Here is a 272,271-nt window from a genome sequence, read left to right on the forward strand (position 1 = left end):
TTGTAGCCCTGGACATTTTCATTTTGTTCCATTATGGTTGTAAAATGTCCAAGTGTTAGGAATACCCTAATTCTTCCCACAAAACACCCTCTTGTGTTTTGGATGCACTGCAGACAAATAGCATAGATAAACATCTGTAAAATAGGTTTTGAAAATACAGATTTGGACGTTTTGAAAAGAAATTTGTCCAAATGCTGCTTTATGACACTTTTTGGACATTTTTCTCTTTCGAAAATGAGCCCCTGTATGTAGCTACAGGCAAAGAGTCCAGTAATTTAAATCATTGGCTCACTGACCTCAACGTAACATAAACACATCGGAAGTATGCACCGTTATACTGGGACAGAACAAAGGACCGTCAATCTCAGTATCCTGTTTCAACAGTGGCCAAGCACAATCTAAACACCTGGCAAAATCCCTAAAAAGAATGAGAAGATTTTATTCTTTTCATCCTAGCAATAAGCAGTGTATTCTTTCCATAAGTTCATCATAATAATGGCCTACACACCTTTTTTTAAACCTTGTTAAGCTAACTCCTTTTACCATCTCTCTCCACTTTGTATGTGAGGCCTGCATGTGCTTAGTTGAATTAAATCCAAATTTAAAGCAGTGCGAGTAAGGTTGTGCACATTGCTTGGATGAATATATATCTTAATGTATTCACAAGGAAACTATGCAAACCCAGGCAACACACTTTACAAGTAAGGAATTTGAAGATTGAGCTAAATGAATGACGAAGATGCGATAGAATTGAACATTTTAGTAAGTAAAATCCCAGTTGGAAAGAGACAGAAGGGAAAAAAATTTGCCTTCAAAAACATTCCGCTGGTCCGATGTGTAGCCAGACTCTTATCAGATTAACTGCTTTGGGCTGAAGAAGCAGTGTATGATTCAACATTTTTATTGATGATACATGTTATCACATCAACAGCCGGGGGCACACACAGTGTTGCCCCAGGACATCCAATCCAACAATACCATTACAACATCCATCATCAAACTTTTTATTAATTCCTCCCATTCTCCCTCCCACCCATCCTACAGCTCTTCCACCCGGACCTTATGTTCTTATGGTCCCGGTGGAATCTCTCCCTTCTTCCCCTTCAATGGTTACTGCTACTTATAAACCCCCCCGCTTGCCCATCCCTTCACCCATCCCGACCCCTTTTCTTTGTTAACACAGGGTGTGACACCTTTACTTGCTCATCCAAATTATAATAAAGAGAAACGAACTTAAACAACAGGATCTAAGGCCCTTATGGTCCTTAAACCAGTGTATATGCATCCGCCTGTGCCCCCTCCACACTATAATATGAGGGGAAGATCTGCTTATCACTTGCCTTCTTGAACCTCTTATTCATGGTCAGCCCCTTCCTCCCCCAAACCACATGTTCAATGTGCAATGTAATGTAATGTCAATATTAATAGTTTAATAAATAACTCCTTCCTCTAGGTGTCAAGGTCTCCCACATTGGTTCCCATTGTGCTCTGAACCTCTGTCCCGGTGTACTATCTATCTCTCGGATACCGCACCGGTCAATTCGCATTTGCTTAAGCATTTGACCCCTCCATATCTGCAGGGGGGGTTCTTCCGCATCTCTCCAGAACTGCAAAATCGAGTTAATGCCATAATATATTCCAATGCACAAGAACGCTTTGAGTCCCACCGGAGGAGTTGTTGTATATCTAAAGTTATTGAATAATATTAGTGGATCTCTAATAAAAGTGCAGTTCCACATCCTATCTATCTCCTGCCCCACCCTTGACCAAAATCTTTTAACGTGCTTACAGCTCCAGAACATATGCCCCAGTGAGGCCATCTCAAAGTTACATTTCGGACAATTTCCGTGTTCCGCAAATCCAGCCCTAAATGCCCTGTTCGGGGATATATGGGTTCTTAGGAGCCATCTGTACAGTCTCTCCCGTTGTGGTATTGACAATCTTTGTCTGTACAATGATTTCAAGTACGTTTTACAGACCTCGGGAGAAATCATATGTTCTAAGTCACTTGACCATTTTTCTGCTAACCCCTTATAATCTAGTTCAGCCGTTGAATCTTTAAGCTGTTGATGGTGGAACTTCAAAGGAACAGCAAGCTGAGCTCCTAATGTGAAATCCTCTGAAAGGACTTCTACTACATCCTCCGTTAAATCTTTCCAATCTAGAGAGGCTAAATAGTGTTTTAGTTGATAGTATGCAAAGTGGTTATTTCCCGAGATCTTATACTTTTGTTGAAGCTCTGGGTAAGAGTATATCTTCCCTTCATCTGTCACTATATGCGCTAAGTACATTATTCCCTGTTTTTCCCATTTACGGAATATTCCACCCCCCTGGCCCGGTATAAAGGCCGGATTATTGCAAATCGACAACCAAGGTGTTACCCGGGCCGAGAAATGGCGTCTCCTACATGTCCACCTCCAGGTCTCCCTGAGAGCTCGCAACAGTGGATGTATTTTGAATGCACCCGGAGGTAAAGCAACTCCGGTATGTAGTAATGCGCTAAAATGTATCCCGGGGAACCTGGAGACCTCCACAGAAGTCACAGAGAAGTCCGAAGTCCCCCGGTACCAGTCGTTTATGTGTCTCATTGAACAGGCAACCATCAGGAACTTAATATTTAAAAGACCCATTCCTCCCATGTCCCGTGGTGTTGTAAGTTGCTCATATGTCAATCTGGGTTTCCTCCCTTGCCAAAGGTACCCCTGTATTATTTTAATGAGTAATCTATCGTCCCTAGATTTTAAAAAGAGGGGTAGCTGTTGAAATACATAAAGCCATTTGGGAGCAATCATCATATTGAAAAGCGCAATTCGTCCCCAAATTGTTAATGGTAAGTCTCGCCACATAGTCAGTTTACATTTAGTCATATCTATGAGGGGACCTACATTATCCTTATATAGTGAGGCATAATTATTAGAAATCATTACCCCTAGGTATTTCAGTTTAGAGCCTACCCACGTGATGGGAAACTTCCCTTGCCATTGCGCTTTGATAGTCTCGTCAAGGGCCATCGCTCCCGATTTATCATAGTTCAGGGAAAACCCCGACAGATTACCATATTCCCGAATCACCTCCAATGCAGTTTTTAATGAGCGTTGGGGGTCAGTGAGTAACATAAGAATGTCATCCGCGTAGGCTAAAACTTTCACCTCTTGATCTCCCAGTCTCACTCCGCTTATCCCAGTGTCCGAATTTAGCGTCCTAAGCAGTGGTTCCAGTGTCAAGTCAAATAGCAGAGGTGAAAGGGGACAACCCTGATGAGTTCCCCTTTCCACAGAAAATCTTGTCGTTATCCCGCCATTAACCACTACCTGTGCATTCATATCATTGTAAAGGGCCTGTATTGCTCGTATAATCCCAGTGGGCAATTTTATCCACTCTAATAACTCAAATAGGAAGTCCCAGCTGACCCTATCGAATGCCTTAGCGGCATCTAAACTAACCACCATCCCGGGGATTTGCTGGTGCCTACACTGGGCCATAGACATCAATGTTCTCCGAACGTGCAATACCGACTGTCTCCCTGGTATAAACCCTACTTGTGCTGGCCCAATGATTTTAGGGAGGTATATTTTAAGGCGCTCAGTCAGAATCTTTGCCAATAGCTTAATGTCTACATTGATTAGTGAGATAGGTCTGTATGACTCTGGTTCTTCTGCAGTTTTCCCGGATTTTAGTAATAAGGATATACATGCGGTGTTCTCATGCAGTGGGAACTTCCCCTCCGAGATAACCGCCTGATGGTATGCGTATAGAGGGCCCAGGAGGGAGAGCTCCAAAATTTTATAGAACTCACCGGAGTAACCATCCACCCCAGGTGCTGAATGGGATTTTAGTCCCTTAATCGCACTTTGCAACTCCTTCAGCTGTATCGGAGAGTCTAACAAAGCCATCTCTTCCTCTCCCAATTGTGGCATATCAGCTTTCCTTAAGAACTCTCTTATTTCGGGTCTCCCTTTTAAGTGGTCCTTCTTATATAAATGCATAAAGTGCTCTTGTAAAGTGCTCTGTATATCTTCTAGCTTATTGGTAATACCCCCCCTTTTATCTCGAATTACTGGGATCGTCCGGTTTCCGCCCCTCTTCTTAACCATCCTTGCTAAAAGTCCGCCAGCCCTATTACCAAACCTATTAAATTTATATTTTTGGAAGGTCTGATTTCTCATTTGATTCTCATGTAACATGGAATTGATGGAGGCTTGTATAGCTAAGTATCTGTCTTTATTAGTTCCCGTTGGCTGCGCCAAATATCGGCGCCTTGCCCCCGTTAGCCGCCTGTTCAAACTAATTAGACTACGTGTGGACCTTTTCCTCCTAGCCGCAACATATGCAATCAGGTCTCCCCGTAGGACGGCCTTCCCCGTGCACCAGAATAATTGAGGGTTAAATTGGTGGGCTTTATTGAAATGTGTGTACTCATCCCATCGGGCCTTTAAAAATTTTTGAAATGATTTGTCATTAGCTAAATAACTCGGGAATCTCCAACGTCTAGACGTTACCGAGTTGTATGCACCATCTAATTCTATCCATACGGGGCTATGATCAGAGATCAGTATCTCTTCCATTTTGGAATTGATAACCTGAGGAAACAGTGTCTCTGATACGAAAATATAATCTATCCTTCCCCATGTTCCATGGGCCCTCGATCTGTGGGAATACTCCCTAGCCTCTGGGTGCAAGTTCCTCCAGGCATCTATCACAGAGAGAGAATGTCCAAATTCTTTTAGCACTCTCCCTTCTTTGTGTCCTACATGCGCAAGCCCTCTGACCCCTGTACAATCTAATCCGGGGTCCAACAAGCAATTCATATCTCCCACCACAATCAAATCTTTATCCTGATATGGTGTCATCTGCCTCAGCAAATTAGGGAAGAATGACCTCTCTGGTGGCGTGGGGGCATACACATTCAATATATATAATTCCCTCCCTTGTAACCACAATTTAACCAAAAGATACCACCCCGCAGAATCTTGCAACTCCTTTTTAACTGAGTAGGCCAAACGTTTATGAAAACATATCGCTACCCCACCCTTTCTTCCCTCCGCTGAGGCATAGAGCACCTGCCCAACCCAACTTTGTTGGAGCTTGTCATGTTCTAAATCTGATAGCTTTGTTTCCTGCATACATACAATATCAGCATTTAAATATTTTAAATGTTTTAAAATCTTTTTTCTCTTACATGGGGATGTTATACCCCCAACATTCCATGATATTAATTTACAATGTGGTACAGACGGTTTTGTGATATCCACTCTAGGTTTATTTTATATCGTTTGGCAGCTGGGTCCCAGCCCCTCCCCAGTCGCCTCATTAAGTGTACTATCACTCCATCATCTGTGTCGGCCTCCCTGGAGTACATGATAAGTAAGTTCCAATTTACGTCTCTCCTGTCCAATGTTATCCTCTCTATTAAACTTTCTCTTTTTTCCTCTGAGTGCTTTATCTGGTGTCCCTGTGCGTTACTTCCCTTCCGTTGTCTCTGTGTATCCTCCCCCCCTCCCTTTGCCCCTCCCATCGTGATTGAACCTGTGTGAACTTCTATCACCTACATGAAGCCCCTAACGTAACCTTTCCCCCCTTTGTTTTATATCAATTCCTCCCCCCCACTATGTTCCTTCTATTGTGCGTGTTAGAATCTGGTTTCTGGATCACACTTAAATCTCATATTGCAATAACTCAATCCAACAGTTCAACCCAGAATATATCAAACAGTGTAACTTTCAACCGGAATAATAACATTAAGAGGCACATCCACGAAGCACTCCAAAGAGGCCATACACCAGAGGTTCCCCTGGAACAATATGAGGTAAAGTGCCCCGCGGATGAGCCCGTAAATCTTAGGTAGTGACATCACATCTACATTTACCAGTCCTCAAATCTCTTCTCCAAGTGGTTTATTGCCATGATACAGGCTCCCCTGGACCACAGTTACTCTTATGGATCTGGCTCTTTTAATTTTACATCCACGAACTGCTGGGCTTCTTGAACCTTCTGAAATGAATGCCATTGGTTCCCATGCTGTATCTTCAAAGTGGCTGGATATATCAACATAAATCTCTTGTTTTTATTGGCTAATGCTGCACATATTGGATGAAATCGCCTCCGTTGCTCCTGGACTCCAGCTGAGTAATCTTGAAAAATTTTTATCGGAGTCCCCTCATATGTAAGGGAATCTCGTCTTGTTCTGAAGCCACGGAGAATCTCCTCTTTATGCAGACAATTGTGCACTTTAATAATAACAATCCTGGGCCGCTGCATATCCTGTTGCCAGCGTCCCAGTCTATGTGCTCTCTCTATGCATAGTTCTCCGTGACTATCAGATAAAGCCAGCTCTTTTTTCAGCCACTGTTCTAAAAGGGGCCCCAGAGACCTCTCTGGAACCTTCTCTGGCAGTCCAACAAGTTTCAAGTTGCACCTACGTGATCGGTTTTCCATGTCCTCTATCTTGTCCTGGTGCAACTTTAACTGCTCCTGTAGACGTGCTATTTCTTGTAGGTGCTGTGATCTTAAATCCTCTACTGCCGAAATCCGTTCCTCAGCATCATCCACTCTCTTCTCTGTGTCTGCCATTGAAGATTCCATATTTTTCATCTGGCCCGCCAGTAAATCAAACCTTGGGCTAAGAGCCGCGCTCACCGCAGCGGTAATCTGGGCTAGTTGCTTTTCAGTAAATTCTCCCACACCAGCTTGTTTCTGCTCAGCCATTTTCTGACTAGCTTTAGGTGGAGATATCTTCTCCTTGTCAAACTTTGTTCCCCTGCGTGTGGTTCCAGAGGGCATATGCTTCAAATATTGCTCCATGCAAAAGTCGGAGAAGCCCTCCGCCACCTCCTGCCCAGGCTGCGAGTGTAATTATAAGCAGCAATCCGAGAATCCAAAAGTCTGGGCCCGCGTAGGCCGCTGGCGCACTTCGTAAATTATGCGGGCTTCCCCTGAAATCCGTTTGTGCACTACGGGGCCAAAGCTGTAACAGTCCGTAAGTGCCAGCAAAGCTCTCCGCAGTCTTCTGGATGCCTGCAATCTGTCTCTTTCTCTCCTGTATTGATATTCAGGTAAGTCACTCTCTTTAAGTTACCAGCCACCAGTGCGTATTTAACTCAGCAGTTCAGGGCCCCGACCTCCCAAGGCCACGTCCGCCCAGCAATCATTTGCCACCATTCCGGTCGTCAATGCTTTACCATCCCCGGACGGGTCACACTGTCTTTTGGTTTACTCTTCTCTTATCCCTTCATATGTCCGGAGCACGATTCTCCCTCGACTCGCTACGTCCTCCTCTAAATATTACCTTCTCCAATTTGCTCACTTGCCGCCATGCAGCGTGCGATTCCCGCCTCCGGCCGCCATTTTGCTTTGTGGGGTGCGCCTTCCTTTTATATTTTAAGTTTCTCGCTGCTGCCATCAATTTCAAGACGCTGCCCCATGTGCGGTAAGTATCCCCCTGTCTTCCGCTGGCCTGCAAGGAGTCGCTGGAACGGGTCTGGTCCGTCAACTCGGAGCTTCATAATGTGGTGCGACGGAGCTCACGGCAGCGCTGCCATTTTGCTGCCCGGCTCCACTGGAAGTCCTCTGAAGAAGCAGTGTAAAGATCACACCATTCCAGCACTGAGATATTTGGGACATTTCATCACTTGGTGATATTTCATTACTGGGACATTTTATCACTTGGTGATATTTCATCCATGATACATTTCATCACTGGGACATTTCATCATTAAGACATTACATCACTGGGACATTTTATCACTCAATGACATACCATCACTTGGGACATTTCCTCACTGGGACACTTAGAGGGGCATAATCGAAAGGGACGCCCAAGTTTTGTTGAGGACGTCCTTTAAAAACGTCCCGATGGAGGGGCGGAGAAACCTGTATTATCGAAAAAGATGGACGTCCATCTTTCATTTTGATAATACGGTTGGGGACGTCCAAATCTTGAAATTTTGGTCGTCCATAGAGATGGTCGTCCCTAGACTTGGTCGTTTCTGATTTTCGGCGATAATGGAAACCAAGGACGCCCATCTCAGAAACAACCAAATGCAAGGTCATGGGAGGAGCCAGCATTTCTAGTGCACTGGTCCCCCTGACATGCCAGGACACCAAGCAGGCACCCTAGGGGGCACTGCAGTGGACTTCATAAATTGCTCCCAGGAACATAGCTCCCTTACCTTGTGTGCTGAGCCCCCCAAAACCCACTCCCCACAACTGTACACCACTACCATAGCCCTTACGGGTGAAGGGGGGCACCTAGATGTGGGTACAGAGGGTTTGTGGTGAGGTTTGGAGGGCTCGCTCTTTCCTCCACAAACATAACAGGTAGGGGGGTGGGCCTGGGTCCACCTGCCTGAAGTTCACTGCACCCACTAGAACTGCTCCAGGGACCTGCATACTGCTATCATGGACCTGAGTATGACATCTGAGGCTGGCAAAAAATATATTGAAAGATATTTTTTGAGGGTGGGAAGGGGTTATGACCACTGGGGGAGTAAGGGGAAGTCATCCCCAATTCTCTCCAGTGGTCATCTGGTCAGTTCAGGCACCTTTTTGTGGCTTGGTCATAAGAAAAACAGGACCAGGTAAAGTCATCCAAGTGCTCATCCGGGACGCCCTTTTTTTTTCCATTATGGGTCTAGGACGTCCATGTGTTAGGCATGCCCAAGTCCCGCCTTCGCTACGCCTCCGATACGCCCCCTTGAACTTTGGCTGTCTCTGTGCCGGAAAGCAATTGTGGACGCCCAAAATCAGCTTTCGATTATACCGATTTGGACGACTCTGTGAGAAGGACGCCCATCTTCCAATTTGTGCCAAAAGATGGGTGTCCTTCTCTTTCGAAAATGAGCCTGAAAGCAGAGTATTTCTTCTATGCACTATTCTGTCTACTTCAGGTTTGGCTTTTCCCAATCATTGATCTGGTTTGGCAATTTGGCCAAGGGTTACTTGAGTGATGTGACAGTCTTTTAACAATCAGTCATAAGCGCATAAGGATAGCCATACTGGGCCAGAGCAATGGTCAATCCAGGTCATATGTATCTGTCAGAAACCCAAATAGCAATATTCCATGCTACCAATCCCAGGCCAAGCAGTGGCTTCTCTCATGTCTATCTCAACAGCAGAATATGGACTTTTCCTTCAGGAATTTGTCCAAACCATTTTAAAACCCAGATATGCTAATTGCTGTTACCACATCCTCCGGCAATGAGTTCCAGAGCATAACTATCATTAGCTTGAAAAAATGTTTCCCCTATTTGTTTTAAAAGTATTTCTGTGCAATTTCATTGAGTGTCCCCTGGTCTTTGTACTTTTTGAAAGCATGAAAAATCGATTCACCTCCACTCGCTCCACACCACTCAGGATTTTATAGACCTCAATTATATCCCCCCTCATCCGTCTGTTTTCCAAGCTGAAGAGCCCTAACCTCTTTAGCCTTTCCTCATATGGGAGGAGTTCCATCCCCTCTATCATTTTGTTTGCTCTTCTTTGAACCTTTTCTAATTCCGCTATATCTTTTTTGAGATACTGCGACCAGAACTGAAGGTGAGGTTGCATCATGAAGCGATAATCAACTCATTCACTTCCAGCCCCAGCCAAGGGAGACCAACTCTGTCTCTGGGAAGGAACCAGAAGGGCATGAAGAGGGCAGTTCCACAAAGGGGTGGTTAAGTGGAATCTATAAAAGGAAATAAGCACCTACGTTCATTTATAGAAAACTAGCATAACAGGCATATAAATCTGTATACCCTTGGGTATGAACACTTGCAGCAGCCATAGTTCTGGTGTAAAAGCCCATACCTAAATATGGGAGATATGCACATAACTTCTGGTATAGTAAAAATTACATACTTATGGGTGAGTCCCACCCAGATTGCGCCCACCTGTATAATATACAGTATTGAATATATGCACATATTTACAGAATAGCACATAATTAAATGTTTGGCATTTACATGTGTATTTTCTGGGTAAATGTTAGCACCTTCTTTATAGAAATACCCCAGGATTCACATCTACGTAAAGATTAGAGTATTTAATAAATTACATGCATGCCTGGGAACTCGAGGCATGCTCTGTCCATGTACCTGCCTACTGGCAATGTATACACCATCATGCCATGGCACAGTCTTTTATGCTAGACAGTATTACGTAAAACCCATTTATGCATGAAAATCAGTGTTTTATGTGCAAACATAGTTTATAAATTTACCCTCCATATAGGGCTGGATTTATGCATTTTGTGGACCCTAAGTAATATCATTTAGGAGGTTCCCTCCCCCCCCCCTTCAATTAAGTAGGAAGTAGATTTTAGGTTTAATGGTTTCCTGTGCTTGTGAAAGAGCATGCATAAAATGCTGCATTCCATAGAAAATTTTTTATTGATTATTATTAAAATAATACACAATAATAATGTGGCCCCTTCTAATTTGAGGCCCTAAGCTTGTCTAACTTATACTTAAATCTGGCCTTGTCTGTGTTAGGAGTAGGTAAACATTTTCCCTCAACAACTACATAAATCCCCTTGCTCGTTGATGTATTTATACAGTGATATTTATACTCAGATCCATCAACAGAATGGCTTACAACACAACAACTCTGGCTGCTGCTCCTACATCTAGCAGGGGCAGATCAGTTCCTGTGCTGCATACATTTAGAAAGGGGCTGTGTGTGTATTTTTACCACATTGTGCTGACAAGGGAACAGCTTGCTGTCAGAGTATGGCTGTTTTAAGCAAACTAGGCCCACACCTCTTCTATATAAGAGCGCAGGCATTTCTATTAATAAACTAATTTTCAGCAGTGCTTGCACATTAAAGTAATGTTCTGGATTCATTCCTGCTGTCAGCAGTCCAGGGATACAGCCAGCCAATCAGGTTTTCGAGATATTCATAATGAATATGTATGAGAGAGATTTGCATACAATGGAGGTAGTGCATGCAAATTTAACACATGCATATTCGTTGTGGGTGTCCTGAAAACCTGACTGGCTGGGTGTATTTCCTGAGGACTGAGTTGAGAACCACTGGGTTATAGAAACACAAGCATAAGTTTGGCCTAAGAATTGATTTCATCTATAATTTTGTCTGCATTTTTTATAGAAATTTGCATAAAAATATATAAGAAACAGGAGCATCTAAAAAAGACCACAAATAATAAATATATTTAAAAAAATAAACCCCATCAAACCCAACAAAGGGCAACATTATTAATCTTCAAGTCTACTTTATGTGATGGGGGTTAGGGAATCCTCCTTATCTTTTCACTGGCTTTCTTAGGGTTTAATTCTATGACTAGGATTTCCTCCTTTACCTTTTCCATGGCTTTCTTCCTAGAGTTCAAGTCTATGGTTGGGGTTCTCCCTTACCTTTTCCTTGGCTTTCCTCTGAAGCCATGGTGTCAATATATACTCCATCAAACCCTCTTAAATGTACATAGATTTTAGCCTTCATCATGTTTCCACATACACAGTAGGCAAAAAAAAAAAAAAGAGCACTCTTCATATGTGCCCTAAAGTGACTGCCTGGTTTAGAACGTAGTTGAGTGAAAGGCAACAAAGGATGGTGAAAAACTGAGTTCACTGAGAGGAACATGGTATTACCAGTGGTGTGCTGTTGAAATTGGTCCACAGTCTGTTTTTTGGAGGGGGTTTATCAACATTTTCATAAGTGATATTGCGGAAGAATTTTGGGGGGAAGACTTGCTTTTTTGCAGACAATATAATCTGCAGTAGGTTAGACATACTAGACAGTGTTGAGAAAATAAGAAGAGATCTAGCAAAGCTTGAGAAATGATCTAGACCAGGCCTGTCCAAGTTCAGTCCTGGGCTGCCTGCAATAGGCCAGGTTTTCAGGATATCCCTAATGAATATGCATGAGAAAGATTTGCATGCCCACTATATTCATTGTATACAAATCTCTCTCATGCATATTGATTACCAATACCTCTTATGGGCTATTTAATCAAACAATGATCAAGAGTTATGAATACTAATAAAAATGAATCATTCAATGTCATCTAATACAAATTACTCATTAATCTTTATTCATCTATCAAATACATATTCACTAGGGTTATCCTGAAAACCTGGTCTACATACAGCCTTGAGGCCTGAACATGGATAAGAGCAGAGGTGGACAACCTCGGTCCTCGAGGGCTGAAATTCGGTCAGGTTTTCAGGATTTCCCCACTGTATATGCATGTGATCCATTTGCATGCACAGCCTACATTGTATGTAAATAGATCTCATGCATATTCATTGTGTAAATCCTGAAAATACAACTGAGTTGCTGCCCTTAAGGACTGAGGTTGCCCAGATTATAGAGTTAGACCTGCCATTTTAGATCTATGAGCCTAATTTATAAGCCTACTGTTAAACATTAGTGCTAAGTTCCTAACTCGTTAAACTGGAATTGCCGCCGGGCTATAGCAGCAGCCCAGTGGTAGTTCCCACCCCCAGCACATTTATTTTATGTAGCACTGGTGTTTACCCAACAGTAATCGGGCAGTGTTACGTACTGCGCGGTTACCGCCGGGTTAGAACGGGAGCCCTTACTGCCACCTCTTTGGGTGGTGGTAAGTGCTCACCCCCAAGATGGCTGTGCGGCAAGTGCTTCACTTGCCACACAGCCAGTTCTTTAAAAAAAAACCCAGTCTTTTACCTACTGCGGTAAAAGGGGGTCTCAGCGTGCATCAAAAACACGCCTTGATGCCAGCGCAGGCCCCTTTTTGCTGAAGCTTAGTAAAAGGACCCCCAAGCTAGGAGTGTAAATTTCTTTAAAAATCAGGCCCATACAATATAACAGGAAATATTTTGGTAAAGCCCATCTAATCTGTCCATTCCTCATACCATGTCATAGATCTCAATGACCTCTGGCTTTCCTATGTTTTTTTAGAAGTTTTGTGTTAGTGAAATTGCAGCCACTGTCTTCCTGGGCAATAGCACTGATGGTTTGTATGGTCTGCCACAAATCTTTTTGTTTTCTTCTCACTTTTTCTCTTTCATATCATTTGATGATTTGTAATTTTGGTTCTATTATACAATATATATATACTAGTATAAAAGGCCCATTTCGGTAGGCAATGAAACGGGCGCTAGCAAGGAAACCCCCCCCTGCAGCGTCCTTCCTGTCTCCCCTGCCCCCCCTGCAGCCACCCATCTGGTCTCAGGACCCCCTCCCCACCAATCCTCCTCTGCCCCTGCAGCCACGCATGTGCGACTCTCCTCTCCCCCTGCCCCCCCTGCAGCCACCCATGTCCAACGACCCTCCTCTCCTTTCCCCTTGCCCCCCCTGTAGCCACTCATGTCCAGCGACCCTCCTCTCCCCCTGCCCCCCCTGCAGCGTCCCTTCTGTCTCCCCTGCCCTCCCCTGCAGCCACCCATCTGGTCTCAGGACCCCCTCCCCATCTCTCTCCCCTGCCCCCCCTGCAGCCACCCATGTCCAGTGACCCTCCTCTCCCCCTGCCCCCCCTGCAGCATCCCTTCTTTCTCCCCTGCCCTCCCCTGCAGCCACCCATCTGGTCTCAAGACCCCCTCCCCCCCTCCCTCTTCCCTGCCCCCCCTGCAGCCATCCATGTCCAGCAACCCTCCTCTCCCCCTGTAGCCACCCATGTCCAGCGACCCTCCCCTCCCCCTGCCCCCTCCAGCCACCCATGTCCAGTGACCCTCCCCTCCCCCCTTGGCGCATCACCCAAACCCCTACCCCCCCCCCCCTCGGGCACATCAACCTCCTTGCCACCCGCAGCCGCCAATACTAACGCTGTCCGGCCACTGCTGCGTCTCCTGTTGAGCAGCAGCGGCCGATACAAAAAGAAAAAAGCCAAAAAAAGATTTTAAACCTGAAACACGGCTCCGTAGACAACCATCTGGCATTGGCTGTCATCTCTGCAGCCGCTCCTCCTCTCCCCTCTAACGTCGCTGCGCTCCTCCGGGGTCTTCCTGCAGTGACAGTGACGTGGAGGGGAGAGGAGGAGCGGCTGCAGTGACGACAGCCAATGCCAGATGGCTGTCTACGGAGCCGCATTTCAGGTTAAAAATCTTTTTTTTGGCTTTTTTCTTTTTGTACCGGCCGCTGCTGCTCCACAGGAGAAGCAGCAGCGGCCGGACAGCGTTAGTATTGGTGGCTGCGGGTGGCGAGGGAGTTGATGTGCCCGAGAGGGGGGGGGGAGTAGGGGCTTTGGTGATGCGCCGGGGGAGGGGCTTGGGTGATGCGTCGAGGGGGGGCACTGAGAGCTGATTGGTAGGCCTGGCTTGCGGTTTTGCAGGGCAGGGGCTTGGGTGTTGCGCCAAGGGGGGGGGGGGGCAGCAGACCACCTCCGAGGGAGCCACGGTCCCAGGCACATTAGAACGTTGGAGGTGAGAATTATTATATAGGATTTTTTGTAATTTTAATTGTTTATTGTATTGCAAACCACCTACCCACATCTACCAAGAAGAATCACCAACAAATAATTGTGTGCTTGTTGGGTAGTGGGCAGCTAGATGGGAATGGCAGAGTTTTAGGTTACTGTGGGTTTACCTTGCCATAATGCTCCTATAACTCCTCTCTTTTCTTATTTAGCTGCATCTTGGTGGAATTCCTTATCTTTAGAAGTCCGTTTACTCAGGAATTGCCAACTATTTCTTAAAGCCCTCAAAACGATTTTATTTTTTTAAATATTTGAAATAACACAATTTTTTGTTTGTATTACGATATGATTCCTGAGGTTTTGTCTCAGCTTCTCTTTATAATTTGTGATCCGCAACGATCTAATTATAGGTATTTGCGGAAAATAAGTCCTGTGTAACATAACAATATTACAGAGTTGACAATATTTTGTATTGTAATTTGTGGAGCAATAAACATGATTTTTTTTTAAACCATAATTGTGTGCTTGATGGAGTGGCGGTATGGAGGAACAACAGTCCACAGTTTTCCAACCCTTGAAGCAGTTTGCAGTAACGAAAATTGGTGCAAGTCAGGCTACATGGTGGCAGATGGATCACTATTAATTAAAAGAAAAGTGACTTGGATGGAGGGGCAAGGTGAGGGGAAGGGTGGGGGGGGGGGGGGAGGGAGAAAAAGTAAAATTTTTGGTGACAAGCTGTACTGTTTTATAGTCTGAGGAAATATATTGTGACTATGTTACTGTATGTTAAAATTTGTCATTCAATAAAAAAAGATGAAAAAGAAAAGAAAGTGACTCTTTTTGCATTGACTTTTAGAGTGCACCATTTATGAACCATATATATTTCTTTGTAAGTGAAACATTGTTTTGAAAATGAGTGACATTCTTTCTTAATATTTCTTGTAATACAGCCCTGAGAATATACAAGAGGGAATGTTAGCTGGTGATTGAGAGAACAGCTGGCTGAGCCTTGTGGGGAGTTGAAATTATACAACATACTCCCATATTTGCTCTGCTTTGAGAAACTTGGATGTTTCTAGCAGCTGATATACTCTAAAAACCTTCCTGTTCCACAATTATTTGTTGATGATTGTTCTTGGTGGATTTGGGATATTGGTTAAACAGCTTTTGGGGGTTAGCATATTGGGTGTTTCCAGACATGTCTAAGGCAACTGAAAGGAGATGTAACCAACTCTTGCTACTTGTTACTTAGACTTCGGGTCCTTCAATTAGGGGCCTATTTTCTAATAAACTTTCCCTGTAAATGTACTTCAATTGATTGCTCTTTTCAGTAATAAAGCTTTATCTTCTGCTGAGCTCAGTAGGGGACCCCAGTATCTAAATCCACTTATTAACTCTGTTTCAATGATACTCTGGAGCTACCACTTCTCTGCAGCCTTTATTTTCTTCTTACATTGATATATTTTCCTTTATTATATCTCCCACAATAGTGCTTATTCACACCAAATATAGACAATAAATTTGAATGTTACAGAGTTGAACCCAGGCAGGATTTGTTATTATTCTATGAGAATTGTTATTTCTATGTATTTGTTGATGTAATGTTTTATTTTATTGCGTATAATTTGTCATAACCCTCCCAGATTGTGCAGGATATAAGTATTTTTAAATAAATAAATAATATTGTGGTCTTTAGGTTGAGCTGTACATTAAGATTTATATACTTGCAAAACTGTTTCCTTGTACAAAAAGTATTATTATTTTTGTTTTGTAGCCTGTACTTTGTTGTTCAAGTGTTGCTCACTTGTTTAATGTATTATAAATCTCCAAAAAAAAAAAAAGTAAAATTAACAAAGTAAAAATTCTGCTCAACATTCTGCTTAGGAGGAACAAGGACATTTTAATGGGCTTATTTTGTACTAAAAAGTGCTGTTTTGTTATTGTTCTAAAAACGACACTGCTTTCAGGGATTTCCGATTATTGTCATAGGGTATGTGATGTTTCTGAACAAAAAAAAAAAAAGAAGTAACTAAAAGTTCAAGTTCTGGTAAAACATAGCCACAATAGCTTTACGGTTACCTGAATAGAGAGAAGGGGAAATAACCTGACTCTGGTACTCAGAAAACCAAATGATTACATGGAACCAATTACTGTGAAAACATGTCCCTCCACATGGCCATTCGCCTCCATCAGTGGCGTCAGTTACCGTCTGTGTCTGGTCACACATCATTCTGTCATTCCTGGTGTCCTGCTGTCATCTCTGACCTTTCGGCAGCATGCTAGCGGCGGTGTGGAGTCGAGAGAGGGTGCAAATTGACACTATTTAATAGTCTAAAAGTACTTTTATTTCTTCAGGCTCTTCTTCTAGCTTGTGGTGATCCAAATTAGTTACTGGGCCTAAGGCATTTGAAGTAAGTGTGATACCTGGCCCAGACAATACCATAAGCAGATACAGCCTGTTTCCTGAGGATCCCCTAATCCAGTTTTTCTGCATTGGTACAATGCTTCTCTACAAAACATTAAAGAAATTAAAACAGATCTGCACAGTGGGGGGGGGGGGGGGGGGGGGGGGGGGTTGTTGTTTTTCCTGGACCCAATTTAGCATTTTAGGGGAGAGGGAGATTTCAACCATCTGTATTAGGTTTTAGCCCTGACAGTTGGATTACTAACCTTGCTCCTGCAAATAAGTAAATAGGTCTTGGTTTTGACAAGGCAAGATAAAGATGAAGAAAGGGAGCATAACAGAGACAGAGGAGAGAGATTTGATAGAGAAGTCAAACAGAACTGGAAAAAGGAAGGAGATGAGGAAGAAAGAAAGACAACAGTATAGAAAAAAAAAAGAGAGAGACTGAGACTGGCAGAAAGAGATCAAGAGGCTAAGAGAGAGGGCTAGAAATAGTGTTTTTCTGGGTTGCCTCTTGGTGAAACCTGCCATCTTGGAATTATTTTATGTTCCACCTTGAGGGTGGACCAAGGCTATCTTATCTTTAATGTAATTGAACTGCCCTGCTTCCCCCATCTCTGTTCCAGACCCCAGATAATTGGCTTCCTTCATAGGAAGCATTTGGGAGCAGTGGACCCTTTAAACATGCAACCTGTCCTGCTCCCAACCCCTCCATGAAGAGTTTTCTTCTGCCTGTAATCAAATGATGCTCACCAGGGAAAGAACTGACCATGTTGTGGCAGGGGTGATAACTCTATCATTCAGTTCTCAACTGTCTCAGAAAGTTACAGACCTCCAAAATGAAGACCTCCAGGGGGTAGAGTTAGGAAGTCTCAAAAACCTCATGAAGGGAGGAAAGAAAGAAAGGGAAGAGAGGAGTGGGTTTTTGGGAATATGGAACTGTGCCCTTCTCTCTGTGAGGGGGAGCAGGTAGAGGAGGAGAGGTCTGTACGTCACAGCCTGACAAGATGAAAAGAGAACCATTAAATAAAAGAGATTGTTTTTCTCTTCAGCTCTGCAGGAGCCCACATTTGTCAGAAGCTGTTGGTTGAGAGTGGTTACCCGTGCTGGCATTCATTATGGAGTTGGTGTGGATGGGTCCCCTATGCGGAGCCACAAGCCAGCCTGGAGCTGGTGGAGCTTCCAGCAGGATGACAGATCAGTCGTGTAATAGCGTTGACGGGGGCACAGTGGCTGCGCTAGCCTCCATCTGTTGAGGGGACATTTTCTTGGGACACAAAAAAAGACTTTTTGTCACTTCAGGGTCTGACATGGATCCTGCCTGCTAAGGTAGCATTAATATGAAGATTCCCACCAAAATTTTAAAAAATTGGTTTTAGTTTTGTGATTGTACTTGAGGGCTGTAAAACAGAGAGCTGATACCGCTGCACAGAGAAAATAACCAATCACCCATCCACTGCTATAAAAGAACTCTTCATGGAAGGTGCCATGGGGTTAGTAATACTCCTTCACCCCAAATTGTTATAGCAAACATCTTCCTTCAGCCCCAAATGGAACCAAGGACATATGAGAAGGATTGAAGATTGCCTCAGCATATTACTGCTACCCTCAAAGCAGCAGCAGCTGGAGAAAGGGCATTGCTCAGACATGGAAAGAAGAACTTTCTTCAGCAGTAATGTTAGAGCAACCTGAGAAAAGATCAGAAAGAAAAGCTAGACTCTCCCACCCCACTGTTGTCTCTCTTTCTCTGAGCTGTGCTGTCTGCTTAACCAACAGAATATACATAGCAACTGCTCAGAACTGAGCATTACCCAATATCCAAAAGAGAGAATCTCATCCAGCTGAACTCTGCAGACACGTGCTGTGGGACCAAAGGTGGAAGGTACTGGACCAAGTGAGGTATCTTATGGAGACACAGGACAGGTACAGTGGGGGCAGGAGTGAGAGGGTGGTGGGCAGCTGCACCAGTGACCCCAGTCAACAAGAGGCACAAGAGCAGCATCCAGCTTATAGCTTGTATTTCCTAACAGCCCAGGTTCCAGTTGGTGTTGCAAAGGGGGCTGCTTAACCACCAGACAGCTAAACTGAGACCATTTGAATCAGGTCTACAGAGTGTGGGTTGGTGCCGAGCTTAAAGTTTCCACCAAGGTTCTAGGCTTGGAATTCCAGCCAGCTCGGCCCCTCAATAGACTACTCTCTGTACCTTTTACAAACTGTGTTTTATCACTAGCATCTGGGGTTTGAGGGTATGAATATGCACAATCGGTCTTTTATTCCCTTATATGGCAATAACAAAGGCTTTGCTGCTTGAATTACAGGTAGAATAAGTAGTTTGCATGCTAATTCTCTCTTCCTTTTGGTTACTTGGAAATCACGCACATGCTTTCTGTTTTAGTTGCAAACAAAGCTTCCATCTGGCCGCCATACATCCTGACCTAGGAGACAGGTACAACTTAGCACCAAAATACCGCTGTCACTATATGACATATGCTATGGAATTTCACTGTTAATGTAGAGCCCCCTATCCCCATCTCCACAGAGCACCCCTGTTTATTCATCACATTGGGTACAATTCTTGTCTTGGACACCAAAAAGTCTTTAAAGATGCTTAATTTATCCCAGCAATTATTTATAATTCACTATTTTAATATTCTGATGTTACAATAATTCAAACTCTTCATTTAACAGCTTCAAAACTTCACCCCAGCCAATGATCTATTTTTCAACCATATTTATAAGCAAAAGCTATAAATTGCACTGTGGGTCTGGCAGTGTACAGCTAAGTGCAATTTATAGCATTTGCTTATAAATATGGTTCAAAAACTGCTAAAAAGCTTGATATAAAAAAATTAAAAAAAAAAGAAAGAAAGAAAAAATTACTTTGGACCAATGATGATTGTGGGCAATCATTGCACAACAAAAAGATTATGTGCCTGAACTGTGCCGTTCTTTCTGAAGGTTCTATTTTGTATAACGGTGTGATAGATCACTGACTGAGGGGAAGTTTTGAAGCTGTTAAATGAAAAGTTTGAATTATTGTAGCATCGGAATATTGAAATAGTGAACTATAAATAATTATAGCTAAGTGTTGATATGCAGGGATTGTACTTGTGATTTTGTGAATTATCCCTGCACATAAACTGGTCCAATTAAAATAAATAGATCTAGTTTTAGACATGTGGAAAATAATATCTTTGCATATCTGGCACAGGCCAGGCAGAATGTCTAACCTCACCAGTGAGACGCAACAAAATGGCCACAGTTGAACTGGGTGGGCACGTGCCAGGGGTAGAACAGCAGCTGCTGCCAAGGCTGATGACATCATAAAGCAGATAGCCAAGGGGAAGAGGTGGGTCAAAAACCATGATGACATCACAAAGAAGCTAGGTGGGGGGGGGGGGGGGGATCACAAAGTGGTAGTCACAAAAGCTAAGAACCTCTGCCTGCAATTCACAGCAGAACCACTATATAAGGCACCTAAAAAATCCATGCAGTAAACATTTCCGCCTAAGCGTATTCTATAAGTGGTACCTAGATTTAGGCACGGTATATAGAATATGCTTAGTTGATATCCCAGCACCTAAAACTACGTGGCTCCATTTCCAACAGTGAAAACGTGGCGAAAATCCCTGCATGTAGATTTGTGAGCAGTGGGCTAAATTCTATAACTACACGCGTAAACTTTGGAACACCCATGGAATGCCCATTTCCCCGCCCATAGCCACACTTCTTTTGAACTGCGCACATTAGAATTTAGGTGCCGCTCATTACAGAATATGCTTAGTGAGTTGTACGTGTAAATTTTAATTATTTCCAATTAGTGCTGATTATTACTTGTTAAGTGCTGTTATCAATGCTGATTAGCTTCTTAAACCAATTGAGTTATGCGCATTGTTATAGAATACACCTGGATTTCGTCACGGATCTCTAGGCGTGCTATATAAAATCTGGAAGATAATGTCCATTTGGGAGCAGTTTTCAAAGTGCCTGCACAGCTGCAAAGTCCAGTGGAACTCTTTAACTTTGTACCTTGTACTAATTTTCAGAGTATGCAGCACTTTTACTTTGAAAATTATACCTGCCTCTTTTAGAGGCTACTTTCTTCAACAAAGAAAGCATGACTACATTTTCATCCCCATCTTGGGAATGGCCTCTTCCCAAATGTGGGTGAAAGTACTCAGGGCCCCTTCTACCAAGCTGCGGCAAAAGGGGGCCTGCGCTAGCATTGGCGCATGTTTTTCACGCACACCGAGGCCCCCTTTTACCACCGCGGGTAAAAGGGAGGTCTCTTTTTCCTGCAGGAAATGGCTGTGTGGCAAGTAAAGCACTTGCTGCGCAGCCATTTGGGTGGGGGGAGCCCTTACCGCCACCCATTGAGGTGGTGGTAAGGGCTCCCACACTAACCCGGCAGTAACCAGGCAGTGTGTGGCACTGCTGATTACCGCTGGGTACACTCTGGTGCTACAGAAATAAATATATTTTTCTAGCACCACATATGACAATGCGCTAGGGGTGGGAAGTACCGCCGGGGTAATACTTCCTGTTTAGCGAGCGGTAAGGCTGTGTTGGACTTACCGCTGCTTAGTAACAGAGGCCCTCATATTGTTGGTCTGTTCATATACTTTTACTGGCATTCAGGCTCATATTTATTTATTTATCTGTTACATTTGTATCCCACATTTTCCCACCTATTTGCAGGCTCAATGTGGCTTACATAGTACCGTAAAGGCGTTCACCAATTCCGGTATGAACAAATACAGTAATGTTGTGGTACAATAAGGTTCGTGTGTACAGACACATTAGGGAATCGTAGAAAGGAAGAGAATCATAGAGAGAAAGAGTTATTATATGTCCATTATATGACCTTCATAAGGAGAGTATTGCGGCTCCCTATAGATGAAATACTTCAAGACCTGTACATATCCATTTGGTCAACTCCTAATTCAGTTAGACCAACTACACGAAATTCAGATAATAAATAATGAGTGTAGGAAGTTTTAGGACATGGCAAGCAACAATTGGATGTGCAGGCTAGCAAATTTAATTTTGTGTAGTTTCCTGTGTCATTTATACAAATTACTGTTCTGTTTTTTTATTGTTTCAGAGTGTGTTAAATAGTGCACTCTTTTTTTGAAGAGTACATACTATTTCTCGATAGTGCACACACTAATGAAATAATGCGTACTCTTTGCAAATAGTGTGCTCTTTGACTGCAACTGCACGTTCAGTATTGTGTGCAATTCTGGTAGTGGAATTAGAAAAGGTACAGAAAAGGGCAACTAAAATGGTTAAAGGAATGGAACTTCTCTCATATAAGGAAAGGCTAAAGAGGTTAGGGCTCTCCAGCTTGGAGAAGAGACGGCTGAGGTCAGATATGGTAAGGTCTATAAAATACTGAGTGGAGTGGAACGGGTAGACGTGAATCGCTTGTTTACTCCTTCCAAAAAGGACTAGGGGGCACACTTTGAGGTTACTAGAATACATCGAAGAAAATAATTTGTTTTTCACTCAACATAATTAAACTCTGGAATTCGCTGCAGGAGTAAGTGGTAAAAGCAGTTAATGTAGCTGTATGAAAAGGTTTGAACAAATACCTGGAGGTAAAATCCATAAATTGTTATTAAGATAGAACTGGTGAAAGCCACTGCTTATCCTTGGGGGTTAGTAACATGGAATCTTGTTACGTTTTGGGACTCTGCCAGGTACTTGTGACCTGGACTGGTGTGTCTGTCCTGAGAAAGACATCACTAAGCACTACTGGAGAGAGTTTAGAACTTGGGGGAATCTTCTCTCTTGGTCATTCTGCTTGCCCTTCTACTGCAACCCTTTCAGGGACGCACACCCAGGTAAATTCTTCTCGCTTTATATATTAGTATTTTCAGGGGCAATAAGATATGAAAAACGGGGAGACCAGGAGGGTGTCTCATACATCACACTGGGCACTGATGGAAACAGGATACTGGACTAGATGGACCTTTGGTCTGATGCTGTATCTTATATTTACTCTTTCCAAAAATACTAGGACTAGGGGGCATGCAAGGAAGCTAGAAAGTGGTAAATTTAAAACGAATTGCAGAAAATTTCTTCACTTAACGTGCAATTAAACTCTGGAATTTGTTGCCAGAGAATGTGGTAAAGGCGGTTAGCTTAGCGGGGTTTTAAAAAGGTTTGGCCGGCTTCCTAAAGGAAAAGACCATAGACCATTATTAAAATGGACTTGGGGAAAATCCACTGCTTATTTCTAGGATAAGCAGCATAAAATGTATTTTACTATTTTGGGATCTTGTAACCTGGATTGGCCACTCTTGGAAACAGTATGCTGGGCTTGATAGGCCTTCAGTCTGTCTCAGTATGGCAGTACTTATGTACTTAAGATGGAACTCTTTGCAAATTGGGTGCATTCTGTGGACACTATGCAATATTTATGATGCTAAAAAATAACCTAAATTATGTTGTTCTTCCTGCCATTTTGAGCTAACAATAACACCAAACAACACGGAAGTGATTGCTGGCATTTGCCATGTTGTTTTCACCCCTACAAGTTCTGCAATTTTCAGACACTGATTTACACAGTGAAACGCTTTGTACCCATGGAAATCACTTTGCAAATGATGTCATGAAGCCTTCCTTTGATAATTTCAGTCAGGCTTTGGGATTTGCAGGTCAGGTAGAGTGGAAATGCCCCATGATCTGTTCATACAAGTATTTTATTTTGGTCCTGGGGAACTGAGGGCCCGATCCTCATAGGAATAGAGATTGGCATGAGGCGGAGATAGTATAGGCTCCCTTTCTCTGACAACCTATTGTTCCTTGTGCATCCAGACGCCACAGTATGCTTTCCTGTACAGTTGGAGGGGGAACTTTTGGGGTACATGCCCCAGAGGAGTGCCAGTCAAAGATAATGAAAGGGTGCTCTATTCTGGAGGAGTAGCCCAATAGAACTGAAGCTTTAGCTTTTGGAGGGAAATCTAAATCCAAAGTTTAGGGAGGAACCAGGTTTTCTCCCCCAGAGGGGATGCAGCAAGAAGTTTTTCTTCCTTCCAGATAGGGTTGCCAACTGGATCCAGATTCGCCTGGCAGGGTTGATCCAGTTTTGGGTTTACCCCAGTGCATGCAGGGACTTGTAACCTTGCTTTTCTTAGGGAATCCAATGGGGAAATCAGAACCAGAAGTACCTGCATTTAATGGGGTAAGCCCAGAACTGGATCAACCCTGTTGGGCGAATCTGGATCTAGTTGGCAACCCTACTTCCAGAGGAGACAGCATAGGGGTTACCAGACTGGTCCACAGTTGTCTCCTGAGGCTTACTGAGCAAGGGAGTGGCCTATTCCCATAGGAGAATGAGGGATGTAATTATCAATGTGGGCTACAGTTAAGACTGGTTATTTTACTATTAACTCGGGTTATTAGTAACTAGGTCTCTTTGCTTAAAATGAGATCTGTGCTAAAATAGCACAAGTTGTTTTAGCTATTTATTTATTTAAAAAATTGTTATTCCCAGTGGTATACCAAGGGCAGGGCGGTGGGGGCTGTCCACCCTGGATGCATGCTGCAAGTAGGTGCAGGGAGCAGCTGTGAGACTGTTAGCTCCACTGGTTCCCTGCTCCCTCTGATATTACTTTCTGTTCCGGGGCAGGGAACCGGCGGAGCCGACAGCCGTGCGACTGCTCCCTGCGCCCCCAGGAGGTGATGCGCCGACATAGGAACGCCACTGGTTATTCCACACAATCCTAAATTCTAGGCAGATCACAAACCAATACATAAACTTTATTATTTAAAAAAATACCCATCTTAATGGTAATCCAGTTGATAACTTCTCCCCCTTAATAAATCAGCGGCTGCCAGCTTGGTTCACAGCTGTTCACTGAGTGCTCTATAGAGGAAGAGGGTTAGAGCAGCAGGGAAACTGGATCTTGAGACAGAAGTGAAACAATGAAGCTGCCAGTAGCCTTCAGTCCTGACAGGGAAAGGACTGGACGCTGCAGAGTGATCATTCTGGTGAGGGCCGGAAAGCTGAATAAGATAGGAGGTAGGACCCAATTTCTGGGTGACTCCTGGCCTACCTAATCCAGAAAGGAAACATTAGGAACTGAAGACCATTGATCAAAGAGACTGGAAAGAGGTCTCTTTGGAGCTCAACCTAACAGGAGCAAAAATCAGACCTAGCTGAAGGAGATTAGGTAGGAGGACCTGGCAGCTAGCCATCCTGAGAGAGAAAGAAGGAACTTGTCCAGCAGAGGAGTAGAAGAGATGCCTGAGAACATAGGAGAGAGTACATCTCAGAGGAGACGAAGAAGTTAATACATTGAACATCTTTGATACCTTCTGCAACTAATTTACTTTGTTTTTGTGACCTATGTGCCTCATCATTTTCATATCCTTGATAGTGTGTATATTTTAGTACTTGGTGGGATTAAATAGATTGGAGTATTCTTTATACTCCACATCAGCTTTCTTGTGTTTTCTTGTAAAGTGTAATTTCGGTACCTGCCAGAGATTTTGTTCTAAATGAATAATTGGGGCGTAGCTACGGGTGGGCCTGGGTGGGCCCAGGCCCACCCACTTTGCCATGTTCCTCCAATTATTGCCGGTCTTCTAGGTGCCGGTTAGGTTGCAGTGGGAATGCACAGCCTTTCAGTTTTGCCGCAGCAGCCTCAGCCACGTGCAGTTAGGTAGCCATCAGGAAAATCGGCAGCTCTCCAAACAGTCTCGTCCTCTTACCAGCGGTAGTGCAGTAACCTGCTTCATTGTTTTTAGTCTGGGTCCGGAAGTTGGGTGCCCTAGCACTGCGCTGCTGCTGCAACAGTGCTGTGTTTTGCTGCTCTCACTGCCGAGTTCGTCAATCTCGCTATTTCAGGTCTCCTGCCTTGCCTTACTCCCCTCCCCCCATGCTGCTGTGGCGCGCACAGAAAAATCTGCCTCCAGTGCTGTGGCTCGGCTGCCAGGTTTCCTTCACTGTGCACTGCAAGCAGGGCTGGAGAAGATGTTACTGGGCCTTTGCTGGATCAGCTTTCAGTTAAGCCCCCCCCCCCCAACCAGCCAGGCCTCAGCAGTATCCCATGGCCCACAGCCCCATCAAGGCAAGCACAGGAGCCAGCACATGGAGCACAGGCTGCAGTGCTCTCTGAGTCTGCATTTGCCACCCCCTGCAAACAAATTAGAGAAACTCAAGCCCAGCTACCCAGGTAAAATAAATCTTTTACAACAACACAAAACAGCGAAGATGACCCAAAAAAAGGAAGGGAAAACATAAACAATACAAAAATCCAAGTATAAAATAAAAAATAAAAAAATGATAAAAATAAAAAATCAAAATCAAAAAGAGTCAAAAAAAGTAAAAAAAAGACTCAAGACGACACACAAAAAGATAAAACTCAAAATTTTATTGAAAGGTGATATGACTCGACACAGCTGTGTTTCGGCCCAACCGGCCTGCGTCAGGAGTCTTTACACCATGTATCTGTTCTCTTGTCGTTTGAAAATCTATATGGAATGTTCTGTCGAACGGAACCTTATTAAACAAGCTGAACCTTTATGTTCATACTGTATGAACAGTCTTTCAAACAGTCTTCAAATTGACGTATACAGATGTACCTCCAGAATTCTCATGGAGTAAAAGGCATAAATGTGCTTGTCAACAGACACTGTTCTGGATTTAAAGGTACCAGTGGGGGTTGGGGGAGTGGAGTTAAGTGACACCCCACCATTCTCCTGGAGGGAGAGATGCTAGGAGTCTTCAGCTGGCGAGGCTTGGGAATTCCTGCCAGCCACTTCGCTGCTGTGTCACTGCTGGCTGGGGCTGAGTCCAAAGTGGGTAGGCCTGGACCCACCCAGGCCCACCCCTGGCTATGTCATTACCTTTTACTAAAGGACAATAACATTATTACATTATTAAAATTCTTATATTCCGCAAACACCTATTAGAGTTCTATGCGGATCACAATATTAAGGATGGCAAAGCAAACCCTGGGAGCTGACAAAAAATTATCTGACACAACATCAACATCTATTTAGGCATGAAAAAATTTCCTAAAGAGAAAAGTTTTTAGTAACATCCTAAAGATCAAATAATCTTTTGCTTCTCTAATATAAATAGGAAGTGAATTCCAAATTGTTGAAGCCCAATATGTAAAACTTGCAGTTTCCTAGGGTTTGGAAAATGAAGCAACATGCAATCTCGAAAACTTCTTTCTTTTGTTAGAATATTAATACGTAGTTAACATTCCAAAAAAGGCTTAATGCAAAACAGATTACAGGTGATTTGTCTGCTGCTCCTTGTGATCTTGGGCAAGTCACTTAACCCTCCATTGCCTCAGGTACAAACTTAGATTGTGAGCCCTCCTGGAACAGAGAAATATCCAGAGTACCTGAATGTAGCTCACCTTGAGCTACTACTGGAAAAGGTGTGAGCAAAATCTATCAAAATAAGTAAATAAAAATGTTCTGATGAGCATACACTAACTGGATAACACAGACATAATGCAGGAGCACTTAGCACTTCCTAAATAGGAGGCAGTAAGTGATCCCATGTTAATTTTTTGGAAATCCCACAAGCACAGGACCTGCAAGAACAATATATTTAAAAAAATTTAAAATATTGGCACCTTAAACCTGGACTTAGCGCATGGGAAAGTCCAGCTTTAAAACACACTAAGGGCTAGATTCTGTATATGGCACTGAAAAAAATCGGTACCAAAAAAAATGTGCTTAGTGTTATTCTATAAACCTCGCCTAACGTTAGGCACAGTGTATAGAATACACGTAGTGGCCATTCCCATTACTAAAATTTAGGTGCAGCCATTTACACCAATGAAAACCTGGGTGGGCGCAGTTCGGGCGTATTCTGTAAAAGTGCAAGCAATTTTTAGAAGCATCCATGACCTGCCCATGCCCCTCCCATGGCCACACCCCCTTTTATGATCCGCACATTAGAATTTATGTGCACCACTTTACAGAATATGCTTACAAAGTTGTGTGCGTAAATTCTAGTTGGTACCAATAATTGTTCATTAGCGGCCAAATATCAGTGCTGATTAGCTTGTTAAACAATTAAGTTGCATGTACAGATTGGCTAGGCACGAAGATTTGCGCAAGGAACTTTAGTCACTGTTTATAGAATCTGGGGGGTACGCCCATATTTTAACACATTTTTGGCCACTGCGCCCCCTCCCCCCACAGGATCGCCACTGCTGCTGCCCCCCACCCACCCACCCACCCAGCAGAGCTGCAAATACCTTGGCTGGTGGGGATCCCAAGGCCTCGCCAGCAGAAGAGGTCTTCCTCCAGCGCTGCTCTTTCCTCTGCCGCATTGCCTGCCTTCCTGAACTCTTCTGCAGCAGCTTCCTAGCTCCTCACTGCTGTCCTCCTCTTTTCCTCTCTGCCATATTGCTGCACATTCACAATCAAAGCAGTGCCGTGGTCTCACCGCCGCCCCCTTCTGGACATACTTCCTAAGGAAGAGGAAGGCGTGAATTTGGATGTAGCCCCTGGATGCAGGCACTTGGCAATTACCACTCAGCTGTATTAGTAGTGTTGGAGGCCCCCGGGGAGAGGGAATGCGTGAGCAGCAGTGTGTGAGAGAAGGGATGTGCAGGGGCACTAGCACACCAGCCACTGTTCCTACAAAGATAAACAGGCATGGTCATATCACTGGACAAAAACTCCCTTCTCCCCCAGGGCAGCCACAACATCAAGGTACCATTCAGATGGACAACAGTCCTGGCTTGATAGAAGCAACATCTGGAATGGTGTCAGCGTTGAGAGGGAGGGCAACCAGACTTTTAAGTTACACAGGGCAGTCGGAAACCTTACAACAGCCCTGAGTATGCCATTCAAAATCACCTCCTTTAGGAAAGCAACTTACCCCCCTCACATAAGTACATAAGCATTGCCATACTGGGACAGACTGAAGGTCCATCAAGCCCGCATCCTGTTTCCAACAGTGGCCAATCTAGGTCACAAGTACCTGGCAAGATCCCAAATCCGTACATTTATGCTGCTTATTCTAGAAATAAGCAGTGGATTTTCCCCCAAGTCCATTTTAATAATGGTCTATGGACTTTTCCTTTAGGAAGCCATCCAGACCCTGCTAAGCTAACTGCTTTTACTACATTCTCTGGCAACGAATTCCAGAGTTTAATTACACATTGAGTGAAGAAATATTTTCTCCGATCCATTTTAAATTTACTACTTTCTAGTTTCATTGTGTGCCCCCTAGTCCTAGTATTCCCCCAAGTCTTTCCCCAAAATACACAGCATGCAAACTTGCATCCTTCTATTACCTGTTAAATAAGAATACTTTTAGTCAGTTTGCTGTTTATTATTATCTTCTTTGAGTTGAAATGCCTTTTGTTGTAGAAGTTAAAATCCTTTAAATTAATCATTGGTATTAAACTCAAAGGAGTTTAACCATATCCTATTGAATATTTCAGGGTTATCATTCACCCTAGCAATTTGTTTCTTGTAGAAGGTGATGTGAGATAGGCTCTTTATAATAGCCTAGTGGTTAGTGCAGTGGACTTTGATCCTGGGGAACTGGGTTTAATTCCTACTGCAGCTCCTTGTGACTGTGGGCAAGTCACCTAATCCTCCATTGCCCCCCAGGTACAAAATAAGTACCTGCTTATATGTAAACCACTTTAAAGGTAGTTGCAAAATACTACAGAAAGGCAGTATATCAAGTCACATTTCCCTTTATTGGGAAAGTACTAGGCTTTACTTTCTCTTTAAATTAGTATTACTGCTTTTTTTTAGCAGGAGATTGAATTGTTCTGCCACAATGGGGTCAGGAGGCAAGGTGTGACCTTCCTGTACTGTACAGACTCTCAATCTGAAGGAAAGAGCCCCGCCGAGGCGGGGTTAATGACATCGAGGGCAGGGTTAGTGACGTCGGAGGGTACGTCGGGGGCGGGGTTAGTGATGTCAGAGGCTATATCAGGGGCGGGGTTAATGACATTGGAGGGTATGTTGGGGGCGGGGTAACATCAGAGGCGGGGTTAAATATGTCAGAGGCGGGGTTAAAGATGTTGGGGCGGGGTTTATGACGTCGGGGGTGGGGTTTAACTTTGTGCGGGTGTTGGCTGGTTTTGGGCGGGGAAAATTTTTTCAATCTGGCAACCTTGGCCTTCAACTGTTTAACTCATGGCAAGCAATTCCTGCAAAAAGTTACTGTCTTAAGGCAGTGGTTCTCAACCAGTGTGTGGGGACACATCTGTGTGTTCCCAAGAGGTGGGAGGTATGTCACAAAAAAATTTGGTGTACACAGCAAGCCTGTGTTTCCTTTATAACCATCAGTGCTTCCAAGCTCGGAAGACCAGCAATTTTGAGAGTCAGGTTCTTGAAATCCCCCATAACTTTCCTATTTCTTCTTCCCTACTACCCCCAATAATAACTGCTGCCTCCAGCCCCAACTGAAAATGTTGCAGATAATGCTGTCCATAGATTCTGTTTGCTTATGTGAATTTCTAAGTAGCATATTTGCAGGTTTTTGTGTTGCTTCACAGTATCTGACAGTGGAGGGATTTTGTTTTGCTGTTACTGAGATGACATCAGAATTTGAATCAGTGGCGAAGCCACAGGGGGGGGCCTGGGCCCCCCACTTTTGACTCAGGCCCCTTCCACAACTGGAGTACCCTTTGACTGACTGGCAGGGATGCTCTGCCGGCCAATGAGATTCATGGCCAGAACTGCCCCAGCACTGTCTCTGCAGGGAAGATGTTGACAGCCTCCCTTCCTACCACCAACATTGGCAAGTCAGTGTGCACATAAACTGAGCATGCGCATTGAATGCCAATGTCAGCAGCAGGAAGGGAGGCTGCCGACTTATTCCCCGCAGAGGCAGCGCTGGGACAGTTCCGGCCATGGATCTCATTTGCTGGTGGGAATTGGTCATACCCACCAGCAAAGGTAAGAAATACAGCGGTTGTGGTGGTGGCCAAAGGGGGAAAGGAAATGCATTGCCCCCCCAGACCACCCTTAGCCCCCCCCCCCCCCCCCAGAAATCCAATGTTGATTATGCCCCTGATTTGAATATATATTTGTTTTCTTGTTTGACAAATGAGAAATCTGGGACTGATGTGTTGCATACAGCTTTTTGATATGGGATAGGCAAATTTATGCTAAACTTACAGTTAAACAATAAAATATTTAGGTGTACTTTATTCAGCTGTGAATTGTAGTGTTCAGTGTGTCATGTATATGTTACCTGTGTCACAACAGGTTGAGAACCACTGTTTTAAAGGTGGGGGGGGGGGGGGCAGTGAGCAGGTGGGGATGGAGAAAGTAGCATTAAAGAGAAATCAAACTTTCTGTTCCAGGGCCGTCCCTACCATAGAGTAATTGTGTTTTTCACACAGGGCCTCCTTTTTGACCTACATTTCAGACCCCCCCCTAACTTATGCAAATGCAGCCCTGTATCCCTCCCTATCTCCATCCTCGTGTAGACCCCTAACTAGTTTTGTAAAAATGTCATGTTTTCTGTAATGCTAATGAAGCTGCAGCTTTTCATTTTCTAAATGTATTAACGTGCTATCTCATCTACCCAAGGACTTTGCTAATTTTTCTTAAGGAAACGCAAACGCTGACTTTTCGCATGGCTTCCAGGTATTGGAATAGATAATACCAGGTCTTTTTTGACGGGGTACTTGGGGGTACTGAGTACCGGCACCTTTTCTATTGTCTGCTAAAATTGGCCCATGGTCCCCAAGTTATAATGAAAGATCTCAGACTCTCCACACCAATTCTGCCTTGTCATAGATTCTGTGACTGGTTGCTGGGGTCCTGGCTATTGTGGGGTGGGTCCCTCAGTGATCACCCCACCCCTGAAGGGTGGGCTGGCATTTGAGTACCGGCACCTTTTTTGCTAGAAAAAAATGCACTGGATAATACACATTATTTCATCTCGCTCTGTACTGAGAACAGAAATAATGGTCCCACGGTGAGCTCCATCTGTGCTATTTGTCTTTCAGAAAGGGTTTAACCTTTTCTCTACTCGCGGGCTTACTCGTGCTTGAGAAGTTGGGGAACTTTTTTGTTTTCTTAAGCAGGTAGAATTGGTAGCCTGCCTTTTCTGAGCATGGTCTTTGTGTGTCAGCTCCAAATCTGCTTTTTGCTGGGCAGGCTGCTCAGGTTTGTCCGCATGGCTCTGCTGCAGTTTCGCTGTGGTTGTTTCCTGAAGCACGTTTGATGGTGAGAGGACTCGGGGTGGGTGGCGGTGGCCCACCACCTCATCGGCTCACACAGCTGCTTCTCGCACTTTGTAGTTATCATTTTTCCCCTCTTTGGGTTTGTGGTTTCTTAGACATTCTGTTTTGCCACTGTTTGACCAATATTTTCACCTCCCTCCACGGTAGACTTTTTTTTTTTTAATCTTGAAAAATAACCCGCTTCCCCATCCAAAGCAAAAGAGGAAACTGAAATTTTGTTATTTTCATGTGTAAAAGGGCAGAATTTGAAATTTCCGTTTAAGTCAGAGCAAAACCCACAAGAGAAACTTACTGCTGATAAGCAAACAGATTTATTAAAGGTTGAGGTTTTTTTTTTTCCTGCATAAAATGGTGTTGTTTTTCAATTTTTTTTTCACTACTTGCCTTGCAGTGCCCTGATGTTGGTGATGCAGGCCAGGGGAGGTGAGTTCTCACTGCCAGAAACACCTGGCGTGAAGTTTGGTTGGGTGAGTCAAATCTGTTTATTTCAGTTTTTAGGGCCTTTTGCTAAGAAGAACAATTAAAAGTGTGAGATCAATATTTTCAATCTACTTATGCAGCTAGGACAGGTTTCATTCAAGTGACTATGGGGCTCATTTTCAAAAAAAACTTAGGTTACTATGGAACATTGTAAGTCAAAGTGTTTTGAAAATATCCCTCCACATGCCCTACTTTCCTTCTACTCCACACTGTTTTGTTTTTTGTTGTTGTTGTTGTTTTTTCCATGGGAGAAGCATGAGGAATTTCATTGTCTTTTGCGTTTAGGTTTTGGGCTAGTTCTTTCTTTGAAGTTGGTCCAGGTGGTGCTTTTACTGGCAGGGGTTTCAGACAGAGGTTGCACTGTCCCTTGTGATAGGTTTTATATCATTTCAGAGGCACCTTCCAGATGTTTCTCCTTCATCAACTGGGGGTTTTTTTGTTTTAGTTTTAAACCTTCTTTTATTCTTTAAATTCACACATTTGGAGTCCCATGTTTTCAGCAAATGAACAGTGACATGGATGATGGTCAGCAGATGCCTTGTGCAACCTGTCCCTGAGGTATTTGAATATACACTGTGTTGTTTAAAATCAGTTTAAGCCTCACTGTGGATTGTAGTAATTTTAGCATCATTCATTCAAACGAGATTTTGAAGGGCTTTACTGACAGACTGCTTCAAAAGCATGCATGCAGCTACTGTACCTCTGAGGTAGGAATTTTAATGATCAAATATGGGTGCTGTGATCCCCTCCACATGTAGGCAAACTCCAGGAATTAAAAGCAGAGTACATCAAAGCCTGTTCTGTCTGATCATTTTGATATGCTTTATGCTGTAATCATGAATAAAGCTATCATATGTTGGGAGGGGGGGGGGGCTGCAGGGACACAAAATGAGCAGTGATAACTGTCATGCTTCATCAGATCTGCAGACATGCCAAGGGTGAACCATCCCAAAGAGTGAGATTTACCACGCCAAGCAGTGAGAAAAGAGTGAGATTTTTCAGACGGTACATCCAGGGTATAAATCTAGAATGATTGAAGTGTAGAATTGCTTTCCATGAATCAAGGCAGGATTAAATTATATTGGCTTTTCGCCTTGGGAAGAATATAGACAAAGTGAGGAGCAATTTTGGTAAAAAAAAATTTTAGCTGAAAATTGTCTTCCACCCAGTAGTTAAAAGTATTTACTAAGGTTTCAGAGCACATGTAAATGGGAAAACTACTACTATTCATTTCTATAGCACTACTAGATGTACACAGTGCTGTACACATTATATGCAGGTACTTTCTTGGTCCCTAGAGGGCTCACAATCTAAATTTTATACCTGAGGCAATGGTGGGTTAAGTGACTTGCCCAAGGTCACAAGGTGCTGCATTGGAAATTGAACCTAGGTTGCCACTTGCCAGGATCAAAGCCCACTGCACTAAGCATTAGGCTACTCCTCCTTATAAAGGATAGGACAAGGGGAAGCAGTAGGCAGGAAGGTGTGCTCAGATTTCTTTCTACTGGTTGGACCACTTGGTTTACTTCTTCTCTCTCTTGAAAGCAGTGATCAAGATCAAGCTCTGATGAGTGAGAAATAGGGCTCAAAGAGTGCAAGAGTGAGAAAGCTTTCAAATGAGTGTGACTTGGATCTCTGGATCAGTAGTCCTTTCTTTGCCAGTGACCAGTACCTGACAGATCCCAGTGAGCAGCTGGTTTCCCTATTGCTCACCCCCTACAGTAGGAAGAGGCAAGCCCCATGGCTACCTGGCTAATAACTGTTAATGGGTCTGCCATGCAAAAACATGCCCAAACCTTTTTTAAACTCCAAAGTACTTGACCACATCCTCTGGAAACAAATTCCACTGCTTAAATTTTGAATTGACAGAGTGGACTAACACGGCTACCACACCTCTCTGCATTGACAGAAATAATCCTTTTTTGAAAATCTATTATGGGTTAGTGTCGTGGAGTGTCCCCTAGTTCTAATGCTATTTAAAAAGTTAACTAACATGAAATCCCGTCTCAGTCCTCTCTTCTCCATTCTGAAAAGCCCTAACCCGTTATCCTTTGTTCATAAGGGAACCATTCTACCCCATTTATCATTTTGGTTACCTTTTTAAAAATGTCTTTATATCTGTAGATCAGAGGTATAGTTAATCCTTTTCTCACTTTCACCTCTAGAGATGCAACTGGATATGTCACATGACTGTATCAGAACATTTGCTGTGGAGCTGCAGTGGTTGCTCCAGTATAGGAGGGGAAGATCAGTTAATTGTTATTAACAGGGGCTGAAAGTCCTTCACTTATGGATATATAGGAGAAGGGCCCTTGGACAATTGTCCTTACATCTTTCATGGGAAGTACCGTTTTTTCAGATAAGTGCCAAATAATTTTAATTTAAGAGGGTTAGGTTGGATATTCTCAGAGAAAGGCAATATATATGGGGATGTATAATTTTGTAATGGGGGTGCCTTGCTCTAACTAATTTTCTGCTTTTCAAATGGTAAAGGCCTCTCTGAACTACAAATCTAGGTGGGATGAGAGATAGTAGTAAAAGAGCCACACCTTTTAGAAGTAAAAGTTAACGTCTCTGCAGAAGGTGTCTGGGGGTCCTTTGCCCTGCCCACTTTTTTCTCTACATTGTTTTTTGATTCACCACATTAAAGTGGTCCTTGTCTTCCATTTAATTTATAAATTAACCTGTCTTGCTGTACAAGTAGTAAATATTCTGTGCTCTTTCATAATCCCTCCCATCACCATAGTGGCCTGCAAAATGGTTCACTAGTTCTGAAAGGACAGCCAGGTAAAGACAGGATGCCAGGGTTGGCTTCACCAGTAGGCAGACTAGGTGGCCACCTAAGATACTAGCTTGGGGGGGGGGGGGCAGCAAGAAGCGGCTGCAGTTGAAGGAGTAGCTTAATGGCTAGTCGCAGCAGGCTGAGAACCAGGGAAACTGGGTGCAACTCCCACTGTAGCTCTTGGTGATCTTCGGCAAGTTATTTAACCCTCCATTGCCTCAGGTACAAACCCTCCAGGGATAGAAAAATATCTACTGTATCTGAATGTACACAGCTTTGGGGCTTGCAGGCAGTATGAAAAAAATAACATAGATGCTGACAGCCACATAAAGTAAAAAAAACATCAGTGTATACTTTTTCACTTTTAAGGATTTTTACAGAATCATTTTAGGAGTTTTGAGGTGATCAATATTGTTGAGTTTAATTATCAAAGGTCCATGGGATTGGATCCTACAGATCTAAAAGTTAATTTTGAGAGGGTGTAAAACTGAAGGTTCACCTAAGGTAGAGGCCAACCATATTTCAGAATCCTTTTCCTGCCTTGCTTTGGTTTCAGCCAAAAGGTTATTTTAAAATCCCTGATGATCTAGGGGTGCAGTCAGGGCAGGAGTGATCCCCCAATTACTCCTGCCCATTCCAGCTCTGCTCTCAAAATGGCTGCCATGACTGGGGCATTGCTTCTGCTCTGACTACACTATTAGACCTGTCAAACCAACAAAAAGAAGGTCCAAGTCTCCCGCAAAGCACACGTAAAACAACAAAAAGAGCGAAAGTAAAAACAAAACAGAACAGATAAAAACCATATAGAGTAAGAGCACCAAAGAAGTTTATTAGGACCCTACACGGTCCGTGTTTTGGCCAACCGGCCTTCTTCAGGGGTCTAAAATCAAACAAAATATTACAGATCAAAATATATACAATCTTAAGCATATATAAATGCACATATAGAAATAAAATCATACAACTCAATTATAAAACAAGGTTAAAAACAAAGACATCTAAAAACACATCACACTCATATTTAGAAGGCAATACCAACATTTAAAAAAGGAAAATATGACATTTGAAATATTGGAAATATTCTAGAAAATATCGAAAATATTAGAAATAGTGCTATATCAAACATTTGTATATGTCCCCATTTTCATACTGGTCTTTACGAGTATCTGGATGTTTGATATAGCACTAATTATTTTCAATTTTATTCCTCATTGCCATGCTGTTAGAATATTTCTAATATTTTTGATATTTTCTAGAATATTTCCAATATTTCAAATGTCATATTTTCCTTTTTTAAATGTTGGTATTGCCTTCTAAATATGAGTGTGATGTGTTTTTAGATGTCTTTGTTTTTAACCTTGTTTTATAATTGAGTTGTATGATTTTATTTCTATATGTGCATTTATATATGCTTAAGATTATATATATTTTGATCTGTAATATTTTGTTTGATTTTAGACCCCTGAAGAAGGCCGGTTGGCCGAAACACGGACCGTGTAGGGTCCTAATAAACTTCTTTGGTGCTCTTACTCTCTATGGTTTTTATCTGATCTGTTTTGGTTTTTCTTCTGCTCTTTTTGTTGTTTTACACTATTAGGTCACCAGGGAATGTAAAGTAGTCCTGGGAGGTTACTGTTTGCATTTTTTTTTTTGCACTGTGATTGCAAGTATGATAGGATTACCATATTTGCAGAGAAAAAAAAAGGACACAATAAAATAAAATGCCATCCTGCCACGCCATGCTGCACAGTCACCGTGACCCCCAAGAAAGCCAGATTCTATAAGCAGTGAAAATACTGGTAAAAGTAACAAATGCATTTTCTTCCGTACACTGCTAAATACAAAATTAGAAAAGATGTACATTTCCAAAAAAGTAAACATCCCTGAGCAGCATGTCCCCCTATCCTTTCCCTCCCATCCATGAGCAGCATATTCCACTCTCCTCTCTCCACCCCTTCTATCCATGTGCTGAACTTCCCCCTTTTCCCTTCCCCCCCCCCCCCCCCCCCCCATGTAGTCCCCCTTACCAATCTTTTTTTCACCCTTGCTCCATCTACCTTTTTAACAGCCCCATGACTCTATCCAGTGCATCTTTCTAGCAAAAAAGGTGCCGGTACTCAAATAATAGGCCACCCTTCAGGGGTGGGGTGATCACTGAGGGACCCACCCCACAATAGCCAGGCCCCCTGCAACCAGTCACAGAACCTATGACAAGGCAGAATTGATGTGTAGAGCCTGAGCTCTTTCATTAAAACTTGGAGTCCTTGGGTCAATTTTAGCACACAATGGAAAAGGTGCCGGTACTCAGTACCCCCAAGTACCCCCACAAAAAAAGCCCTGACTCTATCTATCCATCCCCTTCCCCTCCCGCCCTGAGTCAGGGTGCCCTTCCTGTACGTACCTTAATGTGCCCTGGTGGTCTAGTGGCCTCTTTAGGGCAGGAAAGAACCCCTCTTTCCTGCCTTCTTACACTGATCTGCTGGCTGCAGCCACTCCAAAATGGCTGCTGAGACTTCAAGCGACGGCCTTGCAATACTTCCATAGAAGTCTTGAGAGGTCATCGCTTGAAGTCTCAACAGCCTTTTTGAAGTGGCTGCAGCAGCAAGCAAGTCAGTGGCAGCAGGCAGGAAAGAGTGTGGGGGGGGGGGGGTCTTTCCTGCCCCGAAGAGGCCACCACTAGACCACTAGGGCATGTTAAGGTAAGTTCTGGGAGGGCACTCTGAGTCCCACCAGCAGCCTGCCTACCTAAAACCCAGACAAATGGGCAGGCTGGAAAAACCGCCCGGACCCCTGACAGTCCCCTGAAAAGGAGAACATGTCCGGGGAAAGTTATGATCGTCTGCAATAGTTTATAAGGTAAACAGAATGATTCAAACAAACGCTTTTGATATAAAATTTTAGCAGGAATTTTAAGTCTATAAATTTAGGATGATAAAGCTCCTTAGGAATTAGCCTTTCTCTGGAGTTGTGACATTAGCTCTCACTCTGAGTGTGGTGCAAAGTCAGTCACTGTAAAAGCTCCTTCCTTGTCATCTATACCAGACCAGTCCAGACTAATGGGTTGTGTCCATCTACCAGCGAAAGGAGACAGAGAAAATAGTTCCAAGTAAACCGCCCCTTAAGGGTATCGTGCAGCCTGGAATGTTCAGTATTTTCTCTCAGGGGCGTAGCTACGGGTGGGCCTGGATGGGCCCAGGCCCGCCCACCCAAGCACGGTAGAAAAGCGCACACTGACTGCAACACGCGTTTCTATCGCATACTGCCCGGCGCCCGCTCAGCTGATCTACTACTTCCATCCCACCACCTACTTGCTTTCGGGCTTGAGGCACAGCGCAGACTGACTCAGCGGCACGCAGTCGCAGTTGGCACTGTGACTGAATTACAGTGCAGCAGGTCGCAGCGCTCTTGACCTGTGACCACCTCTTCTGCACTGGGAGGCCGCTGCATGCTGCTGCTGACGATGATGTTCCATCCTATGCGGTATGCTGCGGCTGTGTGCCGCAGCGAGCTCAGCCTCAGCCTCGTTCTCGCTCCGCTCATCGCACACGCACGCTTACTGCCAGACCACAGGGGTTGAGCTGCATTGAGCTACTGCGATGAGGAAAGGTTCTTCAGTTCTTCTTTGAAACAAACATGCTTTACTGCAAGCAGCTGCCAGCTGAGCCCCCAGCACTGCAGGTAATAAAATTTTAAATACTTATTTTTTTTAACATAATTTTAACATCGTGTAATTTTTTAAAATTAAGCTAGCTGGGCACTATTAAAATTTATTGTTGGGGGATTTCTGGGTGGGGTAAAAACTTCACTGCCTAGGGCAAAAATGTATATATTTAATGATTAAAATATACCTTTTTTTTGTCCTAGGCAGTGAAGAGCCCACCCCCACCCAGAAGCCCACCCCCATGACCAGCCAGCATTTTGATTACTCTTGTAGTCAAAATGATGGCTCTGGTCTGGTGGTGGGCTTCTGGATGGGGGGTAGACGTTTCACTGCCTAGGGCAATGAGGAGCCCATCCCCACCCAGAAATTCCCCAACAATAAATATTAATAGTGTCCAGCTAGCTTAATTAAAAAAAAAAGTTGTCTCTTTTTGGTGGGTTTTTGGGTGGGGATGGTCTCTGCAGTAGCTAGGTAAAAAATTATTAAAAAAAAAAAAGTGTAGGCACCCCGCGGTTTTCTCTGGGTGGACCGGTGCGTGCAGAGGTGGGCATGAAAAAGTCTTTTTTATTTAATTCCATAGGAGGTGGGTAGGGAGTAGGACAGGGCTGATGCTAGGCTACAGGGAGGAGTGGGGTGGTAGGATACAGCTGATGCTGAGCTATGGGATGGATGGTGGGGAAGGGAAGGGAAGGATTGATACTGGGATACAGGGATGGATGGGGGGTAAGGTACAGAAGGGAAGGGCTGATGCTGAGCTAGGGGATGGATGGGGTAGGGTAGGGAAGGTCTTTATGTTTTTGTAATATATAGTGCCCACCCATATTAGCTCTGGGCCCAGCCTAAATGTCAGGTCTGGCTACGCCACTGTTATGCACTAATTGATGCTAACAACCAGTAATCGGCAATAAAAGGAGTTAATAGGCGCTAATGTGCAGTTACACACATAAACACGTAACTGCACGTAGTCGGTATCTATAAACCTAGGGGCCATTTTACTAAGCTGTGACAAAAAGTGGCCTTTGTACACCCTAGCGTGGGTTTTTCCCATGCTAAGGCCATTTTTACAGCATATATTTTGCATTAATAGCCATAAAACTATCGCATCAGCGCTTGCTGCCACCCATTTTGTAGCTGGTAAGGGTTCAAGTGGTAATCCTGCACTAACCACTTAGCATACAGTAATGTAGCTGCGCTAACTAAATAGCGCAGGACCGCGCACTCTAATGCGACTTAGTAAAAGGGCCCCTTAGTGCTCAAAATCTATAGAACATTAACTGCAAGGCAGGCATGCACATGGGAGGGGCATGGGTGGGCTAGTGGCATGCCAAACATACGCTAAGCTTCTAATTAGATTGTAAGCTCTGTCGAGCAGGGACTGTCTCTTCATGTTCAAATGTACAGCACTGCGTACGTCTAGTAGCGCTATAGAAATGATAAGCAGTAGTAGTAGTAGAACAGGGTTGTCCAACCTCAGTTCTTGAGGGCCGCAATCCAGTCAGATTTTCAGGATTTCCCCAGTGAATATATATGAGATCTATTTGCATGCACTGTCTCTATTGTATGCAAATGGATCTCATGCATATTCATTGGGGATATCCTGAAAACCCGACCTGGCAAGGGCTGAGGTTGGACACCCCTCTTCTAGAATCTTGTCAGCTATGTGCACAACTGTAACATTTAGTCGCAAGCATTTACATCAGCCGTTGACATGGTATAAGCAGCCATGCCTAAATTTTGGTGCATGACCGCAGACTTAATCTAAGAACATAAGAGCATAAGAATAGCCATATTGGGTTAGAACAGTGGTCCATCTAGCCCAGTATCCTGCTTCAAACAGTGGTCGGTCCAGGTCACAAATATTTGGCAGAAACCCAATGAGTAGCAACATTCCAAACTACCAATCCTGGGGCAATCAGTGACCAGTGGTGTACCAAGGGGGGGGGGGGCGGTCCGCCCCGGGTGCACGCCGCTGGGGAGGTGCCGTGCGCCTGTTGGCCGAGTCCGCTCGTTCCCTCCCTGCTGCTTCCTCTGCGTGGAACAGGTTACTTCCTGTTCCGGGAGCAGCAGGGAACGAGCGGACTAGGAGCCGACAGGCGCGCGGCACCCCCCCAGCAGGTAAAAATGCACCCGGGGTAGGGGGGGTGTAATTTCGCTGGGGGGGGGCGTGCTGCACCCGGGGGGGCATCGGCGATCCGCCCCGGGTGTCAGCCAGCCTAGGAACGCCACTGGCAGTGACTTCCCCCATATCCATCTCAATAATAGACAATGGACTTTTCCAAATCCTTTTTAAAACCAGATACATTAACCACTATGACCACATCTTCCTGCAGCGAGTTTCAGAGCGTAACTATTCTTTGAGTGAAAAAATATTTCATCCTATTTGTTTTAAAAGTATTTTAATGTAACTTCATTGAGTATCCCCTAGTTTTTGTACTTTTTGAAAGAGTAAAAAGTTGATTCACTTCTTGTTCTATACCACTCAGGATTCTGTAGACTAGTAGTCTGTAATGACAACTGAGCACATAATTGCTGATATTGAATTCATGCTTAGCATGCAGCATTATAGCATCTAACTTTAGGCAAACTATAGAAAATGTATCCCATAGCAGTTTGGAATTTTGTGTGAAATAATTTTTGGACCTCACAGGAGCTGATCCAAGATTTCTACTACCCTCATGTAAATAGAAATCGCACCCCCCCCCCCCCCCATGAGCTGCCAATGCTGCCACTTCTGTCTTCCACCCCCCTTCCCCCCCTCAAGCTGCATCTGGTGTGGCGACTGCCATCCTTCCTACCTTTACTGCCACATGATGCAGGAAGGAACTCCAATGCAAGCCTCAAAGTTTTGTGCCAGACTTCCTTCCTGTACCATGTAAGGATGTAGAGCTGGAGTCTGAAGTCAGAGACAGAGTTGAAAGCACTTTTGGGTGGAGTCGGTAAAAATGTACCGTCACTGACTCAAGCTTCAAAATAAAAACACAACAGTATAATATATGGTAAGTTTATCATTTTATACTTTTCTATAAGTATAAAGAGGCTGATTAACAAATTGCAGGAGTTAGACCAGCTAATTCCCACAGTCAGCACTGAGCCCGGATAGTCAATGCCGAGCTGTTTCTGGTGACCAGCATTGAATATCCGGTTTATTATCTTTTTTGAACTACTTCATAATATACATGGCAGTTGGCATCAAAGGAAAATTCTGTTGCTGTTACTGAGATGACACAAATATTAAAATATTAATTTAAAGTTTAATATTTAAGAGTGTGATGTCCAATTATATGTTGTTATAGGATCATTCTTGGTGAGGGGGGAGGGGCCATGATTTTTGCTTTAGTAATCAAAATCTTGAGTGTGGGCTGTAAGGGCCTGAGCCCTGATTCTTTTAAGTACCTAATAATGCCTCTGCCTAATGCTCATATGTTCAGTCCATCAGGTCTTTTCTCACCCACATCTCTAGTTTCCTCCTCTCATTCTGCTCCCAGATCCCTGTTGAGGAGTCAGTGGTATGGCAGGCCATATCCTTCTCTATCCCCTTCTTCCTTCTTCACTGGTGTCTTTCATGGACTGATGCTCAGAACACTGCTCTGTAGGGAACAGCACCGGGAAATAAATTATTTTATTTATTTATTTATTTATTTATTTTTATTGCATTTGTATCCCACATTTTCCCACCTATTTGCAGGCTCAATGTGGCTTACAATAATACATCATGGGTACTGGAAATGTAATAGAAAATAGACATTTAGTGTTACAGAAAATTTTTGGCAACATGATAATGATAAGACATGATAGTAGTATAACAAGCAGATATTATAAGGCATTTCTAACTATGTGTGGAGGAGTTATGTATATACACATTGGTTGATCTTTGTGGTAAGCCTTGTTAAAGAGATGGGTCTTCAATAGTTTGCGGAAGTTCGTTAGTTCGTAGATCATTTTTAAGTTGCGCGGCAGTGCGTTCCATAACTGTAGGTGAGGTTTGACGCGTGCATTAATTTGTAGGTGAAGTTTGACGCGTGCATTAATTTGTATTTTAGGCCTTTGCAGTTAGGGAAGTGCAGATCAAGGAATGTGTGGGATGATCTTTTGGCATTCCTGGGTGGTAAGTCTATCAGGTCTGACATGTAGGCTGGTGCATCTCCATGAATGATTTTGTGAACTAGGGAGCAAATTTTGAACGTGATGCGTTCTTTGAGTGGGAACCAGTGTAGTTTTTCTCATAGGGGCTTCCCAATGCTCAACACTAATAGCATACAAATTATATGGACGCTGCTACCATTGAGCATTAGGAAGTTAAGGAGGAAGAACGTGCCTGGCACGTGCACACAAGAGCTGTGCAGTAAGAACAGCTCTTGCACACATGCCCAGTCAAACTGGGTAGCATGGAGCCCATGTACAGAAAACAGAAATCTGCAATGGCTTATGAGAGCAAAAGGATTCTTTAATAGAATTTCATGGACACATTTTTCAACCTGACTCTCAAGGAAGTAAATTTTCTGACGTACAGCCACAACAACCAGTTTATCTTCAGAGGGGATGATGACATTTTTGTACACAGAATGTTTTAGATTTTATGGACTTCAGAAAAGACGATCCTTCTTTGAGAAATCCTCTCTTCAAATAATCCAACGCCTGCTCTGAGCTGGCTTTAAGTTTCCAGCATTAGGGCACTGGTGTTATGTGCTGTTTCTCTGAGCATGGGAGGGAATAGCTGATGACCTCATTTGCATCTGTCTGACTGCAATTTAATACTATTTGCATCTATCTTTGGCGCACACGTTGTCTCTAGCGTTGGTGCCCTCTGAACATCCTACGCACCCTAACGCTGGTGCTAGTCCAGCATAAGGTATTTTTTTAATTGAGAATTTTCAAATTTCCATGCCAAACAAGAAAATGGACATAAACTACAAAAAAAATCAACTTCCAAGAAACATTTCAAAATCAGATTGCTTTCAAGCCCACATCAAGGAGAGAGAATACCAAATACCTATACCCAAAGAAAAAGAAAACAGTACAAGGGGTGTATACTATAATAAATGTCATCATTACATATGACTCCTAACTAAACCCATAATTTTTCATGATTTTTAATGAAACTTTCCAACTTTATAGGCTCCCAAAACACATACTCCTTCCCCTGAAAAGTGATGATAGATTTACATGGAAATGTAAGACAGAAAACTGCTCCCAGGGCCATCACTCTAGGTTTGAGGCCTGAAAAAAAGCCTTACACCGGAGTTGGGTAGCCCTGGAGACATCAGGAAAAATATTGACCTTGGCCCCAAAGAAACTTACTTCTTTCTTAGGAAAAAAAAACATTAACACAAGAAACTTGTCTCTTTCATTATGTCACATCTGTGGCCGTGCCCCCTCTCAGACTCACCTTATTTCCTGTGGTCAGCTTCTGAGCTGGCTTCTGTCTGTTCTTTGTGAGTTAGTTCTGTCTCTGTCTCTGTGTGCTGGCTGCATTAGATTGTCTGTGTGATGTCACCCATTCCGGATTTCAGCCCAGTCCGGTCCGGATCTTCCAGACTGCCGGACCTGCTTGTTTTGTTTGTGCCTGCACAGCACCCTTAGTTGCCTGGTGATTGCAGCAGCTGAGCCTCAGCTGCTGCTGGGCTTATTAGCCATTTTGAAACTCTCTGCTTTGCCTTTGCATTGCATCTAAGGCCCTGGTATGTTGGTGCTTTTGCACTTCAGTCTGAGTTTGCTTCCTTGCTCTAGTTCTTGCCTGAAGTCTTGCCTGTTCTAGTTAGTCTATGTTTAGTTTAGGGTATTGCTTGTTTACTGTATTGCTTGTTTCCCAGTCTTGTGTCTTGTTTGTATGTCTTTGTCTAGTTCTGGGTTTATTTGTGTTTGTTCCCTGCTTCAGTGGCTGCTTGCAGCTTTTAGTTCAGTCTCCTGTCTAGCTGTGTTTGTTCCCTGTTTCAGTGGCTGCTCGCAGCTTTCAGTCCTGTCCTTTAGCCTATCCTTTCCCTGCCTTGCTGTCCCTGTGCTGCCTAGCTGTTATCCAGTCCTGCCCTGTCCAGTAAGTCCTGCCGGCCACCTGAAGCCTGGAGCTGAACTCTTGGTGAAAAGTGGCCAGGTGCAGGTGAAGCCTAACTGTTTGTCAGAGATCTGCCCTGTCTCTAGTGTGGGGGTGGTTTTGCCTGCCACTGCCGCTCTTCGGCAGTGGCCCAAGGGCTCACAAACCCAGTTCCAGCTTTGTAAACGAGACACATTAAGAAAATCAGCAAGGTAGATCTAGAAATAATTATATCCCTTGAATCTTCCAGAAATGCTGTTAGAGCCACATCAGAAGTCACTTATTGGTCTACCTCTTGCTGGTTATCTGGGAGCTTCTTTTTAGATGGTAAATAGCAATTACTCAATTGAATAATTTCAGAATTAGTTAACCTGAGAACCTCCCTAAGAAACTTCCTAAGGAGGATCTCAGGTGAAAGTAAGTAAATTGAAGGAAAATTCAAAAAGTGAAGATTGCACATCCTACGAGCATTCTCCATCATCTCTACTTTCATATGAATCATATGAGAGTCTTTAATAAAGAAAACAGAGGTTGCTTGGAGAGTGGCAACCTGTATTTGTACCCTGGCCTGAAACCTGTTTATCTAAAGTCTTCAAATTTAAGTCCACATTAGTCAATTTGTCCACCACTTGTTCTGAGAAGTTTGCTGTCTGAGATATAACTGATTTAAGCAACTCTTCCATTCTCAAATTCAATGACCAAATGTCTTTTAAGATAATCTCCTTAGTAGGCTCCTTAAGTGAAGCATCCATCTGAGAAGCTGTTATCCTTATCACTTCTGGAATCTTTGTAAATGTAAGAGATTGACCAGAAAGAGTTTTCTCATGAGTCTCCACTGGAGACTGGGGAACCTCCTGGGAATCCTCAACTAACAGAGATAAAGCAGGAAGGGGAGGAGTTCTGTCAGGGGGGCTGAGTGATACCTCCACCAGGGAAAGTAACTGAGGTCCAGCACTGTCTTTTCTCACCACTGGAACCTGATGTTTGTCCAGCAGGCCACTTGTCACGGGAGTGGAGAACTTTGGCTTATCAGTTCCTTTTCACTTCCCCATATTAAGAAATACTGTATCACCTCCTGGGGCTCCTTGTTGCTCCTCAGTGCTCCAAGGGGCTCCTAAGGGGCAAGGCTTGCCCCTTTGGGCATTCCCTGCAGCCACACACCACAAACACACCAGCCACTTGTATGGCTAGGGAAGGCCCTGGTGACATCAAGGGGCTTCTACCTCAGTACCTGATGGAAAGTAGGCACTGGGACTGTAGCGAGGCTCTCCTCTCACCTCCTGCACACCATCAAGTAGGAGGATTGCTCTACTGATCTCACAGACACCAGCAAGGTACCTCTCTCCAGCTTTAGGTTTTGAGCATTAGCCCATCAGTGTGCAGTAGAAGTCTGCAGAGTGCCAGACAAGCCAAATAGCTGATGTGAGCTGTGCACCACATGGGCAGGAGAGGCCCCAGAGAGTGAGTGGCTAGAGTGTGTGGTAGGAGAGTGTGTAGTGGGTGAGAGAGTGATTGCTGTTTGGTTTGCTGTGTATGACTGCATAGTTTGTCGGTGGTGGGAGAGTGTCAGCTTGTGTTTGTTGGTGGTGGGTTTCACCAGGTTGGTAGGGAGAGGTGAGCACTGGTGTCATTGTGTTGCACCTGTAGTGTGGGAAAATGGAGGCACTGAATGCATAGGTGGCTCACATGTTGGTGGAAGAGGAGAAGCGCAGCAGGAGATACACCCCAGAGTTTTCAGGCCCCGTACCAGTTTCCTAGACCTTACTGATCCGCAGTATCTCAATAGGTACCGCTTTGACAGGGCTGCCATTCAGCACCTTTGTGAGCAGCTCCAACCCCTCCTGCAGGCCAGGACCTGTAGGAACAATCCCATCCCTGTGCACCTCAAGATCACCGCTTCTCTCTCTTTTTTGGCCACTGGGAGCTTCCAGTCTGTGCTAGCTGTCAGAACGGGCCTCACCCAGCCTGCCATTTCTAACTGCCTCATCCAGTTCCTTGATGCCTTTCTTACCCATACCTCAGAGTACATCACCTTCCCCACCACCCCCAGGCCTTGCAGAACAACATGGCTCACTTCTACTCCATAGCTCGCTTCCCCTCGGTCATAGGCATCATTGACTGCACACATGTCGCACTCAGACCCCCCCCCCCCCCCCCCCCCCGGGCACGAGAGGCCACCTATAGGAACAGGAAAGCATTCCACTCTATGAATAGTCAAGTTGTGTGTGACGCCCACAGGGAGATTGTAGACGTATGTGCCCGATAGCCAGGATCAACCCATGATGCCTACATATTACAGCACTCGGGAATCTTCCGCAGGTTTGACCGAGGGGAGATCACCAGCGGATGGCTCCTAGGTAAGTGCAACATGGATCAGCCAAAACTATACCTCCTCCACCGGGCAACTGTCAGCACTGTCTTCCTCCAGGTCACTCCACACCCCACTATTCCCACCCCACCTCCACAAGGTACCCACTCCAAACAATACACACTCATGTTTCTCATCCTGCTTCTCCCCAAAGGTGACAGAGGCTACCCACAGCGGAGTTGGCTCATGACCCCCATAGTGCACCCACAAACAGGGCCAGAGGAGAACTATAACAGCAGACGTCGGACCACATGTAGCATCATAGAGTGCATCTTTGGACAACTGAAAAACAGGTTCAGATGTCTAGATCATTCTGGAAGGGAGCTCCTGTACAGCCCCCAAAAGGTGGCTAAGATCTTTATGGCCTGCTGCATGCTACATAATTTGACCCTGCGCAGAGGAAAGGCCCTCCCAGAGGAGCCACAGTAACCACAGCAACAGGCCCCAGATCAAGATGATGAGGAAACCTTTCCACCTCGGCCACAGAGCAGAGCAGAGTGCCCACCAGCTGGGGAGTCAAGCCAGGCAAAGACTCGAGTTTTGCACTGCGATTTTGGAATGTCTAAGAACGTCTATACTATCTTTCCATTATACCTACCCAATTTTGGACGTTTTTGTTAGGACGTCCAATTCAGACTTAGATGACCTATCGAAAATGCCCCTCTGAGAGATTTATTATATTTCTCCTATTTTTTCGAACTGTACTTCAAAGCATAATAATACTATGCTTTGATTACTGTAATGACTTGTTAATAGGCTTGCCAAAAAAATTCCCTTAGGGCTCTTCAGGTAAATCAAAATGCTGTAGCGAGAGTGCTCACAGGCTGTTCACATTACTATCATATTTCTCCTGTATTAAAGCAACTCTTCTGGTTACCTGTTGATAAAAAAATTAAATTTAAGATCATGTTGTTGATTTTCAATGGAACTGTTGCTCAATTAATCATAACTACCTTACAAATCTATCAACTCTCGCAAACTCTGAGATCTGCAAATAAGGCTCAATTAGAAATTTCATCCGCTCAATGTATTAGGCTAGTACAGAAAATTGAGTTTTAAGGTAATTGGTCCAGTTTTATGGAATGTTTTACCCAGTGTGCTTTTTCTAGTGAAAAAGGTGCCGGTACTCAAATGCCAGGCCACCAATCAGGGGTGTCTGTGTTTTTGTATGTATGTGTTTTTTGTGTGTGTGTGTATGTGTGCTGCAAAAGCTGGAAATGCTTTTCTATTAGAAATGCATTGGGCCATTTTGTGAGAGACTTTATTTCTCTGGAACATCAGGTCTGATATGGCTGTTTTTTAACACTTGATGTATCATTTCATCATTTTCCCCTCATGCCAAATTAGTCCTATTTCATTACATTTTTAGAAGGTTATTTTGCCCTCAGATAGACAGAAGGATCAAACATTCTCAACCCCTTCTGTGTAATTTGTTTCCAACATCTGTGGGGTTGGAAAGAATGCAAAGGAAAGAAGTCTTTTCACTGTAGTATTTGTGCTATTGCTTTACAGATGAAGGAATTTGAAAATCCATCTGTCAAAAACATTTATCCCAAATGTAATTCCGCATGGTGGTGAAACACATACAAAATACACACACAATACACTCATACACACGGGTGCTACCTCTGCGGTTGCTGTGGCTGCTTGAGCACCGACAGTATTAAGTAAATGCCTTCACATTGTCCAAGGAGGGGTAATTTGTGATAGGTTTAGCACCCCCAATCATTCTGAAGAGTTTACTCCTATGCACACACAAGCAAACAGTGACACACAGAAACCCAAATGAAACACAGGTATATGTGGAGGGGCATTTTCGAAAGGGGTGTCCATGTTTTGATATGGACGTCCGCGCAAAATGTCCCGATCTAGGGGCGGGGAAACCCGTATTTTTGAAACAAGATGGACGTCCATCTTTCGTTTTGAAAATACCATCAGGGACGTCCAAATCCTTAAATTTGGTCATCCCTAGACTTGGTCGTTTCTGATCTTCGGCGATAATGGAAACCAAGGACATCCATTTCAGAAACGACCAAATGCAAGCCATTTGGTCGTAGGAGGAGCCAGTATTTCTAGTGCACTGGTCCTCCTGACATGCCAGGACACCAACCGGGCACTGCAGTGGACTTCATAAATTGCTCCCAGGTACATAGCTCCCTTACCTTGTGTGCTGAGCCCCCCAAAACCCACTCCCTACAACTGTACACCACTACCATAGCCCTTACGGGTGAAGGGGGCACCTAGATGTGGCTGTTCTTCTCAGCTCAGTCTATATTTGGTTGGTTGGTTCGTTCATTTTTTAAAGTATAACATGGTTTGGTATGTTATAGATCTTGGAAATTAGCCCTCTAGTCAATACATTTAAGTATTTATTTAAAACACAAAGGCCCTGATATTCAAAGCCATATAATTGTACGTCTTAGTGCTCTCCAGATAGTGTATGAGCAGAGCGAGGACAGAATGGCATTATTCAGATCTCTATGTGGCAACACTTGCTGCTCTGTCTGGACATATAAGAGGAGATTCTATATATGGCGCCTAAAAAATCGGCGCTGAAATCAGTGCTGACTAAGCGTATTCTATAATTGGCACCGATTTATAGAATATGCTTAGTTGATATTTCAGCGCCAATATCTGTGCGCATCCATTTACACCAACGAAAACCTGGTATAAATCTTAGCATGTAGATTTAGGCACATTGGGCCACATTCTATAAATAGGCACCTAAATTTTGGAACGCTCATGAAAAGCCCATTTCCTCGCCCATAACCACACCTCTTTTTGCCTCAAGTTCGGCGCACATCTTTACAGAATATGCTTAGCAAGTTGTGCGCCTAAATTCTAATCAGTGCCAATTAGTGTTCATTATTGCTTGCTAAGTGCTGTTATCAGCAAGCCAATTAAGTTACATGCGGTGTTATAGAATCCGCACCAATTTTGGTGCCCAAATCTAAGCGCACTATATAGAATCTGGGGCATAGCGTTTCTCACGATCTGAACAAAGACACTGAACATGTGGGTTACCTTTAAATGCTGTGGCTGGTGTTTATATTTCAACATTTTTATTGATGACAAAAGAAAAAGAAAAAAACAGCCACAATATTCATACACAGAGGTTCAAATATGAAAAGATATACAATAAGGACCAAATGATACATTTCGTCATCAAACTTTTAACAATTTAACCCCACCCTGCCCCTCTGTATATTATGTTCAGCATTTTTTTTTTTATGTTTCAACAATTCTTTATGGATGATATAATAAAAATGACCGTCAACCATTTCAATATATATCAATTGAGAAACAAGACAAACAGAATACCAACAGGGCGAAAATCGCATCATCAAAATATTTAACATTCCCCCCCCCCCTTCCTCTCCAACTCTGCCCCCCACCCCACCCCCCCAGATTATATGCCACACCATTGATGTACTTTTAAGCGTATTGCAAACAACTAAAACTCATCCTCCCCCTCTATTGCTGAACCATCCTCATTCAAAAAAAGCGTAGAGAGCCTGGACTCTTATAGCTCCCCATCCTTTTATGGTTCAACAATTTATCTTAATAATTCAACATTTACATTGCAGTCTGCCAATTCCATTTGAACCTCTTTAGGTAACATGTCATAACCACACAATAGTAATGTTCACCGTTATCCTCCATAGTTCGTAATAAGTCCCCCCCTCCCCCCAACAACACTGCTATACCCATCAGACTATTACTTGTCTACTCCCCCCCTCGCCCTCCATCCCCCTTCCCCCTAATTATAGGAAAAACCCATATCGATAAATCAGACCAATAAGGAAAATCCCCCCCTCCCCCCCTCTAAGGAGATACCCAAACTTTTGATCTATATCTGAAATGGATGACTCCCTATCAACTTAGAACTTAAAGCGAATTGATCACCAAACTCCTCCCTTTAGGAGATAAGCTTTGGATATATGGCCCCCAAATGTCCAGAAACTGCCTCCTCCACTTAGGGGAACGGCCCACCCCCCTCCTTTCAAATAGCATGAATTCATGCAATCTGTTCCGCCAGTGCCAGAAATCCGGGGGGGACTCCTCCATCCATTGACTCATTATAATCCGCTTACCAATCAGACAGGCCTTGCGAATCAATTGTCGGGCCGCACCACCCTGTAACAAGAAAAGCTCATGCTTATCTAGCAAGATCCCCATCAGGGAACACATGACTCTCGATCCCAAAAGAGTGCCCAAATACCGAACAATGGAGTCCCAAAAATGCCTCACCTTATAACACCCCCACAAATAATGAAAAAACGACCCCGGAGCCCTCCCACACTTCCCACAGAGAGGAGTGGACACCCCTCCCATCCTGAACACTTGAGTCTTTGTTAGGTAGGCCCTGTGTAGAATACGATACTGGCATTCTCTAAGTCCTGCATTACCCGTCAAACCTGGAATCCTAGCTGTCAAAGCATTGAAATCCAAAGCCAAATGCGGCCTAGCCAAATCGTCCGCCCAGCGCTGTTGAATTTGCCCTCGGATCTTGGGCACCATATATCTTCCCAACGCCCTATGCAGCCCAGAAATTGAAAGACGTTCCCCCTGCATTGAATGAAAAAACTGCCGCAGAAAATGACAATGCCAAGAACCTAAAGCCCCCCTGTCCAATGAATCAACATAATGCTTCAGTTGGGCGTGAGCAAAGATACCTCCCATATCATACCCGAGCCCCAATGCCCCCAAATTCAACATTACCCCCTGCCTATCTAACACATGTTCTAACCTAGTGATACCTTGTCGCGCCCATTTCTGAAAAATCACATTCTCCAAACCTGGTCGGAACAACAAGTTGCCCTGAATAGGAAGAATATCCGAAATCCATCTACTCAAGCCAAACAGCTTCATCATATCTTTCCAAAGACTTCGCAGAGGGGTCAATAATATACTATTCCGTAACTCCACCGGAATCATCCTGCTGGGAGCTTGTAGTAAAAAATGAAAATTACACGGTGTATAATACTGGCTTTCCAATCGTCTCCATATGTAATCATCTCGCGCCAAAAACCAGTCCTCAATGTAACGCATGAGACAAGCCCAATTAAAACGCCGCAAATCCGGCAGGCCCAAACCTCCCTCACCCCAGGACCCCTGCAGTAAACTCAACGGCAGCTTTGCCTTCCTCCCCCCCCAGCAAAAACGTCTGATCACCTTACCCAGCTGGTTGAGGTCTCTGGCTCGTAGATAAATGGGCAACATATGCAGCAGATATAGCCATCTGGGGAACTCCACCATTCTGAACAACTGGATCCGCCCAGAAAGCGACAAAGGCAAAGACATCCAAGCTTGCAACCTCTCCGATGTGGCCTTCAACAAACCGGAGACATTCAGATGGTACAACTCGGAAACCCTCATCAACAAACGTAGACCCAAATATTTAAAGGATCCCTGCGCCCAACGAAGAGGAAACTCCCCACCCCACCCCCGCCGTATCTCCTCCGCTGAAGACAACGCCAATGATTTGGAATAATTAAGACGAAACCCAGCGAAGTCTACAAATTCTCGAAAAAGTTCTAAAAGGGCAGGTAAAGAAGTGCTCGGCTCCGTAAGATGCACCAGCAGGTCATCCGCAAAGGCAGAAAGAAGAAATTCCGTTCACCCAACTGGTACTCCCTGTATCTCTGGATGCTGTAGGATTTCCCGAATGAGAGGATCCAAAGAAAGAACAAACAAAAGAGGAGACAAGGGACAACTCTGTCTAGTCCCTCTATAAATCCTAAAAGACTCTGAGCGTTCCCCATTTACCCACACATACGCCCGCGGTTCCAAATACAAGACCTCAACAGCATCCAGAAAAAAAAACCCAAAGCCGTAATGTCTCAACACAGCAAACATGTAGGACCAGTTCACCCGGTCGAACGCCTTCTCCGCATCAAAGCTAACTAAGAGCGATGGAAGGCGTCCCCGGGCCACAACTTCTAAAGATGTCAAGATAGATCGAACATTCTTCTGTGGCTGGTGTTTAAAAAAAATGTTAATCACAATGTTTAAATATTTACCTCCATATATTCCACTCATCTACCTTTCTAATCACTTTACAACCAATGTTTGAAATAATCTCACAAATAAAAAAACACAACAGAAACAATAAAATCTCAATACTTTATCATTTTCCTTTAGTGGTCCTCTGCTCTGCAAAACATTTTAGTAGCTGGAAAGGGAAAGAATCCTACATTTTACCAGAGTTTGGCAAAAGCACACACTTTTCCCTTTGCCATGAACTAGCAAAATAGGTTGAAGCCCAATGAATACTGTCTCCTAAAAGATTTTTTTTCTGTTTCTTCCTCTTTTTTTTTTTTCTGGTACACCCAGGGGTGCCTTACAGCAACACAGTTATACAGAAATGACAGTAATTCAGACTCTCCCTCTCTCTTCATATGCTGCCCATAGATCAGTGATGAGGTGTGAAGCAGATTTCAAAGATTTGCAGTAATCAGGCAGGGGCTGTGATGTGAATGCTTCTGCTATGGTCCCCGAAACTGAGGCCACCACCATCCCATTTCACAAAAAAAAACATCTGTTTTTGTTCTAGTAGCTCCTTCCTGTTCCTTCAGGCTTCCATTTAAAGTCGGAACCGGTCTATATTGACTACTGTGCCTTCATCTGCTCAAGCAGTTTTTCTCAATATTTATTTCTCAGCTCATCCATCATCCCTGGCTGGTGGCCACAAATCAGGGTTTCCTCTATAATCCTGTTTTTATGAACCCAAACTCTGGCCACAAGACACCACTGTTGAGGATAGCCTCCCCATCCCTAGCCTCAGCCAGCCTTGAGAATCAAATTTATGTCCTCCCTGTAAAAGCATCACTGACACCATACCACCATTGAAAGTCTTCACTGATCTGAGCCATATTTGGACTATTTATTTATTTATTTATTTATTTATTTATTTATACCCCGCTCTTTCCCACTCGGTAGCAGGCTCAGTGCGGCTTACAGGATATGGTACAGAGTATCATAGAGATAGCACAGAGTAAGGTACAGGTACACAGAGTATGGTACGATGTGTAACAGAGATGATCCAGTTGTAAGGAGTAGTACAATTGGGAGAGAAGTGGGGGAGAGGATTGGAGTATGGGTAGTGTGGTTAAGCATCCTAGGGGTCAGTGAGAAGGATGAATAAAGCTGAAATAACCCCAAAAAATAAAAAGCACTGTACTATAATTCACATTAATTGGATTTGTCCTCTGCCTGGAACTTAAAGGTTAAGTGGCCTATAAATGCCAAAATTAAATTAAATTACGGTAAAGGTTCCCAACCTGTTTTGTCATTACAGCTGATTCTACCGTCTCGATACCCGGCCGCAAGAAGAGAGCAGCCCTCTCCCCCAAGTCCCTGACTCCAGAGCCTCAGTTCATCTGTTTGGTAGAAGGGAAAAAGCAGAAAGGCCAACATGATAAACTGCAGAGTCGAGCTACTGTGGTTACCTCCAGCAGCACTGCAGCGTCTCGGCCACAGCAGGTACAAACAGGATATTGGCTTAGGATAGGGGGAGAGCAGGTCACCTTCCTAGTGAATTCAGGATAAGTTGTGCAGGAAACCCTAGGTCTGCAAGGTAAAGACTTGAGGATATGTTTTGTGCAGATCCATAATGCATCTTCATTTTCCTTCAACTGCCTGCCCTGTGCCTCTGCATCTCTGGTGGGATCTGCTAGTCAGTCACCGAGTTGAATTCAGACTAGCTGTTCTATGTGTTTTCTAGAAATGGGATGTTAAATACTGGCTGGTAACTTTTGAGCTTGTCCTGGTAAAGGTTTGTCTTTAGCAAAGACGCACCACTGCCCTTTTTAATGCTGTTGGTAGCTGCCCATTAGAAAGAGAGCAGTTCTGGATTTTTGTGGCTCTTTCTATGAGGCCTCTGCATGCCTGTTGCATATCTTTGATTGGCAGGAGTCAAGGGAGCAGGCAGTTGGTTGAAGGCCTCTCAGGATTTTATCAAGGCCCTCCTCTGTTATTGGGATAAGAGTCCCATATGTCTGTGTAGAGAGTGGGCAAGTTTATGTGATCCTGGTTAACTTACAGTAGATTGGGTGAGACTGACTAAGGGGAGGAAGTAGAAGCCAGACAGAGGAGCTTATTCTCTTCTCAGCCACTGCCACATTCCTATGTGGTCCAGTACTTTAACTCACATGAAGGAAGAATAAATCCTGGTCCAATGGGAGGTCAAATCTTTATCCGAAGAAGAAATAAGGTGTTTTCAGAATTTCCACAATGAATATACATGAGATCAATTTGCATACAACGGAGGCAGTGCATGCATATAGGTCTCATGCATATTCATTGGGGAAATCTGAAAACCTGACTGGACTGTGGCCCTCAAGGACCAAGATTGGATACCCGTGGTGTAGAGGTTCTGTACTTTGGAGTGACCAGAGATGCTCTTTCTTGTAGCTCTCACACCCTCTTGTGACAGTCGCAGCTGCAGAATTCCTCAGCACCTCTCCTCACCTCCAGGCTCTGCTTCAAGAGAACCAACAGTGGAAGCAGGAGACTGCACTCCGACAGCAGGTATGTACTAATGCTGTCCGATTCAGTCAAAAAGTTTTCGATTCAAATTACTCATATGAATTGATTCTTTGATTTCAGTTCTTTAAGGCTACTATGGAAATGAGCAGATTAGGTGTGTTATAGTTATGTGAAGTCAATAGTTTTCTTAACAAATTTCACCTTATAGTTTCTCAGCAGCAATTGAATAGAGCGACTGCACCTTTAAGCAAACTATAGTTTGCCACTTCAGGTCCTAGAAAGCAGAAGGAAGGTGGGTGGGAAGGAAGATAATGGACTGGTGAGGTGGAAGGGAGATGTTGCACTGAAAGGGGGAGGGGCAGAGAAGAAAGATGCTAGTTCAGAGTTGGGGAAAAAAGGCTAGAGACACAAAAAAGGTGATGCTGGGGGCAGGAATAGGATAACAAGGGCAATGTCAAACATAGGTAGAATCATACGGAGACAGAAGGAGATGCTGGACATGGTGGCCCCTTGAGAAAAAAAAGGGAGATGCTAGACATGGCTTAGGGATACAGATGAGAGATGCTGGATGGGGGGGGGGGGGCATAGAGAAACAGAAGGGCAATGTTCATTGGAGGAATAAACAATGTTCAGCTAGATGAAAGAGAAGAAGGAGAGAGTGAGAAGATGCTGGATGGAAGGGGGAGAGAGGGAAAAGTTACTAAAAAACTGGAGAATATGAGGAAGGGGAGTAGGAGAGCAGGATGAGGGAAAGAGATGGAAAGTTTTTTTTAGATGCAGAAAAAAGAGGAGGGAGTTCTACTTGTGGGTCTCTAATTTCTTTTGATAAGACCTTGGTTACTGCATTGTTTTGTATTTCATCCTGAGCGACCAGTAAGAGCAAACAAGGACCATTAGTGAACCTGAACAATGATATTACATGGATTTCTTTGGTTCCTGCTGGAGTGGTGGCTTTTTCTGGGTTATCTGAGGACACATTGTCCAGTGCACATGACAATAGCTAAATCCAGAATTGCAGCCCATCCTTGCCAGCTTATATGTGCTGGATCAAGGAAGAGAGATTGGGGAAAATAAAAAACGGGTGAGAGTGGAGCAGAAGAGGAATAGAACTCGGTGACTGGGAGAGACAAAGTGGTAGATAGATAGGACTTGAGGGGGGTGGGAGGGAGGAACAACAGAAGATGAATGGGACTCAGGACTCGGTGACTGAGAGGGAGAGGGAAATAGAGTAGCAGGCAAAGTTTTATGTGGTGGCTGTGGAGGAAGAGGCATGGATTAAGGGCTTGAAAGTTAAGTGAGATGATGTGAGGCTGCGGGGAAATATTTGGTACCTTTTAAAACTGTTGATCTTCTCCGGCAGTGAACAGGAGCAACCAATGAGTACACTGCTATTGCGGGCCCCACACCCTTCCACCCTTCCCTCTGTTATATTCCTGCCTCTGTAGAAACAGGAAGTCGCATCACTGGGAAGGCTGTGTGGCCGGTGCAAGCACTGTCGCTGGCTGCTTGTGCTCGCTGTTGATGAAGAACAATAGTTTAAAGGGTACGTCATTGCTGGGGGGGGGGATTGAACTATCCAGATTTTAAAAAAAACAAATCGATTCAAATTGATTCATCAAAAATGAATTGGCGAATTGATTCGAATCGCAAATTGGATAGCACTAGTATGTACTTCACTAGTATTTACTCTGCCTGTTCTGTGAGGGGACCTGTTTTGCACATCTCCACTGTTTCTCTGCTCATGCTATTACTTTTCAGACTTTATGACTGTGTTGTTGCCAGGTTTCATCAGACACTGGCTCTCGGCCATCAGTTCTGCATATGACATCACTCCCTCACCCAACACCAGTCACCCCGAAGCCACCTCGAATCTTCCCAGTCAAGGTGGAGCCTCCACAGCTGCATGTGCTACCTCAAGGTAATTATAACCATTATAAGGAAAAGGTTTGGAGAGTCGTACAAACAACTGCAGGGCTGCTCCCTCCTAACACTGGTGATGTGACTGGATCCTGGGTAACAGCATCCTCCCACTGATCACTCTGCCATCTGTTGCCACCAGTGGGGAGCTTTCTGCCTTCAGTATCTTATAGATTTTATTTTCCTCATAGCGACACTGTGCCCTTTCAGCTTGTTACAATATCGGCATTAGCCCTCACTTTCCCCTGAACTATTGTCACTAAGGGATCCTTTTAGTAAGCCGTGGTAAAAAGTGACCTGCGGTAGTGTGGGCATGTGTTTTGGCCGTGTTCTGGGCCATTTTTTACCGCGGCTAGTAAAAAGGGCTTTTTTTTTAATGGGCATGTGCTGAAATTAAAACTGGTGTGTGCCTGTTTACAGCCTGAGCCCTTACCGCCATCCATTGACCTAGCGGTAAGGGCTCATGTGCTACTCACGCGGTAACCTGCAGCACAGGGCAACTGCTGATTACTGCCAGGAACGCTCCCGCAGTAGAAAACAGAAAATGATTTTCTACCACGGAATTTGGCGCGCACCAAACTCAGAAGTACCACCGGGTGCATGCACTGGCCTGGCGTTAGTACCTGCACATTAGCCCTCCTGTACCTTAGTAAAAGGGCCCCTAAGAAAAGAGTGTACATGCCAAAATGACCACAGATTAGTGGCAAGGTCTGATGACAATTTTGTCAGGAAATATGCCAGACAGTAAGAAGCTGTTAAGCAAGATATTTTATTGTCTCAAGATACAAGGACCTTTTGTTATAAATGTCCAATACTAACCCCTGATGAAGCCTGTTGGTGAAACATGTCAGGTTTCTGTGTGATCACTTGATATCATTTATTTATTTTATTTTATTTAAAGTTTATAACCCGTAAAATCCAAAGTGTTCTAGGTGGCTTACAATTAAAACATTCACATTAAATCAACAATCAAGAACAAACAGAAATACATATCTTATCAAACATCATCATATAAACATCAATAAAGCTGTCTTCATCTTTAAAAATACATTCGTCACTGGTTGTTCCGATACAAGCAATTCAATTACCATCAACAATGACTTAGTCAACATCGGGCCGATATTCAAAGTGATTTAAGCGGGCAGGATCCTTTCCTGCCCGCTTATATTGCTTCCTGCCACCTAAGTGGGTATTTTCAGCGGCACTTAACCAGAGAGTGCCACTGAATATCCCCACAGACTGCCCAAACAAAAAGTGAGCAGGTTAGGGACGGTGCTGGGGGCAGCACTGGGGAGGAGCCTGGGTTATGCGGGTGTCAAAATATTCAGTGCTGGCACCCGCATAACTTTAAAAATAAAAAACCCCAGAGCCCCCTCCTTCACTCCCCCAGCCCTTACCAATAAGAAGCCCCCATGTAACACCTCTCCGGGCCTACCTTTATCCCCTGGTGGTCCAGTGGTGGTCATTGGGGGCAGGAGCGCAGCTTCCTCGATCCTACCTCTTTTGGCGCTGTTCCAAAATGGCTGCCGCAACCTGTCATGGCAGTTCACGGTATTACATGAAGTACCACAAGCTACCAGCTATTTTGGATCAGAGCCACAGGGGGCAAGAGTGAGGAGGCTGTGCTCCTGTCCCCAGCAACCACTGCAGGACCACCAGGGATATAGGTAGGCCTGGGAAGGACTACCTGGATGGTTGGGGGGGGGGGCTGGGGGTTCCAGGGGGGACATTATTTTTGTGGGCTTGGGGAGGGAATGAGGGGGCATTGTCGGGGGGGCCTTAGGGAGCTTTGTGAAACTTAAAAAAAAATTGTTTAATTATGTGTGTCCTGGCCTGATATTCAGCTGGGTTGCATAACTCTTATGCGGGCCCCAGCTGAATATCAGCCGGGCCCGCATAAGTTCTGGTACACGGCCCACCCAAAATTATCCCCTGATATTCAGTGCTGGTGCCCAGACAAAAAACGTCCAAATTCAAAACGTACAAAATACACAAGAAAATCCACAATAGAGTGAAACCATTCACATGTTCTAAGTGTGGTAAATGCTTTGGTTGTAATGTAAATCTCAAAGTGCATCACAGAGTCCACACAGGAGAGAAACCATTTGCATGTATAGAGTGTGGTAAAAGCTTTGGTCAGAAAGTAAACCTCACAAAGCACCAGAGGATACACACCAGAGTAAAACCATTTACATGTTCTGAGTGTGGTAAAAGCTTTGGTTAGAAAGAAAGCCTTACAGGGATGAAACCATTTATGAAGATGGCTGCCTGAACTGGTCGCGAGCCTCCACGCTCTAATCTAGTGCCTGATATGCCTAAACGACGAGGAAAATCGGCAGCCGCGGCTCCCTTAGACCGACGTACCTCGTCGTTAGCAGGTTCGATAGATCCTTTTTTGCGGAGACTCGGAGATGTGCCTGGAGGGTCGGCGAGTGGCGGATTGGCGGCGTCGACGGCGGGTGGAGGGCCGGAAACGCTGCCCCTGCTTGAAGTGACTCTCAGCCCCGACCAACGAGCTCCTCCCCCGCAGCCCCAGAGTGTTATCTCTCCTGTAATGGCGTCGTCCCCGAAACAGCTAGAAAATAGTGCTGTTAGTGGGGCGACGGGAGCTGAGGAAAATCTGTCAGAGAGAAGAGGAGTTGAGGGCGGTATTAACCCTCAAATTAACCTGGAGAATGTTACCCAAACTGCAGGAGGGCTGATGACGGCGACTGAAAGTTCAAAAATGGAGGTTACACAGACCGCAGGACTACAAAAACAAGGTACTGTTTCTTTATACCTTTTGGAAGAAAAACCAACAGAAATTACCCTGGAAAGTCTTTGGGCTTTAGTAGCTAACTTGGGGAAAGTTTTGTGCCCCCAAATCCAAGAACTAGAGTCTCGGGTTAAAAAACTGGAGCAAAGTGTCGATGCAGTGGAGTCTAATAGGAAAGAGACATTGGTAAAAATAAAATCCTTGACAGTTCAGGAAGAAAAAACACATGAACTACAGATGATAACAATGAAAGATGTTTCTATTATAAAAAGGAAGATTGAAAATCTGGAGAACGTCCAAAGATCAAATAATTTGAGATTTTTGAATTTTCCACGGGTGATTACTGTTACTCCAAGAGAGATGATAATTAGATATATGAAAGAAATTCTAGGATTCACTGACGAAATTTTACCTCCCTTGACTCAAATCTATTATTTACCTAAAATGAAGGCTGATGAACCAAGGGAACAATCCTTGGATGTTTCCACAATCTTAGAAACTCCTACAGAAGACTTAACGACACCGGCAACAGTGCTAATAACTTTAGCTCTATCAATGGATAAAACATTAATCATGAAGAAATTCTTCAAAAATAGAGAAAAAGAATTCCTGGGACTTAAAGGTCGCATATTTCCTGACGTATCTAAAGATACTCAAAAAAAACGAAGACAATTTCTTCTATTAAAACCAGGGGTACTTCAGTTGGGAGCAACATTTTATTTATGATATCCCTGTAAATGTATAATATACTATCAGGCGGTAAAATATGTTTTCTTTGACTCTATACAACTTTCTGAATTTATAACAGCCAGAACCCCTTAGAGGTGAAAGCTCTAAAAAGAAAATAGACACAGACAAATGACCAGTTTAATTTCTTTGAAATTTAATTTAATGTTATAAATCTCCAAATTGTTAATCTTGGATCTAAACTGTGGACTTGAGTGTACTTAATCAAACATTTATGTTTCTTTCTTATTTATTTTCTAAAAAAATTGTATTGATTAATGTACCTTTCCCTTTCAAATATGTTTGTTTTAATATTTGAAATTAATAAATATATTTAAACATTAAAAAAAAAAAAAGAAACCATTTACATGCACTGAGGAGGTAAAAGCTTCAGTTGCATTGGGACAGGTAATTAGGGAATGTACACTCTTGCTATGAAGTATGGAAAAATAGCACTCTGGTATTTAGATATATGTAAAGAGACCTCCGTTTTTTCTATAGATCTGAATTCAAAGCCCAAATCTACTGATAAACAATAGACGCAAGGCTCAGATGTTATAAAAAAATAGAAAGCTTGGCATCAGGTAGAACAGTGGAAAAGTGACATCCCAGGAAAGCAATAGGGCATCCTTGGGGGCACTGCAGTGGATTTTATAAAATGCTCCCAGGTACACATCTCACCATTGCTCCCTTACCTTTTCTGCTGAGCCCCCCAAAACCCACTACCGCCAACTGTACACCACTACCATAGCCCTTACAAGTCAAGGGAGCACCAATATGTGGGTACAGTGGGTTTCTGGTGGGTTTTGGAGGACTCACAGTTTCCTCCACAAGTGTAACAGGTAGGGGGAGGTAGAAGCCTGGGTCCACGTGTCTGCAGTGCACTGCACCACTACTAGACTACTCCAGGGACCTGCATACTATTCTAATTAACCTGAATATAACATCAGAGGCTGGCAAGTAATATTTTTAATCACATTTGTTTGGGGTAGGAGGGGGTTAGTGACCACTGGGGAGTAAGGGCACCTTTTTGTGTGGAGTGAAGGAGTAGCCTAGTGATTAATGCGGTGGCCTTTGATCCTGGGGTAGTGGGTTCAATTCCCAGTGCAGCTATTTGTTATAAAAACAGGTCTAACTCAAAACGTCTGTTTTAGCCCTGGACGTTTTTGTTTTGTTCCATTATGGCTGAAAAATGTCTAAGGAACGCCCAAGTCCTACCCAGAACACGCCCCTGAAACACCCCCTTGAGATCTGAACGTACTTCTGACCGACTTCAGAGAAAAAAGAGGTTTCGAAAATACTGATTTGGACATTTTTGTGAGAAAAACGTCCAAATGCAACATGTCACTTTTTGGACATTTTTCTCTTTTGAAAATGAGCATGATAGTATTTCCTGCCCATCAGGAATGATTCAAACCAATCAATAAAACAGAGCTCTATTTTGTACTTTTTTCTTTGTTTTTGGCTTTTTTTGTGGCACACTTGCCTCCCTCTTTTTTTTTCCTTTCTTTCTTTCAATCAGTTGTTACTGACAGTCTCACCTCACCCTCTGTCGCAGAGAAGCTGTCTCCAATCAGGCCCAGATCTCCATTTTCTGTTTTGTAGGAATTAACCTGACTGACTTGGAGTGGATTCAGAAAGAGGCTTCCAAGACAGCACCCAGGCAAAGTGTCTTAAGCAGGAGCACAACTGCGGCTGCCTCTTCTGCCTGCTTCTCATTGTCGCCCGCCCCTGCAGAATCCTACAGAGTTCCTGCAGAGGTGCGGGGAAAGTCCCCCATGGCTGGCTGTCAAACCATCAGCAGCACACTCAACAAGAAGAGAGAAAGGTCAGTGCTTGTAGACTAGGAATGTACGTTCTTTTGAAACGACATGGGAAATAAGAGTAATGGCATATATACACATAGGTGTGCACCAGGGTTCAGGGCACCAAAAGTCTGCCTCATCTGCAAGGACCAAATCCTGCTCCTCCAGTTAGCAGCAGCTTGTCCCACTCTTCCAGCATATTTCTCGCTGTCCCCGACTCTGACAATGCTCCTTCCCCCTCTCTCAGACCACCCCCCATCTCCATTTAAAGGTAGTTTTCTCCTCCCCAGCACCAGGAGCATTTCATTTAATTCTACCTTCACCAACCCCTGGCGTCTTCCCTCTGCTGCACCCTGCCCTTCTTTGACATAACGTCACACAGGGGAGTGAAGCGCAGCAGAGTGAAAACGCTGGGCTGATGCGCATAGCATTAGATGAAGCGCTGCCGTTGCTGGGGAGGGGAAAGCCACCTTTAAAAGGTAGATTGGGAGGGGGAGGAAGAGTGGCCTGAGAGAGAGAGTGGGGTGCGCTGAGCCAAAAGTTGCCCCAGGGCGCCAAACCAACAGTTGCCTCAAGATGCCACAGTCCCTTGAGTCAGCCCTGGTGTGCACATATTACGATAACTATACAATACAATACAATAACTCCTCTTATATTCCATAAATACCTGATCAGTTCAACGTGGAACACAAAGAAGACACTGGACATTACCAGGAATTACAACAGTTAAATATCAAGTTATATAATTCCATATTGCAGTAAGAAAATAAAGAGAGAATCTAGTAATTCTAGTAGCTACATCATTCTTCCCCATTAAAAATATCTCTGAAATAAAACTGTTTTTAAGAGTCTTCTAAATAACATAGAATTTTAATCTGTTTGATATCAATTAGAAGAGAATTTCAAAATGTAAGCATTTGGTAAGACAGAGATAATTCAAACATCCTTTTATAATGTACTCCCTTTAAATTTGGGAAATGTAATAAAAATTGGGTTATGGAGTTCTTCTCCCTTATACACTGGGGATAAATTCAGAATATGAACAATGCAGGCAGGGGTCTGTCCATATAAAATTGTAAAAATCATTGTATACAGCTTCAAATGGATCAAGCCTCCATTGGTAACCAGTGCAATTTGGAAATTGGAACAAGTGAGGTGATTAAATTTGCAGATGACACAAGACTATTCAAAGTTGTAAAAACACATGCAGACTGTGAAAAATTATAGGACGACCTTAGGAAACTGGAAGACTGGGCATCCAAATGGCAGATGAAATTTAATGTGGACAAATGCAAAGTGATGCTAGGGTCCACCTTGGGGGTCAGCACCCAAGAAAAAGATCTAGGTGTCTTCTTAGATAATACTCTGAAATCTTCTGCCTAGTGTGTAGTGGCGGCCAAAAAATCAAACCGGATGCTAGGAATTATTAGGAAAATGATGGTAAACAAGACCAAGAATATCATAATGCCTCTGTATTGCTCCATGGTGTGACCTCACCTTGAGTACTGAGTTAAATTCTGGTTGCCGTATCTCAAAAAAATATATATAGCAAAATTAGAATAGGCTCAAAGAAGGTCAACCAAAATGTTAAAGGGAGAACTCTTCATAGGCCGGTCCTGCAGCTGCTCCCTGCTGAGGTCCTCCAGTTGCTGTTGTGTTAGGTCAGGCATATCTGGTGTCCAACAGCCACTGCCAGCTACCATCAACATGTTGCTAATCTCCTAACACTACCAAAAAAAAAATGAACAAGAAAGGGGCCCTCTTATTGCGGCATTTGTTCACTGTGCTCTGTGTCTGGAGGTTAAAGATTAAAAAAAAACTCTGAACCACTCAGTAGATGATGACCCTGCTCCCACTGACTGGGTCCTGCTTGCCTCTGGGCTAGTCTCCCACTCTCAGGTTATTCCCCGGTGATTTCTAGGACACTAGGGCCACACTCCAGGGGTCCTAGAAAGCACACACAGACCTAAAAACACAAGCCAGGATTCTTAGTCCAGGACAGCAGAGTCAATAAACTAAGGCCCCCTTTTAGTAAGGCGCGCTCCCGTTTTTTAGGGTGCGCTAAATGTTAGAGATGCAGATACATTCTTATGGGCATCTCTAACGTTTAGCACGCCTACAGTTTTAGCGTGTGCTAAAAATGTGAGCGCGCCTTAGTAAATGGCCAGTATAAGGTTTATTATCACAGAATTTGAACAGTGAACAGAAAAAGGTGAAATTAACAAGCAAATCAGGTAACTAAATATGGATCAATTATAAAACTATCTAAATATTTGTTTTCTACCTGGGTACCACCTGGGGAGGTCAGGAAATATAGCTGCTCACAGGTTATATCATATAACTGATCACAGGGCTTCAGTAAAGAGATCTTTCTCTCTCTTCTCCCTGGCTGAGACTGGGGAAAATCCAGTACCTTCAGGCTAGATTTGAAATCCAGAGCCAATCAGAGCCCAGAGCATCAGTTTTGAAAGTAGCTGCCCAATGGTACTGCAGATTGGCTTTCCATAAGCTGAAACTGGAAGAGAGAAATTCTTTTTTCTGCAACAGCTTTAAAACTCAAAACAAATGCCATCTGCTGGCAAGTTAGGAGAAATACACTTCATGAAATAATACAGTTTTCAGGCTCAGAAACCCACTGTTTCATCACAGTACTATTAAAAACTCTTCTCCTGATAGTGTGCACTATTCACGCATGTGTAATAGTTTGCACATGTGCAGCCATTTGTGGATGCACAATGGTTTAAATGGGCAAACTATAGGGGAAAATGTACACATTCTACATGAGGGTGCCTTCTTTTTAAATGCACACTTGTTTGTAAGAGTGCAGACTATTGTCAGCAAACAAAAAAGCACAAATTGTATTTTTTTCTGCTAATTTTCATTCATCAACAGCATACAACAACATTTCCTATTTTATTGCAAATGACAGCCCATCCCTAATAGATGCAGGGAAAGGGCATATGGCCAGGGAAGGCAGCAAACAAAAAGGTGTGCTCAGATTTATTCCTACTGTTTGGGCTACTTGGCTTTTCTTCTCTTAACCTTTTCTCTCATGAAAGCAATAATGAGGATCAGTGCACTGGTACTGAGGCCCTGATGAGTGAAAGAAGGGGCTCAGAGTGTGAGAGTGAGAGAAACTTGGTATCTCTGCTTTCTCTGTCTTCCTCCCAGCAGTCTCTCTCTCTCTCTCTTCCCTCTCTCCCTCTCTCTCTCTCTCTTTTCCCCCTCCCTCTCTTTCTCTCTCTTCCACTGTGCTCTTTCCCTCCATCCTTCCCCAAGCAAGGCGCTCTCTCTCTCTTTTCATGAGGCATCCTGTGTTGCTCTTACACTCCCACAACTTTTCTTTCTCTCCCTTCCCTTACTATGCACTTACTTTCTCTTCTTTCTCCCTTCCCCCTCCAAAGCACTTGCTTTCCCTCTCTCTCCCATCAGCCCCCACTTTATGCTCCCTAGGCACTGCTTCCACACTTTTGTCCCTTGCCAGTTGGGTGCATATGCATGTGCGGGCCTTGCATCCTGTAAACATCCTTGTGTCCCTCCCCTCAATTAACTTTCAGGCCCATAGACACCCCCCCCCCCCAAACAAAAGAAATGTTAGTAATTAAACTTCATCATCATCCCGATACCACCTCTTCCAGAACAATTCTGTAAAATCACACAGTTGGGCATCTGGTTTTCAAATATTAAATTTGGTTTTATCTATCTATATGGAGAGAGAGAAAGAAAGAAAGAGAGAGAGGGAAAGAGAATGAGAGAAAAAGAGAGTGAGTTAGGGAAAGAGAAAAAGAGGGAGCGAGAAAGAGACAGAAAGAGAAAAGAAAGTAAAAGAAAGAAAGAAAGAAAAAGAAAGAAAGAAAGAAAGAAAGAAAGATTTTTTCCTGTTCTCTTCTTGGATCCTATTACTTTATATTTCTGGTCGAAAGTAGAGTGTAAACATTTTAATTGTAATAGATATTAGAGATATTGTAAATTTTCTCATATTGTAATCTTCTCTTGTGAGTTGTTAAATTTGGATGAAAATTATAAATAAAATATTTAAGAAAAAGAAAGAAAGAGAAGGCAAAGAAGACAGAGGGAGAGAAAAAGAGAACAAGAAAGAGAAAGAAAGACAGAGAGATTAGGTAATTTTTATTTCAATAGTCTATATTGAAGGCACTTAAGCAAACAAGATACACAACAACATTGAAGAAATTGTGCAGAAATAACAGTAAATCATGATGCAGGAGTATCACTTGCCAATTTTTAGACATTAATAAACCACCCACCCCACCCACTTCCATGAACACAAATTAACTGCCGCCACGTCCACACAAAGTCCAAGTAACAAAAACTATGGAGATTAGGTAATTTTACGATAGTTTGCCTAGGCAGGAACAGTACATAACTGCATCTGTTGTCCCTATTTTATAAAGGCCTAAATAGAAAAATAGTTTAATTTAGATTCAATCGGAACATCAGATATCAATTATAGGGCTGAGCAGACTCCACTCATATTTTACATAGGGACCCTTTTACTAAAGGGTTGCCGTGTGGCAACTCAGAACTACATCCAGCCCAACACGGCCAGCGGCAGTAATGTTGGGCCTTGAACACATACCATTTCCAGTGCTATGGAAAATAATTCTGTATTTTCTAGCGCTGTGCTAACCCAGCGCTAATCGGACAGCGCCACGCTGCCCGGTTACTGCTAGGTACCACGGGAATCCTTACTGCCACCTCAATGGGTGTTTCTGTTCCTCTCCCCCCCCCCCCCCCCCCCCCCCCCCGCATGGCTTTACCGCACGGCCATGTCATTTTTAGGGGCCTTTTACTCACTACAGTAAAAAGGGCCCTGGCGCATGGCAAAAACAGCTCCCGCTGCTACCGCAGGACCCTTTTTACCTTAGCTTGGTAAAAGGACCCCATAAAGATCCTCATAGGTCCATTTTTCTCTTTTCAATAATAAAGTTTCAGTTATTCTTAGGCATGAAGTTTAATTATTTGTAGTAGACAAATGTAAGCTGTGGGTAGGCGTCCAGGAACGCGACTAGGCCTGAAGCCGTGCCAGGGCCTCAGTTTTTTCAAGGCCTAGCTGGAAGTTCTGGAAATTCGCAGAACTTCGTGGTTTTTTGATCAGGTGGCTCTGAAATTGCTGGGGGTCCGTTGGGACCTGGTTTGATGGTGGTTGCCAGGTGGAGTCATCTAAGGGATCAAGGTAAGGGGTCTGGTGGCCCAAGGTTTTTTTTTTGTTTTTTAATTGTACTTTTTCGGTCCCATTTGGCTGGGGGTTAAGGGGTTAATTTTTGTTAAAATGTAAAGGTAGTTTTGGGGTCCTGAGATCCTTCTGAGGTGGGGTGGTACTTAAAATTGTTTTGGCAAAATTCATTTTGTAGGGGAAATGGGAAGGTTTGCATTTGAAGAATTTCTGGGGTTTGAATTTGTTTGTTTTTTTGACAGAAGTCATTTGGGGATGTATGTGGAGCTTTATTGAATATTTTTGGAAGAGATGGCTGCATTTTTTTTGGGGGGGGGGGGGGGGGTTAGGGGTACATTTTGAGAAAAATGTGTTAACACCTGTATATGTGAATTAAAATGTATGAGGAAAAACATGGAATATATAACATTTGATGGGATTTTGGGAAACAGGTCCTTTTTAGTGAATTTTGTGGACTTTTTCTTGTTAAATTTGACAAAAATGTCTTTTTCCCATTGATTTCTCTGGGAACAAAATGGACACGTTGGCCTTTTCAGTTCCATAACTTTCAAAGTTTTGTGAAATGAGATTTGATTGGTCAATGAAGGTCAGCTGGTGTTTCCGAGTCCCTGCCACTCCTAGCAACAGCTGATCAGACTGTTGTACAGGGTTGCCAGATGGGCGGTTTTCCCGCCCAATTGGGCGGTTTTCCGCAACCCGCCATGGGAAACTTTTGCCCGCGGCGGGTTGCGGTTTTTTGGGCTCGTTTTCTTTTTTCTGTGCGGGTTTTGGGCGGTTTTTCGGCCGGCGGGGGGTGGGGCTAAAGGCGACAGAGGCGGGGTTTGTGACATTTTAGGCGGGGTTTATTGATGTATTGGGCGGGACGATGGCGGTGGGGGCGGGGTGATGACAGAAGGGGTGGGGCTGATGACGGCGGGGGCGGGGTGATGACAGAAGGGGTGGGGCTGATGAGGGTGGGGGCGGGGGTGATGACGGAAGGGGCGGGGTTGATGACGGCGGGGGTGGGGGTGATGACGGAAGGGGCGGGGTGATGGCGTCGGGGGTGGGGTGTGTGCGGTTTTTGGGCGGGTTTTGAGCGGTTTTGTGTGGGAATTTTTTTTTTATATGGCAACCCTGCTGTTGTCAGAGGGGCTGAAGATCTCTGAGGTGGGATGCATGTATGAGAGCTCTGTGTGTGAAAGAAGGTTTTTGGGTTTAAAGGCTGTCAGATAATTTTAAATTTATTATTCCTAACATTGAGGATTTGTAAGAACACTGCCATTCACCTTAGAATTCTTTTTCTTTAAAAGAAAAATAATTTTATGTTCTGGCACTTTGGGAAATCTTGTGTGCAAGAGAGTGATTGGAAATAAGAGTGAAGTCACAATAGGGAAAATAAATTATTTTCTCTCCAGGACTGTAATTTTGAGGTGGCCCTATAAGGTCTGGGATTCTGGCCTACAAGGCCTTACCAGCCTAATAGTATAGCAGTGACTTGGAATCCCATATGCTTTACAAGGCATGAATGGGAGAGGATGGACTAGGGTTTCATTTAAAAGTAGAAGTGAAATCCTGAGAAAGAAAAATTTATTTTAAAAGTTATTTGCTTCAGTATAATTGTCTGACATTGGTGGTACAAGAACCTAAGGTTCAAAAGCATAGGTATTGACTCAATTGCATGCACAAGTGTGTATGGAATATTGGGTGCTTGAGTTTGAAAGTATCCTGAAAAGTTTTCTGTGCCCTTCCTAGTATAGGGACAACAAAACAACACAAAGAATCAGTTCTAAGAAAAATACATTTTCCTTTGGCATTAAAGTTAACAGAAGAACTAAGATTAATTGAATAATAATACTTATCTGGGTTTTCATCCTGTTGTAAATGGGGATAATTGGTCCTGTAAAAGGAAAAAAAAAGGTTATAAAGTGTTAACTGTTAAAAAAAAGTGAAACAATTCAAAGATACTAACAATTTATTTATTTAAGAGCAAAGATTCCCAGACTGACCAATAATAAACACCAATTAATGCTGTAACATCCGTCTGGTTATTGATTTAAAATCATTTAGAATCAAAGAAACGTGGTTAGTTTAATGTACCCCGATATTCAGTTTTGTCTGGTGATTTGAGATAATTGGCTGCAGGGGCATAGCCAGACTTCGGCGGGAAGGGGGTCCAGAGTCTGAGGTGAGGGGGCACATTTTAGCCCCCGGCAGCGGGGAGGCCAGGGCCAAATCTAGGGGGGCCCATGCCCCCGTGGCCCCACACAGCTACGCCCCTAATTGGCTGTTTGGACTACAATAAATAATAATCTATAAATTCAACAGTACAGGCCTGAAGCAGCAGAGGTTGCATAAAATTCATGTATCTGTTTGGCATGACAGTAGATAATAACGTAATATTTCAATGCAGAACTCTTATTTCACTATGCTGCCTCTGACTGTCTGCTTGAATCTATATGGTGAAGGTGTTTTCTGTTTGCATAGTTGTTTAATGTACTTTAGATATACATTTACTATGATTTGAAGAGGCATAGTGATATTTTATAAAAGGTAACATATGGGCTTCCATTCCCTTTATGAAATCACTCCAGAGGCAGTAGAAGCACTGTTTAGACCTGCTCTGAGGCAGGGGTAATTGTATGCATGGATGTATCAGTAGGCACTTATGCAAGTGCTTTATAAAATATGCGCACAAGTGGCAATCCTGTTCCCTGTTCTTCATTGCCTGAATGCCTGTGCTCATTTCATATATCACGGACAACAGAGAAGTAAATTTCATGAGACCCCCTTGAGCAAATAAAAGCCTGTCATATATGTTTGAGTCCATTATAAAAAGGACCCCCAATGAGTGTGATGTCTAAAAGCCATTTATATGGGTAAATAAGCTATTTGAAAATTAGCTGCTCTCCCTGTGGGTAGCAGTATGTGTGGATATCATGGTCTATTGTTTTGCTCTGACTGCAGCTGATATTTTTACACCCCTTCAAATGGTGCTGCCCTTTGCCACATACTATTCTGCCTAATGGTTAAGCTAGTCCTGGGGGTGTGGCGTGTATAGCAGCTGGAGGGATCCTGCACTGTTGCACATGCACTCACCTTATAGGGAGTGGTGCTTACTGCTGAAAGCTGACATCCAAGAAAAGAGGAAACCAAAAGTGGTAAATAGATAATATTAAAAACTTAAGCATTGCTGTACTGGGTCACACGAAAGGTCTATTAAGCCCAGTTTCCTGTTTTCAGCAGTGGCCAATCCAGGTCACAAGTACCAAACAGGATCCCGAACAGTAAATAGATTTCATGCTACTTACCCTCAGGGATAAATAGTTGCATTCCCAAAGTCCACCTCAATAACAGTTGAAAAGAGCAAACAAGCAATTCATGTCTACCCATTCCACTCCACCCATGATTGTATATATTTTATTTATTTATTTTGATTTTGCTCACACCTTTTTTAGTAGTAGCTCAAGGTGAGTTACATTCAGGTACTCTGGCTATTTCTCTATTACAGCTCCATTCAGCTATCTCTTCTCCATGCTAAAGAGCTCTAACCTCTTTAGCCTTTCCTCATACAGAAGTTGCTTCATCTCCTTTATCATTTTGGTCACCTTTCTCTGTACCTTTTGTAATTCCACTATATCTTTTTGAGAGTCTATGTTACTATGAATTGTGCTCAATATTCAAGATTCAATCACTGTCTAATCAATATGCATTTTACAAATTGTCTCTTTTTTTCAGGCATCTACACAGTGACCACCGACTGGATGATAAAGGCACAGCCCAGTGTCTGATACAGAAGGAAGTTGTTGAAAACTTGGAGCAGCAGGTGAGAAGAATCCAGAGTCAGAGCCTAGAAAAGTCAAGGTGTGAGGCGAGACCTGCCTTCTCCAGTGGAGAGAGAAGCTCTAGGGTGTAGACTAGAGGAGGCTGACCAAATTTTAGGTTCAGCTTCAGCACTGAAACAGGCCTGAAATTCCAATTCAACTATATTTCGGTTTGGCTGAAAATGCTGGTGCATTTTTGGCTTAAACTGGAACTCCACATCCCTGACCAAAACCACCTCCCACTCGTTGCCCCCACCCCGACCAAAACCAACGATGGCCACCCAGCACATCTAGGCTTTCCCCAGGCCTACGATTAGAGACCTGGTGATCTAGTGGCCTAACCGGGACAGGAGCAATCGCCAGTTGCTCCTATCCCTGATGTCTCCCCATCAAAAGGGCTGCTGAGACTTTCAGTGGCAGACTGCTGCTGAAGATCGCAGACCACAGGGGCAGAAATCACTGTGGTTTGCTCCTGCTCCAGTTAGGTCCTAGAACACCAGGATATAAAAGGTAGGCCCGGGGGGAGGGGGGGAGTCTGACAAGTAGGTCTGGAAGGGGGGGGCTCTATCTGCTTGTGGATAAGGGGGCTGTGTTTGGTGGTGGCAGCAGCGGGGTGATGGGGGGGAGCGGGTGTTGTTCAGAGGGTGGGGTCTGTCTGATTTTAGTTTCAGCTTCGGTTTTAGTCAAAATTGAAAAGACTGGTTTTGGTCAGCCTCTAGTGTAGACAAAGGTAATATACCCAATCATTTCTCACCCTCCATTCCCCCTGCTTTTCTGTCCTGAATTTGTTCCCTAATCAGTCCTCACCTTCAAGCAGACAAGGATTCAGTTCTTACACAGATCTGTGATCTTGTAGCCAGAGACAGAGAAACCAACTTTTCAGAATGATTGGGGGTGTTCAACCCATTTTAAAGTACCCCTCCTTGGATAAAGTAAATGGAGTGCTCAAGCACCTACAGAGTGGCACCTATGGCCATAGATTCCACACAGTCTCTGTTGGCGATAACCTTGCAAATCAAGCCCTTTCTTCAGATTAAGTTGAGTTTGATGACATCTGTTCTTAGCTAGTGACATAAGCATCCGGTGCTCCTCTTCTCACTGTTGCTCTATAATTTATTTTTCAGCTGGGATGCCACTTATTGGGCCAGTGTAAGACTAAACCAAAGACCAGCTTCCAAGGCCACATGCCCAATAAAGGGCATCCCAGCCCAAAGACTCCGGTTTTCACCAGGACCATTGTTAAAGAAGAGAGTTGTGTGACGTTCTGGCTGAGGTTTGGCGGGGCGAGAGTGCCCCCATTCTCCACCCCTCATTCCCTGCAGAGCTCTAAGCCAGTGCCTTTCCCTTCTTTTTACAGCTGGCCCTGGAGAAGATTAAGTTGCATTCCATGCAGACTGAGTTGGCAGGAAGATTAAACACAAATAGGCTCTGCTTCACGGTGAGCACCACTCCTCATCTGCTTCATTTCATGCTTGTGACCCCCACCTTTCTTGTGTAACTTTTCCTCCGTGCACACACAGCCATGTCTACCAGTTATTCAGGCCTCTTGCATTGCTCCAAGAATAAAAAAGGTTCAGCCAATGCATTTTTTCTGAGATAGTGACAAGGTCTTGCTGCAAGGAATTTTAACCTTCAGGAGCCTTGCCTGGGCCCTTGTGAAGAGAATCCCTGTGCGTCAGAAGCATAGCCCAAAGTCCATTTTGGGAGGGGCCCAGGGGTGAACTGAAGGAACCACATATTTCCTCTCAGCTCTTCCCCTTCCTCAATGCCTGCCAGTCATTAGACTGGTACCACAATTTTGGAGGGGGCTTCAGGCCAGAGTGGGGGTGCCAAGGCCCCCCATGGCTGTACCCCTGCAAAGTGACTTTGTTTGTTGTAAGGAAACTTAAGGACTCTTGAAAATATGAGCTATTAACAGGTAGCTCAGACAAGAAGAGAAAGCAAGTTCAGATCCTACCTCCTTAGATCTCCAGAGATGGTATCCAAACAATTTCATGACAATCTCTCTTTTCTGGTCAGAAATCTACAGAGCAGAGCGAGAGAAGTATGTTTTTCAATCCAAGATCTACTACAGTGTCGACCTTGCCAGCGGTGCATGCATCACTAACCAATCAAGATGGCATCTTGGAGAGTTTCTGTTCAGTGCGGAGACACCTGTGGGGTTGTCAACATGGGTCCAGTCTACTCCCAGGTTCATTCCCCCTCCCCTTTCTATGACTGTACAGCAACACATTTCATATACACGCATGCAACCAAAATGCAGGACTAAACATGTAGCTGTGATTTACCCAGTGCAATACAGCAATAACTTATACTGAAGTCAGAGCCTGAAAGCTGATCAGTGTCCTAGACAAGTTGTTGGGTGGTCTTCGACTATTTTGCTGACTTGTCTTTTTCTTACTGACAGATATGGCTCATAGTGTTGAATATTACAAAGTGAATAATGTGAGACCACCATTTACCTATGCCTCACTGATCAGCTGGGTAAGTTTATTTATGACATCATATCATTTTTATAACTGGCGCTTAGGGAAATATAGTTCAAATAAATATTACATTACTACAGTTCAAATAAAATCCAAAGTACAGTAAAACAAATACATAACACTCGTTTCATTTGGTAAAACCAAGTATATGCATCTAAACATGAAACTAACATTTCAAACTACAAATAGATAAGTTAATTTTGGATCGTTTTCTTGGTTTTCTATTGGTTTATTTGTATGTTAGTTTAGAGAAGGGATGTTCAACCTCAGCACTCGCTAGGTCAGGTTTTCAGGATTTTCCTAATGAATATGTATGAGATCTATTTGCATATAATGGAGGCTGTGCATACAAATAGATCTCATGCATATTCATTGAGGAAATCCTGAAAACCTGACAGGAGGAAGAAAGCACAGAACAGTGAACGCGGCGTGCCTGCGCGTTCCTTTAAGTGAAACTGAGCATGCTCAGTTTCACTTAAAAGAACATATAGGATGTCAGGACTCAAGACAGCAGCACAGATCAGCAAACGTGGAGCGCCAGAGACTGGCGCTAAAGAAGGCTTCAGCTGGCGGGGGTTGGGGACCCCCGCCAGCAAAGGTACCAGGGGCCTGGACTAAATCTGTGGGGGCCCATGCCCCCGTGGCCCCACCTAGCTACGCCCCTGGGACACATGATGGGTACTGGTAATCTTTTGGAGAAGTCTTACATGAGTGAGCATAGACCTATACAGTTAATTTGAATGTCAAATATTCAAGATCCATTCTGTGCAGACCCTTAAAAGCTAACTGTAAATTACAGCTAGAATTCCCAAAACAAATCACAAAACTTTCCAAATTAAAACATTTTTTTGTGCAGGAAAAAGACCTCAATGTAGCTGTTATATATATGTTCAACCAACCATTATCAACAGCTAACATCACGGTCTCCAAAAACCTCCTGAATCAATATATCTGTTAATTCAAAAGGACACATTCTTCAACTAACTGCTTCATTGAAGGTGTATAATTATAGAAGATGCGGGAGTTCATCACTTGTCTTGGTTACCTTAATGAGTCATGTTCCTGGGTTACTGTCACTAAATTGCATCACATCAAATTGGACTGCCCTGAAGCTGCCTCAGATTGGCAAAATAGTGGCCATTGCTGGCTTCTGAGATACGTGATAATACTACTACTATTCATTTCTATAGCGCTACTAGAAGTACGCAGTGCTGTACATATTATAAGCAGGTACTTTGTCCCTAGAGGGCTCACAATCTTTTGTACTTGGGGCAATGGAGGATTAAGGGGCCCGTTTACTAAGACGCATAGAGGGGCATAATCGAACGGCGCCAGCCAAATACATGGCCGGTGATCTATTTTGGCGGCGGCGCTACAGCTGGCCGAAACCATATTCTCGAAAAAGATGGTCGGCCATCTTTTTTTTCAATAATACGGTTTAGCATGGCCAAATGCCAGAGTTCGCCGGGTTTGAGATGGCCGGTTTTGTTTTAAAGTGATAATGGAAAAAAATGCCAGCGATCTCCAACCCGGCGACATCCAATGCATTTGGTCGTGGGAGGAGTCAGCATTTGTAGTGCACTGGTCCCCCTGACATGCCAGGACACCAACTGGGCACCCTAGGGGTCAGTGCGGTGGACTTCAGAAAAAGCTCCCACATGCATAGCTCCCTTACTTAGCTCCCATGCTTACCCCCCCCCCCAAAAAAAACTCACTACCCACAAATGTACAACACTACCGTAGCTCTTAGGGGTGAAGGGGGCAACTACATGTGGGTACAGTGGGTTTTGGAGGGCTCCCATTTACCAGCACAAGTGTTACAGGTAGGGGGGATGGGCCTGGGTCTGCCTGCCTTAAATGCACTGCGGTACCCACTAAAAGTGCTCCAGGGACCTGCATACACGCAGGCCTCTAGGACTTGTTGCTGCTGTATAACCTTGGCATACCAGTTGACACCTGAAGACTAATCTCTTTGAAAAAGTCCTTTATTTGAATAAGCACGTTTACTCACAGTTAACTGCAGATCAGAGGTTGTGCCCCACTGGCAAAGAGTCTCCCTGGTACTGAGATTAGCAGTAGGTCAGAGCTGGCAGAATGGTGTACAATGCCCTGTTTCAGCCACATTCAAGGTAATAACTAAGTTCTCTAACGTGGGTAACACATGAAAGGGATCTAAAACTGGCTTACAAAAATGGCCACTACCTCATGGACTACCGGAAACAAAACAGGGCACACTGACCCAGTTAGCAGGGGGAAAAGCACCATCGGAGTACAGCTCACTACCCTACACCCACCACAATGCATTGCTGATGTGACAGAAAAGGTGTCACACTCACCCGAGAGCCACATCACAATCAGGGAAAGGCTGTCAGAGGATAGAACACATTCTGCTGTCATGGAGGTGGGTACAGCATTTGAGGCTGGCAAAATATGTTTATAATTGTGTTTTTTAGTGTGGGAGGTGGTTGGTGACCACTGGGGGAGTACGGGGAGGTCATCCCCCATTCCCTCCGATGGTCATCTGGTCAGTTGAGGCACCTTTTTGAGGCTTGGTCGTGAAAATAAAAGGACCAAGTAAACCCGGCGAAATACTGATGAACGCCGCTTTTTTTTTCCATTATCCGCGAAAGCCGGCCATCTGGTACCACGCCCATGCCCGCCCATGTCCCGTCTTCGCTACGCCGCCAACACGCCCCCTTGAACTTTCGCCGATGAGGCGACGGGAAAGCGGCAATGCTGTCAAAAAAGCCGCTTTCGATTATACCGATTTGGCCGCTTTTGAGAGATCGCCGGCCATCTTCCGACATAAATCGGAAGATGGCTGGCGATCACTTTCGAAAATAAGCCCGATAGGCATCTACGCACGTACAATGCGCGTCAAATTAGAACTACCACCCAGTTTGGGCGGTAATTCTAATTTTGATGCATGTCCAAAATACACAGCAGAAAATCATTTCTATTTTCTACCATATGGCGCTAACCAGGCGGTAATTGGCAGTGTATGAATGCTGATGATTACCGCCCAATTAACATGTGAGACCTTACCGCTAAGTCAGTGGGTGGCGGTAAGGTCTCAGGGCCAAAATAGACGTGCACTGATTTTTATTTTGCCACACGTTCCTTTTCAGCAAAAAAGGGCCTCTTTTGCAGGCGCGCTGAAAAATAGACCTGCGCGCATCCAATACACACTTCTACAACAGTGCAGGCCATTTTTCAGCGCACCTTAGTAAAAGGGGGTCTTTTTACTAAGGTGCACTGAAAAATGGCTTGCGGTAGGGTAGGCACGGGTTTTGGGCGCACACCGATCCATTTTTCAGCGCGCCTGTAAAAAAGGCCTTTTTTAATTTTTGCCGAAAATGGACATGTGGCAAAATCAAAATTGCCACGCATCCATTTTGGGTCTGTGAGCTTACCGCCAGCCATTGACCTAGCAGTAAAGTCTCACGCAGTAACTGATCAGTAATGACCTACGTGCATCAAATGCCACTTGGCACGTGGCTGCAAATAAAAATTATTTTTCGGACACGTGCCAAAAATGAAATTACCACAAGAGCCCTGCTGTAGCTGGGCGGTAACTCCATTTTGGCATGCGTTGGGCGCGCATAGACACTTACACAGCTTATTAAAAGGGCCCCTAAGTGACTTGCCCAAGGTCGCAAGGGGCTGCAGTGGGAATTGAACCCAGCTTGCCAGGATCAAAGCCTGCTGCACTAACTATTAGGTCATTCCTCCACATCTCATGTGTTCTTTGATTATACATGTGTTCATTGTGGAGTAGCTAAGATCAGAGAGACATGTTCGCTAATCAAATAAGCTATTCCTAATCCGGAACTCTATATATTCTTGTCTACGTGATCTTTCATGAGACGGAGGAAAAAGCCTCAACAGACTCCTTAACGTAGCTCTACGGCTCTTAATTATCCTGAGTTCTTGCTGTCATCATTGGCAAAAAACCTCCTCTCTACACAGTGTCTATTCTTTACGGATTCTGTCTTAATGTTAAATATTAAACCAGCACTTATCTTGCTGTTATGTTCAATCTGCTGTCACTCAGTCTCTCCTTGCCACGGCCGACAAGGGCCAAGGTTTTGGTGCTTCCTTCAATTCCTGCCTCAGGGTCCGTGGTACTGGCGACTTTCACTGCAGCCCGTTAAATGGTCAGTATTCTCAATGGAGAAGGGTAGTTAATGGGGTTCCCCAGGGGTCTGTGTTGGGACCGCTACTTTTTAACATATTTATAAATGACCTGGAGATGGGAGTAACTAGTGAGGCAATTAAATTTGCTGATGACACAAAGTTATTCAAAGTCGTTAAATCACGGGAGGATTGTGAAAAATTACAAGAGGACCTTACGAGACTGGGAGACTGGGCGTCTAAATGGCAGATGACATTTAATGTGAGCAAGTGCAAAGTGATGCATGTGGGAAAGAGATACCCGAATTATAGCTACATCATGCAAGGTTCCACGTTAGGAGTCACAGACCAAGAAAAGGATCTAGGTGTCGTCGTTGATGATACGTTGAAACCTTCTGCTCAGTGTGCTGCTGCGGCTAAGAAAGGAAATAGAATGTTAGGTATTATTAGGAAAGGAATGGAAAACAAAAATGAGGATGTTATAATGCCTTTGTATCGCTCCACGGTGCAACCGCACCTCGAATATTGTGTTCAATTCTGGTCACCGCATCTCAAAAAAGATATAGTGGAATTAGAAAAGCTGCAGAGAATGGCGATGAAAATGATAAAGGGGATGAGACGACTTCCCTATGAGGAAAGGCTAAAGCGGTTAGGGCTCTTCAGCTTGGAGAGAAGGCAGCTGAGGGGAGATATGATAGAGGTCTATAAAATAATGAGAGGAGTTGAACGGGTAGATGTGAAGCGTCTGTTCGCTTTCCAAAAATACTAGGACTAGGGGGCATGCGATGAAGCTACAATGTAGTACATTTAAAATGAATCGAAGAAATTTTTTCTTCACTCAACGTGTAATTAAACTCTGGAATTTGTTGCCAGAGAATGTGGTAAAGGCAATTAGCGGAGTTTTAAAAAGGTTTGGACGGTTTCCTAAAGGAAAAGTCCATTATTAAATTGTCAGGTTCACTAAACAGGAACTAGGTTTGTGAGCCCTTGGGCCACTGCCGAGGAGCAGCAGTGGCAGGCAAAACCACCCCACACCAGAAGCAAGGCAGTACAGACGTACCGGTAAATCCAGGCTAGGTCTCTGGCAGTCAGCCAGCAAGCAAGCAGAAGACAGGTCCAAGCAAAGGTTCAAAAGGCAGGCGGCAAGCAAAACAAAGTCCAGGTCCAGGCAAAGGTTCAAAAGGCAGGCGGCAAGCAAAACAAAGTCCAGGTCCAGGCAAAGGTTCAAAAGGCAGGCAGCAAGCAAAAGAATAGTCCAGTAACACTCCAGGTCTAGGCAGGTGACAAGCAGAAGAATATTCCAGTGACACTCCGGGTCTAGGCAGGCGACAAGCAGAAGAATAGTTCAGTAACAGGCAGGGTTCAAAAGGCAAGAAACCAGCAAACACAGAATCAGGATCAGACAAAGTCTCTCAGGCAGAAGTGCACCAGCACCCATGTACCAGGGCCTAAGACGCAATGCAAAGGCAAAGGACTGCAGTCTCTAGGTGATTAATAAAGCCCATCCACACCTGAGACACAGCTGCAGCAAATCTAAGTAACTATGGAGGCTGTTCCCACAGGAGATCTCTAAGATCCAAATATGGGCTTCCTTCCTGTCCTTGTTACTCCAAGATGGCTTCCTATGATATGATCTATCCAAGGTGGCTGTACCTCTTGAGCTATCCAAGATGGCTACCACTCTTGAGCCATCCAAGATGGCTGCCGCCCTTGAGCCAACCCAGCTGACGGCTGCCAGAGATAGGAAACCAAAACAGATCTTCCCAAAGACAGAACTACTCCAGAAAGGATAGGCAGAAGCCAGCTCAGAAGCGGACCCCCAGACATCAGGTAGAGGCTGTGAGGGGTCATGACCATAGACGTGACATAAATGGACTTGGGGAAAATCCACTATTTCTGGGATAAGCAGTATAAAACGTTTTGTACTTTTTTGGGACCTTGCCAGGTATTTATGACCTGGATTGGCCACTGTTAGAAACAGGATGCTGGGCTTGATGGACCTTTGGTCTTTCCCAGTATGTCAATACTTATGTACTTATGTAAGCAAGACCCTTAGCACTCAGGTTTCTGAATCGACTGCAAAGATTTGACCATTGGCTAATGAAATTGAGGGAGGGACAACAACTCCATGGTTTCGGAACCACAGTATCTTGGTTTAATGCAAGTTTAATTTCAGTTTATTGGTTGGGGCCCAGGTCCTAACAGCATTCATGCCCACTGTAACTAACTGTTTCGGGTCTTTACTTATGGAGGTCAGTGGTAGGAGAAGCATGATGTCATCAGCATATGATAGAATAAGCTCGTTGAGTCCCAGTTGTATTCAGGCAAGGAATGACCAGAAGAAGTTGAACAGGATAGGAGAGAGGGGGATCCATGAGGGACCCCACAGATCGGAGATCAGTATTTAGAGAGTTTTATTATGCTTCACAACAGAACTTTGGTTTGAAAGGAATTCACTGAACCATTTGAGAGCAGTACCTGTTGTTCCCATCTGAACCAGGCATTTCAAGAGCAACATGTGATCAAATGCATCAAACACTGCTGAGATATCGAATTGTAGAAGTTTTACTTGGTCTCCTTTGCATAGATGTTGTTCGACATAAGTAGTTAGAACAAGCAGTAGGTTTCTGTGCTGTGTGCCGATCTGAAGCTAAATTGTGACCAATGTAGAATAGAAAAATTTTCCAGATATAAAGAGAGCTGTTTGCTGATGTAGGTTTCTAATATTTTGTTATAAAGTAGTATGCTAGCCACTGGATGGTAGGTTGCAGCCGATGTTACTTCTAGACCTGATCCTTTCAGCAGAGGAGTAAGGATAATTTTGCTCATACCTAAAGGAAGAGAGCTAGAATTCAACTGAATTTAGACCATCTCATAGCCAGTGATCCACCTCAATAGGGATGATTGGGAGTAAGGCTTTTGGGCAATGGTTCATGGAGCAGTGGGTTCGTGAACACTTCGACAGAAGTGTTCTAATATCATCAAGTGTTAGTGGTTGAAAAAAATTCCCAAGTCTGGTCAGTCTTGTGGCCCTGTGTTGAAGAATAACTGGTGTTTGAGGCTAAAGCTCGGATGTGCTGAATGTTTACTGCACTGCAGAAGTGTAGCCAGATGACAAATTTAGGGTAGGCCTGAGCCCAAAGACGGTGGGCCCAAAAACTCATCTCTTCCCCACCCTCCTTGACCCCCTCCAGTGCATTCCCTGCTCTCCTCTTCCCCCTCTGGTTCTTTTCTCCCCCCCCCCCCCAATCAAACCAAAAGAAATACCTAAGCCCCGCCAACTGAAGACCTCCTCCCAGCAGAAAGAACACTTACACACTGCACTGCCAGTGGTAGTGTCCCAGATCCACTGACATGTCCCAGATCCACTGACATCCTCTGCGCATGTGCAAGGGGTGGGTCAGCAGTGGCTCAGCAACACTGCTGGCTGCACAGGATGTAAGGGTTCTTTCTGCCAGGAGGAGGTCTTCTGCTGGCAAGGCTTGTGGATCCCCACCAGCCATGCCTACAGAGCACTGATTTCGGGTGGGCCTGACCCCAAAGTGGGTGGGCTGCGGCCCACTCAGGCCCACCTGTGGCTACGCCACAAGGGCACCAATAACACAGGAGCCCTTACTGTCTACAAAGTAGGAGGCAGTAAGTGCTCCTGCAGCAATTTTTAAAAATGGCCGTGTGCTAATGGCAACATTAGAACATGGTCATTAATGCAAAAAATAGAAAACATGCCAATTTATGGCCATGGTAAAAATGGCCTAAGGGGATGCCAAAGGCCACTTTTTACTGCAGCTTTGTAAAAATATCCCTTTGTTTTTCACTCAAAGCATAATTTATTTTCTCTGCTTTGTTTGAAATGTACTACTTAGTAACTTTATGGAGTATCCCCTAGTCTTTGTTCTGTTTGAAAGAGAAAATAACCAATTCACATTTACCCGTTCCACTCCACTGCAGAATAATGGATTTATTGATGAAGAATATCCCCTTTGTAGTCTTTTCCTGTTAAAATGCAGTTTACCATATTAATAATTAAATATAGTCAAACCAGAAAACTACTACAAATGGCTGAAAATAAAAATAAGTTGGTAGGAACCAATGCATCTTTTCCAGATATAATGGCAGGCAGCTTTAGCACAGATTGAGCAGGCAGCCTAGTCAGGATCCTCTTAACAAGATACAGCATTCTCTTAAAGAACTAGATCAGAAAAGAAATTTACTGGAAGATTGGAAAGGCATGGGGAATGCCCTGCCCAGAGTGGCAGTTACAATCCCAAATAAAGGTTCCAGGATTACCCACATGAAGCAGCAGTTACAAGTTCCTAACCACCTTACTGGGCAGATTGATGATGGCTAATTTCACTCTTTATCTGCCAACTTTTACTATGGAAAAAAGACTTAAAATTAAGTACCACTTTAAATTTATGTATATAACAACACTGATATAAATAATGTTCCAAGACAAAGCAGCTTCTTCGGAGATTTGTATTTAAATAGTCTGTTAAGCTATTTTTTTTTACAACTAAATCAACGTGAGCATTTAAGAAACAAACCCTCCAAGATCCAGTGGCTAGATTACCTATTGTTTAATAACACAGCTTCAAATATCTAATTAATGAAAGGAACATCTTCCTTTTCTGTGCCATAACCTGTAAAATATTAATAGCAAAGTCAGGCTTGTGTGTGGACACCATTGTAAAAGACTTGCTGTTGCCACAGAGATATGAGTAAGGTGTCAAGTTTAAAGCATAGAACATGTATATTTGTAAAAAAACAAACAAACTAGTTTTGCTTAAAGAAAAGTCACAAGAATTCTTTGTCCAGGAAGGGTTTAGACAAGTTCCCAAAGGTAACACCCATAAACAATTATTAATCATTATCTCAGGGAATCAGCAACAACAAAAGGGGTCTTTCCTGTCAGATCTGGCAGGTACTTTTTAGCAGGGGCGTAGCCAGACTTCAGCAGGAGGGGGGGTCCAGAGCTCGAGGTGAGGGGGCACATTTTAGCCCCCCCCCCCCCCCGGCACCACTGCCCCTCCCTGCCACACCTCCACCGACCCTCCCCTGCCACCGTCAGGTACCTTTGCTGGTGGGGGTCCCCAACCCCTGCCAGCCGGTCCTCTTCAGCGCCGGTCTGCAGCACGTTCGCTGATCTGTTTCTGTGAGTCCTGACTCCTGATGTCCTGCACATTCCGGCGGCGGTGGGGGGGGGGGTCGAAAGTAGAGCGGGCTAGGGCTAAATCTGTGGGGGCCCATGCCCCCGTGGCCCCACCTAGGTCCGCCCCTGCTTTTTAGTGAACGGGCACACACAGGATGCTGGGCTCAGTGGACCTTTAGTCTCACCCAGCATGGCAGGTCTGATGCTCTTAGTAGAGAGAAAGATCCAGATCAGAGGCTCTGAGGTCCAGGGAAGGGAGTGAAATTGGATCTAGGTTGTCTGAGGTCCTGAGATATGGTTGCCACATGACTTGATGTTACAAGCACCAGGCTGGTCAAGTCCTGGCTCTATGTTGCACAGATCTGTAATTCTGATTTTCTTAAGGAAATTGATAGAACTCCAAGTCTCTGCATGCAGCGAGAAAAAACCAGGAGTGGATTTTTATGACATGGAGTGCAGCAGGATAAAGGGTATTCCATAGGTGTGCAACCAAGGTCCACAACCCAGTTGGGTTTTCAAGAATTTCCACAATGAATATGCATGAAATTGATTTGCATGTATATCTCATACATATTCATTGTGGAAATCTAGAAAGCCTGACTGAGTTGTGGCCCTTGAGGACCGTGGTTGCCCATCCCTGGAGTATTCCAAGATTTGGGAAAGGAGAGAGATCTGAACTAAGTTCTCTGAGGTCTTGGGAGGAAAACAATAGAGTTAGTTCTGTGCCCAGACCACTGACCTGGAAGACAAAGTGTTATGGATCTTTCAGGTCCCCAGATTTCTCTGCACATTTGCTGGTACTGGTAGCTTTCTTTGCTGTTTTGTGGGGTTTTACTTGTGTTTCATTATTTATAAGGGCCAGACCATCCCACTGAACTCAGTGACTTTGAAGAACTGGATCAGTGCTTCTCAAGCCAGTCCTTGGGTACACCCAGCTAGTCAGCTTTTCAGGATATCCACAATGAATATATATATGAGATAGATTTACATACCAATTAGAGACTTGAATGGGGTTCTCAGGAATCCCGCAGAACCCATGGGGATGGAAGCTGTTCTGCGGGGTTCCCATGGGGATGGAAGCTGTTCTGTGGGGTTCCCATGGGGATGGAAGCTGTTCTGCGGGGTTCCCATGGGGATGGAAGCTGTTCTGTGGGGTTCCCATGGGGATAGAAGCCTTTCCTGTGGAAGTGTACACTGCACTTCCTCCAGCCTCTCACTTACAGAGTACCAAGCTCTTTGAGTGCTGTCTCCTCCTTGCTTTAACAGCACAGATGCGGAAAGTCTCCATTAAGAAGGTGGTAGAGACAGAAATGGTGACAGAATTCAAAAAGGCATGGGATGAACACAGAGGATCTCTAATTAGAAAATGGAAGTTATAAAAAATCTAAACTAAAATGGCTGCATGTGTGTGGATGAGTCGAGTGACACTTAGATGGTGACTCCAGCTGTGACGAACTAGGGCCGATACCGGGCAGACTTGTATGGTCTGTGTCTTTATATATGGCAATCTGGTTTAGGACAGGCTGCAAAGGGCTTAGACAGCAACTTTAGTGGCTGGAACATGAGGACAGTGCTGGACAGACTTTTACTGTCCGTTTCCTGCAATTGAGAAAACAAATAGGCTGGAATGGACTTGGATGACAACTCCAGCATTTGGAACATAAGGATAGGGCCGGGCGGTCTTCTATGGTCTATGTCCCAGGAATTCCAAAGAAAGACCATAATCAAGTATATAATATCACATTCATTGTTGATTTAATTATGAATTGATAATGAATGTGACTATTTGGTAGACCAGACCGTTCAGGTTTTTATCTACTGTTACTTACTATGTTACTATTAAATCCTCTCTGCTCCTGGGCTGATGCGCAGACCTCAGCTCTGACACAGGCATAAGCATCAGATATCACTTGACTTACTGGTGCATGCATGTGGCGACCTCTCATCACACAGTGTCACAGACAAGTCTTACATGTGTGCACCAGAATGTTCCAAGTTCCAGCTTCTGTTCCTTCCTTCCTTGCCTGCAGTGCTGTGGCTCGAAACCAGAGAGAGACTGAGAGAGCCGACTGGAATTTTTTTAAATGTACCATTCAATTCTTGCAGGGACGGGTGGGGATTGGTAAGATTCCAGCGGGGATGGGTAAGATTTCTGTCCCTGTGCAACTCTCTAATACCAATGAGGCAGTGCATGCAAATCTATCTCATACATATTTATTATAGATAGCCTGAAAAACTGACTGGCAGGGTGTGCCTGAGAACTGGCTTGAGAAGCACTGGATTGGAGGAATTGTAATTTATCAGTTAATGATGCAGAGATTCGCTCTGGCTGCCATTTAAAATGTCTGGCTGACATTTAAAATGTCTCTGGCTAGAATTCTGCAGGGGTGTTTTTCCCCCCTATATATCACCACTCAAACTATCACTGGAATGTGGTAGTTCTTGGATGGTTTAACTCAAATCGAGAAATTGTTGTAACCAAACTTTACTTTTTCCACTATCTGCAGCTCACCGGTATCTTTTCCCATGAGCAGGCTCCAGCTCCCACATTGTGCTCAAATCCTTGTTTCCTTCACAGGCAATCCTGGAAACCCCCGAGAAGCAGCTGACACTGAGTGAGATTTACCACTGGTTCACCAGGAGGTTTGCATACTTCAGACACAACACAGCCACATGGAAGGTAGGATGCAAAACAAGAAGATGTGGGAACATTGGTGAGACCTAGCTTCCTTGTTTTATCCACAGGCACTAAAGCAAGGACAGAGCCACTTTTAAAATGCCTAGTATAAATCAATTTCTCACTATAAACCACCAGAGTAACTCAATGCAGAAGTATTGTATATTGTTTGCCTCAGCGGTGCAACTCAATGAGCTTGACTAAAATCAATGAGGTTTATAGCACCCACCTCATCGGCAAATCACTATGAGATTTTTATGAACATTTCTAGAAAATAACTTGCAATAAATAATCAAAAAAGCTTATGAGTTTATATTTAGCACTCATTTACTTATCTTATTTTACAAAACCCATCATTTAAACATGGAAAAATCTGCCTGTCGAGATCTCATTATCAGACATGCAAGTTTTGCTATACCAGCTGTCTCCAGGACTGTCCCCCTAAAAGACCAAACATAGAAGAAAACTGTCAAAATTCTGCCCAATCGTAAAACCAAGCTTAACTCTAAAAAAAACAAAATTCATGTATCACATACCTTTTGCATTACGATGCCAATTTTACCGGACTTAAAACTTAAACTCCAGGCAAAAATGGTGACAGCATCTGTTCTGTCTAAATACTACGTGCTGACCTAATATGTAACACGGACTCCTCCCTGATTCAAAATAAAGTATTCCACTCAATTTCTAAATTCAACCCCTAGAAATTGAGTGCATTTGATACAACTAATACATAATTTAGCGGCTCAGCTGCTGTAGAAACCGACATCAGCGAAACAGACAGCTCCATTGAGCCAAGAGAGTCCACTGAAGTCGAGTTACGTACAGCTTGCCTTGCTGTTAAATGATAATTTTATACAATTAAATTGATAAAAATGGAGAAAAATATAAGGGTGATTTTTAGACTAGTGATGGTGGTTAGTATTGTGAGGCTTTGATATGCCTACAATATAAGGCTGCAAAGCCATTGAGGTCTTTTTCCCCATTTTTTGATTATTTGGTATTTATCAATAAATATTTGGGGACCACACAAGTTGTTCTTTAGTTGAGATACTAGTATCTTCCCCACATCTTTCTCAATGATGACTGAAGCAAAGAATTCATTTAATCTCTCCGCTATGGCTTTGTCTTCCCAGAGTGCCCCTTTTACCTCTCAGTCATCTAGTGGTCCTACTGATTCTTATACCGGCTTCTTGCTTCTAGTATACCTAAAAAAAAAAGATTTTACTGAGTGTATTTGCCTCCAACACAATCTTTGCCTTCCTTATCAGTGTTTTGCATTTGACTTGCTATTCCTTACGCTGTTCCCTATTATTTTCAGTCAGATCCTTCTTCCATTTTCTGAAGGATTTAATTTAGCTCTAATAGCTTCCTTCACCTTACTTTTTAACCATGCCAGATGTCGTTTTGCCTTCCTTCCTCCTTTAATATATGGAATATATCTGGTCTGGGCTTCCAGGATGCTATTTTTGAATAGCAACCACACCTGATATAAATTTTTGACTTTATGTATGCACTTGTCATAGTGCTTTTTTCATCCTTGCCCCAACTCTGTGGAATAGTCTTCCAACTCCTTTTCGTACAGAACGTTTTCTAAATTCAAGATACTTTCGAGAACTTATTTAAGAAAGCTTTTGGGGAACCTTATGTGGGTTAGAGATTAGGGGCTGCCATCCTAGAAGTGGTCTGTTGAGCAGTCAGCATGTAGCTTTGTGTGAATGAAATTGTCTTTCCTGTTTGATGTCTGGCATTTCTTTCATGTTCTGTATTATGTTTTTAGATTGTACACCACATAGTCCTGTGTGTCAGAAGAGGCAGTTTAGAAAATCCAGTCATTGATATACTAGATCCCGTCATATAATTTTCATTTATTTGGATATTTTATTCACCCTTTGAGCTACACTCAAGGAAGTTTACTGACTAGAAAGTTCTATAAAGAGGGTAGATTTATGCTTCTCTTTGGTGAGCTTTGAGGGTATCATATTCTCCTTTGCAATGTTTATGGCCCAAATAGCTATTCTCAAATTCTTTTCTGATTTAGTGGCTACAATAGTACCCTACACTAACTATCAAATCATAATGGGGGTGACTTCAATATATTGGCAGAGCCATGAATTGACTGTAAGCCACCCAGGTCTAGAGATAGGGGGCTGGATACTAAGGGTGTTAATTTTTTAACCTCACGGTTAGATGTAGTAGATATATGGAGGGTTTTGCACCCTCATGATGTGGAATATACCTTCTTTTCCCATCCCCATAATGCCTACTCTAGGCTCGACTATCTTCTTTTGGCCCAATCCCTGTTTCCTCGGGCTGCCGAGTCCCGTATAGTTGATACTGCATTCTCTGATCATTCGGCGGTTTTGGTAGCTATTTCCTTTGTTGAAGACCCAGGTGAGAGGGTGTGGAAGTTCTTGCCTTCTCTGTATAATGACGGGTTTTTAGGTATATTTGAGAGAAAAATGGTTTGGAGTACCAAGCTCATAATAGCACACCGGGAGTGAATCCAGGCATTTATTGAGAAGCCTCCAAGGCAGTCATGCGGGGCCATATTATATCTTACACTTCTGCTCCGAAAAAAAGGAGAGAAGCAGAACTCTTATGTCTTTCACAGGAATAGCAACAATTACGTAGGCAGCATGTGCTTCATATGACCATTATTAAGCAACATATGCTACAGATTAGGATACTATTAGATACATTATTGCATCAAAGAGCATAGAGGGCTATATACCTTCAGCTATTTAAATGGGGCAGCAAGGCTGGTAAGCTTCTAGGCAATCTAGTGAGGCCTCCCCGTAGGACACAGGTCATTACCTCTATTAAAGATGAAAAGGGGCAAGAATGCACCACAGAAGCTCAAATTATGGAACAGTTTGTAAAATTTTACAGCTCTCTTTATCAAGCACGGGAATTTAATGTGGAAGCATGTGAGGCTTTTTTTCAACATATGGAGATGCCCATTCTTACGGTAGAGCAGATGTCTGTTTTGAACTCTCCCAGGAAGTTAGCCAGGGCATTAAAGCCTTGAAGTCTACCAAAGCTCCAGGACCTGACATTATGGCCCGGAATATTATCGCATTTTATCAGAGCTGGCAGTAGCACCTTTAAGAGCAATGTTCAGTGAGTTAGGGGAGGAGGGCATGGGCCTATATCAGAACCTGGCACATATAGTGCGTATTCCAAAACCGGGTAAGGATCCAGCGCAAGTGGGATCGACCCATTTCACTCTTAAATCAAGATGTTAAATTACTAGCGGCTATATCAGCCCAACGTCTGAATGCGATGATTTCCACCCTGGTGCATGAAGATCAAGTGGGTTTTGTGCCTGGATGCTATGCTTCCATGAATCTTCTCAGGGCTTTGTTGGCCATTCAGGAATATAGGGGGGGGGGGGGGGAGGGTGGACTGGGGGCCATAGTAGGTTTAGATATGGAGAAAGCTTTTGATAGCATATCATGGCAGTACCTTTTTTGGGTCCTGGAGCATTTTGGTTTTCAGGGAACCTTTGTTGCTTGGATCTTCTCTTTACACTTCCCCCAGGGCGCAGTTGCTGATAAATAGTAAACTCACAGATAGATTCTTTTTGCAGAGGGGTACGTGGCAGGGGTGTCCTCTTTCCCCACTTCTTTTCTTATTAGCTATTGAGCCCTTGGCATTGAAGATCAGGGGGATTGAAGTATACAGGGTATACTGGTGGGAGATAGAGAGATGCATATAAATCTTTTTGCAGATGATATTCTACTGTATCTGGCGCATGCCCCTTGCGGTCTGCCGGAGGCGTTGTCCCTGGTGCGGGTATTTGGAGATCTTTCGGGTCTGTGGGTTAATTGTTCTGAATCAGAACTTCCCCCTCTGTCTGGACGCTCTGAGGAGCCTTGGTTTTCCTCGTCACTTATCCCTCCTGTAAAAGGACCAGTGCATTATCTGGGTATATATTTCAGTACTAACCCAACCTTATAAGTACAATGTCCTAGACCCTATAGATAAAATCATGAGGCTTTGTGCTGCTTGGAGGGACCTACCACTTTCATTGTTGGGTAGAGTGGCCTTAGTGAAAATAATACTTTTGCCCAAGCAGTTATACCCCCTACAGGCTGCTCCTATTTGGATGTTACGGAGAGATGAACGTCTTTTTCAATCTTTGATTCGCTCTTTTATCTGATGACAGAGCAGAGCGCGAATAGGATATCAGAAGTTAATCTTGGACAAAAACCTGGGAGGCTTGGACCTACGCTTATATAACATTGCAGCCCTGATGTGTTTTATCTTTGAGGGGATAAAGAGGATATGCCGTTTCTCTCCTCCAGGATGGGTGGTGGAATGGAGTAGCCCTATGTCATTTATGAATCTTTTGCATACACCCCCTGGGACAACTTCTCGGGTTGCCTCTAAGTTGTTTTCTCCGACCTTTGCGAAGGGCCTGGTGCTAGTGGTAGGGACACCAGGGTTGCTTTCCTGATGCCTCACCTTTCCTGACACTAGTGGGAAATAGTGCCTTCCCGGCGGGTATGGGTTGTTCAGAGTTTCGGAGACGGCATAGAGCAGGTTGTACACAAATTGGTCAGTTGCTGTCGGGGGACAGGGGGGACAGGACTATTTTCTTAATTTCACCTGGGTCAAAGACAAATGGGGGCTTTCAAACCATCATATGTTAACAGTACCTACAGGTATGGCATTATTGGTCTTCACTAAGGGCTAGATATAACACTGCTTGGATGTATGGAGACCTAGACACTGTTCTCCTTCACTTACCTGTATTAATGAATAGATTGTCCACTTGGTACAAGATTTTGAAATTGACTCTACCATTGGGAGGATTAGAGACACTGGCGCAGCAAAGGAACAGGGATCTAGGCACTGAGTATACACGCACACAGTTTAGTGCAATTTTTTCTACACTTTATGAAATGACTAAATCAGCAGAATTGCAAGAAGTGCAGTATAAAATAAGACATAGAGCCCATATGACTATGGCAAAAGGGGCTAACTTGGGTCTCTGGGACAATGACTGCTGTCTGCGAAGTAATTCTGGAAGGGGAATACTTATTCACATCTTTTTGGAATGCCCTGCTCTGTCCTTGTGGAACAGGGCTTTTTCTTTGCTTAATAAGGATGTTCAGAGGGAGGTGGCTTGGGATTATGCTACCCTGCTTCTAGGAGATCAAGGGCTATTTCATACCCAACAATTAACTCAGCCTCAGAGGCGCTTCCTGTATACGTCCCTATTGCTAGTTAGGAAAACTATATTGCAGTTCTGGATCTCACCCGATTCGGTGCCGTATGATGGGTGGACTGCAAAATTACAAAAGATAGAATAAAGCTGAGTTTCATGCCTAAGTCCCTTAAAATGGATAATAGATCATATGCCTTGTTTTGGCTTGTTGCTTGGAACTGCTTGATAATTAAGGAGTCTGGAGGGGAGGGGGGTGGGAGTTGATGTATGGGTGGATGAATGAGGGTTGTATTTGTTACTTATGGTTGATATTGTTTTGTACCCAGTTCAGTTGTGCTGCTGAACAATCTGTATTGACAACCAAAAATATAATAATAATAAAAAAAGAGAAAGCTCTACAGAGAATGGACTTTCTCTCCCATATGCCTTACAGCATTGTGTATGCCTGGTACTGTTTTAGAAATAATACTCATAGCATCATCCACCCTCTTGTGCCCAGCTAACAATTGCTTATGTACTATAAGCCAGATATTTAAACAAAAAAAAAAAAAGCTAAGCTCATACATTTTAAGCCAAATTTAGGAGCCTGTTTTCAGCTGAAAATTCATCTTAAGAGCTTAAAAAATCATGTATGAGCTACCAGGGCTAAGCTCCTCTCTCTCTACCCCCCCCCCCCCCCCACATTTTAAATCGCCCCCTGTTGTCACCCACATTTTATGCTCCTAAATTTAGGATTTTAATTACATTTTGAGTATAATTTTAGTTGCTCAGCTCTAGTACATTTTCAAAGAGGCCAAGTTAGAAGCATAACTTTCAAAGGACTCTTACTAAAGTGCACTAATACCGTAGTTAGCCATTTTATTCCTCTGGGCTTCTTAGCATTTAGTGTACCTTAGTAAAAGGAGCCCAAGGTTAGGAGCATAAATCTTGAATATTGGGCCCTAGTTGTCATTACTTATTTTGTACAATTATATTCAGCTTTGCAGTCCACAGCATCCAAAGCCTTTCTGCATTCTCAGCAGAATCTGCTGGAGTTTCTTCAAGGGCACCAAGCTCTCCTAGCCCATAGCTTTCTGAAAGTTCCAATCAGATCTACTCTATCCTAGCAGTTCCGACTGTGTGAGCATTCAGCTGAACTGGTGGGATCCTTAGAGACAGAGTTGCTAACTGGCTCCTGACTTTCAACACAAGCTGATGCAGTTCTGGTTTTACCCAGCTTCATGTATGGACTTGTAGTTTCATTTTCCCCAAGGAGTACAGTAGACAAAGCCAGTACCGGGAAAGGGAAGAGGAATTCAGAACTGAATTATCTGGTCATGGAAAATATCAATATAATCTAACCCAAGACCTGCAATATTGACTATAACATGAAACCACTTGTTAGGAGGAAAGACCTCAGTGGCCACATACCCTCATAAGGGATATGACAAGCCTCGTAACAACTCCACCATCATAAGTCAGAAAATCTCCTTATTACCACTGCATGTTAAACTAGTGCCTTTCTTTGTGCCGGTATGGTGTATCTGCACCTTTTTGTTTGTTTGTGAACAGTATCAGATTGTTTACTCTTTCCAAAAATACTAGGACTAGGGGGCACGCAATGCAGCTACAAAGTAGTAAATTTAAAACAAATTGGAGAAAATAGTTCTTCACGCAATGTGTAATTAAACTCTGCAATTCAGTGCCAGAGAATGTGGTAAAAGCAGTTAGCTTAGTGGGGTTTAAAAAAGGTTTGGATAGCTTCCTAAAAGTCCATAAACTATTATTAAAATGGACTTAGGAAAAGCCACTGCTTATTTCTGGTATAAGCAGCATAAAATGTATTGTATTGTTTTGGGATCTTGCCAGGTACTTGTGAGCTGGATTGGCCACTGTTGGAAAGAGGATATTGGGCTTGATGGATCTTTGGTCTGTCCCAGTATGGCAACCTTATGTACTTATGTTCTAGAAGGAGCCGTGGTCTGTGACCCCTGCCAAGGGCAGGCACAGTGATGGTAGACTTATTAATCTGAGGGGAACGTATCAAAATAGGAGAAAACCCAAGGGTAATTGTGAGTGAATTTCACCATGCTGTGGCTCAATAGGGGCTAGTTCCAACTGAGCTGGATAGCCAAAGGAGCAGGAGGAAAAACGAAGAGCAGTGGCAATCTGCAACAAGAGAGAAGTAAGGACAGGAGACATGGCAACTCCTTGATGAGAGCTGTATCTTTACTGTTTACTGTAAACCACATTGAATTCAAACATGTTTGGGATAATGTGGGGTATAAATGTCACAAATAAAATAAATAAGTCTTGAGGAACACAAACCTTATGAAGAAATATGTGGAAAAACCAGAAATACAATCAGACTTACCCTACTTCTGTGTGCCTGGCATTGAAACAAAAGCTCAGAGCCAGATGCACTAAACTTAACGAGCCAGCAACATTGTTTTAAACTAGTTCTAGCCAGTTTAGCGTTCAATTAATAAACTGGGATATGCACAAATTCTCCGAGCCATTTTCCTGTCACGGTAGCAGCTAACGAAAATGGAAGGCAAAGCTAGTATAATGAGCTAATTACTATTATAACATGCATGCAATGCACTATCGTTTCTGACCCCATGCACAAAAGCAGGCCCTACCTTTACCGTGGAAATTTTAATTGGAGGTCTGGACCTGCTGGTTCTTCATTATCTCAAGTAGGAGAAGGGGAGAAACAAAGCAGGGAAGATGGAGCACACACAAAAAAAGTACATCAGCTTACACTCATTCTTTTCTCAAATGACATTTTACTGGCAAGAAATGGGGGTGGGGGCAGTAAATGTAAAGCATAAAAGTAATGGTGACCTACCAAAAATGCAAGGAAGGCAAGGGTCAAACAGCTTCTGCTGGGAAACAGTATCCCTCATGCTTAGAAGCACAACAGAGAGGGGCTAAACCAATTGGACAGTGTCAGCTGGGGATGTCCTGCCCACTCACTACTGGAGGGGGACACCAGGAAGTTCAGATCCAATCAGCTCACAGCTCTAGAATTATGTCATCAGGGAAGCCCTGCAGGGAGGAGCTGAGACAGCAGCCAGCCAATAAGAGTCCATCTTCAGGGAGATGAGCATTCCAGGATGTCAGCCGGTCAATAGAAGGAACAGCTGGGGGTGGACCCTACTACTACTACTATTTAGCATTTCTATAGCGCTACAAGGCATACGCAGCACTGCACAAACATAGAAGAAAGACAGTCCCTGCTCAAAGAGCTTACAATCTACCCAAGCAATGATGCGAATTCCTCAGAGCCGAGAGCAGTAGCCACCATATTCTAGTCTTTTTTCCCACTTTTTCCTGGCAGCGGGGAGGCAGGGAGCCCCAACACAGGTCTGTCCATCCAAAAAAACAAACTGCTATTGTGCTTGCAAAAAAAAAAAAAAAAAGGGCTACATCTACTTCTTTGCGTGTATGAGAGCTGCCTGTAGCATGTGCAGAGGAGCCACGCATAGTGACTGACTGTTCTGCGCATGCTCAGCTCACCGACTGGCTTCCCCCATATCACATGCAAATGAGCTGGGTCACAAAAGTAATGAGCAGCTCATTTGCATGCGATTCTCTTTGTGAATCCCTCTGTGCTTCTAAATCGGTAAATTTTTACCGATTTGGAAATGCAGACGGATTCTTAACGGGACCTTTGTGCATCTGGCTTTTAGCTCAATAGTGCAGTGGTGTACTGCACAAGTGATGGGTAAGGCATTGGGTCATCCCACCACTGCTCTAGTTTTGCATTTTCAAAACAGAGCAGAGAGAGCAAGAAAGTTCAGTGAGACACTGCTAGTGAAAGAAAAGCAGGTAAACCAGAAGGGAAGTGAAAGTCTGGGTTACTGCAGATAAACATTAAGGGGTTGAAACAGCATGTCGTTATATGATAAAACAATCTCACAGCCTAAGACACAGGAAGACATGTAGGAAGGGTCTTTCCCTTCTGAGTCAGAATGTGAAGAGGCAGATGGCTCCTAGATATGCCATGGACGATGTCTCTGAAAGGACACGCTGGGTTGTTTAGCAGGGAAACCCAAACCCATACACAAAACACAGTATTAAAAAGACCATCTGAAACATGAAACTTTTTCAGCATTTTATCCTTAAGCAAAGGATCATACTAGTTAGTTCTTTGGTAAGAACTGAAGCATAGAACAGTGATTTACTCCACTTCAATTGCACAGAGCTATACAAGGAGAGATAGAGTGTGTGTGTGTGATTTAGGAGCGTGCACATCGGAGGCAGTTGGTAGTTTTCTATTAAGAATTGTGCCTCCCCCTCCCCTTAGCACCTATGGACCTAGCTCTACCAAGTTGTGTTTAGCGCAGGCCTGCAGACTGTTTTAGCTGTTGTTTCATTTGTACCTTTTTTTTATATATACCTTTTAGTGTTCGTGCACAGTTTTGTAGTATCACATATGTTTTTATCCTGCACTAAAACTGTGCCAAACGTTAAAAGCAGCCTAGAGCCTCGTTTTGGAAAACACCAACAGCGGCACAACAGTGCGTGAGGGTGACGTCGGTGAAAAGCCCAGCAATAGACATAAAAGGCTATGGGTGATAAGGGGCCTTGTTTTTGTTTTCATGGCAGATCATTTTTAAAAAATATAGGGCCCTGTTTACTAAAGTGCACTAGCATTTTTAACGTGTGCACAAAATTAGCGCACGCTGTGTAGGCAGGCGTCCATTGGAATATTGTGGGCACCGCGCACACTAAAAGCACTAACGTGCCTCTAGCACGGCTTAGTAAACGGGGCCTATAATTTGGTTTGGTTAAACAAGCAACTAGCTAGCACATGCATGCCTTATTCCTCCCCTCTGGTCCAGCAGACCCAAACATCTCTCTAAGACGTGATCTCTCTCCCCCCCCCCCCCCCCCCCCCCACTCCTGACCTGCTGTCTCACATCTCAGCTCCAAACCTGTAACTGTACTGCTCAGGGAACCCAACTGGTTAAAAGGGGAAGGGCTTTTGAGAAATAAAAGAAAGTTTGTGATGCTCTGGTGTGGGAGACAAATTCTACTTCAGAAATATATATTAAGACTAGAATCTAGTAGGAATCTTTTTATGTATTCATTTGATCCTTTTTATGGTCAAAATGCCAAGTTCCAAATTCCTTATATGGAGCTGGCCTTTGTCCAGAGTTTAGAACATACCTGGTCTGCCATTAAGACTTGTATGTCCTCATCTATCTATACATTAATAAACAATTTGTTAATTCTGAGCACAGACTAGCATTAGTTTAATTACAGTTCTACACAGGTAGCCATTTTCATTTGAGGTTGAAGAATGGAGAGGAATGCAAGACTATAGTCACCTTAGAAATAAAAATATTTTATAATTTCAATACCTGTCTTGGGCACTTAAAGGGAATGCGGGGAAGATATTTCACATTTTTTTTTCAGTACTAGTAGCTCAAGGACCAGGCCTGCTAGGTATTTTCCTGGCTATGGAGGATTCATAACCTGTTTGTACCTGAGGCAATGAAATGTTAAGCAAGTTACCAAGGAGCAGGATGAGTTGCAGTGGGATTTGAACTTTGACCTACTAAGTAATCTCTCTGCTCTAACCATTAAGCTGCTTGTTGTAGATGGATTTTTTCTCTTTTTTTGGTTTTTCTAAAATACACTATGTAACAAGAATAAGCCTTTCACTCCTGATCACAGCAGCCAGCTCCATGACCCTTTCATATGTCAACAGACACCCCCCGCCCCCCCCATTAAAGCTAAATGACACAGGGATGTGTAAACGTTTCCCCCCTCCAGATTTCACCAAACTGTAATTACATAGAAAGAAACTGAGGAAACACACAAAACAATTTTTAAATAATAGGTATTGGATAACTTTAGAAAAAAATCAAGTAATAATTCAAAAATTATGTTTGAATTGTCAAATTCAGAATATCCCATTTTGTAAATATCAGAAACCATTCAGTGTGACATACAGTGTGCAATAACAGGGGGAACGAAGGGGGGGGGGAGTTTCACAGCACTAGTAATCACTGAAGCAATTGCACTTTTATGAAGTTAATGCATCAACCCCCCCCCCCCCCTCCCAGTTTCATCATTACAAGGTTTACAGTATGTTGATATCAATAGACACAGATCCTCTGGTTGCCCTTGCCTATCAGTGTTGGGGAATTGGCATATCTCCTAGCATTGTCTCCATCTTGGTGTTATAAAGGCATTGGCATAATTTCTTGGGTTACCCTGCCTCAGAAGCAGGTAGAGCTGTCAGTGTCCACCCCTTGCTGCTGGAGTGCACAATGGGGAGTGGTCACAGGACCTGGGTTTTACCAAAGCTTGGTGGTGGAAAATGATGTGGGACAGTTACAGTGCTTCCTGGATTCTCAGTCTCCTGTTCATCTCTCCTACTGCAGAATGCTGTGCGTCACAACCTAAGCCTTCACAAATGCTTTGTGCGAGTAGAGAACATGAAAGGGGCTGTGTGGACTGTGGATGAGGTGGAATACCAAAGAAAGAGAGGGGCAAAACTGAGCAGGTAAAAATGGAACAGAAGAATTGCTCTCACACACACTATATGGGGCCTGTATTCTGGAACTACTGTCCTCACACCTCCATATTCTCCATGGCTTAGAGTGTATTCCTTTGTACACACACACAGTATACATTCCCTAATGTGAACATAAACCTCACACACATGCATTCCACATATCTTAAAGCTAAAAAGATGTGTCTTCTTTTGTCTGTCCAGGGACCAGGAAATGAAGCGGTTTCTGTCTTCGCAGCTGTGTGCCACTAACATCTGGCCCTCTACCAGCCTCTCTCCACGATGAGAAGGTGCAGTGCTTACTCCGCTTAGGCAAACTGAGTACGCTCTAGGCACAATACCATGCAAAAACTGTAAAGCTATCATGTGCACCTACAACTTCATCTCTTACCACGCGAGTCTCCATCTGCTCTGTGAGTACCAAGATACCACATGGTACAAAGGATGGCAGAAGTGCAAGCTACCTCCTAGACAATCAATGTAAGACAGGCAGAGACGAGGTTTAAGAGCTCACAATGTCATGCCTCAGGCAGAGATAGGTTTTATTCTGGGCATATCCCACCAAGAATGGCTAGTGGTAGCAAACATGCAAATCAATAATGAAAATTAATAAATTGCAATTATGTTGACCTTCCTGTGCTCCTTCTGACCAAAAGGCTTGCTTTCCAAGGAGAGAGCGAGAGCATGTGTGCGAGTGAGTGAAAAAGTGCACATACTTATGCAGAGGGGAGGGGAAGGGATGTAGCTAAGCTAAGTACAGAGATGTGTATATGAAAAAGCACACATAGGAGAACAGTGCTAAAAAGATCACTCCTACAAGCACATTAGAATTGGAGGCACCAGTGTCAGTGATGCAGAGAACAAAGCAGAAGACCTATGAGAGCATCAGTTGCCTGCAGCTCTAGGTCTGCTCCTGTCATTGGCACTTGATGACTGGCTTGCTCAGCCCTCCCTTATGCGTGACAGCAGGGTCATGTTCTCTTGTTTAATGCATTTATAATCTTCCAGAATCTTCTCCAAGTTACTCAGGGTCCTCTTCCCAGCTTCAGTCTCAATCTGTAGAGGAGGATGGATGGGGGGGGGGTGGTTAGTGAGACTTGGAAGGTCTAAAGTGGTGTCAGTGCCACCACTCAGGGTAGAACAGGCCTCTGTGGGAAGGTGAAAGAAAACAGTAAGGTGGGGGGAAGACGGAGGTGAGGGATCGAGAGAGGTAGCAGCAGCCTTAGATGGCAAAGGGGGTGGGGAAATAGATGGTGAGGCAGTCAGTCTCAGACAGAAAGGAGGTGGAGAGGCTCTGGGATTCTTCTAGTTACCTGTTCCTCCAGGTCACGGATTCCTCGCATGATAGTCCCAGTGTCTTCAATGGTCTCTATCAACTGGCTGCAATTCTGAAAGAGAAAAAGCACAGTGGATCTATTGCCCATGTGTGACATGCAGACAGAACTGCACATACATAAGCCACACATTTTACCTCATGTAGTGCTGCCAGGTATTTGTATGCTTTCCTCACTGCCTCATCACGCTTAGCATCCTGCAGTTCAGAGAAACAAATAGTCAACTATGCCTGCAAGGAGCGAGCCTCTCAGGAAAGGAGAATAGATGACAAGCTAATACATACACTCCGGAAACCACAAGAAAAGTCAGGACACAGGGAGCTCTGGGGATCTCACCTTATACACCAGCTCATCGGTCACAGCAAAGGTACGGTCCAGCTTCCCAGTCAGATTATTAATCTCCTTCTGAAGTTCCTTTGTGTCTGACAGAATCTAAACCAAAAGCAGAAAGCATAGAAATAAGGAAGGCATGCCACACAGAGATTAGGGATCAGATGCAGAGTTCAGATGCCGGCTTCATGGTGCCCCGTTACCTTAGTGATCTCTTCCTTCTGTTTCTTGATGTTGCCCACGATTTCCAGGATGCGCTGAGTGTAGGCTGCTCGTGAAACATCCTTTGGAAGATTCTCATGGTCTGTGAGCTATGCAGGAGTAGTGACATCATTAAAATACCAACCACTGGCAAGCAGCACAAAATCTGAGCCTGAACTCTGAAACTGCCGCTGCAGCTCCCCCAAACCTGGGACACATCTCCTTCCTTCTAACACACCCACATACCATGCTACCTCCCGCCCAAGCCTCACCTATTCCCCACATTCCTACCCGTACCCAGAATACCACCTCCTTAACATTTTGCTCCAAACCCTCATATCCCCTTGAACCCACAGCACACATCCTGAATCTAGTAAAGCTTACCAGCTGTTTGTACAGCAATTCTTTGCATTTGGCTTCTTCTGCTGCTGCCCGGATTTGTTCATGTATTTCCTTAATATCCGAGAGACGGCGCGAGGATTCTAGCTGCAAAGACAAAAGACACCATGAGACAGGCAAACAAACCGGATGACAGCTTGGCAAGGAACCAGTGCATTCCAGTGGTAGAAGGGAGTGGGAGAAGAGATTGGCTCTGGGGGGGGGGAGGGGGGGTGAATGACAGTTACCTCTCTGCTCTGGTGTAGCTTCTTCAGCTCCCGATACTGCTCAACAAGAGGCACACGATGTTTCTCCCACTGGCTGGCAAGATGGACAATGCGCTTTGTGCTGCTCTCCACAACCAGCTGAGAACAAACCTTTTTTTGATTATTAAAAGGTCCTCGTGGGGAATTCATCTGCACATAGCATATACCTTCCCCAATAGCATCATTATTAGGGAATCCCTTTTCTCCAACTGACACCCCTCACACCCAAGGTAGAACCCCATTTGTAAAATCTTATATTACCATTCATTTGACAAAATCATGCAAGGCAATTAATATGATATATTTAAAAAACAAAACTAAAATCGTAATAATCCAATTTCTATACATATGTATCCACTAACATCAAAATGCTAACACACACACATATAAATAAGCACCCATCCAGCACCTCATCCTAAAGGGAACCCCCTCAATACTGTCATCACCATCCACTCCACCTTCTACACAGCCTGCTCAGTCGTCTCATATCTCCTTCCCAAAGGAAGAGGACAAACAGTTTTTAACCATTTCCTAAAGAGATTATCCACTTCCAGCAACTCTTGCATGAGGGCATTTTATATGCTCAGGAGTCATTACTGATATTGCCTTAGCTCAGCATCTTGCTTTCCTAAATGTTTTACTAACAGTCTTGTTACTAGAAAATCTCACCTTCCCTCACAGTGACTCATCTCAGTGAGTATAGGCTGTACCTGTAATTTGCTGAGGTTGTTTTCTGCATCAGACAGAAGAGCCACAGTTTGTCTCTTCACCTTCATCACATCTTCCTTCTCTGCTAAATGCAACTCTGACTGCTTTCTGCCATCTTCGACCTGCAGGATGAACCAAAAGCACTATCTCAGAGACCAGCTTTTAGACCGCACGCACTTTGGTTGCTTCTTTGAATCTAGCCACTCCTCACACCAACCCCATCCCAGGGAACATTCTTAAGCATTTCCTTGAACCCGTTGCTACCTTCCTGCTGTCTATGGTCACCACTAGTCCCTCTCTAGGAGACTCCCTGGATGCCTGGAAACAGGCAGTAGTATTTCCACACTGTAATGACCCAAAAGGTAATCTTGGCAGTGTCTCTTCCATCCAACTTCTATTTTATGCTTTATTGAAAAATCACAATACAAACAAGTAATAGACTAGCAATGAAGAGAAAAAAAAAATAAGATTAACAGGAAAACATGCTTGTGTTAAAACATAAAAATAATTATGCTGTATGGCAAGTGGTGTGTTTCATTTAATATCCCTTCCCTCCCACCAAAGTTGCAGTTCCACCCCTCCTCTTCTAAATACAGACCGAAGTCAACAAAAACTGCAGGAAAACCCCTCCGCCTGAAAGGGGAAAAAATGTCTCAATGTTCAGAAGAAAACAAAGTTTAGCGAAAAATAATCTTTTTCAGGAAGGAAGAGGGGACACTTACCCTCCCCCCATTTGTATATCAGTGAGACTCACAAAAAAAAAACCTGTACCTGAAAGCATGGGCATGGAACAGATTACTTCACAATCCTCCCAGTCAAAAACAAAATATGTTGGGAATCAATCTACGAACTCTTGGGGATAAAGAGAATATATATGTCTCCCAGATATCCACAAATTTTTTCTTTCTCCAACAAGATCCCACTGAATGTCTTTCCAGCAACATCAAGGTATGAAGACAGTTACACCAACCCCAAACTGAGGGAGGTGCATCACTTATCCAAACACTCAAAATTGGTTTAAAAAAAAAAACAAAAACCAATGCCACCTTTGAAATACAGAGGCGAGCACCTCTTCCTTGAACTATTAAAGATTCATATTTATCCAACAACCATCCAGCCGGAGAAAGAGGGAATCTGTTTTTTTAAGTTTCTCAAAACAGTGTGTTACAGACCACCAAAAATAGTTTACTTTGGGGAAAACCCACAAAAGCATTAAAAAAAAACAAAGAACCTGGCCACCACATTGCAATTTAGAGTGGCTGACTTCCTTGAAAATTGTGCCTGTTGTTGGGTAAAATAAGCCTGGAACAATATCCTAAATTGGTATTCCTGCTATTCTGCACTTACTGAAAGTTTATGGATGCTCTTTATTGATTGATAAAAATCAAGCACTTCTGGCATTAGTCCAAGATCAATGCTCCAGTGATAACTCAAAATCTTTGACAGGAGATATTTGATATAGTCCGGTACATAGCTCAGAGACAGATACTATATATTTGCTCAAAAAAATCCCCTTAGATGAGCACCACAATGAATAAAAAAACTACCTTTATCTAGGGATGCAACATATGTTATAATTGACAATGCACAAAATCATCTCTGGGGTGTGTCTGTACCTGCCTCTGTTACCTCTTCTAAAGTAAACATTGTCCCATCAGGATGCAAAACATGCTCTGGACACACCATATAAATGCTGCCAAGTCTAACCCCAGAGAAAACATTGAATTACCCTGAAATGGGAGGTGGTCTGATATCTGTGGACACCCCCCCCCCCCAACAGCGCACCCATTCCCTCCAGATGTCCATAAGCGAATGCACGAAAATGCTGGGGTTTTTTTGTTTGTTTTTTTTAAGGTGGCAAGTATTTCATTGGTGTATGTAATAAAAGGTTTGTGTGCCAGGGAGCTATGTATTCTTTTTCATGGGTCAATGGAGTGAAATCTTGCCTATCTAAAAAAACACTTCCACTAACCAAGCAAAATCATATTTTCTTAAATCTGGTACCACCCAATTTCTAACCTCTCCTTTATATAAAAAATTATAGAGAACATTGTAGCAGACCACCTTATGGATTACCTTGACAAGAGCAACCACCCTTTTCAAACTGGTTTTCATGCTTTTAATTGTATCAAACATACTCTTCTTGGCCATATGAATAGTATTCTGAATAGGTAGGAATGCTCTGCTGATACCACTCGATCTGTCCTCTGCTTTTGATTTAATCATTCTTTTTTATTTATTTAATGAGAATTCAATTACAAATCAAGTAATCTTACTTGAAAATTGGAAATACAAAGTAATCACTTCAAATAACATATTAGGAAAACAGCTCAAACTTGTTAGTCCACAATATTGAAGCTGGGTCAAACAAGAAATAGAAACAAAGGAAACAGAAAAGAAACTCCTAAAGGACAGATAAGACTACAGATTCTACAGCCAGTTTGTGCTAACTATGAGGAGCAGTCCCCCACCCTTTCCAATTCCCTAGCTCCCCCCCCCCCCCCCCACCCTAAAATTCTTGCAACTGTTTTGGATCAAAGAAGACAATTTTTACCACAAAAAGTTGAACATTTAGCAGGAAATTTCAAAATAAAGGTAGCACCTAGGGACAGGGTTCTTGGCTTAATTAAATGCCAAGAACTCTTTCCTGCGCCTCTGTGTCACCTGAGATATATCAAGAAATATACGAACAGTAGATCAAAAACACTGCTCTTGTAAATGGCAGAAGATGTAATATATAATTCCTATCATGTTCCAAAGCAAAGGCTACTAATAGGGTAGTCTTCCGGTAACAACCTCAAGAAAGCTTTCTAGGAACGCTGACAAATTCAATAAATCAGGAGAAACCCCAGCCTCTCCCACTGGAGTAGATAATCCGCCAGTCCCTCCCAGGACCAGATACTAAACTCTCACAATGGGTGGCATATTCTCAGTTGGCACACACAATATCTCCTGAAAGTACTTAAGGATCATCTCCAGAGGAGCAATTACTGGAGACCTTGGAAAATGTAAAAACCTCAATTCTCCTCATCTGGTTTTCCATATACTCCATTTTATGTTGTAACATTTCTCTTTCTTTAATCAACATACGTTCTAGAGATCTTACTTCTTCCAGCTTCCTATCCTGAGAATCTAAACGCTCTTCATGCTTTTGTACCATCTCCTCTTGAACCTTGGCCTGCACATTCTCAATTTCAGATTTGATCCCAGAAAACAAAGGTTTTCAGGGAATTGTCCAGGGTTTTAACTGCTAACCATATGGCTTCCATATCCACTTTTTCAGGCTTCTGCAACTCCCCGTACGAACAGAACTCTCCTCTAGAAGATAACACACCATGAAACTTAGCAACAACTCCTTTAGAAGCTCCAGCAGGTCCCCAATCAGTGTCCAATCCGGCCGCACCTCAACTCGCAAATGCAACACCCTCCAGATCACACAGTTCTGGGTTTGCCCTCCAATTTCCTGAACTTCCAGGTTGAGGAGGAGCTTGCCACTTGATCTGGGCTCAACAAAACCCAGTCTGCACTAAAGTCAGCCACTGAATCAGGCTTACCTCCCGAAGTAGGAGCTGTAGTCACAGCCGAAGAGGAAAGCAATTCGGGAATAGCAGATTGAGCCAAGTGCCTAGGGGCCTCTGTGGATGGAGGCTTCAGGACATGAGGAGTACCTTTCCACTTCCCCATCAAACTTTGCAGGGTGAGGCAACGCTGAATCAGAACTACAAGCCGGTGTGTTCCTCTCTAGCGTCTGTCCTCAACGCCATCGTGGTCCTGCTTCTCGTCCTCTTCTTTTTTTTCTTTTAACTTTCTTTTTATTAGTATTTTGCAAATTTTATAAGCAAAATATTACACTTAAGCAGAAAATAGGATTTACAGAAATTTATTTTTAAAAAACCCAACAGGAAAAAACTAACCTTACGAAAGTATTACAAAATCCTCTTTTAGTCCCTAATAACGGGATCCTTCAGAATCTAAAGAAAACATATTCAAAGTAAATAACTCAGAAAACTAAAAAAAAAAAAAAAAAAAAAGCCCTAATCTCACTGACATTCATACTTATGCCCAATTTCCAATCTGGAATCTAAACAGAAGATAATTTTCCCATGCAGACTGGAAATGTATTATCCAAAAATTGTTTGATATGAACAGGATCACAGAACATATATATTATATAAACCTTTAACATTCTGTATTTTCACCAAGCATTTTACAGGAAAACGGAGGAAACATTTCCCACCATTTTGAGTAACGCAAAGGTGGAGCTCCAAAAAGGATTTACACCTATCTGAGTTTATTATTTATTTATTTTTCAGCTTTTATATCCCACAATTTTCCCACCACTGGCAGGCTCAATGTGGCTTACAACATTTATTACAAATAGTTGAGTACAATGAACGGAAAGAGATAGGGTGGAGGGTAAGGATAAAGAAACAGGTCAGTCCAGAAGGGCCATGTCCTGAGGGTCAGTGTGGTTGGACAGGTTCGTTGGGGTATGCGTGCTCAAATAAGCAGGTCTTAAGCGACTTCCTGAAAGGCAGATAATCCCGGATCGTTTTCACTGATTTTTTCGTTTTCTTTACTAATATCAGGAAAACACCACATTTTATGACCTTTAAACAAAATTGAGCTACATTTGAAAATCAGACGAAGAATTAATTTGTATCCGATTTAAACACAAAAGATACCAGGAGTGTAGCACAAGTGTCCACTACATCTTGAGACAGTTTGAATATATCTGAACTGTTGGAAATATCAGGAGATACCACGTTCAAGTTGATATTAGGGCCCGAACCAGATGTAGCAACAGGCTTTCTTTGTTTGTAAGACAGATAATAGATCTTATTTATTGCAAGCAAGGTTTCGCTAGATAACTTCAAAACTTTCTGAACATATAGCTTGAAAAGTTCTTTTGAAGAGATCATCTGAACCTTAGGAAAGTTCAAAAAACTAATGTTACAGGCCTACAGCAAATGTTGCGCTAGCTCCAATTTAAACTAAAGGTTCACTAAACTTTTCGTCAACTTTGTTTGACCTGTCTATTTATATATTGGGATTTATCAATCGCTTTTATGAAGAGATTCATTCACCCAAGGCAGTGTACAGCAGGTACAGTTTAACATAAAAAAAGCTTATAATTTTGTTAACAGCACAACAATCGTAAAAGTAACCAAATATAAACATAAATACAATAAATGAGGTAAACTGGAAACAGCAAATTAAAACCTAATAATAGGACAACCATGAAACAGGATCAAAAATATACACTACCCAAATTCCACTACTGTGAACACCTATAGGTAACATATGCACAATGAAACAAGTGCATAATTCACATTAGTCAGTACTTTATAACTGGTCATTAAATCTTTAATCTCATCTGTTATACTATTAAGTTGCCTGTGATGTTCTACAATAGTTGTTTCCAATTTAGATATCAGAGTCAACATACCTTCCACAGATTTATCCACTGTACCAATTCTGTTACAATTATTATTGGATTGGTAATCGCCTCCCATATGGATGCCAGAGTGATTTCTGAAGGTGTCTTCACCATCACATTCCCAACCTTCCGCTATGTAATTCCCGCAGAGGCCAACAGAAGTTCCGCGGTCCTCAGAGGGAAGCAGCTCATTGTCTCCACTCTCACACCAGTGCTTTCCACGTGAAGGGAGGAGGGGCAGTTCCAGCTGCATCCAAGGTAGTTGCGGTACCAACAGATGCTGCTGTACCATGCACTTCAGCTACCCCGACCAGGGTTGGCGAACTGTAGGCCAATGGCCATTACGGTGTCCAGGCAGGCGGGCTGAGCGAAACACTCTCTTCAAGCCAATCTGCTCTCTCATCATAGGCAGGGCAGCAGGGCGTGGGCGTACGTACTGATTCCTCTCCTCTCCTAAAGGGTCACTTTGAATTGCGTCAAAGGTGCTTGAGCCGAACCAGGTTAATCTTTCTTTCTCCATTCTCTTTGGCATTACTATAATGAAACAGGAAAACAAAAATACAGACGAAAAAACTTGGGCATCTAGCACACAGAAGGGTTCGGCCATCTTGGATCCCCCTCTAGTTTATCATTCTGTTCTTCTTCACAGTCTGGCTGGCTTGTGTATCTGTGGAACTGCTCCGTCTGGTTTAAATCATATCTTTCTAACAGATCTTTCTTTGCTCACTGTATCTCTGGATCCTCAGCCCCTAAAACTCTTACCTCTGGTGTTCCCCAAGGATCTAGGGTCCTATTCTATTTAATATTTTCCTTTCTCCAGTCGCTTTGCTTATTCAATCATTTGGGTTTTCAGTCTTTATTTATGCCGATGACATTCAGATTTGACACCTCTGGACATTTCAACTCCATTTCAACAAATTTGGATAAAATTGCAGACTGGCTATCTGCTAATCAACTGAAATTAAATGCTTCCAAATCTGACACCAGTGTTTTCTCACTGTAACCTTCTAATCCACCTATGCAAGCTTTTATTTTTCCAGTTTCTTTCTATACTTCTGAAAGAACAAAAGTTCTAGGGTTTATTGTTGACAGTACTCTCACTTTCCGTAAACAAATTTCTGCCGTAGTTGGTAGAGCTCTCTGACTTTTTTTTTTTTTAAAGAATACAAATGCAGAAACAAAATAATTCCCCCAAATCCCTGTCAAATCCAATATTCCATTCCACACCTACTCCCATGATGCAATAATTATATACAAAACGAAAACTGCATGTCTGTATGATTAGAAATAGTCCTCCTGTGTTTATAACATCCATATTATCACAGATTGTTCTCTCCAAAGCAAATAGATGTCCCAAATCTTGTGAAAAGATTGTACATGTCCGTTTTTCAATGCTGTCAATTTGGACATAAGACAAATAAAATCTTTTCAAAACTCTGGTTTATACTTTTGTTTCCAATATGCTGCAATCAATAATTTGTTCGCCATAAAGAGGAAACAGGCTAGTTTATGTAGTTCCACCATTGCCATCGGGTACTTACGATGAAGTAGATAGTGTATCGTCTGCTGCGGATAAGATACCTTAGCGATGCAAAAAAGAAGATCTAGTAGGGATTGCCAGAAAGTTTGCATCTTAGGACATGTCCACCAAATATGGTAAAAATATCCCTGCATACCACATTCCCGCCAGCATTATGAATTTCCGTCAGTAGTGTGTATTTCCTGTCAGGTATGTTTTACAAGCAAGCAACAAAAAGAGGGGTCCTCACAAGTCTCACAAAAGTCAGACAACACCACCAGGGGTGAGAGTGAGGCAAGTTCCAAATGACGAAGGCAAACAATAAAAACATAAAAAGTTTATTTGCCAAAATGCTGGCTCCAACACTCTAAACGGGCCATGTTTCGGCGCAGAGCTTTCCTCAGGAGTCGTGGGTAGTATGAAACAAGTCAGCTTCACAGAGATGCAAATAGGAAACACATCAAAATAACTTGAAGTGGTGTGTGCTTGATTTTCTGGCTTTCACCAAAAGGAATGACTCAGAGACACTAATAGGACATCATGCAGTTCCTTGGATGGATCATTTTATTTTGAATTTTTTTCTTAGACCATTTAAGAGCTTTCAGTCCAAGTCTCATACATGTCTTGGCCGGGGAAAAATTGATGCAGAACGTTTTTGGCACAAAGTGTGGGGGGGGGGGGGCGGGGGAGAACTAAAATCAGAAATATAACATCCAGAACAACAACTACAGGTTTGGACTAACGCAGTGTCTTTATCCTTAGACAAATTAGCACCTCTGAAAAAAAAAGGAATAGTTGTTTAAAACAGAATCACTGGTACACACCAGAGTTGGCAAATCTTAAGAGGGACTGTAGGCGTCTAGAGAGATCCTGGAGTAAAACTAAAGATCCTGGTATATATAGACAGTGCAAAGAAGAGATTAAAATATATAGAAATTCTGTTGTGTCAAAAGGGAATATTATGGAAAAATGATAGCTGATTCAGAAAATTCACCATAACAGCTTTTCCAAAATTTCAACTCATTGATAACTGATAAGGTGCAGATGATTTCACATGATATACAACCTACGGCAGATGAGTTGGCAAATTATTTCCTCACTAAAATAGATATGATTAGGCAAAGTTGAAACCAGACAGGATTGTCAATGGTGGGAGCAACAGAAGGCAGGAGATAACTCTGTGAAAGGAGACATGCTATGGAATTAATTTTTGGAAGTTGATACAAATACTATTAATATTTATCTGAAAATGTTGTCTAAGAAAGCTAGTTACTTAGATGTTTGTCCTTACTATTTACTTAATAGAGCACCCTCTGACAAAGTGGTCTGGTTGACAATATTTGTTAATTCTGTTCTGATTACTAGGAGTTACCCCCTTGATTTGGCATGTATTATGCTGACTCCTATTCCCAAATCAATGGGAGCTGATTTGTGTAAGCCTGAAAATTATACACCAGTGGCAAGCATACCATGGCTTGCTAAACTTATTGAATCTGTTGTGAATACTCAATTATATGACTACTTGAGCAAATTTGACATTCTTCATATTTCAAAACATGGTATCAGACCACTACATAGTACTGAAACTTTGTTGCTGGAAATGGTAACTGAAATCAGACTGGCTCTTAGTAAGGGAAAGCAAATGATTTTGCTACAATTCGATATATCAGCCACCTTTGATGCGGTGAACTATGATCAATTGTTGAATAGGCTTAGTCAGATTGGAGTGAGTGGTACTGTTTTGAAATGGTTTAGTGAGTTTTTACATAAGAATATATAGTGTAAGAAAGGATTCTAAGGCATCCTTGCAGTGGAATGCAGATTGCAGAGTTCCTCAAGGGTCGCCTTCTTTATTTAACATCTAAGTACAATGGGAACAATGCTGTCTACCTTGGGAGTATTGGTATACTCATATGCTGATGATATCTTTCTTCTGTGTGAAGCTCGAGAAAAGTGTGAAGATACTATGACTTTGAGGGAGACTGTCATCAAAACTGATAACTGGGCTAAAACTAATTTTCTGAAATTGAATAGATTAAAGACCAAGGTTGTTTGGTGTAGAGATTATGAGAAGCTGACAGCCAAGAGTTTGGAATTGAGTACAGGTGAGAAAATTAATCGTTGAGGACCACTCAAAAGTGTTAGAGAGTCATAGTTGATTCGGGCTTAACTTTTGAACCACATGTGAAGGCTTTATCAAAAAAATCTTTTCCGATTACAGCACCTGAAAGCAATTCGATCTAAATTACACCCGGATAACATTAGAACAGTGGCACAGGCAATCCTGATTCCATACTTAGACTATTGTAACTCGCTATCTGGGGGTCTTACTAAAGAACTGTTTCAAAATTCAATTTCTGCAGAATACAGTTGCAAGATTGATTTACAGCCTCGGAAAGTATAAAAGAGTGTCCCCACTGTTGAAGGGGCTACATTGGTTTCCTGTGTCTTCAAGACTGAAGTTTAACCAAACATATATGATGTACAAAATGTTGTACAGAGACGGATCTGGTAGACTGATTATTTAGATTTCCCATCATCTTTTTCCTCAAGTAGATCGGAATTATCCATCTTTTAAGGGTGTTCGGAAGAAATCCATGCTAGAGCGTTCCTTTTTATATCAGGAAGTTAAGCTTTGGAATGGACTGCTTTTAGAAATTCTGAGAATAACACAATACTATTCCTTCAGGAAATCGTTAAAGTCTTTTTTGTCTGATAAGAAAGATGTTTTTTTTAGTTTTGGAGGAACCTCCTCAGACTGTAGTTAACAAAATGTTTTTTAGTTTCAATATATTAGATAAGCATGTTTGCAATGTGCAATTGATGAGAAAGATTTTTTTTTTTTAAGTTTCAATGTATTAGATATGCAATTGTAAATTCTCCTGAAGGACTTATTGTTTGTAATCCGCTTAGAATCTCTTTTAAATTTCGTGGAATATAAGAATCATATAGTGTAACACAAAATTTGTTTATTAACTCTGGGAAGTTTCTTTTAGCCAGATATAATGAAAAACCTTTCTATTTACGATTATGAAAAACTTTTTTTGGAATGGAAATGGGAAGGGATATAAAAAGATATGCGCGTTTCAGCAATACAATCATTTTCACTACATTAATTCATCCCAACCATGAAAGATTAAGGCCTTCTAGCATTCCAATTCTCCCAGAAGTTCCTGTAACCATGTTGGGAAATTAAGAACAAAAAAGGTCCACATGAGACCAAGGGAGATTTACACCTAAATATCTAATAGGATCTGTCCACCCATCGAAAAGGATACTTATTCTGGAGCACCTTCATAGCCTCAGGGGGTACTGTTAAATTTAGTATCTCAGATTTGGTCATGTTAGTTTGAAAACTAGACACTGCTCTGTACTTTTGTAAATAACAGCTTGTGCCAGTGAAGTGTCCAGAGCTGTTAGGGTTAGCAGTACATCATCAGCGAATAACAATTTTGTGCATCTCCCCACCACAGCGTATTCCTGTTATAGTATTGTTAGTCCAAATTAATTGAGCAAGGGGCCCAACAGATAGGGAAAAGAGTAAGAGAGATAAAGCACATCCTTGTTTGGTTCCTCTATGTTCTCTGACCTATCCTTGATTTCTCTTCAGTCAGAATTTTGGTATCAACACTTGTAAAAATTAACTATTGCAATTCTCTATATCAGCTCTCCTACTCACTCAAATTTAGCGATTACAACTACTCCAAAAGAAAGCGATTAAATTTATTCTTGGTAAAAAGAGATATCATGGAACACCTTTGTTTTTATTTGAACACTGGCTCCGGGTGGCCTACCATATTCCCTTTAAATATCTTACTCCATTCATCAGGTTCTTCACACTGGCATACCCTCTTTTCTAGCCAACCTTTGAATTCACTATTCCCATCAAGTTTTAGGGGCTACAACACTGAAGCAAGAAGTTCTAATACTGTCTAGCCATATTATGTCATGGTGATCAAACAGTAAGAAGATACTGGGAAGACCGTTCATCTTCCCAGTACCTTCTTACTGTTTCATCACCATGGTGTAATTTGGCTAGACAGTATTAGAACTTCTTGCTTCGGTGTTGCAGCCCCTAAACTTTGGGATAAGCTCCCTCTTTCTATCAGGCTTGAACTTTTATTTCAGACGTTAAAAATGCCCTTAAGACTTTTCTTTTTCCCCAGGCTTTCTCCCCTCACCTACCCATGCCTGATTACTTTCAATTAATGACTTCACTTGATTTTAAGAAATGTTATCAGTTTTAAATATCCATTTTGTTTGCTCCTTGCCCTCTACCCCTACCTTGATTACTGATGCCTACGTCTCCCTATTGTGCTTTATTTGTCCGATTGTGTTTTTGTCGTTCCATCTCCCACAATTATCCCCACTTTTAAAAATAATTCTGTAAACTGCATAGATATTTTTAGCTATGATTTGTGGTACATTAAATAATAAACGGAACTTGGAACTCTGTTAGGATGGGTATAACTGTCTGCTCCTCTTCCGCTGCTTCTCACCTGCATCAGACCGAGGTTTAGCTTCTTAACCTCTGCTCCAGCTTCTTCGATCTGCACCGACAGCTGCTCCAGCTGCTGCTGTAGAGACGTCACCTCCTCCTCCTGTTGCGTCCGATTATCCTAGAGGCAAAGCAGGATCAGGAAACCAATTCCAGTCCCTCAACCTGTAGTATATACACTCTGCCCACACACACATCCTTCCTCCCACCCCGTGCCCACATATTCAGCTTCCCACTAAGGCTGGGGCACTGGGACTGATTGCTGTGCTTCAACGTTTGCTCAAGATTGACCTGATCGAGCTTTCTGCTGGAGGGGAGACTTTCCACTGCAACTGCCATCAGGCCAGCTGACGACGCCAACTCCTGTCAAGAAAAGAATCGCAGCATGAAGACAGGAATCAAATGGTAAATAAAGAAAGGAGAGATGAGATGGGAAGCCTGCAGGAATAAGAGTAACTAAAAAGGGTGTTTGGGGGGTGGGGGGACTAGGAAGAGAGTTAAACCGATTAAGAGGGGGACAGGAAAGAAGAGGGGAAGGATAAGGGCAGATGAGGCAGTGTTGTGGGAGCTAGACTTACCGGTTTGAATGTGAACCTCTCAGTGGGCGTAGAGCGGGACCCTTTGCCTTGCTCTTGCCTGCTTCTGCTGAGAGTATCCATAAGGTCTTCAGAGGCTCCTGCTGAAAACTGAGAGCCTGTGGGACGCTGTGAGCACTGGCGCAGCTGCTCCTGGACTCGCTTCTGTAGACGCTGGTGCTTTCGCTGCCAATATTCCTGCGAGAAAGGGAAAAAGGAACTACCTAAGATGCCAAAGAGGAACAGTGTGTGAAGGTGGCATGCATGGTCCACGATCATGTGAGAAAATACAAGGGGCAGGGACCATCTGTAGTAATACAAATTGTATCAGCATCTCTCAATAACCCCAGGCACTACAATTTATTACTCCCCCTCCCCCAATTCTGCCAGGGTATCCCCATCATCCAAAATAAAGCTAGAGAAAACCCAAACACCGAGGCATATTTTCAAAGCACTTAGCCTTCCAAAGTTCCATAGGTTTCTATGGAACTTTGGAAGGCTAAATGCTTTGAAAATATGCCTCCAAGTCACCTAGGATCTGCTGCAGAGGACAAGTGGAAGAGAAAGGCTGGAAAAGGAAAGCAGAACTCAATAACATTTTTAAAAGAAGAACTGCAGCTCCTGCCCGTCTCAAAAAAAACAAACAAACAAAACATGGCAATATTTTCCCTGGCCATAAAATTTAACTAGTCTAGGTTTTCTAAGGAAGTTTCTACTCTTGCTCTAACAACTTCAAGCCCCTCTCCTCCTCTCCCATAGCAGCTTTAACAATGCCTCACCTCATAAGACAGACGAGATGCAAGCCCCTGACTCTTCCACTCTGCCTCCCGTTCTTGAACGCCACTCACATCCGCTAGGCTGCGCTCCAGCAGGGATGCTGCCAGCTGAGCACGCCGGGAAACCTGAGCTGTCACTGTTGGCAGATATTTCTCATAGAAATCTCTCACATCTGAGGGAAAGGGAGGGGAGAGAAATGATCAGAAATAAGCTTCCCAGAGGAGGCAGGCATACAAGAGACCTACTACTCTCCCCTAAGGATTCTAACCCCTCCTTCACAGACAGACAGCAATCCTGATGTGGCTCCCATTGTCTTTCATCTCCCACATATACCGAGGGTCCCATCACTACTGTCATCAACCCTGTTCAACACAGATTGAGAGATCCCAGCATTCCACCCATCAACCCAAACCTCCTTCCCCACATGCACACACCTACCAGAAGAGACAGTGTCAGAAGCAAATGGACATTTCTCTGGCAACACCAGCCTCTGGGTGTGAAAATGCCTCATCAGACAACAGCCCTGCACAAGAAAAAAAAGAGAATATTTGATTTGCTGAGGGAGATATTCAAAAACACATCCCGCCCTGGTCCATGTGCCCTGCCAATATACCACACATGAAACGGTGAAGATCACAAAAGAATATCTTGATAATGCTTAGTACATAAAAGTTTATTGTACGACTTGATGGACTCAACAAGACTGTGTTTCGGCTGACTGGCCTGCCTCAGGAGTATTAAGAGTCTCTGAGACGTCTGTACATTGAGATCAATGTTGCTTTAAATATGTTGTAAAAACCACTGTGAAAAGCAGATATGGTGGAACTAGTCTTGGCGGGGAAAAAATCCCCCCACCAAAACGTGCCTCTCTTTAACACTTATTGTATTACAGCTCTAACGTGGCAGAAGTTTGCGTTAAAGAGGAATGTTCTTTTGCCTTTTTTTCTTTCCCAAATAAACATAAGGGAGTATTCAAATAGTATAATGGCCCTACACCATATACTTATCCACAAAACTCTTCTGATGTTTATTGATCTTATATACTACTACTACTACTACTACTTAACATTTCTAGAGCGCTACTAGGGTTACATATATATATACACACACACACACACTATGGAGCAAAGAGGCACCATATAATGAAGATATAGGTTATTGGATCTCTTATATCCCACAGCTATTCCAAATCTGTAGCACATTCAAATATGCTAATCACCTGCCTCTAGTGCTTCTATAACGCTTACTCCTGCTGGAATTCTGCACGACTATGGAGCACAGAATCTGTGCGCTCCCCCCGCATGCGTGCCCGCTTGCTCGCTGCCTCCTGACCGCTCACTGCTGCACGACCTACCTGAGCACTAAATGCCCTGGTGGTTTAGTGGCCTCTTCGAAGCAGGAAAGAACCCCGCTCATAAGACTACAGCAGCCATCTGGAAAAAGCATGGCACGGGCAGGAAAGAGTGGGGTTCTTTCCTGCCCTGAAGAGGTGAGTGTAGGGGTGGCTGGAGGGAGGGAGGGGCTGTAAAAAAAAAAAGGGGGGAGGATGCTGTGGGTGGAAGGGGGCTGCAAACAAGGGGGATGCTATGTGTGGGAGAGGGAGGGGATGTAAAAACAAATAAGGGGATGCTATGTGCGAGTGCTGGGAAGCGAAGGGGAGCTGAAAAAAAGGGGGGGGATACTACGTGTTGGTGGCAGGGAGGGAGGGGGATGTAAAAAAGGTCAAGATATTCTTTGCCGTTTCCTATGAGGTTTGAGGACTTCCTTTTTTTGTGTGTATGTCATTTCTTGCCAGTCTACAGCAGACCTACTCACCTGCATGCGCTGCAGTCGTGCTGTGCGGCAGGATGGAGGCATCCAGGGCAGCGAGAGTTGTTCTCTGATCTTTGCTGCAATTGCTCTCTGCAGTGCCCCGGACTTCCCTGGGGAAATGAGGAAAAAAAGAAAACCTCGGTGGAGAACCCAGCACAAAAGGGAGTCAGAGTAGCCCATCTAACCCTTCCTCCTCATCACTACCCTAGAGGTTCTACCTACTGTCTCCAATCTGAGATCTTGCTAGACCCAACCCCCACCACCGAGGACTCCTTATTGACAACTATGCTATTTCCTGACTCACGCCTTTCCATCCCCAAAAACATACAGTTCTGGTTAGCTCTGACCCTACACCTCAGTACCTATGGGTTGGTCGGTGTCTTCTGAAGAATCTCGTGGGAGTTTTTCTACCAAGAACATGAGAAGCTGTCTGATGTCCGGCTCACTGCTGTAGAGAAATGTCTGATATCCAACTTCCCCTTGGAACCCCAGATCCTGCGAAACAGAGAAATAAAAATAGCACCAAGAATCTGATCTTTCCCCATTATCCTTGGTTTAGAGAGAGACTTGTACATGCATTTAATCCTGAGGGATTGCTGGTCTCCCCTGGCCTGAGGAAGTGTGATCTTCCTGTGGTCCTGAAAGACAGCAGGGTCTCTGCTATCTTTGACTGCATCTTTGCTGACTTGCCCACATTTCTTTACCTGGCAGGCCTGGGCAAGGCTCATTCCAATACGGAAGCGTGCGGACATGCCTGGAGGCAGCATGTGGCTAATCCCACTGACCAAGGATGGATCGATGACATGCAGACATCGTACCACTGCTTCCACAATCATTTCTGTGGAAAATTCACGGAGGCTCTGCAGCTCCTCTGGAAGTTCCCTGCAGAACCAAACAGAAAAGCCAATACTCAGCAAGAGACTTCCACCTACCCAGGGCAAAATATTCAGGGCAACACACCACAACAGAGGCATGTCACCAATCGGTTACTCACAGGTGCAAGCATGCCCTAACAGAAACAGTCATGCAGGTAAACCATCCTACAAAGCCACACACGTATGTGTGTGCATTTCCTGAGGGGAAAGACAAGGTCAAAGAGAGCTCCCCACACCAAGAGCACACACTGTTCTTTTTCATGGTTTTGTAAACGATATTGTGGAAAGGTTGTTGGTTAAGGTTTGTTTTTTTGTGGATGGTACCAAAATCTGCAGCAGGACAGACACCCTGGAAGTTGTAGATAACATGAGGAGGGATCTAGAATTTGTCAGCTACGGTTTAATGCTAAAACATTCAGGATCTGGGCTGCAAAACTCCAAGGGAGCAAAACAGTATAGGGGGTGAAGTACTTCTGTGCACGAAAAAAAAGAGCGGGACTTGGGTGTGATCGTATATGATGATCTTCAGGTGGCTAAATGGGTAGAAAATATGATAGCAGAAGCCAGAAGAATGTTTGGGTGTGCGGGGAGAGGAATGGCTAGCAGGAAAATGGAGGCGAGTATGTCTCTGTATAAGTCTCTGATGAGACCTCTAATTAGAGTACTGTGAATGATTCTAGACACCGCACCTCCAAAAACACATTTGAGATGGAGTTGGTCCAGAGGGCAGCTACTAAAACGGCCAGTGGACTTAGTCATAAAGCATACAGGGATAGACTTGGGGTATAAGATGAAAGGGAAAGGGGACAGACTCAGGAGTAAATTAAGGAAACACTTCTTTATAGAAAGGGTGGTGGATGAGTGGAACAGTCTCCTAGTAGAGGTGATGGCGATGAGGATGATATCTGAACTGCAGTAGATGTGTACACTGGATAGGCCACATGATCTTTATCTGCCTCCATTTTCTCTGTTTCTAATATGTTTAGAGATGTGTGTGTGCGTTCCAGTGGAACCACAGTCACATCTACATACATGTATACACAGGGTTAGAAAAATAATAAGCACATAAGCGTTGCCACACTGGGACAGACCAAAGGTCCATCAAGCCCAGTATCCAGTTTCCAATCCAGGTCACGAGTACCTGGCAAGATTCCAAAAGAGTAGAACAGATTTTATGCTGCTTATCCTAGAAATAAGCAGTGGCTTATGGACTTCTCTTTTAGGAAATTATCCAAACTTTTTTTAAACCTTGCTAACCGTTTTTACCACATTCTCTGGAAATGAATTCCAGATTTTAATTACATGTTCAGTGAAGAAATACTTTCTCTGGTTTGTTTTACATTTACTACTTAGTAGTTTCATTGTGTGCTCCCTAGTCCTAGTATTTTTGGAAAGCATAAACAAGTGATTCACAACTACCCATTCCACTATAGCTCTCTATTATATCTCCCCTCAGGCATCTCTTCTCCAAGCTGAGGAGCCCTAGCCATTTTAGCCTTTCCTCACAGGGATGTCAGCCCATCCCCTTTATCATTTTTGTCACCCTTCCCTAATTCCACTACATTTTTTATGACATGTGGGGACTAGAATTACAAGTGGATGGTTCATCCAACACTTGATCACATGTACAATTGGTAGGTTTCAAATGAAGTTTATTAGAGAGCAAAAGGTCCTTTTTCCACATAGTATAAGAGTAGCCATACCAGGTCAGACCAATGGTCCATCTAGCCCAGTATCCTGTTTTCCAAACAGTGGCCAAGCCAGGTCACAAGTATCTGGCAGAACCCAAATTTTAGCAACACACTACACTACAAATCCCATGGCAAGCAGTTGCTTCCACATGTCTATCACAATAGCACACTACAGACTTTTCCTCCAGGAATTTGTCCAAACCATTTTTTAAACCCAGATACACTAACCACTGTTACCACATCCTCCGGCAAAGAGTTCCAGAGCTTAACTATTTGTTGAGTGAAAAAATATTCCCTCCTATTTGTTTCCATGTAACTTCTTTGAGTGTCCCCTAGTCTTTGTACTTTTGGAACGAGTAAAAAACATCAATTTACTTCTACTCATTCTACACCAGTTGGGATTTTGTAGAGCTCAATCATATCTCCCCTCATCCATCTCTTTTCCAAGCTGAAGAGCCGTAACCTCTTTGGCCTTCCTCACACAAGAGGAGTTCCATCCCCTTCATCCATTTTGGTCGCTCTTCTTTGAACCTTTTCTAATTCCGCTATATCTTTTTTGATATATGGCGACCAGAACTGAACGCAATACTCAAGGTGTGGATGCACCATTGAGCGATAAAAAGGCATTATAGTATTTTCGGTCTTATTCATCATCCCTTTCCTAATAATTTCTTGCATCCTGTTTGTTCTTTTGGCCACCGCCGCACACTGAGCAGAATATTTCCGCGTATTATCTACAATGACACCCAGATCTTTTTCTTGAGTGCTGACTCCGAAGGTGGACCCTAGCATCTGATAACTATGCTCTCTAATAAACTTACTTGGAAACCTACCAATTATACGTGTGATCAAGTGTTGCAAGATCCATCCACCTGCCTGTTTTTGACCGTTTCTACTGACTCCGTGAGGCTCCCCTCCTCCATCTCAGTGATTTTTTGTTTCTGTGATCAGAATTGCACATAGTATTCAAGGTGCAGTCGAACCATTGAGCAATACAAGGTCATTATAACATTTTCAAATTTTGTTTTCCATTCCTTTCCTAATAATTCTTAACATTCTATTTGCTTTCTTAGCTGCAGCAGCACACTGAGCAGAGGGTTTCAACATATCAATGACGACACCTAGATCCTTTTCCTAGCTATAATTTGAGTTCTTCTTTCTCACATGCATCACTTTGCACTTCCTCACATTAAACGTCATCTGCCATGTGGATGCCAAGTCTGATAAGGTCCTCTTATAATTTTTCACAATCTTTTTACAATTTAATAACTTTGAATAACTTTGTGTCATCAGCAAATTTAATTACCTTACTAGTTATTCCCAACTCATTATATATTAAAAAGCAGTGGTCCCAGCACAGACCCCTGGGGAACCCCACTATCTACCCTTCTCCATTGAGAATACTGAACATCTAATCCTACTCTCTGTTTTCTATCTTTTAACCAGTTCTTAATCGACAATAGGCAATTACCTCCTATCTCATGACTTTCTAATTTCCTCAGGAGTCGTTCATGAGGTACTTTGTCAAATGCCTTTTGAAAATCCATACACATTATTGACTGGCTCTCCTTTATCCACATGTTTATTCACCCCTTCAAAGAAATGTAATAGATTGGTGAGGTAATATTTCCCTTGACTAAATCCATGCTTTTATATATATATATATATATATATATATATATTCTGTAATTTTATTTATAATAGTCTCTACCATTTTACCCAACACTCATGTCAGGCTCACGATCTATAATTTCCCAGATCAACCACCCTCCAATCTTCTAGTACCATGCTTGACTTTAAAGATAAATGATATATTACTAACAATATCTCTGCAAGTTCATTCTTCAGTTCTGTCAGTACTCTGGGATGTATACCATCTAGGCGATTTGCTACTCTTTAATTTATCAAATTGCCCCATTACATCTTCCAGGTTTTCAGAGACTTGTTTCAGTTTTGCTGACTCATCAGCACTGAATACCATTTCTGACACTGGTATCTTCCACACATCTTCCTCAGTGAAGACTGAAGCAAAGAATTAATTTAATCTCTCTGCTATGGCCTTGCTTTCCTTGAGTGCCCCTTTTACCCCTTGGTCATCTAGCAGTTCAACCGATTCTTTTATCGGCTTCTTGCTTCCAATTGTAATCCGTTGGGTTGGTCGTGAGCCCTTGGGCCCTGGCCGAGGCCAGCAGGGCGCCGACCCAGGCCAAGGGGAGACGGACCCACCACCGCACACCCCAGCTACACAATACCCCCTAAGCTACCCCTCCCCCCAGTCCCTCAGGAAGAAGGGAAATAGGCATACAGGCGGGCCTCGCGGCCGAACCGGAACCCACGCAGACAGAGCCACTCGTGCGAGCCTCACGGCTGAACTGGAACCCAATCACACACAGGGAGGGGTGAAAGAACCCAGAGGGCCCCAAGATGCCAGACACGCGCTGAACATCAGCAATAGGGCAGAGGGGGAAACAAAGGACCAGAGCGGGCCACGCCCACGCAGGGGACTAGCGCAGGACAGGGGAACTAACACAGCAACCCCCTCCCCACCAGGGTAGGAGCCCCAGGCAGAAGCCAGAGGAACCAAACACAAAGGAAGGCAGAAAGCCTTTGCCTCAAACCCACTGTAGACAGAGGCACACAGAACATAAAGGGTTAAGCTTGTAAAGCCAGCAGAGAGAGAGTGCCATACATCAACAAACAATCAGAGAGAATGCTTCCCCTCCCGAGAGGGAGTGGGGCCCATCCAAACAAACACACTGGCAGAGGCAGGAATACAATACACACAGTACACAAAGGGTTAAACTCACTGAGCCAGCAGGCCAGGACACTGGGAAGAGAAATCCTTAAAACAAACAAACAAAGGAGAACGCTCTCACTCAGCCCCCAGCCCGGGAGGCTGAGCAATGCCCAGCCCCCACTAAACAAACGAGCAGCTGACCCTGATTACAGAGCTACTCGCACACACACACACACACAGCAGCAGCTAACCCAGAGGGAAGGAAAAGAATACTCTAAATCAACACAGATCCCTGTCAGAACCTAGAGCACGTTCTGAGAGAAACCTATCAGGCTTTCCTGTTACCACCAGATAAGTAACGCAAAAGCAGAGAAACTCTTCAGCTGCAGGCTAAAGTACTATCCCCTGACGTCAGCACAACCCCTGGCAGCCAATCAGAAGAGACGTCCCCCCTCCCCCTCAGCCAAACCGGCAGAATCATAACACCAATATACCTAAAAAAGTTTTTAATATATGCTTTTGCCTCCAATGCAATCTTCTTTTCAAAGTCTCTCATTGCCTTCCTTATCAGCAGCGCTTTGCATTTGACTTGCCATTCCTTATGCTGTTTCCTATTATTTTCAGTGAGATCCTTCTTCCATTATCTGAAGGATTTTCTTTTAGCTCTAAGTTTCCTTCACCTTACTTTTTAACCATGCTGGCTGTTGTTTTGCCTGCCTTCATCATTTTTTAATACATGGTATAAATCTGGTCTGGGCTTCCAGGATGGTATTTCTGAATAACATATACCCCTGATGTAAAATTTTTTACCTTTGCAGCTGCTCTTCTAAGCTTTATTTAACCATTCTCCTCATTTTCTCACAGTCTCCCTTCTTTGAAAGTTAAATGCTAACGTATTGGATTTCCTGTGTGTACTTACTGCATATACTATAATCAAACCTGATCATGTTATGATCACTTATCAAGTGGCCCCAGCACCATTACCTCCTGCAACAGATCATGCACTCCACTAAGGACTAGATTTAGAATTGTTCCTTCTCTTGTTGGTTCCTGAACCAGTTGCTCCATAAAGTGGTCCTTGATTTCATCAACATATTTTACCTCCCTAGCATGTCTTGATGTTACATTTACCCAGTAAATATCAAGGTAATTGAATCACCTATTATTACTGTGTTCCCCAGTTTGTTAGTCTTCCTAATTTCCAATAACATTTCTGCTTCTGTCTGTTCATCCTGCCCAGGCAAACACTAGTACACTCTTATCACTATCTTTTTCCCCTTTACACATGGAATTTCTATCCATAGGGATTCCAAGGTGTGTTTTGTGTTCTGCAGACTTTTTAGTCTATTCAAGGCCCTTTTTAACGTAAGACACTATCCCTCTAGCAATTCAGTCTGCCCTATCACTTGACTATAATTTGTACTCTGATATGACAGTATCCCATTACTCTTCCACCAGGTCTCAGAGATGCCTATTATCTAACTTTTCATTTAATGCAATATATTCTCCTATTTTTTAGGCTTCTGGCATTTGCATACAGACATTTCAAACTGTTTTTGTTATTTTTATTTACAACTTGCTCAGCAGTTGACAACCTTTAAAAACAATATAAACATATTTTAAAGTTCCTGAAAATGGGGCACTACGTGGTTATGGCCGCAGAAAATTTAAAAAAAAAAATCGGTAGAGAAGGAAGCAGCAGTATTGTTTGCCAATGCCTCCTGCCAAGTAAAGGACAATGCGCAGGGGGTAGGGAAAATAGGCAGACCTCTGTTGGCAGCAATAGCTTTGGTTTCTCTCTCCCTGCTCCACACCCCCCCCCCCCCCTCAGCTAGTTTACAAAGGCAAAAATCTGCCTTTGGAGCCACTGAATTGGCACATCTGAGAGGGCTCCTCCTAAACATTTAGGTCCTAGGCACATGCCTAGTTTGTCTATGCCTTAATCCTACCCTGATCACTTCCCTCTTTACAGGAGACTGAAAACAGGGGACTTACCCAGACATAACTACAATGGAGTGGGAAGTTCAACAGATGACATCCCTTAGGATGTCAAGGAGTCCTTGAGCTGACGTGACTCAGGTCTCCTCTGGATGAAAACCAATGAGAAACTGTGGGCTCCTTTTACAAAGCTGTGCTCGCAATTCCGGCGTAGCAAATGTGATGAAGCCCATTCAATTCCTATGTGCTTTGTCACAATGGAATCGCTAGCGCAGATCTGTAAAAGAAACCCAGTTTCCAATTCCCACTTTTAGCTTATGGCCTGTCGGATAAAACGTAAACCAATGCAAAACTACTGAGAATATTCCCAGACTGCAGACGGCCCATGAGAACAACATGACATATGGTATCAAAGGCTAAAGATATACTGAGAAATATCACATAAGCCATATCAGTGTTGTCCAGGTCTTTCAACAATGAATCCTGCCTTGACATTAATAACCATTTTCAGGTCTGATGGGAGGAATGGAATAAAAATTTGTTAAGTGGCATTTCTACCCATATCCAACCTGAAAACCACACTGAAACTCATCCAACAACTAATTTCCTCTCACAAAATCCATAGCTGAGTTAGAACCACCCACTCCATCAATTTAACCAAGAATGGAAAGCTTGATATAGGGTGACAGCTAGCTGACTCAGCAATATATAAGGTGAACATTTCAACTGTTTTTTTTTAAGTCTTAATATTTTTATTAGTTTTCCAACAAGCAAACCATAAGTAAGAATTAAAGAGTGAAAGAAAACACGAGGATATACACTAATATATATGAGAGTCAGTACATATGTGAATTATTATAAAGTAATAAAGCACATCAATATTTATCAAGAAACTGAAGGGGGACCATTTCTACCTAACATTTATTGATAATTTTGACCTATTAGAAAGATACAATTCATAGTTATAATTTGAACAAACCAAATTCCACCAGTAAGCAGCAATAGCTTGATCTAAAGTTTTCCATTAAGCAAAAATCACTGAGGGCTAGTGCAAGAAGTGTATTCAGAAGTAAGCAATCACGTTCATTCAACGAGTCCTGAAAACAAATGTTTTTAAGGAGAAGATGCTTATAACATATTGGCACAGAAATTTTTAGAATACGAGAAATGGTATTCCAGACATCTGCCAATATGTTTGAGCATAAGAACAGTCAAATGCCATATGTTTAAAGGAAGCTGGTACTTGTTTGTAGGTCCAACAATTAGGGGATACAGATGAGTCAATTTAAATCTGAGTGATAAAAATAAAGATCGAATAGAAGATGACCTGGAACTCCTAAAAGTGGAGCTCGGTATCATCTCTCAATGATCATCATCAATAGATTGTGAAATATCACATTCCCATCCTTTGCGCAATTTCAGGCAACTTGGAAAATGTTGAGTTTTGAAATATTTATATATAAATGATGCAGCACGGCCAGTGCCCAACAATTTAGTGCAAATATCAAGTAAATCTGTGATTAAAGCAAGACCTTTGATACCCAAAATGCATTTTTTTTAGTAAAGAGCACAACTTTAACCACTGTTTGGCACAACAAGAGTCGTGCAGTGGAAAGTCTGTTTGCATTTCCAGTTAAATGGGCTATTTGAAAATTGCCCACCCTTCCTCCAGGTGAAAGTACACACTGATGGGTTTTTTCAGTTTCTCTGGCTTTCAGGACCTATTGTTTTGCTTTGGCTGCAGTTGCTCTTCGCTGCCTCAGGCAATCGCCTAGTCTTGCCTAATAGTTGGGCTGGCCCCATCTCAGAGGCTTAGATATATCACTATACAAACAACATACCTCTGTAGTTGTGTGTATGCTGTTCTTTCCCTGACTTTGTGTGGTTTAGGGTACAATATAGCTAACACAACACATTTGGTGGGTATGGAGCTCTGAGGAGGTATTTAGGATGAGTTCTCACTACTACATGATTTTTAAAAACACAGTCTTCCAAGGAAGTGACTTCAGTGACGTGCCGACTGGTTCAAGTGGCAGCTCCATAAACTATGCTAAAACTAGATGAAGACGCCACATAACTGAACAAATGCTGGCTGGCTTTAAACAGGAAGGTTAATTCTCTTTGTTAAGGTTATATGGCAGAGCGAAAACAGCATATCACAACCTTGACAAGCCCAAGGCACACTTAACATTTTCCACACCAATCTCTATGGAGCAGGTCGTGTGGGCATAGGAGGGGACACATGGCCAAAGAAATGCTAGAGGCTGGAAGCACTAAAGAGAGCTGGGGGAAGAGGAGGGAGTGAGATGTGTGCTTCCTAAAGATGGGCCTTGATATCAGCACCCTACCTGATGCCTGTGAATTTCTACCCTCCAGGGCTTGCGCTGTTATCTAGAGAAGAGAGGCAAGTTATGTATGATCACAAGGAGCTGCTGCGTGTTAAGAGCCACATTGGTGCCTGCTGGGTACTGACAGCACAGCACAGCCCATGTGCTGAGCAGTGGAGGATTTTTTTTTTTTACATGAATGCCTAAACAGATCTGGGAATCCTGCACTTCAAGAGTCCTTAGTTTTACTACTATTTGAATAGGTAAATAACCATTAACTTGCTCCACACCATTTACAACTCTCTTTTCATGTTCACTTTCAGTAGCCTCCTCTTCCAGCTGAACAGTCCTAATCAAGCCTCCTCGTAAAGCAGCCATTTCACACCCCTTTGTCAGAGTGTCAACAGGTACATGCCTGCATACCTGGGGCAACTCCATTTTCTTGGTTCTAACTGGAGCCCTCATATGGGGGCAAGGTCAGGAGTGGAGGACACTTGGGAGGAGAATGAGAGGCCTGCAGGAGGAAGGAAAAAGGAAAGAAGAGATCATGAGAAGAGCAATGAACTGGGAAGAGTGGGAAATGAAAGGGAAGGAAGAAATGGAGAGGAAGGCTGCTCAGTGGGGTAGGAGAATGAATATGGAGTGAGAAGGCTACACTAAGCCTTCTCTGCTGCTTCCACCTTCTTCATTATATATATATATATATATATATATATGTGTGTGTGTGTGTGTGTAACTTTTTATGGATGGGGGACGCAACAGCAGCTGGGAGTACAGAAGGATGAGGAAGGAAGCATTTGTTATGACAAGGAGTAGAGGAGTAGCCTAATGGTTAGTGCATTGGCCTGAGAACATGGGTTCAATTCCCACTGCAGCTCTCAGTGACTCTGGGCAAGTCACTTAACCCTCCACTGTGAACCCACTGGAGACAGAGAAAGTACTTGCATATAATGTATACAGCACTACATATGTCTAGTAGCACAATAAAAATGATAGCTAGAGTACTATAAAAAGTAATTCCAAAATAATGCTTATTAGCTAGAAACACAGAAAAACTACCTTTAACTCTCTCAGAGATCCTATGTACTTGTCCCAAGCTCTCTTGAATTCAGATACTGTTTTTGTCTCCACCACTTCTCTTGTCTGAAAGAAGTGACGGCTTAAACACCTGTTAACACTTCAGCCATGCCATAATAAATTTTATAAACATAATAATTAGTGTTGTGGGACCATCATACCAAAGGTGGTGAATATTGCCTAATGGATACAAATGTTTCACTAACAACTTTTGGTATGATAGTCCCACAACACTAGATATTATTATATGGGGTTTTCTTTTTTTAATGTAATATAGTATGGTTGAATATTTTATAAAGAGAACATAGGTGCCTAAGTGCCTTTATAAAATAGGATCCCAGAACTATCCCCGTAGTGCACAAATGCTCTTGAAAATATTTACACCTACACCTAGCCGGGTGCAAACATGTGCCTGAAGTACATGGGTGCATCACAACTCCACCCCTGGGACACCTATGCATGTATTCAGCTAAGGGCCACTTTATGTAAAACATGCTTTACGCACACAAAATGTTTCAGAACATTACTTTGGAGACTACATTCTGTCTCCGATGAGCGAGTCTTGGAAGAATTTTAGAATCCCTGCCTCTGATAATTTGCTGCCCTTCTCCACTTTTTCCAGTTAGTAATTTGTATTTGTGTGCAGCCTGTGTTAGGCTGCAGCTGCTTGAGAAAGCCAGCTCACTGCTTTGGAGCTTTATTCTTTGTGCTACACTACACGAACCAGACAAGGGAAGCATTGGACTGCTTCTGCTGGTTTCATGCTAAGCCCCTGATGCAGTCCTCAAGGCCAAAACATGGCCATGTTGGGTGGTTACAGGAAAGTTATATGCTGATTTTATGTATCTGTGTTGAATAAATTTTGTTTTATTTTACCACGTGGGTCTGCTTTTCTTTTCTGCCGTTTTGGATCTTGCAGACCATGTGCCTATGTGCTTTTTGGGACCCACAATGCAGCTTAATACAGTAGCAGGATGATTTTCTTAGTTTTAGTCCCCATTCTTTTCCTAATAATTCACAGCATTCTATTTGCTTTTTTGATTACTAACACACATTGAGCTTTGGATTTCAGCACATTGTGTACAATAACTCCAAGATCCGTTTTTTGGGTGGTGATTCCAAATATGAAAACCAGCATCACGTTTTTATAGCTTGAATAGTTAACTTTTTTTCTCTGTTAGTAACTCACTTTAACTTGCTCACATTAAATTGCATCTGCCATTTTATTTTTATTATGGTGATACCATCACCATAGTGGTAAATTGCATGTGCCCCCATTATACCTTAATAAATCAATTTAGAAGCCCCTATCCCTAGTCTTATAAGGTCTTTCTGCAGTTCCGCATAGCCTGCTAATGGTTTATCTTATCTGAAGATCTGAAACATCTCACTAATTTTGTCCTTTTTTCCCACATTGTTAATGAATACACTGAACAAAATTGGTCCCAGTAGAGATCTCTAATTCAGTTAAACACAGAGGGTAACAGTAAATTAAGTCACTCCAAGGAAAGAAAGGAATCTGTCCTGAAGCAGGTTCCATTCAGTATTTTTGTGAGAGATACTGCAGAAAGGAAACACTTGCCCTTTTGCAGGTAATAAAAGGATCTGCAGCAGAATGGTTGTCCCTGATGGGGTAGAAAATATTAGCGATCTACAGGAGTGGTTGACTGCTTGGCAGTTAAGTTCTAAGTACACAATCATGAATTCTGGATGCATAACTCCATGGGGACAGTACAAGATGGGGCCACATACTGATGTATGCCAAGCAAGAAACACCTCAGAATGACAATATTTGATAATCTAAACACAGTGTAACCAGGTGGTGGACAGAACCAGAGGACCGCTAAGGCTGAACAGGAAGAAGCATAACCAGTAGAACAGAAGTGAGAGCATGGCTATACAAGACCTGTTGAAATTTCAACTAGCATAGTAGAGGCAAATCTCTAAACTGGCATCTCCATTTAGGCACGCTGATGCCAAGCGCAGGGTACAATTTCTATAATGACAGCAGTGCACGAAGATGCTTTTATAGAATACAGGAATAAATTGGTATGGGGGCACCTAAGTTTAGACATGATCATTTATGCCATGTTAGTGGCAGGTGTAAGTGGGCACGCCTAAATGTGCCCAGTGACAAGTGTAACACAGTATTCTACAAAAGTTATATGTCTCACTTAAAGACATGCCCATGGCCCACCAATGCACTGCCCGTATACATAAGGCCTTTGCAGTTACACACTGTAGCACTTAAGCATACAGAATAGTAACTAGTAGAGATGCGCACACAACTATCAATTATTGGCACCTATGATGCATGTAAATGGCATCCAATTTATCAAATTACCTCCACTGTGTCCAGGTCTGGGGCTGGGCACTATACTGTAACAGGATACAGAAAGGGTGGAGGTAAGGCCAAAGAAAGGCTGCTGCCATAAGAGTTTAAAACGTAAATATGCATATCCTAAAGACACACAATACAGTAATTCAAAATCTCAAAAGGCATAAATTAAAAAGTGTTTTCAGACGGAAAATACTCCAAAACAGCGGTGCAAAAATTATACTATACAGACCATGAAAAGCAGACGACGAAGCGACAAACAGCAGAGCAGTGGGGTTTAGGGGACTGTAAGGTGAGGTGAGACAGAAAGAGCCTGACTGATGTGAGTGATTTGACCTTAAAGGCACAACGGAAACCACAGAACTTTCACATATTTCAGCTACAAAGAAAAAAAAAAGTTGTGTGGGGAACTGTTTTCCAGCCTTATATAAGGAAATAGCAAACAGCATTAGACAGATCAAAATCTGGTGGCATCACCGGGGGAGGGGCTGATAAAGTGGTCAGGGTGGTGGCTTCAGCCAACTGTATATATGGAAGGGGACTCTGCTTGAAGTTTGCTCAAAACTGGTTTAAAACAAGAAATGAGGCTGTAAGGCAACCTCATGAGCAACAACAACAAAAAAACACTTCTCCACGGAAAGAATGACGGAGCCATGGCCTCTTAGGAGCGATAAAAAGACACAAATTAACAAAAATAAAATCTTGGATTAAGTTTTTAAAAAAATCCTTCGTTGCAAAGAAGTAACGGAAAAGACAGAGCAGCACAAGGAATACAGCCCAGCTAGCGTACAAGCCCCATCCACTACGGCGCAACAGCGCACGATAGGAAAGTAGCAACCCGATCCCGGGAGCCCTCTCTAGCCCTTTCCATCCCTTCTGTCGGGTTTCTTACACGCCGAACAACCGCAGAGAACGGATCAAGATCCTGTCCGCTTCCTCCATGCCGAACACTAGGAAGGAATCAGCAAGCAACGACACTCGAGCCCGCCGGGACCGGGGGGGAAGACCACCCGTGCCGAAAAGCAGTCACGGGGTAGGAACACGGGGCTCCCTGGGAAATGTAGTTCATTCAACCCATGCGCAAAAGCGCAGGATTCAGTGCGGACTACAATCCCTAGAATTCAGTTTACCGTGTTGCGTAGCCAGAGGCGGAATGTCAGGCAATAATGAGCGAGTGTGATGCGAAGCAATGGAGGAGCACCACTCTAGTCTGTACAAGAGAGTGGAGGTTTAGGGTTTTTGGTGACAATCAAACCTATAAATGGCAAGTGACCGACTCACCTGCAAATGCGCAGTAGAGACTTCCCTCTCTGTCCCGCCCCCGCGTCAAGACGTGATGACGGGAGGAGGGGGGCGGGACAGAGAGGGAAACTGCGCTGAAGGGAACCGCTGACGTCGCTACCGCTCCCCCCCCCCCAAGGTAGCCACTACCGCCCCCCCCCCCCGGAGTCGCCACCACCCCCCCCGTCACCCGGCCCGGGCCCTCTCTTCGTTATTCAACTTACAGCAGCGCCGAAACAGCAGCAAGCAGCAGCTCCCATTGGCCTTCCTTCACTGCCTGTGCCCCGCCCTCGCCGACGTGACGTCACACGAGGGCGGGGCACAGGCAGTGAAGGAAGGCCAACGGGAGCTGCTGCTTGCTGCTGTTTCGGCGCTGCTGTAAGTTGAATAACGAAGAGAGGGCCCGGGCCGGGTGAAGGGGGGGGGGGGGGGGGTGGTGGCGGCTACCTTGGGGGGGACGGACATGGGAGGTCTCAGAAGGAGGGGGGCCTTGGAGCTGGGAGGGCTGGACTGAAGGGGGCCTTCCAGCTGGCTGGGAAGAAGGGGGGGCCTTGGAACTGGAAGGGAGGGAGGGAGGGCAGGGGGCCTTGGGAGCTGGGGGGGCCTGGGGCCTTGGAACTGGGAGGGAGGGCAGGGGGCCTTGGAACTGGGAGGGAGGGCAGGGGGCCTTGGGAGCTGGGGGGAGGGCCTGGGCCTTGGAACTGGGAGGGAGGGAGGGTGGGCAGGCAGGGGGCCTTGCAGCTGGGAAGGGGGGAGGACCGGAGCCTTGGAGCTGGGAGGGAGGGCAGGGGGCCCCTTACAGTTGTGAGGGAATGGGGCCCCTTACAGTTGTGAGGGAGAGCAGGGGGCCTTGGAACTGGGAGGGAGGGAAGGGGGCCTTGGGAGCTGGGGGGGAGGGCCTGGGGCCTTGGAACTGGGAGGGAGGGAGGACAGGGGGCCTTGCAGCTGGGAAGGGGGGAGGACTGGAGCCTTGGAGCTGGGAGGGAGGGACAGAGGGAGCCTTGGAGCTGGGAGGGAGGGACAGAGGGGGCCTTGGAGCTGGCAGGGAAGGAGGATGGCAGGGGGCTTTGCAGCTGCAACGGGAGGGGGGCCTTGGGGAAAAAAACATTCCAATACCCGCCCGTTTTTACGGGCTTAACGGCTAGTTGTATGCTATAATCAGGACGGGAACTAGGATATTTAACCCCCTAAACTAATACTTCTCAACCCAGTCCTTGCGGCATAGCCGCTAGTCTGGTTTTCAAGTTATCCACAATGAATTTGCATAGCAAGGCAGCAGTGCATGCAAAAATGTAGCTCATTCAGATTCATTGTAGATATCCTGAAAACCAGACTGGCTTTTTTTTTTTTGTTACATTTGTACCCCGCGCTTTCCCACTCATGGCAGGCTCAATCCGGCTTACATGGGGTAATGGAGAGTTAAGTGACTTGCCCAGAGTCACAAGGAGCTGTCTCTGTCTGAGCTGGGAATCGAACTCAGTTCCTCAGGACCAAGGTTCACCACCCTAGTCAATAGGCCACTAGGAGAAGCAGTCCCCTACGTGAACCTTCATGAGGAGCTTTCAAATAAAAAACACACACACACACACAAAGGCTGTCATAAGCGTTTGCTATTGATATTTGTATATAAAATATATGTCATAAGCAAAAAATAAAGATATATAGCAGCTGTGTTGAAATCCACAATACAGCATTGTAAATAAAGCAAGCACTGACAAATACATTTTGAATATAACCTTCCCCCTTCACAAACCCCTCGATCCCCTCCTAAAAGAGAGAATGCAAAACCTAGAAAGTTTAACAAAACGGGGCACCACAAAAGTTTGCTATTGTTTTGTTCTGACCAATATGGCGGCAAGCTCCGCCCACTGTCTTCAGTCCAGATAATGGGGCAGATAGGCTCATGCCGTCTCTGGTCATTAAACCTCCTTTTCTTTGGCCTCGTTTCGTAGCGCTCTCGAGGGAAAGCGGTTAGGGAGCGTAATAGGAAACGCGACGAGACCTTAATCTCGCGAGATGCAGCTGGTAGCGCGCGCTCTTGGTAGTGTTTGTGTTTTTCCTCAGGAGGAAAGTTCCGGGACCCGGAGGTAACCGACGAGGCCCCGAAGGAGGGAGAGCAGTAGGGGCGGCCTCGCTGCGCAGCAGTCATGGGTTTCCTCAAACTCATCGAGATCGAGAACTTCAAGTCGTACAAGGGGCGGCAGATCATCGGCCCCTTCCGCAGATTTACGGCCATCATCGGCCCCAATGGCTCAGGTCAGCCCCAGGGTTGAGGTGCAGGAGTAACGATGTTGCATATGGATCCTCGGGCTCTCAGCAAGTGTAAAGCCAGAGGTTATATCGGTCCCGTAGCATGGAAACAGATGGAATAAGCCTGATGGTTGTTATCTGTATTAAATGCACAATGTTTTGCCACAGGGTTGTTGAATTCTGCACCGGTAGCATAAGTTTTTTGGTGGTGGTGGTGGGGGGCGGGCAAAGGATAATAAAGTCCTATTGGCACTTCTACTTAGACGGTGCCCCTTTCCCATACCCACCCCATACCGCTAGCCATGTCTTTTAGGATACAGGCAGAGGAGTCCTGTGCATGAGCGCTCCACTTTACAGACAGCGCAGTGCTGTTCTGCCAGATCCTCGTCAGTATGTGATGCCCAGATTTGCTTGCACCCTCTTACCTTTTCGACATTGACTGATGGTAATCTTGTAATCAAAAGGGTGCCCATTTTTAATCCTGTTTTGTAAAGGTAATATAGGCCACTATGTTTCTTTATAAGAATATAAGAGTAAGCATAGTGCAAGTGGCAGATGAAGTTCAATGTTGACAAGTGCAAAGTGATGCATGTGGGTAAGAGGAACCCGAATTATAGCTACGTCTTGCAAGGTTCCGCGTTAGGAGTTACGGATCAAGAAAGGGATCTGGGTGTCGTCGTCGATGATACGCTGAAACCTTCTGCTCAGTGTGCTGCTGCGGCTAGGAAAGCGAATAGAATGTTGGGTGTTATTAGGAAGGGTATGGAGTCCAGGTGTGCGGATGTTATAATGCCGTTGTATCGCTCCATGGTGCGACCGCACCTGGAGTATTGTGTTCAGTACTGGTCTCCGTATCTCAAAAAAGATATAGTAGAATTGGAAAAGGTACAGCGAAGGGCGACGAAAATGGTAGTGGGGATGGGACGACTTTCCTATGAAGAGAGGCTGAGAAGGCTAGGGCTTTTCAGCTTGGAGAAGAGACGGCTGAGGGGAGATATGATAGAAGTGTATAAAATAATGAGTGGAATGGATCGGTTGGATGTGAAGCGACTGTTCACGCTATCCAAAAATACTAGGACTAGAGGGCATGAGTTGAAGCTACAGTGTGGTAAATTTAAAACGAATCGGAGAAAATTTTTCTTCACCCAACGTGTAATTAGACTCTGGAATTCGTTGCCGGAGAACGTGGTACGGGCGGTTAGCTTGACGGAGTTTAAAAAGGGGTTAGATAGATTCCTAAAGGACAAGTCCATAGACCGCTATTAAATGGACTTGGAAAAATTCCGCATTTTTAGGTATAACTTGTCTGGAATGTTTTTACGTTTGGGGAGCGTGCCAGGTGCCCTTGACCTGGATTGGCCACTGTCGGTGACAGGATGCTGGGCTAGATGGACCTTTGGTCTTTCCCAGTATGGCACTACTTATGTACTTATGTACTTATGTACATACTGAGTCAGACCAATGGTCCATCTAGTCCAGTATCTTGTTTCCAAACCGTGGCCAAGCCAGGTCACAAGTACCTGGCAGAAACCCAATAGCAACATTCCATACTACAAATCCTGGGACAAGCAGTTGTTTCCCCATATCTGCCTCAATAGCAGACAATGGACTTTTCCTCCAGGAACTTGTCCAGACCTTTTTTTGAAACCCAGATACACTAACTGCTTTTACAACATCCTCCGGCAAAGAGTTCCAGAACTTAACTATTAATTGAGTGAAAAAATATTTCCTCCTGTTTGTTTTAAAAGTATCTATGTGTAGCTTCCTTGAGCGTCCCCTAGTTTTTGCACTTTTGAAACGAGCAAAAAATCGATTTACTTGTAAAGATTTTGTAGACCTCAATCATATCTCCCCTCATCTGTCTGTTTTCCAAGCTGATGAGCCCTAATCTCTTTAGTGTTTCCTCATACGAGAGGAGTTCCATCCCCTTTATCATTTTGGTTGCTCTTCTTTGAACCTTTTCCAATTCCCAGAAGCAGTCTATGCATAAAACTTACACCTGCTCTGAAAAAGGTTGTGTATGTTTATTTTGTAAAATATGCCTGTACTTCATCACTGCCCAAACTACACCCCTGAGGATTTCTCTGTACAGATCTCATAAAAGTAGATGCACTTTTTCTGTAAGTTTTTTGTGTTTTTTTTTTAAATTTTGTTTTTACATGTGTATGTGCTCATAAAATTTTAGAAAAGCCCTTTGTGTGTTATAGGTTTCACTCGTGGGAACCACTTTATAAAATTAACCTCTGAGTGACTCTTCTTTTGCTTGTGCTGCTGCAGGGAAGTCAAACCTGATGGATGCCATCAGCTTTGTGCTGGGTGAGAAAACAAGCAATCTTCGAGTGAAGACACTGAAAGATCTCATCCATGGGGCTCCTGTTGGAAAGCCTGCTGCCAACCGTGCTTTTGTCAGCATGGTGTACGCTGAAGATGGTGGTGAGGAGCGCACCTTTGCCCGCATCATTGTTGGTATGTGGCAATGTGTGGCCCTAACCCTAATAAGTCTGTGGGTCAGGGGTATGGGGATTATGTGTGTGTGAGAGGTTTCTTTGGCTGCAAGTACTGTTGGGAACTGAGGTGCTATTGGACATCTGCTGCACAATGTTTGCTTTATGTGGTTTTAAATAGTTTTTACTGTATTTTGTTTTCTCTGTATTATAATGCAGTTTCTGTCTTATCATTATTGAGCTTTGTATGTCTTTTGTTGGTATTTATGCTAGTACATTTGAGTAGTAATAATATTGTGCCCAGGATTTAATTTCTGGGTAGCAGCCTGGAACTTAAGGGTTGATGCAGAAAGCTACTGGGCAGAAGTGCACAGTTAACAAGTGGTCAATGCTCTTTTTACTGGACACACAATGCAAAAAGGGTTTCGGTGTTGAAGTTAACTTGCATGGTAGACATTAGCACACTGCATATTAAAATGCATGGTGAGGAGGCTATCAGTTTTTGCTGCAGTGCAGAGAAATTTTCAGCTGTGCACTGATGTTTACCAGGCAATTTAATGTGAGAAATATATCACCAGGTCTGGGTTGGAGTAGAAGGTTAGTTGAGGGGATTTTAATGCCCCCCCCCCCCCCCGCCCTAGCTTTCTGCATTGGCCAATTGTCCTTGGTGTAAACACTTCTTGACCCTTACCCCCTGTCTAGGGGCCCCATTCCACTGGCCCTCCAGATCTGCTTCTTTAAGGTATGTGATGGGGGAAGTAATGGCCACATTGCCATCTTGAAAAATGGTGGCATATGACTCCATGCAGTGCACCCTGGGACAGACTGTGTAGGATCAGGCTGCTAAGTAAGAGGTGTATTTTTCTTTATTTGGGAATCTGGACTGAGACTTGCAGTTAGGATGTGCATCGTAGGGTCAGATCCTGCCATTTTTCAGATGGCAGTGTAGAGGTAGGAGTTACAGGACATCACTCAATGGGGAGTACCAGAGGGGGCTTTGGAGTTCGGATGTGACAATTCTTAATGTTCAGGCAGGGGGGTTGGGTCATGGGGAGAGAGTGGGTGCTGCCAGTCACTAGGGATTTTGTTGTTTAGGGAGGGGGGTGCCGACCCAGTGATGTTGTGTTTTTTTTTTTTTTCTATTTAAACAAATTTTTAAATGTTACTTTTCCTATTTAGTGTATGAACCAATTGCCACTCATGTACTGACAGGGGAACATTTTGCATTGAGCAGCGGATTTCTGCTGTGTGGTTTAAAAAAAAAAAAAAAAAAACCAAAGCACACTTTTTATTGTAAACCACAGAAATTACTACTACTGTTTAGCATTTCTGTAGCTCTACAAGGCGTACGCAGCGCTGCACAAACATAGAAGAAAGACAGTCCCTGCTCAAAGAGCTTACAATCTAATAGACAAAAAATAAATAAAGTAAGCAAATCAAATCAATTAATGTGAACGGGAAGGAAGAGAGGAGGGTAGGTGGAGGCGAGTGGTTACGAGTCAAAAGCAATGTTAAAGAGGTGGGCTTTCAGTCTAGATTTAAAGGTGGCCAAGGATGGGGCAAGACGTAGGGGCTCAGAAAGTTTATTCCAGGCGTAGGGTGCAGCAAGACAGAAGGCGCGAAGTCTGGAGTTGGCAGTAGTGGAGAAGGGAACAGATAAGAAGGATTTATCCATGGAGCGGAGTGCACGGGAAGGGGTGTAGGGAAGGACGAGTGTGGAGAGATACTGGGGAGCAGCAGAGTGAGTACATTTATAGGTTAGTAGAAGAAGTTTGAACAGGATGCGAAAACGGATAGGGAGCCAGTGAAGGGTCTTGAGGAGAGGGGTAGTATGAGTAAAGCGACCCTGGCGGAAGATGAGACGGGCAGCAGAGTTTTGAACCGACTGGAGAGGGGAGAGGTGACTAAGTGGGAGGCCAGCAAGAAGCAGATTGCAGTAGTCTAAACGAGAGGTGACAAGGGTGTGGATGAGGGTTTTGGTAGAGTGCTCGGAAAGAAAGGGGCGGATTTTACGGATGTTGTAAAGAAAGAAACGACAGGTCTTGGCAATCTGCTGGATATGAGCAGAGAAGGAGAGAGAAGAGTCAAAGATGACCCCAAGGTTTCGAGCTGAGGAGACAGGGAGAATGAGAGAGCCATCAACAGAAATAGAAAACGGGGGGAGCGGGGAGGTGGGTTTGGGGGGGGAAAATGAGAAGCTCGGTTTTGGTCATATTTAATTTCAGGTGGCGTTGAGACATCCAGACAGCAATGTCAGACAAGCACGCTGAAACTTTGGTTTGGAAGCAAGGTGAGATATCAGGGGTAGAAAGGTAGATTTGGGAGTCATCAGCATAGAGATGGTAGGAAAAGCCATGGGATGAGATTAATGAACCAAGGGATGAAGTGTAGATAGAAAAGAGGAGGGGACCAAGAACAGAACCCTGAGGTACGCCGACAGGCAGAGGGATAGAAGTAGAAGAGGATCCACCAGAGTGAACACTGAAGGTGCGGAGGGAGAGGTAGGAAGAGAACCAGGAAAGGACAGAGCCCTGGAATCCAAGTGAGGACAGGGTATCAAGGAGTATGCTGTGATCGACAGTGTCAAAAGCAGCGGAAAGATCAAGAAGAATGAGGATGGAATAGAGACCTCTGGATTTAGCCAGTAATAGGTCATTGGAGACTTTAGTAAGCGCAGTTTTGGTTGAGTGGAGAGGGCGAAAACCAGATTGTAGTGGGTCAAGAATAGCATGTGAGGAGAGAAAATCAAGGCAGCAGCGGTGAACAGCACGCTCAAGTAATTTGGAGAGAAAAGGAAGGAGGGTCGGTAATTAGAGGGACAAGTAGGGTCGAGTGAAGGCTTCTTAAGGAGAGGTGTGACCACAGCATGTTTAAAGGCAGCAGGGACAGTCGCAGTGGAAAGTGAGAGGTTGAGAATGTGACAGATAAAAGGAATAAGAGCAGGAGAGATGGCATTAAGAAGGTGGGTGGGAATGGGATCAGAGGAACAGGTGGTACATTTTGAGGAAGAAAGGAGAAGTGTAGTTTCCTCAATAGTAACTTCAGGAAAGGAGGAAAGGGAATGAGGGGAAGGAGAGAGAGGGGAACGGACTAGTGGAGGGAGAGGTGATGAAGTAGAGAAAGCAAGGTTTATCTTTTGAACCTTGTGAAAGAATTCAGCAAGGGTCTGAGGAGATAATGAAGGGGGAGTTGGGGGAGGGGGCACCTTGAGGAGAGAGTTCAATGTGGTGAAGAGAAGTCGAGGATTAGAGCCAAGAGAGTTGGTCAGTTGGATATAATAATCCTGTTTGGCACGTAAAAGAGCAGATTGGAAGGAGGTCAGCATGAACTTAAAGTGTAAGAAATCAGCAAGGGCCCGAGATTTCCGCCAGAGGCGTTCGGCGGAACGGGTACATGAACATACACAAGATTAACTTCAATAATATAGCCACTATAACTACAAAGGTAACACATTCAGTGTGGTTTGGTTTTTTTTTTTTTTCAAAGCTGTTTTTGCAAAATTAAAACAAAAATACAAAGTAATAAACTTCAAGAACAGCGAAAACAGAGCAGAAGCATCTTATATCAAATTACCCTCCCATCACCCCTCCCCTATCCCAAAAACCCCATAAGGCCTCCCAGTTATATCTATACAAGGAACTCCAATAGGTTACCAAATATATGCAGTCAGCACCCAGCAAATGCCCAATCGTGGATCAGTTATTGTTACCTGATCTCCAAGTATGATAACAATCCCAAATACGATGAAACTTAGCAAGGTATCTAATCAGTGTGAGCGTTTCAGATACCAGTTTGACCTTATTTTCATTCAATTCCGAAGCACCCAATGAGTTGCTATAATGTTTTACTTGTAGATACACCGTTATGTTTTTAATACCGCAATAAATTACAGTCTTGTGTCACCGTTCATATATAGTACATGCAGTGCTGTTGGTGCACTTAAGAGTCCCTACGTTTTCAGCCATACAGTCTAATCAAGATAAGATGCACAGTAAGAAATAAAAGGCCATGTCAGACTAAGGTTAGCAGGGTCATGACTGAGAAGGAGCTACTTAAAAGTGTATTTAAATTGAGGCTGTAATGTAATTACATTAATAAAAGGGCCCCTAAGTTCTCCCCAAAATATAGTGCATTCAGATCTAGGCTTAACGTGTTGTAATGCAGGATTTTACTGTGTGCTAACCCAGATTGAATACAGCACCTCTTGGGAGCATTCCCTCAATCTCTTATTGCAGTTTGTGTGTTAAAAATACCTGCAGGAGGTTAATGTGGGACTGTTTATTGCCTCCTGTTTAGGAGGCATTAAGTGCTCCTGTGTTAGTACATGCTACCTGGCTTGCGTAGAGTTAAGTGTAACCTGCTAGCTGGCTAACATTACCACACCCACTCTCTACCCGTGCCACGACCTCTTAGTGAAAAATACTGAAAATGAAATAAAAACCCTTTAGTAAAAGGGCCCATAGGCGGTCGGTGGCCCAACTGTTTGGGGAGGCTAAAGGGGGTGGGGCCAGGGGCGAAGCTTACATCCATAATTGTCTGACAACACACAAAAAAAAGTTAAAATAGTCACAATTAATACCTTTTATTAAATTTAGATATTAGATATGTATCATATGTCAAAGAATAAAGTGGTTGCTCAAAGCATATACTAACCACAATCGCTCAACTGCAAAACACTATGCACAACTTTGTGCAAAAACACACTCAGAACCTTACTTTACCATAAATATTACACTGGGCAGACACTAATACCCCAATATACCATCCATATGGAAAATGCAGGCCATCAACAATTTGAAACAAGGGATCATAAGATCACAATTCTCTTGTAGAGCCACAAAACACCCTTTTAGGGTGGATAGTGTTCACAATGAGCTCCTTTTATTAACGACCATATATAGATCCTTCAAGAGGTAGTGTGTCATGATTTAGGCTCTATACCCTTTCTGATGTTTTGGTGCCACCTCAGTAAGGCCAACACACAATCTCTCCAAAACACTATACACAAACTTGTGCAAAAACACACTCATAACCTTACCAAACCATAACAGCACTAATTCCAAGGACAGGACGAGCTACAACCTTATGCGTGGAAAGGCAGTACTATAATTACACCGGGCTCTGAAACACCAGTACACAACCTAGTGAAACAAAAACAAAACAAAAAGGGCTGCAAATACTACACACTAGCAGAATACTGCATCTTGATCATGCATGAAAAACACATGACACGACAGATATGAGTGGAGGAGTGGCCTAGTGGTTAGGGTGGTGGACTTTGGTCATGAGGAACTGAGTTCGATTCCCAGCACAGGCAGCTCCTTGTGACTCTGGGCAAGTCACTTAACCCTCCATTGCCTGCCGCATTGAGCCTGCCATAAGTGGGAAAGTGCGGGGTACAAATGTAACAAAAATAAAAAAATATGAAGGCAAAATACTGAACTGGAAAGTTACCTTAAGAAGTCAGACTCAGCATGCAGCAATACTAGAAAAATTGAAACTTGCATGCAAAATATCACAGATCCACATTTTCAAAAGCTGATATATTCCAATTAATAAATTCGGAACAAAAAAATGTTTTCTACCTTTGCTGTCTGAGCATTTAGCTTTTCTATTAGCTTTGGTGCCAGTGTCTTCTGTTTTATGCAGTGTCTTCTTTCCATTTGATATTTTTTCTCTCACCATGTCCACCATCCTTCTGTGTCCTTATGCGTCCTGCCTACCATCTGTAACCCTGTCCCTATCCTTTCTCCAGTTTCAACATCTTAAATTGTTGTAGCCCTTAAATTCAGCAATTTTCCCTCCATCCATATCCAGCATTTCTTTTCACTCCCCTCCATCCACGTGCATCTACTTCTGTCTTCCCTCCCCTCCATCCATGACCAGCATTTCTCCTCTCTCCCTTCCACTCCATCTGTGTGCATCTCCTTCCTTTGTCTTTCCTTCCCTCCATCCTTGTCCAGCATTTCTCTCCCCCTGCCCTCCACTCCATCCATCCATGGCCAGCAATTCTCCTCTCCCCGGCCCTCCCCTCCTCTCCAGCGATCTTTTTTTTTTTTCTCCCCCTGCCCTCCCCTTCTCTCCATGTCCAGTGATCTGTTCTCTCCCCCTGCCCTCCCCTCCATATCCAGTGATTCTCCCTGCCCTCCCTCAGCTCCCTGACAGCCCTCCTCTCTGTTCCTTCCTGCCCCCCCCCCCCCCAAACGTTTAACACTTTTACTGTCCGTGGCAGAGATGTCAGTAAAGAAGAAGGCACTGCAGGCCTCCAGCTTCTCCCTTCCCTCTTCACACAGTGTCCCGCCCTTGCGGAAACAGGAAATGCATCATCGGAGAAGGTGGGACAGTGTGTGAAGAGCGAAGGGAGAAGCTGGAGCCAGAGGCGAGCCTGCAGTGCCTTCTTCCTCACAGATGTTGCTGCCACGGAAGGTAAAACACCCGCGTGAGGGGGAGGGGGGCTGCCGATCGGGGAGCTGAGTCGGGAGGGAAGGAGCCCTGCGCTTGTCAGGGCAGCAGGGGAAGGTCACGGTTGGGCTGTGGAGGCTTAGCCTCCCCAAGCCTCTTATACGGGACGCCTATGAAAGGGCCTCTTCCATATCATCATGCTGATCAATCCATAGACTGGTGGGTTGTGTCCATCTACCAGCAGGTGGAGATAGAGAGCAAACTTTGCCTCCCTATATGTGGTCATGTGCTGCCGGAAACTCCTCAGTATGTTCTCTATCTCAGCAGGTGGTGGTCACACACACAGCAGCAGCTCTGGCTAGGCCTCCAAGCCTAATTTTTAGGTTTTGTTGAGTGCCTGGGGTTGAGGGCTCTTCTTGAGCAAGTGCAAACCTGGTGGCGCCAGGTCCCTCCTTTTCTCCCCCCTCCCGCTGGCTCCGTTTGAAAAAAAAAAAATTTTTGAACGTCCTTAAAGGCGTTTATTTCGACGTTTATTTAAACGTTTATTGCAGCTACTCACTGGGACACCAGGTCGTTACAGCTCGGAGCGGACAGCAGGTAATTTTTACCTTTTATAGCGGGCAGGGGGGTTCCCCGATTGGTCTCCACGTGGCCTATGGCGTCGGAGGGCGAGGGCGCAAAGAGTCGCTCCCCGGATCGCGTGTGCGCTTCCAGAGGGGATGCGGGGGTCTTAAAGTCTGATTCGCCCTTGTTGGGTGACAGTTTCGTGATCGATGAGTGTCCCGGTCCTTCCTCCGGTGTGGCGGTTTTTCCCGCCATAAACGCCCATCCCCCGCGGCTCGCCTCCGCCATATTGGCCGGCCACGCGGCTCGGACGGCTTCTTCTTGGGCCGCCCTTGAGGTGGGAGACATTGATGCCATGAACGCCCTTAATTTGGGCGACGGCACAAAAGCGGCTAAAGTTAAGCGCCGTTCTTCCCGCGCGGCTCCTTCGCGGAGTGTCGCGCCGGACGCCATCTTGGATGCGCAGCATGTCTCTCCCCCGCTCTTGCGAGCGCCGGTTGAGGGTGCGTCTAGGGCTGTAGCCCAGGCTGCGGAAATGCACAGTATGCGGGGTTTCTCCCCCGAGTTTGTTTTGCTGCTGCATCAGGCCTTCCTTATGCAAAACGCTGCCCCTGCTCCCTCGTCTGGTAAAGAGGTTGAGGCCCCCGGAGGTAAACGCCCTCAGGTTGATTCCCAGGCCTTGGAGGACTTTGTCTCCTCCGATGTAGATGAGGGCAGCGTATCTGAGTTCTCCCAACGGTCCTTTGCGGATTCTTTGGAGGAGATGGATCCCCGCTCGGATGGAGCGGATGACCCCTCTGCAGCGCGGCTCTTTAGCTCAGAGGATTTGCCCAACCTGTTAATGCAGGCCATGGGCATTTTGAAGATTTCCTCTCCAGAGGACGTCTCTCCCTCAGCCCCTGTTGGCTCTGCCATTATGCTGGGGACGAAGCGCCCGCATAGAACCTTCCACGTGCATGATGCCATGCACACCTTAATTTCGGCTCAGTGGGATGCCCCGGAAGCGAGCCTTAAAGTGGTTAGGGCTTTGTCCCGCCTCTGTCCTTTGCCTGAAAGTGAACGTGAGGCCTATCTGTGGCCTACCGTGGTTTCTTTAATCACTGCAGTGACTAAGAAAACGGCGTTGCCGGTGGAAGGTGGCACGGCCCTATAGGACGCCCAAGACAGAAGATTGGAGGCGGCCTTAAGGTCGTCCTTTGAGGCGGCTGCTTTAAGTTTGCAGGCCTCAGTTTGCGGCTCCTATGTGGCCAGGGCGTGCCTGACTATGGTGCAGCGGGCTTCCCCCTCGGATCATTCCTTGAGGGCTGATTGGCCGGCCCTGGAATCGGGCTTAGCCTATTTGGCAGACTTGCTGTATGATGTCTTGAGGGCCTCAGCTAAAGGCATGGCTCAGACAATCTCTGCGCGGCGGTGGCTTTGGCTGAGGCATAGGTCTGCTGACCTCGCCTCTAAATCCCGCCTGGCTAGATTGCCTTTTAAGGCAAGCTGCTCTTTAGGGTCGAGCTGGACAAAATCGTGACCGATCTCGGCACGTCTAAGGGCAAGAGGTTACCAGAGGTCAGGCTCGGGCTAGTGCTCGCCCCGGTACCTCCAGAGGACGGTTTTCAGGAAGCCCGTCGGTACCCGCCCGGGCAGGTCGGGCTCCTCTGCCCCCTCTTCCTTCAAGAGGAAATTCTCCCCCAAGCAGCATTCCTTTTGCAGAGACCGCCGTCCCGGAGGTGCTCCCTCCGGTCCTCCCCTAGGGTCTCGTACCCAATGACGGGGCCTTGGTCCACGCCCCAGTGCAGATTGGAGGACGGCTGTCCTCGTTTCTGGGCGAGTGGATAACTATAACTTCAGACGCTTGAGTGCTGGAAGTCATCAGAGACGGCTACAAGCTAGAGTTCTGCCGACCCTTAAGAGACGGGTTTGTACTCTCTCCCTGCAAGTCTCCGGTCAAAGCTGTGGCAGTGCAGCAGACCTTGGACAATCTGATCCGCCTGGGTGCGGTCGTTCCGGTGCCAGAAAATCAGCTTGGCAAGGGACGTTACTCCATTTACTTTGTGGTACCAAAGAAAGGAGGTTCTGTACGGCCTATCCTCGACCTCAAGGGGTCAATCAGGCTCTTTCGCATGGAGACCCTCCGCTCTGTTATAGCGGCAGTGCAGGCAGGAGAGTTCCTGGCATCCTTGGACATCAAGGAAGCGTACTTGAATATTCCCATCTGGCCTTCTCATTAACGCTTTCTGCGTTTTGCAGTACTGGCCGACACTTCCAGTTCAGAGCCCTCCCGTTCGGGTTGGCTACTGCTCCGCGGACCTTCTCCAAAGTAATGGTCATCGCGGCCTTCCTGAGGAAGGAAGGAGTACAAGTCCATCCTTATCTGGACGACTGGTTGATCTGAGCCCCCTCTTATGCAGAGTGTGGCAAAGCTGTGAACCGGGTGGTTGCTCTTTTGAGCTCCCTGGGGTGGATCATCAACTGGGAGGAAAGCCAGCTGCGCCCAACTCAGTCCCTGGAGTATCTGGGAGTTCGATTCGACACCCAAGTGGGCAGAGTGTTCCTGCCAGACAAGCGGATTGTCAAGCTTCAGGCTCAGATGGACCAGTTCCGTAGTAGCCTCTCCTCTTCGTGGCTTGGGACTATGTGCAGCTGTTGGGCTCTTTGACGGCCACGATGGAAGTAGTGCCCTGGGCCAGGGCTCATATGAGACCACTACAACACTCTCTGCTGCAGCGCTGGACTCCGATGTCGGAGGATTATGCTGTGCGCCTTCCCTTGGACCCAGCAGTGCGCAAGGCGCTGAGCTGGTGGACGCAGACAGACAAGTTGTCTGCAGGAATGCCTCTGGGGACCCCGGAGTGGATTGTTGTCACGACGGACGCCTCTTTGTCGGGCTGGGGAGCCCACTGCTTGGGAAGGACAGCGCAGGGGCTCTGGTCTCCTGCAGAGGTAAAAGTGGTCTATCAACCTCCTGGAACTCAGAGCCATTCGGTTGGCGCTTTTGGAGTTCATCCCGGTACTGGCGTTGAAGCCTGTACGGGTCCTGTCGGACAATGCCACGGCTGTGGCCTATGTCAACTGCCAGGGAGGTACCAAGAGCGCCCCTCTAGCCAAGGAGGCCATGAATCTATGCCAGTGGGCGGAAGCGAACCTGGAACAGCTGTCAGCGGCCCACATTGCCGGAGTCATGAATGTCAAGGCGGACTTTCTCAGTCGCCATACCTTGGAGCCCGGAGAGTGGCAGCTATCTGTTCAGGCGTTCTTGGACATCACGAAGCGCTGGGGCCAAGCCGAGCCTAGATCTGATGGCGTCATCGGCCAATTGCCAAGTGCCGCGCTTTTTCAGCAGAGGACGGGACCCTCGATCCCTGGGAGTAGATGCTCTTCTCCAACAGTGGCCGACACAAGAGCTTCTCTATGTGTTCCCGCCCTGGCCCATGTTGGGCAGGGTGCTAGACCGGGTGGGAAAGCATCCGGGCCAGATAATCCTGGTGGGTCCGGATTGGGCCCAGACGTCCCTGGTATGCGGACTTGATCAGGCTCTCAGTGGACGAACCTCTGCGACTGCCAGTGGAGCAGGGCCTGTTACATCAGGGTCCCGTGGTGATGGAGGATCCCTCCCCCTTTGATCTGCCTGGCTATTGAGCGGCAGAGTCTGAGGAAGAAGGGCTTCTCGGACAAGGTCATCGCCACTCTGCTGAGAGCGAGGAAGCACTCTACTTCTACTGCTTACGCCAGGGTTTGGCGTACCTTTGCAGCGTGGTGTGAAGCAGGTTCACTTTCTCCATTTTACTGCTCCAATTTCTTCAGTGCTGGCGTTCCTGCAAGAAGGTCTGGAGAAAGGCCTGTCGCTCAGTTCCCTGAAAGTCCAGGTAGCGGCCCTGGCTTGCTTCAGGGGCCGCCTGAAGGGTGCTTCCCTGGCTTCGCAGCCAGATGTGGTGCGTTTCCTAAAGGGAGTTAATCACCTGCGCCCTCCTCTGCACTCAGTGGTGCCTGCGTGGAATCTCAAACCTGGTGCTAAGAGCCTTACAACGCGCCTTTTGAACCCTTGTCGAGGGCATCTCTGAAAGACCTGACGTTGAAAGCAGTCTTTTGGTGGCTATCACTTCAGCCAGAAGAGTTTCCGAGCTCCAGGCACTCTCTTGTCGAGAGTTTTTTCTGCAGTTCACTGAGGCAGGAGTGACTATTCGCACAGTGCCTTCCTTCCTACCCAAGATTGTTTCTCGCTTCCATGTGAGTCAGCAGCTCTGTCTCCCTTCCTTTCGTAGGGAGGACTACCCAGAAGAGTGTTCTGCTCTCAATATCTGGATGTGAGACGGGTCATCATCAGATACTTGGAAGTGACCAATGATTTCCGGAAGTCGGATCATCTGTTTGTCCTGTTTGCTGGTCCTCGTAAGGGTCTGCAGGCTGCTAAGCCTACAGTGGCAAGATGGGTCAAGGAAGCCATTGCAGCGGCTTATGTGGCTGCGGGGAAGGTGCCGCCTATTCAGTTGAAGGCCCACTCCACTAGACCTCAGGCGGCCTCGATGGCAGAGGCCGGGTCCGTTTCCTTGGTAGAGATTTGCAAGGCGGCAACTTGGGCGTCGGCCCATACCTTCTCCAGACATTACCGCTTGACTGTGGCTGCTCGGGCGGAGGCCCGGTTTGGAGCTTCAGTGTTGTGGTCAAGGGATTCTATGTCCCGCCCTGGATGAGTACTGCTTCGGTACATCCCACCAGTCTATGGATTGATCAGCATGATGATATGGAAGGTAAAATTATGTATCATACCTGATATGTTCTTTCCATTAATCATAGCTGATCAATCCATAGCCCCTCCCAGATATCTGTACTGTTTATATTCTGGTTGAAATTTTAGGTTCAAGTTTAGTCTTCAGTTACTTCAGGAGGACTTCGTGTTCAAGTTTTTTTCACGTGGATTCTTCAAGAGTTGAGACGAGTTTGTGTTACAGTGAGCTGCTGCGTTCCTCTCCCCTCCGTTTTACGGGGCTGGATTGAGACTTAAATTCTGCCGGCACTCCCTCCCGCTTCGTGCGGCTGTAGGGCAGCTTTGATACCCCTCCCCGCTTCGGCGGTCTTAGGGTCAGTCAGCTCCTCCCGCGGTTGCGGTTGCAGGATAAGCCAGATCCCCCCCCGCATCGGCGGGGTTGGTGTCCCTCCCCCGCTCCGCGGGGATGAGCTGGACGGATTCCCTCCCCCACTTGTGTGGGGATGAGCTGGGTTAATTCCCTCCCCCGTTTCGGCGGTGGTGAGCTGGGCAGAGTGTCCCTTTGTGGGTGTAATTCTCTAAGTGCTGAGTCCTGCGGATGGAGCTTTGATATCGACATACTGAGGAGTTTCCGGCAGCACATGACCACATATAGGGAGGCAAAGTTTGCTCTCTATCTCCACCTGCTGGTAGATGGACACAACCCACCAGTCTATGGATTGATCAGCTATGATTAATGGAAAGAAAATTATCAGGTATGATACATAATTTTACCTTAGGTTGGTTATCTGTAGCTAGGAGCAATTTAAAAAAAAAAAAAAAAACCCAAAGCACACTTTTTATTGTAAACCTCTGACCCACTAATCCTATATATAATTTGCACCTCCAATGTTCCATCGCTTTCTGGCTGCCTGGGTTCGTAACATTTCATGACGTCAGCCAGCCTCCAGCGTTCCATCCGCCCTCTCGTCAAAACATAATGACGGCAGAGGGCGGAACAGTGAGGAGGAAGGGAACGCTGGAGGTGAACTGACATCAGGATGTTACCAACCGGAAGGGAAGCCAGCCAGGCCAGCCAGAAAGCAATGAGGTACAAAGGAAGAGAAAATCGCGGCATATTGAGGGGAGAGCAGAGCAGAATTGATGGACATGGATGGGATGGGAGGAGAGGACAGGAGAGAAGAGAATCGTGGGACACGGATGGGAGAGCAGGGAAGAGGAGAATTGCTGGAGATGGAGGGGAGGGCAGGGGAGAGACAAAAAATTGCTTACAAGAAAGCCTTTCTAGGGCCCGTTTCATTGTTGAGGAAATGGGCTGGGTTCCACTAGTAATCTTTATAAGAAAAAAAAAAAGTGGTTGGCAGGCAGGCAACCTGATTCTTTTCTAACACACCCCCCCCCCCCCCCTTGAAACAACTGAGGAAAAGTGAATTTAAACCTAAATAGCACCCCCACCAAGTGGCAATTCACCAGTTACACTCTTTCCATCTTGGAAGTCTCACTTTAGTACCAGCAAAACTCATGCAAAGTATGCAAACTTCTGTTCTTAAGGTAGTGCGATGCATTGTGACCTCTGTATTAAAGATAGTAAGGAGGCTGCTATTTTATGTTTTCTTATAGGCAGTTCATCGGAGTATAGAATTAATAGCAAGGTGGTGCAGCTGCAAGAGTACAGTGAAGAGCTGGAGAAGCTGGGGATCCTTATCAAGGCCAGAAACTTCCTGGTCTTCCAGGTACCAAAAGCAGAGTGGGGAGCATACTTGCATAGCACGACTCAGTCTACAACATGCATTTTTGTTTCATTTATTAAAAATATTTATAGACCATTCAGTTCAGTGAACAAGCTGAGATCCGTCATCATTAAAATGATAAGGCTAATTTTATTTATTTAACTAGCAGCACACTGCAGTAGATAACATGCAAGAATGGAGCACTAAGGGCTAATTCTTATTCTGCTGGAGTGCAAGATAAAGATTCAGACCTTCACTGGGGTGGAAGAGATGCTTCTTATAAGATCCAGCTCCTGAAAAGGCTGCAGCAGGAGTGATTACATACTTTGTAGACTGGACTGAGGCAACAACCAAATGATTTGCTTTTAAGGAGCGGCTTGAAAGGGAGCTTGGAATTCCGTTCTTAAAAGACCTTGAGAATAAAGACCAAACAGCAGAGGCAACCACAGAAGCAAATAACAACAGTGGAAATTAAGGACAGTTAGCAGACTGGCTTCAAAACATACATATATTTTCCACAGTGGTAAACTTAGACCTATCCCAAAGACATTCAGATATGTGACTGTCCAAATAAATCTTTGAAAAGCCCAACATGGCCAAGTTTCAGGAGTATAAAACACGACAGCTAATTGGATTGTTTTTTGTAAGTACAGGATATAATATATAATGATGCATAACCACCAAAAAACAAGAGACAGTTGGAATCACAGTAATAAGTAATGATGTAAGCTGCTAAACAGAATCTAGAGGAACCCCTTCTACTGGTAGGGAGTCAGATAGAAAAAAAAACAAAGTTAAATAAAATTACAAAGAAAGTAATAATGCAAAAAGAAAAAAAAATTAATGATAATTAACCTGGGCTATCAAAGAGGACTGGCAGACAGGACCTTGTTGCAAACAACCTTACATGTACCAGGAAAACCGTTTGGTTACAGACCTCTCGAGATACATGCTTGAATAAAAACATACAAAGAGTCCAAACTGATACAGATGTAAAAACAAAATCCCAAAACTAAACATTGATTCCGCAGAATTGTTTGATAAAGCAATTGATCCTGGTCACAGCGCTTTTGTATTTAAAGGAGCAGTTTAAATTGGTTTGTCCTCTTCAGAGAGTACTGGTGCTCATTCTGATGCCCATCCTTGGTTTTTAATCATCAGGGTCTGCCATGCATTCACCAGCATTAGTGGCAGCATTTTTAAAGAGCTGTCTTTTGGTATATTTAAAAATATTAATAACTCCAGTGTGTATCATGTTTAGACTTTTGTGACAAGTCCTTAGTGTTGTGGTGGGGAATGATTGTTTAATTTGGTCTGTTTGTGTGAGGGGGAAGGTGTGTCTTTTTTTCTACACTTAAGAGCAGTTTTATTATTATCTACACAGGGATTGCTTGTGCTGGTTACACCAGAACCATACTGAACTATAGTTGGTCTCTATGCACTCATCCACTGGCACGCCCACCCATCCCATTTCACCACCTCCAGTGAAGGAGATTGTGTGCTGGGAGCAATTTTGGGCACCCTTCCTTATTGCGGCCACACTGTTTGCACAGCACTTGGTTCATTGCATCGAGAGCTTCTCTGTTTGGAGTCCTTTTTTTTTTTTTTTTTTAAGCGTGCAGGTAATTGGTAATACTTTTCCTTATCCTCCAGACTAGCCCAGACTGTATTGAGAGGGTCCTCTTTCAAAGGGCGCACTAGTGTTTTTAGTGTGCACTAAAAATAAGCATGTTCTAAACGTTAGAGACACCCATATATTTCTGTGGGCGTCTCTAGCATTTAGCACACGTTAATCAGCGTGCACTAAAACATCTAGCACACCTTTGTAAAAGACCCCCTGAGTTAGGCACTCCTATCAGCAGATGGAGGCTAAGAATTCCTGACTGTTGAGTCAGCTTGTAACTGTGCTTTGCAGTCCCACAAGAGCCAGTATTTCTTAGTCTCAAGTAGTTGGTGGACATGGCTGTGCAGTCTTGGTTGGTCTGGTAAGCCTAGAACAGTTTGTAGGGGGGTGGGTGGGTCTGTTTTATTGTTCATTTTGAAGGGGAAAAAAGTCTTAATAGTGTGTAGGTTTTCAGTTTTTCTCTTGCTGCTCTACTTAGGCTTGTTTGCTGGCAGTTAGTGCTGAGATCCACTAGGATCTCTGTTGGTCACCTGAGTGTCTCATCCCCGAGGCATATCCCTCCCCTTTATCTGCTTCTTTTGAGGGCCAAAAGTTGTTGAGATTGATTTGTGCCTGTGTGAGGGTGCCTTGAATGCAATGGGGCATTAACTGCACTCTTTCATTAAGAAAAACAAAACAAAAAAGCATAAGGAAAGAGAGTCAGGGACATTCTAACATGCTGTCTTCTCGCAGTATAATTGCTGTCCTCAGGTGCAGGTTGGTCAGTGCTGCGGTCTCTGGAGGATTGTGGGAGTTGTTTAGTTGGTGCAGCAGTGGGCGTACAAGGCAGAGCGAGGCACAATGAACAGTGACAGACTCTACAAACTGCTTGTGAACATCAGAGTGAGCCTGTAAGTATTGCAGCTCTATGGTGGGAGCTGGAATGGCTTTGGCAGTGGTACCAGATTCACTGCTAGTGTAGGGGTCCTGCAGCTCTCTTTTTCTGAAAGTAGTTGTGGGGCTGTAATGGCGACAGTCTGGTTTTGGAGGTAACCGCTGCCATCTTGGATTCTGCCGGTATTTCAGAACGGCCACTATGGCTAGAAGTGGTGGGTCGTTCCTCGGGTGCTAGTAATTGGGGAAAGCAGGGGGAATTGTCCTGGGTGGATTTTATCTTGGCAGTGTACAATGCTTTTATGTGTAAGGAAATCCGTGGGGTCAGTTTTGGAACCAGGGACTTCTGGAGAGGACCTTCCCTAGTAAAGAGGCAGAGGCTAGATTGGGAAGAAGAAAACGTTGAAGAGCTGCTGGACACGTGCGTTCTGAATTGCGAGGATAATCAGGCTCTGGACTTTGGAAATCAGAAGCTAGGAGAGACCATGGGGAAGTATTCCTGGATGGAGAATTTACCACCAGGAGTGGATTCCTCTGTAGTTTGAGTATTTCAGAGAGAGAAACTACAGGAGCTCATCTCCCAGGTTTCCTTAGTTCATGTTGACAATACCCCTAGCACTCCTGAGCCCTGCAAAGTGGATCCACTACCGAAGGTATTCAGAAGTCTAGTAAGTCCTTCCTATGCATCAAGATTTTAAGGATGTTATCCAACACAGTGGAATGCCCCAATGTACGGTTTAGGCTGGCAAGTTCCATGATTCGTCTGTATCTGATTGCTGAGCAACATAGAGTCACTTTGAGACCCCTGATAGATGCTGTGGTCTCAATGGTCACTAAATAGACTACTGTTCCTATAGACGGGGTCGCAGGATGGAGACCTTTCTGAAACAGGGATTTGATGTGGCGGCCCTGGCGGTTGAAGCAGCAATTTGTGCAGATTTGGTAGCTGGGATGTGAGGGACTTTTGGGTGGGAGGGCTGATAAGGTGTCGGCAAGGCTTAAAATGATTTTGCCTTGGTAGATCAAGAAGTTGCTATGATTGAGGTGGGGTCCGCCTTTTTGGCAGATGCACTTTATGATTTACTCAGTACCGTGAGTTGGGATTGCTCCTACCCTGACACCCCCACTGGACCACCAGAGACTTTAGGCAGACTGGGAGGGGGAGAGGTTGGGTCTTGCCTTGTTGAGTTGGGGTGGGAGGGAGATCAGAAGGGAGGCTATGTACATCTTGGTGGTTGTGGTGCCATATTTGGCCAAAACCTGGACGTTAACTGGGCACTGGCTGATATTTATTTTTAATTTTATTTATTGGATTTGATATACTTCTATGCTGACGAGCAAGAATCAAGCAGTGAACATGTCTGTAAAAAGGAAGGAAATGAAGGGAACTACCAGAGTAATAGATAGGAAAGTAAACTCTCATGCCATAGGGAAAGAAGGAAAACGGGTAAAACGAGGGTGATTACTATAGGCAAGAGGGGGAAGGGTCATGGAACGAAAGGTGGTCACAAACCCACTTCAAGTGACACCCCTGAAAGCCTGACTAAAGAGCCCGTTTTGATTGCCGATTTTAATCAGGGCAATGATACTCTGCATACTCAGTTTATTCCAAAAAGCAGGCACAACAAAGAAAAAAGTGTAGTTTGGGTAGGTTGTTGTCTTGCCTGCCAAGACCATCTATGGTTATTTAATGATTGCGGGATATGACTGGACTGTAGAGTATGGTAAGGGCACTAATGATGGAGGTAGACCAACAGAAGGATCTTATACTGAATTCTAGAAGATACGGGAGCCAGTGGTGATCTTTGAGGAGGGGATGATACTTTATCTAATTCTTGGCACGGCCTATAAGACAGATGGCAGTGTTTTGCAATGACTATAATGTTTTTGGGAGAGGACTGAGGGATCCTGTGTATATAATGTTATAATAGGTCTAATTTAGTAATAATCTGTGCTAATACAAGAGCGAAAGAATGGTCTAACGCAGTGCAGCTGTCTTAGGGTAGAAAGCCAGATTTTAGGACAGATGCTATTGTGGATCAAAGGATAATTGGGAATCGAGTGTAAATGGGGAAACTTCGGGGACTATTTCGATCCTATATCATTTTATTCTGGGAAGCGGGTTTATAAATATCCATATAAGCAACTCTGGGAGCAACATTTGGAGTGTGAGCTGAGTGTGAGTGGAAGGCAGTGTGTTTGGAAGTGAAAATATCTTTGATATGTGTGCTTCTTAGAGAAAGATTATACAGTGTTGACTCAATAGTATGTTTCCCATGGTCTCTGATCTTTCTTGGAGATGTGGCCTTCAAAAAGGGTCCTTTTTTCATATTTGGTGGACATGTGGGAAGATTTAGGAGTTTTGGCAAGGGGTTACAAGGAGGATATCCTCTACCTTGGGCATTGTTTTTTCCATATGGCCCTAAGTGGTGTTTATTGGCGTTGGGTTAATAGATGGGGCCCTAAGTAGCAATGTCACCTTAACCGTATGTGTTTGGCAGCTGCCAAAAGTATTATTGCTTCTCATTTGAAGCAGACAGAGGGACCAACATTGCTGGCTCTTGAAGTTAACCCTTTTTGGGGACTTGGATAAGTTTACAGATCACAGACTTGAGCATTATGCATCTTCGGATGAAGAATGAGTCCATTTGGATGTGTACTGAATGCTACTTAGAGTTGCTGGGGGGGGGGTGAAGGGGAAGGATGGGGAGGGGGGGGTTGGAGGGTTTCCTAGTTGAGTGGTTTGATTACTCTGAAAAATCCACTGAGTGCTCAACAATATGTACATCATATTGTTCTTCTGCGAGAGGGAGAGTTGGGTTGGGGGGGGGGAATGGAGGTAGGTGCTTGCTGGATGCTCATGTCTTTCTTAGTTGTGATTTCCATATGTTTTTGTATTGTTTTCATAAAAAATGTATACAAATTCAATGTTATAAAATCATAAGTGTCCAAGGCTTGTGCAGATGAAGGCAGAGCTGATGGGGACACAGCCCACATGGATGGGAATGTGGATAGAGCTTATGGGACAGGGACAGACTTTGTCCTCTTGTCATTGTCTAGTGAATGACTGTTGTTTCAGAGAGAGAGAGGCACTTAGCCCATGGATAAACTAAAGTTCAAAATGGTGCTCGGTTAACTCCCCACAACCACTAACTTTATGTGGTTGCTCAACTGGTAGTCAGACTAAAAATTGGCACTAATTGGCTAAACTTCTGCTCAGCACTCCCAGACCACATACTAACTAGCTGGTCTCAGTGTGGGTGGTTAGAGGGGATATTTAGCAGCATTGTTCAGTTAAGTGCCACTGAATATCCCCAGATGGCCTGCACAAGCACTTTAAATGTCTACTCCTACTGACTAGCTCCAGTTTGCATCTACTCTGCATCTGCAAGTCACTGGAAGCTCTTGTTCTCTACCTCCATCTGCTGGTTGGGGGATACAACCTACTGGTTTGGACTGGTCTAGTGAGAATGAAAGTAAGGAATTAGCAGGTAAGATTAAATTTCACTTTGTCTATTTGTTATTCATTGAGGGGGTCTTTTACTAAAGATTAGCTTGAGTTATCTGCAGCAGGACCCACAGGAATAAAATGGGACCTGTGGTAGATAACTCAAGCTAATTTTAGTAAAAGACCCTTTGAGTTTCTTGGTCCTTTCATGATTTTATGCCCTTGATGCAGGTAGTTGCTGAAGCTTGGCCAGGACAGGCTTTCTCAAGATTTGTTTGGACTTTAACATCTCTGAGGCGTGTTAGATGATTTTAAATGGACCACTGTAGAAGTAAAGACAGTCTGCTACTTGTCCTTGTTATCCTCTGCTGCTGTTTGCTTGAAATTAAAGGAGCAAACCTTGGGCTATTGGTAGTCACTTGTTTGTATAAGCATATTGTTGATTAGAAAAATGGGGTGAAAAGTTGAGATATCATGTATATATTTGTAAATGGGTTTTTTTTTTTGTAAATTTATTACCCACTTAAGATGGCTATAAGTGAGAAATAAATTGTTGTACTTCTAGTATGGTAGTGCACTGGACTTTCTCCCCCTCCTGTCTTTCAGGTGCAGTGGAATCCATTGCCATGAAAAATCCTAAGGAACGTACAGCTCTTTTTGAGGAGATTAGTCGCTCAGGAGAGCTGGGGCAGGAGTATGACAAGAGAAAGAAGGAAATGGTGAAGGCTGAGGAAGACACGCAGTTCAACTACCACCGCAAGAAGAACATTGCTGCTGAGCGCAAGGAAGCCAAGCAGGAGAAGGAGGAGGTGAGAAGAGGGGGCCATGGTTAATGGGAAGCATGAGATGCATTATCTCACGCTTCACCTTGGCAAAAAGAAGGAATCTGTGCCTGTAGGGTAAGACCGAAGCATCAGGATTTGTGGCACTATGTGATAACCCCTTCTATTTGTGCAGGCAGAGCGGTATACCAGCGCCTGAAAGACGAGGTGGTGCGGGCACAAGTACAACTTGCAGCTTTCAAGCTCTACCACAATGAGAGTGAGATTGAGAAGCTGAACAAGGAACTAAGTTCCAAGAATAAGGACATTGACAAAGACAAGAAGCGCATGGATAAAGTTGAAGACGAGCTAAAGGACAAGAAGAAAGAACTTGGCAAGATGATGCGGGAGCAACAAACCATCGAAAAGGAGATCAAGTAGGGGTCTCCAGCTGTATTCCTGCTGCTTTCATACTTTTTTTTTTTTTTTGGGGGGGGGGGGGACAACGGGAATGTGTGAAGATTAATGGAAGAGGAGTAGTACTATTGCCACATCTTCCTTACTAGTGAAGGCTGAAGAGTCCTGTGGCTATGTAACAGCTACAGACAGTGGTTAGCATTGATTAGTGCACTAATTTGAAGTTTCTTCTTTATGGTGTAAATTTGAATAGTCTTGGGTTGGTTTGAGTTTACCAAATGGATTAGAAAGTGATTGGGATTGGAGGGCTAGGTGTCTGAATTGAACCAAACCCATTCTTCCGTAAAGTGCACTTGCCACTGCTAGCTATTGCCATTGTAACAAGTACAGATATACATAAAGGTGTGGTTCTGCTAGTAGATGATGTTGCTGGGAGCTAGTTTTCCTGTGATTGGTGGTCTGTTTATGTGACTGCCTTAATTTTTTTTTTCTTCCTTGTTCAGGGAGAGAGGATTCAGAGCTGAATCAGAAGCGGCCACAGTACATCAAGGCAAAGGAGAACACCTCACACAAGATCAAGAAGCTGGAGGCAGCTAAGAAATCGCTGCAGAATGCACAGAAGCAGTATAAAAAAGCGCAAGGGTGACATTGATGAGCTGGAGAAGGAGGATGCTCTCTGTGGAACAAAGCCCGGCAAGAATTGAGGACAGAATGGAGGAGGAAAGCAGAGTCAGGGACGGACCTCACGCTGGAAGAGAATCAGGTACTATAAAGGAGGGGAGGATGGAAGAGGAGGCGGAGGGCTGGGGGGGGGGGGGCATGCATTCGTTTATTGATATTTTTCTCCCTTTCCATATAAAGTCTTACACTACTGCAAACTTGGTCAAACCCCATTCACTGTAGTTTACAGTAAACATCCATCACAAGCACAAAACAGACAAATTTTGATATTATACAATAATTTAAACAATCAATACTTACAATTACTGAAGCTTTTGTAAAGAAATAAACTGAACTGTTTTGAAATTTTCTAAAATCCTCATCTCTAAGTTCTACTGGCAGTGGCCCACTACCGATAAAGCCATAGTAGGTTGCAGATAACCTAGCCATGTTCAAAGCAGGTTAGGTTCAAAACAGTCTAAATATACAGACTGAGAACAACATGCTGTCAAATAGTCAGGAGCTCCATCAGCATCCCACAAAGTTTGAAATGAATTTTCCATATCATCAAGCTGATCAATCCATAGACTGGTGGGTTGTGTCCATCTACCAGCAGGTGGAGATAGAGAGCAAACTTTTGCCTCCCTATATGTGGTCATGTGCTGCCGGAAACTCCTCAGTATGTTCTCTATCTCAGCATGTGGTGGTCACACACAGCAGCAGCTCTGGCTAGCCTCCAAGCCTAATCCTTAGGTTTTGTTGAGGCCTGGGGTTGAGGGCTCTTTTGAGCAAGTGCAAACCTGGTGGTGGCCAGGTCCCTCCTTTTCTCCCCCCTCCCGCTGGCTCCGTTTAAAAAAAAAAAAAAAATTTTAAACGTCCTTAAGGCGTTTATTTCGACGTTATTTAAACGTTCATTGCAGCTACTCACTGGGACACCAGTTCGTTACAGCTCGGAGCGGCAAGCAGGTAATTTTTACCTTTTTATAGCGGGCAGGGTTCCCCGATTCTTCTCCTCGTGGCATATGGCGTCGGAGGGCGAGGGCGCAAAGGGTCGCTCCCCTGATCGCTTGAGCGCTTCTAGAGGGGATGCGGGGGTCTTACAGCCTGATTCGCCCTTGTTGGGTGACAGTTTCGTGACCGATGAATGCTCCCGGTCCTTCCTCCGGCGTGGCGGTTTTTCCCCGCCATAAACTCCAGCCCTCCCCGCTCCTCGCCTCCGCCATCTTGGCCGGCCACGCGGCTCGGACGGCTTCTTCGGGGCCGCCTTGAGGTTGGAGACATTAATGCCATGAACGCCCCTTAATTTGGGCGAGGGGCACAAAGCGGCTAAAGTAAGCGCCGCTCTTCCCGCGCGGCTCCTTCGCGGAGTGTCGCGCCGGACGCCATTTTGGATGCGCAGCATGTTTCTCCCCGCTCTTGCGAGCGCCGGTTGAGGGTGCGTCTAGGGCTGTTGCCCAGGCTGCGGAAGTGCACAGTCTGGGGGGTTTCTCCCCCGAGTTTGTTTTGCTGCTGCTGCATCAGGCTTTCCTCATGCACAACGCTGCCCCTGCTCCTGATAAAGAGGTTGAGGTTCCCAGAGGTAAACGCCTCGGGTTGATTTCCAGGCCTTGGAGGACTGTGTCTCCTCCGATGTAGATGAGGGCAGCGTGTCTGAGGTCTCCCAACGGTCCCTTTGCGGATTCCTTGGAGGAGACGGATCCCCGCTCGGATGGAGCGGATGACCCCTCTGCAGCGCGTTAGCCCAGAGGATTTGCCCAACCTGTTAGTGCAGGCCATGGGCATTTTGAAGATTTCCTCTCCGGAGGACGTCTCTCCCTCAGCCCCTGTTGGCTCTGCCATTATGCTGGGACGAAGCGCCCGCCTAGAACCTTCCACGTGCATGATGCCATGCACACCTTAATTTCGGCTCAATGGGATGTCCCGAAAGCGAGCCTCAAGGTGGCTAGGGCTATGTCCCGCCTCTATCCTTTACCTGAAAGTGAACGTGAGGCCTATCTGTGGCCTACTGTGGATTCTTTAATCACTGCGGTGACTAAGAAACGGCTTTGCCGGTGGAAGGTGGCACGGCCCTAAAGGACGCCCAAGACAGAAGATTGGAGGCGGCCTTAAGGTCGTCCTTTGAGGCAACTGCTTTAAGTTTGCAGGCCTCAGTTTGCGGTTCCTATGTGGCCAGGGCGTGCCTGACTATGGTGCAGCGGGCTTCCCCCTCGGATCATTCCTTGAGGTTGATTGGCCGGCCCTGGAATCGTGCCTAGCCTATTTGGCAGACTTGCTGTATGATGTCTTGAGAGCCTCAGCTAAAAGGCATTGCTCAGACAGTCTCTGCGCGGCGGTGGCTTTGGCTGAAAACATTGGTCTGCTGACCCACGCCTCTAATCCCGCCTGGCTAGATTGCCTTTTAAAGGCAAGCTGCTCTTTGGGGTCGAGCTGGACAAAAGCGTGACCGATCTCGGCACGTCTAAGGGCAGAAGTTACCAGAGGTCAGGGCTCGGGCTAGTACTCGTCTCCGGTACCTCCAGAGGACGGTTTTCAGGAAGCCCGTCGGTACCACCCGGGCAGGTCGGGCTCCTCTGCCCCCTCTTCCTTCAAGAGGTTTTTCTCCCCCAAGCAGCATTCATTTCGCAGAGACCGCTGTCCCGGAGGTGCTCCCTCCGGTCCTCCCCCAGGGTCTCGTACCCAGTGACGGGGCCTTGGTCCACGCCCCAGTGCAGATTGGAGGACGGCTGTCCTCGTTTCTGGGTGAGCGGACCACAGTAACTTCACAAGCTTGGGTGCTGGAAGTCATCAGAGACGGCTACAAGCTAGAGTTTCTGCCGACCCTTAAGAGACGGTTTGTACTCTCTCCCTGCAAGTCTCCGGTCAAAGCTGTGGCAGTGCAGCAGACCTTGGACAACCTGATCCGCCTGGGTGCGGTCGTTCCGGTGCCAAAAAATCAGATTGGCAAGGGACGTTACTCCATTTACTTTGTGGTACCAAAGAAAGGAGATTCTGTCCGGCCTATCCTCGACCTCAAAGGGGTCAATCGGGCCTTGAAAGTGGAGACTCTCCGCTCTGTTATAGCGGCAGTGAAGGCAGGAGAGTTCTTGGCTTCCTTGGGCATCTAGGAAGCGTACCTGCATATTCCCATCTGGCCTCCTCTCCAACGCTTCTGCGTTTTACAGTCCTGAGACGACACTTCCAGTTCAGAGCCCTCCCTTCGGGTTGGCTACTGCTCCGCGGACCTTTTCCAAAGTAATGGGGGTCATAGCGGCCTTCCTGCTACAGGAAGGAGTACAAGTCCATCCTTATCTGGACGACTGGTTGATCCGAGCCCCCTCTTATGCAGAGTGCGGCAAGCTATGGACCGGGTACGTAGTTGCTCCTTTTGAGCCCTCCCTAGGATGGATGCATCAACTGGAAGAAGAGGCCAGTTGCGCACCGACTCAGTCCCCTGGAGTATCCTGGGAGTTCGATTCGACACCCCAAGTGGGCAGAAGTGTTCCTGCCAGACAATCGGATTGTCAAGCATTCAGGCTCAGGTTGACTAGTTCCTAGTAGCCTCTCCTATTCGGGCTTCGGACTACGTGCAGCTGTTGGGCTCTATGATGGCCACGATGGAAGTAGTGCCCTTGAGCCAGGGCTCATATGAGGACCACTACAGCTATCTCTGCTGTTGCGCTGGACTCCGATGTCGGAGGATTATGCTGTGCGCCTTCCCTTGGACCCCAGCAGTGCGCAAGGCGCTGAGGCTGGTGGACGCAGACAGTCAAGTTGTCTGCGGAATGCCTTCTGGTGACCCCGGAGTGGATTGTCGTCACGGACAGACGCCTCTTTGATGGGCTGGGAGCCCAATGCTTGGAAGGACAGCGCAGGGGCTCTGGTCTCCTGCAGAGGCAAGTGGTCTATCAACCTCCTGGAACTCAGAGCCATTCGGTTGGTGTTTTTGGAGTTCATCCCGTTACTGGTGTGAAGCCTGTACGGGTCCTGTCGGACAATGCCACGGCTGTGGCTTATATCAACCGCCAGGGAGGTACCAAGAGCGCCCCTCTAGCCAAGGAGGTCTATGAGTCTATGCCAGTGGGCGGAAGCGAACCTGGAGCAGCTTTCAGCGGCCCACATTGCCGGAGTCATGAATGTCAAGGCGGACTTTCTCAGTCGCCATACCTTGGAGCCCGGAGAGTGGCCAACTATCTGCTCAGGCGTTCTTGGAATCACGAAGCACTGGGGCCAGCCGAGCCTAGATCTGTTGGCGTCATCGGCCAATTGCCAAGTGCCGCGCTTTTTCAGCAGAGGACGGGACCCTCGATCCCTGGGAGTAGATGCTCTTCTCCAACAGTGGCCGACACAAGAGCTTCTCTATGTGTTCCCGCCCTGGCCCATGTTGGGCAGGGTGCTAGACCGGGTGGCAAAGCATCCCGGCAGGGTAATCCTGGTGGGTCCGGATTGGCCCAGACGTCCCTGGTATGCGGACTTGATCAGGCTCTCAGTCGACGATCCTCTGCGGCTCTCAGTGGAGCAGGGCCTGTTACATCAGGGTCCCGTGGTGATGGAGGATCCCTCCCCCTTTGGTCTTACGGCCTGGCTATTGAGCGGCAGCGTCTGAGGAAGAAGGGCTTCTCAGACAAGGTCATTGCCACTATGCTAAGAGCGAGGAAGCGCTCTACTTCTACTGCTTACGCCAGGGTTTGGCGTATCTTTGCAGCGTGGTGTGAAGCAGGCTCACTTTCTCCCTTCACTGCTCCAATTTCTTCAGTGTTGGCGTTCCTGCAAGAAGGTCTGGAGAAAGGCCTGTCGCTCAGTTCCCTTAAAGTCCAGGTAGCGGCTCTGGCTTGCTTCAGGGGCCGCCTGAAGGGTGCTTCCCTGGCTTCGCAGCCAGATGTGGTGCGCTTTCTCAAGGGAGTTAATCACCTGCGCCCTCCTCTGCACTCAGTGGTGCCTGCGTGGAATCTCAACCTGGTGTTAAGAGCCTTGCAGAAGCCGCCTTTTGAACCCTTGTCGAGGGCATCTCTGAAAGACCTGACGTTGAAAGCAGTCTTTTTGGTGGCTATCACTTCAGCCAGAAGAGTTTCCGAGCTCCAGGCGCTCTCATGTCGAGAGCCTTTTCTGCAGTTCACTGAGCAGGAGTGACTATTCGCACAGTGCCTTCCTTCCTGCCCAAGATTGTTTCTCGCTTCCATGTGAATCAGCAGCTCTGTCTCCCTTCCTTTCGGAGGGAGGACTACCCAGAGGAGTACTCTGCTCTTAAATATCTGGATGTGAGACGAGTCATCATCAGATACTTGGAAGTGACCAATGATTTCCGGAAATCGGATCATCTGTTTGTCCTGTTTACAGGTCCTCGTAAGGGTCTGCAGGCTGCTAAGCCTACAGTGGCAAGATGGGTCAAGGAAGCCATTGCAGCGGCTTATGTGGCCGCAGGGAAGGTGCCGCCTATCCAGCTGAAGGCTCACTCCACGAGAGCTCAGGCGACCTCGATGGCAGAGGCCGGGTCCGTCTCCTTGGAAGAGATATGCAAGGCGGCAACTTGGGCTTCGGCTCATACATTCTCCAAGCATTACCGTTTGACTGTGGCTGCACGGGCGGAGGCCCGGTTTGGAGCTTCAGTGTTGAGGTCAGGGATTTCAATGTCCCGCCCTGGGTGAGTACTGCTTCGGTACATCCCACCAGTCTATGGATTGATCAGCTTGATGATATGGAAGGTAAAATTATGTATAATCATACCTGATAATTTTCTTCCATTAATCATAGCTGATCAATCCATAGCCCCTCCCAGATATCTGTTCTGTTTTTATTCTGGTTGCATTTCAGGTTCAAGTTTAGTCTTCAGTTTCTTCAGAAGACTTCGTGTTCAAGTTTTTTCACTTGGATTCTTCAAGAGTTGAGACGAGTTTGTGTTACAGTGAGCTGCTGCATTCCTCTCCCCTCCGTTTTACAGGGCTGGATTGAGACATAAATTCTGCCGGCACTCCCTCCCGCTTCGTGCGGCTGTAGGGCAGCTTTGTACCCTTCCCGCTTCGGCGGTGTTAGGGTCAGTCAGCTCCTCCCGCGGTTGCGGTTGCAGGATAAGCCAGATCCCCCCGCATCGGCGGGTGTGGTGTCCCTCCCCCGCTCCGCGGGGATGAGCTGGACGGATTCCCCTCCCCCACTTGTGTGGGGATGAGCTGGGTTAATTCCCCTCCCCCGTTTCGGCGGTGGTGAGCTGGGCAGAGTGTCCCTTCGTGGGTGTAATTCTCTAAGTGCTGAGTCCTGCGGATGGAGCTTTGATATCGACACTACTGAGGAGTTTCCGGCCAGCACATGACCACATATAGGGAGGCAAAAGTTTGCTCTCTATCTCCACCTGCTGGTAGATGGACACAACCCACCAGTCTATGATTGATCAGCTATGATTAATGGAAAGAAAATTATCAGGTATGATTATACATAATTTTACCTTGGTTACTTGCTCAATAGAAGGTAAAGTTCATTGTAATGATTTCAGAACAGGAGTGATGATTGCATGGGCTACAGCCAACCAGAAATCTACCTGCCTGCATACTGAGCTGTTTGTGTAATACCCAGATAAGCTTTTGGAAGACCACTTAACACCATGGTGGGGAGCTCTCTTTCCACAGCCTGCACCTGATTCTCTAGTATGAAGGTCCAGCTAGCTCTCCATCTCTCTCTTTCTCTCTACATAGACGCAAGAGGGGAGGAAGGAACTCATCCAGACCCAAGCAAATGGAGGTTAGGAAAATGATAAGCAGGATAACATAGCCACAAAGAGGGGGTGACTCATCCAACAGCATCTGTGTGATCATTTTACACAAGGACTAGACATCCTTGCCATAAGTTTTAATAAATTTATTAACTTAACAATGTAGCTTTTACTCATCAATAATGACTTAAATCCAAGCAGTGTGGAAACTAGGAAATACCAGTACCTACTGTACCTGAATATACTGAATGTACTTGTATTCATGTTTTACTACTGAAAAGGCATAGACTTTATCTTATGTGAGAACATTGGTGTTGGCTAACAGAGCTGATGTTATTGCATCAATAACACTGGCATACGATATGCACTGGAGTGGCAAATCTTGCTCAGAGTATGGACACAAAAGAAATAAGCTAAGGTTGATCTTTATTTTATGTACTGACTAGTAAAAAAGGCCCGTTTTGTAACAAATGAAACGGGCGCTAGCAAGGTTTTAGTGAGAGTGTGATATGTATGTGTGTCTGTGTGTGTGTGACACAGAGAAAGTGTGTGTGTGTCTGTGTGAAGTGTGTGTGCAAGGGTAGGGTGAAAATGAAGATACAGCAGTGAAATTTTACATAGGACAGCTGAACCATTTGAGGCGTGTTTGTGTGTCTGTGTGAGAGAGTGTGTATATGTGTGTGGGTGTGTGTGTGTGTGAGATAGAGACAGTGTAAGTGTGTGTGTGTGTGCGTCTGTGTGAAAGAGAGTGTGAAAGGGTAGGGTCAAATGAAGAGACAGCATTATAATTGTACATAGCACAGCATAAACATTTGAGGCAGTTCTTGCCTTATCTCCCCTGCCGCCCGCTCCATACCCAACGATTCTTTCCTTGTCTTCCATCCCCTCTGTGTCTCTATGTGTGTGAGAGAAACATAGTAAACATAGTAGATGACGGCAGAAAAAGACCTGCACGGTCCATCCAGTCTGCCCAAGAAGATAAATTCATATGTGCTACTTTTTATTTGTACTGTCCTCTTCAGTGCACAGACCGTATAAGTCTGGCCAGCCCTATCCCTGCCTCCCAACCACCAACCCCGCCTCCCAACCACCAGCTCTGGCACAGACCCTATAAGTCTGCCCAGCACTATCCCCACCTCCCAACTACCAGTCCCGCCTCTCACCACCAGCTCTGGCACAGACCGTATAAGTCTGCCTAGCACTATCCCTGCCTCCCACCACCGGCTCTGGCACAGACCGTATAAGTCTGCCCAACACTATCCCCGCTGCCCAACCACCAGCCCCGGCACAGACCGTATAAGTCTGCCCAGCACTAGTCCCGTCTCCCAACCACCAGCCCAGGCACAGACCGTATAAGTCTGGCCAGCACTAGCCCCGCCTCCCAACCACCAGCTCTGCCACCCATTCTAGGCTAAGCTCCTGAGGATTCCTTCCTTCTGCACAGGATTCCTTTTCTTCCTTGTTCAGGGAGAAGGATTCAGAGCTGAATCAGAAGCGGCCACAGTACATCAAGGCAAAGGAGAACACCTCACACAAGATCAAGAAGCTGGAGGCAGCTAAGAAATCGCTAAGAGAGAGAGAGTGCTAGCAGTCCCTGTGATAGTGGCAGGTCAGTTGCTCATTATAGCCAGTTAAGAGTGGGAATGAGTGTGTATGTGCTGGGTTTTTTTTCCTTCCCTCCTATGCCCTCCGTGTTCGCTGTTTCTCCGAGGACAAGCAGGCTGCTTGTTCTCACTGATGGGTGACGTCCTCGGCAGCCCCTCCAATCGAATCTTCCTAGCAAAGTCCTTTGCTAGCTCTCGCGCGCACCGCGCATGCGCGGCCGTCTTCCCGCCCGAAACCGGCTCGAGCCGGCCAGTCTTCTTTCGTCCGCACTCGGTACGGCTGTGTTTTTTGCCGTGTTGAGCCCCGGAGAGTCGACCTCGCGCGTCCGTTATTTAATCGACGTGTTTTTTCTTCGGAAAAGTTTTCTTTCGTTCGGAAAGTGCTCCGGAAACCCCCTTGGGTTTCGTTTGCCCCTTCCCGTATTTCCAGTTTTTGCCCCGGTAAGTTTTCTTTCGTTGTCGGGGTAGGCCTCTTTTCGGCCTCGGTCGAGATTTTCTCCCTTAAAGTTTTGGTGCTCCAAATTCGTCATTTCGGATTTTGACTTCGCCGGCGTGATTTTTCCGCCCATGACATTGAAGCCTTCCAGCGGCTTCAAGAAGTGCACCCAGTGCGCCCGGGTAATCTCGCTCACTGATAGGCACTCTTCGTGTCTTCAGTCTGGGGGGCCGAGCACCGTCCCCAGAACTGTAGTCTGTGTTCCCTCTTACAAAGGCGGACTCAAGTAGCGAGATTGGCCCAGTGGAACGTTTTGTTCTCGGGCTCTTCGTCGGCATCGGCACCGGGGTCATCGTGTGCATCGACGTCATCAGCGTCCAGACCTTCTTCCTTGGCTGCCAGTGCATCGAGTGCATCGAGGCATCGGCCCTCTGCATCGGCGCCGAGACATCGGATAGCTGCATCGACGTTGGTGGTACCGGGACCTCGTCTCCTGATGTCGTCGGACGGTGGTGCATCGAGTGGAGTGCAGGTGAGGGCTGTCCATTCCCCTGCTGGTGGCGGTGAGCCCTCGGGTGGGTCTCCTCCTACCCTGAGGGCTCCTGCGGTACAGCCCCCCCGAGACCGACCTCCTTCGGCCTCGGCCCGAGGAAGCGACGGATGGATTCTACGTCCTCCTCGTCGGTGCCGGGGAGCTCCGGTGACATGCTTCGGAAGAAGTCGAAGAAGCATCGACACCGGTCTCCTCCCGCGTCGGCACGAGAGCTCTGGGTCGCCGAGGGAGTCGGCACCCAGCAGGCATCGGCACCGAGAGGACCGCTCACCCTCTGTTCAGGAGGTGTCGATGCGCTCCACTCTGGACAGCCCGGAACAGCCTCCACGCCCGGAACAGGTTCTGACATCGACGCCTGCATCGACCTCCATGCCTTTCTCTGCAGCCGCTCTGAACGAGAGCCTCCGGGCCGTTCTCCCAGAGATTCTGGGAGAGCTGTTGCGCCCTACCCCTCCGGTACCGGCGGTGCTTGCGCCTCCGGTACCGTCGAGCGTGGCGCCGGCTGGCCCATCGCCCGGGGTGAGGTCCCCGACGTCGGTACCCGAGTGCGGTGCCGACTGCGGCCACCTCCCAGGAGGGCTCCCCGACTACGTCGGCGGAGGGAGCTTCGCCGATGCGGGCGAGGGAGTCTACCTCTTGACGCCCCCATCGTGGACGTGGCTCCACGGAGTCGAGCCGGGCACGGTTGCAGACGCAGGTCCGTGAACTTGTGTCTGACACCGAGGGTGAGGCCTCGTGGGAGGAAGAAGAAGACCCCAGATATTTCTCTGACGAGGAGTCTGAGGGTCTACCTTCTGATCCCACTCCCTCTCCTGAAAGACAGCTTTCTCCTCCCGAGAGTCTGTCTTTTGCTTCCTTTGTCCGGGAGATGTCTACGGCCATCTCCTTCCCGGTGGTTATGGAGGACGAGCCCAGGGCTGAATGTTTGAGCTCCTGGACTATCCTTCTCCACCTAAGGAAGCGTCCACTGTTCCCCTGCACCATGTCCTCAAAAAGACATTGCTGGCAAACTGGACCAAGCCTTTAACTAATCCCCACATCCCCAAGAAGATCGAGTCCCAGTACCGGATCCATGGGGACCCAGAGCTGATGCGCACTCAGTTGCCTCACGACTCTGGAGTTGTGGATCTGGCCCTAAAGAAGGCTAAGAGTTCTAGGGAGCATGCTTCGGCGCCCCGGGCAAAGACTCTAGAACCTTAGACTCCTTTGGGAGGAAGGCCTACCATTCCTCTATGCTCGTGGCCAAAATCCAGTCTTACCAGCTCTACACGAGCATACACATGCGGAACAATGTGCGACAGTTGGCGGGCTTGGTTGATGCTCTTCCCCCTGAGCAAGCCAAGCCTTTTCAGGAGGTGGTCAGGCAGCTGAAGGCGTGCAGAAAATTCCTGGCCAGAGGAGTTTATGACACTTTTGATGTTGCGTCCAGGGCCGCTGCTCAAGGTGTGGTGATGCGCAGGCTCTCATGGCTGCGTGCCGCCGACCTGGAGAATAGAATCCAGCAGCGGATTGCGGACTCGCCTTGCCGTGCGGACAACATTTTTGGAGAAAAGTCGAGCAGGTGGTAGAGTCTCTCCACCAGCGGGACACCGCATTCGACAAGTTCTCCCGCCGGCAGCCTTCAGCTTCTACCTCTACAGGTAGACGATTTTTTTCGGGGGAAGGAAGACTGTTCCACTATACTTCTGGTAAGCGTAGGTACAATCCTCCTTCCCGACAGCCTGCGGCCCAGGCTAAGCCCCAGCGCGCTCGCTCTCGTCAGCAGCGTGCGCCTCAGCAAGGCCCCGCGGCTCCCCAGCAAAAGCAAGGGGCGAGCTTTTGACTGGCTCCAGCAGAGCATAGCCGACATCCAAGTGTCAGTGTCGGGCGGACCTGCCAGTCGGAGGGAGGTTTGAAAGCTTTTCACCAAAGGTGGCCTCTCATAACCTCCGATCAGTGGGTTCTGCAAATAGTCCGGCAAGGATACACCCTCAATTTGGCTTCCAAACCTCCAAATTGTCCACCGGGAGCTCAGTCCTACAGCTTCCAGCACAAGCAGGTACTTGCAGAGGAACTCTCCGCCCTTCTCAGCGCCAATGAGGTCGAGCCCGTGCCATCCGGGCAAGAAGGGCTGGGATTCTATTCCAGGTACTTCCTTGTGGAAAAGAAAACAGGGGGGATGCGTCCCATCCTAGACCTAAGGGCCCTGAACAAATATCTCGTAAAAGAAAAGTTCAGGATGCTTTCCCTGGGCACCCTTCTCCCCATGATTCAGCAAAACGATTGGCTATGCTCTCTGGACTTGAAGGATGCCTACACTCACATCCCGATACTGCCAGCTCACAGGCAGTATCTGCGATTTCAGTTGGGCACACGCCACTTCCAGTACTGTGTGCTACCCTTTGGGCTCGCCTCTGCGCCCAGGGTGTTCACAAAGTGCCTAGCTGTGGTAGCAGCGGCGCTTCGCAGGCTGGGGGTGCATGTGTTCCCATATCTCGACGATTGGCTGGTGAAGAACACATCCGAGGCAGGAGCCCTGCAGTCCATGCAGATGACTATTCGCCTCCTGGAGCTACTGGGGTTTGTGATAAATTATCCAAAGTCCCATCTTCTCCCAGTGCAGAAGCTCGAATTCATAGGAGCTCTGCTGGATTCTCGGACGGCTCGCGCCTATCTCCCAGAGGCGAGGGCCAACAACTTGTTGTCCCTCGTCTCGCGGGTGCGAACGTCCCAGCAGATCACAGCTCGGCAGATGTTGAGATTGCTGGGCCACATGGCCTCCACAGTTCATGTGACTCCCATGGCCCGTCTTCACATGAGATCTGCTCAATGGACCCTAGCCTCCCAGTGGTTTCAGGCTGCTGGGGGTCTAGAAGACGTGATCCACCTGTCCACGAGTTTTCTCGAATCCCTCTATTGGTGGACAATCTGGTCCAATTTGACTCTGGGACGTCCTTTCCAAATTCCTCAGCCACAAAAGTGCTGACAACGGATGCGTCTCTCCTGGGGTGGGGAGCTCATGTCGATGGGCTTCACACCCAAGGAAGCTGGTCCCTCCAGGAACGCGGTCTACAGATCAATCTCCTGGAGTTGCGAGCGATCTGGAACGCCCTGAAGGCTTTCAGAGATCGGCTGTCCCACCAAATTATCCAAATTCAGACAGACAACCAGGTTACCATGTACTATGTCAACAAGCAGGGGGGCACCGGATCTCGCCCCCTGTGTCAGGAAGCCGTCAGCATGTGGCTCTGGGCTCGCCGTCAAGGCATGGTGCTCCAAGCCACATATCTGGCAGGCGTAAACAACAGTCTGGCCGACAGGTTGAGCAGGATTATGCAACCTCACGAGTGGTCGCTCAATTCCCGAGTGGTGCGCCAGATCTTCCAAGCGTGGGGCACCCCCTTGGTGGATCTCTTCGCATCTCGAGTGAACCACAAAGTCCCTCAGTTCTGCTCCAGGCTTCAGGCCAACGGCAGACTGGCATCGGATGCCTTCCTCCTGGATTGGGGGAAGGCCTGCTGTATGCTTATCCTCCCATTCCTCTGGTGGGGAAGACTTTGTTGAAACTCAAACAAGACCGAGGCACCATGATTCTGATTGCTCCTTTTTGGCCGCGTCAGATCTGGTTCCCTCTTCTTCTGGAGTTATCCTCCGAAGAACCGTGGAGATTGGAGTGTTTTCCGACCCTCATCACACAGGATGAAGGGGCACTTCTGCATCCCAGCCTCCAGTCGCTGGCTCTTACGGCCTGGATGTTGAGGGCGTAGACTTTGCCTCTTTGGGTCTGTCCGAGGGTGTCTCCCGCATCTTGCTTGCTTCCAGGAAAGATTCCACTAAGAGAAGTTACTTCTTCCATTGGAGGAGGTTTGCCGTCTGGTGTGACAGCAAGGCCCTAGATCCTCGCTCTTGTCCTACACAGACCCTGCTTGAATACCTTCTGCACTTGTCTGAGTCTGGTCTCAAGACCAACTCTGTAAGGGTTCACCTTAGTGCAATCAGTGCTTACCATTACCATGTGGAAGGTAAGCCGATCTCAGGACAGCCTTAGTTGTTCGCTTCATGAGAGGCTTGCTTTTGTCAAAGCCCCCTGTCAAGCCTCCTACAGTGTCATGGGATCTCAATGTCGTTCTCACCCAGCTGATGAAACCTCCTTTTCAGCCACTGAACTCCTGCCATCTGAAGTACTTGACCTGGAAGGTCATTTTCTTGGTGGCAGTTACTTCAGCTCGTAGAGTCAGTGAGCTTCAGGCCCTGGTAGCCCAGGCCCCTTACACCAAATCTCATCATAACAGAGTAGTCCTCCGCACTCACCCTAAGTTCTTGCCAAAGGTTGTGTCGGAGTTCCATCTGAACCAGTCAATTGTCTTGCCAACATTCTTTCCCCGTCCTCATTCCTGCCCTGCTGAACGTCAGCTGCACACATTGGACTGCAAGAGAGCATTGGCCTTCTACCTGGAGCGGACACAGCCCCACAGACAGTCCGCCCAATTGTTTGTTTCTTTTGATCCCAATAGGAGGGGAGTGGCTGTAGGGAAACGCACCATATCCAATTGGCTAGCAGATTGCATTTCCTTCACTTACGCCCAGGCGGGGCTGGCTCTTGAGGGTCATGTCACGGCTCATAATGTAGAGCCATGGCTGCGTCGGTAGCCCACTTGAAGTCAGCCTCCATTGAAGAAATTTGCAAGCTGCGACGTGGTCATCTGTCCACACATTCACATCTCATTACTGCCTGCAGCAGGATACCCGACGCGACAGTCGGTTCGGGCAGTCAGTTCTTCAGAACCTGTTTGGGCTTTAGGATCCAACTCCACCCCCGAGGGCCCTGTTTGTTCTGTTCCAGGCTACACTCTCAGTTAGTTGGTAATTTTTTAGGTCAATCTCAGTTATGTCCTCGCCGTTGCGAGGCCCAATTGACCATGGTTGTTGTTTTGAGTGAGCCTGGGGGCTAGGGATACCCCATCAGTGAGAACAAGCAGCCTGCTTGTCCTCGGAGAAAGCGAATGCTACATACCTGTAGAAGGTATTCTCCGAGGACAGCAGGCTGATTGTTCTCACAAACCCGCCCGCCTCCCCTTTGGAGTTGTGTCTTCCCTTGAACTGTATTGTCTTGCTACATACTGGACTGGCCGGCTCGAGCCGGTTTCGGGCGGGAAGACGGCCGCGCATGCGCGCGAGAGCTAGCAAAGGACTTTGCTAGGAAGATTCCGATTGGAGGGGCTGCCGAGGACGTCACCCATCAGTGAGAACAATCAGCCTGCTGTCCTCGGAGAATACCTTCTACAGGTATGTAGCATTCGCTTTGTGTGAAGAGCAGAGATCTATATGGTGCATTTCTTCCCACAATGTGAAAGGTAAGGACGTATTCTTGACTGCAGTGTTTGTTTTTGGTGGGTTTTTGTTGTATGCTACTTCTTAGCAGTCGGATTTTTGTTTGAATAGCGATTTTTTTTGTTCTGGTAGGGCGTTTTGTCAGGGGGAAGCACATACCGTGATCTAAGCATGGCATTTTGTCAGGGGAAAGCACAAATTGGAATCGGCTTCCTGCGAGGTTCATTGTCTCTTTGTTGTTCTGGAAGTGCCCGATTGTGTTCTTCCTTCTGCTCCCTTTTCCGTAGCATTGTTTCGTGATTGGTCCTTTTAGCGTTGCTGTTGACGTTGCGTAGCAACTGTGTTCTGGTTTTCATTGGTCTGCGATGTGTCTCACGTCACGTACCGTTGCTAGTAACGGGATTGCGATGTGATTGGTTGAGTGTCATTGGTCCGCCCTCGACGTCATGACGTTTGACGCGGGGGTGGGGCAACACTCATGGGCGAATCCGGGTTTCACCACCATGCAATTAGAACGTTGGGACTCGTGGAGGCTTCAGAACGTTGGAGGTGCGTTTTATATAGAGAAATAGAGAGATATTCAGGTGAAGAACACAATAGCTACAGTATTCCATTTACTTAAAAAAAAGTACATATAATATGACCTGCAGATAGAACTTCTGAATTTTGGACAAAGGGGACCAAATTTTTTATAAATGTTTTTCTCCCAACCTACATCTAGATATGTAACTTTTAATAAACCTTTCATGCCATCTTTCAAAAAAAGAATTGCAGCCTTAGAACCAAATACAGATATTTCCTCAGCAATCCTCCAGACCGTTCAAGACGCTTGGGTTATGCACTCCTACCAGCAGAGGGAGACTGATGTGTGCAGCCTGTGCAGTGTACTCAGTCTGGTAGGCCCGTTTGTGGTTTCTAGGTTGGATTGTAAATGTTAGAGAACCCATACTAGGATCTCTATTACAGGGTGTAAGTCCTAAGGGGCTTCTTATTCCCTGTGGGGTGTCACACCCGGGTGGCCGGGTCCCTCCCCCTGTGCTCTTCCTCTGGAGGACTGCTTGACCTCGGCTACAGACCTCGTTCTGTACCCTTGAGGTGTTTAGGCATCAGCAACGAGCTTTAAAAAAAATAAACGTTTTTAAAAGGCGGCTATTTTGGCCGTTCTTGTGGCAGTCCAGAGATAAAACGTCTTCAAGGGCATTCTTGCCTTAGGCGGTTTTGCCTATTAGTCTGTCAAAGCAACTTTGTTTTGTTGTGTTTGCGGCCATTATGTCTAAGCCTGCGAGGGTGTCGGTTTTTGCGCGAAGCATGGCATTGAAGTGAAAGGTGGCCAATGTAGATTTTGTGGGGAGCCTACGTTGTCAGCGCTCTTGCCCCCGTGCTTTCCCCTGAGTCGGCGGAGGTGTGGACGGCAATTTGACCGCACATTCCGGGCCGGCAACGGCAGGGCCGGTTTTGGCGGGAAACGCGGCCATTTTGGCCTGCGCGTCCCGGGTCGGCCTCGACGGAGCCCTTTTTGGCGGGAAGCGCGGCCCTTTTGGCCGCACATCCAGTACCGGCGCCGGGGGGGACCCTTGTGTGGCGGGAAGCGCGCCTAGTTCAGCTGCGGATCATGCAATGGACCTGCCGCCTCGGGAGCGAGGGGGGTCCGTCGTGGACACTGCGGGAAGAGTTGTTGGGGCTTCAGCAGCGTCGGGGAGGTCTGGTTCCCTCCTGAGTTTTGTTTGGTCTCTGTATAATGCCTGGAGAGCTGGCCCCTCTCAGGCTATTTGTTCCCCGGAGGGTGGTAGCTCAGTGGGAGTTAAGCGCCCACGGGTGGATATTTCGGAGCCTATGGAGATACTTTCTCTGCCTGGGTCGGACGTTTGGAGTGACCCAGGAGAGGAGGATCTCTTAGATGTGTCTGAGGATCAGGATGGGCTAAGGCCTGGGGAAGATTCTTCAATGGTTCGCATTTTTCATAAGGAGGAGTTGTTCGAGCTCATTGATCAGGTGATCTGTACTTTGAAGTTTGCTCCGGCGGCCACTCGCTCTGCGGAGGGACCCCAGGTAGATCCCTTGGTTAAGGGGATTCGGAGAGCCTCCCGTTTCTTTCCCATGAATTCAGACATTAGGGACATGGTTTTTCAGGAATGGTCTGTGCCAGAGGCTGCTTGTAAGGTGTCTAGGGCTATGGCATGGCTGTAGCCCTTGCCTCCAGAACATTTGGCCCTGCTGAAACCCACCTACTGTGCATGCTGTGGTTACGGTGGTTACTAAGGCTATGGCCATTCCGGTGGATGGTGGTACAGCCTTACGGGATCCTCAGGATAAGAAGCTAGAGTCCTTTCTGAAGCGCAGCTTTGATTTGTCGGCTTTGGCCTTGCAAGCCTCTGTGTGTTGGGGCTTGGTAGCCAGAGCTTGTTTCCGTTGGGCGGAGAAGCTCTTGGATGAGCCTGCGTTAGATAGGACTGGTTTGGTTCAGGACCTGGCCAAATTGGAGATGGGGTCTTCGTTTTTGGCAGACACCCTTTATGATTTGCTAAGGGCTTCGGCTAGAATATGGCTCTGGCGGTGACGGCTCGCAGGGCTCTTTGGCTTAGGGGCTGGGTGGCAGATGCTGGCCTCTAAAGCAAAGTTGTGTTCTCTATCTTTTGAAGGTTCTATGTTGTTTGGAGAGGACTTGGATAAACTGATGAGTGGTCTTGGGGATACCAAAGTCTCACGGTTGCCGGAGTTACGGCCTAAGGCAAGCTAGTCGAGGTGGTTCGGCTAGAGGTCGGTTTAAGGACGCGAGGCGGTACAGGCCGGGCAGATTTGTGTCTCCTTCTAAAAGCCAGTTTTTCTAGCGGACGCAAGTCCCTTTCGAGGGGGTCGTTGAGGAGGTCGGGACTCCTCCGGAGGTGCCGGAAATGGTAATAAGTCCTTCTTATGAAGGTGTGCGGGTCCAACCTCTGGTGAAGGTCGGGGCGCGACTTCGTCTGTTTTAGCAGGGGTGGACCCAAATTACTTCAGATCAGTGGGTGCTGGAGGTCATTCGCGACGGTTATGCGCTCGAGTTCGAGCACCCGCTGCCGGATCTGTTTTCTTCCCTCTCCTTGTCACTCTCGAGTCAAGTTAAAGGCTATTCAAGAGACTCTGGGTCGCTTAATCCAATTGGGAGCTGTGGTACCCGTTCCTCGGCACGAGCTGGGAATGGGTTGTTATTCCATTTACTTTGTGGTGCTGAAGAAGGAGACCAGTTTGACCCATTTTAGATCTCAAGAGGGTCAATGGGGCGCTCAAGGTGCCATCCTTCCACATGGAGACTCTGCACTTGGTCATAGTGGCTGTCATCAGGGAGAATTTCTCACGTCACTGGATCTCACGGAAGCGTATCTGCACGTGCCGATTCGAGAGGCCCATCAGTGTTTCCTTCGTTTTGCTGTTTTAGGGAGGCACTTTCAGTTCTGTGCTCTGCCTTTTGGTCTGGCAACGGCTCCACGCACCTTCTCCAAGATAATGGTGGTGGTAGCAGGGGCTTTGCGGAGGCAGGGAATTCTAGTGCATCCATATCTGGGCGACTGGTTGATCCGGGTGAAGTCTCGGGCTCACAGTGTGGCGGCGACTGCTCAGGTGGTCGCGTTTCTGGAATCGCTCAGATGGGTAGTGAATGTAGTCAAAAGTCAGTTGATCCCATCACAGAGTCTGGAGTACTTGGGAGTGCGATTCGACACGGCAGTGAGTTGTGTTTTTCTGCCGGATTCTCAGATCGCCTCTCTTCAGCAGCAGGTCCAGCTATTAATGTCCATTCAGAGTCTGACGGTTTCAAATGTACCTTCGGGTTCTAGGCCTCATGGCAGTGACAATAGAGGTAGTACCATGGGCCAGGGTGCATATGCATCAGCTTCAGGCAGCTCTGTTGTCCAGGTGGTCTCAGGTACACAGTTTGGAGTTGTGGTTGCCATTGAGGGGGGCTCCTCGGCACAGTCTCCAGTGGTGGCTGTGCTTGGCTCATCTGAAAAAGGGCATGCCGTTGGAACCTCCTCAGTGGGTGATTCTGGTAACGGATGCCAGTCTGCTGGGCTGGGGAGCTCAGTGTCTCGGTCGGTCCGCGCAGGGGCGGTGGTCGACGGAGGAAGCTCAGTGGTCTATCAACCGGTTGGAGACGAGGGCGATTCAGCTAGCTCTGTTGGCGTTTCGCTCAAGTATGGTCGGAAAGGCGGTAAGAGTCATGGCCGACAACGCGACAGCAGTATGTCAACCGGCAGGGCGGTACAAAGAGTCCGCAGTTGGCAATCGAGACGGCTCTGCTCATGAGTTGGGCAAAAAGGTATCTAGTGCAGATTTCAGCGGCGCACGTGGCCGGGGTGGACAACATGAACGCGGGATTTTCTAAGCAGATACATGTTGGACCCTCGGAAAATGGTCTCTGCACCAGTCGGTGTTCGACCAGATAGTTCTAAAGTGGGGAATGCCAGTAGTGGATCTCATGGCGTTGGCACAGAATGCTCAGGTTCCTCGGTATTTCAGTCAGCATAGGGATCCGCGAGCGGAAAGGATCGATGCGTTGGTCCTTCCGTGACCTTAGCGGGTATTGCTGTACGTGTTTCCCCCGTGGCCCTTGATAGGTCGAGTCTACAGAGGGTAGAACGTCATGCGGGTCCTGTGTTGTTGGTGACTCCGAATTGGCTGCGTCGGCCGTGGTTCGGGGATCTGATGCGCTTGTTAGAAGGCGAGCCTCTGCGGCTGGGGGGGCTCGGTGCTGTTGTGTCAGGGTCCAATTGTCATGCCGGATCTGGCTCGGTTCTCTCTTACGGTGTGGCCCTTGAGATGGAATGGTTGAGAAGGAAAGAGTTTTCCCCTCAGGTGATTCAGACAATGCTGCAGTCTCGCAACGTTCGACGTCTTTGGCCTATGTGCAAGTGTGGCGCATATTTGAAGATTGGTGTGGGGACCGGGCGTGTGTCCCTTTGACAGCTTCTGTGTCGTGCATTTTAGATTTCTTGCAAGATGGTTTTGAGAAGGGCCTTTCGTTGTCATCTTTGAAAGTGCAGCTGGCTGCTTTGGCGTGTTTTCGGGGTAAGGTACAGGGCCGGTCGGTTGCGTCTTCCCCGGATGTGGTCCGTTTTTGAGGGGGTGAAGTTTGCTTCGTCCTCCTCAGCGGCCAGTAGTTCCACAGTGGGATCTTAATATCGTTCTTGACTCTTTGGCGGGTTCTTCTTTTGAGCCCTTGGAGTCTAGTTCGATAAAGACCTTACTGTGAAGGTGGTCTTTTTGGTAGCCATATCGTCGGCTCGCAGGATTTCGGAACTTCAGGCTTTTTCACGTAGGCCTCCGTTTCTGTGGTTTTCTAAGGAAAGGTTTCGCTGCGTACAGTGCCTTCGTTTTTGCCTAAGGTGGTATCCTCCTTTCATGTCAATCAGGTGATTTCGTTGCCGGTCTTGGGGGACCGGACGGAGGATGCTTCTCAGCGTCGTTTGGTGAAATTGGATGTGCGCAGAGTGTTGAAGGTTTACTTGCGCAGGTCGGAGGAATTCAGGTCTTCGGACAGGTTATTTGTCCTTCATGGGGGGCCCAAGGATGGAACGGCTGCTTCTAAGGCATCTATAGCTCGGTGGTTGAACGATGCCATCTCTTTGGCTTATGTATTGCATGGCCTTACGTTGCCGGTGGGGCTCAACGCACATTCCACTAGGGGGGGATGGTGGCTTCTTGGGCAGAGAGTAGTTTTGTTCCACCGGTGGACATTTGTAGAATGGCGGTGTGGTCCTCCCTGCATTCTTTTGTCAAACATTACAGAGTGGAAGTACAGGCAAGGGAGGATGCCAGTTTTGGAGCTGCAGTCCTGTCCTCTGGGCTTCGCAGGTCCCACCCTTAGATGTGTTTACTGCTTTGGTACATCCTAAGCATCTTGAACGGTCTGGAGGATTGCTGAGGAAGGTGAAATTAGGCCTTACCTGGTAATTTTCTTTCCTCTAGATCCTCCAAACCGTTCAAGAGCCCACCCAGTGTATCGGACAGTTCAGTATGATCATTTCTTTAGACTGCAGTTGCTGATATTTCTAGTAGCTCCTGTGATTTGGGTCCTGGAGTTTTACTAAGGGCAGTTTGTGGTACCGTTTGTGCCCATCTGTAGTTGAATTCCCCCATCTTAAGGAGAGGAGATCTGAGTGTGGGTTCAGTGGTTTTGTTTAGGTGGAGGTGTTTTGTTCCTCTGCTTTGTTACTGTTTTACTGGTTAGTAGAAGGTTTGCACAGGCTACTTGTATAAGAAGTTTGTGTTCTCAGTCTCCCTCTGCTGGTAGGAGTGCCTAACCCAAGTGTCTTGAACGGTCTGGAGGATCTAGAGGAAAGAAAATGAGCAGGTAAGGCCTAATTTCACCTTGTTCATGAAGCACCAACAATAAAAGCAAGGACCCGACACGGTCCGTGTTTCGGTGAGAGTGTCGCATGCCCTGGGGGTCCATATCGTCTTAACTGGTGCCGTAGCGCTAATGATGGGCTGTATAGAACAATCACCAGTACTAAAATGGCAAGTGCCCCCATATGATGAGGAAGCTCAGCAACCAAACTTGTAGGAACCATTCTTGTATGCTGAAGCTCTTCCTACGAGTTTGTTTGCTGAGCTTCCTCATACGGGGACACTTGCCATTTTAGGATTGGCAGTTGTTCTGTACATCCCGTCACTAGTGCTATGGCATCAGTTAAGACGATATTGACCCCTGAGGCAGGTGGCACTCCCTCCAAAACGCAGATCGTGTTGGGTCCTACTTTATTGTTGTTGCTTCATGAATAAACATCTTTTCGTCAGTCCTTTTTGGCCTGTTGTGATAGCCATTGCCTGTCCGTATGTTTGAAAGCTAGTGGTAAAGATTTCATTACATTGCCTGGCATACCCCAAAATAGGGTATTTTCTGACGTTACTTAAGTTTCTTTCTTTTCTGTTCAGCAAAATTTATGGACCCTAATGTTTTTCCATTATCTTTTATTATCTTTGTTGTCTTAGACGATACGTTTACGATTATTTTTTTACTATGACATTGTTTAATGATGATATACTGAACTGTAGCCTACCCATGTTATTGCGTAAGCCACATTGAGCCTGCAACTAGTGGGAAAATGTGGGGTATAAATGTGTTAAATAGCGTCTTCCACATTCACATGATTAAGACCTGTATTTATTTTGTACGCACTGAAGCATATATGTGGTATTATCAGCAGGACTACATCACAGCAACTGGGTAACTCCTGGGGCAGGCGAACAGTTTAAGAAACATGACCCATGTCGATTCTTTTCAATAAAAATCTCCCATTGTCCTGCTCTGAAGGTCCGTTTTTTTGCTTTTTGTTCTGCTTTATACATCCATTCTGAAACATCTCAACTTATTTCTACCCTAAATATTCTTTCAAAGTGACCTGAACCAATCCAATACTGTACTTTGCCATGTATGGCTAAATCCCTTAGGTAATCTAACAATAAATCGTGATACACTCTATCGAATGCTGATATATCTATTTATGCAGCACAGTTGAATGACATCGGCCCTGCTGTTTACTTTAGCGTATGGCAGTTCTTATGCAAAGTAGGTGAATGTTTTGTTGTATTTGGGTCCTAGATTATTGCAACTGGCCCTCAGTGTAGGGTTGGTGAACATTCTGGGCTTGAGCAGATCTCTTATGCAGGAGCTATGTGAAATCTCATGATGTTTTTCTTCCTTCCCTGTAGGTGAAGAAATACCACCGTCTGAAGGAAGAAGCCAGCAAGAGAGCTGCTACCTTAGCACAGGAGCTGGAGAAGTTCAACCGTGATCAAAAGGCAGATCAAGATCGACTGGATCTGGAGGAGCGCAAGAAAGTGGAAACAGAGGTTTGTGTTCTGCTGTATAGCTTGTGATGCCACAGGATGGGGGGTGGGGGGAATAATGTTTGACACAAGTAATCATCCAGGATCTGGTAACACAGCTGATCAGAAAGTATCAGATACTAGGGCAGTTCCCTGGGATATTGTGCGATTTTCAGACTCGTGTTACTTGTGTAGTAATGTATGGGTATGATTAGCCATCAGGAAAAATCATTTTGGAACCCAGGGCAGCCGAATGTTTCTGTGATAGGATCACTACTGGAACCAAGCAGTTAATTTCCACTCCCTCACTTTTAGGCCAAGATTAAGCAGAAGCTGCGTGAGATAGAGGAGAACCAGAAAAGAATTGAGAAGCTTGAGGAATACATTTCCACTAGCAAGTATGTAAAAAAGTGAACTCTTGATGCTTTCTGTTCTACATGCTTTTTGTCCTTTCGCCCTCCTTTTACCATTGTCCTTCTACCTGACCTATAGGCAGTCCCTAGAGGAGCAAAAAAAACTGGAAGGTGAACTGACTGAGGAGGTGGAATTGGCTAAACGTCGCATAGATGAGATAAATAAGGAGCTAAACCAGGTGATGGAGCAACTGGGAGATGCTAGGATTGACCGGCAGGAGAGCAGCCGGCAGCAGCGGAAAGCAGAGATTATGGAAAGCATCAAACGCCTGTACCCTGGCTCTGTGGTAGGTTTTATAGTTTTAAACTGCCAATATGTTGTTTTTTCTCTTTCTATAGTGGATGTATGGAGTGGTCTTCCAGAGGAGTGGTAGAGGCAAAAACAGTAAAAGGATTTAAGGAAGTATGGGATAAGCACAGAGGATCCCCATTTGTGAAGTGTTGAAGGGAAAGATAGATCAACAGTGTTTACCTTCTAAACAGTGTGCATTTGCTGTTGTGCACCTCCTTCCATTTTTCAGTGCACAACTTTCCCCCACCGGCCACTGCTGCTGCTTCCCAGCTGGTCCCAATCTCACCATATTTGTCACTTTATGCCTGTGCAGAAGGCCTGCCTTGCGCACCCCCACCCCCATTCCAACTTCCTGATATGGTGTGGATGAGGACCCAGCAGGTCTTCCATGTGAATATGAAATGAGTCCATGTGCTGCTTTTTGTCTTAGCTGCCCCTGCCACAGATGAACTGCAGCTGTTCTGCCACAGCATTGACACACAGCAGGAACAAAATGCATTATATGTAAACTAGGGAAGGAAAGAGGTGAGGTGCCAGCTTGAGGGGGGGGGGGGGGGGCGGCGGGAGATACTGAACAATAGTATGGGGAAGAGGGGGATCAGGGAAATGCTGGAGAGGGCCAGGGAATGTTGGACTGCATGGGAGAAGGAGAAGAGAGTTGCTGGACTGTGGTGTGGAGGCTGGAGGAAGAGAAGGCCAGAAAGATGTTGGATTACATGGGGGAAGTAGAAGAGAGAGAAGGGAGATGGCAGGGACACAAAAAAGAGGAGAGAGAGGAGAAATGCTGACCCACTGGAGGGGCACATGGGGAAGAAGAGGAGGCTGGTTGCTGTTGGACTGCATGGGAGAAGGAGGAGACAGAGGAAGTGCTGGGCTGTGCAGGGGTGATGCTGGACTGTGGGGGGTGGGGCATGGCAAAGACAACATGGGAATTGTTGGACTGAGAGAAGTGGGGAGGAAACAGGGTAACAGCCAAGGTAGAAAAAAGTATTTCCTTAGTGTTTTTACCAGTCCAGAACCAGAGCATACGCCCTCTGGCAGCTCTATTGTTCAGCATTGTCTCTAAGTGGATGCTTTTGGGATGCTTGCACGTTCAGTGAACCATTTATGAACACTCTTGTGATCCCTGAGGCAGGCGTCCTGTGACGCCAAAACAGACTGTGTTGGGTCCCCTTTCATCCAAGCAACAAATAAAGCATCCTTCAAGCACCATCTCCTGGGTTGGATTGTCCTTTGGCCAGCCTCTACTCTTTTTTGTTTGCTTTGGCTCTTCAACTTGCAGATGGAGACAGACCAGAGACTGTGAACTGTCCCCTGTAAGGGCACTGTGCGGCATTAGGTCTTTTTTAGTATTTCTCCGTTTCCATCAGATAGTGACAGGCAGACCATGCAGCTTTGGAAATTTGTCAGAGGACAGCTCCTGGGCAGTTAGAGAACTGGGTCCCATTTGAGCAGAGGGTGCCTTTTAATAAGCTTGGCTCCAATATAAAATAAAAAAATAATAATAAAAGTAGCATTAATTTAAAAGACAGTTGGCGGATAACTCAGAAGAGTCTGAGATTTCCCCCCCCCCCCCCCCCCCCCCCGGTATATTAAAAAATATATAAGAGAGAGAGAGAAGGGTTTGAAAGCAAGAGACGGGTCTTCTTCCTGATAGCACTCCGTGTAGGACTTCCTTCTGAGGAAACTGCAGCTGATGGGGGGGGGGGGGGGGTAGGTCCCTCCTTTTCCACTTCCTAGAGAGCTTGGGTGAGCAGCTGGGTGTTCGCCTCGCTTTAAGAGCCGTTTCTGTGGAGCCGTGTTAGTCTGCAGTATTAGCTTAAATTTCTGTCACGGATGACATGCCTGAAGAGAGGCATGGATACAGCAAACAGGGAAGTTCCTGCAGAGCGTGTCAAGTGTTGTTTCTGCTACCAGGGTGCTAATGTAGACTGTTCTTGCCAAGGCAGGTACTTCTCCTATTTCAGATCGCAGGAGAAGCCCAGCAAAAGGCAAGAGAGGTATTTTGGGTCAATGAGGAGGTGATTTCTGTTTATTCATTCCCATGGTTCTCATTTAGAAACTGCGTAAAGGCCACCATTTTGCCATAGATCTCTTTTGAGATTTCTGTAGACACGTCTGTTGATGAGAGGCTCAAAATTCATACTATGGAAATGGGTGCTTCATGAAGAACTGTGGAGGTAACAGCAGTATTTTGGAACTAATCGGAGAAAATATTTCCTCACTCAATGTGTAATTAAACTTTGGAATTTGTTGCCAGAGAATGTGGTAAAAGCAGTTAGCTTAGCGGCAGGGGCGTAGCTACGGGTGGGCCCAGGCCCACCCAATTTCAGTTCTGGCCCACCCACCCAAGCGCACATACTGCCCGCCCACTTTTCCTCCAGGCCCGCGCCAGCCCCAACTCCCATTGCCGGCCACTGCTGCTTTTCCTGTTGAGCAGCAGGGTCGGTGCTACAAAAGAAGAAGCGCTCAGCTGACTGAGCTGAGCGCTAACGACAAAAAATGTTTAAAAAAAAAAAACAGTGCGGCACCGCAGGCAGCCTTGAGGCATTGGCTGCTGGCTCTGCAGGCTCCTCCCGTCTCTTACGTCACTGCCCCTGGAGCGAAGCAGGGGCAGTAACGTAAGAGACGGGAGGAGCCTGCAGAGCCAGCAGCCAATGCCTCAAGGCTGCCTGCGGTGCAGGGGCAGTGACGTAAGAGACGGGAGGAGCCTGCAGAGCCAGCAGCAATGCCTCAAGGCTGCCTGCGGTGGCCACGCTTTTTTTTTTTTTTTTTCAACATTTTTTGTCATTAGCGTTAGCGCTCAGCTGTTCTTCTTTTTGTAGCGCCGGCCCTGCTGCTCAATAGGAAAAGCAGCAGTGGCCGGCAATGGGAGCTGGGGCCCACCCAAAATTGGCAGTCTGGCTATGCCACTGCTTAGCCGAGTTTAAAAAAAGGTTTGGCTGGCTTCCTTAAAGAAAAGTCCATAAGCCATTATTAAAATAGACTTGTGAAAATTCACTGCTTATTTCTGGGATAAGCAGCATGAAATATATTGTACTGTTTTGGGATCTTGCCAGGTACTTGTAACCTGGATTGGCCACTGTTTGAAACAGGATACTGGGCGTATGGACCTTCGGTCTATCCCAGTATGGCAACACTTATGTTCTTATGTTCACAGAATTCCCTAGGTCCAGAGTTACCTTTTTCCACAGATTATGTATTTTCTTCATAAGGCATTTTATTTTTAAAGTATTGTCAGAGTGTTCAAGGTTCGGAGGTTCTTCCTACACCCTTTGTAGAGGCAAGGAGGCCTTCCTATATAAAAAGGGAGAGATTTCCAGTCATTGAACGACTGGGAGTCCTAGTAGGTGGATTGAGCTGCTGTCTTAGATCATAGGGGGGGGGGGGGGGGGGTTGGAGTTGCAGAGAAACAAAACAGATTCCTTAGCATCCCTCCGGACCGGCCCAGGATTGGACTGATGGGTTGTGCTCGCCTACCAGCAGGTGGAGACTGAGAAAAAAAACTGACTCTAGAGAGCCAATAAGAGCCCTGGTCATGTGACCCTAGCCTCAGTATTTCTCAGTCTCCCAGCAGGTAGGAAGCGAGCCCATTAGTCTCTCTTTATAGGATTTATATCTATTTAGATTGGTATTCTGGTTTTTTTCTCTATCATTTATTTCTGTGCCTGGGGAAGTTTATTAGAGGCTTTTTGGTGCTTTTCTCTGCTGTTGTCAGCCTCTGGGGTGTCACACTCGGATGTTTCCGGGTCCCTCCCCCAATCCTCCCCATCTCCCTAATGTTCTCTCAAAATTATTAAAGGAAGGGAAGGGCCACCCTTTCTGAGGAAAGGTGTTTTGCCTTGGGAGAGGCAGCCAGGTTGTAAAAAAATCGAGAGAACTTGCCCCACTGACTGAATGAGCAGACAGCTCCGTTTGATTACAGGGGAATGCCTTGTTGGCTGTGATTCAGCTGTGTAAAAAAAAAAAAAAAAAAAAAAGGAAGCCTGCAAAGTAAAGCTGCAGCATTGTGTTTTCAGCCCTCTTTCAGAGTAGTGCTGTTTTTTTTGCTTTAGCAGTGCCGTTTGTACTTTTATTTCGGGGAATTCGTTATTTATTTATTTAGCAATACCTCTCCGTGAAATTGCGCGAACCGCGTAGGCGCGTGCACGGGTTTTCCCTCCGAAATGTCGGAGAAGTTGAAGAGGTGCGCTGTATGTCAGCGGCGAGGCGTTAATGCCTCAGGCGCTTGTAAATACTGCCCGGCGATGATGTTTCTTCTGCCCCTCTCCCTCCGTCGACTACGGGGTCCGTTTTGGCGGTTGGCCCTTCTTCTCCCGCGACGGTGTTAGCGTCGACAGTGGAGGCCTCAGATTCGGGGGTAGCGCTGGAGTTTTGGCGCGAACGGCGGCCATTTGAGCCCAGCTCCGGTTCTTCCTGCAGGGGGTCCGTCTGCTTTGCGCAGCTCTGCGACCTTAGCTGATACAGAATCGGGAGTTATTTTACAGGCTGCCAGCTCTCAGGCAGGGGGGTTTCCTCCTGAGTTTGTTCTACAGATGTATCAGGCGTTTTTAATGCAGAGGGGCAATTCTGGTACAGCAGTGTCACAAGAGCCTGTCACTACTACCCTCCCTCCCAAGAGACCTAGGATTTGGGACATGCAATTGGAATCTCTTTCAAATCAGGATCATGATATGCCCCTTTTAGAGGAGGAAGAGGAATTAGTGGACAATTCTTGGGAAGATTCTTCTTTAGATCCAGACGCTGTACCTTTGGCTCAGGGGGAGGATCCTGCGGTGGCTAGAGTGTTCCATAGAGAGGATTTGCAGGATCTCATTTCTATGGTATCCTCTACTTTGCATTTTGAGGATCCCCTTCCTGACTCAGGGGTCCGAAAGGTGGATATTTTGGTTAAGGGTTCCAGAGCCTCCACAAAAACTTTCCCTATGCATCAAGATATTTGGGAGGTTATTAAACCTCAATGGGAAGTCCGGATGCGGCCTTTCGCCCCTCTAAATCGATGCAGTTTCTTTATCCTCTGCCAGAGGCTGATAGAGCCTTACTTAAGCTTCCGGTGGTAGATGCTGTGGTCTCGGCTGTTACCAAGCGCAACACGGTTCCAGTGGATGGCGGAACCGCTTTGCGCGATGCTCAGGACAGGAGTCTTGACACTCTTCTTAAGAATAGTTTTCATGTTTCTTCTCTGGCGGTTCAAGCGGCTATTTGTGGTTCTCTGGTGGCCAGAGCTTGTTTTCGTTGGGCGGAAAGAGTTTTGGACCGCTCTTCCGATGATTTAGGAGCCATTGATGTGGAAGTGGCTAAGATTGAGACGGGCTCTGCGTTTTTAGCTGATGCTCTGTATGATCTGTTGAGGGCTTCTTCTAAGTCCTTGGCCTTGGGGGTCGCTGCCCGTCGCTCTCTTTGGTTGAAAGGTTGGTCGGCGGATGGAGCGTCCAAGTCTAAATTAAGTAAATTCCCTTTTAGAGGCTCCTTTTTATTTGGTGAAGAGTTGGATAAGTTGGTTCAGTCCCTGGGGGATTCTAAGGTCCCGCGTCTTCCGGAGGATAGACCTCGGCAGTCTAGTCGCGGGGCGTTCTTTGGTCGTGGTCGCATGCGTTCTTTCCGTAGATTTCAATCTGATAGGGGTCCTCAGACTCAGAAACCTCGTTTTTTCAACAGGACTCAGTCCTTCGCGGTTTCCGCAGAGGAGGTAGATTCTCAGCTGCGAGTTTTTCGCTCCCCTTCGCGGGCTTCCCAATGAAGGTGCGAAGGGCTCTCCTCTGATTCCCGTTGGAGCTCGGCTGGCTCAGTTTTATCAGAGGTGGGCCCAAATTACTTCGGATCAATGGGTCTTGGAAGTTATTCGAGACGGTTATGCCTTAGAATTCGCAAGGCCCATTTCAGACGCCTTTCTGGAGTCTCCCTGTCGCTCTCGTCTCAAGGCGGAGGCGATTCGGGAGACTCTACAGAGGCTCTTGGACCTTCAGGCCATTTGCCCTGTCCCGCCGGCGGAGCGCAAGCGGGGTCGTTATTCCATTTATTTCGTGGTCCCAAAGAAAGAAGATTCCTTTCGTCCTATTCTAGACCTCAAAGCTGTCAACCGGGCGCTCAAGGTTACAGGTTTTCGTATGGAGACTCTTCGGTCAGTAATAGTAGCAGTGCGCAAAGGGGAATATCTCACTGCATTAGATCTTACAGAGGCGTATTTGCATGTTCCCATTCACCCGGCTCACCACAAGTTCTTGCGATTTGCGGTTCTAGGTCATCATTTCCAGTTTCGAGCACTGCCTTTCGGTCTTGCGACAGCACCGCGCACATTTACCAAGATTATGGTGGTGGTGGCAGCGGCCCTCCGGAAAGAGGGCATTCTCGTCCATCCTTACTTGGACGACTGGTTGATAAGGGCGAAATCTTATCAAGAAAGTTGCCAGGTCACGGAACGAGTGGTAGCGTTCTTACAGTCCCTAGGTTGGGTGGTGAATCTATCCAAGAGCAGTTTGGCTCCCGCGCAGTCTCTCGAGTATCTGGGAGTTATCTTCGATACGGCGAGGGGTCAAGTTTTGCTTCCGCAGGGCAGGATTCTGAAGCTCCGGTCGCAGATTCTGAATTTGATACATCACAAGGTCCCTTGTGCTCGGGATTATCTTCAGGTTCTCGGATCCATGGCAGCCACGATAGAGGTGGTGCCTTGGGCCAGAGCTCACATGAGGTCTCTTCAGTGGTCTCTTCTGTCTCGGTGGTCGGCGCAAACGGATTCGCTTCTGAAAAGTTGCCTCTGCGCAACCGGGAACGCGTCTCGCTATTTTGGTGGTTAAAGATGCAGAATCTCACAGTAGGGATGCCATTGGAGTCTCCTCGGTGGATTCCGTTGACGACAGATGCCAGTCTCCGAGGCTGGGGGGCTCATTGCCTAGGTCAGTGGACCCAGGGTCTCTGGTCTCCGCTGGAAGCAGCTCAGTCCATCAATTTTTTGGAGACCAGGGCGATTCGGTTGGCTCTTCAGCACTTCAAGTTTCTCCTGGTGGGCAAAGCAGTACGAGTGCTCTCGGACAACGCCTCAGCGGTGGCTTACATCAACCGCCAGGGAGGAACGAGGTGCCGTCTGCTGTGTCGAGAAGCGGAAAGTCTTCTCGCCTGGGCAGAGTTGCACCTCACAAACCTCTCAGCTTCCCATGTAGCAGGAGTGGACAACGTCCAGGCAGACTTTCTCAGTCGTCACACTCTCGATCCAGGGGAATGGGCTCTCAGCGATCAGGCGTTTCAGTTGATAGTACTCCACTGGGGTCTTCCAGTTTTAGATCTTTTCGCCTCAAGTCTCAATTCCAAAGCTCCTCGCTTCTTCAGTCGCCGAAGAGATGCAAAAGCGGAAGGGGTCGACGCCCTCTTGCAGAGGTGGCCCTCCGGTCTTCTTATGCGTTTCCTCCATGGCCACTAATAGGTCGTCTCCTGCAGAGGATCGAGGAACACGGGGAGCCGGTAGTGTTGGTAGCGCCGGACTGGCCTCGGCGTCCTTGGTATGCGGATCTGCAACGTCTGTTGGGGGCGACTCCTCTCCGACTTCCAGTGCACAAGACCTTGCTGGTACAAGGGCCTGTTCCTCATCCAGACCCGGCTCGATTTTGTCTTACGGCCTGGCTCTTGAACGGGCCCGCTTAGCTAAGAAGGGTTTCTCAGCTCCAGTAATTTCCACTATGCTTCGCTCTCGTCGGCGTTCCACCTCTCTGAGCTATGTTCGCACCTGGAGAATTTTTGAGGCTTGGTGTACAGATGCTGGCATTGTTCCTTTTCGTGCGTCGGTACCTCAGATGTTAGATTTTCTGCAGCGAGGCTTTGATAAAGGTCTTTCGCTTTCTTCTCTAAGAGTGCAGACGGCAGCCCTGTCCTGTTTCAGAGGAAGGATTCGTGGTAAGTCTTTGGCCAGTATTCCCGAGGTGGCCCGGTTTTTGAAGGGAGTTAGTCTTCTTCGTCCTTCGGTCAGGCCAATCTTTCCATCTTGGGACCTTAATCTGGTCCTTTCGGCTCTAACGAAGCCGCCTTTTGAGCCGTTACTAGCGTGTTCTCTGAAGGATTTGACGCTTAAGACAGTGTTTTTGGTGGCTATTGCATCAGCCAGGAGAGTCTCAGAGTTGCAAGCCTTTTCCTGTAGATCTCCGTTTCTGCAATTTTCTAAAGAGCGAGTGGTACTTCGACCTGTTCCTTCTTTTTTACCCAAGGTCGTGTCTCGGTTTCATATGTCCCAGTCGGTTTTCCTTCCTGTGCTAGGATCGGCCTCAGGCACGAGGGAGCAGCAGAACTTGCGTACTCTGGATGTTAAGAGAGTTCTTAAACGATATATCGCAGTTACGGACGATTTCCGTCGCTCGGACCATCTTTTTCTCCTTTTCGCTGGGCACCGCAAGGGCTTGTCAGCTTCTAAGCCCACTTTATCTCGGTGGATTAAGGAGATGATAGCGTCTGCTTATCTTTTAGCAGGCAAAACGGTTCCTAAGGCGCTTAAGGCTCATTCAACACGAGGGCAGGCAGCCTCATGGGCGGAGTGCTCCTTGGTGCCTCCAGAGGAGATCTGTAAGGCGGCGACTTGGTCTTCTCTTCATTCCTTCTCTAAGCATTACAGACTTGATGTTCAGTGTCGTCAAGAGGCGGTCTTTGCATCCCGAGTGCTCACAGCGGGTTTGCTGGGGTCCCTCCCGTAGGACTACTGCTTTGTTACGTCCCATCAGTCCAATCCTGGGCCGGTCCGGAGGGATGCTAAGGAAGGAGAAATTAGACCTTACCTGCTAATTTGCTTTCCTTTAATCCCTCCGGACCGGCCCAGGCCCCTCCCATGTGCTATTTTTCATTCTACATTGCTGTGTACAGATATTCAACTGTCGTCTTCAGAGCTGTTCTGCAAGTTAGACAGTTAAAGGATTTGCATACTGTTCTCCAAGTTAAATGGTTATATACTTCATTATGTTATGCAAGTTGAACAGTTTCAAGAATTTCATAGTTTTATGTTATGCAAGTTGAACAATTTAAACAAGTACAAAAATCTGTACATAATTGGCCATACCTCAGCTCTGAAACGAGTTGTTGGTGAGCCCTCTGTCACGGCTAAGCCGTAGTTGTAAGCACGTTTATCTGGTGCTTCCTGGCTGCTTGGATTCCTCATGGCACAGAATATAGGTTCTTCTTTTCCTTTCTGCTTTGTTATTCAAATACTGAGGCTAGGGTCACATGACCAGGGCTCTTATTGGCTCTCTAGAGTCAGAGTTTTTTTCTCAGTCTCCACCTGCTGGTAGGCGAGCACAACCCATCAGTCCAATCCTGGGCCGGTCCGGAGGGATTAAAGGAAAGCAAATTAGCAGGTAAGGTCTAATTTCTCCTTCCTTACCAGAACAGCCAGAAGGAGATCTTCCATTGCAAGGTAGACATCCCAACAGTTCGTCTTTTCAGACGGGAAGAGCTCCCAGGTATAATCGCCACAATCTTGGAGATGGTAAATATTTCAGTGGCAATTTCACAACGGACTGACATCAGGAGACCCCATATTTCTGGGGACTAGGACGTCTTCCAAGGCTGGACCTTTGTAAGAGCAATTGAATTATTTGAAGTATTTGGGAGTAAGATCCAGCACTACTTTGGTGGTAGTATTTCTCCCAACTCAGGGGTTTTTGAAGCTGCGGTCTCTGATCAAGTTGCATCTTAGTCAAGAAGCTGCAAGAGGTGCAGGCTGTGGGGTCAATGGCTTTCGACTGTAGACCTGGTTCCTTGGACTTCTCTGCTCAGTCCCTGGTTGGCACTCGTCTGAACTTCCTTTTATATCTGAAGTGAGGATCAACATGAAGTGGTGGCTTCAACCATGGAGTCAGTCAGCAGATTCCCAACTGGTCGATAATACACTGAAACCTTCTGCTCAGTTTGCTGCTGCGGCTAGGAAAGCGAATAGAATGTTGATTATTATTAAGAAAGGTATGGAAAACAGGTGTGAGGATGTTATAATGCCGTTGTATCGCTCCATTGTGCTACCGCACCTTGAGTATTATGTTCAATTCTGGTCGCCGCATCTCAAGAAAGATATAGTAGAATTGGAAAAGGTGCAGCGAAGGGCGACTAAAATGATAGTGGGGATGGGACGACTTCCCTATGAAGAAAGACTAAGGAGGCTAGGGCTTTTCAGCTTGGAGAAGAGACAGCTGAGGGGAGACATGATAAAGGTACATAAAATAATGAGTGAAGTGGAACAGGTGGATGTGAAGCGTCTGTTCACGCTTTCCAAAAATGCTAGGACTAGGGGGCATGCAATGAAACTACAGTGTAGTAAATTTAAAACAAATCTGAGAAAATGTTTCTTCACCCAACTCATAATTAAACTCTGGAATTCGTTGCCGGAGAATGTGGTGAAGGCGGTTAGCTTGGCAGAGTTTAAAAAGGGGTTAGACAATTTCCTAAATTACACATCCATAAACCACTACTAAATGGACTTGGGAAAAATCCACAATTCCAGAAATAACATGTATAGAATGTGTGTACGTTTGGGAAGCTTGCCAGGTGCCCTTGGCTTGGATTGGCCGCTGTCGTGGACAGGATGCTGGGCTCGATGGACCCTTGGTCTTTTCCCAGTGTGGCATTACTTATGTACTTATGGTTGGTGCTATCAACAGATGTAAGTTTGTTAAGTTAAGGGGCTTACTGACACGACCAGGTGATACAGGGCACATGGTCTTGGACTGAGGCGTCCTGGTCTATCAATCATCTGGACCTTACAGCAGTTCAACTTCAAAATCTCTGCCAGCTAGTTCGTGGCTAAGCGGTAAGAGTGGTTTTTGACAGTGCAATGGCGGTGACATATCAACAACAGGGTGGCACTAGCAGTGTGGAAATAGCTAAAGTAGTGAGACTACTGCTAGCCTGAGTGGAACACCATTTGTTGATCTCTTGGCATTGCATGCTGCAAGAGCACAGGATACCCAAGTGGATTTTCTCATCAGGCACACTTTCAATTTGGAAGAGTAGGATCTATCCCCATGGGCCTTTGAACTAATGGATTTCATTGCAACAAAAGCCAATGCCAAGGTTCCCCCACTTCTTCAGTTGACAAAATACAAATCCGAGAGTCTGGATGTATTGTTACTTCCTTGGCCACCAGAGGGCCTGCTCTGTGTTTCAGCCACTTCCAATGCTAGGCCAGGTGCGCCAAAGAATCTCATTCTGATAGCTCTTGATTGGCCTAGAAGACCTTGGTTTGCAGGCTTCATACCGCTCAAGATAGATCATCCACTTCACCTTCCACAAGGGAGAGACCTTCCATTTTTAGGAACCAGTGATTGTGGAAGAGTCGACTACCTTTTGTCATATGGCTTGACTCTTAAGAGGTCGCATCAGAGATGCAGAGGATATTCGGGCGAGGTGATCACCTCCTTGCTGCAGGCTAGGAAGCATGCCACATCTATGGCATATGTGTGGAACTTACAGGCTTTTGAATCTTGGTGTATTATTTTATTATTGGTAGAGCAATAGTTTATGTTTTAGTCTTCTTTCAAGACGGGCTTCAACAAGGGTTAGCCCTGGGATTTCTTAGAATTTCAAATAGCAGCTCTGTCTCGTTTCCAGGGTCATTTGAAGAGCTCCTCCTTAGCCACTCATCCGGATGATAAAGGGTGTTATATCTGACCTATTTGCAGTTCCCTGTCCTGAGAGGATCTTGAATTTAGTGTTAAGAGCATTAGGACTTCCACCATTTGAACCTCTTAAGAAAGCTGCATTGAAGGATTTCTCTCTTTAATACTGTATTCTTACTAGCAATCTTGTCAGCTTGCAGAATTTTTGAATTGCAAGCCTTATCATGCAGGGATCTCTCCTTTTGATTTACAAAAGGGGGAGTTTCATTCAGAATTGTTACATCCTTTTCCCCTAAAATTGTACCTTCTTTCTTTCTGTGTAAATCAGACTGTTGTACTTCCTTATCTAGAGAAGAATTTAAGTCAGTATATTTATTGGATGTGCGTTGCATTCATCTCAAGTGTTTTAGAAGTGGCTGATGAATTTCATTAGTCAAATTGTTTTGGAGGTGCAAAGGAAGACAAAGCTGCTTCTAAATGTACAAGTGCTCTTTAGATCAAGGAAATGATTTCTTAGCCTATATTTTAAAAGGAGAACAACTTTAAGGTTTGAGAGGACATTCTATCAGGGAGGTGACAGCTTTCTTAGGTAGAATCAAGGGCAGTGGTTCCATTTTACATTTGCAGAGTGGAGATTAGTAGTCATTACATACATTTGCAGACCACTATAGACGTGAGTGCACGAACAGAGGCTGTCTTTAGGACTGAAGAAATTTGAGCAGGAGTCTGAGCCTTCTTAAAGATTGCTTTGCTACATCCCACAAGTTCTGGACTGGTTTGGTAAAGACACTTAAGAAAGAAGAAATTAGCCTTACCTGTTAATTTTCTTTCCTTTAGTCCTACTAGTCCAGAGGACCTCCTGAAGTTTATTTCAGTTTTCTAAGACCTCTACGTTGATTCTTCTGTGGTTTACTTTGCATGTTCAATGTAGAAGATTCTTCTCATGTTTTTACGAAGCTTAATGTAAAAGTTTCAAGATACTGTATTCGGAAGTTGGGAGACCCTACCTATGTTTTCCTCTGAGCTTGATGCATCTCTGAGTCTTGAAGAGAGAGCTTCTCTCCTGCCACCTCAAGCTTAGAATTTGCTGACTGCAGTGTCAGCAAAGGCCTTGGCCGAAGTTGTAGGTGGTACAACCACTGAAGAGAGGTATGACCAGATACTGAACGGCAGTAACTAGTCCCTCAGACCTTGAGTTTGCGATCAAGAGTGGGAAGTGATTTTGACCAGGTCTGCAGCACCTTTGCTGTAGGTACTAGTGTCTGTTCTTCTGTTGTGATTGGAGAGTCGTATGGAGCTGAGGGGGTAAATTTGCTTCCTTGTTTACAGATCCTGTCATCAATTGTGACTGTGGACACCTGGTGTACATGAATGTAACTCATCTTGATCTACTGTTGAAAATGATATGAGCAAATTATATGCCAGCCAAACTCTGATCTTGCTAACACTTTTATCTAGCAATGTTCAAGCTGTCCAGTCCCACGTAGAGAAAATTGAAACACAAATAAGGAGAATTGGTAAAAGAGTAAAGAATGTGGAGATTGTAAAAACTGTATATGCATCTGTGGTAACAGACTTGATAAATCTGAGGGGAAAGGAGGGAAAAGGTTGAGAACTTGGCAAATGTAACAAAGAGTAGTAACCTACATTTGCTGAATTTCCCTTGAGTTCCATCCTGCTCCCCTACTGATATGTTTTCAATATTATTTTTCAGAAATATTAGGAATGTCTTTGGAAAATTATCCATTTGTGTTTAAAGGTTATTATTTAACACCCAGAAAGTTGTTTGGTTTTTTTTTAACAGTATCTTGAGATGTTCTGGCGCCATTTCTGACAGGTACTAGATTTGGGAAATATTTCTGAATTTCTTGAAAGATCGTTATCCAAGATTTTGACAACCACAAAATTACAAGTTGCTTTTGCATTGGTTTCCAATAGTGATTTGGCTTTTGAAATTGTATTTAGAAATCACCAGAAGCTGTTCTATAATTTTTACAAGTGTAGATTTTTTTTTTTCTGATATCTCACAGGGCACATGGAAGAAGGAGAAGGAATTTCTCCTTCTTCATCCAGGACTTAACACAGTAGAGAGGGCGATTTTTTTCTCAAATATCCAGTTGCGTTGCAAACTGTACGAGGAGAGACTTGCCGACCTGAACATGTATACCTTGGAGGAAAGGAGAAACGGGGGTGACGTGATACAGACATTCAAATATTTGAAAGGTATTAATCCGCAAACTAACCTTTTCCGGAGACGGGAAGGTGGTAGAACTAGAGGAAATGAATTGAGGTTGAAGGGGGGCAGACTCAGGAGTAATGTCAGAAAGTATTTTTCACGGGAAGGGTGGTAGGTACGTGGAATGCCCTCAAGCGGGAGGTGGTGGAGATGAAAACGGTAATGGAATTCAAACATGCGTGGGATAAACACAAAGGAATCCTGTTTAGAAGGAATGGATCTACGGCATCTTAGTGGAGATTGGGTGGCGACACCAGTAATTGGAGAGTAAAACAAATGCTGGGCGGACTTCTACTGTCTGTGCCCTGATCGTGGCTGAATAGATACGGATGGGCTGGAGTGTAAATTTTAAGGGGCTTCGACGTTAGGTTCAGAACTTTTAGTACAGGAACAGTGCGGGGCAGACTTTTATTGTCTATGCCCTGAGAAAGGCAGGGACAAATCAAACTCTGGTATACATTTTAAGTAGCACATACCATGTAAAATGAGTTTATCTTGTTGGGCAGACTGGATGGTCTGTTTAGGTCTTTATCTGCCGTCATTTACTACGTTACAATATAAATGTGTAGTAATTTTTTTTTTACTCAAAACTTTTAGTTTTTTGAAAAACACCAAGTTACAAATATGCCAATATATGTTATCACAATTTTGATCCCAGTCCATATATTCATGTACTTTCCTCATTCCACTGCAAAAGATCTCAATAGCATGTAAATCTATTCAGTCTTTTGTTTCATAACAGTAATTATTTTTTCAATTAAGAAACTTTATTAAGGAAACATAAAAACAAACCAGACAAAACCATGATATAAATTTTCATCAAGTAAAACACCAACCCCTTCCCACCCCATCTCCCACCTGTACTGCTATGGATTTGCAGCCTGTCTCACTAACACAGACTACTCAATAATTACTGTGGATTCTTTTGGATTCGTATTAGGTAAATGAGACCTTTATTAGAGGTGCTAAAATCTACAATGATTAAGATATATATACAATGATTAAATCATCTAACTAAAAGAAAGCTATAAGACAGATATATACATATTATACATACAACATCACTGGTCAGGAATTTCAGGCCCTTATCTCATCAGCTGGGAGGCCCGTTGCAGCGAAAGCCTGAAGTCTCCTTATGACCAGGAACAAGTCCTCTGCACGATACGTCTACCCACAGATGAGCCTCAAAACTCTGCTACACCAAGCCCCCCTTTTTATAAGGCTTAGAACTCATCTAAGGAAAATTACAAGAATGTACATGAGGATGCAGTCACATGCTTCCAGCCCAAGTAAACAAACCACTGGCCAGGTGGCTCGTATCCTGTTTCCCTCCTGCACAAACTGAATTGGTCAGAGATGTGCCTTATCTTCCACATTCCAACTTGTTTTTGTATTTACAAGGAAAGTTACTTTTGGTCAAAGACAGAAGGTTTCAGAGTGTATTATCGGACAAAGCAGGGTTGAAAAGCAGTCCTTTACATCTTCCATTATACCACCCACTGCAATGCACTATAACAGATGAACAGGGAAAGGAGCCTGCCATGAGTGGGAAAGCACGGGGTACAAATAAAAAAATAAGTCTCTCACAGTAAAGAAAAACAATTTGAATACCACACAGGGATGTTGACACTAGTCCTTTTTTTTTGTGTGTGTGTGGGGGGGGGGGGGGGAGGGGGGTTGGGGGGGTTCAATGCTTCTTCTGATTCTTCCAGTTCTGATAAGGCATCCTACCATCCCCACATCTCTGTGCAGCCGATTATGCAACTTGGCAGTCAAAATTTGGACATCAGCCAGATGTCATCTAAAATCCTTTCAAGTAGATCAGTGTTATGGTGCTCATTTTGTTTCCATTCTTTTGCAATGGTCATATGTGCAGCTGTGATCACTCCACAAAATAATGGGAAGTATTGAACTAGGATATCACTTCTGAGCCAGCCCAGAAGGTCTCTATTCATATGTAGTGGAACATCTTGCCCCAACTAGGATTTCAAGAGACTTTTTATGTGTAAATTTGTTTACTGAAAATTTTTAGAAGTACCAAAACAGCCAACTATTTGAACTCATTGACACAATATGAGGCATGATACAATCCAATAAAACATAGAGCAGAGAAGGACCTTGTTTCTTAAAGTCCATCCCCAAACAATGATGCCTCTCAAGGATGCACAATCACCCCGTCCACAGTCTCCAGCAATCAACATTAGCCCTTGGGAAGAGTTTTGTGAGTGCCATTGGAGTTTAATACCATCTATAAAAGGGTCTATAGCTATTCTCTAACATTGAACATAAAGAGGCATATTTTCAAAGCACTTAGCCTTCCAAAGTTCCATAGAAACCTATGGAACTTTGGAAGGCTAAGTGCTTTGAAAATATGCCTTATAATCACTTCTTTGAATTAGCCCTCCGCTATCTCCTGTCACCCCTTAAGAGTTAGCTGTATATGCAAGTCTCCCAGGCCCACCAAAACCTCTGTATGCCAGAGCATTGTTGGGCTAAGAATAAATTGACATGAGAGAAAAACCCTTTTGAGGGTCCTTTATATATGAGAGCAGCCAGGTCTGATTCTTCAGCAAAATTCTGTTAAGACCTTGTGCTTCAAAAAAGAGCGCAATTGAAGATATTGAAACCTAAATCTATCTTTATTCCGGATCCCATATTCAGTTTGGAACTGTTCAAATGAGAGAACCACATTTCCAATGAACTAACCTATTATTGGAGTGGAGGAGTGGCCTAGTGGTTAGGGTGGTGGACCTTGGTCCTGGGGAACTGAGGAACTGAGTTCGATTCCCAGCCCAGGCAGCTCCTTGTGACTCTGGGCAAGTCACTTAACCCTCCATTGCCTGCCGCATTGAGCCTGCCATGAGTGGGGAAAAAAGTGTGGGGTACAAATAAAAGAATAATAATAATTATTATTATTATTGTAAGCCCTTTCTTTCCAAACCCTGTTTCAAAGCCCAGCATGTCTCAAAGAGATGTTCTCTTAAAATAGGTACCAGTCTTTAAGAAGTTATTCTTCATAGAAATTTGAAAGGTGTTTTCTAGCATAGGAGTGAATTGGCAAATATTTGTCATGCACAGACTTCCAGAACATCAAGTGGAGCTCCAGGTTTGCTTCTGAGGTTTGGTCATGCAATACTCACATCTTAGGGTCTGTCCTTAACAACTCACAGAGAGATCTCAATTGAGCTGCCTGAAATAAAGTTGAAAGTTGGGGACTCCCATTCCACCAACTGACCAAGGTAGCTGAAGCATAGACCTTGCAACCCTTGGTCTCTTTGTGAAGCCAAACAAATTTAAATATTTTATGTAATTTTTTAAACAAAAAATCTGGAATATCAGTGGATAGGGTTTGGAATAGATATAAAAATCTAGTTATTTTTTTATATCGTTCACTCACTCCCTAGCCATGATAAATATAGGCCTTTCAATCTGCACAGTTCCCTGATTGCCCCCCTGAATCAGTGGGGAGTAGTTGTAATCATTCAACTTAAGCAAGGAGGAGGAAATATTAATACCAAGATATTTAATGTAAGATTTGGCCCATCATGAAGGGAAAAATTATCACAATTCTAAAATCTCTTTAGGGGGGACTGTTGTTTCATAAACCTGCAAAAGAGCCCTTAAGTTTAGAGAATGTCAACAGGACATCATCCGCAAAAAAACCAACTATTAATCATTTATATAATGCTACTACGTACACAGTTCTGTACACATTATATGCAGGTACTTTCTTTGTCCTTAGAAGGCTCACAAGATGTATTTATTATTTTTTTTTTTTTACTTGGGGCAATGGAGGAGTTAAGTGATTTGCCCAAGGTCACAAGTTTCTGTCTTCCAATTTTAGTTCTGTGGTCTCATTGTTCTGTCTAATACTCTGGGCCAATGGCTCCATGGCTAAGTCAAACAAAAGAGGGCAAGGGGACAGCCCTGCCTAGCCCTCCAATCTTGGCAAAAAAAAATACTGACCCCCCCCCCCCCCCCCCCCCCCCCTCCACCAACATCACTACCACCGATTTTTAAGGCAGGCTTGAGGAGGCTAATAAAATGTTTGAATCTGTTATGTTTAAAAAAAAAAAAGCAAGCCTCCTAAACCCACCTTCTGCAAAATATGAAACAAATAGGGCCATTAGACCCTATCAGAGGCCTTTTCTTTATCAATAGTAAGGGCAAGCAGTGGGGTTTGCAGGTGTGGTAAAGGCGGTTAGCTTAGCGGAGTTTAAAAAAGGTTTGGACGGCTTCCTAAAGGAAAAGTCCATAGACCGTTATTAAATGGACTTGGGGAAAATCCACTATTTCTGGGATAAGCAGTATAAAATGTTTTGTACATTTTTGGGATCTTGCCGGGTATTTGTGACCTGGATTGGCCACTGTTGGAAACAGGATGATGTGCTTGATGGACCTTTGGTCTTTCCCAGTATGGCAATACTTATGTGTGCATATCGGAAAAGGTTTTAACCCTTCCTGATGTTATCAGAAGCTGAGCAACCATTCTAAAGCATGCCTGGTTTTTCACCACAAGATGCGACATCACTGTTTTAACCCTCAGCAAGAATCTTTGCAAAAATTTTATAGTCTATTCCTAGCAACGAAATTGGTCAATAGGAGCCATACGCCAACGGATCTTTGTCTCGCTACTCGAAGGAATGGTGGCAGATCCTCTAGAATTTCCACCAAGTTAAACATTTCTGTGAGTGGGTCCACTAGTTGTGCACTAAAGGTTTATAAGATTTCCCTGTGAAACCATCTACTCCTGGGGCCCATCCTGCTGGCAAGGCTTTAATTGCAACAACTGTTTCCCCCTCAGAGACGGGCTTAAATCTCTCACTGAGTTCAAGAGACAAGGATGGAAGGGAAGCATTATCACAGGGGTGGGCAGCAATGGTCCTGAGGGCCCAGTCATGTTTTCAAAATTTCCACAATGAATATCCATGAGATCTGTTTGCATACAATAGAAGCGGTACATGCAAATCAATCTCGTGCATATTCATTGTGAATATCTTGAAATCCTGACTGGGTTGTGGCCTTCAGACCATGGTTGCCCACTCCTGTGTTATCAAGGTAATCCTTAAGCTGGTCCTCTGAAGTAGTATGACTTGTTCTATAGCGCTCTTAAAATTTCAGAAGGCACTTGCGAATAGCTGTATTGCCATTCACTATTATTCCCTGCTTTTTTAATGTTCAGCATTTCATTGCATGTTTTCAGCCCTTCAATCTAGGGGCTACACGTTTACTGGCTTTATTCCCATATTCAAAATGGTTTTGCATTAATTTTAATACTTGGGTGAATGGACGCACCTGTGTTAGCTCCTGGAAGTTGCTCTGTTTGTAGGTCCTCCTCGGTGCCTCCGTCGCCTCATCAAATATGGGGAAACGGAGGGGAAAAGTGAAGGAACATCCCTCAGCTCCTGTGACTTCTTCGGCGACGAGGCAGACAACTTTGCAATTTTTCAGACAGCAACCAGGTCCTCAGGGTTTTTTCGACCCCCTCTGCAACTCTCGGCGCTTCGGTGTCGATTGAGAATGGAAACGGGGCTTCCCTGAGCCCCGTGGAACGAGTTGCTCCACCCCAGCCTGGAGTAGAGTTGCTGGCAGCTCTAACAGAGAAGGAAGCCGAAGGGGCAGCTCGATCTGTTTGAGGGAGTGTCTGCAGTAACGGAGGCTGAATCTCAACACCCAGAGCTATTGTTACAATCAGCTTCAAAGGTATTGCCCCAGGACATAGTTTCTAAACTTGCTCGTGTTGAAGATCAACCTCACTCTTCTCCAGTCATTAGTGGTGTGAATAGACCAGCAACTGTGACATTAGAGTCACTATGGGACATGGTTTACAGCATTCACACTTCTATGCAAACTACTTTAAAAATGAATACTTCTGACATAAAGACTCTTTCTGAGGCTGCCCTGCTTCAGGCGCAAAAGACTGCACAGCAAACCTTAGATTTGGAGACTGAATATTAAAATTCAACAAATGGGATCTGTAGAAACGGCTTTGGTTAAGGATAATAATTTCCTACATAAAAGATTGGAGTACCTGGAAAACCAGGCTAGAAGACTTAACCTCAGGTTTCTTAACTTTCCCAAATCGCCTTTAATTTCCCCTTTGGATATGGTTAAAAAATATATGATCGATATTCTTGGAATGGATAAGGACTCACTGCCTCCCCTTACTCGGGCTTATTACATCAGGAGTGGTGGAAGAAAATCCCCCGATAGCAGGGGAAGGAATGGATCTTACTTCTTTCCTTGAAAGTTCATTGGAGATAATTACTCAGAGGTTGACTCTGCTTGTTACTTTTGTGCTGGAGCCTGATAGGAATGCCGTATTAAGGCTTTACTTGAGACACTTAGAAAATCTGTTTTTGGGCTCAAAAATTCGTATTTTTTCTGATCTCTCAAGGCCTACACAGATGAGACGGAGGGCCTTTCTGGAACTCCGCCCTAGGGTGGTGGCACTGGGAGCAACTTTCATATTACGTTTTCCTTGTTATTGTAATGTAATGCTTGAGGGTAAACAGTTTCAATTTGTAGACCCAAAACAGTTAAAAGAATTTCTAGATGCTAGAGTGGAATTGAATGTTGTGTGCCCTCCCTAAATGCAGGCTGGGGTCTGATCCAGAGGTTGCAACCATTAGTTCGTAATTATTGCTATACTAGGAAAAAATGCCCGTTTCTGAGCGCAATGAAATGGGCGCTAGCAAGGGGCCCCCTCCCTCCGTCCCTCCGAGCTACTTGCCTTGTTGGGGGTTGGCGTTCGCCTCGCGTTTTGGGCCTCCGAGTGTTATAGCTCCGCCCTCGACGTCATGACGTTTTGACGCGAGGGCGGTGCAGACCGTCCCTCCGAGCTATTTGCGTTGTTCGGGGTTCGCGTTCGCCTCGCGTTTCGGCCCTCCGAGTGTTATAGCTCCGCCCTCGACGTCATGACGTTTTGACGTGAGGGCGGTGCAGACACTCCAGGGCACACCGGATATCTCGGGCGCCTCAACTTCCGTGGAGGCTTCAGAACGTTGGGGTTGCCTTTTATATAGAGAGATGTTTTATTTTTAAATTCTAATTCTTGGATTCCAAATTTCCTAAACTTGTGGACAGAAAGGCTGTTAATGATATTTCCTTTTTTTTCTTTTTTGCCTTTTGTATAAATGCCGATTGCATACTCACGTATTGTGATGATATATTGAAATAATGAATAAGTAAAATTAAAAAAAAAAATGTAATACTTGGAAGTGAATATCATCCAGTTTCTGGTCTTTCAGCTCTCATCTAGTGACTAAAAATTCAGCTAATAGCAACCCGTTTGTTCCCTGGTGCAGGTGTTCCTTTTCTAGATAGTCACACCTTTTTTTGGCCACTGCTATGCTTATAAGTTTGCCCCTTAAAATAGATTTTAAACAATCCCATATTATTTTATTTATTTATTTATTTGTTACATTTGTATCCCACATTTTCCCACCTATTTGTAGGCTCAATGTGGCTTACATAGTACCGGAGAGGTGTTTGCAGACTCCGGTGTAAACAAATACAAAGTGATATTGTTGTAAGATAAAGTCATGTGGCACAGTCACATTAGGAAATCGTACAACAGAAGAGTTGTGTTATGTCCATTACATACTTTAGTTTTGTTGTGTTGCAGAGATCAGGCATTTATGTTGGATTGGTAGGATATGCCTTTTTAAACAGGTTAGTTTTTAGTTTTTTCCGGAAGTTTAGGTGGTCGTACGTAGTTTTCAAGGCTTTTGGTAATGTGTTCCACAGTTGTGTGCTTATGTAGGAGAAACTGGATGTGTAAGTTGATTTGTATTTGAGTCCTTTGCAGCTTGGGTAGTGCAGATTTAGGTACGTTCGTGTTGATTCGGATGTGTTTCTAGTTGGTAGGTCGATCAGATCTGTCATGTATCCCGGGGCTTCACCATCGATAATTTTGTGAACCATATTGCAGATTTTGAAAGCAATGCGTTCTTTGATTGGGAGCCAGTGTAGTTTTTCACGGAGGGGTTTTGCGCTTTCAAATCGCGTTTTTCCAAAGGTAAGTCTAGCTGCCGTGTTTTGAGCGGTCTGAAGTTTCTTTAATGTTTGTTCTTTGCATCCCGCATAAATTCCATTGCAGTAGTCTAAATGGCTTAGTACCATTGACTGTATCAGGTTGCAAAATGTTTCCCTCGGGAAGAACTGTTTCACGCTTTTGAGTTTCCACATTGAGTGGAACATTTTCTTTGTTGTGGATGTCACTTGGCTCTGTAGTGTTAGGTTGTGGTCCAATGTAACGCTGAGGATTTTCAGGCTGTCTGAGATAGGGAGGGTGTAATCTGGGGTGTTGATAATTGTGGGGTTGTCCGCACTGTGTTGAGATGAGAGGGAAGGTGTAATCTGGGGTGTTGATAATTGTGGGGTTGTCCGCGCTGTGTTGAGATGAGAGGATAAGACAGTGTGTTTTTTCTTTGTTGAGTTTGTTGAAATGCATTTGCCCAAGAGTCCATGATGTTCAAGCTGATCTTGATTTCGTTAGTGATTTCTGTCAGTTTATATTTGTAAGGAATGTATATTGTGACATCGTCTGCATAGATGAAGGGGTTAAGGCCTTGGTTGGACAAGGACTTGGCTAGTGGGGTCATCATTAGGTTGAAGAGGATCAGTGATAGCGGTGATCCTTGTGGTATTCCGCAGTCTGCTTTCCATGGTGATATGTTTGAGTTTGATTTTACTTATGTTCTTGTGGTTTGGAAAGCCTTGATCCAGCTAAGTATGTTTCCACCAATCCCGAACTTATCTAGTACTATTATTAATATATTGTGGTTTACCATGTCAAATGCACTAGACATGTCGAATTGGAGGAGAGGATATTTTGCCTATTGCTATTTCTTGCTTGAATTTGGCTAGGAGAGTGAGTAGTATTGTTTCTGTGCTGTGGAGGGGGCGAAAACCTGACTGTGATTCGTGTAATATTGAGAATTTGTTTATATATTCTTTAAGTTGTTTGGCTACCATGCTTTCCCCAGGCACTGTCCCTCATTGGCATTATTCTCAAGATAGTTGGTGATCTCCCTTTAAATAGCTTGCTATAGTTCAACATCCGCTATTAGCTTTCATTTAATTTCCAAAATTATATACCAGGTTGTGAAGAAACAGTGTTGGTCTGTAAAATGTATTTGATATTTTCCTGTCTTGATTATGTCCTGAAGTGTATTTCTCCTATTTGGCCAGCAAGTGGTGTTTCTTTTCTATAAACCTGTTACAGGGAACTGACTGTTCTTTTTCTTTAACACAAGCAGAAAGCAAGCAACAGTATACTTTTAAATCTTGTTGACTGGGCTCTGATTGGCCCAGGAGCTCATTTCCTTTAGAGTGTACTGATTTTGCTTCAGTCTTAGCCTGGGAGAAAAGAGAGACAGATCTCTTTGCTGAGGCTCCGTGAATTATATGCCCTAATCTTCCCAGTTACTGTTTAGGCAGTATATAGATGTTTAGTTGTGTTATAGTTGACCCATATTTCAGTTACCTGTTATTGTTTGCTAATTACACTATTTTGTTCCACTGTTTCATTTTTTTAAAGACAATAATATTTAGTTTATTGCCTCTCTGTCTGGACTGATAAAAATCCTGGTGGTTTGTGTGTTGGGTCTGTGAGTGCTTTCTGGGAATTGTGAGACCACTGGGAGTGTGGCCCCAGTAAATTAGAAATCACTGGGGACATTGGAGAGCAGGAGACTCGCCCAAAGGCAGTTGTGACCCAGTTGGTAAGAAGAGGGTGCTAGTGTAGAGCACAAGTGGCAGTTGCAGGCGGACCAGACCTGTGCAGGTGATAGACCCTCTAAGTGGCAACGGGTTAACCCCAGGCAGGTGGCTAGACGTTTTGTGATAGAATTTCAGGGAACCCCTAGGGAAACTGTATCCTAAGGGGGTGCATGATCTGATCAAGTTATAGGCTCAATAGCAATTCCCTTCAAGCATGGCAGTAAATTGTTCCATTAAATCTACATTGCCTATCCGCTGCTTCCAACTCATTAAAGAAGGGATTTTCCAAGAAGGGCATGCTACTTCACGGCGAAGAAACCAATAACTAAAGTTTTCCAGGTTAACTCATCTTTCTCGTTCCTTTCTAGCTACTAAAAGATTGACAGATAGGATTTCAGCTGTGGCACTTATTAGTAATATTAGCTTTCACTGAAATTATTACATATCAAAGATAGATATCACCTGTTTAGGCTTATCCTTATTGTATTTTTTCCTGATTTTTTTTCTCCTTGAAACCTCTCCTTTATTGAGGACTTGATAGTAATTCATTTTATAATTAACCTTTTATAGTTACTCTATTTTGCTGAATCTTTATTATCTGTAAAAATGTGATTGCTTAAGCTTTGTATTTCATAGATGTAGAATTTATAAAATATTTCTTGAAACTTGTATAATTCTATAATTCAAAAGAAAGGAAAATGCTTAATCTCCATTGCTTTTGTCATATAAAATACTGAAGACCTAAGACTACCTGGGTACCTTATAATGTAGAGCTCGCAGGTCTTTGATCTCTATTTTCATCTGCTGGTAGATGGGCACAACCTTTAGGTCCTGGACTGGTTTGGTAGGACTAAAGGAAAAAAATAGCAGGTAACAGTAATTTCTGTTTTATTTTCAATTTATTAATTGAAATATGTCAGCTTTGGGAAATGTACATCTTTGATGTACAAGTGGAAATACATTAATATTGCTTACCTCTTTGTATGGTTCATTTTTCTGTAGTAAGTAGTGCTCACAAGATAATATAACTGAATCAAAGAAAAATTTTGCTCACATCAACACAGTCCTTATAAGGAACTATGCAGATCAACATAGATCATTTGTGACCTAAGGCATTATATCTGCAAAAGTGTGGCCAGATTAATTCAAGCATTCTATAGTTCCCCTAAAGCTTGTATTCGAGTCAATGGGGGCAACTCTGCAATGATCCCTTTACATAGGGGTACTAGATAGGGTTGTCCCCTGTCTCCCCTGCTGTTTGCAATGGTTATGGAACCATTTGCAACTAGGCTTAGAACTAATCCAAATATCTCGGGACTCTCTATAGGTGGGAGAGAGCATAAACTATCACTTTTCGCGGACGATGTGTTGTTGTTTGTTACTCGCCCTTTGTCCATTTTCCCTGAGCTTCTCCGGGAGATAGAGGATTATTCGACTGTGTCGGGCTTTAAAGTGAACATGTCCAAGTCGGAAGTATTGAATGTGACTCTCCCGGGGGAGCTTGTGGGAACGTTGCAATCCTCTTTTGAATTTAGGTGGGCCACTAAGAGTATTCGTTACTTAGGGGTCAATTTGACGGCCTGCCTTGTGGACCTTTTCACTGTAAACTACAAGGGCCTGGGGGGAGCTATCACTGACGATTTGGGTAAATGGGCTGATCTTGACCTCTCCTGGTTTGGTCGAATAGCAACAGTAAAGATGAATGTCTTGCCGTGCCTGCTCTATCTCTTTCAGGCTCTCCCACTCAAAATGCCCCGAAAATTCTTAGCAAATTTACAGGACCGAATTATGCGCTTTATTTGGGCGGGAAAACGCCCGCGAATGGCGCGCTTGGTACTGTATCAGGATAGGAAGAGAGGTGGGTTGGGGGTGCCCAATTTGGCCTGGTATTATAGAGCAGTCCAGGCGCGCGCGGCAGTGGAATGGTTTCAAGACTACCCAGATCGGCAATGGGTACAGATAGAACAATACACTCTGGGTGCAAGACCACTGGGGGCTCTTATGTGGCTCCCAAGTTCGTTCAGGTCTCTGGAAGAGGGTTTGTGTCCTTCTATTTATGTCACCCTCTCAAATTGGGATAGCATGTTTCCACATCGACGTACCACACTCTCTCGTCTTTCCCCCATAGCCTATAATCCACTGTTTTTTCCGGGCATGACAAAAGGAATATTCACAAGTTGGTATGCAGGAGGCTTACGCATGTGGGGTCAACTGTATGAGGGAGAGAAGCTACTGCCCTACTCAGAGGCTCTAGAGAAATTTCCGATAGTGGGGGCTAACCAATATGCCTATTGTCAACTAACCTCTTTCCTTCAGACACGGGCAGTTCGGGAGGTAGTGTCCAGAGAACAATCAACGCTAGAGGCTATCTGTGAGGGCCCACATAAGACCAGTGGTCTGATATCGCGCCTATATCACATTGTTAATAGTTACCGAGCCACACACTCCATAGGAAGAGTTGGCAGAGAGAGCTTGGCATGGAACTGGAGGAGGCGATGTGGGAGAGAATGGAGCGCGCTGCGGTGGGAGTGTCGTCTCATGTACCGTTTAAGGAGAATGCGGTTAAGGTGCTATATCGGTGGTACTTGACTCCTGAGCGTCTTCAGCGCATTTATCCCACAACGACGGGGCTGTGTTGGAGGGGCTGTGGGGTAAAGGGTACAGCGGGACACTTGTGGTGGACATGCAGGAAGGTTGGTGCTTATTGGAGATCGATACGTAGCAGACTGCAGACGTGGATGGGTTGCCAGATACCCTGGAGCCCGACTGTTTTCTTGTTCTCTGCAGGTGTTGCGGGTCTACCATGCGCCCAGCAAACCTTCCTGAAACAGGCCATAAGCGCTGCCAGAGTTGTAATTGCTGCTCACTGGAAGCAGCCTAAAACCCCACCGCTAACTTGGTGGATACAAAAGCTGAGACATGTTTGCGAGATGGAAAGATTATTAGCGGAAAGATGCAATGAATTGTGTAGATGGCATAAGATCTGGGATCCTTTCACTCTTCATGTATAAATTCATAGATGTCTGGTCAAGGTGGTGTCAGATGGGGGGGGGAGGGAAGAGTAGGATGGGGGATGGTATAAGGTTCTTTGGGGTAGGGGAAGGGGGGGAGTTGGGGAATATTAAAAAACCATAAAGTCTGAAGTTTTAGTATGGTTATTTTGATTAGTCCTATAATCGCACTAATGCAGTAAGTTGTGTTCCTTAGGTTCACAATGGGAATATTACCATGTTTAGTACAATCTGTTCGCAGCATTCCCAGAGATTGGTATTCTGCCTAAATGGACTGTAATGTGATCTGCATGATATGTTATGTTTCTGATGTTGTATAACATTTATCAATAAAGACTTCATGAAAATTAAAAAAAAAGTGGCCAGATTAGATTGGCTTTCACGGGTGTTATTTGCTGTCGTATTTGGTATCTATTTTGCTGATGGTGGTATCTGCATTACTCTATCCTTTTGTAACTGGAATTTCTCTCTTGATCCCTAACAGTATGGACGGCTAATTGACTTGTGCCAGCCCACACAGAAGAAGTATCAGATCGCTGTCACCAAGGTGCTGGGCAAAAACATGGATGCCATCATCGTGGACTCTGAAAAGACTGGGAGAGACTGCATCCAGTATATTAAGGAACAGCGGGGAGAGCCTGAGACCTTCTTGCCCCTTGATTATCTGGAGGTAACAGCCCTGGTATTGTTGGAGGGAAGAGGGGAAGAGGGACAGGATGTGTTGACTGCTGAGGTGTCACACCGTTTCTCTGACCTGATGCCTATTATTTTTCTAGGTGAAACCCACCGATGAGAAGCTTCGGGAGCTGAAAGGTGCCAAGCTGGTAATTGATGTGATCCGCTATGAGCCTCCACACATCAAGAAGGCCTTGCAGTATGCCTGTGGAAATGCCCTAGTGTGTGACAATGTGGAAGATGCCCGGAGGATTGCCTTTGGGGGCCACCAGAGACACAAGGTAATTGTTGGCTTGCAGAAACACTCTGCCTGACTTTCTTAATTTTCATATCCTGGCATTATCATGCAATCATACTGGGTCATCGTCACATTCCGCCTTTTTTAACCTGACATAAAATGTTCTCCACTCCGTTCCTTGTTCTCAGCTTGTAGTCATTTTCCTCCTTTATCTTGAGAGGTATGACCCAGTAATTTCTTCCTTTGCATACAGCCACTGCCTGTGCCCAGGTTAGGTGTCCCCTGGAAAAGGTGACTTTTATCCCATAATCTGTCCCGTCACTCTCCAAGCCATATTTTGTTTCCAAAACTGGTGTGTCATAGAAGAGGAGGCATCTGCTGATGTTCTTTTCTGATTTTCAGACAGTGGCTCTAGATGGTACACTGTTCCAGAAGTCAGGCGTGATCTCTGGTGGGGCCAGTGATCTGAAAGCTAAGGCACGACGGTGGGATGAAAAGGCTGTAGATAAACTGAAAGAGAAGAAAGAGCGGTTGACTGAGGAATTGAAGGTGAGAAGCTCTGTGAGGGCTGCGGTAAGGGGGATGCTTCCTAGATACTTTATTTGCATTTTATTGAAAGAGCCCTTTATTTTTATCTATTTATCTTTTCTGATATGTACAGGAACAAATGAAGGCAAAGCGTAAGGAGGCAGAATTGAGGCAGGTGCAATCGCAAGCCCACGGCTTACAGATGAGACTCAAATACTCCCAAAGTGACTTAGAACAGACAAAGACCCGCCACCTGGCACTCAATCTCCAGGTATTATATAATATTTTGTCTTTCTCCTTTGCCTTGTAAAAAAAGGTATGCTTATATTCTAAAACTGTGGCATCCTCACCTCCTTTCTTCCTTTTTAGGAGAAATCGAAGCTGGAGAGTGAACTGGCAAATTTTGGGCCTCGCATCAATGACATAAAAAGAATTATCCAGAGCCGGGAACGTGAAATGAAGGACCTGAAGGAAAAGATGAACCAGGTGAGAGATTGGGAGCAAGTGCTTGAGGATAGCACAAGATAAAGGAGAAAGCAAATGGAAAGTGTGGCATAGGACAGGAGCGCAAGAAGCAATCTGAAGGAGAAGATAAACACAAAAATGAGAATGGAGAGAACAGAAGACTGCAGAGCCAGTCAGCAATGTGGGAAGGATAGGAATGAGTATGTGAGGACAGCCATGCAAGGTGAGACATGAAGGAGAAGGTGAGCCAGGTGAGAGTAAGTGGAGAGGATGGAGAAGGTTGTAGAGAGAGGTCAGGAATGTGAAATTAAATCTAATGAAGAGAAAGATTTGGGCAGTAGTGAGTGGGAAAGGTGTAGGGGATAAGCATGAGTGGAGAACTAAAAGAGGAAAAAGTTGAGTGAAAAGGAATAAGGGGTAGGAGCTGAAAGTCATGAAGGAGACTTGGGTTTGCTGAGGATCTGCAGAGAGGAGAGTTGAGGACAGGAGTGCATCACAGCCTTCAGCCAACCTGGAAGAGACAATAGAATTTGTGTACCACATATACATGCTTTTTCCCTTTGCAGGTGGAAGACGAGGTATTTGAGGAATTCTGCCGAGAGATTGGTGTCAGAAACATCCGAGAGTTTGAAGAGGAGAAAGTGAAGAGGCAGAATGAGATAGCAAAAAAGAGGTAGGTGAATATGGCTAACATTGGGCTTCTTTATTTCCATGTATTCCTCCTTTCTTTCCTTCTGTGAATTCAGGGACAGTATACATGGTGTCATCTGCTCTCCCAGGGAACAGCAAAGATGACCTAGAAAAAAATCAGGGTGCAGTGATGCTGTGTGGTTTGAGAGAGCTTATTGACCAAGACTTGACACGGCTGTGTTTCGGTCCTATGGCCTGCCTCAGGAATCTATACATAAAAAGTAAAAACATATATAAATAAAATATGGTAGTAAAAACATCAGTAACCTAATCTGTTTATTAACATGTCATTGTGATTTTATAAAACATCTCTTTAATTTCTCTGTGTTAAACCATTTTTGTTAATCATTTGTTGTTAATAATATGTGATTTGAATATGTAACATGTGAATATTTATTAGTTTATTTATTTACAATTATAGGTTATTGATGTTTTTACTAGCATATTTTATTTATATATGTTTTTACTTCTTATGTATAGACTCCTGAGGCAGGCCTTAAAGCCGAAACACGGCCATATCGAGTCTTTGTCAATAAACTGAGTCTTGGTCAATAAACTGTCTCAAACCACACAGCATCATCGCACCCTGGATTTTTCTGAGTCATCTTCACTGTTCCCTGTGTGTCTTCGCCTTTGCGAATTTTGGTTTCTTCTGTTCTTGTTGTCATCTGCTTTCCACCATGAGCACACTTCACCTCTCCCTGCAGGCTTGAGTTTGAGAACCAGAAGACCCGGCTTGGAATCCAGCTGGACTACGAAAAGAACCAGCTTAAAGAGGACCAGGGTAAGGTGCAAACCTGGGAGCAGACTGTGAAGAAAGATGAGAATGAGATTGAGAAGCTGAAAAAGGTTTGTTTGCACCTTTGTTGAGGGTAGAGGGTGAGAGATTTCTCATGGTAGGAGAACCCTTTGATTTTGAGCACACTATATTTGTTCTTGACAGGAGGAGCACAGACACATGAAGATAATTGATGAGACCATGGCTCAACTGCAGGACCTCAAAAACCAGCATCTGGCCAAGAAATCTGAAGTCAGCGACAAGAATCATGAGATGGAGGAGATCCGCAAGAAGTTGGGTGGGGCAAACAAGTGAGTAATATATTTGGCTAATCCATTTGTGTAAGAGAAGAGAGATCACACCCTCTTGCATCCCCCCTTGTTTTTCCCACATGATTAGGGAGATGACATATCTGTAAAGTATGTGTGATGCTGTGCCTTTCTCCTCAGGGAGATGACTCACCTGCAGAAGGAAGTTACAGCCATTGAAACAAAGTTAGAGCAGAAGCGCAGTGACCGCCACAACCTGTTACAGGCCTGCAAGATGCAGGACATCAAGCTGCCACTCTGCAAGGGCACCATGGATGATATCAGTCAGGAAGAGGTAATGTCTGCACTGACTCCATTGTTTGTGTTAGGCAGCAGCATCTCTTGCATTTAATTGTAGGCACATTCTCTCCTCAGTGTACTTCTGAGTTTTCCCATTCTTTAGCTATTTTTTCACATTGGCAAAGACTATGCTTATCAAAATTGTCTCTGGGTTCAGTTTAGTGACTGTAAGAGTGATATGGATCTGGTTCTGCTCCTCTGGCTGGAAATGTTCTGTAAGATGTGGTCACAGCCCTGAGGATTTGTAAGGGGAAGAGGTTTCACCATTATATGACAACGACATCTATTGGCCAGTATTAAGATTTACATGTGCCAAGTTCTTGATGAAGCCTTGGTCTAATTTTAACTGTATTGGTTGGGCTATATTGGTTGGCTAAAATGGGGGGGAACCCCTTGTATTTGGTAATAAAAGATATTGATGCTGAAGACCTGGTAGGTTTTGGTATCTGTTAAACTGAAAATGCAGAAAGAGAGAAGAAAACTGCAAGGCTTAAAGAGAATAATAAAGGTGTATGTTTGCATATTGCAGGGTGGCTCACAAGGGGATGAACCTGCAGGGAGTTCACAGCGAACATCTACAGTCTATGCCCGGGAGGCTCTGATCGAGATTGACTACAGTGATCTGTCTGAGGATCTCAAGGTACAATCAGTCACTGTCAAGATTTCCTGCATTGTACACATTACTCTCACGTCTGTTCTCTGACCTTTGCTCCCTTTCTTCCCATAGGATGCCGTGGCAGATGATGACATCAAACAGGAGATGAACGCGCTGCAGCAAAAGTTGAATGAACAGCAGAGCGTACTCCAGCGCATCTCTGCACCCAACATGAAGGCCATGGAGAAGCTGGAGAGTGTGCGGGATAAGTTCCAGGAGACTTCGGATGGTGAGCCTTTCTTCTGGAACCTTTTTCCCCTTCCTCCCCCCTCCAAAACTGCTGTACTGAAGAGGGTGTAATGAGGCCCTCTTAGGCTCATATTTCTTGCATGCTGTGACTAGGAGCGTAAACACAACTGCTGCATGTAATGTAGCTCTGGAGTTTGCACAAGCCCCCCTGCAAACCTGTTGAATGTAGTACAGCTTGTGTTTCCAGGATGGTATGTGCCCTCTTCAAATAATGGGCTTTGCCAATCAAAGTACATTTGTGCACTTGGGATATCATAGACTAATTTCTGGAATCTCTATGGATAGAAATATGAGATGGAGAAGAATAGAGCGATTGAGATATGTCAGTACCCACTTGACCAGGATGTTGTGATGACATATGAAATGCTGACAAATTATGGACATTTCAGGTATTCTCAGGACATGGCAGAAGTAAAATGTTACTATAAGTAACTGCTGAATGGAGTAGCTGGTCCTGGAAATAACACAAGGGGGCACTACTTTAAATCTGGTCCTCACTGGATTGCAGATTTTGGTGCAAAGGATAATGGAGGTGGAGCCCCTTGTTCTTGTAACACAATCAAATTTAATATAATCACTGAAGGGAAAATAAGTAAAAATATTGGAGTAGTAATACCCCTGGAGGGATTCTGTGTGCAAATTCAGTTGCACAATTTCCTTCCTGTGCAGGCGAACAGCTGCATATTGGGCCACATCCTTCTCTGCTTTGCTTGCTTTCATCTTCTAAATTTGAACTGCGAGGGTCTATAGTGTCCTGCATGGTTCAGAGTTGAGTTAGCAGAAGAGGATGCAGTCTAACATGCAGCTGCCGTTCTGCATTTGAGTTGAAGAACTATTGGGAGGGAGGAAATAAACAGGACCACCTTGGGGAGGGGGAGAGCTCAGCATATGAGATTTAAAGGGAGATGAAAGGGACAAGCTGAGGTATGCATGCCAAAGGTACTGGGAGGAAGCTGTTAAAGAGCATGCATTTATGGAATATTGAGCAGTGTGGCAGAGTCCACTGACACTGTCCCCCAGGAGAAAGCCAGCAAACTGTGTCAGCTAGTAGCCAAAAGAGCGGGAGTATGGAAAATTCGTGGTCAGAGCAACCTATGATATTTTCAATACAGTGACCAGGGCCTACACAATGCAGATTGGAATCTGCAGATTTGGCTGGTTGTGAACCTCAGACCTCATGCCAAAAGCACAAGAGAAGCTGGCGGACATTGCATGCTGGGGAAATAACCTTTTTGGTGAGAGAGCAAGAAGCTGCTGCTCTTATCAGGCAGCACTCTGACACCATTAAGTCTCTTTCCAGGCCCACTCCCAACTCAGCCTTCAGAGGAAAGCAGAGGTCCTGCTGCTCCCACAGGCTTAGTACGCTCCCACTCCTCCCAGACAACTTGAGGATCTGGCATTCATTCATGTCAGCAGAGGGCCTAGAAGTCCCAAGGACGAGCTTTTGACTGGCTCCAGGAAAGCACAACTTTAATTCAACCATCCCAGATGACCTACCAATAGGAGGGAGGCTGAATTTTATCCATGCAAGGTGGATCTTTATAACCTCAAGACTGATGGGTTACAGTCTGCAATTGGGAAAATCTTCTCCAAATTGCTCACCAAGAGCAACAAAATTAAGCACTCAGCCTTAGGAACTGCTCACAGAGGAACTCTTTACCCTCTTACAGGTTAGTGCAGTCGAACCCATACCACCAGGGGAAAGAGGGTGAGGATTCTAATCCAAGTTTTGATCCCCCCAAAATAGGGAGATTTTATCCCATCATAAACCTAAAGGTTCTGAACAAGTATCTAGCCAGACAAAAATTCAGGATGGTTTCCTTAGGCACCCTTGTTCCCAAGATTCAAGAGGTGGGTTGGCTGTGCTCTTTGGATTTAAAGGATTGTTATACTTACATTCCATTATATCCCAAGGATCAGTCCAGACAAATGAGTTGTGACCATCTGCCAACTGATAGAGAGAAAGAATGTTAATGAGTTGTGCCTCATAAGTTCCTTCGCTTAGCAGCCAAGCCAGTATTCTCTATTTCCAGCAGGTTGAATAGCAGCTCCCGTGCACTGTGGTGACTTGTATGTGGCCTCCCGTCCTGCTTGCAGGTTCAGTTGAGTTTGGGGTTAAGAATATCCTGTGCCTCAGGTGTAAACCTAGTGGTCTAGGTCCCTTCCCTGCTTCCCCATTGAAGTCTTCCCTCTCTTTTTCTCCTCCTTCTATCTAAAAAAAAAAAAAAAAAAAGCCTCCACTGTGGTTCTTTTTGAGAGCGCTTGTGCTTTGGGAAGATTGTGGGGCTTCAGTGCCTTGGAGGTCACAAGACTTGGCTGTTTTCTGTGAGTATATTTATGTCTGAGCCTGTTAAGTCTTGTGCGCGCTGGAGGGGTAAGCTCTCTGCTTCCAGCTCCTGCACGCTTTCCTTTACTTCTGTGGACATGCTGTTTTTGCCTACTTTGGCTGTCAGTACTCCGTCTTCAGGAGTTCAGTCTGGCCTCGCTCTGATGGCAGCTTTGGCAGGCTCGGTGCCAACAGCTCCTGCGCTCCACAAGGGTTCAGTGGCCATTTTCTCAGCAGGTTTCTTGCCCGCTACCGTGTCCCCGGGATGTTGGTTTTGCGAGGGTAGAAGTCTCTGCCCTGCCACTTTCGCCTGAATTTGTTATTTTATTACATCAGGCCTTTTTATTAAAAGTCAGCTCAAGCTGCCTCCTCCTTCCCCTCATGCTGCTTTTGAGGAGCATCTTCCTAAGAAACAAAAACTTTCCATTTCGCAGGGTTTGGAGAATGTTCCTCCTCGATACACAGAGGAGATTTATCTGTGTATTCTGACTGTCCTAGTTCTGCTGATGGCCCTGACTTGGATATTTCAGAGGTAGACGGGGGTGATGATCCTATTGTACCTACTACCTAGGCTGTTTTTGAGAGTGGAGTTTCCTCTGTTGACTTCAAAGTCTATGGAGGCTTTAAACATTTCTTCCCATGCTTCTCAGTCCTCTGGTCCTGCTCTATCTATTATGTTAGGTACTAAGAGACCTGTATCTTTCCATATTCATGAGACTATGCAGGAATTTATTGCAGCTCAGTGGGAGATCCCTGATTTTAATGTACGGGTGGCTCGCGCTATGTCCAAATTATATCCCCTTCTGCCATCTGATTTAGATCAGTTTTCTCTTTCCTAAGGTGGATGCCCTTATTACAGTGGCTACTAAACATACCACTATCCCTGTTGAAGGCAGCACTGCATTAAAGGATATGCATGACCGCAAGCTTGAGGCTTCCTTGAAGCTTGCCTTTTAACTAGCTGTGTTAAATTCTCAGGCAGCAATTTCTTCTTTTGTAGTCAGAGATTCTTTATTGTGGATGCAACAGTTGCCCACGTTAGACTCACCTCCAGATTTTCTCCCTATCCTAGAGGTGGGGTTGTCTTATTTGTCAGTTGCTCTTTATGATATTCTCCGAGCGTCAGCTAAGGGTATGGCCTTGGTTGTTTTGGTGCGATGCTGGCTATAGTAGAGGCATTGGGCCATTGATGTGGCATCCAAATCTCATCTGGCAAAGTGTGGATTTGGAGAAGATTGTTAAAGACCTGGGAGATTCCAAGGTCCAGCGGCTACCTGAGGACAAGCCTCAGCCTTATGTCCGGGCGGCTGTCTCATTTTCAAGAAGCATGGAGGGTATAGACCATGGAATGCTAGTGCTTCCGCTCAAAAAAACCTTGCATTCCTTGGACTCAGTCTTTCTTTCAAAGAGGCAAGAAGCCCTTTTCCGCTTCCTCCAGAACCTCTCCCTCTTTGCAGCCCTCGCAATGATGGGGTTGAGGTTCACTCCTTGTACGTAGACATAGTGGGCATCTTTCCCGCTTTCACAAGGCGTAGACCACCATTACTGCAGATCAGTGGATCCCCGATATCATTCTCCATGGCTACAAACTACAATTTTCAAAGCCACTCGCAGATCTTTTCATGCTGTCCCCTTACGGCAGCTCTTGCTTTCTCACCAAAAAGGTTAACTACCTTAGCCTCTTTAAGGCGACTGGGGGCCATTCAGCCCGTTCCTCCGACAGAGGGACATGGGTTGCTAATCCATCTATTTTGTTGTCCCAGGCTGGTTCTGGATCTCTGAGGGGTGAACAAGTCTCTTAGAGTACTTCTCTTCCACATGGAGACTCTTCATTCTGTCATAGCCTCAGACCAGCTGGGCGAGTTTCTCACCTCACTTATTTTCATATCCCAATTTGGCCTCCTCACAGGAAATTTCTCTGGTTTGCGATCCTAGGTGATCATTTTCAATTCAAGGCCATGCCTTTTAGCCTTGCAACTACACCACTGCAGATTTTCAAAAGTTATGGTGTGGCAGCCTTTCTTCGCCTACAAGGAATCCAGGTACATCCTTACTTAGACAATTGACTAATTCAGGCACCTTCCTATCAATAGAGCCTTCGCAGTACACACAGTCTTGTCTTCCTTTCACTGGGTTAGGTGGTGAAGTACAGCAAGAGTCATCTCACCCCACCCAGACCCTGGAGTTTCTGTGCTTCAATACCCAGGCGGTGAAGGTTTTCCTGCCTCAGCATCATCAGCTGTAGCTCAAACAGCAAATTCTCAGGCTTCTGTCTCTTCCCTGCCCGTGAGCGTGGGATTATGCTCAGGTTTTAGGTTCTGTGGCAGCAACTTTGAATGTTCTGCCTTGGGCGAAGTTGCACATGCTGCTCCTACAGTTGTCCCTGTTGAGCCCGTGGTCTCTGGTCTCAGGGACTTACGACAAGCTGGTGCCGTGGATGTCTCAAGCCAGATGAGTCTGACTTGGTGGCTTCTCCCTGCACACACTCAGGCGGGGTTGCCCATACAGACTCCCAGTTGGTGTGTTCTCACCTCCGATGCCAGCTTCTTCGGATGGGGAGACCTTTATCTGCACTACTCTGCACAGGGCTGCTGGAGAGTGGAGGCTTCCTGGTCCATCAACAGATTGGAATTTAGAGCTCTCTGGAAAGCTCTACTAGCCTTTGCATCTCTTCTTTGTGGGAGGCTGGTGCATGTGCTCTCGGACAATGTCACAGCCATGTCTTGCATCAACAGACAAGGGGCTCATTTTCTTTTTCAGTGGGCGGAATTTCACATTCCGATGATTTCAGCATCTCACATAGTGGGTTCACTGACTTACAAGTAGATTTCCTCAGCAGAGTGTCTCTGGACCCGGGGGAATGGCAACTGTCAAAGACTGCATTTCGCCTGATTTCCACACAGTAGGGCCTTCCGGTTCTGGACCTCATGTCATCCAGACTCGATGCGCAAATACACAGATTCTGCGGCCACTACGACAGGGAGAAAGACTGCCTAGAAATAGATGCACTGGTACAGCCTTGGCCATCAGACTGCCTCCTTTAGGTGTTTTTTCCGTGGCCTCTTGTGGGAAAGACATCGCACAGGATTGTGCGTCATCCCAGGAAGGTCGTTCCTGTAGCTCCAGACTGGCCGAGATGTCCTTGGTATACGAATCTTATCCATCTTCAAATCGCTCCTCAGTTGACTCTTCCTCCACAGATGTGCTCATTGCACCAAAGTCCAGTACTTATGGAGGATCCCTCCCACTTTGGTCTTACGGCCTGGCTTTTGAAAGGGCACGATTTAGGAAGAAGAGTTATTCAGATGATGTTATTGCTACCTTGCTGCAAACCCGAAAGCTGTCCACTTCTTGTTATGCTAGAGTGTGGTGAACTTTTGAGAGCTGGTTAGCACAGAATGGTGTTTCTCCATTTCGTGCTTCCTTGTCTCAAATTTTATCCTTCCTTCAGGAGAGATTCAAAAAAGGCTTAGCTCTCAATTCGCTCAAAGTTCAGGTGGCAGCATTGGCGTGTCATAGAGGCAAGATACAGAATGCATCATTGGCTGCTCACCTTGAAATAGTGTGATTCCTCAAGGGAGTCACTTATCTGCGACCCCCCCCTCTCCACAATATTTGTCCTCTGTGGAGTCTTCAAGTGGTTCTTAAGGCTCTTCAGTCAGCCCCCTTTTAGCCCCTTTTTTCGGCAACTATCAAAGATCTCACTTTAAATGCAGTATTTCTAGTTGCCATTTCTTTGACACAGAGAGCTTGAGCTTCAAGCTCTCTTGCAGGGATCCCCTTTCTGCTTTTCTGACTCTGGAGTTTCCATATGGATAGATCCGTCCTTTTTGCTGAAAATTGTATCTCCTTTTCAAGTCAATCAGACTGTGTTTCTGGGGAGGAAGTGACGTCACAGACCCGAATGGCAGCTTGAAAACGGAACTCCCAAGCCACTGCCAAGAGTTAGCCTAATTAACAGCTTTCCTCAACGCTGAATCACGCGGGACACATTCTCGATTGGAGGACACTGAGTGCTGCATGGGTTATGACTGCCTCGCGAGCGAAATCACTCGATTTACAAGTATATGCATTTCAAAGGAAGGCAATGTCTCCAGCTACGCACCCCAAGGAACATGGCGCCCGAGATATGGAAAACCAACAGCTCTCACCGGAGATTGCTGTACCCAGCGAGATTGGAGAGGTGCCTTTAACACAACATGAAACATGCACCACATTATGCACTTGGCTTCAAGAAATCAGATCAGATTTAAAGGCAATGTGCCAAGAGTTGGCAACGCTGGGAGCAGACCTCCGAGGAGAAATAGCGGAACTGGGTAATCGAGTGGCTGAAACGGAAGTGGGCCTGGAAGAACACGCAGAGTCTCTAACTATGCTTGAACAGCAGCTACAGGACCAAAAAAGTGAAACCAGGTATCTACTAGATAAGGCGGAAGATTTAGACAATCGGAGCCGTCGCTCCAACATACGGGTTCGTGGGCTGCCAGAGTTACCGGAGTATTCAGGTTGCGAAGAAGTTGTGCAGCGCCTTGTGGCCCACTTGCTCTCTGACCCTTATAACCCCTGTGCACCTGCATCCATTCGTATTGAACGTGCTCACCGAGCCTTGGGGACGAGAAAACCAAATGTGCTTAAAGATATCGTGCTATGCTTTGCTGAATTTAAAATGAAGGAAGCTGTGATGCACAAAGTGAGGGCGGCTAGCCCTATAGTGTGGGACAGTTACCCCATAGAGATTTACCATGACCTTTCAACTACTACCCTCAAATGGCGGAGCGAACTACGTCCTCTGACTTACCGATTGAGAGACGAGGGGATTCAGTATAAGTGGCATCACCCTTTTGCCCTAGTGTTCTACAAAGAGGGCAAACAACGCAGAATGACCTCGCTGGAAGAAACACAGGAATTTTTATCCACTGGTGATCAAGTTGACCCACCAGGGAAGCATCAGCAGCCTGGCAGTAAGAAGCAAGGCAGACCGAAATGGCATCGAGTATCTGAAGGGAAGGGCCGCCTTAGGAGACAGATCTCTGGAAGACACGTTACGTCGCTATCAGGCCGAGGATGAGACTAACAGCTCTAGAAACTTTGCTATACTACATAAGATGGCTGGATGGTGACAAGCGCTAAATCTTGGCGAGTGTTGAGGTTCAACTATATTTACATAGTAACATAGTAGATGACGGCAGAAAAAGACCTGCACGGTCCATCCAGTCTGCCCAACAAGATAATTTCACGTGTGCTACTTTTTGTGTATACCTTACCTTGATTTGTATCTGCCATTGTCAGGGCACAGACCGTTTAAGTCTGCCCAGGACTAGCCCCGCCTCCCAACCACCAGCCCCGCCTCCCACCACCGGCTCTGCCTCCCAATCTTGGCTAAGCTTCTGGGGGGTCCCTTCCTTCTGAGCAGGATTCCTTTATGTTTATCCCACGCATGTTTGAATTCCGTTACCGTTTTCATCTCCACCACCTCCCGCGGGAGGGCATTCCAAGCATCCACCACTCTCTCCGTGAAAAAATACTTCCTGACATTTTTCTTGAGTCTGCCCCCTTCAATCTCATTTCATGTCCTCTAGTTCTACCGCCTTCCCATCTCCGGAAAAGGTTCGTTTGCGGATTAATACCTTTCAAATATTTGAACGTCTGTATCATATCACCCCTGTTTCTCCTTTCCTCCAGATTATACATGTTCAGGTCAACAAGTCTCTCCTCATACGTCTTTTAACACAAATCCCATACCATTCTCGTAGCTTTTCTTTGCACCGCTTCCATTTTTTTAACATCCTTCGCGAGATACGGCCTCCAAAACTGAACACAATACTCCAGGTGGGACCTCACCAACGACTTATACAGGGGCATTAAAACCTCTCCTCACAGTTTTTTTGTTCAACTCAATCTAAAAATGTTTGCTTACATCTGGCGGAAGCACCCACCTCGGGTGCCCCAGGCAATGATGTACCAGACACACGCTAGGGGGGCATGGGAGTCCCCAATTTCTATCTGTACTATCAAGCGGCCCAGCTGAAAGTATTAGCGGACTGGACTCCGGCTGCTACTAAGAAATGGCTCCATTGGGAGCGAGCCTGGCTGGGGACCCGATCCTTGGGAGAAGTTCTGTGGCTACCGGGGAGTGATCTATTGGCTATAATGCGGAGAGTCCCGTTGGGGGTGAGCCACTTGCTTTCCACATGGTACGATATATGGAAACAATTCTTTCCAGATCGGAAATACTACTTGCAGACAGCTATCCATTGGGCCCCGGGTTTTCCCTTGGGCTCCTCAGAACCGATATATAGATGGTGGGCCCGGGCGGGTTTGCATACTCTGGGACAGGTATGGGCTAATGGGAGGATACTTAATTTTGAAGAACTCCAAGAGGAATATGGTTGAAAGTGACCTCTATTATTATAGCTGCTTATGAAACTTTATCCACAGACGGGCAAGGGAGGAACTGGACCAAACTGAAACAGCATTAGAGAAGGCCCTGCGAAGTGGAGGGGATAAAGGAAGTGTATCTTGTTTATATCTAGCTCTACTATTCTATACTAACCCCCAATTATATTATAATGAAAGATGGCATTACAGAGCACCCACCCGCGGGAAACTTGGTCAAGGGGGTACAGATTCTTGCTCAAACCATCTTTAGCTCAGCCTGTGGTATAAAATGGTTTTAAAATGTTGTACTGGTGGTATTATACCCCTGATAAACTACAGCAAATGTATCCCAGGGTATCTGCAGACTGTTGGCATAACTGTAGTGCTCGGGGCTCCTTCTTACACATATGGTGGGAGTGCCTGGTGGCCCAGACTTACTGGAAACAAGTGCTCCTGATGGTCCACCAACTATTGCAACAACATTATCCTTGCATTAGAGTACTGGCAGAGGACATCAATTCACTCCTATAGGTCAACACCATAGAAGAAATTCTACCTAAGCAGCAAAACCAGGGGGGTTATGCATGATTCTTCCTTGACCCCAAGAAATTGGGAGGACTTAATCTGTTCATCAAAAAGAAAAGGTTCACAATGAACTCTTGCCACAATCCTACTGTTACTAAATTTAAACAATTGGCTTGCTACTCTGGATCTAGAGGATGCCTACTCCTACATACCGATGCATTTAAACCATTGGAGTTTTCTAAGATTTAGTTTCCTGGACTGCCATTTTTACCGTGTTTCCCCGAAAATAAGGCACTGTCTTATATTAATTTTTGCCCCCAAAAATGCGCTAGGTCTTATTTTCAGGGGCTGTCTTATTTTTTGGGGAAACATTGGGGTTGGATCGGGGTTGGCCCGCCCGCCCTCCGTCGCTCCCGGAACTAACCTTAAATGCCTCCTTTCACCTTCGCAGCAAGTAGCAGCAGGGCAGGCCACTCCTTCCTTCCGTGTCCCGCCCTCGCCTGACGTAACGTCCGCGAGGGCGGGGCATGGAAGGAAGGAGAGGTCTGCCTTGCTTGCTGCGAAGGTGAAAGGAGGCGTTTAAGGTTAATTCCGGGAGTGACAGAGGGGGGGGGGCCCCGGGGGCGGCCTTGTCCAGCACTCGGCGGCCCTGCTTTCAAACAAAAATTTGCTAGGTCTTACTTTCGGAGGAGGCCTTATATCTACCAATTCAGGAAAACCTCTACTAGGTCTTATTTTCGGGGGATGTCTTACTTTCGGGGAAACAGGGTAGTACAAAGTGCGTCCCTTCAGCCTCTCTTCAGCACCCCAGGTTTTCACAAAATGTCTTGCTGTAGTTGCTGCTGCCCTTCACAGAGATAGCAATAATATCTTCCCATGTCTCAAAGATTGACTTGTTTACGTCCCAAGTCAACAGGCTGCAGGCACTGAAATTTCTCATCAATGTGGAAAAATCCATGCTAACTTTCACACAGGTACTACATGTCATAGGCACTCTCTTGTATACCGTAGTGAGCATACTTTTTTTGTTGTTGTTATTACATTTGTACCCCACGCTTTCCTATTCATGGCAGGCTCAATGCGGCTTACATGGGGCAATGGAGGGGTAAGTGACTTGCCCAGAGTCACAAGGAGCTGCCTGTGCCTGAAGTGGGAATCAAACTCAGTTCCTCAGTTCCCCAGGACCAAAGTCCACCACCCTAACCACTAGGCCACTCTTCCACTCCACTTACAGAGTAGAGTGGCCAAATTTTGGTTTTGGCCAAAAATGCCAGTACATTTTTGGCAGGAATTGAAATTTTATGTTGGCTCCCCTAGCTGCTCCCCTTCTCAGCCCATGGAATGACCCCCTTCTTCCCCATGCATAGGAAGAACCCCCACCCCCCAGGCCTACTGTTCATCCCTGGTGGTCTAGGGAGTAGTCAGGGTAGGAGTGATTTCAGTCACTCCTACCCATGTCATCTCCAATCTCAAAATAGCTGCCACGACCCCCAACAGTAGTCTTGTGAGACTGCCACTAGAGATCATTGCAGCCATTCTGGCAGTAGAGAGGACATGTGCAGGAGTGACATTGGATTGCTCCTGCCCCGACTACCCACTAAACCACCAGCGGGATAAACAATAGGCCCAGTGGGGGGGGGGGGGGGGGGGGGGGGGGGAAGAGTGGCTGCTCATTCCGTGCAGGGGCTGGGCCTTAGCTACTGGTTTCAGCTGAAACTAAGCAGCAAATTTTGGCTTCAGATTCTGTTTTGGGTGAAACCAAAGAAACTGATTTTGGTTGCCCTCTGGTCCAGAGAACAGGATTAAAACTGTTCAGCGTTTGCCAACAAATCATCTCATATGCGATCAATCTTAGACCACATGGCAGCAATGGTTTTATGTCCTGCTGGCCAGGTTGCACATGCAGCAACTTCAGTGGCATCTGAGCTTACATTGGAACTAGCTTCGTCAACCTTACCAAAAAAAAATACCATTGTGATACAGGATGATCCACCTCTTTTTGCAGTGGTGGCTCCATCTTCTGAATCTAGACAAAGAATGCCTATTTCAACCACCATTACCAGAAATAACATCAACCACAGGTGCTTCCATGCAAGAGCCTGCGGAAGAGAAAACAGAGATGGGATACGATAGAGGTTTATGAAATCACAGGTTAATAGAGAGCAATTATGAAATCTTTCGACTAGTACTAGGGCCACAGGACACTCTGTGTTTTTGCTGATGAATGTGGTTGAGATGTATCATACTGGGTTTAAATAAGGGTTGGAGATGGTAGTTTTTGGAGAAAAGGATTTCCCTGTTAAGACAGTGCTTTCCCACTCAGTCCTCAGGGCACACCCAGCCAGTCAGGTTTTCAGAATATCCATCCTGAAGCTTGAGAGAGATTTACATACCAAGGAGGCAGTGCAGGCATTTCTTTCTCATTTATATTCATTGTGGATGTCCTGAAAACCTGACTGGCTGAGTGAGCCCAAAGGACAGAGTAGGAAATACCAAGCATATCTTAATGGAGTGCTTCTCAAGTTACCCAGATTGGCTATGATTGTGAGCTTATTGTACCATTGATCTGAGTCTACACAATATTTTTTATGTAGCAATATTGTTAGCTTTAGTGCTCACGTTCTTCAATAAATAAGTACTTCTCTGTTCTCCCATGCTTTCCTGGGTTCAGCCTTTGAGAGAAAGGAGTGGAGTTGTGATGGGGCTGAGCGCGTATCATCGTAGTTAATTATTATTTAATGAACATTTGATATACCGCCTTTAGAACCAAAAGTACAGCAGAGAAGTTCATAAAAGAGAAATTTTTCTTTAGAAATTCAAATTAGGGGAAACAAAACATCAAAACCAGTTACAATAAGCATAAAAGCAATAAATATCAAAGCATCTAAAAAACCAAATATTTAAGTTTATTAAGAACTTGCTATCCCATATATTGGTAAAACCAAATAAGCGGCATACAGACTAATATAAGGAGAGATGAAAAAGTGAAAGAAGAGGATGACACAGAAGGGGAAGAGCTACAATAATCAGAATAGAAGGGTAGGGAGACGTATTGGGAGAGGTAGTAATCTCAGAGCAAGTGGTGCCAGAGCCTGTGTATGAGGAGGCAAGGGACAATGGAATGCCTCCAAAAAGAAAGAGGTTTTGAGTTAAATCTTAACTCATTCCAAAGAAGGTTGCAATCTGACATTCTCCAGAAGCTGGTTCCAGAGCTCTGCGCTTTGTACAGAGAAAACTGAATTTCTGCTTCTGGAATGGACAATGGCTCAAATTATAGGGATAATCGATCGGTGCTGGGTAGAAGAAGAGATCAAGCTGGGATATAGTGAGATAGCAGACAAGCAAGAGGGGTCCCCAGTGGACAATATTTTGAAAACCAGGAGTAAGATTTTATAAGTAATGCGGTAAGGGAGTGGAAGCCAATGGGAAATTTGTAGTAGGGGTGTAACATGGTTGTATTTCTGAGCACCATGGATAAGTTTAATTGCGGTGTTTTGGACCAGCTGCAATCAGTGAAATCCTTCTGTTTAAGCAATTTATAAAGGGAATTACAGTAATCAGGTTGACATGATAAGAGAGTGGACCAAGACATTGAGGACTGATGTGTAAGAGAGATCAAATAGAGCGAATGAGCCTTAATGTATAAAAGCACCAAGAGATGACATATGAAAGATGCTTACAATAGGAGAGTTTGCTATCCAGGATGACTCCAGTATTCTGGTACTGGACACCAGGGGGACAGGAGTATGACAGAGCACTAATGGGGAGCCAAGCAGAATCTCTTTTCCGCCAGTAAATAGAAGATTACATTTCTTAAGGTTCAGAACCAGTTTATTGGACCAAAGCCATATTGAGAGAAACAGGTTACTAGGGTAGCCTTAGGTGCTCATTTTCAAAGCACATAGACTTAGAAAGTAGTAACCTATGTAACTTTGTAAATCTACGTGCTTTGAAAATGAGCCTCTAAGTTTCCTACGTCAGGCTTCAAGTTTAGCTTGCAGAACCAAGCTTTGAAGGCCCTTTTAAATTTAAAAGAGAATATAAAAATGGTAATTAATTCCAAATTGATGGGCGTAGGTAGGAAAAAGCAGAATTTCAAGTGCAATCAAGATGAATTTGGGAAAGAGGAGGAAGAGAGAGAATCAATGCCTGAAAACAATGCCTTGTGTATAAATAACCAGGTTGCTCCCTCCTAGTTTGAGGACTGCAGATGAATTTTGTGTATGTGCTTCATTTTCCCTCTCCCCATCCCATTATAGAGTTTGAAGCTGCCCGTAAACGAGCAAAGAAAGCCAAACAAGCATTCGAGCAAACCAAGAAAGAGCGCTTTGATCGTTTCAATGCGTGTTTTGAATCTGTGGCCACCAACATTGATGAGATCTACAAAGCACTGTCTCGGAACAGCAGTGCACAGGTAGGGTACCTTATTCCCTACTTCCTTTGGCTCTCCTTTCTGTCTTCCCTCGTACTCTTACTTTCTGCTACATTCTCGCCTCCTTCCAGGCATTCCTGGGTCCTGAAAATCCTGAGGAGCCTTATCTGGATGGCATAAACTATAACTGCGTGGCCCCTGGAAAGCGCTTCCGGCCTATGGATAACCTGTCTGGAGGAGAGAAGACTGTGGCTGCATTGGCTCTTCTATTTGCAATCCACAGGTAAGAAAACCTCCACTGCAGCTTGGTCTGCCATGTCTTACAATTACTTCATCTTTCAGTCCCTTGTCTCCCTTTGTGCGGTTAGTTCAAGAAATAATATATATGGTAGCACTTAAGCAGACACAGCATGGGCTATGAAACTTTCCAGGGACTCAGCCCCCATTCCCATCACCATTTCAATGTTGCAGGAAAGCTGAGAGTATGAGAGAGAACAATTTAATTTAACCCAGTCAACCATTTATATAGCTCTAGGTGAATAACAGTAGAATAAATTCATCATTCAAAAGGCAGAACTTTCAGTATTTATTAGCATGAATTATATATGTCTACAATTAAAAAAGTATGATGTTACATTAAGTTATAATATTTCTTAAACAGCTACATTTGACAACAAAATTTCACATGACTTATTGGAAGAGAATTCCACAATTCTGGCCCCATACCATCTGTAGATCTGTTTTTCAAGAAACCAATTTAAATTTCGTGCTAAGAGGTAGACTCGCTTTCAGTTGATCTACAAAATATAAACTATGACTTGCTATATACCAGATCACCCAATTTGCCATATAAGTGGGCACTAAGCTATAAAAAAGACCTTGAAAATAAAAGTTTAAATTCAAGCCTTGCCCTAATTGGTAACCAATGTAAAGCAGTTAAGTAAGGGCATCCCGTTTAGAAGCCCCCCTAAAATAATTTTTGCCATCACATTCTGTGAAACTTGCAACACTGAGATGGTAATCTAGTAGCCTAATCAAGATGCTATCACAATTATCTACAGTAAATAGAACTACTGCTTGTACTACTGGTCAAATGTTCATCTAGACAGGACCTTGTATGTCTGATTTGTTGGAGTCCATAAACTTTCCTTATCAAAATATTTATATGCAAGTCCATGGTCAAGTGCAAATCTAAACTCCCAAGAATTTAATATCCCTGCATACCAGCAATAGTCTGAGAAATTATTGGTTTGATATCCTTTTTTATCCCCTATCCACAACATTTTTGTTTTTCCAGGTTTAGTTGCAGCCCTTTTTGGCACATCTAGTAATGAGTATGACACTCTACCTTATCCACATAGTCTGATATGTCAATTCAAGAGAATTCCTATATGGAAAAAAGTGTTTTCTATCTAGATGGTTTAGATTTATTAAACTTGCTATACCACTCTCACTACCATGGCAGAACAGAGCGGTGTACAATCTCTAAAAATTTTGTAAAGGAACTCCATTAAAAATAGGAAAGACATGCATTCAAATGACAGATAAGAGGATAGAGAAGCAAAACATTAAAACAGTTCAGCGGTCCTGAGTATCACACACTAGGTAATCCAACAGGATTCAGTCTCCAAAGGTTTGCTTAAAAAGCCAAGTCTTCAGATTGGCTTTGAAAGACTTGTGAGAGGTCACCACATAGAGAGAGGGGGAGGGTGTTCCAAATGTGAGGAGCTAGAGAGAAGAAAGCACAGTGCCTTGTGGTTTCTAAATGAGCAGATTTAGGGCTAGGGATCACTAAATGGTGGTCATTGATAGAACAAAGAACTGTAGCAGGTGAATAGGATATTGAGACATGAAAGGTAATCAGGAATGCCAATTCTAAAAGCCTTGAAAGTCAGAAGAGCAATTTTGTAAGTGATCTGATGTTCAATGGGGAAACCAGTATTGACATTCAAGCAAGGGAGTGATATGATCAGAACGGCAGGCATGATAGGGAAGTCTTATTGCCAGGTTTTGTAAAGTACCATGGTTGAAATATTTGCCTCAAAGATCAGTGATACTCATTAAATAGTAAAGGTGAAGGTGGTGAGCCCTGAGGGTCTCCACAGTACAGATGCCATGAAGAGGAGAGTTCACCATTCCATCCTACTCTCATCTCACAGTAGTTTCTTATTTGTATGAGACCCTGTATGGAAGAGTGTATTTTTAGATGCTGTTCATAGCCCCCTGATCTCTCTTCCACAGCTACAAGCCATCCCCTTTCTTTGTCCTGGATGAGATTGATGCTGCACTGGATAATACAAATATCGGAAAGGTGGGTTCAGTATTGCCAGATGTTTTCTGTTTCTGCCCCTCACTCTCCTCCCCAAGTGCCATACTACTAGCAGCCTGCAGAGCCTGAGTGATGTTACTTCCCTGCTGTACCTCTCTCCCTACCTCTCCCTACAGGTTGCAAACTACATCAAAGAGCAGTCCACTTGCAACTTTCAGGCAATTGTCATCTCCTTGAAGGAGGAATTCTACACCAAGGCTGAGAGTCTGATTGGTGTTTACCCAGAGGTAAGGAGGGAGAGTGACCTAGGTTTATAACCCAGGATACTATTATGATACAGTGGATATAGAATTACAGAAATATAGTCTTGGAAAGGACTGTAGGGAGTCATCTTGACTGATGTAGCTCTAAAGAATCAGGGAATTGGGGAGTATCATCTAGAATTAGATAAAGGGCTAGAAGGGGGAGTGTAGGGGCCATCTGATCATTCTTCTGCTAGGAAGCAAGATGCACTTTTCCTAAACTATCCCAGCCAAATATATGTCCAGTCTGCACTTTTAAAGGTCTGATACCTTTTGTAGCTATTCCGGGGGGTAACTGCTTCAGCATCTGACCCCTCTCACAGTCAGTAAGCCAGATATAGTGGTAAAAGAGACAAACATCAGAGTGGCATTGATTATAGAGGTGTCAGGCCAAAGCGATTACTCAGTGAATCACATGGAGAGAAGGTCCTCAAGTACCAAGAAATGCAGATTGAGATCAGAAAGTATGGCAGAAAGATAGAAGTATTTCCCATTGTTTTGAGTGCCACAGGCTTGATCAAAAAGAACATCCAGTCGCACCTGGATAAATTGCCTACACATGTTACATCTTATGAACTCCAGAAAGAAGCTCTTTGACACAATGCAAGTACTATAGCGAGCATTGGCAATAAATTTGAGCAGCTGAGATCATACTCCACATACCCTGGCTTAGGAGTGAGGTTCATTCCTGTCGTGGTATGTGCAAAAAGTACCACTTTTGAAGAAATTGCTCCATCAGTAAATTCTTCATGTCTAATCTAAATCTTCCCTACTTGAACACCTAACACAACTTTTCCTCTTCCTCAGGGGAAATACAGAACAGCCAGTGACAACTTCTCCTGTTCATTGTTTTGAAACATTGCTGCCTGCAGTTTTTCTCTAGTTATAGAACAAAACCTGGGAGTGACAGTGCTTAGTGGCACCTGTTGTGTTTGTAGATAAATCTTGTAATTAATTTTACTTCTTTTTATTCTCTCAGCAAGGTGACTGTGTCATCAGCAAGGTCCTGACCTTTGATCTCACCAAGTACCCTGATGCCAACCCAAACCCAAATGAGCAATAATAGTAAACTTGGACTTCTTAAATTATTTTTGTTTTTGTAATTTCTCTCTGTTCGGGAGCATTGAAGTTCTGCTAAGGAGTTGTTTCCAGATGGTTCTGTTGACAAACATTCATCCCCAAGACTGCCTCTGGTGTTGCTCTCCTATGATGTAATTGGACTATGTATTCCAAAATGTTCTGGAGGGAGAAAGCGTTTTAAACACAACCATAGAGAGAAGAAGGTGAATGTGTCGAATTTGTAATGGAGTGACCCACCGCTTTCCCTGGGATGTGTTGAAGATTCTGGTGGTTGTTGTGTCATCGCAGAGCTCATCTCTTCTTATATATATATTTTTTAATCATTGTGGATTGGAGAGCACATGATCAGTCACATTCTGAGACTACCTTTTTGGATATGTCATTCACTCCTCCCCCCTCTTCACTTTTTTGCGTTAAACTATCTGCATATTTGATTGTCATGGCTCTGGTGTTAGCTGTGTTGATCCCATACACCATCCTGGACTAATTAGGTTCTTTGGACCCAGTGTTTTGTTTGAGAGGGGGAGGAAGGAGAGGTGTCTGGAATGAGGGTCTTTTCAGCCTTTGAACTACCCTCATGTAGACAAGGATATCTTGAAATCTTAGAAGCAGAGAAGAGATTCTCAGCTTTTAAGCTTACCTATAAAGGAGGGAGATGTCTTGGAATCCTTAGAGCTTCTTTATGGAAAGGGGTCTCTGAGTCCCAGCAACATTCTGTACTCCTGTTTTAAAAAGAAAAATCATGATTGTTTTATAAAAATCTGCCATTTGTTTTTAAAGTTTCAAAAAAAAAAAAAAATTCTATTCCATGCCAATGTGTAGAGTTGGTGGGGGTGGTTGAGCTACCTATATTCCTTCCAGCATCCTATGTGAGGGGTGCACAAGATTTTTAGAGGGATTTTATCATGCATCCTTTTCCTGCCTGGAAGAGGGTCAGTTATTGTCAAATACCATGGTTATCCTTGACTGTTTTTTATGGAGTCTTTCTACCCCTAGGGTAGACAGAGGAAACTTCTCTTTCTGCTTTGTGAATTTTATTTAGTTCCCTTTTTGTTCATGACTTTCTAATAAAAGTTCCCTGAAAAGAAAACTTTTGTGAGAAGTTCTTGCAGAAGGCAACATGGAAAGAGGGATTATGAGTAATCTCTGAAAAATTGGTCCTAGAATCTGCAATGAAGCCCTCCATCCTCTTGTACACATGGAGTAGGCAAGACTAGCTTTGTTTGTGTTATTTGTGGGGCCGTTGATTGAGAGCATTTTGTGGATGGCAGCCAAAATGCTTTTCTTTTACTTTTTTTTACAGCATGTCTCGGAGCTGGAAGGAGCAGAAAAAGGTAGGAGAGTGCCGAAGCAAGAGCAAAAGTCAATGATAGGGAGGGTGTATGGAGACCATTTCTTTTCATTTTTTGTTTTGTTTTGATTTTTTAGTTTTTTTGTCAAAACAAGGATGCATTAAACAAGCCAATAACAATTCACATTGTACAAAATCCCAGATACAATTTATCTATTTCAACAAGTATTATTCCCCTGTAACGGACTTTTGTTTCCAAATGTATTTAAATCCCCCCCCCCTCCATCAGTGTCCCGCTACACACATTTGTGAACTCAAGATCAACATGTATACACATAAAGAGAATGTATTATAATTGCTGCGCTGGGTGCAAAGTGTGAACTCTATAATGGCATGTGGGTGCCCAGCTTCCATTATAGAATATAAACCGCATTTGTGCACCGGCATGCAGGTGCTATCACTTATGCCATGTAAAAGGCAGGCATAAATGTGAGCAGGTAACGTACAGTATTCTATAAGTTCTGCATTTAAGGGTAGGATCTGGCCATGTCTCACCTGCATGTCTGCTCCCCTTTCCCCTTGCAGTTGTGAGCTATGCGGGTTGGGCACTATACTACTTAGTGCCCAACTGGCATTTGTGCATGTGAATGTTAGTCACGCGTGTAAGTGCTAGCATTCTCTGAGGACAAGCAGGCTTCTGTATTCTCACAAGTGGGTGATGCTGATCCACGTTGCCCAGTCTGGCATTTTGCCAAAGCTAAAAAGAGAGCTTTGTGGAGAGCGAGTGCCTTCCCACCAATCACGTGACTGTGGTCTCGGTTCTCGTTTTTTCTGCATGAGAAGAAGGTGCTGTTTTTGTCTTCACCTCACACATCCAGTCTGAGAGCTTTCTTTTTTGTGCCTTCCGGCTGATTTTTTTTTTATTAATTTCTTTTTGACTCTTCTTGTAGGAATCATTTTTCTACTCTGTCTTTATTTTCTTAGTACGTTTTGCCCAGTTTTAAGTTTTCTTAATTTTTCATCATCACGGACTTCGGTCGGGTTTGTTCTTTGGGTTTTTCTCCATGCCTTGACCCTTTTTTCAGGCACCATCAAGTTGTTTGGTTTAGCCGGTGAAGTTTTCCCATCCATGTCCACAAAGATTCCCAGTGGCTTCAAGCGCTGTGCCCGGTGCAGTCAGATTATCTCTGGAAAGGACACCCATTCTTGGTGTCTGCAGTGTCTTTGGCTCGACCATAACCCTGCTCATTGTGTTCTCTGTCTTCATATAAAGAAGAGGACCCTGCTTTCCTGAGAGGCTCAATGAGAGAAGATTTTTGGAGCCAAGTCCGGTTCGTCGGCATCTGCATCGAGGTTGGAAGCATCGACATTGAGCATTGCACCGGTATCAGGAGCATCGGTAAGTATGGCTGCTTCAAGACCCTTAGACACTGGGAGCAGTGAGGCATCAAGTGGGTCTCCACCTGTCTCGAGGCCTCCTGCTGTGCAGGGCCCTCGGGACCATCCATTCCATAGGCGCTCATTTTCAAAGCACGTAAACTTGCAAGTTACATGGAGGGGTATTTTTGATATGACGTCTAAGATTCCAAGTGGCTAATGTAGTGATTTTCAAAACAGCAAAATGTCTTTTTTTTTTTTTTTTTTTAATAGACATGGTAGATATTTTTGTGCTCTGTGCATTTTTCTTTATGGTGCATTAAAAAAAAAAGGCTAAGTGAAAAATGCAAACAATCAAGCCATTGGGATGTGGGAGGAGCCAGCATTCTTAGAAGATTGGCCACATAGACATTCCAACAGAGCAGTGAGGCACTCTACAGGGCACTGCAGTGTACTTCACATAAAAGGTCCCAGGTACACATCTCACCATTACCCCCTTGTATTGTAGGAAAGAGCCCTCCAAAACCCACCAAAAACTACTGAAACGCCTAGCCATCCGCCTGGGGTTACCCCGCGGCCACTTTAGAGGGTCTATCCCCAGCACAGCTCAGGTCCACCTGCACCTGCCGCTCATGCTCTACACTATCTCCCTCCTCCCACCAACTGGGTCACAACCGCCTCTGGGTGAGTCTCCCACTCTCAAATTATCCCCAGTGATTTCTAGGTTACTGAGACTACACGCCCAGTGGTCCCACAGTTCCCAGAAAGCATTCACAGACACAATACACAAACCACCAGGATTCATTATTAGTCCAGACAGCAGAGTCAACAAACTAATCAGGTTTGTTTGTTTATTTATTTATTGCATTTGTATCCCACATTATCCCACCTATTTGCAGGCTCAATGTGGCTTACATAAATTTTGATAACATTGTCATTATAGGATAACAGATACATATAGTATTGTGAAGAGATTAAGTAAGGGAAGAAAGAAGAAGGAAGGGATAGTAGGTGGGTTTTCTTAACTGAGTGGGTTGTAAGGTGGATTAGTGTGGCTATCGGTTCTCATTGTATGCCTTGTTGAAGAGATATGTCTTCAGAGCTTTGCGAAAGATAGTTGTTTCGTCGATTCTTCTCAGGTCTGTAGGCAATGCATTCCATAATTGTGCGCTTAAGTACGAGAAGGTAGTAGCATGCATCTGCTTATATTTTAGTCCTTTACAACTGGGGAAGTGTAGGTTGAGAAATTTGCGGGATGATCTTGTGGAGTTTCTTGGAGGTAGGTCCACGAGGTTTAGCATGTAGATTGGGGCATCTGGAACAATGAACTAAAATCAGCAAACAATAACAGGTAACTGAAATATGAATCGATTATAACACTAACTAAATATCTATATACTGTCTAAACAAACAGTACCTGGGAAGGTCAGGACATATAATTCACTGAGCCTCAGCAAAGAGACCTGTCTCTCTTTCCTCCTGGGTTAAGACTGAAGCAACAGCCAGTACTACTGGGTAATTTGTCAAACTCCAGGCCAATCAGAGCCCAGTCAACAAGATTTCAAATATATACTGCTTCTTGCTGCCTGTTTGTGTCAAACTAAAGAAAAAACACTCCGTTCTCTGTAACAGCTTTACAGCAAAGAAACACTACCTGCTGGCCAAATAGGAGAAATACACTTCAGAACATACTCAATGCAGGAAAATATCTAATAAATTTTACAAGCTTAAAACACTGTTTTTTCACAAAACCCAAATATGCACCACTACAATAGCCATTATGGTGCAGGTGTCGCCTATATGTGGGTACAGTAGTTTTTTTGGTGGGTTTTGGGGGGGCTGATGCTTTCCACCACAAGAGTAGATTATAGGACTGGGTCCCCTTCTCCACAGTGCACTGCACCGACCATTAGGCTACTCCAGGGACCTGCTTGCTGCTCTAACAGGACTGGCCATAACATGTGAAGCTGTCATAGAGGCTGGTATGTACTGTTCGTTTCACATCTTTTGGGGAGTTCAGTGACCACTGGAGGAGTAAGGGGGAGTCTTTACTTTATTCCTCCAGTGGTCATCTGGTCATTTATGGTCCTTTTTTGTGACTTAGTCATTATTAAAAGAGGCTAGCTCAAACCATCTTAATTTTAGTCCTGGATATATATTTTTTGATTTGTTCCATTATAGCAGAAAAACGTCCCCAACATGCCCCCTTATCATTTGGACGCACTGTAGATGAAATGCATAGATAAACGTCGTCTGCAAAATAGGTTTCAAAAATTGCAATTTGAATGTTTGACAAACATTTTCCTCTTTCGAAATTGAGCCCCATGCAGGCTTATTTTCAAAACACTTAGACTTACAAAGTTACATAGTAATCTATGGAACTTAGATTCACAAAGTTCCATAGATTACTATGTAACTTTGTAAGTCTAAGTGCTGTGAAAATGAGCCCCTATTAGTAATCTATGGAACTTTGTAAGTCTGTGTGTTTTGAAAATGAGCCTCATAATGGAACAGTAGTAGCCCGAGAGTGGCAGATTCTTCCTCCCCCCCCCCCCCCCCCATTTTAGGGTTTCTCAAACAATGTGCTATGAGAGAGCCAACTTTAACGGACAGCTGCAATGAGAAATATTTGGCCGAACAAATTTCACCTTGCCACACTGCCTGAGCATGCCATCAAGCTGGCCAACACGCATCCTACCAAGAAGGTCAAGACTCACAAAACAACCCTTGATGTGTGCAAGCAAGTCATCCGCTTTTTGGATCGGTCATACAATTCTGCTACACGTATGCCAGGTTCCCTTAAGTGTGCGGCACCATGGAGCTGGGCATACTCAGCTGCAGGCCAAGATTAAGCACCAACAGATTATAAACCTCTGGCGCAGGAGGTCGGGGTTAAGTCCATCAACACACGCCACAACACTAGTACAGCTGCACTGTTATGTTTACCTATTCCATCTTCAGTAGTTTGACTTGAATTTTTAGTAGTAATATTACCATTCACTTTTTCACAATTAATAAATATCTGGTTACTAAAGAAAAGTTTTCATTCTCCATTTCAAGTGTGAAATGCAAAGAAGGCTAAGATAATCAACAGACAGTATAGTGACAATTCGAGGACAAGCAGGCTGCTTGTTCTCACATGTGGGAATTTGCATTTTGCCAGAGCAAAAAATAAACTTTTGCCAGAGTGTTCTGGCTCGTGTGCAGTGCACGGACTGACTTTCTTTCGCCACGCATCTCCTCAGTTTTTTCTTCTCTGCGACGAGGTGTGGCAGGTTTCTCCTGTACTTGTTGAGGCCCGGGAAAGAGTTTTCTGATCGCTTTTTTGCGAGTTCCTTCATTCTTTACCTTGTTGTTTAAAAAAGAAAGGAGTTTCCCCTCAGTTTTTCTTTCAGTTTTGTCCTGTTTTAAGTTTACTTTGTTTTTCAACATTATTATAGCTGGTAGAAACAGCAATTTTAAACACTGTATTTTGTACTCATTTTTCTACACTAAAATATAAATAAATACACTGTATACAATACAGATGTCCAAATTTCAGTGAGGATATCCTGTTTCCTGTTGGGTTCATCTTAACTGTTGTAATCTGCCTTGGGAAGCCTGGTGTTATAAAGATAATGGAATATATTGAAATTAAATGGAATTAAATTAAACTCTCCTTTCATTGGGGCACATAGAATCACATCTTCATCTGTTTTGTAGAAATTTACCTTTTAGATGCACAAATGGATTATTTTGTTTTGAACATGTTTCAGGGGCAAGTGGTTTTATAAGTCAAAATAAAAATAAATATTTTGTTTAATGCAGATCTCTTTTGTTTAAACATAACTAAATGGGCTCTAAGCCCCTAATGCAGTCCATTGGTTTTCTTATATATTTTTCTTGTGATGACTTATACTATGCTATAAAAACTCTTATCCCTATCTGGTTGATAATAAAAGGAGCTCATTGCGGACACTATCCACCTAAAAGGTTGTTTTGTGGCTGTACATGAGGAATTGTGATATTGAATAAATAAGTATATGTTTGTGTTCCTAGTCATGCATCCAAAGTTTATATAATCCTTTCAAGAAATTTTAGTATAAGAACTAAAATTGAGTATTTCAGAAATTTTAGTACAAGAACAGTGCTGGGCAGACTTCTGTGCTCTGAAAATGGCAAGGACAAATCAAACTCGGGTATACATATAAAGTATCGCATACCATGTATAATGAGTTTATCTTGTTGGACAGACTGGATGGACTGTACAGGTCTTTATCTGTCATCATTTACTATGTTACTATGTTGAGAAAGCCAGCTAATTGTTTAACTTATTAGTGGAACATAACTACAGAGGCATGGTATAGTCACATTTTCAATATGGTAATACTAGGGCCCAGCTAAGGAACAGGTTATTTTGAGTTAAGCTTCATTAGACCAAACTTGCTTTCCTTGTGCCATCACTATCCAGTGGGTAGGCAGTGTCTTGAGCTAAGTACATTTTCCAAGCTTGGATAAGTGAATTGAGTCTCCTACAGGGTTTGTGGTGGCACATGGCAGTGATCCTTTGAAAGTTTATGTGGAGTTTTTTTTTTGTGAAGACATATGATTGTAAATGGCTCCCTCATTATATCTAAGGTGTGTCCTTTAAAAAGAGGTGGAACCGATTGTTCTGAAGTCTTTTTTTCTCCACTTTTTTATGGTGTGCCTGCCAGAGTGCCCTCAAACTCATTGTATATGAGGTAGAATTGTTTGTGTTTTGTTGATTTCAATTACCCCAATATTGACTGGGTAAATGTAACATCAGGACACGCTAGGGAGGTAAAATTCCTTGATGAAATCAAAGACAGCTTTATGGAGCAGCTGGTACAGGAGCCGACGAGAGAAGGAAAAATTCTAAACCTAGTCCTTAGTGGAGCACATGATCTGGTGCGGAAGGTAATGGTGCTGGGGCCGCTTGATAACAGTGATTATAATATGATCGGATTTGATATTAGCTTTGAAGTAAGTATACATAGGAAATCAAATACGTTAGCGTTTAACTTTAAAAAAGGAGACTATGATAAAATGAGAAGAATGGTGAAAAGAAAACTTAGAGGAGCGACTGCGAGGGTCAAAATTTTACATCAGGCGTGGATGCTGTTCAAAAACACCATCCTGGAAGCCCAGGCCAAATATATTCCGTGTATTAAAAAGGAGGACGGAAGACCAAACGACAGCCGGCGTGGTTAAAAAGTGAGGTGAAGGAAGCTATTAGAGCTAAAAGAAAATCCTTCAGAAAATGGAAGAAGGAACCAACTGAAAATAATAAGAAACGGCATAAGGAATGTCAAGTCAAATGTAAAGCGCTGATAAGGAAGGCTAAGAGGGACTACGAAAAAAAATTGCGTTATAGGCAAAAACACATAGTAAAACTTTTTTTAGGTATATTAAAAGCAGGAAGCTGGCAAAAAAATTGGTTGGACCGCTAGATGCCCGAGGAGTAAAGGGGGCAATCAGGGAAGACAAAGCTGTAGCGGAGAGATTAAATTAATTCTTTGCTTCGGTCTTCACCGAGGAAGATTTGGGAGTGATACCGGTGCCGGAAATGGTATTCAAAGCTGACGAGTCGGAGAAACTTAATGAATTCTCTGTAAACCTGGAGGATGTAATGGGGCAGTTCTACAAACTGAAGAGTAGCAAATCTGGACCAGATGGTATTCATCCCAGAGTAGTGATAGAACTGAAAAATGAGCTTGCAGAGCAATTGTTAGAATATGTAATTTATCCTTAAAATCGAATGTGGCACCGGAAGACTGGAGGGTGGCCAATGTAACGCCGATTTTTAAAAAAGGTTCCAGGGGAGATCCAGGAAATTATAGACCAGTGAGTCTGATGTCGGTGCAAGGCAAAATGCTAGAGACTATTATTAAGAACAAAATTACAGAGCATATTCAAAAGCATGGATTAATGAGACAAAGTCAACATGGATTTAGTGAAGGGAAATCTTGCCTCACCAATCTACTACATTTCTTTGAAGGGGTGAACAAACGTGCATAAAGGTGAGCCAGTTGATAGTGTGATATTTGTGAAATTGTACAGCACTGCGTAACCCTAGTAGCGCTTTAGAAATGTTAAGTAGTAGTATCTGGATTTTCAGAAGGCGTTTGACAAAGTACCTCATGAAAGACTCCAGAGGAAATTGGAGAGTCACGGGATAGGAGGTAGTGTTCTATTGTGGATTAAAAACTGGTTAAAAGATAGAAAACAGAGAGTAGGGTTAAATGGTCATTATTCTTAATGGAGAAGGGTAGTTAGTGGGGTTCCCCAGGGCTCTGTGCTGGGACTGCTGCTTTTTAACATATTTATAAATGACCTAGAGATGGGAGTAACTAGTGAGGTAATTAAATTTGCTGATGACACAAAGTTATTCAAAGTCGTTAAATCGCGGGATTGTGAAAAATTACAAGAGGACCTTACGAGACTGGGTGTCTAAATGGCAGATGACGTTTAATGTGAGCAAGTGCAAAGTGATGCATGTGAGAAAGAGGAACCCGAATTATAGCTATGTCATGCAAGGTTCCACGTTAGGAGTCACGGACCAAAAAACGGATCTAGGTGTTGTCGTTAATGATACGTTGAAACCTTCTGCTCATTGTGCTGCTGCGGCTAAGAAAGCAAATAGAATGTTAGGTATTATTAGGAAAGGAATGGAAAACAAAAATGAGGATGTTATAATGCCTTTGTATCGCTCCATGGTGCAACCGCACCTTGAATATTGTGTTCAATTCTGGTCGCCGTATCTCAAAAAAGATATAGTGGAATTAGAAAACATGCAGAGAAGGGCGACAAAAATGATAAAGGGGATGGGACGATTTCCTTATGAGGAAAGGCTAAAGCGGCTAGGGCTCTTCAGCTGGGAGAAAAGGCGGCTGAGGGGAGATATGATAGAGGTCTATAAAATAATGAGTGGAGTTGAACGGGTAGATGTGAAGTGCCCATGCTTTCCAAAAATACTAGGACTAGGGGGGCATGCGATGAAGCTACAATGTAGTAAATTTAAAACGAATCTGAGAAAATGTTTCTTCACTCAACGTGTAATTAAACTCTGGAATTCGTTGCCAGAGAATGTGGTAACGGCGGTTAGCTTAGCGGAGTTTTAAAAAGGTTTGGACGGCTTCTTGAAGGAAAAGTCTATAGACCATTATTAAATGGACTTGAGGACAATCCACTATTTCTGGGATAAGCAGTATAAAATGTTTTGTACTTTTTGGAATTTTGCCAGGTATTTGTGATCTGGATTGGCCTCTGTTGGAAACAGGATGCTGGGCTTGATGGACCTTTGGTCTTTCCCAGTATGGCAATACTTATGTATTTAAATCACACATTATCCCAAGCAAAGTCGGGTTCAGTGTGGCTTACATTTGAAAATACAGTGAGACAGAATAATAGAATTCAGTTATATCATGGAAGCTAATAGATATATCTGAAACATTGAACAAAGCTGAGATGAGCATATATACCCAACTGGGCGTTTAAAAGTTTATCCTTTAATGATGCCACATGTTCAGAAATCATAGCCATAAGTTTAGGCAGTTCTTCAAAGATTATCACATGCACACACCAGAACAGGCATCCATCACATTGCAAAAGTAGAGTACATCCAAAATTTAATTTTTATTTCCTTATTTCCATTTTCCAAAATGCCAGACAGCAGATATATAGATCAGCAGGACACAAAGCACTCCAAAACAAGTAAAGTCAGAAAGAACACAGTTTATACCTAATTGTTCAACCATCCTTAGGATTCACCTTTGGGTTTAAAAAGCAAAACCATATGCATGTAAGGTCTAGATAAATTAAAACAATCAAAGTTTAAAGTAAATGCCCATAATATGTAATATGTGGTAGCAATATGAAACAATGATGGAATATTCACATAACAAGCAGCCTGAGGCAACAGATTTATTTTCCACTGAACATAATTAACTTTGTATGAAATTGGCTGCTACTATTATGCTGAACTGGACAATGTTGGCATATTTAGACCGACTTCTGCATGAAGGTAACTCTGACCTCATTATTTAATATCTTTCGTTTAAATAGTAGTAATGAACAATAATAAGTGCATCCACAAATCAAAAGGAGCAAGTTCCCACAGACCATATTTCTCTTTTGATCTAGGCACAGGGAAAAAAAAAAAAAAAAGATTTTAAATGCTCCCAGATTTCAACCTAATTCATGTTAAATGTGGGATATAAGTGCTGTAAATAAATAAATAGAAACTCTGAATGTTGAGCACCTGATTCTCATAACATGATGTCTGTCTTAGTGGCCCTTTACCAGGAGAAAAACATCTCTGCATGAATATAACACATACTAGGGTGTCCCTATAGCCAGCCCTTCCAAATGACATACTGATTATGATTTATAATAAACTAGTAAAAAAAAGGCCCATTTCTGGCTGAAATGAAACGGGCGCTAGCAAGGTTTTGCGCGGAGTGTGTATGCTTGAGAGAGTGTCTGTGTGAGAGTGAGAATGTGCAAGTGTGTGTGTGTGTGACAGAGAGTGGGTGTGAGTGTGTCTGTGAGAGAGCGTGTGTGTATGTGAGAATGAGTGTGTGCGAGTGTGTATGTGAGACAGTGTCCTTCCCTGCCCCCCCCCCCCCTGTCAGGTGTCAGGACTGGGGCGACTGTGGACAGTCATGAAGGCAGCCCCTACCAAAATAATGAAAGCAAGACCATTTGTATAATAATCACTGCATTCCAGAGAACAAAATGGAGCAAGTTCCCACATGCTATCTTTTGCTTTCTGTATTCAGTAGCTGACAGGCTTGCTAGACTTACCTAAGTGGCTGCAGCTACAATACACTGAAAAGAAAGCAAGGAAACCTATGAGACCTAGATATGGCCGTCCCCTTGGCCTCTGACACTCCTCCCTTCTTCTATTTGACTTCCCTCTGATAGGTCCGTCATTCAGTGTGACGCTCCTCCCTTTTCCTGTTTCAGTTCCCTTTGATAGGTCAGAGCAGTGCAGCTGTGACACTCCTCCCTTCTCTGATAGGTCAGGGCGGGGCAGAGATGTAGTGTGCTTAAAAATGGTTACAGAGCTTCGAACATACGAACTGTTGAAGCCTCAGAGTGTGCTTTAGAATGTTGAGGGTGCTTTTTATGTGCAGATGGGGCATGGCCTACGGCCCAGATGGGTGTGGCTGTGACTGAGGGTGATTAGTCCGAATAGCCTAGCCTACCAGGAGGACAGGAGTTCAGGACAGATGGAGTGAGCTTCAGAACGTCTGAGGGGGGATTTTATTTATATAGATTACTACTCTACCTATGAAAAGTTATTCCATCTTTATACTTCCTCTGTGTACAGCCTTATGCTGCACAAGCTGTCATGGTTGAAAATATAAGTGAGATTAAATAAAAATGCTACCAACGATAAAGAACAACAATGTGGATGAAGCAGCTCATAGGTTTGCTTGCTTTATTTTGAGTACTATAGATTACGGCTGCGTGGGGGAGTGGAAACAGAGATTAACCTAATTGGTTTCAAAATGTTGACGTCACTTCATCACCTGTCTATTAAATCTCCTTGCTTCAAAATTACCACAGGTCACAGGCAGTGGCAAAGTTCAAGGCTCACCCATGGGGGTCTTCTCTCTGCTGCATCCCACCCATCTGAAAGAGAAAGCTGCATCAGAGAGAACCCCTCCCCCCAGGTGGGCCAGGGGCAGCCTGTCTTGAGTGCTGCTACTGCCAGCAACCTACAGCAACTTCAGTGACAGGGTGCTGGGCTCAATGGACCCTTGGTCTGTCCCAGCATGGTGATACTTAAGTACTTATTAGGTTAGGTGTGTTTGGGAAGGAATTTCTTTCAACAATTGTTGTTGAAGATTGATTCATTATAGTTAAATGGAATTACTGTGTATATTCTTACTGTTCTGGCTGTAATTTTTAACAACAATAAAGATAATTTTCTTTGAAGAACCACTCAGGGAGCAGGGGAGGAAGTTATGTCAGGACGGGGGGGGGGGGGGGGGGGTGCAGAGAAGAAATGACACTGAGATCTGCAGGGGAAGGAGGAAGAGGGAGTGATACTGGACTGGAGCGGGGGGAGGATTAGGAACCAGGAGAGAGAGAGAGAGAGAGAGAGAAAAGAGAGGGATTTCTGTACAGGAGAGCAGGAGGAAGGGAAGGGAGAGGAAAAGAGAGAGAAATGTCAGATTGCAAGGGTGGGGGCAGGGAGCTAATGTGTGAGAGAAGGTCAGTTTGGCGTGTGAGCTGGAGAAAGGGGCCTAGTGTTTGTGACTTCCCATGTCTGTATCTGAGTTTGTAGCATGTAAATCACCAGCACCTTTCTTTAACAGAGACACAGGTCCCAGATCTGCAAATTCAACAATCAATTTTTCAGTCATCTCGGCCCTTCTGAAAGCATGTGAATTTTGTTCTTATTTGCCCAGTAAAATGGCATTTTCTTGGATTTTGGGGTCTGATACTTCTCCAGCAGAAACAGCTTCATGGACCAAGTTACACTTTTGACCCCTGTAAAACTTCTTATTTAAAAAAAAACAAAAAACAGTAAATACCATGATGCAATCGTTCTCATTCATATACAGGTGCATCCAAACATTTTATGCTTCCTGAAGTGGAAGAATCATTTTCTCAGAATAATGCTATTGAGAGCAGTTTAGTATTTATTCATAAATTACAACTGCTAGTCTTTTTGGATGGATTGCCATTTTCAATGGCCTATGTAAGTAAAGAGCTTTAGATGAGGAAGAAATGGAGTTCTACGTGACTACTCAGGTAATGTGAATTAAATTTTATGCCTTTTAAAATCTTTTGATGGGAAAATTTGGGTGCTTGTATTTGACATCTCATTCTCACTGAGGTACATCAACACATGGACCAAAGAGTCCAGCATTGTAAAAGGAGTTCACCAGATTACAGAGACTGGCAGAACAATTTCTTCTCAGCATTTGGCAGTTCTCTTCCCTGGAAAAGAACAACTGAGCAGAATGGTTGAGCAGAAGGTCCTTACAATCAGCAGAATGGGAGATCAAATATTTCTCTGGTTGTGTTTGCATGTGAGAATCCCCACCATGGACTTATCAGCATCCAAAGAAAAATGCAATGATTGACGCTATCAAGAAGACCATGAATAGCAACTACAGTCACAGACTACATCATAAAAGAAGAAATGAAAGAACCAAATTTACACACAAAAATGTAAATCTAAACTTCCCTTGAGTCTGAGTCTTACTCCAATGCACAAGTTCAGTCTTGTCCCAAAGTAGTTTTCTCAGCTTGCCAAATAGCTCAGCCTCTGATCTGATTAACTTTTCTATAGAGCTATCTAGCTCTCAACTTTCAGGCAATACATTTTAAATAACCTGAGTGAAGAACAGAACCTTCAGTTTCAGTATCTTTACTACCAGTCATTACAAAACCTTCATCAAAACAAGATCTACAAGTTTTGAACCACCTTGGCCAAATAGTAACATTTTTTTCAAAAACAGATGAGATTTTGTATCAGATCCAGTGCTGTCACTAACATGCTTGAGAGTTGGTAAGATTCTTTTTCAATCCTGAGCAAGGCATTCATCCCTCTGCTAGCATATCCAGAATGGAATCTGATGCCAGATTTTACATTTTCGAAAAGTGGAGGGAAGTCACTTCAGTACTAGAGATAGCTTAGAAAGAGCTCTGTATGGGCAGAGCAGAAAAATAAAAGAGGTATAACCTCTCTAAAATTAAATAGGGTGGAGTAAATTATGCTTAGCCCCCAAATGCATGTAAAGTCCACTTGGAAAAAATCAGAAGTCTTCTAATGTTTGCATGGTAAGACCATGCCAGAGTCAAGCAAAGCCATATGTCGGGGAGTGAGGAAAGCATGGTGGAGGTGAGCAGAGGTAGAGGATGCCGAGACACATGGAGGAGCAGAGGTTCCCATGGCACAGTCAGGTGACTTACTTAATATGATGTTGGAACTGAAATCTGAGATGAAATCAGTATATTGTGACATGGAGTGGAGGAGTGGCCTAGTGGTTAGGGTGGTGGACTTTGGTCCTGGGGAACTGAGGAACTGAGTTTGATTCCCACTTCAGGCACAGGCAGCTCCTTGTGACTCTGGGCAAGTCACTTAACCCTCCATTGCCCCATGTAAGCTGCATTGAGCCTGCCATGAGTGGGAAAGCGCGGGGTTACAAATGTAACAAAAAAAAAAAGCTGCGGTAAGAAATATAGAAACATGATGGCAGATGGGCCAAATGGCCCATCCAGTCTGCTCATCCTCAGTAACCACTAACTCTTGGTAGATGGCATTAAGGAGACAGCTGATCTCAGGGCCCATCAAGAGGAGTTAGAACACCATGTGGACAATGTGGCAGAGGATCTGGGGGATATGCAGGAAAGAAAACCCAGGAGAAAGAATCAAAACAATCTCGGGGGGGGGGGGGGGGGGGGAAATAGAAGATCTTGATAATAACAAAAGTGATATAACTTACGCTTCAGAGGGATTCCAGAAGGGGATCACTACAAGGACTGTGTAGCAGTGATAAGTGAGATATGTCAAGATTTATTATAGCAATCGAGGGACTTTTATAGGGCTGAAGTAGATTCACTGCAAATTAAGAAAAGTGCACAAGGCCCCATGGAAAAACCATCCCTGAGACATTATTGCATGCTTCCACAACTTTGCTATTATAGAAGAAATTTCTGCAAGTCCAAAGTGGCATTCTATATCTGAAAGGGCAACCAGGTGGAAATTTACCAAGATCTGTTATCCACTACTTTGCAGCACAGGGGAGATTTGCAAGGGTTGGGGGGACACTTTCTGAGGCAGGAAGGTATGCAATATAAATAGTTGCATCTTTTTTTGCGCTGCCCTAAAATGGGTCCTTGGTGGAGGAGTGGATGCCAGGATGGATCAGGTAGGTCAGCAGATGTGGGGGGGAGAGAGGCAGGGATGAGGGGCAGGGAAGGGACAGCACTAAGGGTGGGATTGAAAAGCTACTAGTGAAGAATAGTTGGGATGGAGAGGGGTCAGCAAAGAAAGGCTAGGCCTAAGGTGGGCTTGCCATGTAAAATAGTGTTAAAGGGCTGAACTTGCCTTGAAAGAGGAGCTTATTATTTAAGGAATTTAGGGGTCTGTTTACTAAGCCACACTAGTGGCTGTCCTGGTGCTAATGCCAGCAGAGCCCATTCACTTTGAATTGTCTCTGTCAGCATTAGCCCTGGGACAGCCATTAGTGCAGCTTAGAGAACAGAAGCATTAATCACTTGAAAAGCGATATAGCTGTTATCTAGGAAACTTGTTTTACTACTAAAAAGGAGGAAAGGATGATTTGTGCTGGGGGGGGGGGGGGGGTACAGTCAGATGTATTTTGCTTCTAATACAAGGGGTAGAAGAGAGCAGAAGTAGCTATTTTTAATTAATAAGGCTTTTTTTGCTCATAGTAGAGGATGTGGTGAAGGGAAGCATGGGGCATAAGTTGTACTGTTCTAGGCAAAGTATAGTGTAGCTTAAACAGCCAGCATAAACCATCTCCAAGCAGAAGCTTCACCAGTAGACTCTCAAATCTTAAGCAAATTTTCTTTATTGTAGTACTCAGAATAAACAAAGAAAATTCAGCTTATAGTTTAGTTGCCTGTAAAAGAAGTGTGGTCTTCTGCTCATAGAGTCTGTATCTAGCCACATCAGGGGCAAGGAGAAGGCCAGAACCTCAGCCCAGCTGAGAGGAAAAGCTGTAACACTCAAAGAAAATAAGGGGAAGAACTCGGAGAGAATAAATGGGGAATGACTTGGGTTAGTCTTAGGGAAAGTCTTGAGAAAAAACTTGGGAACTGTGAAAAATCATGATGGAATTACAGAGGATTCAGCCCCTAGAACAGCTGCTGATCACAAAGGCATGCTAAGAAAACTGGGTTCTCTCACATAGCCCACAGGGGCAGAGATGGAGGACTGGCCGTAGCTCAGAGCTAACATCCAATACGGAAAGCTCACAAGAAGTTAATCACAGGAACTGCAAACTATAGGAAAAGCAGTCCTAATACTCTGTGCTTTCTATGACACACAATGCAATTAAATACAAATAATACTCATATTAAATATACACAACAATACACCCTCCCTCCATGCATATGGGGGCAGAACATAAGGTATTGCTCAAAGGAGATTTAAAGGGGGAAAAGTAAAGGGAAATCTTGCCCCACCAATCTATTATTTCTTTGAAAGGGTGAACAAACATATGGATAAAGGTGAGCCGGTCGATATTGTGTATCTGGATTTTCAAAAGGCATTTGGCAAAGTACCTCATGAAAGACTCCAGAGGGAAATGGAGAGTCATGGGAATGGGATAGGAGGTAGTGTCTTATTATGGATTAAAAACTGGTTAAAAGATAGAAATGGTCAGTGTTCTCAAAGGAGAAGGGTAGATAGTGGGGCTCCCCAGGGGTCTGTGCTGGGACCGCTGCTTTTTAACATATTTATAAATGATCTAGAGATGGGAGTTACTAGTGGAGTAATTAAATTTGCTGATGACACAAAGTTATTCAAGGTTGTTAAACCACAAGAGGATTGTGAAAAATTACAAGAGGACCTTACGAGACTAGGAGACTGGGCGTCTAAATGGCAGATGACGTTTAACGTGAGCAAGTGCAAAGTGATGCATCTGGGAAAGAGGAGCCCATATTCTCCGAGGACAAGCAGGCTGCTTGTTCTCACTGATGGGTGACGTCCACGGCAGCCCCTCCAATCGGAACACTTTCTAGCAAAGTCCTTTGCTAGTCCTCGCGCGCTGATGCGCACCGCGCATGCGCGGCCGTCTTCTCGCCCGAACCGGCTCGTGCCGGCCAGTCTTCTTTTGTCCGCGCTCGGTACGGTTGTGTTTCGCCGTTCGCGCCCCAAAGTTGACCTCGCGCGTCGTTTATCGACTGTGTCTTTAAAAAAAAAAAAAAAAAAAAAGGTGTCGGAAGGAGACCTTTTTGGTCTTCTCCCTTCCCATACTTCCAGTTTTTGCCCCGGTAAGTTTTTTTTCGTCGTCAGGGTAGGCCCTATTTAGGCCTCGGTTGAAGTTTTTCTTCCCTTTAATTTTTGCGGTGCCTTTTTCGCCATTTCGAGTTTTGATCTCGCCGGCGCGATTTTTCCACCCATGACATCGAAGTCTTCTAGCGGCTTCAAGAAGTGCACCCAGTGCGCCCGGGTAATCTCGCTCACTGACAGGCACGCGTCGTGTCTTCAGTGTCTGGGGGCTGGGCACCGCCCGCAGGCCTGTAGTCTGTGTTCCCTTTTGCAAAAGCGGACTCAGGTAGCGAGATTAGCCCAGTGGAACGTTTTGTTCTCGGGCTCTTCGTCGGCATCGGCACCGGGAGTATCGACTGCATCGACGTCGTCGGCGCCTGGACCTTCATCTTTGTCCCCGAGTGCATCGAGTGCATCGAGGCATCGGCCCTCTGCATCGGGGCGTCATCGGAAGGCTGCGTCGGCGTCGGTGGTATCGAGACCTCCTCGTCTGCTGATGTCGTCGGACGGTGGTGCTTTGTCTGGAGTGCAGGTGAGGGCTGTCCATTCCCCTGCTGGTGGCGGTGAGCCTTCGGGTGGGTCTCCCCCCACCCTGAGGGCTCCTGCGGTACAGCCCCCCCGAGACCGACCTCCTTCGGCCTCGGCCCCGAGGAGGAGACGGCTGGATTCTACGTCCTCCTTGTCGGTGTCGGGAAGCTCCGGTGACATGCTTCGTTCCAAGAAGTCGAAGAAGCATCGTCACCGGTCTCCTTCCCATGTCGGCACCGAGAGCTCTGGGTCGCCGAGGGAGTCGGCACCCAGTAGGCATCGGCACCGAGAGGACCGCTCGCCCTCTTCAAGAGGTGTCGATGCGCTCCCCTTTGGACAGCCCGGAACAGCCTCCACGCCCGGAACAGACTCTGACATCGACGCCTGCATCGACTTCCATGCCTTTTTCTGCAGCCGCTCTGAACGAGAGCCTCCAGGCCGTTCTCCCAGAGATCCTGGGAGAACTGTTGCGCCCTACCCCTCCGGTACCGGGGGTGCTTGCGCCACCGGTACTGTTGAGTGAGGCGCCGGCTGGCCCTTTGCCCGGGGTGAGGTCTCCGGCATCGGTATCGACTGCGGTCGCCTCCCAGGAAGGCTCCCCGACTACGTCGGTGGAGGGAGCTTCGCCGGTGCGGGCGAGGAAGTCTACCTCTCGATGCTCCCACCGTGGCCGTGGTTCCACGGAGTCGAGCCGGGCACGGTTGCAGACACAGGTCCGTGAACTTGTGTCTGACACCGAGGGTGAGGCCTCGTGGGAAGAAGAGGAAGACATCAGATATTTCTCTGACGAGGAGTCTGAGGGTCTTCCTTCTGATCCCACTCCCTCTCCTGAAAGGCAGCTTTCTCCTCCCGAGAGTCTGTCTTTCGCTTCCTTTGTCCGGGAGATGTCTACGGCCATCCCCTTCCCGGTGGTTGTGGAGGACAAGCCCAGGGCTGAAATGTTTGAGCTCCTGGACTATCCTTCTCCACCTAAGGAAGCGTCCACAGTACCCATGCATCATGTCCTCAAAAAGACATTGCTGGCGAACTGGACCAAGCCATTAAGTAATCCCCACATTCCCAAGAAGATTGAGTCCCAGTACCGAATCCATGGGGACCCAGAGCTGATGCGCACTCAGTTGCCTCATGACTCTGGAGTTGTGGATTTGGCCCTAAAGAAGGCCAAGAGTTCTAGGGAGCATGCTTCGGCGCCCCTGGGCAAGGACTCTAGAACCTTGGACTCCTTTGGGAGGAAGGCCTACCATTCCTCTATGCTCGTGGCCAAAATTCAGTCGTACCAGCTCTACACGAGCATACACATGCGGAACAATGTGCGGCAGTTGGCGGGCTTGGTGGACAAGCTCCCCCCTGAGCAAGCCAAGCCATTTCAGGAGGTGGTCAGGCAGCTGAAGGCGTGCAGGAAATTCCTGGCCAGAGGGGTGTATGACACCTTTGATGTTGCGTCCAGGGCCGCTGCTCAAGGTGTGGTGATGCGCAGACTCTCATGGCTGTGTGCCTCCGACCTGGAGAATAGAATCCAGCAGCGGATTGCGGACTCGCCTTGCCGTGCGGATAATATTTTTGGAGAAAAAGTCGAACAGGTGGTAGAGCAACTCCACCAGCGGGACACCGCATTCGACAAGTTCTCCCGCCGGCAGCCTTCAGCCTCTACCTCTACAGGTAGAAGATTTTTTGGGGGAAGGAAGACTGTTCCCTACTCTTCTGGTAAGCCTAGGTACAATCCTCCTTCTCGACAGCCTGCGGCCCAGGCTAAGCCCCAGCGCGCTCGCTCTCGTCAGCAGCGTGCGCCTCAGCAAGGCCCCTCGGCTCCCCAGCAAAAGCAAGGGACGAGCTTTTGACTGGCTCCAGCAGAGCATAGCCGACATCCAAGTGTCAGTGCCGGGCGACCTGCCAGTCGGAGGGAGGTTGAAAGCTTTTCACCAAAGGTGGCCTCTCATAACCTCCGATCAGTGGGTTCTGCAAATAGTCCGGCAAGGATACACCCTCAATTTGGCCTCAAAACCTCCAAATTGTCCACTGGGAGCTCAATCCTACAGCTTCCAACACAAGCAGGTACTTGCAGAGGAACTCTCCGCCCTTCTCAGCGCCAATGAGGTCGAGCCCGTGCCATCCGGGCAAGAAGGGCTGGGATTCTATTCCAGGTACTTCCTTGTGGAAAAGAAAACAGGGGGGGTGCGTCCCATCCTAGACCTAAGGGCCCTGAACAAATATCTGGTCAAAGAAAAGTTCAGGATGCTTTCCCTGGGCACCCTTCTCCCCATGATTCAGCAAAACGATTGGCTATGCTCTCTGGACTTGAAGGACGCCTACACGCACATCCCGATACTGCCAGCTCACAGACAGTATCTGCGATTTCAGCTGGGCACACGTCACTTCCAGTACTGTGTGCTACCCTTTGGGCTCGCCTCTGCGCCCAGAGTGTTCACGAAGTGCTTGGCTGTAGTAGCAGCGGCACTTCGCAGACTGGGGGTACACGTGTTCCCATATCTCGACGATTGGCTGGTGAAGAACACATCCGAGGCAGGAGCCCTGCAGTCCATGCAGATGACTATTCGCCTCCTGGAGCTACTGGGGTTTGTGATAAATTATCCAAAGTCCCACCTTCTCCCAGTGCAGAAACTCGAATTCATAGGAGCTCTGCTGGATTCTCGGACGGCTCGTGCCTATCTCCCAGAGACGAGAGCCAACAACTTGTTGTCCCTCGTCTCGCGGGTGCGAGCGTCCCAGCAGATCACAGCTCGGCAGATGTTGAGATTGCTGGGCCACATGGCCTCCACAGTTCATGTGACTCCCATGGCCCGCCTTCACATGAGATCTGCTCAATGGACCCTAGCTTCCCAGTGGTTTTAGGCTGCTGGGGATCTAGAAAACGTGATCCACCTGTCCACGAGTTTTCTCAAATCCCTGTATTGGTGGACGATTTGGTCCAATTTGACTCTGGGACGTCCTTTCCAAATTCTTCAGCCACAAAAGTGCTGACTACGGATGCATCTCTCCTGGGGTGGGGAGCTCATGTCGATGGGCTTCACACCCAAGGAAGCTGGTCCCTCCAGGAACGCGATCTGCAGATCAATCTTCTGGAGTTACGAGCGATCTGGAACGCTCTGAAGGCTTTCAGAGATCGGCTGTCCCACCAAATTATCCAAATTCAGACAGACAACCAGGTTGCCATGTATTACGTCAACAAGCAGGGGGGCACCGGATCTCGCCCCCTGTGTCAGGAAGCCGTCAGCATGTGGCTCTGGGCTCGCCGTCACGGCATGGTGCTCCAAGCCACATATCTGGCAGGCAAAAACAACAGTCTGGCCGACAGGTTGAGCAGGATTATGCAACCTCACGAGTGGTCGCTCAATTCCCGTGTAGTGCGGCAGATCTTCCAGGTGTGGGGCACCCCCTTGGTAGATCTCTTCGCATCTCGAGCCAACCACAAAGTCCCTCAGTTCTGTTCCAGGCTTCAGGCCCATGGCAGGCTGGCATCGGATGCCTTCCTCCTGGACTGGGGGGAGGGTCTGCTGTATGCTTATCCTCCCATACCTCTGGTGGGGAAGACTTTGTTGAAACTCAAGCAAGACCGAGGCACCATGATTCTGATTGTTCCTTTTTGGCCGCGTCAGATCTGGTTCCCTCTTCTTCTGGAGTTGTCCTCCGAAGAACCGTGGAGATTGGAGTGTTTTCCGACCCTCATCACACAGGACGAAGGGGCGCTTCTGCATCCCAACCTCCGGTCCCTGGCTCTCACGGCCTGGATGTTGAGAGCATAGACTTTGCCTCTTTGGGTCTGTCAGAGGGTGTCTCCCGTATCTTGCTTGCTTCCAGGAAAGATTCCACTAAGAGGAGTTACTTCTTTCTGTGGAGGAGGTTTGCCGTCTGGTGTGACAGCAAGGCCCTAGATCCTCGCTCTTGTCCTACACAGACCCTGCTTGAATACCTTCTGCACCTGTCTGAGTCTGGTCTCAAGACCAACTCTGTAAGGGTTCACCTTAGTGCAATCAGTGCATACCATTACCGTGTGGAAGGTAAGCCGATCTCAGGACAGCCTTTAGTTGTTCGCTTCATGAGAGGTTTGCTTTTGTCAAAGCCCCCTGTCAAGCCTCCTACAGTGTCATGGGATCTCAATGTCGTTCTCAACCAGCTGATGAAACCTCCTTTTGAGCCACTGAATTCCTGCCATCTGAAGTACTTGACCTGGAAGGTCATTTTCTTGGTGGCAGTTACTTCAGCTCGTAGAGTCAGTGAGCTTCAGGCCCTGGTAGCCCAGGCCCCTTACACCAAATTTCATCATAACAGAGTAGTCCTCCGCACTCACCCTAAGTTCTTGCCAAAGGTTGTGTCGGAGTTCCATCTGAACCAATCAATTGTCTTGCCAACATTCTTTCCCCGTCCTCATTCCTGCCCTGCTGAACGTCAGCTGCACACATTGGACTGCAAGAGAGCATTGGCCTTCTACCTGGAGCGGACACAGCCCAACAGACAGTCTGCCCAATTGTTTGTTTCTTTTGATCCCAACAGGAGGGGAGTGGCTGTGGGAAAACGCACCATATCCAATTGGCTAGCAGATTGCATTTCCTTCACTTATGCCCAGGCTGGGCTGGCTCTTGAGGGTCATGTCACGGCTCATAATGTTAGAGCCATGGCAGCATCGGTAGCCCACTTGAAGTCAGCCACTATTGAAGAGATTTGCAAAGCTGCGACGTGGTCATCTGTCCACACATTCACATCTCATTACTGCCTGCAGCAGGATACCCGACGCGACAGTCGGTTCGGGCAGTCAGTGCTTCAGAATCTGTTCGGGGTTTAGAATCCAACTCCACCCCCCTAGGCCCATGTTTGTTCTGTTCCAGGCTGCACTCTCAGTTAGTTGGTAAATTTTTTAGGTCAATCTCAGTTATGTCCTCGCCGTTGCAAGGCCCAATTGACCATGGTTGTTGTTTTGAGTGAGCCTGGGGGCTAGGGATACCCCATCAGTGAGAACAAGCAGCCTGCTTGTCCTCGGAGAAAGCGAATGCTACATACAGTGGTGGAAATAAGTATTTGATCCCTTGCTGATTTTGTAAGTTTGCCCACTGACAAAGACATGAGCAGCCCATAATTGAAGGGTAGGTTATTGGTAACAGTGAGAGATAGCACATCACAAATTAAATCCGGAAAATCACATTGTGGAAAGTATATGAATTTATTTGCATTTTGCAGAGGGAAATAAGTATTTGATCCCCCACCAACCAGTAAGAGATCTGGCCCCTACAGACCAGGTAGATGCTCCAAATCAACTTGTTACCTGCATGACAGACAGCTGTCGGCAATGGTCACCTGTATGAAAGACACCTGTCCACAGACTCAGTGAATCAGTCAGACTCTAACCTCTACAAAATGGCCAAGAGCAAGGAGCTGTCTAAGGATGTCAGGGACAAGATCATACACCTGCACAAGGCTGGAATGGGCTACAAAACCATCAGTAAGACGCTGGGCGAGAAGGAGACAACTGTTGGTGCCATAGTAAGAAAATGGAAGAAGTACAAAATGACTGTCAATCGACAAAGATCTGGGGCTCCACGCAAAATCTCACCTCGTGGGGTATCCTTGATCATGAGGAAGGTTAGAAATCAGCCTACAACTACAAGGGGGGAACTTGTCAATGATCTCAAGGCAGCTGGGACCACTGTCACCACGAAAACCATTGGTAACACATTACGACATAACGGATTGCAATCCTGCAGTGCCCGCAAGGTCCCCCTGCTCCGGAAGGCACATGTGACGGCCCGTCTGAAGTTTGCCAGTGAACACCTGGATGATGCCGAGAGTGATTGGGAGAAGGTGCTGTGGTCAGATGAGACAAAAATTGAGCTCTTTGGCATGAACTCAACTCGCCGTGTTTGGAGGAAGAGAAATGCTGCCTATGACCCAAAGAACACCGTCCCCACTGTCAAGCATGGAGGTGGAAATGTTATGTTTTGGGGGTGTTTCTCTGCTAAGGGCACAGGACTACTTCACCGCATCAATGGGAGAATGGATGGGGCCATGTACCGTACAATTCTGAGTGACAACCTCCTTCCCTCCGCCAGGGCCTTAAAAATGGGTCGTGGCTGGGTCTTCCAGCACGACAATGACCCAAAACATACAGCCAAGGCAACAAAGGAGTGGCTCAGGAAGAAGCACATTAGGGTCATGGAGTGGCCTAGCCAGTCACCAGACCTTAATCCCATTGAAAACTTATGGAGGGAGCTGAAGCTGCGAGTTGCCAAGCGACAGCCCAGAACTCTTAATGATTTAGAGATGATCTGCAAAGAGGAGTGGACCAAAATTCCTCCTGACATGTGTGCAAACCTCATCATCAACTACAGAAGACGTCTGACCGCTGTGCTTGCCAACAAGGGTTTTGCCACCAAGTATTAGGTCTTGTTTGCCAGAGGGATTAAATACTTATTTCCCTCTGCAGAATGCAAATAAATTCATATACTTTCCACAATGTGATTTTCCGGATTTAATTTGTGATGTGCTATCTCTCACTGTTACCAATAACCTACCCTTCAATTATGGGCTGCTCATGTCTTTGTCAGTGGGCAAACTTACAAAATCAGCAAGGGATCAAATACTTATTTCCACCACTGTACCTGTAGAAGGTATTCTCCGAGGACAGCAGGCTGATTGTTCTCACAAACCCGCCCGCCTCCCCTTTTGGAGTTGTGTCTTCCCTTCTCTTTGTCTTGCTACATATGAAACTGGCCGGCATGAGCCGGTTCGGGCGGGAAGACGACCGCGCATGCGCGGTGCGCATCGGCGCGCGAGGACTAGCAAAGGACTTTGCTAGAAAGTGTTCCGATTGGAGGGGCTGCCGTGGACGTCACCCATCAGTGAGAACAATCAGCCTGCTGTCCTCGGAGAATACCTTCTACAGGTATGTAGCATTCGCTTTATAGCTACATAATGCAAGGTTCCACATTAGGAGTCAACAACCAGGAAAGGAATCTAGGCATCGTCATTGATAATATGCTGAAACCCTCTGCTCAGTGTGTGGCGGCGGCTAAGAAAACAATAGAATGTTAGGTAATATTAGGAAAAGAATGGGGGAAAATGAATACGTTATAATACCTTTGTATCACTCCATGGTGCGACTGCACCTCAAATATTGAGTACAATTCTGGTCATCGCATCTCAAAAAAGATATAGTGGAATTAGAAAAGGTACAGAGAAGGGTGACAAAAATGATAGAGGATGGGACAACATCCCTATGAGGAAAGGCTAAAGCAGCTAGGTCTCTTCAGCTTGGAGAAAAGACGTCTGAGGGGGAGATTATGATAGAAGTCTACAAAATAATGAGTAGAGTGGAACGGGTAGTACTAGGACTAGGGGGCACGCAATGAAGCTACAAAGTAGTTGTTACGTTCCTCACCTGGTGCCAGGCCTGCGCGGCCGATTCACCGGCGAGTTGTGGTCCGGCAAAGATAACCGGCCATCTTAGTGCTGGTTAGCTTCAGAAAGGCAGGAGGGTCTGTTTCTGTTTCCTATTTCTGGCAGCCGTCATCTGGGTTGGATCAATGGCTGCAGCTATCTTGGATAAATCAGGCCCTGGGAAGCCATCTTGGAGTAACGAGGTCAGGAAGGAAGCCCATATTTGGACGTAGGCATCTCTGCTGATGGGGGCAGCCATCTTGAATCAGCTGCGCATGTTTGAGAGTGATTTCAACACTATTTAAAGTCCTGCCTCCAGTCCTTCGTTGGTTCGGCCTCAATTGTCTTTGAGGTCCATGCTGGTGCGCCTTATCTTCAGTTCCAGTGTTCCAGACCTTGGCTTGTTTCCCGGACCTCGCTTGTTTTGCTGCCTGCCTTGACCTTGGACTGTTTTTGACTACTCTTTGCTCTACGGATTTACCTGGCTTTTGGACTGTGTCTGTTTGCTTGCCTGTCTGGTCAGTGGTCGTGCAACCCCGCCGGTTCCAGAAGTCCTGGTGGTTGCCCGAACCTGGGGGCTCAACTCCCAGGGAATGGCGGTCGCTCCCCAGATGAAGCTAGGGGTTGTCTGGCTGCCTGACCGAGTGCGGTGTCACTCCATCCTAGCCGTGCTCAGTCGGGGCACAAGGGCTCACATTCCTCCAGTCTTAACAGTAGTAAATTTAAAACAAATCAGAGAAAATTTTTCTTCACTCAACATGTAATTAAACTCTGGAATTCGTTGCCAGAGAATGTAATAAAAGTAGTTAGCTTAGTGGGGTTTAAAAAAAGGTTTGTCTGGCTTCCTAAAAGAAAACTCCATAGACCAGTGGTTCCCAAACCTGGTCCTGGAGGCACTTGAGCCAGACAGGTTTTCAGTATATCCACAACGAATATCCATGAGATAGATTTGTATGAGGTGGAGGCAGTGCATGGAAATCTCTCTCATAAATATTCATTGCGGGTATCCTGAAAACCTGACTGGCTGGGGTGCCTCCAGGACCAGGTTTTGGAACCACTGCCATAGACCATTATTAAAATGAACTTGGGGAAAATCTGCTGCTTATTTATAGGATAAGCAGCATAAAATGTATTGTACTTTTCTGGGATCTTGCCAGGTACTTGTGACCTGGATTGGCCACTGTTGGAAACAGGATGCTAGGCTTGATGGACCTTCAGTCTGTCCCAGTATGGTAATACTTATGTAATTGATACTGATTAATATTTATACACTTAGTGTAGGGCAAATGAGTTTTTAATATGAGTAAGGGAGATGAATGGGAAGTTACTGGTCAAATTTTGGTGAGGGGAAATTGCAATTTGGCATTTGATCCTAGGTGGGATAGACAACCCATTCACACTGATGATGGGGCATCCGTCCCTCAGAAAGTCCTAAAGAAATTGATGGTGGACTTCAACTGGTATATCTTTGGGGGCGTGCCCATCAGGAGAGGAATTTTCCATACTTTCCCACCTCATAATAGCTTTTCTCAGAGTGACCTGTTCCTGGGGGATCAGAGCTGGGTGCAAATGCTGTGGGAGGTGCAAACTGTTAGCCAGACATTGTATGATCATGCATCAGTGTAGGGGGACTTTCAGATAGGAATAAAGAGGAGACCTAAAGGGGTTTAATGACTCAATGGAAGCTTATTATGGGAAAAGGCTCTTCAAGAGGTGGTGGAAATAATCTAGTTTTATCTGGGAATGAATGAAACAGAGGAGGTGAGAGTGGGAACAGTTTGCTAGTTTGATTTATACTGAGGATTATTATGAGAACAGTTTTATATTGCTGTTGTGTTCTATAACTCAAATAACCTTAGAAACATAGAATCGTGACGGCATATATGGGCCAAATGGCCCATCCAGTCTGCCCATCCTCAATAACCACTAGCTCCTCCTTTTCCTAAGGGATCTCATGTGCCTGTCCCATGCTTTCTTAAATTCTGACTCCATCCTCATCTCCACAGCCTCCACCGGGAGGCCATTCCATGCTTCTACCACCCTTTCCATGAAATAGTATTTTCTTAGATTCTTCCTAAGCCTGTTTCCTCTTAACTTCATCCTATGCCCTCTCATTCCAGTTTTCCTTCATTTGAAAAAGGCTCACCGCCATTAATGTTTATTTTTTGTCTATTAGATTGTAAGCTCTTTGAGCAGGGACTGTCTTTCTTCTATGTTTGTGCAGCGCTGCGTATGCCTTGTAGCGCTATAGAAATGCTAAATAGTAGTAGTAGTAGTAATGTGACTGAGGTATTTAAACATCTCTATCATATCCCCTCTCTCCCACCTCTCTTCCAGCATATACATGTTGAGGTCCATGAGCCTGTCCCCATATGTTTTATGACAGAGACCATTTACCAATTTGGTAGCCACCCTCTGGACCAACTCCATCCTGTTTATATCTTTCCATAGGTGTGGTCTCCAGAACTGCATGCAGTACTCCAAATGGGTCCTCATCAGAGACTTATACAAGGGCACTATCACCTCTTTTTTTTTTTTTTCCTGCTGGCCACCCCTCTCCTTATGCACCCAAGCATCCTTCTGGCTTTGACCGTTGCCTTTTCTACCTGCTTGGCCACCTTAAGGTCTTCAGACACAATCACTCCCGAGTCCCACTCTTCTTCCGTACACAGAAGCACTTCACCCTCTGTACTGTACTGCTCCCTTGAATTATTGTAACTCAAGTGCATGACCCTACATTTCTTAGCATTAAATCTTAGTTGCCAATTTTCAGACCAGTCTTCAAGCTTCAATAGATCTTTTCTCATGCTATCCACACCTTCCGGGGTGTCCACCCTACTACAGAGTTTGGTATCATCTGCATAGAGACAAACCTTACCAGACAACCCTTCCAAAATATCACTCACAAATACGTTAAAAAGGGCCGGCCTAAGGACCACTCCCAGCAGCACACCACTGATAACATCCCTTTCTTCAGAGCAGGCTCCATTTACCACTACCCTCTGTGTCCTTCCATTTAACCAATTTTTAACCCAGTCACTTTAGGTCTCATACCAAGGGCACTCAGTTTATTTATCAGTCGCCTGAGCAGAACCTTGTCAAATGCTTTGCTAAAAGCCAAGTAAACCACATCTAGCGCCCCTCCCACATCCAACTGTTTGGTCACCCAGTCAAAGAAATCAGTCAGAGTCGTCTGACATGGCCTGCCTCTAGTGAAGTCATGCTGCCTTGGGTCCTGCAGTCCATTCGATTTGAGAAACCTTACGAGCCTTCGCTTTAGAAGTGTTTCCATTAGTTTACTCACACAAAGGTCAGACTGACTGGTCTGTAATTTCCAACCTCATCCTTCTGCTTTTGTGCAGAGGGACTTGCTGTATCATGCAGATACTATTGTCGGATCCAACCAACAACCTGCTCTAGGGGCTGAGCTCCAAGTGCTATGATAGAGCCTGAGTTCTGCAGAGGCCTTGGAAGAAACTAGTGGAACCATTGTAAAGGGCTCCTGACGCAGGCTTTTATGCCTAAACACTCCACACAGAGTCCCGCTGCAGAACGGCCAGAGTTGTAGTGGGAACATCTCTTAACCACCTCCACGGCCATCAAAAAGAATTTGCGAGAGTTCGTTGACCCCGCTGCCCCGACAAGAAAAGGGAGTGCAAAGTACTCACCGATGCTGGAAGGGAAGCTCACAAATGGCAGTCACTCTCCCAGGGAACCCAAAATGGCGTTCCCGTCTTCCCCACTGCCTGAAAGCTAGCTCAAGGAAGTCAGCTGGCTCCAGCAGAGCCTAAAATAAAATCTCAGTTTCACCTCTGCACTTCAGATTAGCCGTTCCTGAAATTCTATATTTATTTTTTTATTTATTAATCGGCTGATAGTTGCAAAGGTTGTGAGGAGAGAATTTTTGTTGTTGTAATAACAGCTAAAAGAGGGAGGTAACGGAGAGAGGGGTAGGGTTAGGACAGGGACCTGCAGCACAAGTATGTCCTCAAGGCTGGCACCCTCAGCCAGATGCCCCCACGCTCAACTGGCCAAAGGGCCCAGGAGAACCCCAAGAATGTAGGGGCTGGGAAGGATCCATCCACCACCTCCTGGAGATAGAGATATACTGAGTAGACAGAGAGCTGGGCGTCCAGTGTCACTGCTTTCAGTGTTCTCTATCTCTACCTGCTGGTAGGCGGCTACAACCCACCAGTTCCTGGATTAATCTGCTACTGATGCTAAAGAATATCATTTTTCTTTGTGTAGAGCAGGGGTTCTCAACCCAATCCTCAGGGGTATGCAAATTTATCTCATGCATAGTCACATAGGCGCCCGGTATAAGAGGCTTGGGGAGGCTAAGCCCTCCCAGCCACGTGCAGGAGGAGGGGAAAGAGAAGGCCAGGTTGCAGGTCTCTAGCGAGCGATGGGAGTCTCTGCTCTGCTGCAGACAAATGGGGTTATTCCTGGCAACCATCCCAGAACATTTGCACGGCGCGCAAAGAAAGCGAGCAAACCCGGCCTGTGACGTCATCAGATCCCCCAGCGCATCCTGGAAAGGGGGCAGGGCCAGCCCGCAGCGCCATTCCTAGGCACGGGAGATCTCGCACGAGCCCCACCCCTTTCCTCCGCCAGTCAGTCGCTCTCTCCCAAGCTTGCGGAGCAGCCCCAGGGAACTCCCAGGAAAGGAAAGGATCGGCTACGTGCAGTGGGACTGGAAGATGCTCGTTCTGCCTCAAATACCCTCCCACCACATCTTTAATTCAGCCCGAAGGGAAAGAGCCTGAACACCACCAAAAGACAGAGGGCCGACTCACAGGAGGAAGCCTGAACCGCTGGGGAAGGATTGAAGATTGGTAAGTGTTCTCAGCTGTAAATAAGAACTGTGCTGCAGGTTTTATAACTCAAAATAAAAAAGAAATATTTTGTTTCATGCAGCTATCTTTAGTTTAAACATAACTAAATAAGTTATAACCCCCCTAATACAGTGCCAAAATTGAAATGTGAAAACTCATCTCTATCTGGTCATTAATAAAAGGAGCTCATTGTGAATACCATCCACCCTAAAAGGATATTTTGTGGCTGTGCATGAGAATTGTGATATGATCCCTTGTTTCATATTGTTGACGGTCTGTGATGTTGTCCGTATGGGTGGTATATTGGTGTATTAGGGTCTGCCTAGTGCATAGAAGCCAACTTTTCAGAATTATTGGGGATGCTAAGCCCAGTGGAAATAACCACTCCCTGGACACATACAAGGAATTTTCTCAATATTGGGGGTGCTCAAGCACCCACAGCACCCACAGAGTCGGCTCCTATGGCCCAGTATAGCATTTATGGTACAGTAAGGTTCTGAGTGTGTTTTTCCACAAGTTTGTGCATAGTGTTTTGCGGTTCAGGGATTGTTGACCTTATTGAGGTGACAAACATCAACATTTTAATTTAATTTTAGTTTGTCATAACATCAGACATGGTTTGGTTTTAGAATATTTTGGATGATCTGGTGTTGAATTGTTCCATAGATGTGTATGTGTATGTGGTTTAGTGTTGGTAACTGCTTGAAATAATTGAGTTTAAGATATGATATTTATTTTTTATTTTTGTTACATTTGTACCCCGCGCTTTCAGTATACATTGGTTAGTATATGCTTTGAGCAACCACTTTATTTTTTGACATATGATACATATCTAATATCTACATTTAATAAAAGGTATTAATTGTGACTATTTTATTTGTACTTATTTTTTTCTGTGTTGTCAGACAATTATGGATGTAAGCCCCACCCCTGGCCCCACCCCCTTTAGCCTCCCCAAACAGTTGGTCCACCGACCGCCTATGCATATTCATTCTGGGTATCCTAAAAACCTAACTAGTTAGGTGTGTCCTGAGAACTGGGTTAAGAACCCTGGTGTAGAGAGATTAGAGACTGTGTATTTGTAAATTATTTAAGATAGTTGTTTTAAGTAGTACCTCAGTTTGTTATGGAATATTTATTCTATGAAGCCTTTACTTCTTTACAAAGAAAACTCAAGTTCACTGAAGCAGAGCAGCACCCTGGAGTTCTCATTGTACCTTCTTGAGGTACTTCAGAATGATCAAGTGATCTTCAACTGATTTAATGTTTGGATAATGGGTACTTTATGGTACTTGGTTTCCTGCCCAATATTGTACTGCTTTGACTCATGGGGATAATGCTAAAAAACTGGAAATTTTTACTTACCTCTGTGAATTCCTTCTTTGTAAGCTCTCCACACCAGTCTGGAACAACTCTCCCTGTATACTGCCCTTGCTGTCCTGTTAGTTGAAGTTCATTAATATTCTCTGCTCTGTTTTTAGTATGATGCTTTGGAAGTTTCTTGTCTGAGTGTTCATGGGAGCAAGAACACTAAAAGGGGCAATTTCGATATAACGTCTAAATCTGATTTTGGACGTTTTGGTGAAAAAGCCCGAAAATCAAGTGGCGAACATGAAAAAGTATCTTTTTCTTTTGAAAATGGCCATTTCCTAGACGTTTTTAGACATTTTGTGCTCAGCGCTTCTCACAGGTCTTCCACTCAGCCATCTCTCTCCTCTTCAATCTGTTCAAAACTGCCGCACGACTAATACTTCGCCAAAGTCGTTATGCCCGTATCAGCCCTCTCCTGAAATCACTTCACTGGCTCCCTATCCGTTTCCGTATACAATTCAAGCTCCTTTTGTTGACCTATAAGTGCATTCACTCTGCAGCCCCTCACTACCTCTCCACCCTCATCTCTCCCAACACTCCTTCCCTAAAACTCCGTTCACTGGGCAAATCTTTCCTAATTGCACCCTTCTCCTCCATCGCTAACTCCAGACTCCGCTCCTTCTATCTCGCCGCACCTTATGCCTGGAATAGGCTTCCTGAGCCATTATGTCTAGCTCCATCCCTGGCTGCCTTCAAATCCGGGCTAAAGGCCTACCTACTTGATGCTGCTTTCGACTCCTGACTTGTCACTTTTATCTTATCCTTGTGTCCTTCTGTCTGTCATTCCCTTATCCTTATTGATCCTGTCTGTTTGTCCTGATTTAGATTGTAAGCTCTTTTGAGCAGGGACTGTCTTTCTTCATGTTCAATTGTAAAGCGCTGCGTACGACTGGTAGCGCTATAGAAGTGATTTATAGTAGTAGTAGTAGTAGTGCGTTTTTCTTTTGTGACCATTTTCGGAAAAAAAAAAAAAAAAAGTGAAAAACACACAAAATCAAGCCATTGGGATGTAAGAGGAGACAGCATTCTTAGTAGCCTGGCCACACAGACATCCCAGTAGAGCAGTGGGGCACCCTAGGGGGGCACTGCAGTGGACTTCATATAAAAGTCCTAGGTACACATCTTACCGCTAACCCCTTATATTGTATGGTGAGCCCTCCAAAACCCACCAAAAACCTACTGTACCCAACTGTACACCACTACAATAAACCTTATGCCTGCAGGTGTCACCTGTTTGTGGGTACAGTATTTATTTTGTTTATTTATTGGGATTTATTAACCACCTTTATGAAGAGATTCACCCAAGGCGGTATACAGTAGGTACAGTTTAACATAAAACTTATAATTTTGTTAACAGGATAACAATAGTAAAATAACCAAATATAAACATAAATACAATAAATGAGGTAAACTTGAAAACTGTGAAACAAAAAAAGTGAGGAAAAACCAAGTGAGGATACCAAAAACACTTTATTGTATAAAAAATGACCCGACTCGGCTGTAAGGCCTGCCTCAGGGGTCTACCGCCCCCTTTTTTTTGTGTAAACTTGAAAACAGCAAAATGAAGCCTAATAATAGGAAAACAGCAAAATGAAGCCTAATAGGACTACCATAAAGAAGGATCAGAAATATATATGGCGGTGGAGCTGGCTGGCCATGGGGCACTGTGGGGGGTTGGGTGCTCTCTGTCTCCCCCTGCTGGTTGATGGACACAGCCCATGCATAATGGCTTCATCTGCTATGACTAAAGGAAAGAAAATTATCATGGTAAGAACCTAATTTTCCCTTCTTAGAGATGTACAACATAATATAAAACATTAAAATGAAATACAAACTATAAAAAGATGTTACAACTCTGAGAATGTCTAATTTGAAAATGAATGGCATAAAAAAACGAAACTTGAATGGTTGTATGTGTGTTTGCTTCTTCAGTGGTGCTTAGATGGCGACTCCGGCTGTGAAGATCTACAGCTGGTTCTGGGCAGACTTTTACGATCTGGGTCCTCTATATGGCATTGCGGTTTAGGATGGGCTGGAGAGGGCTTTGATGGAAACTCCAATAATTTGGAACATGAGGATAATGTCTGGCAGACACCAGAGAACGTGGTGAAGGCTGTTAGCTTGGCAGAGTTTAAAAAGGGGTTAGACGGTTTCCTAGAGGACAAGTCCATAAACCACTACTAAATGGACTTGGGAAAAATCCACAATTCCGGGAATAACATGTATAGAATGTTTGTACGTTTGGGAAGCTTGCCAGGTGCCCTTGGCCTGGATTGGCCGCTGTCATGGACAGGATGCTGGGCTCGATGGACCCTTGGTCTTTTCCCAGTGTGGCATTACTTATGTACATTTAAAGCACTGAAATTCAAATAACAGAGATATAATACAATGTCAGCATAATACTAATGAAACATCTAATAAGCATACATTAGAACATTGAAATAACATAGCTAAAGTACTAATGCTTTTCTACAATACAGCTTACCATATAGCTAAGGGGTCAAGTGCAGATATATAGATGGGGACAAGATGCATGTTACAGAGTCTGTTCTTTGTACAATTAAACAAGATATAAGGAACTGATCTAAGTTACAGTGTATGTGTGTGTGCGTGTGTGTGTCATAGCCCCTCTGGGAGTAAATTCCAGAGCATGGGGGCTACTCCTGAGAATGCTCGCTGGCGGGTATCACATTGTACAATTTCTTTTGATGAGGGGACAGATACTGATGATCCTTGAGAGGACCTTAGAGGTCTCAAAGGTTTGTAAAGGGCTAACGTATTCTTTAAGTACTCTGGCCCATTTTGTCTGAGGGCCTTGAAAATCAAACACAGAGTTTTAAATTTAGCCCTGTAAGGCACTGGTAGCCAGTGTAGTTTATGCAGAAAGGGTGCGATGTGGTCTCGCCACTTGCAGCCTTTTATTAGTCATGCTGCAGCATTCTGAATTTGTTGGAGCTGATGCAAACTCTTTTTGGTTTGACCAGTGTGTAGGGCATTACAGTAGTTTAGTCGTGATGCTGTTATGGCATGGACCACTGTGATCAGACTTGTCTTTTCATTATGATTTCGTGGCTGCCGTAGATGATAGAGACAATTTTTAAAGGTTGTTTGAATTTGTGGGTTCAGAGTGAGTGTGATGAGTCTAGCAGTATCCCAAGGTTCCTGACCTGTGATTTTAGTGGGAGTTCATACTTCCCAAAAGGTATTTTGAAGTCAGGTATTTGTCTTCACTCCCACTTCAAAGAAATCACACAGCACTCCAATAGTGTCTTTTGATGCAACTCAATTTTACTGAATTTTCTTCAAAGGGCAGGCAAATAATGTTAGAACTCCATCTGTACAGTAGAACTCCTCCTGTCCATCTAAGATTGTGTATTATAACCAGAGAATGACATGGGAGCGAGTAATTGTGGTAAACCGCAGTAATCCGCAGTAAAACCACAGGAATGGGAACATTTTTCAAAGTTTTACTGCGGGTGCAAACAGAGGTTATTGCCCTGCCCCGCAGGAGCGGTAATAACCCCTGCACCCACGATAAATCGGACGCCTACCTTTTCCCCGTCCTCCCTCCCTTCCTTACAAGTCTGGTGTCGCTCGCTCGCTATCCCAACAACCCCCCCCCCCCCGGGGCCACCGCCACCAGGTCCTGTAGCACACTCTCCCTCCTCCCCCCCCCCCCCCCGCAAGCTCTGGTGTCACTCCACCTTTCCGATGTGCTCCTGCTGCAGCCTTTCCATCTTCCAGGCTGCCGGCAGCATTAGCAATGTACGTACGCTGCCTTCGCGCAGCCTGGAAGCCTTCTCCCTATTGCGACTTCCTGTATCTGCATAGGCAGGTCACTTGCTGCAGAGAGAAGGCTTCCTGGCGCGCAAAGGCAGTTTGCTTACATTGCTAACACTGCCTGCAGCCCGGAAGATGGAAAGGCTGCAGGGAAGCTTGCAGAGGAGGGAGGGTGACACAGGACCTGTTGGCGGTGGGGGTGGGAGAGCGAGCAACACTGGAGTTGTAGGGAGGGAGGGCGGTGACACTGGACCATGTGGGAACAGAGGGAGGGAGAATGACACCGACCCTGTTGGGGGGGAGGCAGGAAGATTGGGAGAGTGACACCGAAGTTGGGAGGAGGAGGGAGGGAAAGTGACACAAGATCTTGTGGGGAGGGGAGGGAGGGAAAGCAACACCATACTTTGGGGGGGGGGGGGGTATGGAGGAAAAGCAACACCAGACTTTGTGGAGAGGGAGGGAAAGCAACACCTGACCTTGGAAGGAAGGAAGAAGGGAAGGAGGGAGGGTGACACAACCTTGCAAGGAGGGGAGAGGAAGGAAGGACATGGGGTATAGGGCCTCGGAAGCAAGGGAATGAAAGAGAGACAAGGATGGAGCTGGGGACTGACAGGGTGATGAGATCCAGTGGAGGGTAGATGAGGGCTAATAGGATGGGAATGGGGGCTAAGGAAGTGGGTGAAAGATGGGGAAAGATAGGGGTTAGGAGGCTGGATATTAAGTGAGAGACAGAGGGAGCAATGGTGAGAGAAAGAGGGATAAGCACAATTAAGGGGACGGACGGAAATGAAATGAAAGGTCACTGCCAGACAGATGTAGAGAAGGAAAAGAAGAAGCCAAGAGGAGAGAGAAGAAATGGAAACGCCAATGTGGAAAATAATTTAGAGAAGACTGACACGTGGAAAGTGGAAAAGAGACTGGGACCAGCCTAATTAGAAAAATAAAGTGTTCGGACAACAAAGGTAGAAAATAAATATTTGTATTTAATACTTTTTGAGATGTGCCTGCTTTGTGAAATATATGTCTTTTCTATTTTTGTATTTTGCAGAGTGCAGGAGATACATTTCTGTTTCTGGAGTTGTAGAATGATTAGAAAAATTAGTGCTCATTATTGCTTGCCATGTGAATTAATATTCCATCACTGTTTCATTATTGCTTGCCAGACCAGTCCAGTATTATTACATTTTAAGGGCATTTGTTTTAATTCGTTTATGCAGTCCTTACATGCACATGATTTAGCTTTTTAAACCCAAAGGTAAATCTTAAAGGTGGTTAAACAGTGAGGCTTCTGTGGATAGGGACAGAGTTCATGGGGACGAGACAGGGTCAGGGACAGAGTTTGCGGGGATGGGAACAAACTTTGTCCCGTGTCGTTCTCTAATTACAACCTCAATCCCTTTGTTCAAACTTGATCTTCTTGTGGTATCTCAATATTTACACATTTACAAAATCTCCGGTCCTTTACTCATCCCAGAAGTTGGTAATAATCCAAGGCTGCTCGTTGATCACAATCCACTTCCCTCAGGCACAAACCCTTTAGGCTGTCCTTCTTCCACTGATGCACTTCTTGAGCTGCATCCTGGCCTTGAACAGGCTCCCCCTGTCCAGGTTCCTGCTTCGGGCTGGGTTCCACTTACCTACCTTCAGCTCTGACACCTTCACAGTTGCCACTTAGTGGGGCAGCAACTACTCCTCAATCCAGCCTCAGTTTATGTAGCCACTTTGGGATCCCCCTCTCCTTCAAAGGTCCCAGTGGGGGTACAGACACACTCTCCCCCACAAGTCAGAGCCTTTATTACTTCCAGCTCCACCTCTCTTGTCAATCAACTAACAAACATAGGGGCCCTTTTACTAAGCCACAGCAAAAAGTGGCCTGCGACAGTGTAGGCGTATGTTTTGGGAGCGTGCCAGGCCAGTTTTTACCACATCTGCTAAAAAGGGCTTTTTTTTAATGGGATGGGAAAAGGGCATGCGGTAAAACTGAAACCAGTGCGTGCCTAAAACCAGCCTGAGCCCTTAACGCCACCCATTGATCTAGTGGTAAGGGCTCACGCGTTATATGTGCGGTGACTGGTCGGCGTGCGCCAACTGCCGATTACTGCTGGAAAGGCCACACGTGGGAGGAAATAAATAATCCAGGCATTATGGGCGCATGGCAAATCTGAAATTACCACCAGGGGGGTGTGGTAGCCTGGTGGTAGTCTCATTTTGGTGCACACTACATGCGTGTAGAGCCTAACGCGCCTTTGTAAATGGGCCCCCCCCCCCCCCACTTTCTTTCTGCAGTTTATTTCAACAACACACCCCTTGGGCGGGGCTTCCTTCCCACCCAGGGACAACCCATACTCTCCCCCCAGTGAATCTAGGGAAAAGCTGTCACCAATCAGTAATCCCCATATAATGGGGGGGGGGGGGGGGATTACATGTACTAGAAAGGTGACAGACAGATTTTGTTGTGAGGATTCTGAACCTAAGCTTAGCATTCATATATTCTCCATGGACAGTGTGATCATTTAGCCACACAGCTGAAGTGACTCCATGGTGACGTCACTGACCTGGTCTTTTCAAAGCACAGAGAACACTAAAGAGCTTTCTGCGCATGTTCCAACTTTCCCACCACTGACCATACCAATAAATACTGTATACTCATTGTCCTTGGCTCAGTGTTATTTTGTCCACAGTACTGACAAGACCTGTTCAACCTTTAAGTCTCAATTTTCTCATATATTTTTAATATTTTAGTTTTATTATCTTCTACACTTATAACAGAATTTAATTTAGTATCTTCAATGTTTGCTATGTCTTCAAAGCCGGGTTTTAAAGATTGTGTAGCTTGTAATCACAAGATGTCAGCTACAAACCCATATACTCAGTGTCTCCGCTGTTTAGGACAGCAACATGCACCTGAGAATTGCCCTCATTGTAAAAAAAAGGTCTTCAAAATATCTTGAAATTAGGACTTTGAAGTTGCTATAGAACTGATAAGTAGTAGTAGTAAAGGAATTAGTCCAATCTAATTTTGCAGCAAAAAGAAAGTACAAGGCTTCTCACCTGACAGACAACTTTGAGATAGCTATAGAGCTCCTTCCTCACCTAATCCTGTTATCCCTCCTGCTTTATAGCCCGGAGGTCAGGGTATGATTTTATTGCAGCACAGGGTTCATCCAGCGCCATACACACCATCGACCTTGAGACCCGTAGAATCATCCAAGATATGCGATTCACTCATAAGGATGCTGCTCAAGCTGTCAGTTCTAATACCTCAATGCCGGCTTCAACTCTGAAGCACATTCAGATGCAATTGTTGGCATCGGGCAGAAGTGCAGTAAGTCTTCCTTGCTCTAACTCATCCAATATCTCCCCAACTCATTACCGCAGCCAGTCTGATTCTTAGCGCCAAACTCGGCATTGGCACCACTCCTCTTTCTCTGACAACTTGTTTCCCGCAGCTGTTCACCTTCCCAACGCTGACATCAAAGCCGTTCAAAATCTCGATGTCGGCACAGACATAGCAGGAATTCTCCACATCGTCGGCACCATCAGAGCTGATTATCTCAGGGCACATCTTCTGGAGCAACACAGTCAATTAGATCTGACAAGTTTTTTCCTTCTACTGTTCAGTCAGCTCTTACTGCAATGCCATCCAACCAATTAGATCCTGGACAGGAGCATGCAGCAGTGCAGTGGATGCAGTTGCCTTGGGGATACTGCATCTTCTCTTCCAATTATTGCAACAACAACAATTTTTGCCTTCACACCATCCTATGATTGCTCCAGCTCTGATCCACCAGAAAACAACAGATTCAGCACTAACACAACAGCTGCACCATGCTCAACCACCATCAATTGCTAATACTCCCAACACCAAGAAGCGTGCTTGGTCATATTCCACTACACCACCTCAGGACCTGAATTTTCCATCAAAATGTACTTCCAAACATCCTACTCATTCTCCATATCCAGTGCCTCACTCTTCTTCAAAACAAGAATGTTCCATCCATCTGCCTTCCATAGACTCTTCTGAAAACCCGCAGGATAAAAACTCTCAGGAAGATTCTTCCTATCATCAGTTTTTACTCAAAATGGCTCAGGCATTAGAATTGCCATTAGCATCACAAACTTCCACTGAAGCTACTTCCAAGCATTCAGTGTTAAAATACCTTTAGCTAAATAAGGAGACCATCCTACTCCCTATAGACAGCATTCTCCAAGATCAACATAAGCAAATTTGGGCAACCCCATACTCAGTACGACCAACCAAGAGATCTCTTGATAAGTATTGTGTACAATCATGTGTCCTTCTCCTTGCTTCACTTTTTCTCCCTCATGGTCCCTTCTTCCTTTCTCCCCTTTCTTGTCATTGTCTGTCTTCCTCTCCTTGAAACACCTTTCCTGTCTCGCTCTTTCTCATTTTCTTTCTCGTCTGGGGTAAGGATTCCAGCTTTGAAGCTCAGGACAGTTGCCCTATTTGCAGCCCTCTAACCCCAGCCCTGATAGCAGGTAGCACAAAATCTAATTAACCTGAAGGGCAAGGGCACTCAAGTTAGAGGAAAGGATCACAACCTCCTGTCAAGCCAGAAGGAAGAAGATGTGGAGGGGCATTCTTGAAAGGGACGTCCATGTTTTGATATGGACGTCCTTGCAAAACGTCCCGATCCAGGGGTGGGGAAACCTGTATTTTCGAAACAAGATGGACGTCCATCTTTCGTTTCGAAAATATCGTCAGGGACGTCCAAATCCTTAAATTTGGTCGTCCCTAGATTTGGTCGTCCCTAGACTTGGTCATTTCTGATTTTTGGCGATAATGGAAACCAAGGACGTCCATCTCAGAAATGACCAAATGCAAGCCATTTGGTCATGGGAGGAGCCAGCATTTGTAGGGCACTGGTCCCCATGACATGCCAGGACACCAACCGGGCACCCTAGGGGGCACTGCAGTGGCCTTCATAAATTGCTCCCAGGTACATAGCTCCCTTACCTTGTGTGCTGAGCCCCCCAAACCCCACTACCCTCAACTATGCTCCACTATCATAGCTCTTACAGGTGAAGGGGGGCACCTACATGTGGGTACAGTGGGTTTCTGGGGGGGTTTGGAGGTGTGGGGGGGACTAGTGCTTGGTCCGTCTGTCTGAAGTGCACTCACCCACTAAAACTGCTCCAGAGACCTGCATACTGCTGTCATAGACCTGAGTATGACATCTGAAGCTGGCATAGAGGCTGGCAATCAATATTTTGAAAGATATTTCTTGAGGGTGGGAGGGGGTTACTGACCACTGGGGGAGTAAGGGGAAGTCATCCCCGATTCTCTCTGGTGGTCATCTGGTCATTTCGGGCACCTTTTTGTGCCTTGGTCGTAAGAAAAACATGACCAGTTAAAGTCGTCCAAGTGTTCGTTAGGGACGTCCTTGTTTCTTTCGATTATGGGTCAAGGATGCTCAAGTCCCACCTTAGCTATGCCTCCGACATGCCCCCTTGAACTTTGGCCGTCCTTGCGATGAAAAGCGGTTGGGGACATCCAAAATCGTCTTTCGATTATACTGATTTGAACGACCCTGGGAGAAAGAAGTCCATCTTCCGATTTATGTCGAAAGATGGGCATCCTTCTCTTTTGAAAATGAGCCCGACAGGCTGTAGGAAAAACTCTTATGCCACGATTTATCATTTTTGTTCTTACTATTACAATGCTGCCATCATGCGGTTGCATTCTTTTGTCTTTCTTCTTGTGTCTATATATTACTATTGCCCTCCCAAGAACTATTCCTGCAGATGTAAGAGCTGCTCCCAATCACTACAGACTAACACAAAAACTGTGGGCAGATGTGGAAAAGGGCTGGAACTCAATGTTCCTTCTAAACTGCCTCCATCTATATTCCTGCCAGTGGGAGACGCAGTTTCAATATCAACATTTTAAATAGTGAAGGATAGGCAAGTTATGTTTGACTGCAGAGGACCTGCATGTCCCTAGTGATTGAAAACATAAAGCACAACCTCCCATTGGCAGTAACATGGTTGGAGGACTCCCACACAGTCTAGAGGGAACTTTGTCTAGAAGGCATGGCTTCCACTTTCCCCCCATGCCTTGCTACTTAAAGGGGCAGCAAATGTGAGGTTGTATTGCTGATGTAAGAACACAGAGCCAAGCTGGGTGGAAAATACATTGTTTTATTTCAATAGACAAGAGAAGCAAACAGCTTGATGGGATCCTTTAGTTTTTATTATATTTTTGTAAAATTGTTTTATGTTATGTGCTGCTTTGTAAAACACTTTGGATGTCTCCTAAGAATATAAATTGTAATAAATAACTAAATATAAAGTGGAACTTTCCATCTCTTCCCCACCTCCCAGAAAAATTAGGTTCTGAAATGGTAATTGCTCTGGAGAAACAGCCAGATTCCCACACTTGGGTGTGCCTCAGAAATAGAAGAGCTGCTATGGAAAACCAGTTTTTGCATGGGCCATAGGAGGTTTTCATTTATGTCATAAGGCAAATATTTAGAATTACTGTTGTGTGTCCAGGATCTCTGTGCACGAGCTGCCCATCAGTATACAAGGTCCTGGAAAGAAAGCAGAGGAAATCCTGTAGTGTGAGGTCAAATTATAGCTCAGTCAGGCTTTATGCAAGTGACTTCCGGTGAGTCATGTTATTTATTTAACTTATTGAAACTTCTGTCTCTCCTTATTCAAAAATGATATTGTTCCAAGCAAGGTACAAAACAATTACATTAAAATCAGTGCACTTTTTCTAGTGAAAAAGGTGCTGGTACTCAAATGCTAGGCCACCCTTCAGGGGTGGGGGTAATCACTGAGGGACCCTCCCCACAATAGCCAGGCCCCCTGCAACCAGTCACAGAACCTATGACAAAGCAGAATTGGTGTGTAGAGCCTGAGCTCTTTCATTAAAACTTGGAGACCATGGGTCAATTTTAGCAGCCAATGGAAAAGGTGCCGGTACTCAGCACCCCCAAGTACCCCCTCAAAAAAAGCCCTGATTAAAATTACAATAATTATATGAAAATTACAATAACATAATAACAGACAGCAGATAAAGACCAAAATGGTCCATCTAGTCTCAGAGATGCCAAGGGTGAACAATCCCAAAGATTGAAAATTATCATACCAAAGAGTGAGATTTTTCAGATGGTACATCCAAGGTATAAATCTAGAATGATTTAACTGTAGTACTGCTTTGCAAATGAATCAAGGCAGCATTGAATTATATTGACTTTTCTTTGGAGTCTCTGAAAGAGACAAAATGGGGAGCAATTTGGATAATTTTTTTTGAGCAGAAAATTACCTTCCGCCCAGTAGTTATAAGTATGTACTTTGCTTTCAGAACACATGTACTTGCAGTAAAGGGAAAAGGGATAGAGCAATGGGAAACAGTAGGCAGCAAGGCCTAGCCTCTTTAGCCTTTTCTCATAGGGAAGTCATCCCATCCCCTTTATCATTTTCGTTGCCCTTCTCTGTACCTTTTCTAATTCCACAATATCTTTTTTGAGATATGGTGACCAGAATTGCACAGAGTATTCGAGGTGCTGTCACACCATGGAGCAATACCAAGGCATTATAACGTCCTCATTTTGTTTTTATTTATTTATTGCATTTGTACCCCACATTTTCCCACCTATTTGTAGACTCAATGTGGCTTACATAGTACCGTCAAAGGTGTTTGCCCAGTCGGAGGATAACAAATACAAATATATTCCTTTCCTAACATTCTATTTGCTTTCTTAGCCACCGCTGCACAATGAGCAGAGGGTTTCAATGTATCATTAATGATGACACCAAGAACCCTTTTCCTGACTGGTGATTCCTAATGTGGAACCTTGCATCACGAACCTAAAGTTTGGGTTCCTCTTTCCCACATGCATATCTTTGCTCTTGCTCACATTAAAAGTCATCTGCCATTTGGATGCCCAGACTCCCAGTCTTGTAAGGTCCTCTTGAAATTTTTCACAATCCTCTTGTGATTTAACAACTTTGAATGGCTTTGTGTCGTCAGCAAATTTAATTATCTCGCTAGTTACTCCCATCTCTACATAATTTATAAATATGTTAAAAAGCAGAGGTCCAGGCTCTGAGGACTCCAGTGTAGTATGCGTGTGTGTGTTTTAAATATAGATTTTGTATACCGGTTGGCAGGGAGGTAGAATTTTAGCTATTATTTGCTATATAAGTAGGGTTGGGTGGGGGGGGGGGGTAGTTGATGGGGATGTTATCGTAAATTCCAGTGATGCCATTGTGTGTTTGAACCTTTGACTGTTTTATGTTTTCTTTGGTGTCATCAATACTAGCAGTTTGGTTTTATAATGGGGGGGGGGGGGGTAGGGGGGTGGGATGAAGTTAGATGGTCACTGCCAGTTATATGTTTTATAGTAGGGGGTTATAAGAAGCAAAGCTTCCTACTTTGCTTTAATCCTTTCTATATACCAGTGAAGAAGTAATGTTCGCTTTGTACATTTGATCATTTATGCTTGTGTGGCTGTCATTGTTTTACTTAAATATTTCAATAAAAAAAAATTGAACATAAAAGCAGAGGTCCCAACACAGACCCCTGTGGAACCCCACTATCTACCCTTCTCCATTGAGAATACTGACCATTTAACCTTACTCTCTGTTTTCTATCTTTTAACCAATTTTTAATCCACAATAGAATACTACTTCCTATCCCATGACTCTCCAATTTCCTCTGGAGTCTTTCATGAAGTACTTTGTCAAATGTCTTTTGAAAATCCAAATACATAATCCTGCTTATAATCGAAAGAGAAAAACGCCTATATTGTGACCCAAATCGGGAGATGGGCGTCTTTCTTCCGTGGGCGCCCAAATCGGTATAATCGAAAGCCGATTTTTGGGCGTTTCCAACTGCAATCCGCCGCGGGAAACGGGTAAG

At 45.0% G+C, this 272,271-nt stretch overlaps 3 protein-coding genes across 5 annotated transcripts; 2 read left to right on the plus strand and 1 right to left on the minus strand.

The window, feature by feature from the left end:
* Positions 1–18,595: 18,595 nt before the first annotated feature.
* On the plus strand, positions 18,596–98,502 carry LOC115463484 (forkhead box protein P3-like). 2 transcript variants are annotated; one of them, XM_030194025.1, is made up of 13 exons: positions 18,597–18,663; positions 32,335–32,366; positions 54,563–54,747; positions 55,678–55,794; positions 57,535–57,670; positions 62,756–62,978; positions 71,864–71,951; positions 73,307–73,387; positions 73,969–74,140; positions 74,357–74,433; positions 86,297–86,398; positions 97,952–98,073; positions 98,287–98,502. In XM_030194025.1, exons 1-13 carry the CDS (start codon positions 18,647–18,649, stop codon positions 98,366–98,368), a joined length of 1,434 nt encoding a protein of 477 aa, XP_030049885.1. In that variant the 5' UTR covers positions 18,597–18,646; the 3' UTR covers positions 98,369–98,502. The 2 variants fall into 2 exon arrangements, with proteins under 2 accessions (XP_030049887.1, XP_030049885.1); XM_030194027.1 differs by lacking the exons at positions 73,969–74,140; positions 74,357–74,433 and having other exon boundaries at positions 18,596–18,663.
* Positions 98,503–98,607: 105 nt separating this feature from the next.
* Positions 98,608–129,944, minus strand: CCDC22 (coiled-coil domain containing 22). Of its 2 annotated transcripts, none has more exons than XM_030194023.1 (17): positions 129,796–129,944; positions 116,625–116,802; positions 116,283–116,415; positions 115,924–116,030; positions 114,547–114,631; positions 114,111–114,280; positions 113,335–113,529; positions 113,048–113,119; positions 112,758–112,877; positions 101,302–101,421; positions 100,574–100,690; positions 100,332–100,433; positions 99,950–100,057; positions 99,753–99,848; positions 99,554–99,613; positions 99,396–99,470; positions 98,608–99,138 (listed from the first exon to the last, which is right to left on the minus strand). In XM_030194023.1, the coding sequence occupies exons 1-17, from the start codon at positions 129,843–129,845 to the stop codon at positions 99,025–99,027; spliced, it is 1,902 nt and encodes a 633-aa protein (XP_030049883.1). In that variant the 5' UTR covers positions 129,846–129,944; the 3' UTR covers positions 98,608–99,024. The 2 variants fall into 2 exon arrangements, with proteins under 2 accessions (XP_030049883.1, XP_030049884.1); XM_030194024.1 differs by lacking the exon at positions 129,796–129,944 and adding an exon at positions 119,958–119,984.
* A 2,305-nt stretch (positions 129,945–132,249) lies between these two features.
* SMC1A (structural maintenance of chromosomes 1A) lies at positions 132,250–228,911 on the plus strand. The gene is given in 28 exon segments (XM_030194028.1): positions 132,250–132,440; positions 134,712–134,900; positions 148,158–148,270; positions 154,818–155,040; positions 155,176–155,410; positions 155,898–156,018; positions 156,020–156,058; positions 156,060–156,118; positions 156,120–156,153; positions 178,316–178,456; positions 178,748–178,830; positions 178,925–179,132; positions 206,174–206,359; positions 206,466–206,645; positions 207,005–207,151; positions 207,264–207,401; positions 207,500–207,616; positions 208,162–208,268; positions 208,993–209,134; positions 209,229–209,374; positions 209,513–209,666; positions 210,201–210,311; positions 210,399–210,555; positions 224,064–224,218; positions 224,308–224,459; positions 226,418–226,487; positions 226,622–226,732; positions 227,727–228,911. Coding segments are annotated over 28 exon segments (3,711 nt in total). The 5' UTR covers positions 132,250–132,331; the 3' UTR covers positions 227,811–228,911.
* The last annotated feature ends 43,360 nt before the right edge of the window (positions 228,912–272,271 follow it).

Source organism: Microcaecilia unicolor, chromosome 2 (assembly GCF_901765095.1).
Source record: "Microcaecilia unicolor chromosome 2, aMicUni1.1, whole genome shotgun sequence".
Classification (NCBI taxonomy): Eukaryota; Metazoa; Chordata; class Amphibia; order Gymnophiona; family Siphonopidae; genus Microcaecilia; species Microcaecilia unicolor.

Bases quoted from the DNA above. Each gene is read 5' to 3' on its own strand.
- LOC115463484 (XM_030194025.1), top strand. The intron at 55,795-57,534 runs GTATGTACTAAT...TGTTGTTGCCAG, and splicing joins AGACTGCACTCCGACAGCAG to GTTTCATCAGACACTGGCTC. The intron at 57,671-62,755 runs GTAATTATAACC...TCTGTTTTGTAG, and splicing joins GCTGCATGTGCTACCTCAAG to GAATTAACCTGACTGACTTG.
- CCDC22 (XM_030194023.1), bottom strand. From the start codon at position 129,845: ATGGAGGAAGCGGACAGGATCTTGATCCGTTCTCTGCGGTTGTTCGGC. The intron at 116,031-116,282 runs GTACTGAGGTGT...TCATTTCCCCAG, and splicing joins AGACACCGACCAACCCATAG to GGAAGTCCGGGGCACTGCAG. The intron at 100,434-100,573 runs GTAACTGTCATT...TTGTCTTTGCAG, and splicing joins AGCTACACCAGAGCAGAGAG to CTAGAATCCTCGCGCCGTCT.